The sequence below is a fragment of the Carex rostrata genome, chromosome 22, assembly GCF_964058835.1.
Source record: "Carex rostrata chromosome 22, lpCarRost1.2, whole genome shotgun sequence".
NCBI lineage: Eukaryota > Viridiplantae > Streptophyta > Magnoliopsida > Poales > Cyperaceae > Carex > Carex rostrata.
In genome coordinates this window covers 4,659,223-4,917,378 of record NC_135939.1, presented here as the reverse complement: position 1 = coordinate 4,917,378, position 258,156 = coordinate 4,659,223, and the positions used below count along the sequence as shown (strand labels likewise).

The following is a 258,156-nucleotide window of genomic DNA, read 5'->3' as shown; positions in this document are numbered from 1 at the left end:
CAGTAAAACCAGAAGCTACCGTTGGATCAGCGATTTTCAAAGTGGCTTAATAAATAGTAAAACAATTCAGAAAAATGTAAAATTTGGTCTCCAAGCACATATTAATATGGAGAACAAGATGAACGGTTTGGATCGATCGTTTGGACTTTACAAATCGGAAAATGACTTGGTTGTACGGGACCTCAGGAACAATCGATTGTATATTAGCCAAAATTATATATATATATATATATATATATATATATAGAGGTAGGCTAATATACAATCGATTGTTCCTGAGGTCCCGTACAACCAAGTCATTTTCCGATTTGTAAAGTCCAAACGATCGATCCAAACCGTTCATCTTGTTCTCCATATTAATATGTGCTTGGAGACCAAATTTTACATTTTTCTGAATTGTTTTACTATTTATTAAGCCACTTTGAAAATCGCTGATCCAACGGTAGCTTCTGGTTTTACTGTTTTGTTAAGCCACCGTTGGATCAGCGATTTTCAAAGTGGCTTAATAAATAGTAAAAAAATTCAGAAAAATGTAAAATTTGGTCTCCAAGCACATATTAATATGGAGAACAAGATGAACGGTTTGGATTGATCATTTGGACTTTACAAAGAGGAAAATGACTTGGTTGTACGGGACCTCAGAAACAATCGATTGTATATTAGCCTACCTCTATATATATATATATAATTTTATTTTAAAAATTATTTTATACAAAAATGAGTAAGGTAATGAGAAAAAATCGTTACCCGTACCCAATAACCTAACGAAAAAAAAATTCCATCCTTACTTGTGTTTTCGGAAACGATACGGATTGAGTAAACGGTAAAAGAGTGACATTGACACCCCTATATGTGATGCGTTTTTCTTTTTCTTTTTGAACCTTGTATTTATTTATTATTGGATTCTTCAATAAATAAATGTGCTCGTTATGGGAAACATCAAGGTTATTAGCTGGGAATCAACACCATTTCATTTAAACAACAATAAATTTGTCAAGTTATTTTCCATAAACACCAATAGCTTAGTCAAAATGGCATTTAATATCTTAATGTAACATATCGCAAACAAAAAAAGTGTGCTCCTCTTCTATTATTAATTAACGTAACCAATAAAATACCGTTTCTCATAATCATTATTCACAAATTGTACATTCTCCATGGTTTAATTATAAAACCTGATGCAAAATTTTAAGAGGATCGTATTGTTCCAAATTGGGGCCAACCCTCCCATAGTTAAGCAAGTTTCTAAATATTTCAATTTTTTACCCTCTTTGATTACTTTGGATGATGCATGGGTTAGAGCTTAGAACTAGGGGTGTTCATCGGTTCGGTTCGGTTGAAACCAAACCGAACTAGGCAAACCAAAGTTATAATTCGGTTTTAAAAATAGAACCGAACCAAACCAAATTAGCATTGCAACCGAACCAAACCGAACCAAAGTTTTATTTCGGTTCGTTCAGTTTGTTCGGTTCAAACCGAAATATATTAATTTCTTTATTTAAAACAATTGATTTATAATAAACCGAAGTATATTAACAAACAAACCGGGGTATTAAGAAATAAACCGAAGTATTTAAAGCAATTGATTAAGAAATAAACCGAAGCGGTCAGGGTCAAATTCATAATATATAAAAGTTCGATCGGTTCGGTTATTTCGGTTTTGAAATTTTTCAGACCGAATCGAACCGAAATTATAATACGATTTTAGAAAGAAAACTGAACCATTAAATTGAAAAAACCAAACTGTTTGAACCGAATTAATTCCGTTCGGTTCAAAACCGAATAAACTGGACCCAATGAACACCCCTACTTACAACAAAAGTATTGTTGGGGTCAAAAGAAAAAATATAGAAAAAACGTTGCATAAGCTTAGTAGGCAAAATTTGGTTTTCTGCAAATATTATATATATATTCATTGATATTGTGCCATAGAGCGAGTCCAGAAATTTTTATTAATACCTTCAATTAAAAAATTACTCAAATGCCCTCGATATTTTTTTTTCATTTCGGAACAAAACCGCCAGAAATTCTGGCGATCCTATAGGAAGTGAACCGTCACGATTTAAAAGTCCTGCCGGTTCTGGTCTGTTTTTGTTAATTCTTAAAATGAAACCACTAAACAAATTTTTTGATGAAACACAAAACCTAAATCAAGAGATTGTCTTTGTTTTTATATATAGCATATTGTAGGTCTGAATATCAAAAATGCTAAACTAAATTTCAAAATCAAAACATTTACACGAATAACATTCGAACTAACAAATAAAATATATAACAAAAAACTTTACATCTTAGACTTCATACATTTACATGAACAATTTCTAAAAAAAAAATATCACATATTATTAGTTACATGAATAACATTCTAACTAAAGAAATGAATATACAACAAAAAATCCTGGATCTCAGACTTTATACATTTTTATGAAATATACCAAAGAAAAAGTAGTGCAAAATAGATAACATGGTAAAGGAGCACAAAATCAAACATTAGAAAGAATTAATCAAAAACTTCAACTCAAGTTTTGAGACTCATGTCTTCTTCTTTTTTTTGCAATTATGACTACGCCATTAGCCCGATGAACGCTATGTTGAGGAATCACGCATCAAATCCCGTTTGGAAATCTACCGCAGAACTCGGTTTAGGCTTAAGGTGCGGAAAGAACGAAAAATAAAAATTTTACTTCTACTAAAAGTCGAGGATCTATTCCCCTGATTGATTTCTAAAACCAAATTTATTTAACATTTAAATAAATTAACATAACAACTATACCTTGTTCCAAATTCGAATTGGAATTGAAGTTGGACTTGCTTAAAAACACCAAACGTCTGATGTCTTTATTAGTATCCACGAGGAACCAACCAAAGAGCTGGTATTTCTTTTGCTATAAATATTGTACCACCTGTAAAAATTACTTTTCACAACTCGCAAGAATATACATTGATTACGTATACTTTTCTTTTCTACTCAAATCACTATTTGAAAGGATAAAATACGAGAAAGAGAAGAAGATGTTCAAATCAACTCGGACTCGGAATTGGCGGATTTTCTCTTTCACCTTGCATGCCTATTTATAGGCATTATAGGTCGGTTCAAAATGACGAAAATGCCCTTATAGGTCGGTTTTGGATAATTACCAAAATGCCCTCGAAGTTCAGGAAATTACATAATTGCCATCTAAGCAATCTATTTTACCAAAATGCCCCTGATCTTTTTTGGAAATTACTAAAATGCCATTGGATAAGATTAACTTTAGTGAAATTACCAAAATAACCCTCGAGTCATAAGCCCATAATTCAATTGGTTAATTTTGGGCTTTCGGGCTTTTTCGATTTGGGCTTTTAAATTAAATTCTAAATCTAATTCAGGCCCAAATTGAAATGGGCTTTAGGCCCATAATATTAATTCATAATTAATATTTGTAATCTATTTGATATCTATATAATTGTTTTGAACAATTATATTTCTTGCGTATGTTGTTGTGATATATTTATACAACATGTCATATGTGCTTATAAATATAATCTGTTTAAACTTGTCATCTTTATGACATTTATATTAATTATAACATTTATAATTAATCATAAACTTATTTGATTCGCTTTCAATTGGTGTGACCCGATAGGATCTGTATTATGTTGGTAAATAGAATGAAAACCCTTTTAACTTCTACCAATCATAAGCGGCATCTGACAGAATGCATTATGACCATCCAATTTATACATATGATTTTGTACAGTACAATATCATGATCCAGTAAACAATTTACTCGTGTTAATTCTTTTGTCTCATAGTATCAGATCAGTTTAAAGATAGGTGTGTGTCATCCTTGCAAACCTATTTTTTGTTAATCTTAAGCAGATTATCAAATACGATTAACTCTGTAATCATACCGCACACTGATAACCTTACTTCATCAAGAGGCCTAGTGATACTATTACTTGTATAGTAATACAAGGGACAATAGTAGTCTTGGGCAACATCTTCCCTCTGCACAAGTCATGTATCCTGAAATGTCATCGTCATAGCTACTTTTTACATATAGCATTAGATAACACTCACGAATACACATTTCTTATTTAGAAAAGACAAACACTTCATACTTTAGAACTTAACACTTAATGAAACACTAATGACACGAACATAACCATTTAACATTTCATTTTAGGATCTATCAAGTACCATGTTCTTTAACATGTATCTATGTGATTAAAATGACAACTCTTTTGTCTATGGTCTATAAAACTTAACCATCATTTAATTCACATACTAACATTTTTACGGTAAATTAGTGTTCCTGGTAATTACCATGGTTAGAGACTATTAAGAGTATTTATTATCTATATTATGAAGTTCTACAATTTCAAGTCACGAATTTGAAATTATTCATAAATTCAATAAATCTCAAGGAACAAAGTAATATTTTTATTAATCATCCAATTAATGAAGAAAAAATATATAAGAGGAGGGTTCAAATGCCTCCATTTTTGTGCCTCCATCATGCCTCCATTTTTAAAAACTTAAATAACTCAAAATTTAAGACCTAAACGTCAAAATAAAACCGTTAGATGTGATCTATGTTATTTTCTCTCTATCTCCATAAAAAAATTATCACATTTTGATTTTGCTTTTATATAAATCAATAAGTTGAAAAATCAACGTCTAGAAATTATTCGCATTAGTATACATTTTTACAAGCTCGAGATGACAACCAAACAAGTTTAAATGCCATAATGTTTTACACGTGCATAGATAAAATGATATAGTTCATATCCAACGGTTTTATTTTGAATTTTAAGATTTAAATTTTGAGTTGTTAAAATTTTTAAAAATGGAGGCATGATGGAGGCACAAAAAATGGAGGCATTTGAACCCTCCTCAATATATAATACTATTATCCTGTGATTGACTTCTATATTATTACACTAACACGCTATGGGTTCTAAATTGATATCTTCTCCTTGCATTCTTTCTGAAAAGTGGTAATATGCTGAAATCGAACACTCGAGATACGCCCGTTTGAAGCTTCTTCATCAAAGATCACCTTCTCGGTTAAGATATCATATTTCTCGCCTTATCTCTCGCTCTAGCCTCACCTGTTTACGAGAGATGTCTTAGAAAATACATGTACAACTTACACCTGCTTTAAAAATGAGAGAAATAAATTAGGGAAAAATATATAGAGATATGTACTACAACAGGAAGGTACATATTGACAGCATGGAAAATTTTATATTTCTTTTATCGCACACAGATCATACAGTAATAATGTGTACAATTGTTAGAGCATTCATATACACCCATCCTAAAGAAGGATGCTCCTTTTTTTCAATTGAACTATACTTTGTTTCTGTTTGGTTCTATCATTTTGTCAAAGTTTTCTATTGTGAGGTTGATATTAATTATTAAAAAAAATGATGAACAATTTTAATCCTCAATTACTCCTCAATTTTTTTTAAATATCAAAACCGCCATAAATTGTAGCAGTTCAGTTCTGTGTGAACCGTCAGAATTTATGACGGTTGCGACATTTTATAAAAGAAATGGAGGGCATTTGTGTAATTTTTTTAATTGAGGATATTAATAAATATTTCGGGAGCTAATCTATGTATCATGTTAAAAGTACCTATTAAAATACAAATTAGTTGTAAACATATTTTGGCCAACACACTACGCAAAAGAAAATAAAATCTCTTTAGGTTGTATTCCAGAATCGGAGCTTGTAGAGGAAGGAAAAGGGACGGGAAAGAAGAAAAACGAGTAAATTTTTTCTCCGAACAATAAATTATACACTCTATAAGTTATTCCTAATTTATATATTGATTTAATTATTTTTTTGTTGAAGGATGCATAAGCTGTAGGGGACCTGAAATTTAATATATTAATTTTTTTCTGATAATGCAAAATAAATTTTCATATGTACCAAAACGTTTGCATTTATTTAGAATTAATAAAAAAAAAATCCCCAACTCCATACATGAAAAACGGACACAACAATTAACACAAACCTACCAAACGGTCACATGAAACCCTTATTCCCTTCCCTGTAACCTGTCATGGCAATACCAATTGTTACGTGCCAACATCACGTGCCCTGCCACAGAGACATGAATGGGCCTCCTTTTGTACCAATTTGTGCCCTATTTATTGCTTCCACTTAGGAGCCGTGTGTTCCTTCTTTAATGCACTCACTGACCTCCCTCTTGGTCGACCCTGATTCTACGCTGCATGTCAAATTGGATCCGGATCGCCTAAAGTAACCCAATCTTTGGGTTTTGAATCGAGACCGTCCGATACTAATCCGTCATTCGAGATTGCTTTGCGATTTGAATTCATCTCTCGGGATGTGTGCACTCCACTTCGGATATATTATCACGGATTCAAATCGGATAGTCTCAATTTAAAACCCAATATTTGTGTTACGTCACTGCATCTGAACTCTGTCAAAGTACCGAGATCACCAGTTTTGTACACCATTGAGTTATGTTAAAAAAAAATTGAACAAATTTTATTCAAAATCAGATGTATTATGCCTAATTTATGTTAAGATGCGTGCTGATAATTTAGTATTTCATTAATTTAAACGGTTCCGTGAATATAAAATATTTATGCATTATTACGTAAAAACTTTACGCAAACGGTTCTCTTGTATAAGCTGTCTTTGTTGTATGGTTACGTGAAAATTTATGTTTTCGTATAACAAAAAAAAACTTCTTCATATTTAAAAGAAAAGAAAAAACTACGATACAAATATAATTAAAAAAAATATTTCACAGTGAATCTCATTTGAAAAAGAAAATTGAGTCGAAAACATTTGTAGAACTTTTAGATTTGTAAAATTTCTTACAGATTATTAAAATAAAATTAGACGAAATTGTCCGGAGAAAAAAAAAACTAATGAGAAAATTCTTTTCTTCTTTGATTTGGGGAAAGATTGGGGATGTAAGGTGCAATTCATATCCCCTTATAGCTCAAATTTTGAATTAAGATCTATAAAGTCCGATTGAAATCCACAGTAATTTTAAAGAGTTCCGTTCATTGAATTAGCTCAAATTATGATCGCACGGTCCTGAATAAGTAGTGTTTCGACAGTGTTTAAGATTATTTTCTAAACAAATTAACTCATGTTTAAAACCTTATTAACATTACATAGCATTAAATGATATATATATATATGAGTGAGACTATGGTACTATGCATATCACGGGTGGTTACCGTGCTACGGCTCTATATTTGAGTTTTTAAATCCTAATGGTCGATCCGAACCGTTCATCTTGTTCTTCATATTAATATGTGTTTGGAGACCAAATTTTACATTTTTTGAAAATTTTTTACTATTTTTTTAGATATTTAGAAAATCACTTGATCTGAAAATTCTGGACCATCCAAAAACAGTGATTTTCAATAAACCTAAAAAAATAGTAAAAAAATTTCAAAAAATATAAAATTTGGTCTCCAAACACATATTAATATGGAGAACAAGATGAATGGTTTGGATCGACCGTGAGGATTTGAAAACTCAAATATAGAGCCGTAGCACGGTAACAAATCGTAATATGCATAGTACCATAGCCTCACTCTATATATATTGTTATAGAAAACGCCTCTTGCATGTATAAATTAATATGACTTAAGTCCCTTAAAATACAAGTAAGTATATGTATAGGAAAATAAAACAGCCAGACTTGATCCTTTCCCGTGACATACAACATTCTTTTCTTATTTTAATATTTAATTTTTGTCGAGTGCAAAGACTGAAGGCGGTGACATAAATTGAAGGGAAGCCAAGTGAGAGCATTTATGAAGGGAACTCAGAGTGGCTCCTATCAGTCAACCCCCAATAATGGCGTAGAAAGATCAACACACCACATTGGCGTTTGAATTGGTTTCCACATTTGAATTGAATGGCTTGTATTCTTTTTCCTGTAATATCGTTTGTCATATTATCATCACGACAAAAGTTTTTTTTTAAAAAAAAAAAAACTTTGGATTAGGGGTGTCAAGGATAAGGGATAAGGGATCACAGGACTCTGTTATTTCTATCACAACCGTTTAAAGTTTTATATGTACGAATCTCAAGACAAAAAAATTTGTATCCGAATCTCGACAAAGGTCAACGGATGTGATCGGAATAACAGTCCTGTGATTCCTTTAGAATAACAGCAGATTTATTTCCGTCAACGAGTGGTACGGATCAGGTGGAGCCATTTTCATATCCATAATAATTATGGTAACAAAAAAAATATTTACTTTTATCTGTTTTTCCAAATATGATACGGATTGGATAAACGGATAAAAAAATGTCATTGACATCTCGATTTGTGCTTTTGATAAAATATTTTTCAAAACAATAAAAAAAATGAATACAACTAATTTATATTAAAAAAATTTAGTAAAATACAAAACTTTACTGTATCATACATTATCTTCGTATAAATATATATCTATATATATAATTTTATTTTTAAAAATGATCTTACAAAATAACGGATAAGATAACGAAAAAAATCTTATTCACATCCGTTTTTTTCAAATGCGATACGGGTCGAATAAACAGATAAAGGGTCTCATTGACACTCCTACTCTAGATTCAGCAATACTAGTGCAATGTAACAATTAATTAAAAATGTATGAATAAGGTAAAAGGTTTATGCAAAAAAAAATTAAATCTCTTCAGATAGGAATGGAGATGACAGCATTTTCATGTGTACCCTTCAATAGTTTAAAATTTATGTATTTTTCCTCTAAAGATTATAATATCATATCTACCCTTCTAAATTTCTAAAACTTACATGTTTACTAAATTTATCGTATTTTCTTCTAAATTTCATTTTAAATTCATGAAGTACTCATATTGTCCTTCACAATGCATTTAGACTCTTGTAAGTACATCATAAGTAAGAAAATAAATTATTTGTCTCATAACTGACAAATTAGACAAATTAGAAAACTAAATATTTTTTAAACGTACTATATAGCTTTATTTTTATTAACAAAGAGTAAATAAACACTTTATAAATACAGTGAGCTTTAATAAAACGACAAGAAATTGATTAAAATGAGTTTTAAAGTAATAAATATGATGCTATGAATTTTGAGAGATCACTAAAATTTGTCTTTTTGTCACGAATTGATGATTCAAGTTTGATTTATCCTTTTGTAGCCACTAAATTTTTCATTTGCCATGATAAAATCATTTATAATTTACCGTCTAAAATACTAACAGAATATGCTCATTTTGTCAAAAAATTAACGGAAAATTATATTTTATAAAAATAATTGAATGAAAAAATTGTAGCGACCTCAAGCAATATATGTGAGGTAATTCGAACAAACCTCAAATACTAGTTTAGAAAATATACTCAAGTTTAGAAAAAGAAAACTGAAATAGTTAACTTTAGCAATATATTTGAAGCAATTTTTTCATTCACTTAAAGTTTAGAAAATGAGGAGGATCCACTTACACCTTTTTTAAGCAACACTGTATTACATCCTACGTTTTTCAAATTCAAACAATCGATTGATATATTTAAAATGTGCTTTCAAATCATATTTTTTTATTTTTTACTATTTATTGAGATAGATACAAAAATTCAATGATTTTTGAAAAACTTAATAAATAGTAAAAAAATTTTAAAAAATGTAAAATTTGATCAGCAATCACATTTTAATATATCTATCATATTGAACGGTATAAATCGATTGATTGAACTTTGAAAAATTTGAAAATGTAAAATATAATTTAGTGTCACCAAACACGGTGTAATTGAATTCCCACTCCTAGAAAATATATGTGAAATTTACCCATCTTGGGTATTCATCTGACAATTCATATTTCATAATAACCTGTGCGAAACAAATCCGTCTATAAAAGTTGCCATGTGCCCATGTCCAAATTCAAATGGAAGTGTCCATTTTCAACGGTGACAAAAACGAACGGTCCAGAAATGTGAACTATTTCAACGAACCAAACAGAGGTCAAGCAAGGAACCGCAAAGCCATCAATCCAGTCACGTGACACACCCGTGGGGAGACACATGAATCGGCCACTCGTCACGCTGTCACTGGATGGAACCGGTGTCTCGTGGACCCTACAGAGATTGAATAATGAATGCACGCTCCCTGCGGCGGGGCGGGGGCACAGCTGTCCGAACTGGAGGCGACAGCGCTCCAGGCGCAATCATTAGTACGGTCGACTGGTCCATCTCTCCTCACCTCCGTCTTCTCTTTTCTCTCTCTAACCTGATCGTGGGCCCCGCGTAGCAATTATTTTCCGCTGATTGATGTGGTCCCCACTGTTTCTGCTTTGTCTCGTGGGAACGTCTTACCGTTCACCCCTGCGGTGACGAGACTCGTCACAGCAGATTTGTTTCTGTACGGTATATATATATATCAACATAGACGGCTACGGGCCACCTACGATCTCCTCTACTATTTCTTCTGAAATTTATTATTTTGTTTGTATGCATATATATTTATTTTTTCTAGATCTTCGAAAATGATTTGTTATCTTGAGCCACTGTAAGGGTTGGTTTTGGTGGAGCTATCAAATTTGTTGTTTTCTTTATTGAAATGAAAACGTTAATAATGATTTACTTGAGGAATATGCTAATTTGACATTTAATTCCTACAGTGAGTTATGAAATAAAAAAAATAATCCATCTGTACTAAAATAATTAGAAGTGATGTATTGTTTTCTTCGTTTTTTTTTTTTAATATAGGTTTGCCAAAATTTAATTTAGACAAGCAATGACAGTAAACGTGCAAAGTCAATCCACTGACGCTAATTAGGTGTGGGTTTTATTAATGTCTACGTTATTATCTTCATTTTATATCAAATTATTTAAACTAACAAAAATAAATAAAAGTTGACAGTTTGAATAAACAATAATAACAATGACTACAACACATTTGCTTTGAGATTTTCTCAAAATGTGGGCATTCATTAAAAATAATTTAGTTTGATAATTTATATTTTTCAAATATGACAAGTAAAATGTAATCTATATTTTATGGAAATCATATACTTAAAAAAATAATGAAATTTTATGCAAATTTACAATTATATACTTTAATATCATTTTTTTGACCGTCAATTAATATTTAAATTGTTTGAAATAGCTCGGAATAGCAGCTATTTTTGGGTTCAGAATAATTGCTAACCCAACATTTCATAGGAATAGCAGCTAACCTGAGCTATTTCTTTGTTGAGAATAGCGTATTTTTTCATTCAAATGTGCTGTGTTGAGAATAGCTCGTCAGGAATAGCAGCTATTCCTGAGTTAGCGTTATTCTTGTGTCATCCAAACGTATCTTGAGGGACGAAAAGAGTGCGCAAGTGCTCAAGCAAAACCAAGGAGAAAGACAAGGAATCCAATTTATAGCCGTTATTTTATTTACTAGATCAATCAAAAGGTGCGTGTTAACATCTCGTGATGTTATGTTGATTTGGTTGACAAATAAAATATTTCAGTTGAGTTTGCAAATTCAAATTTAACACGCACGGTTCTCTGACTTTATTTTTTCTATATTTAGAAGACCTTGGCATTGTATATTTTTTATTGTGTGCAATAATTCAACGACAAAAACATATATCAAAATGAGATCACTTGCCACGAAAATAACAAGCGTTGTTTCTGTAAAAGCCTCTAAATTCATATTGAATTGACGATTAAACAAAAACCAAGAGAAATCTGTCCTAAATACTTAAGGATATCTTTCAAAAATATTTTGTGAAATGATAATATCGGTAACTTCGAATTTTTTTTAGAAAGCATAAATAAATAAAAAATTTACCAAACCAACTTGATTGTTTTTTTTTTTTTATTAAACGAGTTGTTATTTCAGTCCCCCCTTTTTCTGGGACCGAATTGCCGTTTCGGTCAAACCGATTTCGAGAAAAAAATTTGTGAAAATACCTAGGACCGAATTGCTATTTCGGTCAAAAAAAAAATCAGGACCGAAATGACATTTCAGTTCTTATGATTTTTGTTAAAAAAAATAATCATATTGGTTTTATAATAATCTTTTTTTCTATTATGGTTTATAAAAAAAATTCGGTAACCTTGGGTACTTCCCCAATGGGCAATTGGCCAATTTGGCATGCTTTAAATAGAAACTTCAGTTGGGTATTGAATGAATGCAATTAAAATTTCACAAGAGTCAAACAACCATAAATTAAATCACAACTTTACAGTTATCTTTTTATAATATAATAATAAATAAATAAATAAATTGTAAGTGGGGCCCAGCTACTCGTGCAACAGGCGTGACTGTTCCGTCGTCAGCCCGCGTGATGATGATAACTCTCGTCATCCTGTGGGGCCCACTGTTATAAAGGCAATGTAATATTAGCCTTCAATTTCATTATCCTGTTAATCATCACCGTTGGTTTTAATTCTCTGGGATACGGTACTGTAACCGTAGATACGCGATGTGACACGACGGTGGATTCGTCGCCGCCTGCTTGGCGTAGCCCTGAGGAGATTAGAGTTCAGACTATTTTCGGGGTTCAGTTAGGCCTGTGATTGGATGGCCTCTGCCGGGGTAGGTTTGGTATTCTGTTCCGCCGTTGCAAGTTAACAGTGTCGCAGAAAGGGAAAGGATTTCTCAATAATGTAATCTCGATCTCATACTCGTAGTACGAGTTTTGAACACACAAATTTAATATCGCGATCGATTATTGATCGTGGTCTATGGATGTATGTTTCACAATCAATGGTTTTAAATGAGATTATCATTCCTTTACAATAATATTTATTGAGAAGGATCATAGTATCACAAGCTACCGCAATCTCTCATTTATTGCACTCATATATCAAAACCCCAGGATCCAAGAGAAGAATATAACCGTTGATCTTATTAGCTTTTCATGAGCGATGCTTTCGGGTAATATTTAAATTCAATCCATATAAGTAAGATGAGAAGGGCACTAGGGAAATTTGATTGGTTTTTGTTTTAAATAGAATCAATTTTAATTATTTTAATATAACAAGAAACATTGAGTTAATTTTTATAAAAAAACAGCTGCGGAGGGAAAATATGCAGAAATAATCAACGCAGATTCTTTAGAACAAAATATAAATTCTTCCTCCACCGATCCTAGAGCTGTTTTTTTTATAAAAATCAAATGAATAGTGTTTGTTATATTAAAATAATTAAAATCGATTTTATTTTAAGTAGACTGGGAAGCCTTGGAGTAGTTTCTGTTGCTAGTTTATAGTTTGTTTGTTTGGATAGTTGTTTTCTGCTTTTCTATCTCTGGATTGTATGCATGGGCAGTTTTTACTTCATTATAATTGTTCTGTTGTGTGACTTTTTACTTCTAACTTTGGTCTCCATTTTGGATACCATGTTAAGAAGTATTTTTGGTTTCATATATGAAGTCGGTGGTAATACCATTACTTATCAAAAAAAAAAAATTTGATTTTATTTAAAAAAAATCCGTTTAATTGTCCGTGTAAATATTATAATAAGACAGTCCAAATTTTTTTGTTCTTATTTAATATCTATCGTTTAATCACACAAGTGCGGCCTACGGGCCATGTAAGAAGCAAAAAAAATCACACAAGTGTTTTTTTAATCTCCATTCACCAACAAAAGCTAATACACACACACACATATATAATAAATTATTAATTACTTTTGCCCAACATCACACCAGCAAGCTTGCTACTTGCCCCAATTTCAACGGATGACGAATAATGAGAAATACTTTTTCCCAACATCACAATTCACAATAAAGTATAAAACAAGCAGCTTGCCATAATTTCAAAGGACGGCAAATTATGTGAAGAATTTTCATAACAAATGAAAAAGTAATCGATGGACAAAATGATAAGATAGTTCTCATGCACCATGATTGCATGGTATGAAGTATGAAGTATGAATATGATCTACATTACATTACATCTATCTACCCAACAATGAGATCATTAAAGAGCACCCAACATGCATGGGCCGGCTACCAATAGTTCGATGCCACCTGTCCACCTATAATTAATTGCTCCGCCATATGTACCGTACGGCCACCTCTGAGTTAAATTATTTCTTTTTTTAATATTTTTTATGTAGAATTTCGTAGACACTCCTTTTAAGATTTCGAAATTACAAAGTTTTGTAATAATTTATTATATCATATTTATCTTTCTAAATTATAAAAACTCTCGTACATATTCCATACAAAATTCTAATAGTGCACTATAGAAACGTTATAGATGTTTTCGGACCATAAAAACTATGACGTTATTTCACGCTATTCTGCGTTGTAGCAATGCTATATGAACATAGTGCATTTTTTTAGCCGTCCCGCGATAATGTGATAAACTTGCTAATAAAACTAATCTACCCTTATAAACAATTATTTTTATTTGCATTATAAATGAGGGAAAGTTTCTATGAGTGAGGCTATTGTTGAGAAAGTGGAGATGGCACAGTCGACTAGGAACAATGTTTTAAAATTGTATATTATCTAAAAGTCGAGAGTTCGATTTCCTCTCACGACTTCGCAGTTTCTACGAAGATTTTAAAAAAAAGAGTGATGCTATTGTATTAGACATAGCACGGAATGGTCCGTGGTATGAATCAGTATCTTCATTTTAAACATTCAAATTATAAATCTGAACCATTCAATATGATCTTCGTATGAAAATATACTTTCATACTAAATTACATTTTTTTAATTTTATTATTATTTATTTAGATAGGTAGAAAATCACTAAATTTGAATGGTCTAGAATTTTTAGATCAAGTGATTCTATCTATTTAAAAAATAGTAAAAGTTATAAAATTTGATCTACAATATATATTCATATCAAGATAATACATAATGATTCATATTGACTGTTTGAACTATATATATATAGTTATTCATAGTACGGACCAATCCGCACGTTATGCATAGTATCATAACTTCACTCATTTTCTATCTTGAATCAAACTGAAGTTATTTTCTTGCTGAGCAAGTATAAAGAAAAATGAGGGGGCATGGAAGAAATCATAATGACACAACAACTCTTTGTGTCGTTTCAATCATCACTGAGATTTAGAGAAAGAATGGGAATGAAATGATATTGTTAACTAATGCTTAACTTCGAGCTTTGAATATTTTAATCATGTTTAACTTGAGGTTTTTGATATATTTTATGTATCTTTAAAAAAATTCAGATAATTATGAGAGTTTTTGTAATTTAGAAGAATAAACACGGTACTGTGAATTTTGAAAGAAACTACATAATTTTGAATTTTTAGAAACATTTTAACAAAATTGTACCCTTTTTGTGCATGATATGAAGGAAAAGTCTTCCAGCTCATTTCAGGGCAGGCATTAAATTTGAAGGTCTCACCATAATCTGTGTTCATACTTTAAGTGTCTCCAAGCATGAAGTAAGGGGACTTTGAATGTATGTATTTAATGGTTTGAGGAAAGAGAGGATATTGTATTGATTATTATATTTGATTACAATTTCAGTAACTCTATTTATAGACTTAGTTATGTACATTCTTCATTAATTATCTTCAATCTAATATTTTCGAAAATTTTGCATAGAGACCTACGGTGCTACGGCTCAATATTTGAGTTTTCAAAATTCAAACAGTCGATCCGAACCGTTCATCTTATTCTCCATATTAATAAGTGTTTGGAGACCAAATTTTACATTTTTTGGAAATTTCTTACTATTTTTTTAGATAGGTAGAAAATCAAATATCTGAATGGTGCAGAATTTTTTAGATCAACTGATTTTCTACCTATCTAAAAAAATAGTAAACAATTTTCAAAAAATGTAAAATTTGGTCTTCAAACACATATTAATATGGAGAATAAGATGAACAGTTCAGATCGACTGTTTGGATTTTAAAAACTCGGATATTGAGTCGTAGCACCGTAGGTCTCTATGCAACCCATAGCACCTTAGCCCTACCCTAAACCAAATAACCAGTTCTTTTTTCCAGAAAAAGCTAGTTGGTTGATTTATTTATTTTTAAGATTGTAAAAATGCTAATATTTCTATCCGTATTCAAAAAGAAAATGTTTGAGAATGTGGAAAAAAGCACACCATAGCTCCTTCCGCTTGCGTTTTCTCATTTTTGTGTGATTGCATGTGTTCGCCCGTAATATGTGAACCCCACAGAGGTTTGTTTAATTGTTTGACAAGTTTTGAAACATTTTCTCTCCATGCACACACAAAGGCGGATTCATTCACATTGTACAGAGTCAATTGACTTCCATTTTTTTAATTTTTTTTTGTACTTATATATGGTTTTCAGTAAGATTTAGAGTAAAATGTTATGATACTGTAAAATTGATCCTCATTCACGACAAAAAAAATTAATATGATTGGCTCCATATATGTTTGATACCCATAGTTCGAAAGTCTGACTCTACTCCTGTGCACACGCATTCATAATTATGCAGTTTAGGTGAAATTAAAAAGATTTGATGGATGGTGAGATGCATTCAGCAAAAAATATCAAACATTAATTTGGTAACAAAGATATTGTTGTCATTCATTTAAAAAATCAGATAGACAAAAAAATATTCTAAATTCTTATATGCATTTTTTTAATCTAAATCATAGCAGAGTAACCATTGTGATTTGCGTAAAATTAAATTAAATTAAATTAAATTAAATGAAAGGTATATATAAAGAAGAAAATAAAGATATAACATTATAAAATCATCTTGAATTAAAAATTAAAGTTAGAGTTTACCCTACAATCTAGGCTGTGCAGTGTGCACTAGCATTAATTACTTATTAAATTCCATTTCGTCATGTTTTAGGAAAACTAATACTAATAATAATACCCTTTTTTATTTCCTGCAACCGCAGCCCAACAGTCACATCAGCTTTAATTTGATTTGCTTTGTATGGACAAAATCTTAGCATGGGATTCTTCCTTGCTGAGAGATTTGTAGAGGTAGGGTAGCATTAGCACGGTGTGGGGCAGTTGTTTTTTCGGATCGAGACTTCAGTACTGTAATTCAGTTGTCTAAGTATAGATCTCTTAATTTAGTTGTAGACTTATATAGTACTCAAATTCTAATTTATTAATTCCTTCGGAAAGATGCAATTTTTCAAGAGGTGAGGAGGGGTGAAAACAGTATGGATGATATCCGATCTGTATTTGAAAACTTAGATATGGATATTTGATATGTGAATATCCGTGTGAATAATGATACTGATATGGTTTTACATCTTAATTATCTGTATTCAAATAGTAGCTATATACTATATGTTTTAATACATATTATGAAAAATGTACGTTATTTACCATTATAATTAGATAAATGTTACGAACTTTAATATTTTTATATAATTTTAATAAATATCCGATTTGATCCGGATCCATATCCATATTCGTCTGATATCTGCTATGTATTTGTATTCATAAAATATCAAAAGAGATATGGATATGATTTTACCACTATCCGCTATGTTGTCTGAATGAAACAAGGAATAAAGCAAGAATAGTAGCTAATCTAATTTTTAATTATATTAGTAGAATAGTGAGCTAACCCATATAAGACAAACAAAAAAATAATAGATTAGTGCTATTCTTATTCCATCCAAACATCAAATACCTCAAAAGAATAGTGTTATTTTTGAGTTAGTATTATTCTTACTCCATTCAAATGCATCCTGATCTCTCATCTTGGATATTCGATTCAAGTTTAAAAATATTGCAGTCAGATTTATGCTGGTCATTTCAAGTAGCTATCTATATAGAGGGAGATGGGCTATGGTGCATTGCAATGCATGGAGGGATTTGTGCATTGGACCATAAATCTAAAATTAAAAATCCAAATGGCCGATCCAAACCGTTCATCTTGTTCTCCATATTAATATGTGCTTGGAGACCAAATTTTACATTTTTCTGAATTTGTTTACTATTTATTAAGTATTTTACAAAATTGTTGATCCAACGGTGGCTGCTGATTTTACTGTTTTGTTAAGCCACCGTTGGATCAACAATTTTGTAAGATACTTAATAAATAGTAAAAAAATTTAGAAAAATGTAAAATTTGGTCTCCAAGCACATATTAATATGGAGAACAAGATGAACGGTTTGGATCGGTCATTTGGATTTTGAATTTTAAATTTATGATCCAATGGACAAATCCCTCCATGCATTGCAATGCACAATAGCCCATCTCTATATAGAGGCAAAGAATACTATTAGTGATTATAGAGTTACAAACTTACAATCGATATAAAATTGCTGTCGTGTTACTTTGCATATATCTTGCTTTAGTGTGATTTAGCTTTCAAAAAGATAATATTAGCAGATATCATATCAATATAGAAGTACTGTGTTAGGCACTTGTGCTACTAGATGATTATATTTGTGTCAATGTTAGGGATGTTCATTGGGTTGGTTCGGTTAAAACTAAATTAATATAGCCATTTAGTTAAAAAAAAAAATATAATCAAACCAACAAATTTAAACTTGTGAACCGAAATATAACATGACTAAAATAATCAAAGTAAACTTCAGTTTATCTGATTGAATCAAAATAAGAGAAATTAAATTGTAAAAAGTTTAAACTTAATACATACACAAATATCATTTTATAATCATAGAAATGATGTTAAATAAACAAATATAAATTGTTGACATTACACTCACTATTTAATTTCAAATAAAATATATAGATGTTTTGAAGTATCAAACAGAGGTTTTTCTTTACTTAAGGCCAAAAACCAATGCATGAATTTGAACCATGTATAGTTTGGTCGGTTCGATCTTTTTGAGTTTTGAAAAATCTATATCGACCCAAATATAATAAAACGAACTAGTTAAAAAGTTCAACCGAACTGAATAATTTAAACTGAAATTTTAAATCACTGAATCTAAACTTTTTTCGGTTTGGAATAGGGGTGCAAACGGGTTGGATATTATCCAACCGTATCTGACTCCGAATCCGAAAATTTAATACGGATATCTGATATCCGAATATTCGTGCAAATACGGATACGGATACGGATATGGTTTTGAATTTTAACTATCCGTATCCGAATAGTAGATATATATTATATAATTTAATATATATTAATATATTATGTTATTCACTATTATAAAAAGCGGATATCCGTATCCGTATTCGGTTAATATCTGATCCGTATCTGTATCCGTATTCGGAAAATAAAAATGGATACAGATATGGTTTTACTACTATCCTATCCGTGTCCGATACGTTTGCACCCCTAGTTTGGAAACGTCAAGAAAATATTTAATACGTAAATTAAAACCACAACATGCCACGCATATTTGCCACACTGATGCGCCACAGGATACCTAAAATGTAAGCTAATTGCACAAGCATGCAGTACCTGACAACTTTAAATCAATGGAGAGATGGAGAGATGAGAGAGAAACAAAAAGTACGAGCAATGAAGCCAATAAGCAGGCAGCGACCAAGCAATGCTCCAATAATGAAAACTGGTTACAAGTCTAACATTGCAATGATTACATTTGCTTCTCTTCTCTCCAGTCTCATCTCTCTCCGTGTGGTCAATCATGCCACATGCGTCTTGCAATCATACTCTCTCTCTCTCTCTCTCGTGCAGTGATGGTCTGATAGATGATGGATCACATCTCCTCTGTCTCCATCCTGTTAATTTGTCAGACAACTTGTTATTCTCTCCATTTCCAACAAGAGCGGGAGAGAATGTTTCTGGAGTAGAAAAGAATATCGCTTAGAAGTAAAGATAGCATCTTGGGGTCGTCGCATGCATAATCATGGCACCAATTCCATGCATAATCATACCAGTAATGATTCAACTCAAGAGAAACGATAGAGCATAAAAAAGCACGAGAGCTATCCAACCGGGACAACGCAACAACTAAACATCCTTGCATGTTTGAATGATTGGTGTAGCCTCTAAGTACACAATCATGACTACCAAGAAATTGGCCAATGGCCAACAGTAATTACTATAGCAGCATACTTCATCATTGGTTCTTCTGCTTCGTTCTTATTTTTTATTTTTTTCCTTTTCGTTGAAACTAGTTTCATTGATAGAAAAAAATTTACAAAGCAGCTGTTACATAAGATTAGACAACCAGTATTTGTAGAAAATATACAGCTAATAAAACAAAAAACGCACATGTATATGTGCATCCTATGAACGCACAAGAGTATATTCTTCTTCTTGATTCTATTTGTTTACAGTACTAATAGATAAATTATTATAAAATAATTTGAAGAGAGGTTGAATAGGGAAAATTAATATGAAAGGGTCTGGATTAAATGATTTAGAAGAACATTATTCCGATATTTTTAATCAAAATTTAATTTAAACTTAATTCTATAAAAATATCACGGTAAAATAAAAAAGTATATATGTAGCAAGCAAGGGCTTGTAAGTTGTAACTAATGTGCATGTGTAAATTTTTCTGACACTAGGTTGTTAAGAAAAATAAAAATAAATATGGCTAGGAGGTGTCAACCTCATGCATGTAATAATTAATTTCATTGTGGTACTTTTTTTTATAAATAATTTGATTTAAACTCTCATTAAAATAAAAAAATATAACTTTATCTTTAGGTTGAATCTTTCTCATTAATATAAAAAAAATTTAGATAGTTGATGCATAACTAAATTTTAATTATCTTTTTTTCTTTCTGAAAATATAGTCTTTATTTTATTGATATATTTTAGCTGACAACAAATTTGAGAAGTATGAATGAATCCTGCATTGGCCCCTACCAATTATATAGAGGGGGACAAGAAATGACATCAGGTGAGCATGCATCTTTCATAAATCATAATCATACATGTGAAGAAAACAGAATGGATGTAGAGAGAACTTGGCCCCCTGGCCCCATAGCTCTGTGATAATGGAGTAAATTATCTCAACCTCATAATTACTTTGACCAGAGCAAAAACTCACCATAAGGCATAGGCCCTTATCATAAATTTCATTACTAGATCTACTGTTCATTTTTTTTTTTAAAATATCTGTATGGTAAGTTCCAGACTTCCAGTGCTACAATAAATATTTTGCAGTATTTAAATATTGTCTTGCAACAAACAATCAAAGAATATATCCAAAGCCTTTCTCTTTCACCAGACCATATTTATTCTTTCTCAGGTGAACACAAATCCCTGCAAATATACTGGTGACCCACAAGCGCTACATATCACATGGTTATGTCAGTTGGATAAATAAAAGCCTAGTTCTAAGAATAAAAGAATAAAAAGATTTCTGAAATTAACACTATCTAATATCTATCCATCAATAGCTCTTCAGATTCCAACAAAGGAGATCGAACATATCCATATCCATAATTCATTCTCATAATCTGATTTGCATTTGTTTCGTCTTAAATTTGAAGAGCTTTAAACTTTCATGGAATGCTGAAAAGATGACAAACTTTTATCCTTTCAACAAAGGGCACATATACGATAGCAACATTCATTGCAAAATTGACTTCTCGTTTCCATCTTCTATCCGAACCAAATCTAAAACAAATCCGCGTGCTTATTGAGTAATCATGAAAGACTTAATAATTATTATGATAAATTCCTTATCCTCTCCATTCAGTGCTAAGATGGAGATATTCTTGCGATACTAAAATCGTAAAGCATTAACAACGGGGATTTTATTTCGATTGCAAATCCGCGCTGTAAATTTCCTTTTTAATTTCAGCACTGCAGACCCATTACTAATGAGTATGACTAGTATAACATTAGTGTCATTTCAGCCTATATAACACTAACTTCAAAACCTATTGAATCGACTTCAAACGGTGAATCCAAACCATTGAAACCGATCTACTTCATTAGTTGTGCGTTTACATCAAAATTTATAATTTTTTGAATTTATTTAGTATCAAGTCAAGCGGTCAAATGTGTGAGTTTTTAAGTTAATTTTAATGCATTCATTTTTCAACATTTTTATTTGCTTGATTTGATACTAAAATAACTCGAAAATATAAAAAAAATTGTATGTAAACACATCACTCATAAAGTAAATCGGTTTGAACGGTTTGAATTAGTCATTTAAAATCTATTTAATTAATTTTGAAGTTAGTGTCACATGACACCGATGTTATACTAGCCGGACTCATTACTAATTTAGCAAGTTTGCTTATTACACAAACGTTATTTAAAACCACTCTGATAAAATTCTCAATTTCTATTCGCTCTCATCTCTCTCTCTCTCCTCATCATCAAATTTCTATTCGCTCCCATCTCTTTCAGCGATGGAGCTGTTTAAAAATTAAGATTAACTTAATTTTTATTTGGCAGTGGACAGCTGTATTTTACTGTACTTAATTTCTTCTAATTTCACTGTTCCAATAGAAAAATCACACATTGAAACATCATCAATAGACATCTTTACATCTAATAAAAATAAGAGTGAGGGCGAGGCTATGGTACTATACATAGCGCATATTGGTCTGTACTATGGTTCAATATCTTTGTTTTTAAAATTTAAATATTTAGTCTGAACCATTCAATATGATCACCATATGAGAATGTACTTGCAAACTAAATTTTATATATTTTTTAAACTTTTTACTATTTTTTTACAAAGATAAAAAATGACTACTTTTAAATAGTCTAGAATTTCTAGATCAAACAACTTTTTACCTATTTTTTTATCTAAACAATTGTAAAACATGTATAATTTGATTAACAAGTACATTTTCATATGAAAATCATGTTAAACTATTCTGATTGATTGTCTAAATTTTGAAAACAAAGTTATTGATTCATAGTACATACCAATGGAGGCTTTGCATAGTAGTGTAGCCTCACTTTAAAAATAATTAAGAATGGAAGGAGTGACCATGACAATATCTTTGCGCATTATAAGTCACGTATTAGAAATTAATCCGACCGAAGACATTTCTTGGATATTGAAAGTTGAGAAATTTGATCTCATCATTATCTCAAAAGTATACAAATCTAAGGAAGGTGCCTTCTCAGCTGCACTTTTCTCTAAGTGGAAGATGCTTTATGCACAAGTATTCGAACAGTGTCGTCTGTCATGAGAAATAAGACAAATATGCGCACAGAGGTAACACTCAGTAGGCTTCTATCATTACAATCAAGCAAAAGTGATCAAATTTGTGTCCACGGAATGCACATGTCCCATGTGTTTTTATTTGTTTACAGTTGAATGTTTTCAAAGACACTCGTTGTCTGATATCATGTAACACTAACTTGTAACTCTTTAAATCAATGCAATCACGTATGGCTTTCAACCAAACAAAAAAAAAATTCTAACAAAAGAATTTGCTTCATAGCTTTCTCCGAGTTTTTTTTAATAAATCATAACAATTTTTTTATAATCTTATGTGTCACTTCTCACAAGAGTCTCCATTTACAATAATAATTGGAGAGAACAGCAAGTTCGATTCAACTAATGAATTCATTGTTTGAGGTCAAACTAACAAAGTACATGGGTTTACTGAACCAATGTACCAGCATGCCGTGAACTGCAGGACAAAGAGGTTAATGAAGCAGCGGTGCAGTAAAAAAACAAATCTCAATGAAATCATTATTACAGCGACATGCTAATAGAGTTAATGAGGGGCAACCTAACTAGAAATTTATAACTAGCTCGGAAGTAGGAACTGGGCGTTCACGTCTGGGCCTTTATAAGCCCTGTCTTAGAAAGCTCAGTCCAATTCAATTTTAGGTCTTGGCGTCACTAAATTTATTTTCTGACACCATATGCTGTGTCTTTTATGTGAGTAGTAATTGATTGAAATAAAGACGGTAACTGTTTGTTCTATTCTCCTTGTTATATTTAATGTAAGCAAAATAATGAATTGAACATTATAGGGGTCAATCTGACAATAATCGTGCAATAGGCTTTATTGCATTTTCGTTGCCGTAGCCAGGAATCTAATTTAATTAGACAGTATAATGGTGAAGTCCTCTGTTACGAGATTTGGGTTTTTTGGTATATTATTCGCTTTAAAGGAAAGCCTCCTAAAGCTTTTGTAACGGGCCTACGCTTGAATTGGTTGATTTTGCACAGCCCAAAAATAGGCACATAGTTGTTCTACCTAGAAACAAAACAGAAGGTAAACAACAGAGCTCGTCTATGTTATATGGTATCACCGTATCAGTACAAGTAAATTACAGTAATATAGAAATCCTCCGTACAGTAAGCACATACATTTATGCACCATTCATACCAAATTATTCCAGATCAACTGATGAAAAAAAAAATTTAAGAGAGACCAAGAACTTTCCCCGTGGCCATATCGACATCTATATCAAAGAAGCAAGGCCGGGTGGGGAGGCCAGGCATGGTGCTCATTGTCCCAACAAGTGGGTAAATAAAACCCGCCCCAATACTGGCTCGAACATCCCTTATTGGTATGGTGAATCCGACAGGTGCGCCTTTAAGAGATGGTACGTGGGAGAAAGAGTATTGTGTCTTGGCCATGCATATCGGTAGACCCGAGAAACCCTGCTTTGTGTACAGCTCTATCTTCTTCTCAGCCTTCACAATAAAAAAAACAATTAAATAAAAATAAACCAAGAGACAATTCCTGTACTTTACCATTACTGTATATTTATTCTTATCATACTAGACAACTCATACTAAACTGTTATGAAAGCAATTAGTTTTCACAAACACAAGGTTATTGGTTGCTAACTGAGCATCTCATTCGCTTTTTTAAAATATAAACCTCCAGTTCGGTGTCCAATTAGCAAAGAAGATTAGATTTGATACATACCTCTTCAGAGTATTCTACACCACTAGCGCCATAAGACTTGGCTATTGCCTCAATCTTGTCTTTAATACTAATATCAAGAGGGTACAAAAATTTTAATGGCTGCGATTGACTCTCACATGCCTTTTGCACAGCAATTCCAAGGTCCACCTGAAAAATATACCAAAATTAAAACAACAAAATCCAACTAAAATCCTAAGGAATATAGAGTAAATATGATATGTTGCTCCAATAGTATCTACTGTTCAAGATGTACCAGTTTACTCTCTTTCCCAAATTCCAGATAAAGCCAAAAAGATGTCAAATCAAAATAATCAACAAAAATATTTAAGTCACCACAAACCCTTTTTTACCAGTCATATTCGTAAGTGGCCACCATTCAGTAGTCAAAACATATTACCTCAAACCAACAATAAACAAACAAATAAAATAGAAAGACAATGAACAACTTTTTCCTCAGTACAGTGGAGATATGTCGGTTCACTAAAAAAAAAATAGCACTGCAAAACATAACCAAGTAGGAGTTCTAAAATAATACTAACCGCGCCTTTTCCACCATGAGCATGATGGGTACAGACAACTGCATCAAAGGCCCCAGCCTTGAGTGCAGCATCCCTCACCGCACGCATCTCCGCATCAGAATCTGTCGCAAACTTATTAATTGCCACCACAACACTCACCCCATACCCCTTTGTAGTCTCTATATGCCTTGCAAGGTTCACACACCCAGCCTCAACAAGTGGCACGTTCTCTGCCAAATAAGCCTTATCCAAAGGCTTTCCAGCCACCACATCGGGCCCGCCCCCATGCATCTTAAGGGCCCTTATGGTTGCCACAATAACTGCACACTGCGGTACCAATCCACTGTACCGGCACTTTATGTTCATAAACTTCTCGGTACCAATATCTGCTCCAAAACCCGCTTCAGTCACCACAAACCCATTTTTACCAACTAATTTGAGGGCAATTTTGTCCGCAACAATTGATGAATTACCATGCGCAATGTTAGCAAATGGGCCAGCATGAACCAAGACAGGAGTTCCTTCTAGGGTTTGCATTAATGTCGGATTAATTGCATCCTTCATCAAAACCGTCAAGGCACCACCTAAACCAAGGTCGTCAGCGGTTATTGGTTCACCAGATTTACTATTACCAATTACCATATTACCAAGTCTCTCTCTCATATCAGCTAACGACGTGGTTAGTGCCAACACAGCCATAATCTCACTAGCAACTGAGATGTCAAATCCTGTCTCCCTAACCATTCCCTTTTCGTCTGGCCCTTGTCCGATTGTGATTTTTCGTAGGAATCGGTCATTCACATCCATGACTCGACGCCAGGTGATTGACTCTGGATCAATGTCCAACCGAGCAAATTTTTTAATCTCCTCAGGCGTGAGTTCGTCTGGGGTTGTTTTGGAGATGCCAAGCTTCTTTAGCCGCCGAAGCATTATATCAGCAAATGTTCGTTTGCCTTCTTTGTTTGCTGGGCATAATCTATTAGAAAATCATTTAGCAATTAGATGACATAATTTTTGTGTGGGTACAGTTGAGTGCTCGCATGACCTTTTTTGTTTGTTTTTCTACATTAGAATCAACACCGTGTGATATTCCAAAGTATTACCCATTTTCTCGCAATTGCCACTGACAACAGAAATCTTAAGATATGTGAAAATGAGAAAAATGGTAAAAGGTATATTTGTAAAAAGTTGACAACTTTGACCCATGGATAATATGCCATTTTCCTATAAAACAACTAGGATTCACAGGTTGGCTTGGGAGCATGTATGTCTGGAGAGCCATTTTGTAGAGTCAAGATGACAAAGTCAGAAAAATTATGTCATCAAAACCAACACCTTTTGATATTCCAAATTAGAACCAACACTTTTTTGTTTGTTTTTCTAAATAATAACCAACACTTTGCGAAATTCCAAAGTATTACCAATTTTCTCCCATTTGCCACTGCAGGAAATTTCTTAAAATGTTTCCAAACGAAAGCAAACCATTATATCACAACAATGGAAAATTATATTCTGTTGAGAATTAACAATTTTGACCTCACGTGTAAAAAGCCATATTTCTTTTAAATCAAAATTTAGCTAGGATTAAACAAATATTCAAATGTCGAGCCTGGAGTATGTATCTACTGGCGAGGAAGCCATTCAAGATGACAAAGTCAGAGACATTACGTCACATTAATATTAGCTTCCTTTCAGTACTAATAGTTTATTTGTATATAAAGCAAAAACCCCAGGTATTAATCGCAAGTAGGAGGATCTTTTGACGATTTTTTTTTTTGCATATACAGCAAAATGTAGGCTTTGTAATTTGCAATAGAACAGAAAGAGGGGGCAAGAATTGGGCCTGTAGGTACACGTGAAATTTGATTAGCAGGGGTACCTGTTGAAGAGGGCCTTGTCAGACTGAGATGACTCGTGAAAAATGCGGGTGTCGATGGCTGCCGCCAGGAGATTGTTTGCGGCAGTGATGGCATGTATATCTCCTGTCAAGTGGAGGTTGAACTCATCCATTGGTATAACCTGGCTGTATCCTCCTCCTGCTGCTCCACCTTTTATACCAAATGTAGGGCCTTGTGATGGCTGACGGATGCATGTAAAAACCTATTTTAAGACAACAAGGAAAAGGATTAGTGGTGCTGGGTTGATAGATAAGACAACAGTAGAGTTCATACTGGTACTATGAACCAGTGCTATAGTTGGCAGAACTAAACCCTAACATTGAGCAATTTTAATAGGGGGAATTTCACGTATACCCCTCAAAAACTTCAAAATTACATATTTCCCCCTCTAAAGTTTGAAATTACATATTTCCCCCTCTAAACTTCAAATACTCACAAATTTACCCATTTTATTGTCTTTTATATTAAAACTCATTCTAAATTTATAAAATACCCATTTTACCCTTTTATTAAAAGCATATAAAGCCCATCAAACTCAAAATTGAATCTGAACAATTTTTCTACCGTCCAAACTACTTTTAAAAATGTGCGTGCGCAAGATCAGCACGAATCTTGATGCAAACACGCATGTATATTGATGTGACGTGCACAGATCTTAATGCGATGCGCACCAATCAATATTGCTTTAAGATCCGTGCATGCTAGATCAACACGAAATTGAAGCACTATGCACAGATCTTAATGCGATGCACACGGATCAAACGGTAGAGGAACCCTTTAGATTTAAATTTGAGTTTGATGGGCTTTATATGCTTTTAATAAAGGGTAAAATGGGTATTTTAAGATTTTAGAATGAGTTTTAATATAAAATACAATAAAATGGATAAATTTGTGAGTTTTTGAAGTTTAGAGGGGGAAATACGTAATTTTGAAGTTTTCGAGGGGTATACGTGAAATTCCCCCATTTTAATATTTTGTCAGAAGTTCAAATTTGAGTTCTTGTGTTTTCAACAAAAGGGGCACAGACACAGTCTAGGTTCAGTTCGTCACTGACTAAAACTGAGTTCCGACCATTGTTATTTGTTAAAATGGACAGCTGATAGAACTCATCATGTAAAACACTTTGAGGAAGCAATCTATTTCAGTTTACCTAACAAAAGATTAGTTATATATTGAGGAACTCATCTTGCTAAATCACCTGACCATCTTTTTTTGTTTTTGGAAAAAGGCCAAAGGCTCGTTTCATATATTGAACTTTATCTATGGAGTTACTGTCCTCTACTGGCAGTTTCCCACAAAAATTTGCCACCAAAGATCCAAAAGCTGAAGCTATCTACAAACTTCATTCTGAGCCACATGCTCACTTAACTAAACTGTTCCAAAAGCTGCATAACGTACTAACAATTTTTTTACAACTAATAGATACTTTGTAATCAGCTAAGTATTGAATTAGCTGCCACACAAAAACCCCATCTTCTAAACTTGCTATTTTGTAGTCTTCATCTATGATCACCGAACCATCTTTTGAGCACAAGCTGACTCATTTTTCATTTATGATATTATCAGAGATTGAATAGTGAATTGAACATATCCTTCTAGTGAGAAATTTTAACAGCTATGAAAAGATTTGCATTCTGAAAATCAACCAAAACTCCGTACAGACAATCAGAACTGGAACTGCTTTTTATTGAGAGGATGTATTTTCTTTTGAATTAAAATAACAGAATGACAAAGGGATAATGTCGGATTACTTTTTCAATAAGAAAATTCCCATAACGCATACTAAGCATTGTCCATTAAGCAGAGAAACTTGACACAAACAAATCAAAGGCGAGACCTTTTTATCAAGGAAGGCACCAAGAGCTTGGCAGAGGCCAACTGTAGTCGTAGACTTCCCTTCTCCAAGGGGAGTCGGAGTAATTCCTCCCACCACCACGTAATACCCATCCTCCGATCCTTGCAATTCGTCAAGCGCCGTCAAAAGCACCTAAAAATTCAATCTTTTGTCAAAATCGCGACCCCAAATAAAGAAACCAAGCAACCAACCAACCAAAATGAGAAAGAAAGGACGAATCTATAACAAAGTATTAACCTTGGCCTTGTATTTTCCGTATAAATCGTAGTGCTTGGGGCTGAGATTGAGGCTCTCAGCTATTTCTGAGATGTGGAGAGGCTGTACCGAGTTGGCGACGTCGATATCGGCCGGTACAGGAGATACAACCTCCAGCTTTCTTGTCGTTTTTGAAGAAGAAGCCATTTTGGATCTCTTACTCACTTTTTCTCTGGTTCTGAATCTCAAGCTCTAACTGAGCAGAGGAGCAGAGGTGGTGGATTCGTTTCTATTTTAATTCCACATGGTCCATGCTTTTGTCTGGGATATAAATCTGCTGTTATTCCAAAGGGATCACAGGATCTGTTATTTCTATCCCAACCGTTCAAAGTTTTCCATACACAAATCTCAAGGAAAATAAATTTTTTACTCGAATCTCGATAAAGATAAACGGCTAGGATTGAATAACGGGGTCCTGTGATCCCTTTGAAATAACAGCAGATTTATTTCCGTCTGTGTGGATAATCGCGGAGTCGTTGGATTGCCGTGCCAAAAATATAATTTTAAAAACACCGAGATAAGGTTATGATTCAACAGCATCCAATTTTGATTATCCACAAGAAACTGGGTGGTGGGGACCATTTTATGGTGCTGACAGTCTGACACAGTAACACTCCACCAAATATTTTATGTTCGCAATTGTAGAATTGGAGTTTGAGAGAGATTATATTGAGCCGATTTTTTTATTAATAGAAAATAATTTAATAAAACATCGAGATTCGAGACCGTTTGTGATTTTTATCGATAAATAAGAAGTACGGGTTAAGTAAACCCGTCCCGTGAACAGCACAATTTGCTTCATCTGGATTAACCATTTTTAACGCTAAGTAATTGCGGTAAAAAAAAAAAAATGGGACGCTTTTCTTTAACCCGTCCAAGTAATCGCGGTAAAAAAAAAAAAAAAAAAAAAAAAAAAAAAAAAAAAAAAAACAGGCCGGGATAAGACAACCCGTCCCACACCGAAATAACCCACTCCTCCTTCCTTTCCCCTCGGTCCCTCTCGCTTTCGCTCCGTCCTCTGTGTTCCCTCCTTCACTCCTCACGCCTTCACGCAGTGCCGCTGCAGACCGACAAAAAATTAATTTCGGGTCCACATTACGCACGCCATCTCCAGGACGGGTCAAGGCAACCCGTCTGAACCGTTAATTTCGGCAAAGCTGCCTCTCTCCCATCAATTAAGGTAATTTTTTTAAATAAATTAGTGTAAAATTAAGTTAATTAGTAATAATTTCTAATTGAATTTGTTATTGAACTATTGATTATAGTTAATTTTATTAATTTGTTAATTGTATTTTAAAAGAATTAATAAATTAGGGTTTAGTGTTTAGAAGAATTAATTTATTTGTAGACTCATTTGATATGGTATGAATTAATTTTGTTTAATTTATTTATTTAAATTAGTCCATAGCATAGAATTTATAGTATTATTTTGATAATATTTTAGCCTAAAGTTCATGGTTCATTAATTTAAATTTTTGATAATGCAAATAATTTAGGTACCACACGATAGTTATTTTATTAATCTATTATAAAAATGAATTGAATTGAATTAATTAGATTTCATGTTATTAGTTTGTTAAATGTATTTTGCAAGACATGATAAAGTTTGCAAGACATAATTAGTAATTTATTTATTAATGTGAGAGGTGAGTAGTTAGTAAATTTAGATTGTTATTAATTTTTTCAAAATGTTATGTATGCAGAATGTCAAGCAATCGTGATCAGTGTGGCCCTTCACATGCTGCAGTTGTATATGGTGATTCTGGTTTTGATTCGTCATGGTCAGCAAGTAATTTTAGCAATTTATTATGGATGCCGCATGATCAGCATAAGGTCTCACGAATCCATGATGATGTAAGTTATTCCATGAATCATTTAATTTTTTTTTTATAAAATGATATAACTATTTGAATTACAATATTTTTATTTTAATCAAATTGTATAACATTGACAGGATTACAGAGATGTAGGAGTGGACCCTCGAGGTATCTGGACTGGGATTGAGTACCACGACCTTTGCAAACCATTCTTGCTTAGACTCGGTTTGTATCAGGTTTCTCAAATGGGTCACATGAAAATTGACCCATCACTCCTCGCTGGTCTCGTGGAGCGATGGAGACCAGAGACTCACAGTTTTCATCTTCCCATTGGAGAGATGACAATTACGCTGCAGGATGTTTCTTGTCTCTGGACGCTGCCGATCATGGGGTTACCGGTGACGGGTCCTTCAGACCGTGCTTGGTCTATCTTAGTGGATCAGCTTCTTGGAAATGGGACCGCAAGTGCGGTGCTTAAAAAAAAAAGAGATCGGGGTCGAATGACACGCAAGAGGTTCGTTCGCAATCTGGGTATGCTATAAATTTGAGAGAATTGCGTGATCGATTTGCTGGAATGCTAAACCCGGAACCGAATGAGCCTACAGAGGAGCAGGTACGCCAGTACACAAGGGCATATGTACTCGATTTATTCGGGTCTATATTTTTTGCTGATTCGTCGGGAGATTCGGTTCCGGCAATGTATTTACAATTTCTAGGAAATCTTGATTCCCCGGAACAGTACAATTGGGGTGGGGCTGTTCTAGCTTATCTCTACAGGAGCCTTTGTGTTGCGGTTCAGCGTAAAACAAAGCTTATGTCAGGGCCAACTGTGCTTTTACAACATTGGTGTTGGTCTCGATTATCAACCGGCTGTCCTCGTCCCTTAAATGATTGGAGTCCAAATTGGGGCCATCCAAACGGACAAGAGTGTCCAGCATTCGGAGATAAGTGGTGTTGTCTCCATGATTATCGCCAAGGTCACAATCGGAGTGGAGTTAGTTACTTCCGCAACGAACTGCAAAAGCTCGAAGATTACATGGTAAAATGGTCGCCTTACAAAGCGATGTTACTTGAGGTACCGTGTAAGCTGCCATCACGAGTTATTGACGAAATGGGTGTATGGTTAGCTCGTGTGCCACTTGTGCACTTTTGGATAATTAAGCATCATTACCCAGATCGTGTGATGCGACAATTTGGGTTTGCACAGGAAATCCCGCCGCCACTGCCGCTCCCCGAGGATGAGGTACGCCGGTTACACAAACTTGTTCACAGTGCGAATGTGAGACTAGTAAATTGGGGTAATGTGCACCAGAATTACGTAAATGAGGCATCTAATCCGGGAGACCACTTGGTTGTTCCAGCCAGGTATTGGAGTCATTACGACATATTGCCATATCGAAATTGGTTCCAGAACAATGGCATGTTCAATATTTTCTTAGGAAAACAGTGCATAGAAGGTCTTGATGATCCCCTTCCAGAATACAGAGATGAGATTGGCGAAGTAGGGTACATTCCCGGTGCCCCGAAATCGACACGTGATGTAAGTTTTACTAATTTAAAATATTTATGAGATGATATTAGTATGTTAGTGGAGTTACATTTTTTTTTTACAGTCATTACGAGGGATAAAGATAATATCAGCAGCTATAGGATTAACGAAATCGAAGACACTCAAGAAAATAGGAAAATTTTTCCTCAAAGCAAGTTGTGGCCTTCTCAGAGATAACGGTATGGATGCTAAATTGCAAAGTATGTTGAGGGCGGCCGATCTTCCAGACAATATCGATGACATCTCAGATGGTGATAATCCTGAACCAATTCCCAACTTGCCTCAAGATTTTGATCCCAACTACCATGAGAGATGGGTACAAACAAATGACGGACTAAATGAATACCTCAGAAGCTTTCAAACTGGACCTAGTCAGGTTGATATGGTAAGTATAAAAAAAAATACTTTCATTAGTTGTCGATTATGTTTATTAGGATAGTAAAATATTAATTACAGGGAGCGGAGGATCATGGCACGTCCACACAAGGCAACACAGTTGGGCAGTTCATGTCAGAGTTGTTGGACAGCTCGGTGTACACCCCAGTTGATTACACAGTACCTAGTCAGGTCCATCAGGTAATAATTTCATAACTTTTCATGTTTAATTTTAATAATCGTTGGTATGGTTTATTAAATACGAAAATAATTATTATAGGAATCAGAGGTTCCTATCACGTTCACACAAGACAACGCAGGACCTAGTCAGGTTTATCAGATCCATCAGACATATGATCAGGCATATCCTGAGGATGCGCAATACATGGGTTACACAGGACCTAGTCCGGATTATCAGGTAATAATTTCAAAATTTTAAGTTTTATTTAAATAATAGTCTATTATGTTTACTAAATACTAAAATGATTGTTGTAGGATTCGGATCATATCGGGCTGGTCCCGCTGGATGTTACTGGTGCACAAGATAACATAGGACCTAGTCCAGTCGTTACGCCACGTACACAAGCAATGGAGGCTTTTTTCCCATCGTACAATAATGTTTACGTCAGGCATAAGAGAGCGGACAAACAAAATGCTACACCTGAAAGAAGATACCCAGATCGAAATCGCCGAGCACCAGACTTGTTCACTTTTGACTAGGTATTTAAATGGACTGTAATAATAGACTGTTAGTTTGTGTTACGTGAGAATGTATTTAAATGGACTGTTGGATAAATGGACTGGTACTTAATTTAATTTTAGTTATTTGTATTACGTTTGTGTTACGTTAGTTATTTGTATGAATGATACTTAGCTTCATGAATGCTACTTGAGAATGTTTTTTTTTATTATTTGGTCACTCTTCAAATGCCAACCTAGCCTTTTTAAGAGAGAACGACGGAATGCAAATAAGGATTATTACGATGTAAACATGGACATATTACTTACAACACAGAAAAAAATTCAATGCATAATACAAACTCCAAATGAAAGAATAAATAACAAACTTCACGACAAACTTAAAATGAGCTACAAACATAATCTCCAACGACAAACCAAATAACAAAAATAAACTACTTAAAAAGAGTCTTGAAAGTACGGCTTCATCTTCGACTGTAAGCAGAAGATGTTCCTGATTTAAAATCATTAATTAGAATACACAATTTTTGAATAAGGAAAAAAAAATAATCAATATTAAAATATTAAGAAACCTGCTGTATATATGTCAGACACAGAATGTCTAGCTTGCTGTCCCTGATTCCTACTAGCTGAAGCCTCTAAACAAATAACACAACAACAAGGTCGTTAATATATTATGTACATACATTTCAAATGAGAATGACACAAAAATAATGCAACCAACCTGCCGCACGTCTGTCGGACGTCGAACATCTAGCTTGGTGTCCCACTCTCCTCCCTTGCATTTCATCCATCGTCATGACTATACGAGCGTGCTTTCTCCTACCCTTCTTGATTTTGTTACTTTCCGGAACAATAGTTATACCGTCATAGCGAGGCCATTCACATTGGTTGGCATAGCCGTGAAATTGGCCACTCCAAGTTTCGGCAAGTGTCTTTGCGGAATACAAATGATTCACGAATATGTTGTGGTTGTATCTCCGTTCTCGACACACGGCAAGTACATGAGTACACGGTATACCGGTAAGCTGTGGTTTGAGACATGCACATTGTGCTATGTTTCCATTGCTTATGATGACCTTATACCGGAAAGTTTCTTTTTTATAAGTAAAATTTCCATCTCGTTCTTTGTACACGACCCTCTCGTCATTCACCTTGACCTCGTGTTCACCGTGCACACCGAGTGGCATGGAATTCATTTCCAGACACTTTTTGATTCTTTTAGCCAATAGCTTTTCAACTCGCTCTGACCAAAGTTGTTGACTAGCTAAGCGAGCCATTGCTTTCCCTTCTCTATCCCTAAACCACGCGAGACACTTGTAATATGTGTCTTCCACCAGTACAACGACTGGCAGTCTCCGGCTAAATTTGAATACATTATTCAACGATTCAGATCCGTTAATAGTCATAATTCCCCAGCGAGCGCCGTTGTCCATACATTGATACACCTTCCATGGTTTAGGGATCTCATTATGATTGATATCTTGATATTTACCGACATTATTTAAATACGCAACTGCAACTGCATCTGGATTTTTCTTTCGCAATATTTCGAAGAACTCCTCAAACCTCCGTGGCTTCTTTTTGTTGCAAAGTATTTTAAATAGGTCACAAAGTTTTCTATTGTGTACTTTTTTCATCAAATTCTCGGCAATGTGTTGTGAGCACAATCTGTGAACGCACTCGCCACCATCCTCGTACCAACCACCGTATCTATCGGTGAATACTTTTTTGATCCCCATGTGCCGATCAGAAACAACGCACATGAACTTATTACCAATTACCTCTAGACGCAGCCACCTCATGAACCATCCCCATGTCTGGAAACTCTCTTCCCTGACTAATGCAAAAGCCAGAGGAAGCAACTGGTTCTCAGCATCGTAACCGCACGCTATCAGCAATCTCCCTTGATACCTACCAGAAAGGAAGCATGCATCAATACTAATGATTGGCCTGAGATGAGGCACTGCAGCAATGCATGGACCGTAAGCCCACGCAGCTGCCTTAAACAACCTTTCTGTTGGATCATCTGTGGGTTCGTGCGCAACTCCGAATTTTGTTCCTGGATTGTCTTTTTTAATTGCTTCCAACAATGGAGTGAGAAGGTTGTAAGATTTTTCCCAACTACCGAATAGTTGTGCGATTGCCAGCTCTCGGCCACGCCACAACTTGTTATATTTGGGAATTATTCCCTTGTATTTTTTACGGACTAGCCCTTTAACGCTTTTAATAGTTAAGGCAACATTCTCCCTAATATCTTCTCGTATAACATCGGCGACCATTTTTGCAGTTAATTGTGCATGATCGGTACGAGAAGCATTGGCATGGCATGTATGTGGTCCTGAAATTGTTCTAATTTCCCACTTAGATGAAAATAATCCAGACTTAGCATACAAACGCCACGCACACCTGGTGTCCTTGCAATTGACTATCATGCTAGTTTTATTGCTCCCTGTAATTTTTACTTCAATATTCTTTTTGATGTGATAACTATTTATTTTCAATTGTAGAGTCTCTTTTGAAGAGAACTCATTACCTACAGCAAGTGTATCATGAACATGTTTCGGCCTACTGAAAAAGTTGACATCTGCGGGTTGAAATGCTGAGGTGTCATTGAAGCTTGCCACAGGGTGACTTACACCGCGGTCACTTATGGGAAAATGTTCAGCCTGAACGCGTGGTGTTTGGTGTGATTGTGTTGAGGTATCATCCCGGACATCCCCTTCTGAATCAGCTTCATTATCCCAATCGGCATCATCCTCACATGAGTCGGCGTCATCCTCACATGAGTCGGCGTCATCCTCACATGAGTCAGCATCATCACTTTGCGGCACATCATCAAAATCAGTATTAGGATCAGCTACCTCCGGTGGATCGATCCACGGGCTACTCTGATTATTGTATTCTGTCTGAACAGACGGTGACAACTCGTTCACATTGGGATAAGGATGCAAATAAAGGTCTCGCCTCGGTGTTTGTTGTGTCGGATAGGGTTCAGAGAAACTGGGACCCGCATAGTTACCACTATATTGGGTCTGTCGAGGGTCTTGCCTCGGTGTTTGTTGTGTCTGATAGGGTTCGAAGAAACTGGGACCCGCATAGTTATCACTATATTGGGTCCGTCGAGGTTCTGGATTTGTTTCCGGTACCATACTATTAACGAATAACTGCGGTTGTATTTCACCGATGATTGGAACTAACTTAATGTATAAATCAAGAAAAGTATACTGGGTTTGGGCACGCATACTTTGGATAAAAATACCTCTCCAACTCTGATCGCACACGATTTCAATTTTCTCATAATAATGTCGGGCTGTTGTACCAACATTAACCCGTGCATGTGTTTTTAGGTTATACTCATTCTCATAATATCCAAGTTGGCGATAAATTTCACCTTTCACATCATACCAACCGTATTCATCAGTCACACTCAAAGAGAATCGAGGACTAATACTATACTCTACTCCTTTACGACCGTGTCGTATTTCACCACCAAAATAAATCCTCAGCATCAACATGATTAATTTTTTTTTAAATTAACCTACACAATAATGAATAAATTACATATTATTATTATTACAATAATCAAAACTAATTTAAATTAAATTATTTTACAAAAGTTGGTACAACATAATGAATTAAATTAACCAGGTAGGTCATGAAAATCATATTCAGAGTATGAATCGTATGTTATATGTCTCTGTTGGTAGTCATTATAAAACATTTGATACTCTATATAATGCTATGAAATTGACAGTAACTACACAAGCTAAATACTTGTAAAAAAAATTGTAAATATAAATTATTTCATTCCATTTGCATCTTTGTAAATAATTCATTTCAATTACTAAATAACATAGCAGAAAAATTAATTGAAGAGTCACCTGTTTAAAATTTCACTTTGCTATCGTCTCTGTCTCAGTCTGCTATTAAGCTCTATCTCTATTTCTGTTTTTCGACTTTGCTATCGCTTCTGTCTGTCTCTGTCTGTTATTCAGGCCATGGTTGAATATTAATAGGTAAACTTCTTCTTCGGACGGGTTTGACGTCCCCGTCCCGACTTTAGGCATCCTATTCTGTACTTTTTAGACATACTGTTCTAGACATTCAATACAATTCAATATAATGATCACGATCTTTGCAACTTTGTAGAATTTTCTCGGACGGGCTTGACATCCCCGTCCTGAGTTTTCTTTCTTTTTTTTTTTTTTTTGCGATTTCTCGGACAGGCTTGACAACCCCGTCCCGAGTTTTCTTCTTCTTTTTTTTTTTTTTTGCGATTTCTCGGACGGGCTTGACAAACCCGTCCAGCCTCTTTTTTTTTTTTTTTTTTTTTTTTTTTTTTTTTTTCTTTTTTCGCGCGGTGGGTTTTTGTCGTTATTGAATTATGTGGGACGGGTTGGACTTCCCCGTCCAGGCTTTTTTTTTTTGGTTAGTTTGGTTTTAGTTTAGTTGGGTAGGCTGGCTAATTGTTTGTTAACCGGACGGGTTCAGGTGGTCCGTCCGCAGGGACGGGTTGTATTACCCCGGTCTTCTTAGTTTTAAAAAAAAATTGCAAACGGTATTGAATCTCGATATTTTAATAATTTATTTTCTATTAATAAAAAATTCGGTTATATTGAGTATGGCTAATATAATATCAGTGTCATTTCAGTCTATATAACACCAACTTCAAAACTTATCAAATTGAGTTCAAATGGTGAATCTAAACCGTTCAAACTAATTTACTTTATGAGCGATGCATTTACATGCAAACTTTTTATATTTTCAAGTTATTTTAGTATCAAATTAAGCGGCAAAAAAATTAAAAAATGAATGTATTAAAATTAACTTAAAAAATCACACATTTGATCGCTTGACTTGATATCAAATAAACTCAAAAACTTATAAATTTTACATGTAAACGCACAACTAATGAAGTAAATCGGTTCGAACAGTTTGAATTTACCATTTAAACTCAATTTGATAGATTTTGAAGTTGGTGTTATATAGACTGAAATGACACTGATGTTATATTAGCCATACTCGATTATCTAATATTGTGATCATCATTGATCAGCAAACAAATTATATAGCTTTTCGATAATGTATTGTTTTGTTGACCTCGAGCAAGACGATATCGCCGATAAGATCATTGAACACTGGCTGGGGTTTGTTGCGAAAAGGTAGATGCAAATGGGAGCATTATGTCTTTCTTTTGAAACCTTTGATGCCCAGACATCAGATATTCAATAGTTCCTCAGAACTGAACATATCACTAATTTTTTTTAATTCTCTAGGATAGGACTATCTATATTCTATATCGTCCCAATTTTTTTTTTTTTTGTTTGTTGATCGGACGGGAACAAATTTACTGTTTCAGTCTTTTTTTTTTTTTTTCTGTTTAGTTAATTTAATTATCGGTAGAGAGTTAATTAGTGGGACGTGTTAAAATATCGGACAAACAATTTCGTTTTATCTAGATTTTAAATTTCCAGCAAAATTATCCTGTTTAGCAATATTTTATTTATTTATTTATTTATTTTTGATTAATAAAAAAATCGGAAAAAATTCTCCCCATTCTTCGAATTCACATCCTCTCCGATACCTGGGAATCTTTTGCAATTACTAGATCTGGACCGTTCCTTTTAACTTGGGACGAATCTCAAAGCCCCAAAATACAGCCCTATGGACTATGGTGACCCGAATGAATTCGTATCCTCTGAGATATCTCAAACTTTGCGTGACTTTATGGAAAATCTCAACCGTTTAAATACGTTATGCACGAATCTCGAAGCACACATAATACTGACCCCCTACATCACCCCCGAATAGGCACCGGACACGTCGGTCACGCAAAAGTTGAGATATCTCAGAGGATACTCACTCGACCCGGATCCGGTTGAGATTTTATCTCAAACCGTAAAGTGAGGTGATCCTCTGCAATACCTGAGAGGATACGGATTCCTTTTTCTGTCTTCTTCGATTTTGTTGCTGTAATTTTTTGTTTCCCCTCTCCTCTTCCGATCGTCTCTCTGTTATGTGTTGTGAAAAACGTGGCCCAGCCTCTCACCCTTGTTCCGATCGCTCCTCTTGCCGAGACCCACCCTTTTTTTTCTGCTTGGCCGGAGGTGTGGATGGAGGAACCCTCCTTTTTGCAATTGTCGCAACGAACGGTGCTGGAGGCTCCCTTCATCCCTGAAATTAGGGTTCTGGTGGTTGCGCTGAGGGTTCGTGAAATGTGCTTAAGATCTGCTCGGTTCTAATCTACGAGGTTTCCAATGTTCGAAGCACATGTACGTGTTAATACTTTTGGTCTTCAATTTTTCGTCAGTTTTTAATATTTAGATTTCTTCCGTGTTGTTGGATTTTTCTGTAGCGGAGCATGGATTTGCCACTGTAGCGCTCGCTGATATTATAAGTTAAAAAAAGAATTTAAGGTTAAAACAAGCAACAATCCTTTCACGACTGAGACTGAAATCGTATGGTTTTGGTCGGACAAAGGTTGTTTAGTGCTAATTGGGATGTAAAATTAATGGAGGGGCTAAACTGAAAGAATGCAAATGGGCAATAATCACGTGATACTTGCATGACATAGCCTGGAAGTTATTTGTTTGATATATAGTAAATGCAATTGCTAATTTATAGCACGGATTATTCTTATCTTATGGTCACTGTCTCGGTTGGACAGGTGTCACGGCTGCTGAAGAAGTACCTGGGTGATTATGTGGAGGGTCTGTCAACTGAAGCCCTTAGTATCAGCGTGTGGAATGGTGCGTTCCATAGGCTTCATCTAAGATTTTTTTTTTTTTTGCCTATATTTTAGTATTTATTTAGTGGTTATATTTCCCTGAAAGCTTTGTACATGTGATGGGTATTTCTGCAATTAGAGTTAAGTCAAGAGACATCTTACATAGTCTCAAGAGACAGCCAAATTTAATTTTGCAGTGTTTGCTAGTAGGCCGTATTAATTTGCAATTACTATTCACCCTCCAGATTAAGACCACAGAGATGGTACATCCTGCTGAATGTTGATATTTTGCCTTAAACCTTAATTAGGCTAAAACCTAAAAATTGATGTAAACCAAGTCAATTAATTTTTTATGCATCCAATTTCTATGTACTGGACATACATTATATGGTTCATTTAAAATTATAAATCAGTGTCAATTTAGTCACTTTTTGCTTGATTTAACCTTTATTTTAACTGTCAGTATATGTAAGCAACACCAAAAGTTGGATGTCAGTTTCAAGTATGTAAAACAGTAGGAAAAACAAGAGAATTTACGCGGTGAATTTTCTGATAACCTTATTTGCAATTTTGTGGATTAACATCTTCTAGACACGTTACTTACATTAGATGCTGAGGGCATTTAACATAATATGTTTTTTATAATAACAGGCGATGTCATGCTTAAGGATCTGAAGCTGAAAGCTGAAGCACTCAATTCTCTGAAGCTTCCGGTCACAGTCAAAGCTGGTTTTGTTGGTACAATAACTATAAAGGTACTCTTTTCCGTTTCTCCAATAGTTACACCCTTTTGTTTTTTGCCTGTGTACTAGTGAAACAGATGGGGGATACCAGTGCATGTTCATACATTCAATTGGTGACCATGCCTTTTCTTTTTAAGGAAATATCAGATTAAATACTCTTCATTCTTCGTTTGGTGTGAATTGTGAAACATTGCAGTTTTGCACTTTTCTTGTTGATTTTTTTCTTCTTTTTCTGCCTAACAATACATCAATTGTACATTTAAAGGTTCCATGGAAAAGCCTCGGTAAGGATCCTGTTATAGTGCTGATTGACCGCATCTTTGTTCTTGCGGAGCCTGCTCCAGATGGCCAGCACACCACGGTAATATATACATGCTTTTTTAAATGGAAGTTTCTATATACTCTTGCAGTATCTTGAATTCTCATGTGCACCTGACAGTGTGAGTATATCCCTCGGAATGCCCACCCCCACTTTATTCAATGAAATAATGTTTTTTCTTATGTCAATTAAGTGAGATAGACACAGTGGTTTGGACATCTTTGTATAATAAATCTTATAATGTTGGTGGGGTACAGCAGGGATTGTTCTGTACTCATTAGAGGGGTATTTGTTAACATGCCTTGGAGTCCTTGCCTTTTAATGATCCTCATTATACCTAAGTTTCCATCAGAAGCTTTCGTCATTACTAATATTTGTTTTTTGTTTTTAAATTTGTTTAAGCCTGAAGACAGAGAAAAGCTTTTCGAAGCCAAACTCCAACAGATTGAGGTTTGTATCTTAAACATGCTTCTTTAGATGTATAAATTATTCTTACTAAAAAAAAAAAATCAGATTTTGGATTAATGATGTTTAAAAGCCCTTCTAAAGTTCTATTATGATTGGGCATGCAGGAGAGAGAGGCAGCGACCCTTGAAGCTACGAGCGGATATTCAAAAGATGGATCAGTAAGGCGACTTGATGCATTACAGTTAATTCTTGTCGAAACACTTTTCATGTCAGTATTTACTAATGCAGTATTACTCTATGACAGGCATCCTTTGGAACTGCATGGGTGAGTTCCCTAACTGCTACAGTGCTAGGAAATCTGAAAGTTACTATCAGCAATGTGCATATTCGGTTAGAGGATTCTGTTAGGTACTTTTTTCTTTTTTCTTTCCTTGTAGTTTCTTTCTTTTTTTGCTTTGAAACAGCACTGAAGTCTTTGGTCTTTTTCATGAACATACCTGATTTATATACTTTAGCATGGTGTCACGAGATTGTACCGTTTGGTTCGTGTTTGATTTCATAATTTTTTTCTATAACAGACTAGTTTGACATCTGGGCATTTTAGACAATTTTTTGAATAAGAGAAAAGAAAAACAAAGATAAGCAGATGCCCTTGTGACTAAAATAATTGCAAGCGTTAATATGATCAGTTCACTAATACCAGGTTAAGGTTATCTGTCTGTTTCTATTTGGTATTAATATTTAAACAGTACACATAGTGGTGTATATTATTCTCCCCTTTAGAGAGAGTTAAAACTACATTCTTATTTCGACGTATGTTTAGTGACATGTATGTATGGACTGATTTGTTCTCTCAGCAATATAGGCCATCCATTTTGCTCAGGCATCACTTTATCAAGACTTGCAGCTGTCACAGTGGATGGGAAGGGAAATGAGACCTTTGATACAAGTGCTGCACTAGATAAGCTACGTAAGGTAAGCACTATTTGGCTTCATATTTAGTGTCTTCAAGGCATACAAATAGACATAGTTTGGTTAAAGAGCCCTTTTATTATCAAGTATCGCCAAGAACTATTTGTTTTTTCAATGATTGTGAAGAAGCCCCTTAATAATTGCTGGAGATTAAAAATTGTTTCATGCCTTTTATTATCAAGTATCACCAAGAACTATTGATATTATTAGTTTTTTGCAATAAAATTGTTCTCTTATTTTTTTTGATAAAATTAATTTCAAATCAGAAATTAAGATCAATTTTACAAGATGACAATATCATAAAACCCTACAAGCATGAAAACTCAACTCTTTAAAGCTGTAAGCCTGTAATTTCATTTTTTTTATGGTTGGAGAAAGCAGGTAGCCTTCTGATAGTAAATTAATCAGACATTATCAACTTTTTATTCAAATTACCTCTAATTCGGTCAAAATAAAATAGAAATTTTTTATTTTCCTGGTTGATTACTCTTTTGTCGAACCTTTTAAAGTCAAGTGCATCCTGGTAACTAAACAAAATTAAAGAATAAAGAATATTAGGTGGTATTTTTAAAATTTGGAGGTAGGGGAGTGAGAGAGAGAGAGCTGGGGGGGGGGGGGTCAAGGAATTTAAGGGTCCTTTTGATAAAATAGTGACAGATTCAAAGTTATTTATAATTGTTGTGTTCATATGACTTTAACCTGTTAGTAAGGTTGCAACCTTAATACTGGCATAGATAGTGACAGTGTATTTGCAGACCTTGAATTATCTAATTCCTTTTATAGTCAGTACAACTGCATAGATTGGCTGTATATCACGATTCGGACTCTACTCCTTGGAAAATTGATAAGAAGTGGGAGGACTTGAGTCCTGCTGAATGGAGTGAGGTTAGCTTTTCTTCGTGCTATGTGTTTTGCTAACTTGAAATTAATGTAAAATTGTCTCATGCATTTTAGTTTTTTTTGTGAATGCATGCTATACTTCTGATTTTATGGCTGTAGATTTTTCAAGATGGGATAGATGAATGCTCGTCTGGGTCAAATTCAGTTTGGGCATCTAACCGACAATACTTGGTTTCGCCTATAAATGGTGTCCTTAAGTACCAGCGGCTTGGCAAAGACGAAAGAGGTGACCCAAATAATCCTTTTGTGAAGGCATCAGTCCTCCTAGCCGATGTTTCTTCAACTGTCACTGAGGTAGTTTTTCTTTCCTTCTATCATCTCAGCAATTTGTTAGCTTAGGATGAGTTCAAACATTTAATTTAAAGATATGTTCACAAAAAAATTTTTCAGGCTCAATATTATAACGGAATAAAGTTGTTAGAGACCTTTTCAAGATTCAAAACACGCGTTGAGGTGTCTCACTTGAGGCCTGTGGTGCCAGTTTTAGATGATCCTCGTGGTTGGTGGCGGTATGCTATGTTGGCAAGCTTGCGTCAGAAGAAATCATGGTCCGAGCACATGTATATTAGTAAAATAAAATCGATTATCTCATCTATTATAGTCCTTCATTCTCTGTTGATGCCAGAAAAGTTGCACTACAACTGAGGCGGTCGTAATTGTATTTTGATTCGTGCGAGGAATTTGGTCATAATTCTATTTAATTTCTTCTCTCACCAGTAGCAAAGCATCAGAAGGATTGTACAATCTGCCAAAACTGGAATTTAAAGTACCACAGTGCAAAACAGTCCTTATCCATTATTCCCTTTCTTTCCTTTTTGGTAAATAATATATGCTCAATACTTATTTTTTGTGTTTTTTTTTTTGGTCTTTAGCTACTTCTTTTCTTGGGAGAGAATCAAGGACCATTGTCAGCTCCGTCGGCGATATGTGCAACTATATTCAAGTTCACTCCAACAGCCGGCAACTACAGATGTGTCTGAGCTTAGGCAGATTGAAAGAGTTCTTGACTCAAAGGTCATCATACTCTGGAGGTGGGTCCCAAGTTATTAATAAAGGGCCTTTATCCTCTTCTATTCAAATTGCAGAAATGTACAATTTAACTGGGCTCATTAAGAAGAGAAAAATCCTATAACAAAAATCAATAGATCTACGGCCTGCTTTCCAGTAACACTAGACTTCCAGTTATGAAAATAAGCTGGGTGTTGATTTTCTGATCTCAGTTAAAAAGCTTCCATATTTTATTGTTAATTCTTCACAGACCACTTGCTTGCTTAAGATGAACTGGATTTCCTTTTGAACTCATGCTAATCAGTCAATTGACAATTACTTAATCAGCAATCAATAAAGCTTTTGATTTGATCCCTATGTGGTATAATAATTCTGATGTACAAATTCGCAAAATGCCTGTCTCTAATTTATGCTTCTTAGGTTGCTGGCCCATGCCAAGGTTGAGTCAGTGAAGTTGTCAAGGAAGAAAGCTTCCTCCAAGAAAAGCTGGTGGCCTTTAGGATGGTAATGTATTTTTTTATTTTCTAATTGTATTATGTATTATTTAAGTAACTTATTGTAACGGACCAAAGTAGTCATTTGTCGTACCTTCTTCTTAGATCTCATCAAATTGTAAGAACAAAAGCCACTGAAAATTTCTTTCTTCATAGGTATTCTGGAGAGACTGCTTCAGGACAACAAGACACATCAGTCGAGCCAGTGCTAGGTGACGAAGAAAAGCTAACAAAGGAAGAATGGCAAGCTATCAACAAACTGATAAGCTACCATCAACAAGAAGATGACACCCTTTCTCCGATAGGCAAGCTTTCTCCAAACATGATCGTCTTCCTCCTAGATGTTTCCATCACTCAAGCTGCAGCCCGTATCATCAATATAGATGGGGTGGAGGTCCTTTGTGGTAGGTTTGAGCATCTCCATGTGGCGACAAAGTTATATTCTAAGAGCATCTGCTGTGATATGTCACTGAAGTATTGCGGATTGTCTTCACCTGAGGGCCCGCTTGCACACAGTGTTGTTAGTGAGAGAAAGAGCAATGCTTTGGTTGCCAGTTTTGTGCATGCTCCCCTGGGAGAAGACTTGGACTGGAAGCTTTCAGCTACTATAGCTCCTTGCCATGTCACGGTAACCTTTACAAGATAATTATATTAGTTTGATAGAGGCATCCAGATCAAGGGAGGAAACAGTGTATAATACTAAAATCATAATAGTTGTTGAACGGATGTCAAAGTTCAAAATCGTGCTAATATGGAGACAAGATATTTAGTATAATTGATGGTACATATTTGGAGTGAGTCAAACTTATTATGGATAAAGATGCAAATACAACAAATGCAAGTGCTTTAATAATAGCTTATAACTTCAGCATTGAAAATAGATAATAAGCTTGCATATAATATTTGACTTGCACGATAAATAACAAGTGTATAAAAATATTAGTTTTCCAACAGAAGTAAAAGAAATCAGGAATTCAGATGACTGATTGAAATCCATCTGTAACCATATCCTTTTGTAAGGGATCTATCCGTATTTGTAATTGTATCTTTTCACCATATTTAATATTAATATCCCTATCCGCATAATTATTTCTGTTCGTATCTGTGCACATACGGGTTTAAATTGACAGTATTGCTCCGGTTTCATCCCTAGTTCGGAAAGGATCAAATTAGTAACTTTTAGCAGATGTACAATTTGCATGCATCTAGGTTTCTTCGATAGTCTTACAGAAATTATTTGTTGAAGGGGGTATCTTGAGCCTTTTTGTTTTCTGTTTGTCATGTTAAGGGTTTTTTTTCCAGATTTGAACATAGAGTAAAATTAGTTTTGAACTAAGTAATGGATATGCTTTTGCACATTCTTAATCATTCCCTGCAACAGGTGCAAAGTAACTTTTACTTGGTTTTTGCTATACTGTACCTTCAGTATCTCATGAGGTGTTAAATTACGAAAAGTGTTACCAAAGATATTGTTTGTATGCTATACTTCGGAGGCTGCCTCTGTTCAGTTAGTATTTTGCCTTTTTGTTTCATAGGTCTCAATGGTTAGCTATGAAAGGTTTCTTGAGTTTGTCAAAAGGAGCAATGCTATTAGCCCTAGAATCACAATGGAAACTGCAACAGCTTTACAGGTAATGGACAATTACATTTTTTTATTTTAGTGGATATTGAGGCAATTAGATGGATTACAATCTTATAGGTTGATTCTGTTATGTTTATCAGTCAAAATTTGAGAAAGTAACAAGAAAGGCTCAAGAGCAGCTTCAGATAGTCTTGGAAGAGCAAAGCAGGTGCCCCCCCCCTCCTCTCTCGTGTTAAATTCATCTTAAAATTAAATCATTGGTTACATTAGTCACTCACACAACAAACATAAAAATATCATCAACACAGACATCAATCTACCTTGACATCCAACAACAACACATCTCCAATAACTCCATGAAATACCAACCAGTAACAACACAAATCAAGACATATCTAGAGAACTGAAGGGTGCAAGTCCTAACCTAGCAGCAACTGTCTTCCATCTTTGTCATTGCTGTGTAGTTGCTATGAACTTATTTTTACCGATGTATCATTTTTTCTGGTTCTTTTGCATAGGTTTGGACTTGATATCGATCTTGATGCCCCAAAAGTCTGGATTCCTTTGAGGTCTACTGAATCTTCATTCGGAGATAGTAACTTCATTCTTGATTTTGGTCATTTTACACTTCATACTGGAGTAAGATATCTCACCTAAAATTGATTTTATTCTATTTTTTTAAATGTGGAACCGAATTAGCAAGGAGAGTTATGTTTATAGTCATGTAGAACTTCCTTTTATGTAGAACTCTCTTTGTTGCTTTTATAAAGTTTTCAATTTACTATAGGATGGTCCAAGGGATGACAGACAGAGCATGTTCTCCCACTTTTGGGTATCCGGAAGGGACATGGCAGTTTTTTTCAGTGATAGCTTGTCACAGGGTCAACATGTCTCCAATGCAGAGAATACAAGTCAAGCAATACTACCTGTCTCTGAAGGTGATTCTGGACAAGTATATTCCATTCTTGACCCATGTGGGATGTCACTCGTATTTGACCAGGTTTTCTTTTTTTTGACTACAATTTCTTTGTAGTTATTAATTTCCTTCAATTTTGGAAACTCATTTGGATTCAAAGTATTTTTTTTATTTCATCCTGGTAAAACTCTATTACTGTTATGTGTTGCCGGCATGACTAACACTATGTGTTTACTTCCTGGGATAATTGGTTTTACTATTCTACAATTCCCATTTTAATTTTATCAAAAATGCGATAGGTAATAATTATTTTGTTTTTCCATTATGTGTTCTTGTAGATCAAAATCCCTCATCCACACTATCCTTCATCTCGGATTTCTGTTCAAGTGCCAAATCTCAGCCTCCATTTCTCACCCGAAAGATACCACAAGATCGTTGAGCTGATGGATTTATTCTACAACTCAAAAGAAAACACTGACCAAGGTGCTGATGATGCTGATCTTGTTCTTTGGCATCCTGCTGATTTGACTACTAATGCTAGGATTTTGGTTTGGAGGGTATGTATTCAGTTAATGCATTATGTATACTTGCATACAAGGTTTATTTGTGGAATTCTCAAAGCAGATACTAAAATAATACAATTATATTGTTTTCCGTTTATATGAAAACCATGCTTTTAGCTGCAACTGTGGTAAGATACTGGCATGAATAAGTTACTTGAATGCATATGCAAATTTTCACGCTTTTTTACTTTTTATGTGATTGGTGACTTATTTGGCGCTATCTACTCGGTTTAGGGAATAGGCAATTCTATGGCTGAGTGGCACCCTTGTCATCTTGCTTTATCCGGGTTGTATCTTTATGTTTTGGAGTCTGAGACTGCTCGAACCTATCAGAGGTGCTGCAGGTTTGTACACCACCTCTTCTTTTGTATATCCTTCTTGTGCGCAGTGATGCCGGAATCCTTGTTAACTTCAGAACAATACCATCATTCTGAGACTGCAGCGATCCAATGTTTATGTGGTATCTGCTTATACTGTGCCGATATAATTTAATATGAGCTTTGATTCGATTTCAGTTGTTAAGTTTTGTCCAAAAGATTCACCAAAATTTCTAGTATTGGTTGCATAACCCAATTAATTAGGATCAGTATTTACTACAGTTATATATGATTAAAGTGGGGTTGCAAATTCAACTTGTTAACATACCAGCGGAACATTTGGTTTCCGTAAATGTTGTGCTTTTATGAATGGAAGTCCCTGATTTTGAAATTTTTGTTTGTGCTGCCCTGCTGTTAAGCTACTTAAGCTGTTCCTGTAAAGTGGTGTTCAGCCATTTAATCTTTTGCCCTTGTTTTTCAATCCTTCATGTAAAGTGAAGTTTATGCACTTACCAAAACAGGAGCTGTTATTTGTAGCATGAATTATTTGTTTCTGGCAGCCATTTGGTTATCAAACCTTTTGTTTTAATATAATATCGCATGGCAGCATGGCTGGTCGGCACATATTTGAGGTACCTTCAGCAAGTGTTGGTGGGTCTCTCTATGCTATTGCAGTTAGTTCCAGAGGGCTTGATGTGCAAAAGGCAAGACAATGTTCCCTCACTCCAAATGCTACCTTATCTTGTTCCAGATAGAAGCTTGAGCTTGACTGATAGTGCTTTGGTTCAAGCAAACCACAAGCCTATTCAATTAAAACAATAAAATATGGATCAGAAAAAGTGCTGGCTGACTAAGAAAATTTTAAACTTAGTAGTGTTGGTACTTTGATACAAGATTGATGTTGAATTTTTTTTATATTTGCATCTGCGAGTTGTATGCAACTATGGTGTGGGTTTCATTTCTAGCCTACCCCAACTTGTTTGGGACTAAAGGCTTTGTTGTTGTTGTAGTATCTGTGAGTTGTATGCCTTGTGATTTTTGCTCACAAGTGTGTTTTTTTTTCATTTAATGTCAGGCTCTGGAATCAACAAATACGCTAATTATTGAATTTCTTAGTGATGAGGAAAAGGCTATTTGGATGAAGGATCTTGTGCAAGTGATCTACAGAGCTTCAGTATTTAACTCCTTCCTTTTATATCATATTTTTCAATATCACATACATATTTGTCCTTAAATTTATTTTTCTATGTAGGCCCCAGCAGATATGTATATGCCAGGAGGCTCCGCTGATTCTACCCCAACAGGAACGCATGTCCAAAAATTTGATAACGTTGGGAGTGCTGACTTTGTTCTTAATGGCTCTGTTATAGAAACAAAATTGTCTTTATATGGAAAGGTAAGATATTTTTGGCCATCTTATATTAACAAGTGTCAAAGTGACCAACCTAATTTGATTGAGCATATGATGTGCTTTCTATTTTGGTCTTGCAGTTGGACAGAAAGAGTGAAAATGCTGAAGAGGTGCTAATCTTGGAGCTTCTTGGTAATGGAGCAAAGGTACCACATTACTAATCTTTTGGACAGAGCAAGTGGTTCAGCTACACACGGAAACATTCTATTCTTCACTGGAGCCTTAGGAACCTTTTGAAGCGCACATCATTACTGTTTTACTTAAACAACATTTTAGTGTAGTTTGTTAGTAAATTGAATAAATGATAAACAAGCAACAAATATAGTCACTGCTCTCCATGCTGGGTATCATTTGCTAAGTGTATCTTCTTTCTCTACCTAAGCTGTTAATTTTAGAGCCTGAATAGATTCTGAATCTAAATTTACTCACAAGCCTTTAATTTCCAATAAAAAAGCCAAAATAAAGGAGGGAAATAGAATTGAGAATAGTAGCTTCAACCTGTATGAGACCAGTCCTGGATCCAAAATGCATGTCTTCCGGTTACAAACGTAATAGAATTTCCATTCTTGCATGTGAATGATGCTGTTGGCACTAATTTATTACCTGGTGATAACTGTCAACTTTTCATCTCTTTGTGCCTAGGTAAATCTTGCAAGGTACACAGGTGACCTCACCATAAAGACAAAGCTACACTCTCTGAAGATACAAGATATGCTCCAAGGTCGTCTGTCTCCAACCCCGCAATACTTGCTTGTGTCTCTGGCAAACGAGGAAACTGAGGAATTGCATGAAACTCACTCCCCCATGCTTGATTCTGAACCAGAGCACAGTAGCTTTTTTCTAGAAGAGGATTCTTTTAAGGATGCGTTGCCTGAGTTTACACCAACTCCGACAAGCCAGGTTTTTATTGCGCCCGGGAGCGACATGTCTGAGATATATTATGAGGCAACTGATGACAGTGGCACGGATTTTGTTGCGTTGACGTTCATCACCAGGAGCTCTGATTACCATCTTTATGATGGTATTGACACTCAGGTAAATGAACATGGATAGGCAATTGGCATTTTCTTCACAAGCTTTGTGAAAAATCTAGCTTCTACTTTCAAATTAGGACGCATTAAAAATTTTGTCATTATTTTTTTGTTTGTCTCCCGAATGATAAAATCCTGGCTCCCTTGCAACTTGTGTCCTTGCAAAGACTTGAATTTTGTTCATATTCCAAACAAAAACAACCTGCATCTGTGTCCTCCGAGAAATCTCCAATTTCCAACAGATTACGTTGGACATATATTATTTAGATGCCATTGATTTAATTATTGAATAGAAAATTGTAATTGTAGAAAGAAAGCTGATATGATCATTACAGATTTCTTGGTCACTCCTTTAAGGACTTCTCTATTCCGATTGATTCGCTGAATAGAAAAATTTATTGTAAAAACAAGAAATGATATGATCATTCCATTACTTGTTTGATCCACTCCTTCAAGGCTTTCTCTGTTCCGAGTCACGTGAGGTTTTGGGTGTGTATTTATCTTTTCTGTGCAAGTTTAAAGGTTTTTTTATAAGGTCAAGGGGCGAAATGCCCACTAACAATTTGTATTAATGAAAGAAAAGTTTACAACCTCAGTAGATATTACAAACCAGTTATAAAGTAGAAGTACATCAAGTAAAAATTCTTGTCACTCTTTGAACTATATTTTGTTGAATTTTTGCTGTCTCAGATGAGCATCAGGATGACCGCAATGGAGTTTTACTGTAACAGACCCACAGTTGTTGCCTTGATTGATTTTGGCTTGGATGTAAGCATGGTTAACTACGGGACTGATATTGAATCCAACGCTGCTACAACCACAAGCACTTCTAAAACTATAATGACTTTGTCTTCAGAAAATACTAAGAGCTCAGAAAAGGAAGAAATTACCTTAATCAAGGGTTTGCTTGGACATGGTAAGGGCAGGGTTGTTTTTGATTTGAGAATGGATGTTGACCAAGTTTCTGTTTTTCTGAACAAAGAAGATAGTTCTCAGCTTGCCATGTTTGTGCAAGAGAGGTTCCTCTTTGATCTCAAGGTAAGACAGATTTAGCATTTTGCACTTGTGGCTTTGAATAATTTGTCATGCTTTAATCTCAGCATATGAGTCCGGACTCAGGACAGCTCTTCATATTTGCAGGTTCATCCAAGTTCCATTTCCATTAATGGCACTCTGGGAAATACTAGGCTTTGTGATATGTCCCTTGGACCTGATCATCAGTGGGGCTGGCTCTGTGATACTAGGAAAGAAGGCATTGAATCACTTATTGAGGTTTTGCTTTAAGTGCAGTTACTGTTGCAGTGTTGCATAATGCAAAGTATTGGAACTTTCTAAACCTTGCTTTTTGTTCTTTTTTATACACAGTATACATTCCAGTCGTATAGTCCTGACGATGATGATTATGAGGAATATGATTACAGCTTGACTGGGCAGCTTTCAGCTGTTCGTATTGTTTTCCTTTACCGGTTTATTCAAGAGGTATGCTGTCAGTATTAGCTGCTTAGATATTATTTTTATTTGTAATCTGTGGGTCCGGTTGATGCTTTATGCAAATGAGGTAGTTGTTAAAAATTTGTTTTTGATCAGCTCAACTCTAGTGTGTGTTTTATTTCATCAGACTTAGAGTTTGTCCAAATATATGTACAATTAATGAGTAAAGTTTTGACAAAGTCAGTTTGACTCTAAGAACAAAAGCACTTTAAATCTTATTCAAGGATGCTTTGGAGGGTCGAAGTCAAAGTATGCACTAGAGTAGTTGTCAAGTAATTTATTCGTCACCAATTTCAAATGGCATTTGATGATATTTCTTTTCCAGTTTATGTCATACTTCATGGAGCTTGCTTCACCCCATACAGAGGAGGCTATAAAGTTGATCGACAAAGTGGGGGGTTTTGAATGGCTGATTCAGAAATATGAGATTGATGGTTCCACTGCTGTAAAGCTCGACCTCTCTCTTGACACTCCAATAATCATTGTTCCCACGAATTCTAATAGCAAAGAGTTAGTATTGCTGTATCTAAGTTCACTGCCTTCAATTTTATTTATATTTAACTACATGATATCAAGGATACTATATTCTGTGATACTTATCGATCAATCTGCTACTGGTAATTTATCAGTAGGGTGGTGTTAGCAACTGGTTTAATGTCGTCGTCGTTGTTTTTTGGCTCGTTGAAAATTTAGTTGGTGTTTCATGCATGAAGGCTTATCCAATAGTTAAAGACTCCCCATAATTACTGCTTTGCATTATGAGTTGCGCCAGTACCAGAATGTGCTGATTGGGAGGCCCGTGCAAGGTGTTTGGGTTGTCTTTTGACCTGTTTGAACTCAAATATCTACCTTTTCTTGTTATTTGGTTTTCTAATTGAGCTAAAGCAGTTGTCTTCCACAGCTTTACTTTCTTTCTTGACTCTTTCCTTTTTCCGGAAAAAAGTATTTTTTTACTATTTTGGAAGTTGTAAGCAATCTTGATTTAAATATTGTTTTTTTTATTCCATGTTTCCCTTGTAGTTATATGCAACTTGATTTGGGAAAACTAAAAGTGAAGAACAGCTTTAGTTGGCATGGGGACAAAGATAGTGACCCTTCTGCAGTGCATCTTGATATCCTTCTTGCAGAGGTTTGTATGAACATTTTTCAAGGATGTGCAACAATTCTCTCCTTTCTGTGCTGACATGTGTCTTTGTATAATAGATAGATGGAATTAACATGGCAATTGGAGTTGATGGAACCCTAGGGAAGCCAATGGTTCGAGAAGGTCAGCGCATGCTTATTGAGGTCCGTCGGAGCTTGAGAGATGTCTTCCGGAAGGTCCCAACAATGACAATTGAGGTTCAGGTGCGCACCTTCTACTTGTTGAGATGATTTTTGCTTGGCACTGTTTCTTTGGTACTTTGTTATGTCATGAAGTCCTTAATTTCTCTTTGTTTATATGAGGTTGCACAACCTCTTTGGTTCTTCCATTTAAGTTTTTGTACTGCATATTCATTTATCTGTGAAAATGTATTTTCCAATAATTGTTAATTTATAAAGTTTAGTGGAACATGATCTACAGAATCTACAATGCTGTACAAGGGATTTTACTAGTTTAATTGTTTATGCGGGGTTGTTATAATTGAGGTTGCCGAAACTTGAGTGTGAAAGCCTGACACAGTCAGTCCTCTCTATATTACTATTCATTTTATACTTTCTGCTGTACCGAATGGATTTTGTGATGTGATTCCTGCACAGGTTCCATTGCTTCATGGTGTAATGTCTGGCAAAGAGTACAATGTGATTTCAACCTGTGTCTCGATGAACCTTTGCGAGTTACCAAATATACCTCCAAGCTTCCGTGAAAACCCAACGGAAACAAAGGAGTCAATACGCATGCTGGCAGACAAAGTGAACCTCAAGTATAATAGCCAACTGTTACTCTCCCGCACTGTTTTTGTAATTGGGGTTGACATACAGTATGCATTACTAGAGCTGCGAACCGGGCCTGATGCTGAGACCCCGCTGGCCCAGATAGCTGTAAGTAGTACATATCATAATTCCTTCATTTCTCTTTCCTCACTAAATACATCCATTTTGTGCCGGGAACCAAGAACATATGCTATCAAGGTTTTTGAGTACATTGTTCACATTCATGGTAAATAAGCTGACTTGGTTCATGTCTACAAATTATAACAGTACAGCATAAGGATTTTCACATGTAAATGGTCCATTTACACTAGGATTCTTTCATGTTGTTCAGTAAAGTGTTCTATGGTATATGACTATTCTACCATTAGTTCGCGATAAAATTTACTATCAAAGTAATAGTATTAAATTTTCTCTCCAAATTGTATTAATACACTGGGATGCATGACTGGCAATTAATCACTTCCTTTTATTTGTTCACGCAGTTAGAAGGTCTTTGGGTGTCATACCGTACAACATCCCTCTTGGAAATGGACTTGTTCGTGTCCATCCCCAAGTTCTCCATCTTAGACATCCGCCCAGATACGAAGCCCGAGATGCAGCTCATGTTTGGCGCCGACTCCTCTGACACCTCTCACTCTAATGTTCAACCCCAGGAAGTGTCACTTGACACCAGACTAAGTTCCAATGCACCTGGCAGTGAAGCCTGTAACCTAACGATGCTGATAATGGACTACAGATGGCGCACTTCCTTCCAGTCTTTTGTAATTCGGATCCAACAACCCCGCGTGCTTGTGGTTCTCGACTTCCTTCTTGCAGTGGTTGAGTACTTTGTGCCTTCTCTTGGGATGATAACAGGACGAGAAGAGGCTACGGACCCGAAGAACGATCCATTAACCAATAGTGATGACATAATCATGCATGAGACAGTTTATCACCAGAGAGAGAATATTGTCCATCTCTCCCCTGCTAGGCAGTTGATTGTGGATGGGGTTGATGTGGAGGAATTTGTGTACGATGGTTGTGGGGGTGTTTTATCTTTGAGTGATGAGTTTGAACGGAAAGGGCAATGGTGTTCTGGCGGTACTGTCATTATGATTGGGTCAGGCAAGAGGCTGCGCTTCAAGAATGTCAAAATTGAGGTAGATGGATCCGTTGTTTCCTTCAATTGAGAATTTTTTTTGGGTAGAACAATGGTATTAAGAGTACTTGAGATTTACTTGACTCCCTATTACAGAAAAATAAGATCCGGCGAAGTTAATCTTTGTCCATGCAATGTTGTAGTAACACTTTACTCCTACTAGACTACAAAAGGATATTTTTGTGGGACAAAGTAGAACTTTAAGGTGTTAAACTATTTCTTTGCATCTGGTGCAGCTCTCTTGTACTGTAGGTATTATGGAAACAAGGGATCCTTTTCTTTGTCACGCCGGCAACTTTTATGATTGTTTGTCTTTTATTATTATTATTATTATTATTATTTATTATTATTATTATTATTATTATTATTTATTATTATTATTATTATTATTATTTTATTATTATTATAGATTGGTGCATTGTTACAATGTAACCTCCTTCAACTGTGGCTCCACTACGTGATAGTAATACTTTATTACAAAAGGACACTTCTGTGGGATAAAGTAAAGTTTTTAGGGGCAATTAAGCGATACCTTGCATCCAGTATGGATTTCTTGTATTGTAGAGATTATGGAAGATGCCTTTTCCTTGTCACATTGAATATTTTATTGATTCTGTTCTGTTGTTATTCTAGAATGGTGCGCTTTTAAGGAAATGCACTTACTTGAACAACGGCAGCAGCTTCTTGGTTGCTGAAGAGGATGGTGTTGAGATCTCTTTAATAGATAGTGGCCCATCAAATATGGAGGAAGAGAATGAGAGCCAAGAAGATAGTTTGAACAAAGACACAGATACTTCTGAGAAAGCTACTGATACCGTATCTAGCGAGATTGTTAGTTTCTCTTTTGAGGCTCAGGTAAGAAAAGAAAGCCAAGTATTTTAGTCATTCCTTGCAAAAGATCACCCTTCTTGCCAGTCCATACTGAAACCTGTAATACAGTGATCTTGACAAAGATACAAATGGACCACAAAATATATAGTACACACATAAAATGTGCACGTCTTAGTTCCATTTTTAATCTTGTGCATTTTGCACATGCAAATCTCAGTTTTATGTTACCAAATTTAGAATTTTTATACCTGTAATTTATTCTTCTTCTTTTTGGCTATAAATCCAGATTGTATCCCCTGAATTCACCTTCTATGATAGTTCAAAGCTGTTAACTGACGATTCCTTGCAATTTGAGAAGCTTCTTCGAGCAAAATTGGACTTCAGTTTTATGTATGAACCTTCCCTTCTATTAGCTTGCTTTGTTGCCGTGAATTTTTTCTCTCTCTCTTATGAATGCTTACATAGGTCGGATTTCAGCATATGCTTTGATATCTTATTGAATGCTAAAGTCTATTCTTTTCAAAGGGATGCTTAGCGAAGATGTGCAAAAGGGTACATGCAACCATTTATTTTGTATTCTTGTCCTGCTTTTGACAAGAAAAGCAAATTGAAACAGGTATGCTTCTAAAGGAAATGATGTGTTTTCACGGGCAGTAGTTAAAGATCTCACGGTTGAGTCTGGTTCGGGTCTGGTAGTTATCGAGCCGGTTGATGTATCTGGAGGCTACACCTCTGTTAAAGACAAGACAAGTGTGATAGTGGCATCTACTGACATATGCATCCACCTCTCTCTTGCTGTTGCCTCTCTTCTGCTGAAGTTGCAAAACCAAACCATATCGGCATTACAGTTTGGAAATATCAATCCCCTTGTTTCTTGCACAAATTTTGAGCGGATTTGGGTGTCTCCCAAAGGTAAGTTAGTCAAGAGCAAAGCTAATGTGTGATATGCTCACCAAGAGGGTTTGGTGAGCACAACTCCAAAATATATCGGATTGGCTTCAAACGACGAATCCAAACCGTTGAAACCGATATACTTCATGACTGATGCGTGTAGATACAAAATTTTGAAATTTTTGAATTCATTTAGTACAAAGTCTAGCAGTAAAAAAATGATGAAAAATGAATGCATTAAAAACTTATAAAACTTCATTTTTTTGACAGGTTGATTTTGTACTAAATGAATTCTAAAATTTAAAATTTTGCATGTACACGCATCACTCGTGAAGTAGATCGGTTTCAATGGTTTGGATTCGTCGTTTGAAGCCAATACGATAGATTTTTGGAGTTGTGCTCACCAAACTCTCGGTGAACACATCACACGCTAGTTTTACTCGTTAGTCGAACATTAGGTTTTTCGTTTGAAAAGAAAATAAATTTTTTATCCAAACAGCAAGTGCAATTGCAATTTTTTATTTGCTTTCATATGATGAATTCATTAGTCTCTATTATAAAAGAAGTGAGCCATATCCAATGAAACAGAAGTTAAAGAGGACAAAAGAAAGATTGAACTAACTGGCATACATTGTAAAAGTCTTATGAAAACAAAAATTAAGGACAAGTGAATGAACCTGCGGGCATGCAACTAGCTAAAATGTTACTGTCTGTTTGCCCATATCCTTCCAAGTCCTTTCTGTAAAATCTAAACTAGGGCTATCAACCTATTGTTACATGTTACAATTTAAAACCCAAAACAGAGATGTCTAAAACATAGGAGTGGAATGTATGTCTGAAACATAGGAATGGAATGTGTCTTCTTCTTCTTTTTCCCCTTAATACTATATTTTTTTATGATTTTTCTTGGATTGCTTATAGGTAGCTTGTCTGGTTACAATCTTACATTTTGGAGACCCCAGGCTCCTCCCAGTTATGCTATATTGGGAGATTGTGTGACATCAAGGTTTGTTACACTATATAAGACTGCATCAGGCCTTTCTATTAAATCGACATGTTTTGTCTATACGTTCTAATCTGTAAGAGCAGCAACATGGTTGGCTCTATCTCCAAATCCCATTTTCGATACCCAACTGAGCGATCTCAACCATTCAGTGAAAATTAAAGACCTTTAGCAGGAGATGACATTATACATTTTTGAATTTTCTTGACCCATTCATTGGATAAGGTAAGGTAGCATGATAGAATTGTTTAGAATGCAGTGTTTGTTTATCTTTATTGGTGTTTATTGGAGGCGCTTTTGGGTGAGTACTTTGTTCAAATCTAGTTCGTCGGTACTTATTTCAATTGTTATATAATATTTCTTTTCTTTTCTTAACGTGATCTATTTAGGACTATTATGTATCAGTCCAACACATGTTTTAAACCAAATAAGATATACTAGATTCTGATTTTCAAGATCAGATGGGGCTATCAAGTGGGATTGAAGTAACTGAAATTTTATCTCCTGCTCAGATTAATTGTTTGGGATAGGTGTTATTGGAAGTGAATCCAATAGATCTTTTGTCTGTGAAAGTGTGGAGGGAGTATGTTATAGGGCCCACCCTGGATCTCATGAATAATGAACCAAGGAAAATAAAGATATAATCTGTCTAAAAGCAGAGGAAACCCAGATAGGAAACAAAAAAGACGGGAGTTTAGATGTAAGCATGCTAAATTGCCTGTTTTCCTTGGCCCTTATTCTGTCCCTATTTTCTTATCCTGTTTGGTTTCTCCTCTTCCCAATTGATTGTAATTATTTTTTACTGGAAGCTTGTCCAAGACTCTTGTCAGATGGGATAAGAGTTGGATCGGTGTAAGTCCTCATAATTTCATAAATAGTAAATATATTTTGTAATATTCTTTAAAAACGCCGATGCCTTTCTCTAGATAGGGAATTTGACCTGAAAACAGACCAATACTTTCAAAATTTACTAAAATATTTTTTGTTAAAATAGAAATATTGTTCTCTTGCAAATCTTGCCAAGCATGTGTTTCAGGGAATTTTGAAAGAAAAAAAGTTCCTGTTTTCCTCTTCATTTTCATCATCCTGTCCTCAAATCTCTTCTCCAACCTTTTTGGCCTTCTCTGTTAATTTAGTGACTACAAAAAAATAATTCTAGTTTTCATATTTAAGTGGGGTGCTTTGTGATTGCTTTTTATTTTTATTTTTTATAAACTTCTCTATTTCTGTTCATTACAATATTTTGTACCCACTGTGAAATGTTTATCTGGCAATGCCCCTGCTTTTGTGTGTGTGTGTGGGGCCTTGAACATTATCATTATATTAATTATAATATTATGTTTTGTTCTACTTGGGAACTAAAATTCCAGATTAAAATGTCTAATTTAATCTATATTAACAATATGTAGACCAGTGCCTCCTACACAAGTGGTGGTGGCAGTGAGCAATACATATGGTCGTGTAAGGAAGGCTACTGGTTTTACACTCATCTGTACCCTCCCTGGCTCTGGAAGTCAAAATGACTGCTCCATCTGGGCTCCGGTTCCACCACCTGGATACTCAACTATTGGATGTGTGGTCCACATGGGTAGATTGCCACCCCCAAATCACTTTGTTTACTGCCTTCGCTCAGATCTCGTAACATCGACAAAATTTTCGGATTGCATATCTTATGTTCCTGCTCAACAAGGGTACTTCTCTCTTTTACTTTATAGTTTTTCATATCTGCAATTCACTGCTGATGCCAGCAATCCGTGCTTTATTGGCAGGTATCCATCAGGACTTAGTGTATGGCGTGTTGACAACGTGCTAAATTCATTCTACGTGCACAATTCACTTGAGGTTCCTCCTCAAGGGAAGTCTCTGGATCTCCACCAAATAATCCTCCGAAACCCAAAGCATTACACCAGCAATGTACCTGATTCAACAGCCTCTTCCAAAAACGATGAGACTACTCACCTATCTGGCGGGTCCCAAAAAGGCAGTTCAGGATGGGATGTCGTCAGATCCATATCAAAGAGCAGTAATTATTACACATCAACTCCACAATTTGAGAGGATATGGTGGGATAAAGGCTGTGATGTCAGGCACCCAGTTTCCATATGGAGACCAATCATGCGTCCTGGTTTTGCTCCTCTTGGTGATTGCATAACAGAAGGGTTTGAAACTGATATTTGTGTAGTTTTTGCTTTTTCTGCACTAGTTCTTAATGAGGTTGCACCACTATAGATGATTGAATTGTATGTGTCAAGCTAGCTTTATAATGAGGGTTCAAATACCTCTTGCCTTTCACGCCTTATTCGTGCCTCGCATCCTAATCTTCGTTTTCGAAGTCCAAACAGTCAATCCAAACCGCTCAATATGATCTCCACATTAAAATGTGCTTCGAGACTAAATTTTATATTTTTTTAGACAAGTACAAAATCATTGTTTTCCAGAACATTCTGGACCATCCAAAAACAGTGAATTTGTACCTGTATAAAAAAAATAGTAAATTTTTTTCAAAAAATATAAAATTTGGTCTCCAAACAGATATTAATGTGGAGATAATATAGTAGGGTTCAAATTAGTTTGTACGAAGATAAGGATGTGAGGCACAAATGAGGCACGAAAGACACAAGGCATTTAAACCCTACTCATGCTAGTAACAGTACAAACTAATTTGTACCACTGGAGTTATCTTTTCATCTATGATTTACATCCTTCTCTTTGCCTCAGGTTGGAACCACCTGCTCAAGGTCTAATTTTCAAATGCGATAATAGTTCGATGGTCTCAGCAAGGCCGAGTCAGTTCACCAAAGTTGCACAAATTATTAGGAGAGGTGGCGATGACGCATACTTCTGGTACCCGGTGCCGCCTCCTGGTTACACCTCAGTTGGTTGTGTGGTGACCCGGTTTGATGAAGAACCAAAGAAGGATTCGATTTGTTGCCCCCGGATTGATTTGGTTAGTCAGACAAATGTCAGTGCCGAACCAATCTCTAGGTCGTCCAGCACAAAGGTCTCAAACTGCTGGAGCATCTGGAGAGTCGAAAACCAGGTTTATAATTTTTTTATTTTAACTTTTAAGTTCACTGTGGATAATATTAAAGTTCTAAATCAACTTAAACAAATGCTTGACATTAGTTCCCATAGTGAACCTTCAGGTACCTTGAGAAATCATGGGTTTGGCTCAGTGCTGATGTTTTTATCAGACTTCAGCACAGCAGCATGGTAGCCTTGCTATGCTATGCCATACGTACTCAATGTCTCAAATATATACATGTCCATTAAGATAGCAAAAGGCAAATAAGTCTTGTGTCATCAAGATTATATCTCATGTCTGATATTTTGCCGAAGTTCATTTGGCAACTTTCTCCAAATGATCTATAGAATGAAGTACAGAGAATTGAAGATGTAGATGCACATTCCTTTACAGCAAATTTACTTGCCTTTGGACTTTGTTTTTCTTGCAGGCTTCTACCTTTCTCGCACGGCCTGATCTTAAAAAACCATCAGCAAAGCTAGCATATAGTATTTCTGACTTCGTAAAATCAAAAGCACGTGAAAATTTGATAGCTGAGTTCAAACTGGGTTTTCTTTCTGTTAGCATCCTTGACAGCTCTTGTGGAACGGTATGCAGCCTTTTCGAGTATTATTATTATTTTTTCTGTAAGAAAAAGTGAAAAGAGGCCTGATTATAGTTAATATGATTTGTTGAGGTAAATGCCTCAAATTTGTTGTGGCAGCTGGTTTTCCATCCTGATTGTATAATTCCTCCCTCCCCTATTATACTGAAATGATCAAATACTGGTATTGTAATCCCTGCCTTGCTATGCTGAGCTAATTTGTGAGTTTTGTGTAGGTGACACCACTTATTGATGCAACTGTCACTAACATTAATCTGGCATCACAAGGGAGATATGAGGCAATGAATGCTGTTGTCATCTGTTCAATTGCAGCTTCCACATTCAACCGACAACTGGAAGCTTGGGAACCTCTTATTGAACCATTTGATGGCATTTTCAAGTAAGCAGTTTCTCATTGTGTTTTCCTCCATTTCATTTGTTCAATTGCTTGGTCCTAGAACCAGCAGTCAGCATGCAAAAAGTTTGTTCTGACCTTTGTTTGGCATATTACCAGAGTTTCCATATCTATATCTAATAACACTCGCATATTTTTAGGATTCATAACTTCCATTGTTTGGTTTTTAAACAAACAAAGTTCATTTATACCAAAAGATGTATATACTATCTCCAGAATCTTCCTCAGAAAGACAGCCACATACAAAGCAACTCATTTCAATTTGCATATGTTATTCTGTTATTCCTTTATTTTGAAATATATATTTATTTAATTTGGTTATTGGGAGGCTGGAGACATATGACGTAAGTGAGCATCCCCCAAAAGTTGGAAAGAGAATTCGTGTTGCTGCGACAACTCCAGTTAATCTAAACATAAGTGCTGCCGGCCTGGAAGCCTTGATTGAAACCTCAGTTTCCTGGAATAGACAAAACGAGCTAGAGACAATATCATCAAAGAGAAGTGAGGTTGTATTTTATCTTATATCGCAAATGGGAAGCATTATGCTCGAATTCTGCCTTCATATTATCTGTTACTGTTTCTTTACCAAACCTACTTGGTGGTTTATGTTATTGAATTTTGATCTCATTTGATCACTTGACCTGTGTAGCTGAGATCGAACATTATCTAGTGTGTACACATCTTGGGGTTCTTTCAGGGAAATTATGTTGGGCTTTTGTAAGAAGATGTGCCATCCCCTTTACCCCTTATTTGGTAAATGAATTTAATTAAAATGAATCTGGGCCACGCAATCAACTGTAAACTGGCCAGTCAGTTTTGTAAGACCTGAACTGATAATCTGACAGTTCTGATTAATCATTTGGTCAAGAAATTCTTCATGCAATCAATAAATTTTTACGATGGTTCTTGTTATTAGGAAGCTCAGGAAAAGCTTAAGAAAAACACTGCATCATACTCGGCATTAAATGAAGATGACTTTCAGAAGGTCATTATTGAAAATAAGCTTGGATGTGACGTGTACTTCAAGAGGGTGGAAGACATGGAAGAGACTATTGGGTCCCTATCAAACGAGAGCCAGGTTTCTCTATTGATGCCACCTCCTAGATTTGCTGACAAGCTAAATGTGGTCACAAAGCATGCTGAGTCGAGATATTATGTGGCCATTCAGATATTTGAGTCCAAGGTTGCATCTGATTTGTTTTCTTTCGTTCATTCTTTTTGTTTTTGTTATTACTATGTTTTTATTTTGTTATTGTTTCATTTCATATTATTATTTGCACTCATTGACAAAGTCTAACTTTGACCATTCATATATATATTTTTTTTTATCTCAAATGGGTAACATATGCGATGTTTTGAAATAGATAAATAATAATAAACAAATTACAAAATAGATAGAAATAGGAGGCAAGCTTTCACTGCACAAGGGTGTCTTTAAATGCTTATGTTATTGGGCAAAGTGGCATAAACCAAGCAACAGAGACTAAATTAGGAACTTTCTAATTGTCATAGTTTTGTTTCAGGGTCTACCGATCAAAGATGATGGCAATAATCATGACTACTTCTGTGCATTGAGGTTGCTGATGGACAGCACTGCATCGGAGCAATACAAGCTGGTTCCACAGAGTGCAAGGACTAGATGTGTGAAGCCTCTGACTTCTCATGAATCTGAGTCAGCAATTGGCTATGCAAAATGGAATGAACTTTTCATTTTTGAAGTCCCTGAGAAGGTAACATGGATATTTAAGAGCTTTGGTTGTGGAACCTCAAATTAGCACAAATTAACTATTTGAAACTGATAGCTTAAGAAATATGAAAAATAGTCGGATAAGCCAGATGTGAGTTTGAAAAGGTTGGTTTATCATTTTGAGTTGAGATTAATAAGCAAGGGATGCTTTGCCTTGGTATGGAACTCATGTTGAAAGCCAGTTCTATTGCTATGTGCTTTTGTGCAACTTTTATTAATTACTGTTTTTCTTTGTTCTCAATACCTCATCAGAATTTAAGAATGAAATGTTCCTTCCCTGTTAGCTGATGGTACATATTTAGTCTTATTAACGGAGACACGTGTAAGTTACCAATAATTGTGACATTTCCAATGAGTTACTGGATCTCGGTCAGATCTTCCTTTGCTAGGTAAGGATTATGTAACATGTCTGTTTGAGAAAGGGCTGCAGTGTGACAAAAGGCCATCGGTAGCTGAGCACTACTGATACATGCATGTGCTTTTACATTTTTCAGGGATCGGCTCGTCTTGAAATTGAGGTTACTAATCTTGCTTCCAGGGCTGGGAAAGGTAAACTCTTATTGCCGGAAACCTAAATATTCCTTATAGTTGGATTTTTATTTGCATTGACTTGTTATATTTTCTACTGTTATTGGTCTTGTTAAAGGTGAAGTTTTAGGTTCACTATCTATACCTGTGGGTCGTAGCATGGGTTCTCTGAAGCGTGCCCCTTCAATCAAAGTACTCCATCATGCACATGATTTCCACCAAGCTACTGTGTACCCTCTTATGGCGAAGGTTACCTATTTAATACCGTACATTTTCCTAATTGTTTTTTTTTCTTTCCGGCATTTGTGCTTCCTAATTTTTTATATATTCCAGGGTGAGCAAGATAGAGAATGTGGTATTTTGGTTCTCTCCACTTGCTTTATTGAACGAAACAACCAAAAAGACTTCAATACTGAGAAGGGGCATAAGAACAATGATGATAAGGAGATTGGTTTCTTGATTGGCCTCACCCATAATGGTCCCTGGGTGAGCTTTGGCTCAGTCCTTTCCCTATCTGTTGTACCAAAATCACTAAATGATAACCATTTTGCCTTTGATGTTTCCTTGCGTGATGGCATGAAATATGCTACTTTGAGATCACTTGCAGTGGTATCAAATGATTCCGATGTTAAACTCGAAGTGTCTGTCTGCCCTTTTGGGTTGATTAGCAGCCTCCAGTCTCCGAGCTATGAATCTAGTGGATCAACTTCTATAGTAGAGGAGGTGTTTGAAAACCAGAGGTACCAGCCAATTTCTGGCTGGGGAAACAAGTTATCCAGTCAACATGGAAACGAGTCATGGAATTGGAGCAATCGAGACTTCTCGCACTTATCAAAGGTGATAAAATTTCTTGGCTTTTTCATAAGAGTTAGATACCTGCATTTCAATGGTGCTTGTTATGATTCTGCTTTTGCTGTAATCATTGTGAAAAGCGAAGGGTGCATTTTTATTTTCTGACACCTTGTAGTAGATTTTAATTGCTCGTTAGCACTTTAGCAGTACTCCCATGTTTTTCATTTTGTGCTAAATTTTAGCAACTAAAAATCCTCATAAAAAGAAATAGATATACCAAAAAAAGACCAATAACAGAAATGGAACGATATTTCATGCCCATAAATACGTATATTATACTAAATGACCTATGATGAATAGGATTTCTTTGAGCCTCCTCTTCCAGCAGGCTGGAGATGGGCTTCACCATGGAGAATAGAGAAACCACAGTTTGCAGACAAGGAGGGATGGACATATGGTACTGAGTTGCAAGCCATTCGATGGCCTCCTACGTCCTCCAAGTCTTCTTCCAAGTCACCACTTGACTTTGCGAGGCGCAGGCGCTGGATTCGTACCCGTGAAAAATTGTCTGACAGCCTTACCAACTGTAATGATAGTGGTGATACAAGGAAAGTTATTGGTGTAATAAATCCACAATCATCCATGTTCTTGCCATGGACAAGCATGATAAAGGGGATGAACTTCTGCTTGCAAATTCGCCCTTTCAGTGAGAAACCCCAAGGGTCATACTCCTGGGGCCAGGCACTGACTCTGAGTCCCACAAACCATCTGGCCAACCAGCAAGCTTCTGTTCTTAGGCTGGCCCAGCTTAAGGAGAGTGACATGCTTTTCTGTTGCAGTGGTGATTTTGGTGTCAGACAGACCTTCTGGCTTAGTGCTGGTGTTGATGCATCGGCCCTTCAAACTGAACTTAATGAACCAGTCCCTGACTGGAAAATTTCAGTAAATTCTGTTTTTCGGCTGGAGAACAAGCTACCATACGAGGCTGAGTATGCTATTTGGGAGAAAGCAAGTGATGGTAATTTGGTGGAACGACAGCATAGTATTGTGTCATCTGGTGGATGTGCTTATATTTATTCAGCTGATATGCGTAAATCTATCTACCTGACAATGTTTGTTCAAGGCGGCTGGACACTAGAAAAGGTATCCTCTGACAATGATTTCACTTGCCTGAATTCACCCCACAATGTATGAAATATACTTTTGTTGAGTGTTAAGATTGTTTTTAAAATGCCCCGGCCAAGCTTTTTAATTAAGTGTTATTCTACTCCACCTTAGATTAATTTAAGACTAAATACGATAAAAATTTCAGTACTACCATCTGCTTTCCCATTTTGACATCTATTGTTAAATCTTAAGTTACATTTTTCATTTGATTACTTTACTATTATTTATTTGTTCTAGGAGGTGGTGTTTGTGTGGGACCCACAAGGCGTTAATCATGTCTCATCGTTCTGGATGGTTCAGAAGCAAAGCAAGAGGTTTGAAAAGAATTTTTTATCCTTCTTAGTTTCCAGCTTCAGTTTCCTCTGCCTGTAGTAGATGCTATGAATTTTCTTCTGACTTGTTATTTTTTTAACTTGGCACACTCTGTCTTAGGAGGTTGCGTGTAAGTGTGGAGCGTGACTCTGGTCGATCTGTTACCGCTCCGAAAACTGTTCGCATATTTGTGCCATATTGGATCCAGAATGACTCTCCAATACATCTTTCATACCGAATAGTAGAAGTTGAACCACTAGAAAGCACCGACACTGACTCCCAGTTACTAACACGGGCAGCCAAATCGGCAAAGCTGGCACTTAGATACTCTTCAAAGGCACTTGACAGAAGAGGCTCTAGCTCAAGAAGGAACGTTCAGATACTGGAATCAATTGAGGATTCTAATCCTAATTGCATAATGCTATCTCCACAAGACTACTTAAACCGGTCTGTGGTTCTTCCATTTCAGTCTCGTGGTGAGACTTTCGCAACAGCACGTGTGGGCATATCTGTGTCGATCAGCAATTCAACACACTTCAGTCCAGGGATTTCACTCCTGGAGCTAGAGACCAAGGTATGTAATTTGTATTGCTGCTGAATGGTTTGTTTCGTGTCTTTTATTCTTGCTATTAAGAATCAATAGTATTTATTTTGATTGTGGGGTGCAGGAGCGCACTGACATCAAAGCTTTTGGGTCAGATGGTTCGTATTACTGGCTTACTGCACAACTTAAGATGGCTTCTGACAGGACAAAGGTTTGACCTATTTCTTTTTATATATGTTTCTTATTTTCCAGCTTATTACTTGATTGAATGTGGTGTTTATCTGTCCTAACTTAGTTTCCTAAAGCACCAATTGTAACACATGATTTCAATTCCTGCACAGGTGGTTCATTTTTTACCACGCGTACTGTTTATTAACAGAATTGGAAGAACTCTTTCTTTGTCCCAGTTCGAGACCTCAAGTGAGTTTCAGTTGTGTCCTACTGATTCTCCCCAACTTTTCAGATGGCAATCTAATGTCCGAAGTGAACTCCTGAAGGTTTGCAAACCCCTTTATCTAATGTTTGTTTCTTGAAAGGAAATTACCCTTTGAATCTCAATGTCTTTATTCCTTTTACAATTTTGGGAAAAGATATCTAGTAGTCCTAACATGGGAAATGCTTCCAAAATTCCTCATTTTGCCCCTCTTTCATCAAATCTTCTTCTCTCATCATAATTGATAAACAGGAGTAATGGAATATTTTGAGGTTTTGCAAGGTTATACGGGAATGTTTTCTCTTTTTGTTTCTGTTTCTATTAACATTGATGATTCCGGGATGCAAATTTAAATGCAGGTGCGGTTGGATGGATACAAATGGAGTGCACCATTTAGCATTGAGAGTGATGGTGTAATGTGCATTTGCCTGAATAGCCTCACTGGAAATGATCAATTGTTTATCAGAGTACAAGTGAGGATTGGGGCCAAGAGTTCACGCTATGAGGTTGTGTTTCAGCTTGCTTCCTTATCAAGTCCATACAGGTACATATTATCCTTCTATTGTTAAGGGACAGACATTAAATTCAAGCTACGAAATTGGGCTACAGTATTTACTGAACTGGGTTACTGTTGTCATCAGTCCTCACAGAAAGTGATATTTCTTTTCTCCGTTCGCTATTTCTTTTTTCATTTTCGAGCCTTTTGCATTTTGTTTATTTTAATTTATGTTTTGGGGGGTTTTTTTAGTTGGGTTTGTGTTCGTGCTGTCTGCACTTTGATAATTCTTTTTCTTTAAGCTTTCTTCTCACATATACTTCTTTGAAACCTAATGTTCAAATAAATTAGATGTCCAGAGACCCTTATTACTTCCTTTTAAATATTTCATAATTTAACAGGATTGAAAATCGTTCGATGTACTTGCCTCTACGTTTCCGTCAAGTGGACGGCTATGATGACTCCTGGCGCATTCTCCCTCCCAACTCTGCCTCTCTGTTCTTCTGGGAGGATCTCGGCAGAAGCCGCATGCTCGAGTTAATGGTTGATGGCTCTGATACGTCAACCTCTTACAAATACAGCCTAGATGAGGCTTCAGACTGCATTCCCTCTTCATCCAGCAGGGGACCCAGGAAACCCCTTCGTGTAACAGTTTTCAAGGAGGGGAAAGTGTGGGTAAACCGAGTTACTGACTGGATGCCGGAAACAGGGACCCAGCCGCAGGCGATCGAGAGGGTAACTTCGCCCATCTTTCAACCATCAGAGATTGAGTATGGGCAATCCTCAGTTGGGCCAGAAAGTGAGGTACATATAAGCTTCGAGCTAGCTGAGCTGGGGCTTTCTATTGTTGATCATATGCCTGAGGAGATTCTGTACCTGTCAGTTCAGAAGCTCTTTGTTTCCTACTCGTCTGGCATGGGTTCTGGCATCAGTAGGTAAGTTTCATTCTTTTTATTTTATCTGTTTCTTCTTTGTCTGTTGATAATTGTGCTTAAGTTTTTCATTTGTGTATTGTTTTTTACAACTATTGACTGAGACTCTGTGTCATTGTGAGAACCTTTTCGTTGTTTTGCTCATTACTTGTGTTCTGCTGTCAGGTTCAAAGCAAGGATGTATTGGCTTCAAGTTGAGAACCAACTGCCCTTTAGCCCAATGCCTGTATTATTTAGTCCCCTGAGAGTGGAGAATCAACCTGACTACCTTATTGAACTCTCCATTACCACTCAAGCCAATAATTCTTTGGATCTGTGTGTCTATCCATACATAGGTTTGGAGGTATATTAAATTCATTTTTTGGACTATCATAAACTGAATTTGTCAATGTTAGGAAGTACACATCCACGGACATGTGAACCTATCAAGAGTCTCAAGGTTGAAATCCAATTGAAATAGAACGAACATTAACATTGTGGAAGCTAACAATCTCTACAAGTTTTTATGTTAATCATCCTTTTTGTGAATTTTGAGGGCATTCGTTGAAAAGTTGGTACATACTGGATTATATTTTTCATTGCTTTTTCACAGGCTCCTGAAAATTTTTCATTCCTGGTGAATATTCATGAACCTATTATATGGCGTCTCCATGATATGATCCAACATGTTAACATCGGTCGCCTATCTAAATCTCAAACTGCAGCTGTTTCTGTGGATCCTATGATAAAAATTGGGTATGTAAGCATACACTCAGTCTATTAATTACGATCAAGGTAATTTTGTTTTGATGAGAGAAGTTCCACCTTGCTACAGGCTTCTCAATATATCAGAGATAAGATTTAGGGTGTCTATGGCCATGTCGCCAGCTCAGAGACCAAGAGGGGTTCTCGGATTTTGGGCCTCTCTCATGACAGCATTAGGAAATATGGAGCATATGCCGGTAAGATTTATGACTTGACTTTGTGTAAATTGGAAATTTTCGTCGTATTTGCTGATAATTTTTTATTATCTAAAATTTAGTTGTTCATATTATTCCAAACCTCTCTTCCTTGATGTCCTTCAGGTTCGAATCACTCAGAGATTTAGGGAGGATGTGTTAATGCGTCAGAGTGCACTTACAAGTGCAGCATTTTCGAACATCCAAAAGGATCTCCTTACCCAACCTCTGCAGCTACTTTCTGGTGTGGATATTTTGGGTAATGCAAGCAGTGCGCTTAGCAACATGAGTAAAGGCATTGCCGCTCTATCCATGGACAAGAAGTTCATTCAGAGTCGTCAGAAACAGGTTATTTTCTCCTCTTCATCAATATATTATTTAATTTTTGGGAGTATCTGAGCAAATATCAATGTGCCTGTTGGTACAAGATCTTCCTGGTGTTGAATTGAACCAATTTAATATATAAATCACTTTCCGGTACTTAATCAATTTTAGGTAAATTACAGTGTCTATTAAGGAGTCCTTTTGGTAGTTCATTGACCGAAACTAATGTCATATGCCTTTCAATGTCTGTGGCAGGATAGCAAAGGTGTGGAGGACATAACCGATGTCATTAGAGAGGGGGGCGGGGCTCTTGCCAAGGGCTTCTTTAGAGGTGTCACAGGAATCCTAACAAAACCCCTCGAAGGTGCCAAAGCAACTGGAGTAGAGGGATTTGTTAGTGGAGTAGGAAAAGGATTGATCGGGGTTGCTGCCCAACCAGTCAGTGGTGTACTTGACCTCTTTGCTAAGACCACTGAAGGTGCAAATGCGGTGAAAAATAAAATATCTTCTGCTATTATGGCAGAGGAGCAGATATCTCGGAGGCGCCTTCCCCGAGTGATTGGTGGGGACAATTTACTGCGCCCCTATGATGAACACAAGGCTACTGGCCAGGTAAACTATCTGAGCAGCTTATAGGTTGAGGAATAACTTATGTGGCGCATAATTGAGACAATTTATATTTTCTTTGTTTTCTATGGTAAAGGCTATCCTGCAATTAGCCGAGTGTGGCACATTTTTGGGCCAAGTTGACCTCTTCAAAGTCCGAGGGAAGTTTGCATTTACGGATGCATATGAAGATCATTATCTACTCCCTAAAGGAAAATTTCTCTTAGTCACTCACCATCGGGTCTTACTATTACAGGTATGCACTTGAAACTCCCCCTCTAATTGTGATTTGGATGATTTTCCATTTCCATGTTGCAAAATAATTTTGTTTCGTCTGTCTGGTTTCAGCAACCTACACTGACCCAAAGGAAGTTCAACCCAGCCAAGGATCCATGCACAGTGCTGTGGGAGGTCCCATGGGATGAACTAGTGACAATGGAGCTTACAAAGGGAAAGAAGGATCCTCCTGGTTCCTTGCCTTCACACCTTATCTTGTACTTGAGAATGAAACCAAATGACAGTAAGGAGGCTTTTCGCACTATCAAGTGTACCCCTGGTTCAGAGCAAGCCACCAATGTTTATGTCTCAATTCAGCAAGCTTTGGATACTTATGGACCTAGTTCTTCCAAGGTTATCTATTAATCCTTTTGTTGCCTCGAATTATGGTATCAGTATGTTATGGTATGGATCAGGTACCACATGTTATGTACCTATAATATCAAGTAAATGCAAGTACATAGAAAGCATAAAGATCTTATGAATTGTTAGTAAAGTCTTGTATGATATATAATTTGCTGGCTGCTTGGTAGAACACTGCAATACCTCTGCTTCCATAGAAAAAAATATGGTTATGTGTTTGAGGATGCTTATGTTCAAAATTAATTACATTATTGTAGGACTTGTTGAGAAGGAAGGTCCCCAAACCCTACAATCCGCATAGTGCTAGCACCTCTGAAGTATTCCCAAAAGATATTTTTGGTGGTTGGGGAAGTGGCCAAGATAGTGGCCAGAGCTCAGCCCCATTGGATCCGTCTCTTGTCATGGTCCATGGGCAACCTATTCCAGATTAGCACAGGTGTTTGTGTTTTTGTTGGCTTCAAGTGGATAGAAAGTTTTGTAGTGTAGTTACTTGGGCAGAGTAAAATTTTGGGTGTAATAGGTTCATACAGCTGGCAGACTCCTTATGTGAAGGTAAAAATCTTGATTTTGATACATGAACTTTAATGAATGCTTAAATTTTTTATTTGCTTAGTTCCAGGCCAAAGTTTTTAAGTTAGTAAATTCCAAGAACTTGTAATATGGTACAGTTCCTGGTGAAAATCTGTCAGTACTGGCTAGCCAAGTAAGCAAGCATCAGAAAAAAAAAATCCTTTTCATGTTTTAGAGAGATCCTTGAACCAGAATTACATCCAAAGTGTTTTGGTATATTTTAATTGTATAATGTACGAAGAATGTTGCTTTGCCTTTTAATCATTTCTGGCCTCATGTTTTTTTTATTACTTGTTCTTTTTCTTTTGTGCAGGATTTGGAGCAGCCATGTTTTACTTTCTGAGTTTTGTTATTTTGTTGTTGATAATTGGAAAGGGCATCCAAAGTGTGTAGAAACAAGTGTTCTGAACTCCCTATCTTTTGCTACTCAGATAATACTTGGATGCTTGATATGAGCACAATATATAATGTACATAACTAGGCATTTATAAGTGAGTATTGTAAAATATAGTACATAATAATTATAATTATTTGCTCGATGAAGCATATATATTCAATGTTCTGGCAGTACTGTCTGGCTTCCAAGGGCAAGGGCTGTACCAATTTGCTTGTATAAAAGGACTGTTTAATCTGACCTTGTCTGCTTGCTATCAACACTGACTCAAAGCCTGATATGTATCAATCGTAGCCCGATAAACATGACTGAAAGCCCGATATATATCAATTGTAGCCCGATAAACACTGACCAAAGCCTGATGAAACGTACATATCTAAAAGTAAAATATCAATCATAAAAAGTGAATAATGTGCAAATTTAAAATGATGGCTAGCATCGTCCTTTTTTTGTAGTCCGTTGGCAGAAATAAATTATCCATCTTACTAGTATGTTATCTTGTGCAATGACTCCAATTATAAAAAATAAGAAACCACAAGTCTACAACAAAAAAGCATTGGCAAATCAAATACATGTTATTCCAAATCCAACCACAATCTCACAATAAAGATGCAAAACCACGTGCATGTTTGCACTTATTGTCAATAAACCCTAAATATTTAGTTGTAAAAACACTATCCGGAATACTTAAATGACACGAGGCATAACATAGAATTCAAAATTCTGCAAATTAGTCCCATTACTCCAGTACCAACTACCAGAAGCCCAAACTTCAAAATTGTTTTCAATTTTGTTGCTTCTCTTGGGTTTGTGGAAAACATAGAAATAATTTATGCTTCAACAAAGCGCCACAAAAATCTGGTGCTTGGGTAAATTACAAGACAGGGAACATGGATAGTGAAAATAAAGAAATAGCAAAAAGATGGATGCCAAGGGACTTTGATAAAATCCCCATCCAATCACTAGAGCCTCCTTCAGAGATGGAAGATACAAGCTGGCTGCCGATACCTGTGGTACAACCTACGTGAGCTGAAACTACCAAAAGACAGAGAGAGCTTGAAAATTTACCTTTGTTTTATGGATATATTGGCAATTGATGTGGTTGTTACAAATGTTTGTTTGCTTATTGGGACAAATTTGCTTAATTGCTGAGGTAGGAAGTACCAGGCACTATTAGTGGTACAAAGGGACGAGTTTTTAATGTGTCTGGTCAATGTTGCCCCATGTGGATTGAGATTTTGAATTTTTCCTCTTTAAGGATAGGGACCAGCATGGTAGCAATGGTAAAGATCTAGAGTCTGGACAAAGAAGAGTGTGTGTGTGTCATGAGATTAGGCACCAAGGGTTTTAAATGTTTTGTGGGCTGTTTGATTGTTGGCTTAGTTAGATAAGATACATGTAATGTAGTTTTTTGTTTCATATCAATTATATAAAGGGTAGTTATGTTGCCTTAAAAAAAAAGTTGTTGCTTCTCATTTTGTTTTGTTAAAATATTTTTACCTAACTTGTGAACTAAAGCACGTTGCAAAAAAGCTCCTCTATTAAATTTCATATTGATATCACAAATCTGAAACTGGACTACTGCAGCGAAGAGATTTGCGCCTCACAATACTGTATTTGGTTTAGGATAATGGAATGAAAAGGTAAATTACAGTATTTTAATTTTCCTATTGTTATCCTCATTGTTTTATACACTTTATTTATTTGGAAAAAAAATTAACATGTCAATTTTGATTGGTTAAAGAAGAGTAATGGAATATAGTTAAGTAAATGAAGTTTTTGTTGTCATTCTTTTCAAGGTGTAAACCTATTTATTTAGAATTTTAAATTCAATGTGTTGATATTATAATAATAATAACAATTATTATTATTATTATTAAAATTATTATTATTACTATTCTTGTTGTTGTTGTTGTTATATTATTATTACTATATTATTTATAATAATATTGTGTTTCTTCTACCAGTGAGATGTTTTTCGAGAACATTTTAATGAAATCATAATATTAATAATAGGCATTGCATTTAGAGGCCTATTATTCAAAAATTGGATTGCAGAATTTTGTATTTCAGTCCTCGCCATTCAATCTGAAACAAACTAATTTATATAAAGTCGGTAGTCAATTTTATGCTTTAGTTTTATTTTGGATGGGCCGGAACAAAAATCAAGGTTTCGCAACCAAAGTTTGAGTAACAACATCTTTATCCCAACAACTCTAATTGATTTCTAAATAACTATTTACCCAATTGAAACTAAATCCAGAATACCGTCAGGTACCTGAGGGGATGCATGTGCTAAATAGTGTGTTTTGCTTCGTATAATAAACACTAAAATTGTTAATTAAAATAAGTAATAAATCTAAACAGAGTTTAAGTATACACATGTGCTCTCAAGTCTCAACTAGGTCCATTGTCGCGTTTGGTCTTGTCAAAATATAAAATAAAAAATCGCGTCCAGTGAATGTACTTATACAGTAAACATCTCTTGACTTACTCATGACACGAAATTTTTTCCATTGAGTAAAGTATTTGTTAGCTTGAAGAAGTTCGTTGCTTCTTCTTGAGCTATTTTTCTTTTGCTAAAATTTGTTGTGGTTTTGTGGTTTTTTTGGTTACAGAGTCTTTTGCTCTGATACTATGCTATTTTTTTGTAAGATAGAGAGAAGATAAATTAAGAAAAAAATTATATTATAATCTTATTTTTCTGATTACAAGTGTCCTTATTTATACTAAAAGACATTAAAAAAACTAACTGTTACACTATTGTCTATCCTATTTAATTACAAGGCACTATTTTCTAGTCTGTTAATGACAACACTATCTCCTCTATATAAACTAGCTGTTATATTTCTATAATACAAAATAAATTTGAATCCATTTCTATATTGAATTTATTGGAGACAAAATGGATCCTAGGTTAGTTCTGAGCTTCTCATACTCCTTTTTCTTATCAATAAACCTATTGGCTAGTCTCAATTCCTACAGTTACGTCAACAATTTTCAACTAATTATTTCATATATATTGGAGGCTTACTTTTGGTTTCTAACTTTCTATATATAATTTGTAGGCCAAAGGAAAGCAAAGAGAATTCATGAAAGAAAAAACCCAATAAACATGATCTTAAAAGAGCGTAATTAAATTTCATTTATTGTTATACACAACCCGCATCCACTTAATTGTACAATCAAAATCTCAATAAAGAATCAAACAATCAAACAATAGATTTCCTACATCTCTGGCTATATAATCAAATTAATCCATCTTTTCAGAGACCAGCTTGGGGGACGGCTCGCCGCCAGAAGGCATGCCGGAGAGAAACGCCTCCATGCGGCGAACCCTAACCGAACTGGATTGCCGAAAGCTAAGAGATCTCTTTGTAGTTGAGAACAGATTCGAAGAGTGGGAGAGGATGAGATACACCAAGGCTTGTACCAGTACAAACAGCCCCACCTTGTGTAACATATCGGTTGATGCCTCAAAATCCATGTCTTGTATTAGGTTAGCTAGGTTGATTGATTATCTAAGCAAAAGGAGTATTCAAGGTGTGATTTGTTGAGTTGAATTTGAAGAGGGAGAGGGTTTATTTATATAGAGACTGAATTTTAGCGAACAGCCACCACTTTGACCGTTGACGCTGAGTGAAGCTTCGTTTCAAGCTTTAAATAAAGAAAGAAAAGAATTTATCCAATAAACAATTTACAGAGTTCGTCTCAAATTAATCCACTGGTTTTCTAGATTTAGATAGTTCGCCGCTGGTGCCAAATATCAGCTGTTTGATTTAGCGGACGGCTGAGATCGTTCGCCCTCTTTCTCTCCAGCTGAGATGTGCGCTTGCGTTTGTTGGTAAAGATTTTAACAGACTAGTTTTTACTTCATGCAGCGTACAAACTATATAATCAAAACCACATTTTATACGGTTAGTGCACTGCATGCAGCCAAAACTACTCTGTTAAAATCCTTACCCCAGTTTGTCCCATCTGTTCCTTTTTGCCATTCATCACTGTTTCCATGTCTCCAATTCAATAAATTAAATTAAATTTAAAAATTGTACTTACCAATTATTTAAACATTTTGTTATTTTCTTTATTAATAAGTTAGTTATATTTAACATATATTCATCGAAAATGTGTGCGGACTGTGTATTTTACTATTTTGCTATGTTGCATGGATACAGATATGGGTATCGTATCGGATACGATACGGATACGGAGATATTAAATGGTGAATCTTGAATAAACTAACTTAAATTATGAAAAAAATAGTTAAACGTGAGAAACGTAACTAGTTATGTTTGGACACGGCATGTAAATAGTCATAGCGTGACTCGTGTTCCGTGACCACCCCTCAATATTTTGATGACGGCACGACACGTGTCACTGTTCACTTAATCATGGCACGGCACGTTTTTTCCACTGTACAAGTGACCGTAACTTTCATTTATTTTATAATATTTTAAATTAAAATAACGAATTTAAACTATCTGTTCTAATTTTTCTTCTGCATCTATGAGTCTATTTAAATTGTATAATTGTACATAAGAGGTGACTTTTGTAAATACTTTTATTAATCAATGAATTGTCAGGAACTAATGTCTCTGACCTTAAAAAAAAAAACATTTAAGAGTGTCGTGTACTTGCTGGTGTATGTGTATATCATATGAGATTGAAAAACCGATTGCATGTAATTAATTAATGTTCTGTGTGTGTGTTTTTATTCTCAGTTCAATGAATCTTAATTAATTGTGTCATGGAAAATGTAAAGAATCTATATATTAGCCAAGTATTCAACTTTGCTCACTGTGTTCATTGCTCATGAATTTCAATTTCTAGTTGTTATTTGTAGCTTTATTTGTTCCATGTACGTAAATTCTTAAAGGATTTATTAATAAAACAAAAAGGGATCGTTTCGTATTAGTTTGCAAATATAGCCGTCTCCTTTGTGTCCTTCTCCGCTAAATTCATCTCTCTCCAAGATCCTCTCATGAAAGCAGTAAGAAATGAATACACATGATTTCATTTTTTTCAAATAAAAAGTCAGCATATTATATATATAGTGGTTATGTCATATGTATAGCAAGTAACACAGAAAAAACAATTATGCAAATACACACAACAAATTGACCACATTAACAAAGATGAGTGTCCAATGAAAATTAATGTTCAAATAGTGCATACTTTATTGTAAAAAAGCAGCGTACAATCAAATTAGAAAATTAACGTGTCAACCCGAATCAGTTAATGCTTCAAAACAATTAAAATATTGACAACACGCCGTCTCACTACACATCTATTTTGTCAGGCCAATATAGATGTCAAGCACATTTGTCAAGCCAATCAAAATTCTATGTTTACCTCACAAACTTAAACTCTGAAGTCTGAACACACGGTTTTTTCTTAGAGGGGAGATGGCTTATTACAAGTAGCGGCAAAATTGTCAATAGTTTGGTATTCGGTATCTGATCGAGCTTGTCTAATTGAGAGTAGTTTGATCTGATCGAGATTGATATGTACTAGTGAGTACTGGTATGCAAAATATTTCGTGGGTTCAGAGGGGGAAGGGGTTGCAGTATTGAGACGAATATTTCATGATAATAAAACAAGCACTTCTGCGCCTCAAATCTCAATTTCAAAGAAAATTTGAAATAGTAGAATAATAAAAAATTGATTGAGTCTACAACGAGTATCAATTGTGGTAGTATCCAATCAAATACCAATCAAAACTGTACCTCTCTGGTTTCTTTATCATAATCCTTATCAATCATGGGTATACAAATGTTACTAGCAGGGTCAAGCCACCCAACAACCTGGCAAAGCTCGACAGAAATGGCAATGTAACTCCAATGAAAAATGAGATGAAGCAATAGAAGACACACAACCATAGATGACAACCTAAATTATGCAAAATGATTACATGATGCAACTTGTAGTCTCTACATAGTTGTTAATGAAACACTGTTTACTTGCGCTAGGTACATCCACCATTCAACCCTTGTATATATTGCTAACATAAATTGTGAGTCATAATTCCTCAAAATGGGTAATTAGCATTGCTAGTTTAAGTTATATAAAAAATGGAAAGAGATGCAAGAAAGTAAAAGACAGCAGGAAAACCACAACTCCAAACAACAAGTAGAGTTTTTCATAGCTAGAAACTAGGATTATACCAAAAAACACAGCTAACAACAAGCGCTACGTGTTCCTTGCACAGAGCCAAAAAGCACAAGTTTTCTTTGCAACAATCTAACTTAAAATGTAAAAGAACAGAATAATAGCTAAAGACACAGCATCCAATCACCAATTTATCAAACTATAACAGTTTCCAAACTTGTCATATGATTTGAAGGATGATTGACAAACTTAGAGGGTTACAATTTTTCCTATGGTCTTTACAAGGGCACCCATAGCCTTCACCACCATTTCTTCAGTCTCCTTTTTAACCCTTGTCTCCAAAACCCTTATCTCCACTAACTCAAGGAATTCACGTGGAAATGATTTTTTTTCCCGGTAATGCTTCTTGCACAACGGCATCACTCTCTGGTGGTGGACAATAAAAGTTAGTAAGGTAGCTGACAACAATATATCCTAATAAAAGTCTAATGATAGTTTATAATAAGCTAGTATGACAGTAAGATAGTTGTCACAACACTTGTGCATTTTGTGCAAACAAGCGATCAATCATTGGATTGCATCCTCAATATTTAAATTCTCAATATTAAAAGATGTATACATCTAAGTCCATTAATTGCTCAATTGCAAAAAAAAAAAAAAAAAAAAAAAAAAATTATATTAGTATCTCATTATCAGTTATCGGATTTTGAACAAATCAGCTGCTGCAATACCATACTCGCATGTATGGTGAAATATTAACTGTATGTGCATAATATTGCCTGACTCTTGACTCTTAAGTGATGATGTACTAAAGGCATCCCTCTCATTTTCAAAAGGTTGGTGCCCAATATAATAAGTAAGCTCCGAGGACAAAATCAGAAAAAGAAGAGAAACAAACAAAGGACTCGTATCAGAAAGATGCTACCTCATCAACTACACAATATTATGAACAATACTGAAATACCAGCATCTTGACTACTACCCCTCCTTTCCCCAGAGCATATAGAGAGAGAGAGATTACCTGACCAAAGTTCAAGACAAGCTTCTTTAAATTGGGTGTATGCTGGAGAAAGCAAACCACTAAATTCCAATCATATCTCTTCTCCAATAATCCTAGTTCCAAGCTCATCAAGTTATTCAAAATCAGACAGTTGGGAATATCTTTGTTGAGTAATCCCTACAAATAAGAAAAGAATCTCAAACAAGATGCAATTACCACTATTTCACACCTCTGCTGTGATGCACTCAAAATTAAGCATACCAGGACAGTGCGAGTTGCATAGAGCCTCAAACTTTTAACATTTGGAAGGCCGCCAAGAAGATTCAGTGACCTACAGAAGTTATCAAGGTCTGCTGTGACTAGAGATGATGCGTTCTTGAATGTAAATGATGTTGTATGGAGAGACATTTCTTAATAGTCAATTTCTTCAGCACATTTGAGTTAATCTCTTTAAACCTCAACCAACAATCTGTCAGGGCCAATTCTTCAAGGACAGGGCACCCCAATAAAATCATTTTCATCAAATCATCATCGATGAAGGTATAACCAATCTCCAGTTTTTGAAGAGAAGGGAGATTTATAGATTTAGGTTTGCTTTCAAATAAACTATATCCAACTCTCAATGACATCACCTTTCTTATAGATTTAGGTTTGCTTTCATATAAACTATATCCAACTATCAATGACATCTCCTTTACTGACCCGCAATTGAGAAGTGAATCAGGCAACTTGAGGATCGGGTTCGTACCGATGTAAATATAGATTAACTGAGGCATGCAAGCAACTGCATGACTAATGCATTCTTCAACAATACCATGATCGCTTCTATTTAGAGACCACCATCTCAGTTTGAATTTATCCAGGGGTGAGAAACCTCTACGGTTTAGTACACCATGAACGAACTTGAGAAATCTATTCTCTCCGTAATCATACCCAAAATTACAGTTGCCAAAGTCGAGAGTATCCATACAAGTCCAAAGATCTGTCCATCTTTTGGACAATATGCACGTGCGCACTGCCTCTTGGGTTGTCAGCAAGGAGAGTATTTGTGTTAGAAGTGCGTCTGGCATATCACTTATTCTGTCGATGGCAAGATCTCTACCATCCATTTTTCACCCTTCAATAAGGAAGCTTGTCGAACATGCTCTGTGTTGAAATGCAAGAAAAGAACAAACCAGCTGTAAGTTATCTCAAATGTAGAACAAGAAAAATGAACAATAACATACCTCAGCTGATTCAATTCTTGAAAACCATTATTGAGAACTAGGCATGTACCAAACTATAATAACTCAGTTGCACACTTCTAACAAATTTTTCAAACTTTTTCTTCAATTTTTCTTTCAAATTCGTGAAGAAATAACTCAATTGCACACTTCACGTCTAAAAATGTCATAGTGTCCTCGATCAGCATTTATTGGAAAAATTCTAAAAAAAAATTGAAATCAGCTCTATTTTCTTTCTTCTCCCAACATTTAAAAAACTATCACTTTCAATTTAGTTTTTACAAAAATCAATAAGCCAAATTAACCTAAATTTTGCAATTAGTCACCTTACAAGCCACCGTAGGCATATTAAGAGCAAAAAAGAAAGCTAACTAAAATGCATGTCATGAAGTTGTTATTAATAATTTCCGATTTGCAAAGTACATATTCAGTAATTATTGCTTGAGCCCAGTTGGTGTAAATCAATCAAAATAAAATGATTACAGAATTAGAACCTGATAAATCGAATTAGTTACTATGAATAATTAATTTAGTTACTTGTATGAACCTGATAAATTAGGAACATAATTAATAAATTAAACCAACAAAAAGTAGCCTAAAGTGTTCCAAGTTCCTTTACTAAACGGGGCTTAATAGACAACTAATTTAACAGAAAATTGAAGAAAGAAAAGGTGCCAAACTCTAACAACCTAACTATCGGAAGTGTACGAAGGCAAGGCCTTTGAAGAAGAAATTAAGACCAAGTAAATCACCTTGAGGACACGTGGCACACGTGGAAGGAGGGTTGGTGGCAGAGATGAGCGCAAATCGTCCTTCGTCGTTCGATCTAAGATGAAATTGTAAGCTGAGAGATGGATCGAAGTGGGAGAGCGAAGTGGGAGACCGAAGAGAGGCAGCATTAAAAATAAGAAACCTAAACCCATCAACTAAGAAAAAAGAAAGGAGAATTTCATGTATCTCCTAAAAAACATCAATATTACGTATTCCCTCCTCAAAAATTTATAATATTATATTTACCCTTTAAAAATGCAAAAACTCACATATTTACCCACTATTATTCTACAATATATCAAATATGAGGAAAGTTCTAATATCATATTTACCCTTTAAAAATGCAAAAACTCACATATTTACCCACTATTATTTTACAATATATCAAATATGAGGAAGGTTCCAATACCTCATGTCTTTCATACCTCGTCATACCTTATATTTTATATCTTCGTTTGCAAAGTTCAAATTGTCGATCCAAACTGTTCAATATGATATATATACTAAAATATGGTTAGAGATACAATTTTATAATTTGTAGAAACTTTTTACTATTTTTTAAGATGAGTAGAAAATCACTGTTTTTTGAACGGTTCAAAAATAATTATTTTGTACCTATCTTAAAAAATAGTAAAAAAAATTCCAAAAAATATAAAATTTCATCTCCATGCATATTTTAGTATAAATATTATATTAAACGGTTCGGATCGACAATTTGGACTTTGAAAACGAAGATATAAAATATGAGGTATAATGAGGTGTGAAAAAATAAGGTATTGGAGCCCTCATCATCAAATATATCTAAAAATAATTAAATAATAATATTTGAGATTTTAAAATTTAGTTCGCAATATTAATTAGTAAACAAATGACCACTATACCCTTGTCTTTCTCACCCCTCTCCATCCATCTGCCAAACGCTTCAGACTTCCCCGTCTGAGAGACTTCTCTTTGACCTTTCCCATTAAAGTCCTCCTCTTTGCCTTGCCCCTCCGATACAGCGAGCGATCTGTCGTAGAGGTTGGGTCGATTCTATATGGCGAGGGATTCATGGAGGAGATCAGAGATGGGAATATGATGGTGGAAAAGGTGGTTTATGACAAGTCAAATTAGTGGAAATTTGGCCTCCCTGAATAGATAATTTGGAGAGAGGAATGCTGGTTTCAGGAGCTGAATCATAATTAGTTAAGTTCAAAAAATCCTCATGGCTGATAATTTGATACGAAAAGGATGGATATTTTTCTAGTATTTGCTACTTGTGCCACAAATTTGGCCAATGCCAGATTACGATATAGATATTGCAGCAAATGCCGCAGTGTCAATTTTTCACTCACACGGATTAGACAGACGGTTTGAAAATTCGATAAGCAAAAGTACCAGTAGTTCTGAGGACTGGTGGGTGTCGTGGGTAGAGATTGATGATCTAATGAGTTACAATAAAGATGCTTTGTCTTGATACATTATAAAAAATATCACACTGCCAAAAGTAGTGAGCAGTAAACAAAGCATATAAATTTGCCAAACGGATGATAGAAGTATGATCTACAAGTTTACGGTACAGATGCCATTTGGTATATATATCTAATTAAAAGTTATATTAAATAATTACGGTATTTTTACATAAATCTTAAAATATAATTGACACTTAATTCATACTATTGTTTGTCTTCTATACTATTGTTTTGTATGCTTTAGGACTTAGGTTAGTGTGTTTTTATTTTATTATTTAAAATCTGTTTGCTGCTCTAGTCTCTAATTAAAGCAAATTTTGTTGAATGTATAATTCATTCTTTCCATCGCTAGTTATTTAGTGGAATGATTTATCCCAACCCATTGGCCTCATGCGAGGTTAGGAGAGGATGAGAGATCCCTGTGCGACGAATAATAAAAATGGAACTACTAAGATATAATTCAAAGAAAAAAAAAAACACAATAAACATGATCTTAAAAGAGCGTAATTAAATTTCATTTATTGTTATACACAACCCGCATCCAGTTAATTGTACAATCAAAATCTCTAAAGCAAAATAAGTGAAATATAACTTGATCACTTAAATCTCAATAAAGGAATCAAACAATCAAACAATAGATTTCCTACATCTCTGGCTATATAATCAAATTAATCCATCTTCTCAGAGACCGGCTTGGGGGACGGTTCGCCGCCAGAAGGCATGCCAGATAGAAATGCCTCCATGCGACGAACCCTAACCGAACTGGATTGCTGAAAGCTAAGAGATCTCTTTGTAGTTGAGAACAGATCCGAAGAGTTGGAGAGGATGAGATACACCAAGGCTTGTACCAGTACAAACAGCCCCACCTTGTGTAACATATCGGTTGATGCCTCAAAATCCATGTCTTGTATATTAGGTCAGCTAGGTTGATTGATTATCTAAGCAAAAAGAGTATTGAAGGTGTGATTTGTTGAGTTTTAATTTGAAGAGGGAGAGGGTTTATTTATATAGAGACTGAATTTTAGCGAACAGCCGCCACTTTGACCGTTGACGCAGAGAGAAGCTTCGTTTCAAGCTTTATTATATATTATTTCGAGAAATTTAAAAAAAAAAAGGAATTGGTCTGGGGTCAAGTGGGGCGGACTCAGTCCGGAGGTTGCCGCTTCTGATTTTTTAAATTTTATACTTTATAGATTCGATTTGATTTTGTCGGAATTTTGTTTTTAATTTAGATTTAAATTATGACAATTTTTTTTGAATTTTAATTGATAATTAAAGTTAGAAGACAGAGTATTGAAAATTAGAAATAAGAGCACTGAAAGTTAAAAATTAGAAGATTATTTTTTATCTAATATCTGATTAATTAATAAGTTTGAATTAAGTATTTAAATTCAATTCGTTATTTTTTCACCTTTTTTTTGGAAAAAAAATTCTAAATCCGTTTATGATGTCGACGTGTGACCAATGACAATTTAAGTCAGCTTATCATCATCATTAAAAAGAAATGAATTTATCTAATAAACAATTTACAGAGTTCGTCTCAAATAATGCACTGGTTTTCTAGATTCAGATAGTTCGCCGCTGGTGCCAAATATCAGCTGTTTGATTTAGCGGACGGCTGAGATCGTTCGCCCTCTTTCTATCCAGCTGAAATGTGCGCGGTTTGTGGGTAAAGATTTTAACAGAGCATTTTTGACTTCATGCAGCTTACAAACTATATAATCAAAACCACATTTTATACGGTTAGTGCGCTACATGTAGCTAAAACTACTCTGTTAAAATCCTTACCCCAGTTTGTCCCATATGCTCCTTTTTGCCATTCATCACTATTTGCATGTCTCCAATTCAATAAATTGAATTAAATTTAAAAATTGTACTTACCAATTATTTAAACATTTTGTTATTTTCTTTAAAAATAAGTTACTTATATTTAACATATATTCATCGAAAATGTGTGCGGACTGTGTATTTTTAATTAAACTAGTTAGTTATAATAAAAATTGCTCATGTGAACAGTTAACTATTTTTTTTTTGTTACAATTTACATGAATGGTTATATTTTTCAAGATTCGTGCAATAATTGTACGATAACATGGCTTGTATTTTTTAACCGCACAATATTTTGGCACCGCAGCGTAAGTGACCGTAACCTTCATTTGTTTTATAATATTTTAAATTAAAATAACGAATTTAAACTATCTGTTCTAATTTTTCCTCTGCATCTATATAAGTTTCATAATTTTTTCACAATAATTAATGCAAAATCTTCCTAGAAAATAGGGAAAAAAAAAAACTGGTGAGATTTTATGAGTTTGTCAAAGGAAAGATATTTGCTAAAAGGGTGACAGTGAAAGGACAGATAAAGGCCTTTGCTAAAGATAAAAGAGCAGAAAAATAAGTGAAGGCTAAAAATTTAAAGGGTACGTTGAGTCCGTATAAGTTAAAAATTTAAAATACATGAGCAATGACATATGAAAGACGAGAGAAGAGTAACTTTGGTAGCTACTATTAAGTTTTCAAAAAAAGAAAGACGAGAGAAGAGTAAAAAAAAAATGTTTCTCTTTTTTAAAGGCAATACTAGTTGTCAGAAGCAGATACAAAATTTCTATCATGGAGGGACATGATATAATAGTTTATTGAGTTGAAACTTATTAACTAATCGGTTATTAGATAAAAAAATAATAATCAACATAATAAGAAATAATAAAAATAGTATAGTCTTACGTAATAAAAATAACAGAATAATATCATTTTACTATTAAAAAACAACAAAAGTTAGTCCGGATCTGTAAATTTCTATAAAATTTATATAAAAATAATAAAAAAATTTCATTAAGAATGATTTTAAACTAGTCTGGCAGGCTTTTCGATTCTAAAAAGGAACAAAACAATTTTCAGAGAAAGACAAAGTAGTAGCAGATCTGTATTTTTCTATTTAATTTTAAAATCTAAGGAGCAGCTGTCCTCCTCTAGCTGTGTGTGGATCAGTGTAGTAATATTAGGTAATATGCGGCGCATATGCGGCCGCATATGCGTATGCGGTTCCGAACCGCATAGAAAATCAATATGCGGTTTAATATGCGGTTCCGCATATGCGGCTGCATATTAGGCCGCATATTTTTGACCGCATATGTTTTAACATGCCGCATATTGGTTTAACAGGCCGCATATTAGGCCGCATATGTATTTGTATTACTATGTATTATTATGTATTAGTTCTAACTATTTGTATTTGTATTTGTATTACTATGTATTACTATGTATTTCTATTTGTACTCATAAATTCTTATTCCTATTTGTATTACTATGTATTTCAATTTTCAAATATATATGAATTCTTATTTTAAAATCCGCATATATAAATCCGCATAGAAATCCGCATATGCGGCCGCATACCGTATATGCGGTATGCGGTGCCCTTCCGCATACCGCATAGAAACCGCATATTACTACACTGGTGTGGATCCGCTCCTGACAGTTGCATGCGTGCCAAGCCAGTAGAACAAAGAAGATAATCAGGTAGTACGCTCTAATCCCTTTACACATCAGTGACAACGCAAACTTTGACTTTTCTACAGGGCTATTATTCACAAGTTAAACATGCACTCAATATCTCTTTCATTCTTCATTTTTCATCCCATCGATGTTTCCGTTTCTAGGTCCTTGGGCTGGAACAATTAATGCATTTGTTGTGCGTAATGTGTGACATATTAATAGAAACGTGCACACATGGTTCTTTCATAGCATCTAATCATAATGTTTGTCATGATACATGCCTTTATAGTTTATATTTTTGAAGAAATATTCATTTGTATCCAAAACTTTTAAAATGAAATTTATTTTCTATAAAAATTGCCTCATTTAAAAATCTAATTGATGCAAGCTTAGATCGAATGGTTTCAGTTCACAGTTAAAGGAATAAATGAGACAAATTTCAGCTTTAGCTAATTTACATTGGACCAGCGTTTTAAATAACGGTATGTGCTCATCGGACGGACATAATACTGCTAAGCGATTATTTGGAAATAATCGAGAGTAATCGGGCATATCGGAAATAATCAATGAATCAAACAAAGTTCAAATAGTCGATCTGAACCGTCAAACGTGATTTTCATATCAAAATGTGCATGTAGACGAAATTTTATATTTTTTAGAAAATTTTTACAACATATTTTTAGATAGGTAGAAAGTCATTATTTTTGAATGGTTCACAATTTTCAAATCAAGTGATTTCTACCTATCTAATTAAAAAAATAGTAAAAAAATTGAAAAATATAAAATTTAGTCATCAGGTTTATTTTCATATAAAGATCATATTAAACGGTTCAAATCAATTGTTTAAATTTTAAAAATGAAGATATGAGTTCATAGCGCGGACCCTTGTGTGATATGTATATTACCATAGCCTCACTCTAAATATAATAATAACTTTTGGGTGTTATTATTTTTCTCATAGTTATAGAAGGGTGGCAAGCTTCTTCTATTAATGTAATTTGGGTGGCTGGAGCATGAGCTTTGTGGTGAGAGAGAAATAGACGATTCTTCTACAATAAGAGGAAAACCAGTGGTTTTATTAATTATTGATACAATACTCGATATTGTTTTTGGTTCCAAAGTAGATAGCTATAGGAGAGGACATCATAGAGCATGGTGGTGCATATTGCACTCTTCTTGTGGTGATTAAAGATAGCTAGAGAGATTTCTATTATTACTTTGAGTGAGTCTATGGTACTATGCATATTACGATTTGTTACCGTGTTATGGCTCTATATTCAAGTTTTCAAATCCTAACGGTCGATCCAAACCGTTCATCTTGTTCTCCATATTAATATCTGTTTGGAGACCAAATTTTACATTTTTGAAATTTTTTTACTATTTTTTTAGATTTATTGAAAATCACTGTTTTTGGATGGTCCAGAATTTTCAAATCAAGTGATTTTCTAAATATATAAAAAAATAGTAAAAAAATTTCAAAAAATGTAAAATTTGGTTTCCAAACAGATATTAATATGGAGAACAAGATGAACGGTTCGGATCGACCGTTAGGATTTGAAAACTCGAATATAGAGCCGTAACACGGTAACAAATCGTAATATGCATAGTACCATAGACTCACTCTATTACTTTTCTTAATTTTCAATTTCTTGTCTTTTTGTTTCTACCCATTCGGATTAACTTTTGTAAATAACTTTTTTTATATATATCAATCCAATTGTCAGCGGCATTTCACCGCCAACATTCAAATAAAAGCTCTCAACATACACAATAACTTTCTAATTGTTCATTTTTGTCTCAGCTTTTTAGGATATCAATATAAAGTGAAATATCTTGAGAACATTAAATTAGATAAAATATATGCAAGATAGTGAAAGAATTAAATGTTCTCAATATCAAGTTTATTGTCAGAATTTGAATCTAATTTATTTACAACTTTACAGTGAAATATAATTATATTTTGCAATACTATCGTGTTTTTATTGGGGGCTTCCATTGTCTACCTATTATGTTCATAAAAATTATTAAACAGGAGAACTATTTCGAAGTATAGTATCAAATGAATTATTTGGATTCGGTTCAGTAAGGTCAAAAACTCGTGATTAAGATATAATTCGGATATAATTAGAGAATAATTCAGAATTATACAATTAGTTTAGATTAGGAATTAGCCCATCAATATATGAGATTAAAATTTTGGGCTTTTGGACTTTCTTTTATATGAGATTAGGCCCATCAATAAAAACAAGTCTTTAAAATCTGGGAGCAAAAATCTTGTCGGTTTCTACTTCCTGCCGCATCCATAGTCCCACATGCAAGAAAGAAATTATTGAGAGCGCCAAGGTTTTTATAAAACAAGGTTGGGGTGCAAGTGGAATAGGTATTAGGTACTACTTGGACTAGGTCAAATGGTTATCTCTTCAAGTAGGAGACTCGTGGCCTAGGTTGTTTTGCACTGGCAAATTGCCCATAAAAGTAAAATTTGTTTAAATATCGTGCGGATAATTCGTAAAATTTGTGCTTTATTAGTAAAATTTGTGTGTTATTCGGTTAATCAAATGTTCGTTATTAGTTATTAGGTGCGGTAACCTCATAAAAATATTTTATTTGTGAATTAAACGCGAACATAGGTTTGCTTGATCTATTTTATATGTGGCGAAAACCATTAATGGCAAGGGGTACTGATGGAATTTTGTATTGATTTTCATCCTTTAAATCTAATTTATTGTAGTGGTTCAGTTTTGAAAAGGTTTTGCTACCTGATCATTAAGCACAAAATTTAGAGCATGCTTGCTTTGATTAAGCCTCGATTCTCCAATTTTTGTTTTACTGCAATCGAATTTGGAAAAATTAGGAGTATAGATTTAAAATTTAGAAAAATTAGCAGTATAGCTTTGGTATATTAATCAATGGTCCTATGACAATTTTTTCCCCGTAGGATAAAATGTTCAAAAGTTAATATAGAGGCCTAGGCCTTCTGCATTACAAAATAGTGCAACTATGCTAAACAAGGTATCACATAAAATTGTGGCAGAGGAATGATCAGACACATATCTCAGTGCCCAACTTCTCAATCAACAGCAGGAGTTACTTGATGACTATTCAAGTCCCTGTTTTTTACACTCTCCTTTGTCGAATTTTGCCGCACCTCGATGGAAACCAAGTCTTTGTCAAACTCCTTAAAACTTGCTTGTCGGCCCAACTCCTCCACCTCCTCTATAACAAGCTCTAGCCTTGCCGCCATCTCCACCAAAAGCGCCGCAAATGCTGCAAAAGGAAGTGCCTCAGAGAACTCCAGACTCAGCATAGCTATTTTGCTCAGAGATGGTCTCAACACCGGCTGATCCCTCACTTCGTTGCAATTGTTGATATTACTAGTTGCATGTTTGGCAGTAGCATGGTTGCTTTCGGAATTCAGAAAAAGTCGGGGCTGTGAGCGGATGGCAGAGTTGAGGTTATGGAGGGCTTGGTGGAGGTTGTCAGAGAGGACATCATGGGAGCACCGGCGGTGGGCCCGTAAACTGGAGGCCAGGTCTAGGAGAACTTTGGAGACTTCATTGGCAACTTCGATGCAAGGGCCTCGGAACAGCCCTTTGATGGATGGCGTGGTCTTAATTTGAGATCGTTGCAACCATGCAATGAAAATTAAAGCTGTTATGAAGGCAAAGATAGATGTATCTAATCCTGTAAATTAGAAGTTTAGATATACTTCAGCAGTCAGCAGAGCTCATAGATTAATTAGTAAAACTGTGATTATTATATCTAAATTATGGTTTAGATATACTTATGTATGCAATTAAAAATGGGTTCAGTTTATTGATTCCGGATGTTGATTTTCAAGGGCTTGTAAATATACACCGATATGGATAAATTCTGGACGAACTTATTATATAAAATCAAAATTAAAAAATGATAATTTTTTATGTGCACGCAGAGAAAATAATATGGATCACATGAAATATAAATTTTGAAAGTTTTTGTTATTAAAAAATTAAAAAGTAGAGACATAAATGCCAAAAAAAAAAATGAAAGCATATGAACCCTCAATTATTTACCTGTATTTCAGATTCCAAACATCCATAAAGAGATACAGCTGTATAGCCAAAATGCCTAAGCACAGTACCAAGCTTGACGTATTGTTGCCATGGATACTTACGATGTCTTGAGTGTTGTGGCTCCCAGCTCGCAAACAATGCCTAATTTGTTCCAAAGAAAAAATAGGATAGAAATGTTAAATTATCATTACTAGTATACTGATGAGAAAATCAAATCACTTAAAATAAGAACTTACAAGGTTCTCATCGCTTGATTTTGAATCCAACACAGCCCGATAGCCTTTGGATATCATCTCCTTATTGGTTGCTTCCACATCAACAATGTTACCATCCTTCTCTTGGTCGTCAAAATAGAGACTTATACATGCTGGATTCATTGCGTAAGATGTTATTAGACAGAATATACTGTTATGCATCTTAGTGTGCAGTTTTGGAACAACTAGGAGTGTTCATAGGTTCGGTTTGGTTCAAGAACCAAAGTTATAATTCGGTTTTAAAAATAGAAGCAAACCGAACCGATTTAGCATTGCAACTGAACCGAACCGAACCAAAGTTTTATTTCGGTTTGTTCGGTTCAAACCGAAATAAATTAGGTTTTTTATTTAAAGCAATTGATTTATAATAAACTGAAGTATATTAAGAAATAAATTGGGGTATTAAGAAATAAAACGAAATATTTAAAGCAATTGATTAAGAAATAAATCAGAGTATTAAGAAATTAAACCAGGACAGTTTGGATCAAATTTATAATAAATAAAAGTTCAGTTGGTTCGATTATAATTCGGTTTTAAAAACAAACAGAACCGTTTGGTCTGGTTCAGTTCAAAACCGACTTAAATCGGACCAATGAACACCCTAGGAACAACTACGCTGGGTTAGCGTAAGCTTTCTCTACAATATGTCTTATAAGTGATGATAGTTGCACACTAGCTATTTGATTGTTTCAGGTTCAACACTCATGTATAGTCGTATAGTATTAGTACCGTGACATAAAATCAAAATAATTAAACAAATATTCTTAGAAGTGATAGATAAATACCTTCAATTGAAGTAGCTAATCCTTCAAGTTTGCTAACAGTATAATTGTGAAGATCTTCACCTGACCAATTTGGAAAAAAAACAAGGCTCATGAAGAGGCAAATGCCGCAACCAATACCAATGGTGAAGAGACGATCACGTGCCAATGGCACAACATCGTCTTCCCGAATGCTGGAGACGCTTATCAGATTAAATGTCAGTAGAAAAACCACCACTCCATAATCATAGTTCCTTTTTATTTTTGAAAAAAATCTCAAATATGTGGCAATAAATCCTGTAAAATAGATCACAAAAGTTAGTTTGTTCAAATATTCTTTCATTCCTAGTTACTGGCTTACTGCAATGCAAGGGCACCTGATGAAGAACAAATATAACCAAATTGGGCCTCCGTGAAACCTCGATGTAAGCTATTTTCTTATCTTATATACCTATTATAAAGACTGATGATCCAACAAAAAATGCACGAAATATTTGTCCAGGCTTGTCAGCTACAACTTCAATAATAAATGCTAGAGAACCTGCGCATAATGTCCCAAATCCTCTATTCAGTCCCTTGCATAGAGTGGCTCCTACAAATAGAGCATGTGTAAATAAAAATTAGAGAAAAGAAGCAAATCATAGTAGTAATTGGGGGGTGGGGGGCAAAATCTGATGATATACCATAAATAATTAAATACCCGTTGGAGTAGAACTATAGTATTCTTAAGTTCATTAAGTCTCTTTGTGAATTTAACTCTAAAATCTATTAGATTGACTTCAAATGATAAATTCAAATCATTGAAACCGATCTACATTATGAGTGATGCGTCTACATGAAAAAATTTTTAATTTTAATGCATTAATTTTTTTTACCGCTTGATTTTATATTAAATTAATTTTAAAATTAAAATTTTTCACATGTAAACGTATCACTCATAAGGTAGATCAATTTCAACAGTTTGAATTGATCATTTAAAACCAATTCGATAGATTTTAGAATTAAAGTTCACACAGAAACTGGGGCTTGGTAAACTTAAACACCCTAGTTTAACTCATATGAGCGAGAAATAGGGACGCTGCTGTATTCTTTATTTTTAAGATTTGCAGGGCATGTTTCATTCTTTTTTACTGCAAAACTTAAATTGAAGTTCCAGAATATGACTCCTTTTTTATAAAAGAAAAATAAAAGAAAAAGCTGAAATTTACCGGCAGTGAATTCAAGCACCACAACTACTGTCATGACGGCCCACATCGCATTTTGTCCGAACCCTTCGAACAATGGCTCAAAAATATACAAAAATGAAACCAGTGTAAGTGCCAGACCGACCTTTACTGCATGCACCACTCGTCTCGGATTCTCCCTTCCAACTAGGTACCAGCTTTTCCAAATTGAAACAAAAAATGTTTTTGTTTTACAAATAAACTTTTCCATTCTTGAAAACCAAGTTTGCTTTGTTTCATAAAAGGAGAGGATTTGTTAGAAAAGCAAATCACAGAGACACGAGCACTCCCGTGAAACTCCCTTCCCACCTAATTTTTATTTAATTAAGAATTTCATTACAGAGGAGAATATTTCTCTCTTTTTTCTTTCTTAATTTCTATTTCTCTACTCCTCTATGTAATATTTCTCTCTTTTTTCTTTCTTAATTTCTATTTCTCTACTCCCTCTCTTTTATGGTTTATGTAACCACTATATTTAGAATCTAAATATTACAAAATTTCCCTTTACAATTTTGACAGCTCATACAATACACATCTTTCTATATTCTATTCAATATCGGACAAGCCTGGATGCTCAATTCCTTTATTCTTCAACCTTCCTTCTTTGACTTGGTACTGCAAATAATTCTGGTGCCAGCTTGTCCATTCAATACTCCCCTCAATTTAGCGCATAGATATCTGTCATGCCCAACCTTTCAATTGATTTGATGAACGCTTTGCTAGATACAGGTTTTATTAGTACATTTGCCAGTTGCTCACTAGATCGTACAAATGGCGTTGTTATAATTTTAGCCGCCAATTTTTCTTTGATGAAATGCCTATCCACCTCAACGTGTTTTGTTCGGTCGTGCTGCACCGAGTTATAAGAGATGTCGACAAGCTCGGCCCTGGGCCCCAAAATCCAATGGGGCCTCAAAACAAATTGTATATGTTAAAAACCATAGAAGGAAAAACCGGTTCAAACTGGCTTAATCAAGCGGTTCTTCCCCGATTCTTGATGTTTGGAGCCAGTTTGGAGATGATTCTGATCACGATTTGAAGTAATTTTTGAGGAGAAGCGAAGTGTTACGACTTACCACCCATGTCCGATTTGGGGGAGAAATTTGCAATTTTGACTGGGATAAAATGTTGATTGGAGAAGAAGGGTTAGTGGGTTGTTCGGTCAAGTGCGGGGCAGAAAAACATTAGAAAGAACGACGTTGTAGGTGAGCCCAAATTATTAATATGCAACCTACATCGCAATACTAGAGAAATCAATACATAAGAAATGGAGACAATCCACGCTATATTTGAAGAGGTTGCTAGCCAACTCAGACAAAATGAAGACAAGCTTACTGTCTCTTTAATTTTTATTAAAAAAAAATGAAGACAATTCATGCTGTGAAGTTTGTCATTTTTATTAAAATTGGTTTGAAATTAATTTTAACTTATTGAGCACTAAAAGAAAAATAATAATTTCAGCAATAATGTCTCATGTTAATTATTTATTCGGGTTAACATAATTTTACCTAATTTTTTTATCATTTTAGTGAAAAACAAATTTCTGCCAACAAAATATGAGTTTTTGATCTGATTCGGTCGATAAGAGATTTGCTTGTTGAGAATAGTCCTATTAATTATAGATTCTAATATTATTTTTTCTAAAGATAAATACAATAGGGGTTCTCCACATATTATTTTGATAAAAAATTGTACATAAAATGTCCAAAAAAATTTCCCGCCCCAGACCCCAAAATCTTCAAGACCGGTTCTGGATGTTGATGGCAGCTTTATTATTATAACAATATATCATACTACACTTGTATTTGAGAGTGTTAAATCTAAAAGGCCAATCAGTAAATTTGTTGTATCCTATTAATATATCAAATTACACTTGTATCTGAGAGTGTTAAATCTAAAAGACTTGATCTGTAAATTGATAAATAGTCAACAGTATGTTCTTCAATATTTCTGTGTAGCTTGTTTAGGTTCAGTTTTTTTTGTTGTTGTTGATTTTGGATAGAATTTACTCCAGTTATGGTTCCTTTTTTTATGTAGAAGCTGTGCCAAAGAGGATACTTGAGCTCATGAATGTGGATAAACTCACAAGGGAGAATGTTGCAAGCCACTTACAAGTAATTTTCTGTGCGCAAAATAACCCTCTCCTTCAAAAAGATTAAAAAAAAAAAAGGAAAAGATAAAAACAAAGAGAAAAGAAAATGACCATATTATTTTCTCCCTTGAAACTACTAATAATGATTTTAGTTGTACTTACCAAATGATTTATGGTAATATTTTCCACGAGCAACAGCAGCTTTTTAAGTATTGGTGTTTAAGTTACTTTGTTACTGTGAAAACATAGTTTGGTTCTCCAAAGTTATTTATTGGGAAAAATAACTCTTGTGTGATATAAATTAGTGTTTGGTGCATGTAACAATACTTTGGTGATACAAAGTATTACTAAATTTTAACTGAGGCACCCTAAAAATGAAGATAATCGTGCGGTTTGATCCGACGGATAATGTTTGTAGCTTCATCCAATCAAGGAGCAGTGCCTGATCTTCTTTGTCATAAATTAAGTTTTTCATCATATTTATCAAGTTTTTTTCCATCACGTTAGATATAAGTCGGTGCATTGAATGACTATTTGTTAGCTCATTCTGTTTTTTCAATTGATAGTGATGATGATGGAGGCATTCTTGATTAAAGATCTGGAATAAATTCTTGAAAAAGAAGGCCTCCACTAGTACTTCTGAGAAAGGTATTCTCATAAGGGGTCAATTAGACGTGGATAACATAACCGACCACAATTCAAAGACCCACTTTTCCTTTTGCTTATTAATTTACTTTAATTATTGCAGTTGCTCCTGTAAAAATGAAAGCTTAATCTTCAGCAAATTTTCCTCGTGAAATCAGCAATCAATCATTACCTAACCAACACCTTTTTTTCATTCTTTTCAGAGGAAAATTTTTGGCATGCGTGGTCTAGGAAAGGTCTTTTATGTCTGAACTAAGTCATGCCTCATGTCCAAACAGTATTCAAATATCAACACTACATATTAGACATGGGTGACCAGCAAATAAAACAAAGTAAATGGATGTGAGGCATGACTGGTACAAACATACTCCAAAATGCCCCTGAAGACAAATCAGAAAATCTGAAATAGCTAGGGACAGAACTAGGTCATGCCAGTTTGCAGTGTTATAGAACACATCATGCCAAGTATTTTGATTTTAAACTTTGTAATTTTAGGATTTTTCTACTATTTTCTAGCTATTTTTTAATCTCAGTTTTTTTAAAAAAAAATTCTGTTATTTGCTGCAAGGTACCTCAATTTTCACTTTAGGAATCACTCTACCAGTCAGATTTCTGTATCTTCAAAAATCCCACAATAAATCATGCATGTAGATCAGGTTTTCATACACATTACAATAAAAAGAACAAAAAATTTGGTATAGTAGTTTGTCCGGTATGAAAATAACAAATCATGTTGTCAGAAAGATCATGAACTGCTGGATTGTTGTTGCAAAATTGAACATAAATCATATGAATAAATTTCTTAAAAATGTGAGAAATACCTAACATCATTTAGAAGGACCTTGTAAAATGAAGTTTCTCCAAATCTACCTAACATTGACTAGAATTGCATGGTAATGGCCTCTTAATTAATAATAAATTTTACCTTCAACAGAGTCTTAATTATTATCCCTAAATTATCTTGAAGTTGTAGATCAAACACAAGAGTCTGTTTGCTAATTATTATCAATGTTTATTAATTGTAACTAATTTTACTCATTTACTAACACTCATGGTTTTCATATGCATTGGGACTTAATCAAATTATTTATGAGCCTAGTTCCACATTTGAGATAAAATAAGCAAATACTGATTTTTCAGAGATTTGATTGCGGGCTCACATATGAATAGATTATGCTGTCATTGATATAAATTTGTATTATCATTTTCCTTCTTTGAAAAAAATCATTGAACTTCATGTTGTTGTGAATTATAATAAAAAAAATTATTAAAAAAGAGATATCAAATAAACATAAATGAATCTATCACCAGTAAATAAACAATTGCATGGCTAAGCCCATGCAATTTTTTGGAACTTTCAGTCCAGAGTATTTACATGCGAATGATAGTGGACTATTTATATGGACCTTCAATAAAATATAATATAAACATGGAATTAAGTAGTTGCGTGATCATGAGGTTAAGTAGTTGCATGGACCTTTAATACAATATAATATCTACTAAGTGGTTAAGTAGTTGCATGAGAAGGTAGTTGAGTTGTTGCATGACCTTTAATTAAATATAATATCTACTAAGTTTTTAAGTAGTTGTATAGTCATGGAGTTGAGTTGTTGCATGGACCTCGAATTAATTATAATATTTGACCTTCAAAACTTATTTGCATGGCTGAACATCACACAGTTGCATGGTTGCACTTCACACAATTTCATGCGATACCTGTTACATGGGGATTCGCATGAAACAAGTTTAAAAAGTCAACAAACGACATTTATTTTGCATGAGCCGTCTCTACCAATGTTATCAGAACCGGACCGGATATCGACCCGGTAAACTTTCGGTTTAACGGTTTACTGGTCAGACCGATGAATCAACCGGTTCAATTGCTGGTTTTTTAAATAATTATATATGTATGAAATGTAAAAATTGTTATAAAATAATAATATTTTTATATAGGATTCATAAAAGTTTGCACATATATATTTTTAACATCTAACTAAAATGAATATAGTGATTTTATTAAAAATAACTAAATGTATTTTGTAATAATAATATAGGATGTCTTTAATAAAAGACATAGTGCTTCAACAAAAATAACAACAAAACAAATAAAGAATAATAACATATGTTATTTTGAAATGAAACAGATATATACAAAAAAAATATAGTTTTACTTTTTATACCATACATAATTAAGTAGTTTAATATATCTAAAACCTTAAGGTCTTTTGTGTAAATTTTATAATATAAAATAAATCCCATCTTAGTACCTACATTTGTAACTTTACATGGTGTAAGTGTGTACGGTACGGATGAGAGTCTAGTGCAATAGCTGTGTATTTTTTGTCTCTCTCTTAATTAATGCTAAAAAGGTGTATCAAAAGTTGAGCCCGTTTAAAACCCGGTTTTTCTTAAGAACAAGTTACTAATTTCTACTAAAGACCGGTCAATTAAACCGATATTTGGTGGTTCAGTTGCAGATCCGATAATCTAAACAAACCAAACCGTAAATAGGTCCGGTTCCGGTTTTTTCCGGTCCGTCCGTCCGGTCCGGTCCGGTTTTAATAACAGTGGTCTCTATCATGCAACAAACTAGTGCTAAGCATGCAAAAAACGATTATTCTAGTAGTGTGACAACGCATGCATACTTGACTTTTCTAAAGGGTATTATTCACGAGTTAAACATGCACCCAATATTTCTTTCATTCTTCATTTTTCTTCCGATCGATGTTTCCGTTTCTAGGTCCCTGGACTGGATAAGACCGTCAACAGCGCTCTAAATGCTCTCTAAAGACAACAATTAATGCATTTGTTGTGCGTAATGTGTAACATATTAATAGAAACGTGCACACATGGTGATTTCATAGCATCTAATCATACTGTTTGTCATGATACATGCCTTTATATTTTTGAAGAATATTCATTTGTATCCAAAACTTTTAAATGAATTTTATTTTCTATGAAAATTGCCTCGTGTTGAGAGGTCTAACCGATGCAAACTTAGATCCAATGGTTTCACTTCACAGTTAAGGGATACATGATGCAAATTTCAGCTTTAGTTAAGTTGATCTGAAGTTCTGAACCGTCAAACGATCTTCATATTAACATGTACATGTAAATCAAATTTTAAATTTTTTAGAAGATTTTTATAAATTTTTTTAGATAGGTAGAAAGTCATTATTTTTTAATAGTTCATAATTTTCAAATCAAGTGATTTCTACCTATCTAATTAAAAAATAGTAATTATTTTTTAAAAAATATATGAAATTTAGTCTTCAGGTTCATTTTCACATAAAGATCATGTTAAATGGTTCAAATCAACTGTTTGAATTTTAAAAATAAAGATATGAGTCAATAGTGCGAATCCTTGTATAATATGTATATTACCCAAGGTTCTAAATAACAATTATCGCGTCATCACGGAAATGCTTAGAAAAAACTATCGTGGATAGCGTAACTATAGCGAAAACTATCCTATATAGCATTTTTAGTTTAAAAAAATATGTTTTATATTTGTACTAATTATTTTAAAGTCCCATAGAACGATAACTAACAAAAAATTGATTAAGGAATTAAAATATTCATATTGAACTAGTACAAAGTCCAAATTGTTATTCAAAATATCTCTAATAATATCATAAACTATCTATTTTTTTTCCATTCAAAATAATCTAAGCATCATGGTATAAACTATATATCTTTTCTATTAAAAAAAACTCAAGCATTATGGCATAAACTATCTAGCTTTTCTATTTAAAAGCAAAAACAATCTGAACCTTGAAAAAATTGATCCTCAAAAAAATTCAGTTTGGACCTTTATATAAAAGCCTATCTAGCATAGCGTGCACTATAGCGCGTAGAGCAAATAGCGGACCGCTATTACCGCTATAGCGGTCGTAACTGAAATAATGCACTTTTATCCCATAACTTAGCGTTTAAGGTCCAAAAACGATGTAACGCCACTATTGCGTTGCTATAGCATGCTATTTAAAACACAGATATTACCATAGCGTCACTCTAAATATAATAATAACTTTTGGGTGTTATTATTTTTCTCATAGTTATAGAAGGGTGGTAAGCTTTCTTGTACCTGTGCTTTGTCCTCCTCAGCTCTCAGCATACACAATAACTTTCTAACTGTTCATTTTTGTCTCAACTTTTTAGGATATCAATATAAAGTGAAATATATTGAGAACATTAAATTAGTAGAGTAGATAAAATATCTGCAAGATAGTGAAAGAATTAAATGTTCTCAATATCAAATTTATTGTCAGATTTTTAATCTAATTTGTTTACAACTTTACAGTGATCTATAATTATATTTTGCAACTACTATCGTGTTTTCATTGGGGGCTTTCATTTGTCTACCCATTATATGTTCATAATTTTTTTTAAACAGGAGAACTATTAATTTCGAACATATATTGCTCTTGAGAGGAAGAAATAGATTTGCTTGATCTATTTTATATGTGGCGAAAACCATTAATGGCACAGGGTACTAATGAAATTTTGTGTCGATTTTCATGCTTTAAATCTAATTTATTGTTGTGGTTCAGTTTTGAAAAGGTTTTGCTACCTGATCATTAAGCACAAAATTTAGAGTATGCTTGCTTTGATTAAGTCTGGACTCTCCAATTTTTGTTTTTTTTTATTTAACTAATTTTAGTTATGTGCCTTCCGGCAATCGAAAATATTGAACCCTTTCAAAATGCAATTGCTAAGTCTTTATTGGCAATTTTATTTCTATTTTCAAAAATATTGAACTCTTTCAAAATTTGAAAACTTTCAAAAACACTTGTTAAAAATTGGTGGTTACTATTCTCTAAAAAGTAAAATTTTGTAATTACTAATCTTTTATGAATGCATTTATTTTGTAATTAATTAGTGGCTATTTTCAATTTGATAACTGTTTTGCAATTGCTAATTGATGCTCTAGAAAAATTAGGAGTTTAGATTTAAAATTTAGAAAAACTAGCAGTATAGATTTGATATATTAATCAATGGTCCTATGACAATTTTTTTCCCGTAGGATAAAATGTTCGGAAAGTTAATATAGAGGCCTAGGCCTTTTGCATTATAACATAGTGCAACCATGCTAAACAAGGTATCACATAAAATTGTAGCAGAGGAATGATCAGACACATATCTCAGTGCCCGACTTCTCATTCAACAGCAGGAGTTACTTGATGACTATACAAGTCCCTGTTTTTTACACTCTCCTTTGTCTCATTTTGCCGCACCTCGATGGAAACCAAGTCTTCGTCAAACTCCTTAAAACTTGCTTGTCTTCCCAACTCCTCCACCTCCTCTATAACAAGCTCTAGCCTTGCCGCCATCTCCACCAAAAGCGCCGCAAATGCTGCAAAAGGAAGTGCCTCAGAGAACTCTAGACTCAGCATAGCTATTTTGCTCAGACTTGGCCTCAACACCGGCTGATCCCTCACTTCGTTGCAATTGTTGATGTGTGCATGTTTGTCAGCAGAGTGGTTGCTTTTGGAATTCAGAAAAAGTCGGGGCTGTGAGTGGATAGCAGAGTTGAGGTCATGGAGGGCTTGGTGGAGGTTGTCAGAGTCATGGGAGCACCGGCGATGGACCCGTAAACTAGAGGCCAGGTCTAGGAAAACTTTGCAGACTTCAGTGGCAACTTCGATGCAAGGGCCTCGGAACAGCCCTTTGATGGATGGCGTGGTCTTAATTAATTTGAGATCGTTGCAACCATGCAATGAAAATTAAAGTTGTTATGAAGGCAAAAATGTATCTAATGCTGTAAATTAGAAGTTTAGATATACTTCAGCACAGCTCATAGATTAATTAGTAGTACTGTGATTATTATATCTAAATTATGGTTTAGATATGCAATTAAAAATGGGTTCAATTTATTGATTCTGGACATTGATTTTCAAGGACTTGTAAAAATACACTGATGTGGATAAATTCTGGACAAACTTATTGTATAAAACCAAAATTGAAAAGTGATAATATTTTATGTGCATGTAGAGAAAATAATATGAATCATATTTAACGGTTTTATTTTAACATATAAATTTTGGAATTTTTTGTTATTAGAAAATTAAAAAGTGGGGGCATAAATGTCAAAAAAAAATGAAAGCATATGAACTCTCAATTAATTTACCTGTATTTCAGATTCCAAACATCCATGAAGAGATACAGCTGTATAGCCAAAATGCCTAAGCGCAGTACCAAGCTTGACGTATTGTTGCCATGGATACTTACGATATCTTGAGTGTCGCGGCTCCCAGCTCGCAAACTTTGCCTAATTTGTTCCAAAGAAAAAATAGGATGGAAATGTTAAATTATCATTACTAATGATACTGATGAGAAAATCAAATCACTTAAAATAAGAACTTACAAGGTTCTCGTCGCTTGATTTTGAATCCAACACAAGCTGATAGCCTTTGGATATCATCTCATTGGTTGCTTTCACATCAACAATGTTACCATCCTTCTCTTGGTCGTCAAAATAGAGACTTACACATGCTGGATTCATTGCGTAAGATGTTATTAGACAGAATATACTGTTATGCATCTTAGTTTGCAGTTATGGAAGAACTATGCTGGGTTAGCGTAAGCTTTCTCTACAATATGTCTTATAAGTGATGATAGTTGCACACTAGTTAGTTGATTGTTTCAGGATCAAAATTCATGTATAGTCGTATAGTATTAGTAACATAAAATCAAAATAATTAGACAAATATTCTTAGAAATGATAGATAAATACCTTCAATTGAAGTAGCTAATCCTTCAAGTTTACTAACAGTATAATTGTGAAGATCTTCACCTGACCAATTTGGAAAAAAAACAAGGCTCATGAAGAGGCAAATGCCGCAACCAATAGCAATGGTGAAGAGACGGTCACGTGCCAACAGCACAACATCGTCTTCCCGAATGCTGGAGACGCTTATCAGATTAAATGTCAGTAGAAAAACCACCACTCCATAATCATAGTTCCTTTTTATTTTTGAAAAAAATCTCAAATATGTGGCACCAAATCCTGTAAAATAGATCACAAAAATTAGTTTGTTCAAATATTCTTTCATTTCTAGTTACTGCAATGCAAGGGCACCAATGGATATAGTACTATAGTAGGTACAAGTCACCGTTAGTTCTATGCATGTGGTTATTTGTATTCCTTAAATGAGGCTGATGAAGAACAAATATAACCAAATTGGGCCTCTGTGAAACCTCAATGTAAGCAATTTTCTTATCTTGTATACCTATTATAAAGACTGATGATCCGACAAAAAATGCAAGAAATGTTTGTCCAGGCTTCTCAGCTACAACTTCAATAATAAATGCTAGAGAACCTGCGCATAATGTCCCAAATCCTCTATTCAGCCCCTTGCATAGAGTGGCTCCTACAAATAGAGCATGTGTAAATAAAAATTAGAGAAAAGAAGCAAAGCATAGTAGTAATTTGGGTTGGGGGGGCAAAATCTGATGATATACCATAAATACCCTTAAAAAATGAGAGGTCTATAATAACCTTTCTTTCCGCAATTTGCATGTTTAACTATATTTGTGGAGTCGATTGATTTTAACGGTTCGAATTCGTCGTTTGAAGCCAATTTAATAGGTTTTAGAGTCAAATTTACAAAAGGGCTTGGTGAACTTAAGAACACCCTGGTTTTACTCATATGAGTGAGAAATAGGGACACTGTTGCATTCTTTATTTTAAGATTTGCAGGACATGTTTCATTCCTTTTTCCTGCAAAACCTAAAATGAAGTTCCTGAATATGACTCCTTTTTTTATAAAAGAAAAATAAGAGATTAAGCTGAAATTTACCGGCGGTGAATTCAAGCACCACAACTACTGTCATGACGGCCCACATCGCATTTTGACCGAACCCGTCGAACAATGGCTCAAAAATATACAAGAAGGAAACCAGTGTAAGTGCCAGACCGACCTTTATTGCATGCACCACTCGTCTCGGATCCTCCCTTCCAACTAGGTACCAGCTTTTCCAAATGGAAACAAAAAATGTACTTGTTTTCCTAACAACCTTTTCCATTCTTGAAAACCAAGTTTGCTTTGTTTCATAAAAGGAGAGGATTCCAGCCATTGACATGGCCAAATGAAGTTGTGCAAGTACCATAAGACTTCAAAATGTTCTTAGTTCAAGTGCCAAAGCTTCTATATATCGGAGAAGGAATCAATTGTACCGTGTGAAGAGTGTAGTGTGAACAGTGTAGTAGCGATTCTTTTCTGGGAAGTTGGCAACCAGGGGAGGCTCTATTCAGAGCCCAGCTTTTGTAGCCACCCCATGATTTTAAATCATTTTTTTAAGAGAATTTTATATATATGCCCATCTTTACTTCTCGATTTAGATATTTCCCTATAAAATTTCAAACTTAGCTATTTCCCCATCTCAACTCACTTATTTTATTAATTTCCCCATTTCCTAATTTAATCTCTTAAAATAAAATTCAATATTAAGTAAAATATTAAAATGACAGTTTTACCCTTATTTCGATATACTGTATCATTAACTGATCAGACACAAGGGCCACATGCGCACAACGTTCTATAACTTTTTTATCATTCTAAGATTAGAGCCCCTCTCTCTCTCTCTCTCTCTCGATAACTGATCATACTGTGTCTCTGTTATTTATATTAGTTTGTTCAGACATTATAGTGTGGAACATGCTGTTGTCCTTTGACCTTTGCTTATTTCTTCTAGCTTATTTTTTCGTAATTTCTGTTTTTCTTTTGCACAAATATTTCTTGTATGCATGCCATTCGTATATTTAAAATGTAGTCAGAAACATATGATTAGGAAGAAAAAATGATATATAAACATTAACATATTCGAAGTTCTCAACAAAAGTTCTTATGCTGCATAAGTGACGAAAGCCACAAATCACCGTGTAACAACTTATCAACACAGTGGCTGTCAATACAAAAGTAAAAAGAAAATTACAGAAAGGAAACTACAGGACTTCCTAGTGAGTAGTGATCCTTTCCTCTATCTTCATTGTACCAGTATAGACCGTACCAGCCCATTCCCCATTGCAGCAGCTGCCGGTACCTCTCTGCCCTCCTCCTCTCGATACCAACACACATTCTGGAGCACTCGCTGCACTTCTCCCATGTCACTGGCCCTGTACTGGCATGCCATTGTGCTGTACCAGTAGGCATTCTCCGTACCAGTGGTGGTACCAGTACCTCTCTACTGCATCCCCTCTACCAGAAATCATTCGAGGATCACCAACTGCTCTATTTTAATCTCCTCTACACCTCTCTGATTCACAAATTTGCAATCTGCACTGCTGTAAACCCTAGCCCTTCTGCTCTTGACCTATTGGTGTTGAAGATTCTTGCATTTCTCTCTTTCCATATTAACCAGCAAACTGCTACAAACCTAACTCCCCACTTCTTATATGACATAGCACTCCGCTGTTTTACCTTTATCCACGATTTTTTCCATATTTCCTGCACTGATGTTGCTGGTACCATTATTGTTTGTCCCAGTATAGCTACTGCATTTTCCCATACCACCTCTGCGTAGCGGCATTTGAACAGAAGATGGAAAATAGTCTCGCTATGACCGGAACTAAATGTCACACAACTTTGATCGCATGCAATTTTCGTTCTCAGTAGCACGTACCTTGTCAGAACTTTACCTTTGAGCACCATAAAAGTAAAAAAAATTCACAGAGGGAGGTATCATATACTTCCATGTCTTTTGAAATGCCCAGCGCACTTTGCCTCCACCTATCATTGCTTCATATGCATATTTTGAAGAATAAATGTCAGATTTGTCCGAGCGCCATATCATGACATCTTCTTGTGCTGTTAAAGTTGCAATATCAGCAGTGCTAAGGTGAGGAGCTAATTGGTCAAGCCTTGGTAGTGCCTGCTTCAAGGATATCAAGTTCTGAGGTGGTCTTGATCGGCCTGCAGACCTTATAAACAGAGGCTCTCCATTCCAATTGTCATGCCAGAAAGCAATGCTTTCCCCGTTGTCAGATTCCTATTATGTTAATTATATTGTTTGGTCTCAGATTTACCAAAACATGGGTCTGATTCAGTGTTTGGTACATAATTGTACAGATCATGATACAGATGTAAATCAAAATAGAAGAATTGTCAGATGTGTCTTTTCATGAAAAATAAAATTATATTTTCCATTAAAACCAATAATAGTAGGATGCATCTTAAATTGGACTAGTGACTTTCAATTTAAATTTAAATTTATAATATTTTGAATACATGGATTCAGTATACAGGCAGTTATCACATTCTGGTAAGCTTTCTGTAAAGAATACCCTTTTTTGAATTGTAAGCATTATTCCTGCTTAATAACTCAATCAGATGGTAAATGATATCAACATCAATACATTCCTCAAAGATTGCTGTGCAAAATCTACCTATTTGAGTTGCATATCAGAAAGCACTACTTCATTCATAAGTCTACCACAAATAATTGTAGTTTTATTACATAAGACAAAACCCACAACTTAACTAACAATGCAAGCATAACAAACTAAAATGTCATCGACAGAGACACAAAAGCAATGCACAGTGGGAGACATAACCATATACAGGAGCCATCAACCCATATCTGGTACTGGTACAACACCAGGAGAAGCAAGATCCATGCTGACATCCTCAAATCCCTAACGCACGCTGCAGGTTCTCCTTCATTGCCAACAACTGAGTCAAATCTGACTTGTCCAAATCCGCTGTCCCTTTAAGGCATGCTTTAAGATTTTCATTTTTCCTCTTAAGGGTTTCGAGTTTGGCTTTAAGCTCGGTCGCTTGACGACTAAGATCATCTTCCTGTTGGGAGGACAGGAGGAATTGGTCTGCCTGCTGGGTAGAAGAGGAGCTAGAACTGGAAGGGCTGATGAATGAATAGGGATTGCCAGAAGGAGAGAAAGCCAGTACTTGCACCCGGACTCCACACATAACACTCAGCTCTAATGCTTTCTTGAATAGGCCCTTGCGCCTTTTAGAAAAACAAACCTACAAGACCAAACAATATTTGGTTTAAAAGAAACAATATTAGGAACTTTATAATTTCAAAAGGCTAACATGATTCTTCATTTTCAATTAAATAGACGTAAAAGAAATCAAGAATATTGAATATGAATATGTTAAGCACCTCACGAGCATTTTTATTTTCGATCAAGTCAATGGGTATCTTTCTTTTCATTCCGGTTTTCTTTGCCTTGTTGATGTTGTTGCTACCACTTGCGCCTGTGTTCTCCATTTAATTGTGGGAATACTCACAGAAGCAATAAAAAGAAGAAAGAGTACTCAAAGCGGAAAAAAAAATGCAATTACTTGATAGAGAAAGAAATGAGAAATATGAGAGAGACGTAACCGATATCATTATATTATATATAGAAAGTTAATTAGCGGCTATTCTTAGTATGACTATAAGTCTATAATCATCTAAATTAGGAAAATTGTACCTCAAGTACTTTCTAAAAATATAATCATGGCATCTCGTTGTTCCATAAGTTATTTTTGGAAAAGGCTATTCATAATAGTTTGTTCTATGTTTGGTTGGAGTTGAATAGCTAAAATAAAGAATCCAAATCCTTTATTTTATTAGAATAGTTTATTCTTACAAAAAAAAAAATTTGACTATTCTAATAAAACAAATGACAAAAGAGCTATTATAGCTATTCTAACTATTCTAGCTACTCTAGAGGTTATGTTTGGATGGGGCAAGAATAGAGTTAATCTTGGATTAGCTCCCCTATTCTTAACTTTAGGTGATCCAAACACAAATTAGAAAATTGAATTAGCTCAAGAATAGCTCTATTCTACTAACCAATAAAAATGAGGGGTTAGCAAGAATAGAGTTAGTGGGGTTAATAATATTAATAAAAAAATAGTTTTCATTCCTCTCAATTAGAGTTAGTTTAAATATTAAATTAGTATTAAATAAAACATTTGATTAAATATTAAATGTAATATAATATTAATTTAAATAATAGATTAGTATTGAATAAAAATAATATCAAATTAGATTAATATGAAATAAAATGTTAGATTAAATATAATATAATATTAAATTAAATATTAAATGTAATATAATATTAGTTTAAATATTAGATTAATATCAAATAAATATAAGATCATATTTTATATTAAATATAATATAATAATAGTTTAAATATTAAATGTAATATAATATTAGTTTAAATGTTAAGTATTGTATGTAATATTATATTAGCATTAAATAAATATAATATCATATTAGATTGGTATTAAATAAAACTAGTTTGTCTTCTCGCGAAAAACACAATTATAACTTTTACATGTACAATGCGCACTTATATATATATTCTACAAGCAAAAAAAAAGTATTTCCTACACTCATTTCCTAGCAAGGTGAAAAACATAAACATAGAAGAACTGGATAACAGGACCAAGCACTCATATAATGGTAATCAGAATGATATATTTTCAAAATTATAAATATTCTACTTATTCTTTTAAAACATAAAACTCTAATGCTTGTTGTTCTAAAATCTTCAAATTACATGTTTCTCTTTTCAAACTTATAATATAATCTAAAAACTTCTAAAATTGCATACTTCATCAATCTTGCCCAAATTGGGTGCCAAAAAAGAAATAGTATAGCTCATATCTTCTTGTTTATTTTTCTTGTTGAGAAATATAATTAAGTATGAATTAATTATTAGGGGTAATTAATTAGCCTAAAATCCATATGATATTTTTATCATTGGCTAATTTTAAAAATAAAGGGAGCTCCTTTCTATAGTTAATATAAGTTTCAACGTTTATTACCATAATTACATAGCTACAGTTGTAATAAATAGGAATATGCCAACCGTTATTTTTTCTTTCTAATTATATAAAATGCCTCGTGTAATTAGATAGCTTTCCATATTTATGAGCTTCCTTTTTTTTTTGTCTTTTTTCCAAATTTAAAAGTCTGTAATTAATTAAGTCTCTTATATAAATAGAGGTGCCAGGAACGGTGCAAGGCATAATTACATTACATTCAACAGAGAAGAGAAATTTAGACTTTAATTCATCTCCTAATTTCTCCAAAATGGATTTCCAGAAAGAGATGACTGGCTTTTACATGCACAGTGTGGTAACTTCTTTAATTAATTCTTCATCTCCTTCCAATAATTAATGCCAAATTTTACAATACTTTCATCGTGCCTTCGAAAAAATTATTTCATCTCGTTGCTTCTTATATATCCTTTTTAATAGCATTTTTTTTCTAGTACTTCCTTTTGGTACCCCAAAATCATTTTTTTTTTAATTTCTTGCCAAAAACTTCTTCTTATCTTACATAAACAAACTTTTTAATCGGACAGACAGGAGATGCATATGTTTTATTCCGAAATTTTAAAACATGATTAAATTGTTAAATTGATCATTTCGCTTAAATAAAATTTTTAATTAAATTAACGATGATTCATATTTTATCTGATTGATTAAAACGAAACTAAAAATTTCGAAATATAAATTTGAGTTATGAAATTATGTATATTAAAATTTAGAGATTTAAAAATAAAATAAAATGTAGCACCATGAATAAAATTATAACTATTCGGTAAATTCGTAACTTAGAAAAATTTGTTACAAGTTCCTTCGCATTTTAGAAAGAAGATGAAATTGAATTAATTAGATTTGTGTGAATAAATAAATAATTGAATTTCAATTAAGAGTATAATTATACGAATAATATTATTCGTACAAATAAAAATATAGAATTTATAAAACTAGTGTATTTAAGAATTTTTTTGAGATTTAATCAAATATATATAATTATATAAATTGAGAACGAATTATCCGAATCCTAACTTGAGAAATAAACATATGAAATATTAGTACGACATTATAATGTTTTGCGAACTCTCGATTGATTTTATAAAAGAAACGGATTCTTAAAACAAACTAAATGAGTTATATTGGAATTCTGAATTTTCTGAACCCTTGGATTTAAGATCTAACACGAATCTTGAAGACATCACAACCCTTGATTTGAAGTAATTGGAAAAATTGGGAATTAACCCAATTTGAAATTGGGTTCGGGTCCGGCTAGGGGTGATTAATGAGCGAGCATGAGCGAGTTAGGGTATGCTCATGCTCACTCATTAAGTAAATGAGCGAGTTGTTAATGAGCGAGTTTAAATGAGCGGATAAATGAGCGAGTTGTAAATGAGCGAGCTTTTAATGAGCGAGTTATGAGTGGCTCACGAGTTATGACTCATAACAAAATTATATAGTGTGCCCACGCATAACAAAATTTGTTAAAAGTCATCATAACAAAATCCAACAAATTGTCATAATTCATTTAAATGAGAGAGTTGTTATGACTATTACTTGTTTTGGGATTTAGGCGGAGGTTTTGGTTCTGTCGATTTACAAAAAAAAATGAATATAAAACTATGAATATTAGTATATTACACACGATTAAATGTTACATTGTGCTCACTATATTACACAGGATCAAATATGAAACTATGCTTAGTATCTATCAATCTTAATGAGGCAAGGTTGATGTTACACAGAATTACATAGGATTAAATGTGGCAAGGATTAGATGTGGCAAATGCTTAATGAGCGAGTTATGAGCGAGTTGGGTCATGCTCATGCTCGCTCATTAAGTAAACGAGCGAGTTGTTAATGAGCGAGTTTAAATGAGCGGATAAATGAGCGAGTTTAGACGAGCTTTTAATGAGTGAGTTATGAGCGGCTCACGAGTTATGAGCGATTTACTCACCCCTAGGTCCGGCAGTATAAACCTCTCCATTTCCCTCTTTACTCTTCTTCTTCCACTGACATCGGACCCCACACCCCTCCTTTCTCCTTCTCCCTTTCACGCAAGAGAGGTCTCTCTCTTTCTCTCCATCTCTGCCACTGAGCACGGGGCCCACTCCGCCTTCCCTCTCTCTCTTTTCCTTCCTGCCAGAAGAAAGAAACGACGGGATTTGATTTCCCCGCTCTCGCCTCTACGCCGTACGAGCCCGTCTCGTCGGCTGTCAGTAAACCCACGCCCCCTCCCTTGACTTCACTGCCCTGGGCGACGAAAATCGCGGCTGACCCGCGTGGGTAGGCTAACTACTCTCTGAGGGTGACTAAACCCCTTTCTCTCATGCCTATTTGTGGTTACATAAGTCCCTCTCCTTCATTTCCTTTGGTTGTTGCTTCCTTTAGTTTCGCTCATGCGTTGAGAAAAACATCTCTCTCTTCACTTCTCCGTCCCTCTCTTTCTTGTGACTTTGATTTTTTTAATCCAACCCGTTAGAGTAGTCCTTGTGATTTCGGTGACGAAGTCGTGCGTTCTTGGCTTGGTGATGTTCGGAGACTATGAGAAGAGCCTAAACGCAAGGTCGTGGAGAGAGTCGCAACCTTCATACCGACCATGCTTCATCCCTAGCCGTGATCGAAAAGCAATTTCGGGTAAATCAATTTCTTGTGAATGCAGAATGCCCTCTTTGCAAGAATAGGCTGTTCCGGTCCCTTTACTAGTTAGCGCTCCATGGGTCCTTGTCCTTTCTTACCTAATATTCTGAATTTTAGCCAAGCCGTGTGGCTGATTCGACTTGTGCATTGTGAATTCTTGTTGGCTTTGTTACTTTGTGAATCGAAATGTTGAACCAAACTTGTTTGTCTCGTATCTATTTCTTGTTGGTGAGATCATCATGAATTTGCTTGCTTAAATCTTTGGTGGTGATTGTTATTATTTTATCTCTTTACTTGCTTAGAATAAGGGGTTTCGGTAGTAAATGACTTGGGAACGTATAGATTGTGATATCCGGTTCAAACCTCAAATATACTTGACATCCCTCTAAATCTTCTTTCTATTGTGGTGACTAGTAATGGGTACCAGTTCGGTATCAGTTTTCTGGTACGGTTTGAACTAACAGGGACCTTTTTTTTTTGTAATTTCCTTAAGATTGAGGATATGATATGCAAATTTCTGCGATGGTGTTAATATTATAAATTAAGGGGTGAATTTGTTAAAATGTACACCTTAGTAATATCTCCCAATGTGAAGGACTTATGCGTAAAACGTTAAGCATTTGAAATGAAAAATGGGTTCGGCTCCATTTAGAACGGCCTATATTTTGGGCTACTGTATTAAAACCAAAATGAATTTTTAGGATTAAGTGAATTGATTAAAATATTAAAAATAAATATAGTGTAAATTAACGGATTTATAGCCAATTTATATTCAATTAAATATATAATGTACTATTAATTAGGGAAAACAAAAAGGGTTGTCGCTCGTAATTCAATTGACTTCTATTCAAAAAAATGTGTAGTTCGTAATTAATTCGATTTGAAATTAGTTCGATTCGAAACCAATCAAATCCAATTCAATTCAAATCTTATTCAAACTTAAACTCAAACTTGAATAAGTTCGATTCAGTTTGATTCGTTGCCACCCCTACTATTAATTATTGCCTAGCTAGTTTTCTTTTAAATTCGTCAAAATTGAAGAAATCCTGTCTAAACTAATTTGGTTCGGTTCAAAACTGACTAAACCAGACCCAATTAACACCCCTAGCTATGAGGATCGACAGGGGGGGTAGTTTTGAGATTTTTATGAATAATTTGATATGAGAGAGTAGAGAGAAGAGAAACTGTAGAGGAGAAAAGAAGAGAAGGTTGAGAGATTAAAGAGTCATATAGATTCAATTCTATTTATTTATTATGTGAGGATTAAAAAAACTATTGTGAATAACGCAGCTACATCAAAAGCTATCACACATAGCGTTTTTTTTTCTTTCCAAAATTTATATTCTATATTTCTACTAATTATTAAATGATCAATATTGAAGAATTAGAATAACAACTAATCTAAGTTTATATTTTTTTCAGTCATGAAAATAAGAAAAAAAAAAATCTATAAGACAACATTATTTAATAGTTCATACTTCATAGTATTACATATTATAATAAACGAAGAGCAATTAATTTTACAAGTGAAATGAAGTCAATATACCTATTTGAACATTTTATATATTATAATAATCAAAATCATCTTTCAATGAAACAAACGACATTAATTTTACAAGTGAATACTAGACGAAGAGCAAGCAAAAGGACTAAAACAGTGTTTGATTCGTTATATGTATTTGATAAGACAGAATAAAAGTAACGCTCTTTTTCGTTAATTTTTTTTATAATTATTTTAATCATTTTGTAGTTACAAGAGGTTGTAACTGTAAAGGGTAAAACAAAACAAGTAAAACTATTTTTAACCTGAAATACTATAAAACAATTCATTCATATAAATATAAAATTATATATGATAAATTTTTATTATTTATTTCATCACATAATTTTTATACAATAATTGAAAAATCGAAAATCATATGATCTCCTAACAAAAGAGAAGAAATCACTAAACAAATATTTTGTTTTGAAGACTTCTCCATTTTGGCGCCTAAGGCTATATTTGGATGTACTGAGAATAGCGAAAATAGCTTCTGATCCATTGAAACACACTCAATTGCTATTCGGAACAGTGAGAATAACGTTGTTCCACTATTCTAACAAAAAGTCAGAATAGCAATTGGTGGTCTCTCAAATGTTCAATCCTGCATCGCTATTCTAAATGTTCAATCCAAACAACATTCTCGCTATTCCAAATAGCACCACATCAATACTATTCTCACACTCATCCAAAAATCACTATTCTCAAATAGTAGCTATTTTAGAGTGCATCCAAACATAGGCATTTCCTCAAGTATCAATAAGAGGGCGAAATCTGAAACCGTGACAGTAAGGATATGGAATTCCATAATATATTTAAGATGGTAAAACAATCTTTGAACTGACCAGGTCATAGCAATAAAATATTTAATAATAATAGCGCAAGATCTAATTATTCCTTTACAATGTACAATGTACAACGACATTAATTAAATAAAATTAAACTGATACCTTGGCCTCTGAACTAGAGAATTCAATATGAAACGGTTTTTCTCTTATAGTATGGCCACAATTGCGAAAATACACCCCCAAAAACAAACAAAAAAAATAAAAATAAGTATCTGTCTTCCTTCTGACAACGGCCTCTATCAGAGCTACATAGCTACCCTGCAACAATTTCACAAGCCATTACAGAAAGGAAACTACAGGACTTCCTAGTGAGTAGTGATCCTCTATCTTTATTGTACCAGTATAGACCGTACCAGCCCATTCCCCACTGCAGCAGTTGCCGGTACCTCTCTGCCCTCCTCCTCTCGATACCAACACACATTCTGGAGCACTCGCTGCACTTCTCCCATGTCACTGGCCCTGTACTGGCATGCCATTGTGCTGTACCAGTAGGCATTCTCCATACCAGTGGTGGTACCAGTACCTCTCTACTGCATCCCCTCTACCAGAAATCATTCGAGGATCACCAACTGCTCTATTTTAATCTCCTCTACACCTCTCTGATTCACAAATTTGCAATCTGCACTGCTGTAAACCCTAGCCCTTCTGCTCTTGACCTATTGGTGTTGAAGATTCTTGCATTTCTCTCTTTCCATATTAACCAGCAAACTGCTACAAACCTAACTCCCCACTTCTTATATGACATAGCACTCCGCTGTTTTCCCTTTATCCACGATTTTTTCCATATTTCCTGCACTGATGTTGCTGGTACCATTATTGTTTGTCCCAGTATAGCTACTGCATTTTCCCATACCACCTCTGCGTAGCGGCATTTGAATAGAAGATGGAAAATAGTCTCGCTATGACCGGAACTACATGTCACACAACTTTGATCGCATGCAATTTTCGTTCTCAGTAGCACGTACCTTGTCAGAACTTTACCTTTGAGCACCATAAAAGTAAAAAAAATTCACAGAGGGAGGTATCATATACTTCCATGTCTTTTGAAATGCCCAGCGCACTTTGCCTCCACCTATCATTGCTTCATATGCATATTTTGAAGAATAAATGTCAGATTTGTCCGAGCGCCATATCATGACATCTTCTTGTGCTGTTAAAGTTGCAATATCAGCAGTGTTAAGGTGAGGAGCTAATTGGTCAAGCCTTGGTAGTGCCTGCTTCAAGGATATCAAATTCTGAGGTGGTCTTGATCAGCCTGCAGACCTTATAAACAGAGGCTCTCCATTCCAATTGTCATGCCAGAAAGCAATGCTTTCCCCGTTGTCAAATTCCTATTATGTTAATTATATTGTTTGGTCTCAGATTTACCAAAACATGGGTCTGATTCAGTGTTTGGTACATAATTGTACAGATCATGATACAGATGTAAATCAAAATAGAAGAATTGTCAGATGTGTCTTTTCATGAAAAATAAAATTATATTTTCCATTAAAACCAATAATAGTAGGATGCATCTTAAATTGGACTAGTGACTTTCAATTTAAATTTAAATTTATAATATTTTGAATACATGGATTCAGTATACAGGCAGTTATCACATTCTGGTAAGCTTTCTGTAAAGAATACCCTTTTTTTGAATTGTAGGCATTATTCCTGCTTAATAACTCAATCAGATGGTAAATGATATCAACATCAATACATTCCTCAAAGATTGCTGTGCAAAATCTACCTATTTGAGTTACATATCAGAAAGCACTACTTCATTCATAAGTCTACCACAAATAATTGTAGTTTTATTACATAAGACAAAACCCTCAACTTAACTAACAATGCAAGCATAACAAACTAAAATGTCATCGACAGAGAAACAAAAGCAATGCACAGTGGGAGACATAACCATATACAGGAGCCATCAACCCATATCTGGTACTAGTACAACACCAAGAGAAGCAGGATCCATGCTGACATCCTCAAATCCCTAACGCACGCTGCAGGTTCTCCTTCATTGCCAACAACTGAGTCAAATCTGCCTTGTCCAAATCCGCTGTCCCTTTAAGGCATGCTTTAAGATTTTCATTTTTCCTCTTAAGGGTTTCGAGTTTGGCTTTAAGCTCGGTCGCTTGACGACTAAGATCATCTTCCTGTTGGGAGGACAGGAGGAATAGGTCTGCCTGCTGGGTAGAAGAGGAGCTAGAACTGGAAGGGCTGATGAATGAATAGGGATTGCCAGAAGGAGAGAAAGCCAGTACTTGCACCCGGACTCCACACATAACACTCAGCTCTAATGCTTTCTTGAATAGGCCCTTGCGCCTTTTAGAAAAACAAACCTACAAGACCAAACAATATTTGGTTTAAAAGAAACAATATTAGGAACTTTATAATTTCAAAAGGCTAACATGATTCTTCATTTTCAATTAAATAGACGTAAAAGAAATCAAGAATATTGAATATGAACATGTTAAGCACCTCACGAGCATTTTTATTTTCGATCAAGTCAATGGGTATCTTTCTTTTCGTTCCGGTTTTCTTTGCCTTGTTGATGTTGTTGCTACCACTTGCGCCTGTGTTCTCCATTTAATTGTGGGAATCCTCACAGAAGCAATAATAAAAAGAAGAAAGAGTACTCAAAGCGGAAAAAAAAAATGCAATTACTTGATAGAGAAAGAAATGAGAAATATGAGAGAGACGTAACCGATATCATTATATATATTATATATAGAAAGTTAATTAGCGGCTATTCTTAGTATGACTATAAGTCTATAATCATCTAAATTTGGAAAATTGTACCTGTAGTACTTTCTAAAAATATAATCATGGCATCTCGTTGTTCCATAAGTTATTTTTGGAACAATATTATTCGGAATAGCTTGTTCTATGTTTAGTTTGAGTTGAATAGCTAGAAAAGAGAATCCAAATCCTTTATCTTAATAGAATAGTTTATTCTTACAAAAAAAAAAAATTTGACTATTATAATAAGACAAATGACAAAAGAGCTATTCTAACTATTCTAGCTACTTATGTTTGGATGTGGCAAGAATAGAGTTAATCTTGAGTTAGCTCCCATATTCTTAACCTTGGGTGATCCAAACACAGATTAGAAAATTGAATTAGCTCAAGAATAGCTCTATTCTACTAACCAATAAAAATGAGGGGTTAGCAAGAATAGAGTTAGTGAGGTTAATGGTATTAATAAAAAAAATAGTTTTCATTCCTCTCAATTAGAGTCAGTTTAAATATTAAATTAGTATTAAATAAAACATTTGATTAAATATTAAATGTAATATAATATTAATTTAAATAATAGATTAGTATTGAATAAAAATAATATCAAATTAGATTAATATAAAATAAAATGTTAGATTAAATATAATATAATATTAAGTTAAATATTAAATGTAATATAATATTAGTTTAAATATTAGATTAGTATCAAATAAATATAATATCATATTTTATATTAAATATAATATAATATTAGTTTAAATATTAAATGTAATATAATATTAGTTTAAATGTTAAGTATTGTATGTAATATAATATTAATTTAAATATTATATTAGCATTAAATAAATATAACATCAGATTAGATTAGTATTAAATGTAATATAATATTAATTTAAATATTAAATTAGCATTAAATAAATATAATATCATATTAGATTAGTATTAAATAAAACTAGTTTGTCTTCTCGCAAAAAACACAATTATAACTTTTACATGTACAATGCGCACTTATATATATATTCTACAAGCAAAAAAAAAGTATTTCCTACACTCATTTCCTAGCAAGGTGAAAAACATAAACATAGAAGAACTGGATAACAGGACCAAGCACTCATATAATGGTAATCAGAATGATATATTTTCAAAATTATAAATATTCTACTTATTCTTTTAAAACATAAAACTCTAATACTTGTTGTTCTAAAATCTTCAAATTACATTTTCTCTTTTCAAACTTATAATATAATCTAAAAACTTCTAAAAATACATACTTCATCAATCTTGCCCAAATTGGGTGCCAAAAAAGAAATAGTATAGCTCATATCTTCTTGTTTATTTTCTTGTTGAGAAATATAATTAAGTATGAATTAATTATTAGGGGTAATTAATTAGCCTAAAATCCATATGATATTTTTATCATTGGCTAATTTTAAAAATAAAGGGAGCTCCTTTCTATAGTTAATACAAGTTTCAACGTTTATTACCATAATTAGATAGCTACAGTTGTAATTGATAGGAATATGCCAACCGTTATTTTTTCTTTCTAATTATATAAAATGCCTCATGTAATTAGATAGCTTTCCATATTTATGAGCTTCCTTTTTTTGTCTTTTTTCCAAATTTAAAAGTCGGTAATTAATTAAGTCTTTTATATAAATAGAGGTGCCAGGAACGGTGCAAGGCATAATTTCATTACATTCAACAGAGAAGAGAAATTTAGACTTTAATTCATCTCCTAATTTCTCCAAAATGGATTTCCAGAAAGAGATGACTGGCTTTTACATGCACAGTGTGGTAACTTCTTTAATTAATTCTTCATCTCCTTCCAATAATTAATGCCAAATTTTACAATACTTTCATCGTGCCTTAGAAAAAATTATTTCATCTCGTTGCTTCTTATATATCTGTTTCTCCTTTTTCATAGCATTTTTTTTTTCTAGTAATTCCTTTTGTACCCCAAAATCTTTTTTTTTTTTAAATTTCTTGCCAAAAACTTCTTCTTATCTTACATAAACAAACTTTTTAATCGGACACACATGAGCTGCATAAACCCTAAAAATTTGAAATTTCTATTGGAACTTATTAAATTCTTTTATTCCGTACAATACCTTAATTTTATTCTCATTTCTTTTTTTGACATGATATTTGTGCAGTGTTTGCCAGAGAAAGTCACAAAGCACTTCAATGATTTTGTTGGCAAAATTCTCGAGTTCAAATGTCCAAGCGGTACTGATGTATGGCACGTTGGGCTTATCGGGTCGGGTGACAATCTTGTACTTCAACCCGGTTGGAGTGATTTTGCTAGTTCTAATAATGTATCACAGAATGATATGTTGCTTTTCAAATTGGTGGACGGATGCACATTTGAAGTGCGGATTTTCGACCCGTTTGGTAGGGAAAAGGGCAGCAATTTTGAAGGAGAAGCGGATGAAGACAAAGTTCAAGGAAGCACTGGTACAAGTGCCAAAATTCATTCAAGAAAGAAATCACGGGGCCAAAATTGTAATTCCCTTCCTTTGAAGAAGAGGCTTAAGAAGAGCGATTGCGGTTCCCCTTGCCAAGAAAATGAAAAAACAGAGCACAAAGAGATGCACATCAAAGAGGAATATGAAATCTCTTCTGTGAAGAAAATCAATAGCTATGTAGAGAAAATAATAGAAGAAGCAAGAAATGATAACTTACTGGTACTTGAGCACCAAACTCTCCTTAGAAGAAGATTGGGACTTCTGAAAAATGACAACCAGTACTCAAGTCAAAATCCAAGTAAGCCTTTTTTGCATTTTTAAATTTTGAACAATTTTTTTTGTGGTTTTTGAGTAGTAATTAATGTTTGAAACTACAATATATACAGTTGATTGTGCCTATGTTCCACAATGTTGGAAAATCATGAGCACCGAACAAAAGGCGAGAGCTAACCGTTTGGCCCTTCAAATTCAAGCCGGCAACCCAGCTTTTCTACATCTTATAAAGCAATCCAAAAGGCCTTCCATAGTAAGTTCAAACTTGATATTTGATTAACGACCATGAATTACAATTTACATTCTCTTTAGATAACAAATTAATTCTAACATTATTCACTTTTGAAATCAGGTCATACCAAAAGAATTCTCAGCTAAGCATCTCCAGAAGAGAAACCAGACATTTATATTCTGTTTGCCAGAGAAGGAAAACACTTGGCCTGTCAAGTATTACTCGAAGAGAAAACAATCTAATACTATTGAAGGCACATCCTTTAACAAATTCATTGAAGAAAATCATCTCAAGGAAGGCGATGTTTGCGTGTTTGAACTCGTTAGAACTGCTGATCAAATTTTGTTTATTGTTCATGTTTCTCGAGCAATCTGAGATTGAGTTGTGATTATTGTAAGATGGATGATTAATTAATTTTTCAATTGGACAATTTGATATATGTTATGAATGTTAATTATTTTTTGTACCTCTTTTATATGTCAAGCTAGTTGGTTTTGGTTCAGATAAGTGATCTGTGCAGATTTTAAGAGGGGCTGAGGGAATTTCTAAAGATGTGTTCTGCATTAAAATGAGTTTAAGTACTCACATGGAGTGAGTCTATGGTACTATGCATATTACGATTTGGCACTGTGCTACGGCTCTATATTCGATTTTTCAAATTCTAACGGTCGATCGGAACCGTTCATCTTGTTCTCCATATTAATATGTGTTTGGAGACTAAATTTTACATTTTAAAAAAAAATTACTATTTTTTTAGATATTTAGAAAATCACTTGATCTGAAAATTCTGAACCATCCAAAAACAGTGATTTTCAATAAATTTCAAAAAATAGTAAAAAAATTTCAAAAAATGTAAAATTTGGTCTCCAAACACATATTAATATGGAGAACAAGATGAACGGTTCGGATCGACCGTTAGAATTTGAAAAATCGAATATAGAGCCGTAGCACGGTACCAAATCGTAATATGCATAGTACCATAGACTCACTCACTCACATGCATAAACTTTTTGAGTTTTTATAATTTTTAAGGATAAATATGTAATTATTGATTTTAGAGGGATAAATACGCAATATTGAAACTTTTGAGGACATACATGAAATTCCCCCTTAACTTAATTACAAAATTAACAACAACAAAAAATAGTTTCAAACCAGTTAGTTCTCGCTCTATACCCCTCCCAAAGTTATCAAGGAAAAAAAAAGAATCAATTTGCCCTGATCATATCAGACCTCTTAATTTTGTGTTATTAATCTCATGAGTAGGCCATCAGTAGTAGGGGTGTTCATCGGTTTGGTTCGGTTGAAACCGAACCGAACTAGGCAAACCAAAGTTATATTTCGATTTCAAAAATAGAACTGAACTGATTTAGCATTGCAACCGAACCAAACTAAAGTTTTATTTCGATTTATTCAGTTCAAACTGAAATATATTAATTTTTTATTTAAAGCAATTGATTTATAATAAACCAAAGTATATAAATAAACTGGGGTATTAAGAAATAAACCAAAGTATTTAAAATAGTTGATTAAGAAATAAACCAGAGCAGTCTGGACCAAATTCATGATATATAAAAGTTCGATCGATTCGATTATTTCGGTTTTAAAAGACAAACTGAACCAAACCATTTGGTCCAAACTAATTTGGTTCGGTTCAAAACCGACTAAACCAGACCCAATTAACACCCCTAGCTATGACGATCGACGGGGGGGTGGGGGGTAGTTTTGAGATTTTTATGAATAATTTGATATGAGAGAGTAGAGAGAAGAGAAACTGTAGAGGAGAAAAGAAGAGAAGGTTGAGAGATTAAAGAGTCATATAGATTCAATTCTATTTATTTATTATGTGAGGATTAAAAAAACTATTGTGAATAACGCAGCTACATCAAAAGCTATTACACATAGCTTTTTTTTTTTTTCTTTCCAAAATGTATATTCTATATTTCTACTAATTATTAAATGATCAATATTGAAGAATTAGAATAACAACTAATCTAAGTTTATATTTTTTTTCAGTCATGAAAATAAGAAAAGAAAAAAAAAATCTATAAGATAACATTAGTTAATAGTTCATACTTCATAGTATTAGATATTATAATAGACAAAGAGCAATTAATTTTACAAGTGAAATGAAGTCAGTATACCTATTTGAATATTTTATATATTATAATAATCAAAATCATCTTTCAATGAAACAAACGACATTAATTTTACAAGTGAATACTAGACGAAGAGCAAGCAAAAGGACTAAAACAGTGTTTGATTCGTTATATGTATTTGATAAGACAGAATAAAAGTAACGCTCTTTTTCGTTATTTTTTTTTATAATTATTTTAATCATTTTGTAGTTACAAGAGGTTGTAACTGTAAAGGATAAAACAAAACAAGTAAAACTATTTTTAACCTGAAATACTATAAAACAATTCATTCATATAAATATAAAATTATATATGATAAATTTTTATTATTTATTTCATCACATAATTTTTATACAATAATTGAAAAATCGAAAATCATATGATCTCCTAACAAAAGAGAAGAAATCACTAAACAAATATTTTGTTTTGAAGACTTCTCCATTTTTGCGCCTAAGGCTATATTTGGATGTACTGAGAATAGCGAAAATAGCTTCTGATCCATTCAAACATACTCAATTGCTATTCGGAACAACGAGAATAGCGCTGTTCCACTATTCTTACAAAAAGTCAGAATAGCAATTGGTGCTCTCTCAAATGTTAAATCCCTCCATCGCTATTTTAAATGTTCAATCCAAACAACATTGTCGTTATTCCGAATAGCACCACATCAATACTATTCTCACACTCTTCCAAAAATTACTATTCTCAAATAGTAGCTATTCTAGAGCATCCAAACATAAACATTTCCTCAAGTATCAATAAGAGGGCGAAATCTGAAACCATGACAGTAAGGATATGGAATTCCATAATATATTTAAGATGGTAAAACAATCTTTGAACTGACCAGGTCATAGCAATAAAATATTTAATAATAATAGCGCAAGATCTAATTATTCCTTTACAATGTACATTGTACAACGACATTAATTAAGTAAAATTAAACTGATACCTTGGCCTCTGAACTAGAGAATTCAATATGAAACGGTTTTTCTCTTATAGTATGGCCACAATTGCGAAAATACACCCCCAAAAACAAACAAAAATAAATAAAAATAAGTATCTGTCTTCCTTCTGACAACGGCCTCTATCAGAGCTACATAGCTACCCTGCAACAATTTTACAAGCCATTATGTAGGGGAAATATAAAGCTCAGTTACTATATTTTGAGAATTATGGTCTCAGATCTCAGTAAGATCTTGTGATGATACATACCAAGACAACAGTTTTCTTTGATGGGTTGATTTTTTTTTTTTTGGACAAAAATCAAGAAGACTACATTCAGCACTACAAAATCTGCACAAGCTCTAATCAATTCAAATTCCTAATACATCAATTATGATGAGTTCACCAACTCTAATTACAAGCAATTTAGATTGAGCAAACAAGATACAAAGATGGAGAGAACAAAAATAAGGGGCAATGCAACACTTACATCCAACCCACCCCCAGCCCTCAAGTCTGTGTGTGTGTGTGTGTGTGGTTGTTGTTGTTGTTGTTGGTGGTGGTGGTGGTGGGGGCTTAAAATGCCATGTCAACAGCTCAAAGGAACTATAGTAATATTATCCCAAAAGAACATTCAGATTAATCACGGTCATATCTATCTGCTAGGCCAGAAAGTCAGGAATATCTGTTAAGGAATCTCTATGGAATTTGGATGAATCATTTCACAAACCTAAAGAATTCTTGCAACTGATAATCAGGGCTATCAAAACCAGTAACAAATTACCTCATGGTATGCATGATGGAATTAGGAAAGAAAAGTATTACATTACTAGACAACATCTTTTAAGTTCGGGGGAATTTCATGTATAACCCTCAAAAGCTTCGAAATTACATATCCCCCCCCCTCTAAAATTCAAAATATCATTTTTACCCTTTTGAATTTCAAAAACTCACAAATTTACCCAATTTATTTACTTTTCAATTAAAACTCATGTTAAATTTATAATATACCCATTTTGCCCTTTATTAAAAAATAGAAGAAAAATACATATCACTTGTTTAAGAGAAATATTTAGTGTTCTTATTTGGCCGGTTATGAGAGCAAATGGTTCATTTTCTTGTGATGTATACACGAGCATATGCATAAATGTTACTGTGTATACGTCACAAGTAGAGGAATGAATCATTGTCCTTAAAAACTGATCGGTAAGAAGACGGAACATTTTTCTTACACAAACTACATATTTTTCCCCCCTTTATTATTTTAATAAAAGGTAAAATGGATACTTTATAAATTTAAAATGAGTTTAAATAGAAATGTAAATAAATTGGGTAAGTTTGTGAGTTTTTGAAATTTAGAATGGTAAATATGATATTATGAAATTTAGTGATGATATTACATCTGCTGCACCTTTAGACTTGTGTCGTACATTTCTGACACCCGTAAATGGTATTGTCATAGCTTATAGAACCCACAAAATATTTTCCAATTAAATATGCCCAAACTATCACGAACAAGTAATACAGACCACTTATCAAAGAAGTGATCAGTTCCACCAGGTGCTGGCTAGCATTACTTCATACAAGTTCAGAACTAGCAGTAGACCATTTACTATGCTTTGTGCCCCGCCCAACTTTTTACCAAAGGCTAGCGCTTTCATTATCTTATATGAATAAGAAAACCATATCGACATAAAACAGAACAAAAAATCTGATTCTAGGTCAGACCAATAACACAACAAATAAACCAAATTAAGCAACCAGACTAACATAACTAAAAAGCACAACAAGAAGATCAAACCTTCAAAAAGATTGAACCTTTCCAACCAAGCCCAAATTAACGAGTTCGGCTAGTATGACATCGGAGTCATTTCAACCTAAATAACACTAACGCCAAAACCTATTAGATAGACTTTAAATGATGAATCCAAACCATCAAACCGATCTACTTGATGAGTGATGCGTTTACATGCAAAATTTATAATTTTTTGAGTTTATGTAATATCAAGTCAAATGGCCAAGTTAATTTAATGCATTCATTTGTCATTACTCATTAGCTTTTTATCGCTTGACTTGATACTAAAATAATTCAAAATTTATAAATTTTGTATGTAAATGCATCACTCATGAAGTAGGTCAGTTTGAACGGTTTGGATTTATCATTTAAAGTCTATCCAATAGGTTTTGAAAATCAGTGTCACATGCTAATGTTATACTAGCTGGATTCCAAATTAACTCAGCAGAACAAAACTCATACCTAAACACTTCACCTTCCAAAGTTCGAACCATTGCAACAGAAAACTCGAATTCAAACTCCCATCAATCAAATAGGCCCTCTCGAGCCTCTGACATGACAGCATCTCCATCTTCATCAAACCTGCTGCTCCTCACAGTCCCAACAAACCCACCAGCACCACTGCCACTGACAGGCCATGCTGATGAGACGGTCTCCCCACTATTCGCCGGCCCTGCTGAGCCACCTGTCTCAGCCTGTGCCAACTGGGTTGGTGATGCCTCAGCTGCTGTGGGCTCTCTCGCCACTGTCCTTCTTGTGATTTCTCTGAGTGCAACTCTCAGCGCCCGGGCCCCACCACTATTGTCATTGTTCATTTCATCCAGGAGCGTCCTGAACCGAATGGATACATGTGTCCTTGTTCCAGGAGGTGGAGATGGGGGCAATTCAGTGGCTGGTTGTGTAGAAGGAATGGGAGCCCGGCAAACAGGACAGGAATTGTGGCGAGATAGCCATGGAACAATGCAATCAGAGTGATACAAGTGGCCACAGGGGAGAAGACGAGCCGGAAAGGAGGTAACAAACTCATCTTTACAAACAGCGCAAGTTAGGGACGATTCTGAGATGGAAACAGTGGGGATAGAAGAGATTGAGGGAGGGGAGGCAGGGGAGGGGCCCCGGGGAGCAATAGGGATGTCGTCAGAGGAGAGGCGGAGGATGAGGCGTCGGAGGTAGTTCTGAGCGGCGGTCGTAGGGGAGGAGGGCAAGAGGTCGGAGGAATCGTCGAGATCGTGGTCAGATTCGTCTGAGAAGATGTCAGCGAGATGGGGTGGGGGAGGGGGAGGGGGCGGGGTTATCTCGTTCTCTTCTTCGAGAAATCCGCCGGAGCAGTCAGGGCAGCAGAGGGGGCCAGGGGCAGGGGAAAGATCAACACTCCGTTGGCAGAGGTGGCAATAATAAGTGAGGGAAGGGGAAGGGGAGGAAGAGGAGGGGGTTGAGGGGGTGAAGGGGTTGGAGGGAGACGCGGCGGAGGACATGGGGGTGGCGGGGGGTGCCGGACAGGGGACGGAGGGTGGGATCGGATTCAGTGTTTGCTGGTGTGTGCAAATGATTGGTTCGGTGTTTGGTTGGGACTTGGGAGCTGTCAGCCGGAGACTAGGAAGGGACAGACGCGTATGTTAGCAACATATTAATTTTAATAATATAAACTAATATAAACAACATCGTCGCTTTGGCCGAGTGGTTAAGGCGTGTGCCTGCTAAGTACATGGGGTTTCCCCGCGAGAGTTCGAATCTCTCAGGCGACGTTTTTAATTATCTTTTCTTTTATTTACTTTCAACTCATTCAGGTTCAGCATAGCCACTAGAAGTGAAGGTTGCGCATGATTTTGCAACAGAGATCTACAGGTATCCTTTTATTCATACAGGGTAAATTAGGTATTCTTTTCCTTAAATAGGGTAAGATATATACAGTTTCTTTTTTTTTGTTGTAAGAAATTATATCCAATTTTTTCTATATCAATATATTTTAGTGGAAAATTTTCCACTAACTCTCAAAAAAGAAAAAGAAATTATATCCAATTATTCATGACAATATAGGCAGTCTCAGTAGGGATGTAGTACCGAAAACACAAGAAAACCTCTATTTTACATTGATAAAAAAATGAACAGGATGGCTGCACCGCCAGCGTTTTATATTTTATGAATTTTTTTTAGAGAGGGACGTCCATATTTAATTATCCTTGTTAAAATAAAAGAATGATTTTGCAACAGAGATCTACAGGTATCCTTTTATTCATACAGGATAAATTAGGTATTTTTTACCTTAAATAGGGTAAGAGATATACAGTTTCTTTTTTTTGTTGTAAGAAATTATATCCAATTATTCATGACAATTTAGGCAGTCTCAGTAGGGATGTAGTACCGAAAACACAAGAAAACCTCTATTTTACATCGATAAAAAATGAACAGGATGGCTGCACCGCCAGCGGTTTATATTTTATGAATTTTTTTTAGAGAGAGACGTCCATATTTAATTATCCTTGTTAAAATAAAAGGCAGTCACTAAATAGTTTAAATCTTTTACTAGTAACCCTAATATTGAAAGGAAGAAATTAACAAATCTGAAAAGCCAGAATTAACTTGGTAACAATTTCTTTTTTGTGGCTAATTAACAAGTTGCTCTGGTATGCACTACAGGGTCCTCTTGGCGGTTTGTGGCAGAGTCAACCCAATACAGCCGAAATTTTCATTAATAGGAAATATATTAAATAAATATCGAGATTAGAGAACGCTTTTGCGTTTAATCAAGATATAGAGAAACCGTTATGGCTTATCACGGCCAGCATTAATACTTAATTAATCATCATCCATTCTAACTGAACTGCGCCCAAAAAAAAACCCTGGCCGTTACTATCTATCACAGCCAGAGGCAGAAAGAAAGAAAAAAAAAAAGGCTGGCCGTGATAACCCATCACGACTAGAGGTGAAACATTTTTTTTTTAATTTATTTTCGGACCTGGCCGTTACTTTTCATCACGGACAGAGATTTTTTTTTTTTTCTCTGACCGTTCCAATCTATCACGGACAGGGTTTTTTTTTTGTTTTTTTTATGGTTCAATTAGAATGATTAAGCTTGTTAATTAAGTACTAACTCTGACCGTGATAAGCCATAACGGCCAGAGGCCGAGATAAATCATTCATTTGAGTTAATAATTTAAGTTCATAAAACGCAAAAGCATTCTCTAATCTCGATATTTATTTAATATATTTCCTATTAATAAAAATTTCGGCCCAATACAGTGCTGAGAGTTTTACATACTATTTAATATTGAATATTATTAACCCAAATAATCCTGATTCAAATAAACAACTAATTCCTCTCAAACTGTGTACACAAAAATATGAACTTGAATTTTACAACTCAATCGTTGGCATTATTACCGTGATTGAGATGGATTGTTAGTTAACATCAGTTTTACCAGATTCTACACAGCCTACGGACATGAGTTTACTGCCCTCGAACTTCAAAAATAGCAAGTACCGTAACAATAAAACATGTCAAAACTAAACTTTACCAATTAATCCAGCATACAAGGCCCTTCATTGATACACATTTCTGCTTACCCAAGGAGTTATCTGCACCAAACTTAACCTACGCCCCCACCTCACAATTACACTACACGGAGCTAATTGAGCACTTAAACATGCAGTTGAGCTTCATTTAAGTTCCACTCGTCCTCAATTTCTATCAAACATCCCTTGATTTCATCATCCGTTTTTCAATTAAAACCAAACAAGCCTGAAAAACAAAAATGATACGAAAGTAGGCTTTTCCAGTCAATATTGTTTGACGCTCAATCAGTACAGATGTGTTCATACAACTGACATAACCAAATAACTTAACCTGCTCTACGGTTAGTTGTAACTTCATCCTATGTTGAATCTTCATAATTGATCTCGACAAGCATAGATTTTTCATTCTTAAAGAAATATAAATGAAATGAATTACTATGAACTCGAAACTAAAAACAAGATCAAACAGAATAATAGCAAAAGGTAAAGAAAAACAAGCATTAAATTTACAAGACATCAGCAACCAAAACTCAAAAATCCCAAAAAGACTCGCACCTCTAAATTAGTCAAACCAAGCAGCATTGAAACAAGTCACCAATAAAAGTGAACACCCACAAAGTGCAGTAGGTCACTACCTGCCCGCAGTATCCAATCTCAAAATCTGCTTAATGATCAGCCATGTTATAGAATTAATGTACACCTGCAATTCAAAAGGGACAGAAAGAGAGAAATCTCAGTGGCAGCACATGGTAGAGAAATTAACTATATTTGTAGGGTAATAACGAATAATTACACCTGGACTTAATATTTTTCTTTTTAATATATTTATTTGGCCAAACTACTACTTTTTGCAATGGCTGGTCACAATATAACCAAATTCTTGACCCAACCAGACCTGTTTTGTTTTTCTTTAATGATGAGTTAAAACTTGAAACAAGACTTAGAACCTATTACTGGACACCAAGCTCAATTTTACTGAAGAACCTGAGTCCTTGCAAATAAAAATAAAAATAAAAACTGACAGCAACCTCAAATCTACTTTGGATGCAATAAAGCCGATCAATCAAAAACCTGAACCTGAATTTGACCCAAGACCAAAAGTGGGCATGAGGTTTAAATGACCCAAAATAAACAATCACGCAACTGAAACAACCAAAGACCAGAAATTCACCCAAACCTAATTTAATCAGAGCTGTTCATTTGCTACCTCTACCTTTTTGCAGCAAACAATCCAGCTTTCGGAAGTGGCAATCTAACTTAAGACTTCTCTCTTCAAATATAACTTCACAAAAATAGAAAAAGAAAAAAGTTAAAAAAAAACAACCTTGTCTAAATACAATGATGAATGCACAAATTTTACTGTCTTTGTCACATTTATATTTCTTTATTTGCCTTCTCATTTGTGACAGCTGTAATATTCGGTGAAGTCCAAACGGAAAAAAAGGAACTTCAAGTCCACATGCTGTTGCAGAGGTAGCTGTTTTATAAAAGTATCAAGAGAATTTGAGTAGTCTTTTGCAATTTGATCCAGATCTTCTCCCATTTTGCGGAAAAGCTCTCCAGCCATCTGGGTCATAGCCTTCTTGGCACCTTCAAGCAGTTGGCCTCTCTTCTTTGATTTTTGCCTAGATTCTGCCTGCCCTCTGTGTAAAAAATAGAACTTCCACTTATTAAATCTGTTGCTAAACATAAAACAATACTACAAAAGAAAGCAATACAGAAGATTAAACACAAGAATAGGGAAATATATTAAGGACAATAAACAGGGATTAATTAAATTCCACAAGAATGACACACAAGTAATCATTTTGATTCTTATGATATAGTCATTAGTCAAGCTTTAATACTAATTGAATCAAATGTTCTTTTTATGACCAACTTCCAACAGAGACGGCATATACCAAGGACAGAAATGGTTGACATGCATCAACATGACACTATCCAGGATGACATGACTAGAGTTGACATTACACGTATATCGATTTTATGTTACAGATAGCATTTACTTTTTACTGATATAGAAGTCCAGTTTGAAGAAGCCCTTAAAGTGTATTTCATACTTAAATTTATCTTTCAAACCAGAAAGTGTAGGGATGTTTTTGTCATTTTGGACTACAACGGAAAGGACCTTTGAGGGTACCATTTTCACTAAAAGAGGAACCAAAAGAATACAAAGTTAGCTTAGGTTCAAGTACGTCAAAACATAAAACATGCCCATATATTTCTGAAGCCCTAACTCAAGAACACGAAGGAAAGAAAATCAAGATCCATTGTGCAAAATAGGCCCAGGAAAAACTTGTCATAAAAATCAAGACCACATACTTTAATCAATTTGAGGTGGTAATTCAGAGCACATTTCGTCAAATCTGTGGGATGCTGAGTCGATTAAATGATAAATAGAACACTTAAAACTCAAATATAATTAAGATAAATAAATTATCCCCACTGCAGCCATGCATCAGACCACCAAGAAACAACCCAAAAACCCTATTTTACAAGTTGATGTCTGTAATACCAAACTAATAGACTACACATAAATGTTGGGAAATACCAGTGTCACCCAGTGCTTTATCATAAACTTAGAAAATTACCTCGATTGGAGCTCATAGATCCGCTCAAACCACCTATCCGCGTGACTTCTAAACCTTAAAATTACCTCAAATAACCCAAAAAGAGATGCACGCAAGGTGCTTGATCTTTCACCAAGCAGAGACTTCTCCACAATTGACTCTAGATATCTCTCATGTGCTGACAAGAGGTCATCTAAATCTCTTGATGCTTCCATTTCATCAGAGAAATGGGCCCATGAAACCTCCAGCACCTCAAACATAATGTAGTCCTGAAAATTCGTCACGAAATGGTTCATCTCATTCCATATAACCTGGCATTTCCTTAGTATAGGTTCCTTTGCAAATATGCTCTTAACAATAACATTCGGCTTCAAGGTTTTCCACACAGTTGTCAAAGCATGCTCAACCCGCTTCAGCTTCCACAAATAGTTGAAGATTTTTAGATACCGTTTCATTACAGAGGCTGTGAAGACAGTGTCCAGTGGCATACGTGCATCATACTCCAAAGAAAACACATCCCAGCCCCTATCTCCATCACTATGATCCATCATTTTTACCTTTAGCCGATCAAGAATGTCCCGGTCATCGTATTGTGCATTGGAGGCCCTTATGGATGCCTCCAGTAAGCCCGCCAACTGGAAGGCACTTATAGTATTGGCTGGCTCTGACAGCTCAGGCCCAACTGTATCCATTAGATACTGGACAAAGTCCCCTTGACCAAGGAGTAAGTACCTCTTTATGGCAAGGCAATGGTCTTTAAATCTATATCTCTCATGTATGACATCCATTAAATGGCAATCGATTCTCTTGGCAGCTTCTACAACGAGTGCCTCTATTGCATCGATCTGGCCATACCCTAGTCCCCATCGACTTGTGCTGGTCCCCACATGTGCAGCAGCGTCAGCCGCTGCAGCAGCCCATCCACTGTCATCACAACAAACCCTTAAGAAATTAATCGACTTGCCAGTTCGAAAAATCCTCCGGGCCAATGTAGGAGAAATAAATGAAGGAAGCATGGCAGGTTCAATCCGATAACCTTCTTGCCACAAAGATTCAGCCTTTACTGGTTGACCGACAACAAAAAATTCTGAGAAAATATCCTCCAATTCCCCTTCCAACACCCAACTCCTTACCATTTCGAAAAGTGGCGAACATACCCGCTTGAGGAGACGACCCATGAAATCTTGCACAAGCGGGTCACCATGCTTGGCATGTCTGTGTATAGCCCCAGCCATCGCCCCACCTTTCAGACCACGACATCCATCAACCAAAACTGCCATTAGACGCATCCTCACTGTTGGCTCTGCCAACCATACATCTAAACGCCTTAGAGAGAGGTAATTCGCTTGCAAGCCTAAGTCAGACCCAGGAGTAGGGATTGGGTTCATTGAATGCGACTCCAGCACCGCTAATAGCTTGTAGTAGTCAGTCAGTTCATCATTCAAAGCTGAGCAAAAGGCCTGACTAACGGTTCCCACCTCCTCTGATGGGATTTTACTCATGCTTTCATTAATAAAACCCTTGACTTTTTTGTACAGCCAACCAATTTCACACAATTTCCTAACCATGGTCCGTGTTGATCTGGGTAGTGTGAGAGACTCTGGCAAATCATAGCCATCTGTTCCATTAACCGACCGATACATCACATACCGGCCATCGATTCCCTGACAAGCATACAGTACATCTCTGACAAGTGAAGACTCTTCCACTTCATTGTCATCCATTACCAGCACCGAGTATTCCCTCAAGGAATTTTGTCGAACATTTTCAGGGTCCTTTGAAATGAGTAACACCCCACTTCCCAACCCCAGGTTTTTCTTCCTCGTCGAGTTCTGACTGGCAGAGTTATGATTGGGATTAGGGCTTTCAAGAGGAATAGATGGCAATCCACCTGATGTGTAGCTCCGACGGCCTGAAAGAGATTTGAGGAGGTAGAGAAGGGCCCAGCGGTTTTGAACGCCGCCAGGAAGGGACGATCTGGCAGCGAGCTTGGAATGGAGATCAGAGAATGAAAGTGCTTCTGTGGTGCGGCCGGAGACTGCGAGATCGCGCTTGATCGACTCAGCCATGGCGTGCTCGTCCTGGGAAAGTGAGGGGGAGAGACGACTGGAGAGGAGGCGCGTGGCGAAGCTGAGCGCGCGGGAGTGGTCAACCGGGGAGGGATTGGTAGGAGAGAGAAGGCGGGAAACGAGGTCCGTGAGTAGATCTAGCGTTTTGGGGTCATCCATGGCGACGGGAAGGGAAAAGGCGGGCTAGGGTTCGGTAGGAGGGAAAAGAGAGAAGTTTTGGTTTGGTACTTGGTACTTTGGTAGAGAGAAGAACACTGAGTGGGCACTGTTTTTGGAATTTACAGTTTCGTCCTTTCTTCTTTATTTTTTGAATTACAGCTTGTTTATATGTTTCGCTCGTTTTGGTTATTTGGGAGGGAAAATAAAAACATTTTTCAAAAAGCAGAGGGATGGATTATTTGTATTTGCTGTTGTTATTCGTGATGGTGTAGCGAGCTGAGTTCAGATCTCCTAAAGTAACTCAATTTTTAAGTTTAGATCTGAACCGTTCGATTCGAATCGAGCCGTCATATTAAAGAGGTCCCTTGCGCTCCACCTCGGCCGGATTGGTTCGGATTCGAATTTGACGATCCGCATCTAAACTCAAAAATTAGGTTACTTTACGGGATCGGACCCAGCTGTGATACCGAATTTATAACATGCGATCTTAAGTGAGCGGGTCTGATGCTATACGCTCCGTTTTTTCGAGAATGCCCGATCTGGGCCGTTGGTAACATCGTAAGGATGTGTCTGTGTCTGTGATTTCGAGAGCACAGCATTCTATCTGACCATGAAAGCAGGTAATGAAAACCATATTGTGACCTAGAGTCCTAGACGAATTTGCATCCTCTGAGATATCTCAAATTTTGCGTGACTTTGGGAAAAATATCAACCGTTCAAATACTTAAACACTAATCTTAAAGCTCAAATAATACTGCCCCCTGCGCTATCTCCGAATAGGCACCGGGCACGTCGGTCACGCAAAAGTTGAGATATCTCAGAGGACACCCAGGTCGCGGGTCGCGGTTAGCTTTCCAACACTGCTGATGGGCCCATGTAGAAGTAGCAAGATTGGACAGTTAAGCAAGTGGGCCCATTAGGCGCTCTATTAATCATTCTCAGTTAACAGTTAACATTCATAATACTTTTTCTAAGAAAACACGGTGGGGAATTTTTTCATTAGCGGTAATTTCAAGTATACCCCTAAAAGAAACTCAAAATAAGTATTTCCCCCCTCTAAAATTCATAATATCATATTTACCCTTCTAAGTTTCAAAAACTCACAATTTTACTCAATTTTTAGACTTTTCTATTAAAACTCGTGTTTAGATTTATAAAGTGCAAATTTACCCTTTATTAAAAAATAATAATAATATGTAATATATTTCAGAAAAATGTTTAGTCTTTTAATTGTTCGATTTTGAGAGCAAATGATTTATTTTCTTACTTACACACCAGCATATGCCTAAATGCCATGGTGTGTGCAACGCAAGTAAAGATATTAACCACTTGTCCTGAAAATCAATTATAAATAATATTTTAAAGAGAGGAATACATAATTTTGAGGTTGTTGAGGGTGTACATGAAATTTCCCCTTTTCGTTACTACTAAAAAAAAATTAACGGAGGGTTTCGATCTTATAAATATTTCGTGACGTAAATATGATATTTTTGTTCTTCTGATTTTCAATTAAAACCCAATGTCCGATCCAACAGCTAATCTTGTATTATTTTATAAAAGAACAAAATCAAGCCCGTCAATTTTTTCATGTTTGAAATTCATTTTATATTAGATCAAAATATAAAAAAAAATTAATGTATTAAAATTAATGAATCGTGGTTAACTAGATTATTTTATTTATTTCGTGCACACGTATTTATTATGATTTTTGAGAATGAACAAGATAAATAGTTTGAATTCGATTCAAAGTTGAAATATAATTATAAAAAAATGAATTTGTGACATCTTATGGTACCAAATACCTGTGACATTGGAACTCTCTTAGATAAACAATTATATGCACAACGATTAAAATATTTCAATAGTAATAAATAATAAAATGCCTCTTATGCAAACAACGAAATATTAAATCGTAAATTGCATCATATTTGTTGAGAAAACTCTCTAGTATGTCAACTTAAACTTACTAGTATCGTGTCCATGCGTTGCAACGGAGACATATTATAAGAAAAAAATATCAATGAAAATAATAATTATAAAAAAATTAAGAGACATGTTAATAGAGAATTTATATGATTATGTATTTTTAATTAACTTGAATCGTGATCTCCGATAATAATTTGATGATGTAATGATTCTTTATTTTTAAGTACTAATAATATCAAATAATAACTCGATTCGAATCTAATATCAAATATCGTAAAACAATTCAATATCGACATATAATATGATATAAAAAAACATAAATAAAAAGTGTTATTGTGTGTCTATATAGAATACACACACATTATAAGAGAAATGTATATATATATACACACACGTTCCAATTTATATTGTTCTTCTTCTTTATTTCCAATTTAGAATATACACAAACACACATATTGATATATTTGAGTCTATGGCACTATGCGTATTACAATTTGTTACCGTACTACGGCTCTATATTTGAGTTTTCAAATCCTAACGGTCGATCCGAACCGTTCATCTTGTTCTCCATATTAATATGTGTTTGGTGACCAAATTTTACATTTTTTGAAAAAATTTTACTATTTTTTTAGATTTATTGAAAATCACTGTTTTTGGTTGGTCCAGAATTTTCAGATCAAGTGATTTTCTAAATATCTAAAAAAATAGTAAATTTTTTTCAAAAAATGTAAAATTTGGTCTCCAAACACATATTAATATGGAGAACAAGATGAACAGTTCGGATCGACCGTTAGGATTTGAAAACTCAAATATAGAGCCGTAGCACGGTAACAACCCGTGATATGCATAGTACCACAGACTCACTCAAAAAAAATTCTCGGCCTACACCTTTTCATATTTTGCACTTGACGATGCTTTGTTTGAGATTTTTTTTTTTAAAGTTGCGGATACTCAATTTTTGTCTGTAATTTTACGTTGCGGACATGCTAGATATGAAATTCTCAAGATTTAGTGGTTTTTGGTTTATCATTTTTTGTGCAGGTTTATTTAAAAATTTTAGTTAAGGTGGTGTTTAATTGAGGTCTAAAATTTAGAAGACCTAAGTTAATTTTTTTCAATTCGTTAGATTCTGGTGGCTTAAAGTATGGTTTAATTTTTTTTTTTTTTTTATGTCCACTAATGCAACAAGTTTAATGGAAAAAATGTGTAGGTCTTGCAGTTTTTTTTTCTTACCCTGTTCATTAACTTTTTATAAGAATATGTTGTCAAATGTAAAGCAATAATATTGAAATTCAAATTATGCCAACTAAAAAATTAGAATTAAAATTACTAAATAAAAACATGAAATGTCACTACAAATTAAAATTACAACAACATAAAAAAATAAAAATTGAAATTGTCACTATTACAAATTCAAAATACAATAACATAAAAAAAAAACATTAATGTTAGTGTCTATTTGAAGAAAATCTTCGTGCAGAAGAAGATTCTCTTGCTAATCTTCTTAAAAAAGATGTTCTCGCTTTTGCTTGTCTTGCTGCTTCCTCTATATTGCAAGTAATTAATTTATGAGGAGGGTTCAAATGCCTCCATGTTTTTGTGCCTCCATCATGCCTCCATCTCTCTCCATCATTTTCAAAGTTCAAACAGTCGATCCGAACCGCTCAACCTAACCTCCATACTAAAATATGTTTGGAGATCAAATTTTATATGTTTAGGAATTTTTTTACTATTTTTTTAGATATGTACAAAATCAGTAAATCTGAACCATCTAAAAACAGTATTTTTGTACCTATCTAAAAAAATAGTAAAAAAATTCCTAAAAATATAAAATTTGGTCTCCAAACATATTTTAGTATGGAGGTTAGGTTGAACGATTCGGATCGACTGTTTGAACTTTGAAAATGATGAAGAGAGATGGAGGCATGATGGAGGCACAAACACATGGAGGCATTTGAACCCTCCTCTTAATTTATATATATTTTACTTGTAATGTAGAAGCAGCAGCAAGAAATTGTTAGAGCCGGCAGAAATAGTCTCAATTGTAATTATTTATGTCATATCGTAGATGTTTTTATTTAGAAATTAAATAATATAATGCTCTAGAAAGTGAATGATTAAGGTAAGTTTTCAAAAAAGAGAGAGAATTGAATATTTTTTCGATGCAAGTTATCTGCACCTATTTTTTTCAGGTGCATCTCTGTTTTTTTTCGAGGATACGAAAAATGCTTTTGGTAGGAAAAAAAAATTGCTTGAATCGAAATTATTTTGAGGTACAAATACTCTGCGTCTATCTTTTTGGTTCTTCCTTTTTTTTTTTTTTTTTTTTCCGAAATCAATCCCAGCCATCAGTATATTATGTTATTTTATTTCTAAATAAAAAAATTCCCATAATGTAGTCACGAACTGGATTTGATTCGTTTCAATTGAGTTCGATTCGAAAAAAAAAGAAAAAAAGTTCGAAACGAATCTAACCAGCTCAATTCTGAAATGAAATGAATCAAATCCAGTTCAGTTTAAAATTAGTTCGAATCAAATTGGAATTGAATTTGGTTCGGTAGAAACTCTTTTTTTTTTTAGTTCAAAACCATGTTTCAATTTCGAACCAGTTCGGTTCGAAACTGAATCTAATTGCACTGAATCAAACTCGAACTCTTCTTTTCAGTTCGACATCCTGCTTCAATTTTGAACTAGTTCGCTTCAAAATTAGTTCGAACTCAAACTGGATTAAGTTCAATTCGTTTGGAGTCTTTGATATAATAGAAGACAAAATACAACAAATAAGCCCAACAATTAATGGGCTAACGGGCCTTACCAAACAAACAACCACCTATCAACGGCCCATTATATAACTGCTATTTAATTTAGGGTTTTCCAAACAAAACGAGCTATAAATCACCTCACCGGCGCCGTTCTTCAACACTTGCCATTCAATTCCAATGTCAAAGTTATTTTCTGGTGTTTTTGGTGCTGTTTTCTACATAAACGATGCGGTTGTAAATTCGTGAAACCATAAATAATTTCTTTCGTTTGATGTTTATGCGTGTTTTTTTTTGCCGATGATTGTACTAATTGTCCGTACCATCTGAGGTTCATTCCTCTGATGAGATTTTTACAATTTTATCTGAGGCATAAACAATTCTCTCTCTCTTTATTCCTATTTTTATCGATGTTTTCCTCTTGAGCGGTGATGAAAATTTCAAATGTAAAATCAAAAGATCTGCTTTGAATAACTCGTTCTTTGGGGAACTTTCAATTTGAATTTGAGGCAATAAATTAGATCCATTTTATTGGGGAAATTTCAATTTAAGGCAACAAATTAGAGTCTCTGATGCGCTCCTGTCCGTAGCGTTTTTAGCGCTGTACGTTGCCGAGATAGATCCTGGTAGAGTACCAGCATTTGCCATTTTTTCTATGGCTGATCGTATGACACCTGGACATTTCCTATTTGATTTCATTTCGGTTGAGAAAATTTTTCTAATGGTTGCTATGAAGAAATTTATTGGGGAAGGGCAAATGAAATATTTTCTGACAATGTTGTTATATTCATTCTGTGGGAAAGTTCAATTTGAGGCAATAAATTAGAGTCTCTGATGCGCTCTTGCCCGTAGCGTTTTCAGCGCTGTACGTTGCCAAGAAAGTCACTGGAAGAGTACTAGCATTTGCCATTTTTTCTATGGTCGATCGTACGACGCCTGGACATGGCTAATTAGTGAAGATCGGATCAAACATCTAAAATTCTGATTGGGTTCTGTGAATTATTAAAACCTGTTTGGATCAGTGTTGTAAAAAACGTCGGTTTAGGTCGATTAATCATCCAATTTGTTGTTGGCAGAGATCAAACTGTTACAGATTTGATTCATTTTTTCGATTATGCTTGATTATTTCCGAATAATCTCTTGACGGTATTCTATCATGAGCCCATACCATTATTTACAACACTGGTTTGAACCCATTTGTTAGCAACATGTTTTTGACAAAACTGGTAACATGTTTTGGAGAATTTAACAAATAGACCCGTATTGAGGATATCCTATTTGCTTTATCCAAATTAGTTTTGTTATGTTTTGCCAATCTCTGTTTTATTTTATGGCGTTTTCGGCCAGTAAAGACCGGAGGCAGGTCATTTGTCATTTAAATTACAAAAAAAGTACGAAAATTTGGCAGAATGATCTTTCCATTTTCCTGTTTTTTTCGAGGAAACAGAAATTTTTATTTCATATAACAACTTAAGTTTTACTGGCAAGTGGCAACTGATGTTGAAAATAAATTAAACAACAAGAATTTCCATTCGTGTACTATTTTTTGTGATGTATAATGTATTGATAATTTCTTTTTCAATGTTGGTTGAAAACAATAAAATAAAATGTACAGACGTCAGACGTGTTGGCTATTTATAATGGTAATTACTACTTTTGGCAAATCTTCGTAAAAATAGAGAATTAAAATTTTATTAATTTTGATGTTGACTGATTATTAAAATTTGAATTATTAAGGAAACAATTGTTTAGTTTTGTTAAAACTTCATTATGGAATCAATGATCTCTAGAATGCATCTCTTTTCATGTGAACCTTGTCTAAATTCTATAAAACATTTTTTTATTTTTTTTATCATTTTGATAGTTGTTTCGTTGTTCTTTTCCTCATTTGGATTGAAATATTCCTTATCCTCTTCAATTTCTTATTTAAGTTCTTCTACCGATCAAGATGGATTGTATTTCATCATGAGTTTGTTCAGAATCAAGATACAGAATTCTCTTTATATCGCCCTCACAATTTGACAGTACAAAATGTTGTGTTGAAGAAGAACAAATTTGTGCTTGCACAAATTATATGGTATCCATGCTCAAATTTACTTGATCATAACTTTCCTCATCAAGAAATTTACAATACCAAGAATTACATTACTGAATTTCTATTAATAAAAATTCAAGTAGTTTTAGATTGCTAACGCACAAAAATATTGAGCATGCTCTTCACAGAAGAATATTTTAACCTATTCATAAAAATAGATCTACAAATAGGGAGATTTAGCTAGGAGTCAGGTAGCAACTTGCCATTGTACATCTTGTCAAGTAACTTTTGTGCATCAGGCCTACGAAGGAGTCCTTTATTATTAGGCAAACCAGTTCCTAGACACACCGGGCACACCAGCTTACCCCGACCTATTAATTGTATGTCATTAATAACAAACAAATCTTAATAAACATAAGCTATGAAAAGATACTGCTATGTGCTGTTTTGCACTTTTGCTTATCAGATTTATACCAGTACATGTAATTGCTAATTACTCTAGTTGTTTGTAGTACGAAGCAGACAATTTTATGGTTTCTAATGAAATCAGTGGGCAACCACTTTTTCAAAAAAAACAAAAAAAGCTATGAAAGGACTGAAGGCAGAAGCAGACATTACCATAGCAATTTGGACATTCAGTGAATTCATAAACATCTTTAGCTCGCTTCCTATTAAGAGCTTTCCACTTGCCCGTTCCACCACACATGTCACCTGAAATTATATTAAGAGCAAATAAATATATATTGTTCATTTTAACAATTGGACTTGTAATGTAATACACGTGATGTGAATCCACTATCTCACATATTATGGCACCGCTTCCGCGACAGTTTGCACAGACAGCCTTTTCTTTTGCTAATGGTGCTTTTACTTCTGCTAAGCTCTTAGGTGCATTGATAGAAGACAGATTTACCGAGGCAATCGTTGCACACAGACATGTAATACACTTGCGTCTTGAAGGAACTGATTGTCCGCTCTGCACAAAAAATGTAAAGATGAGGAGTGAGAAGAAGAGATATAGAACACATCTCATCTACAATAATCATACGATCGAAGAAACATAAATTGTCAGTTCAGCAGAATTTCCTCTTCATCGACAACTAAATTTTTTCCAGTTCAGCACACTATACAAGTTCTTATGTTCAGAATAATTATCAAAGCAACAATATGAAATAAGGGATGACATTTTGTGCAACTAAATCCATTTTGCTATCTGCAATTGTAACCACAAATGGATAATAAAAGGTATAAATTAGACTGCTAAAAAACGGCTCACTAGCAACCTTGAGGTCCGAAGTTTGTGATGAAGACTCAGTATTTCCTAGCTCTGGCAGGCCATTTTCGGAATCAAAAGATGCAGGACTCGTAGAAGACGATATCGAATTGGAACATGATAGCACTACAATAAAAAATGAATTAAAGGCAATTAGATATAGGTGTGACCATGAAGAAGTACCGGAAAATCCTGTGAAATTTGCTTATCTATTGATTTAATTTGTTTATTTCGTGCCATTTTTTTTTCTTTTGTTGTGTGATTGATTGCTGGTTTATGAATTCAAGTTATAATTGAGCATTCAGCAAGATTCTGGTATACAGTTTAAGAAAAAGAGCCAGTAAATTATCTAAAAAGTATTGTCTGGGAAAGAACAGAAGCTAAACAGCCAACTAACCTTTCAAATTCCTGAGACCCGTTCTCCTACGAGACGTAGGAGAAATAAAAACGGGAGGAAGGGGAGACGACTGGAACAAATGGCAGAAGCTGCCCATTTCTCTCTTCTCTCCGAGTCTCTCTCTCTTTGTTGTTGCCTGGGGAAGACATTTTGAGGTCGAGGTTTTCTATCACTTGGCAGAGAAGAGCAAGATATCTTCTTTGGAGCGAGTGTTTGATGGGCCGAACACAATCTCATTGAAGCCCAGCCCAATACAAAACAAACCACCTTAGGCCCTTTACCAAGCTTAGTAAATGATTAACCTCTATCCAGTGTTTGATGGGCTGTGGGCCTTAAGCCCCTTTATCACTTGGCAGAGAAGAGCAAGATATCTTCTCTGGAGCGAAATCACTAGATCATGTGTTTGATGGGCTGTGGGCCGATTAAAAGCCCATAAAAAACAAACTGCCTTAGGCCCTTTACCAAGGTTAGTAAATGAGTAACCACTATCCAGTGTATCCGAGTGTTTGACTGCTAGTCCGTGGGCCGATTCGGTTTACCAGCGGTAAAATAACGGAAATTATGAACGACGCTAATTTCCCGATCGATCGGAAGAGAATGGCGGACGGGAGTGTCAAGCCCGCTAGTGCCATCCACGTGGCGACAAATGGAGCCGCTGATCCACCGCTGCCTCCCTCCTCCGCCTCCGCCTCCGCCTCCGCCTCCGCCTCTGCCGCTGAACCGAAGCTGAAGCCCGCCTTCAGGCCAGCCAAGGATGACACCAAACCTACCCTTCGAGATCCTGTGCGTCGGTTTATCAAATCTGTATCGTTTTATTTCAGGATTTAGTTATTTGAATTTTGAGGTTATGATTTTTTCTTTTTGTATTTTGTTTTTGTTTGAGTTAGATATCGAGGTCAGATCCAATTGTCACGGAACAAGCTATGTTGCGTCTGCCTCCCTTTCCTAAGAGTTCTACTCAATTTTGAAGCTATGTTGCGGCTGCCTCCCTTTCCTCTTGTATGAATTGGTGAATGAGAAGTTGGTGTTAGATGGAAATGTGAATGAGTAATATATACTTTGTAATATTTGCCAGTGGCAGCACCACTAAGCAGGAAGCAGCTTTACTGTCTCCTTGATTTTGTTACTTTGAGAAGAAGAATCAGTGAGAAGAATTTTAGTCCTTTCTTTTGGAGTTCTTTTTGATGAAAATCTATCTTGATTTTTCTTAGTGCTTTGCTTTCCAAATGAGCCTGAGTTATTCTTGACCAAAGTAACTTTTAATTAAGCTCTGCAATGCAGAGATGGTTGTAGACTTGTAGTTGTACATTCTTAATTTGTGATCTTGGTACTACCAAATCTGGATTGTTCTGTACATGATCTAACTGCACAGCCCTTGGCTTGTTCTGATTCATTCATATGTTACTGGTGCATTCATGTCGCATTCTAGTACTCTGCAATCAGTATTCTAGTTTAAAATGTTTATGATATAAGGTATAACATTAACATCCGTACTGTTTTATTGCCAAACTTGGTATCTGGCATAGTTAACACATTTAATTGTTGTTGGCAAATCCGGGTAATGCTTGTCGATTTCTTGTGCGACTTGTTGCAACAGTTGTGGTTTCGATGTAACATTTTGTTAGGCCAGAAATTTAGTAAAACTAAAGGCATCATTTATACCTGCATGCAGATGTTCTGAAATTAGTTCCAAAGAGCTTGAAAAAGGAGAGGTGATCAAAACTATTTAACCTGCTATAATGGTCCAAGTTGTTCATGCCAGTTTTCTGTACTGTTTCGGTTGCCAGAGGAAGTTAGAAATTTCAGTTGGAAAATTTTGAAATTTGGGGACTATTGCAAGTCAAGCTAGAACAAAAACAGTTGTAACAATAAATACTTACAGAAATCAGCCGAAAGACTGATGCAGAGCTACATAAACTGAGCGGTGGCAAAATGCTTAACTAGAAAATTTGAAATTGAAGCAAAACAAAAATAGATAAAAAAAAAAATACCGAAAATTAAACCAACTAATACATGCAAAACTAAACCCCTCTCCTTCCAGAGTCAGACTTGGTTAAACTCTTAAGCCTCCCCAGAAGTCTAACCTTTCCCTCCCATTTTGATCCAGCCTTTCCCTTCCTCCCCTTCTGTGACGAACCCTCTGAGCTCTCGGCACCCGACTCCTCCCACCCACAATCTTCCTCTTCACCGCTGCCACCTGCTCTTCTCTGTAACTCAGCTGCCAGCTCTCTCACTGCTGTCTCAGGCTCCTCTCTATTTCTCAACAACATTTCACCTACTTCTGCAGGGGTCATCTCAGCTCCTGCTCGTATATACCTCTCAACGTTATCTAGCAATTGATGCTCTCTCAGTCCGACATATCGCTCGACCAGCTCCCTGACTGCATGGGCCCCACAATGGCGTAGTTTGACATGGACATCCATCCTCCCTGCTCGTAGTAGTGCCGGGTCTATGCCATCAGCATAATTTGTAGTGAAAACTATGATCCTTTCTTCCCCACAGCATGACCATAATCCATCAGTGAAGTTTAACAAGCCTGAGAGCGTCACACGCCCTTCTTGCCTTCTGCTATAATCTTCAAAGTCTGAATCGTCATCAAATGACTGCAATCGTAGCCTTTTATTTATATTTTTCGTAACTTTGCCAATCTGGTGACTGCGACGATCACCAGTCAACTCAAGGGAACAGTCAATATCTTCTATGACAATGAGTGACCGGTTAGTGGTTTGGATCAACAGCTCGCGCAAGTCCGAGTTACTTGCCACACGGGTGAGTTCTAGGTCGTATACATCATACCTTAAGTGGTTAGCCATGGCAGCGATGAGAGATGACTTGCCAGTGCCTGGTGGGCCATGCAAGAGGTAACCACGCTTCCATGGCCTTCCGATGCAATGGTAGAATTCTTTACCATCGGCAAATGCAGATAGGTCACCAAGTAACTGCAACTTCACCGCTGGGTCAAGTGCTAATGTGTCGAATGTAGCAGGGTGGCGAAATGGAACTGACATCCATGCACCACCACCACCACGTTGTGAGTTAGTATAAAGCCGGCGTGTGCGGGAGGACCGCTCTAGCTGGTCAGCTGATCTGGAGAGATGTGCCAGGTAAGCTGGCAGCAAGGTCGAAGCATGCCGCTTTGGCAAGCGGAGCGAGAATGAACGGCGCTCCTCAAGTGAGTCTTGCAATGTGTCTGCATGGTGGCTCCATACAAGACGGTGCCCATTGAACGTGTCATCAAGCGAGTGGTTTGGCGAAAGGGAGAGGGAAGGAGAGGTGGATGAAAGGTCTGAGTTGGACCGTGACAGTGAGACAGTAAGACGAGGTGGAGGGAGAGAATGAGAGGAGAGTACTGATTGGTGGAGATATAGGTGGACATGTCTGTATAGGTCATTTGGCTCGACTGATGCTGAACCGAGAAATTCGGGCACATCAAAGTACGAGTAGGGGGTGAGCGAGTCTTGCAAAGATTGCCAGAGAGAATGAAGGAGAGAGAGAAGTTGAGAAGGAAGAACATTTTGGAGGATGGTCAAGAGACCTAAGAGAGACCACATTTGAGACAAGAACTCCATGCTTTTAGTTAATAGTAGTATAACGGTTGGTTGATGAAGGTGAACTGATATCATGAGTAGTAGTATTTAACTTTGAAAGGAAAAGGGAGGGAAAAGAAAGGGGCAAAAGTGAAAGGTGATGAGATGAGGTAGCTTCAAAACAGTAGACAGTAGTGTGTGCTTTCTGCTTTGAATATATAAAATTAGTTGCTTTTTGTTTGTAGTACCTTTTGTTTGAGGTGTTGCATGCCTCGGATTAAAGACAAGGTGGCGGTGGAGACGGCATTGATCCCCACACGAGGTGGGAATGTCTAGATGTCAAGGCCATGGCAGCTGAGGCCATGACCTATGACTCCAAAGGTCAACATTGACATACTCTATTTTTTTCAAAATTAAGCACCTCATGATTTTTTTTTTTTTTTTGCAAAATTTCACGTCCGGTCCGTAGGCTTTCATTTCCATGAATTCATAAGTTACAATTTCGCTGCATACAAATGTCATTCAAGCTACTACAAATCTTCTATCGAATGATTAAAATCTGGACAAGAACCAACATCTGAAGCCTCAGAAATGATTAATTTATTGTTCTTGCTCAGCAACATATAGAAACTGTGATAACATCAAACAATGGTATGTTTGATTAGTTTCTCTTGAATCAGTTACCATCAATCGTTGCACAGATTTTGCCAGTATACAGGATGTTAGATTGATCGTGAGCCTTACAGATCGACACAAAAGTGAAAAAATATACATATATGTTTGGTTCATAAAATTTGGAAGGTGTACTATGTACACCTGGTTTTAGTTGAATTTACTATTTGCTGAGTTTTCTGGTCTTGCAAAAATGGCCATACATATCCAGTGCCAATCTATATGAACTCTGACCTAAAACGGACGGAACAGTTCATACCGAGTTCATATTGAAAAGCTCCTAAAAAGCATCAGTGGTCTCGATCCGGTCTGTCAATTTTACATTAGAGATACAAAATTAAAGAACTTAAAGACTGTTTTGCAAAGTGAGAAAACAGCAGATACAGAGGAGTGTACCAGTTACAGGATGACCTGTTACACGCTGTGACTGGTTTCTGGTTTCACAGAATAATTCATGAGAAGTCCCACAATAGGATAGCATGCTTACAAGGTACACAACATTTGTAACTACTTGTAAAGTAGGCTTTATAATTTTTAAATGGAACTGGTATAATTATTCAATCTGTACATCTTTTATGTATACCGCAGTTTATATATCGCTTTAGTTTAATACCGAATCATGATCCTTTTTGCTCTCTTTTTCTGTGTTTTTGCCCGGCCCCTAAAAAAACAAATGTGTACAAATAATTTGTAGAACAAAATACTGGTAAATTAATCTGAAACATACTCGATGAGGATATGTACTCTCTCCTTTTGCAAAAGTTTAGCAAAGGTCATCCATATGCCAAGCAAGTAAAGATTACATAATTAATTGCATGTCACCATGTGAGAAAAAGTAAACCTTTTTTTTTCCTTTTTTCTGGAATGAAAGAATAAATTCCCTTAGTAAATAAAAGGACCAATTTATTCCTCCAACGAAGAATAAATTCCTCCTGGCAACTAAAGTAAAAGCACAAAAAGTTCTTGTTGTATATTTATAGGTAGAATGACAGCTGAAATTAAGCTAAGCCTTTTCAAGTAATAAAAATTCACTTTTTCTAAGAGAAGGTTTTTGTTCTCCCATAATTTTGCTTTGCAAATACTAATACTAATTGCAGAAAATTTTTTAGAAACCATAAATAAAAAAATATATTTTACCAAACCAATTTAATTGCTTTGGTTTTTACAAAAACCATAATAACTGAGATGCCATTCCAGTCTGAATTTTTTTTTTGGACCAAGTTATCATTTTGGTCCGAGCCATTTTCACAAATTTTGAAAAAAAATGTTGTAAAACTTGTGAAAATACCTCAGACTGAATTGTCATTTCAGTCTTGAAAAAAAAAATTTAGACCGAAATGACATTTCAATTCTTATGATTTTTTGCAAAAAAAAAATCACGTTGGTTTCATAAAAATCTTTTTTTTTTTTTAATTATGGTTTATAAAAAAAAATTCCTAATTGCATGCTCCTACAAGACCTCGAATTTACTGATAATTACATGCTAGCTCATTGGAAAGCTGATATATGATTATTTCAAGATTGTAAATTTATAACATTAGAAATTAATGAATTCTACAAAAGAAGAACATAGCTGATAGCCCCCACTTTAATAGAAAGAGAGGTCACGTGGGGGCAGCAAGCATAGGATTCTATTCTCATAAGACAAAAAGAGAGTTTGGCTTTGGCATAATCAATTCTTTCCCTAATTATATGAACATTCCACTGAGTTCACTGTTATTAAATTAAAGTGCATATCCAAAATCTGCTGCTACGCTTGTGTCACGGCACCTTTGTATTACCCTTCTTTAACTCAAACGGCCAGGCCTTCTTTTTGTGCCTTAATTCTCTTTTCCTTTGTTTAGGGTAGTTTAATTTAAGGACCTTTTGTGCAGAATCCCTAGCAACTAACCACTGGTTTTCTTTTTGTAGAGGGCACAGATGTCGTGCTACTTTTATGATTGGTCTATTTTTGTGGTTTAGACGAGTATCTGAGGGTAACCAGTTGCTAGCAGCTAAAATATATATATATATATATATATATTTTTTTTTTTTTGTGGTTTAGGGCTGTACGTACAAGTAGAAAAAAAAATTTAATTATAATTTCAAATCGTTATTTTTTCTTAAATCTTATTTTATATGTTAATCTAAAAATGACGTCAATTGACCTTATCAATTTCTACGACTTTCTACTCATATTACTCAAATGAATTATCAATATTGGAAAAAAATAACTGAGATGCTAGCTAGGTTCCGACTTTCAAGCAGAGATATATTGGATAGGTTTTCATTTCTTAAGTCCCACAATCCCTACTTAAATTGCAATGATCCACCATATAAAGAACCACAGAATCTACCTATCGCCTTCCTTGTGAGGCAGTGCATTACAAAATGCATTGAGCAACACCCAACACAAACAACTTGATTATTAATAGTGCACGTCAAGTACACTTAGCAATTTTTAAATTTCACTCAGACTTGATAATTTTAACATTGATAAACAGAATCTTGATATAGTTCTTTGAGCCTCTAATAACAATTGAAAGCAATGTGATAAGGGCTGCTAATGAGTCGAGCCGGCTAGCGAATCAATGACTCGAGTGGCTCAATATTTCATAATGAATCGGACTCGAAACTAAAAAATGTCCTAACTAGACTCGGCTCACTTTTGAAAGGAAAAGCTCGGCTCGACTTGACTCATGTAAACACTTGGCTCGACTCGTTAGCTCGTGAGCCGGCTCATATTACATGTTAAAAAAATGATAATTTAATTATTTTAAATAAATAATTGAAGTGGAATAGAGATATTATTGTGACTTTAAATTACATGTTGAAAAACTTTAATTATTTTTTAAAGAAATGATCGTTTTTTCAAATTTATTTAGATCATTTCTTTAAAAATAATTAAAGTTTTTCCACATGTAATTTAAAGTCACAAGAATATCTCTATTCCACTTGGATCATTTCTTTAAAATAGTTAAATGATCATTTTTTCAACATGTAATATGAGCCGGCTCGCGAGCGAGCTCACGAGCCGAGTCGAGCCAAGTGTTTACATGAGCTGAGCCGAGTCGAGCTAATTAAGTACTTACATGAGCCGAGCTGAGCTTTTTTCTATTCAAAGTGAGCCGAGTTAGAGCCGAATCATTTTGCTTCTCTCATTGAGCCGAGCCGAGTTTGAGCCGAGCCGAGTTTGAGCCGAACCTTAATCATTAGCAGCCCTAAATGTGATCATAAATGTGCTTATTGGATTATGAACTAGGTAACCGTATAATGTACTTGCAAGGGCGGATCTACTGTAGCATAGCCGTCCCCTTTGGGAATTTTTTTTTGCCCCATCTGGATATTTGATTTGTAATTCATGTTAAATTTAGTGTTAAAATCAAAATAAATTTCTTGAATTATGATTGGTAATATTAATTATAAGTTATAGGATTAGAAATTATAAGTCAGGGTATTGAAAAATATAAGTCAAAACATTGTTTTTTTTATCGAGTACCCAATTAGTTAATGGATTTAAATCCGATAAACTATTTAAACTCAATTCGATATTTTTTTGCCCCCTGTTGACGAAAATCCTGGGTCTGCCCCTGTGTACTTGTACTTTAAAGGTGCAGTATTAGTGCCAACTAATAAATAGTAGTACTAAAATATGATGTTTCTATTATATCATCTGATACATCTGAAACATTGGAATCAAATTAAATTCATATCATTTTGCATGCAACAGCATGTCCTTTGTGAAATTAAACATGTTGTTTTTCTAATAAATGAATTGTGTAACAATTTTCATTCAATTCGTAAATTATTTTATGTTTGACAAACAGTAAAATTTCATCAGAATTCTTTATGTTTCGTATATATAATTTGTTTATAATAAATATATATATTATTTTATTCGCTAAACTTTAAAATTAAGTTGTTACGGTTGTCCAGGTTATCAAAGTAATACATTGTTAATGAATCTCCACCCTTTTTTATTTTCTTAAATATTTATAACTCTTTTTTATTTTTTCTCTCAATAATTGATATATAATTATATTCCAAACTATACAAACAAATGTACAAATATTCAGAGGATAAAATACAACTCTAGCCATTTGGATAAAGAAAAAAAAATGTAAGCATAGACTTACACCAACCATTAAAATTTATTGCAAATTGCTTGAATTTCCTTATGGAATGTGTAATTAAGAAGTCAGGGACAGAATATTATTCGGTCCATTAATGGTTTATAATATTTGAATTCGGAAATTATTCTTTCAATTCAATGTTATATACAAATAACGTCAATCTTATGATCAGTTTTTGTTGCCAATCTTAGATGAATTATCAAAATTGGGAAAAAGGAAAAAAAAAATGGGATGCTAGTGTCCGGAGATTACCGGATAGGATTTCCGTAAGTCCCACAATCTTTAATTTAATTAAAATTGCACCTTATATAAACAAGCACATAACATATATATCGCCTTTCTACTGAGGCAGTGCATAACAAATGCATTTAGCAAAATCAAAACCCTAAAATTGATCATAAATAGTGTACATGTGCACTCAGCAATTTTAAAATGCATATCAGTCGCTTTTTAAAATTAATTTGCAACAAAATATTAGATGTATTTGGACATAGAACTATATATTTTTTTGAATTTTTTTTTTTACTATTTATTAAGTATTTTACAAAACTGTTATTTTTAGACAATTCTGGACCACTGAAAAATAGCATTTTTGTAAAATACTTAATAAATAGTAAAAAAATTCACAAAAAATGTAAATTTTTATCTCCAAACATATTTTTAATATAAATATCATGTTGAATAGTTTGGAATTTTGGATCGACTGTTTGGACTTATAAAATTGAAAAATCGAATTGTTGTAAGATGTTGTAACTTTAAAATGTTGTAAGTGGATTCCTCCTCATATATTATATATTAATGAACAATGAATTAATTCTTCAACTATTCATGATAGTTGTGTTACACTTAATTAATTATTAAAACATGTAAATAATTTTCGTCAAATTCTAATAAAATTTAGACTTTTAAAACACGTATATATATTTGTGAAATGAATGTGTTGTAATGTATTGTTAGTAAATAATATATATATATATATATATATATATATATATATATATATAGAGAGAGAGAGAGAGAGAGAGAGAGAGAGAGTGGCTAAGCTCAAATCGTTTGTTCCTAGGCTCAGGAACAAACGATTCAGTTCTCTGATTTCCGAAGTTCAAACGGCCGATCCAAACCGTTAGATGTTTAATCTATATTAAAATGTGCTTGGAGACAAAATTTCATATTTTTTGGAATTTTTTTACTATTTATTAAGAGGGTTTGAAAGTCGCTGTTTTTTTATGGTGCAGAATTTTAATAAAAACAGCAACTTTCAAACCCTCTTAATAAATAGTAAAAAAATTCCAAAAAATATGAAATTTTGTCTCCAAGCACATTTTAATATAGATTAAACATCTAACAGTTTGGATCGGCCATTTGAACTTCGGAAATTGGAGAACCCAGTCGTTTGTTCTTGAGCCCAGGAACAAACGATTTGAGCTTAGCCATTCTCTCTCTCTATATATATATATAGAGTAAAGCTACGCTACTTCGCGAATTAAACGGATTATTTTAATTCGCGCTCATATCTCTAGTTTTGAAGTCCAAATAGCTGATCCAAACCATTAGATATTTAATCTATATTAAAATGTGCTTGGAGACCAAATTTTACATTTTTTGGAATTTTTTTACTATTTATTAAGATGGTTTGAAAATCGCTGTTTTTATTAAAATTTTGTACCATTAAAAAACAGCGATTTTCAAACCATCTTAATAAATAGTAAAAAAATTCTAAAAAATGTAAAATTTGATCTCCAAACACATTTTAATATAGATTAAACATCTAACGGTTTGGATCGGCTATTTGGACTTCGAAACTAAAGATATAGGCGCGAATTAAAACAGCCCGTTTAATTCGCGAAGTAGCGTAGCCTTACTATATATAGAGAGAGAGAGAGAGTAAGGCTTGGGTGCTATGGATAGCATAGAGGGCTACGGTGCTACGGTGCTACGGCTCAATATTCGAGTTTTCAAAATCCTAACGGTCGATCCGAACCGTTCATCTTGTTCTCCATATTAATATGTGCTTGGAAACCAAATTTTATATTTTTTTGAAATTTTTTTACTATTTTTTTAGATAGGTAGAAAATCAAATATCTGAATGGTGCAGAATTTTTTAGATCAAGTGATTTTCTACCTATCTAAACAAATAGTAAAAAAATTTCAAAAAATATAAAATTTGGTCTCCAAACACATATTAATATGGAGAATAAGATGAACGGTTCGGATCAACCGTTAGGATTTTGAAAACTCTAATATTGAGCCGTAGCACTGTAGCCCTCTATGCTATCCATAGCACCCAAGCCTTACTCTATATATATAGAGAGAGAGAGAGGGGTTGACTAAGATCAAAGTGGTAGTTCCTAAGTTTTGGTGCTACCGATTCGTTTTTCAATTTTCAAAGTTCAAAACGTCGATCTAAATAGTTCAAGTCAATCTCTATATTAAAATATGCTTGGAGACCAAATTTTACATTTTTTATGAATTTTTTTACTATTTATTAAGCCAGTTTGAAAATCACTAATCCAACGGTTTAGGATTTATAATAGCATTTTCCGTTATTTATTCGCTACCGTTTCATTATCTGACAATCATAACTTAATTCATAGCGAGTAAAGATAGGATACGGATAAAGTCAATTTGTATTGGATATGTGCATGAAATGTGTCCATTCGACTCTTATGGTACCCGTTGACACCCCTATTTATGAATCCTAATTTTTTTTTTTTTTCGAAGCAAAGTTCGAAAAGTACCCTTAGCATTTCGGAAAAGTAAAGTGTTTGATAAAAAAGAAATCGTAAAGTTGGTATATCTTCCAAATACGTACAGAACAAAATTAAGCTAGATGCATGCGTTGGACCTATTTATCCTTATATTCTTTCTTTTTTCTACGCATCGTGCTTGCAATGATTTAATGATTCTCAACACCTAGCCTTTTCCCCACATCTTATATTTACAACTAATGGTAGCTATTTAAATTATATAGTCTAATACATACACCTTCGAATAGGGGTGTTCATTGAATCCGGTTTAGTCGGTTTTGAACCGAACCGAATTAGTTTGGATCAAATGGTTCAAATGGTTCGGTTTTTTCAGTTTAATGGTTCGGTTCGGTTTGCATTTTAAAAGTGAATTATAACTTCGGTTCGGTTGGGTTTGAAAATTTTCAAAACTGAAATAACTGAACCGACCGAACTTTTATATATTAGGAATTTGGTCCGGACCACTCCGGTTTATTTCTTAATGCTCCGGTTTATTTCTTAACCAATTGCTTTAAATACTTCGACTTATTTCTTAATATCCCAATTTATTTCTTAATACCTCAGTTTATTTCTTAATTTTTATTTTATTTAAAAAAAAAAGCAAGATGTCCATTCCATTGCTGAAATATAGTTAGATACAAAAATTAAATCCTCTATTAGTTTATTTCTTAATATACTTTGATTTATTATAAATCAATTACTTTAAATAAAAAAATTAATATATTTTAGTTTGAACCGAACAAACCGAAATAAAACTTTAATTTGGTTCAGTTCGATTGTAATGCTAAATCAGTTCAGCTCGGTTCTATTTTTGAAACCGAATTATAACTTTGATTTTCCTATGACCGAACCGAACCGATGAACACTCAAACCTTCGAATGTATCAGAGCATAAAATCTTATTCAATCTGCTTATATGGGTTATATTTATTAGCCACAAAATAATGCCTTACATGAAGTAGACACACACATGGGGAAGAATCTGATTTTAGCCCAAAACTACTTTTAGGCACCACGCAAACTTCTTTTGCTTTCTTTCTTGGGCCTCTTTATTTGTGTCGCCTTTGGAGGAAACTTTGCTTCCCTTTATGCTCCTCTATGTTTTTCTAACTTATCCTTCATGTAAAGTTGATGCTACTTGAAGAAGAAAGTCTCTAAATTTTTATGTTAAACAACAAGTGATTGTGTGTGTATATGTTATGTAAAGGACCGTCTTTTGTTGACAATATATTAGTTTAATAATCTTAAAAAAATATTAAGATTATAAACCCTAAACCCTAAAACTTATTGGATTGGCTTTAATAGAAAGTAATGTAATCTAAATTATATTGAATTTTCATTAGATTTATATACATCTAACCTACTGCTAGGATGTCTATAAATTGACTTAATTACAATTGTTATTTTTAACGAACTATAAATAAATTTCTAATTATAAAAAATTTGCATTAGATTTGATATACAACCAACCTATTTCTATCATGCCTATTCTGGTTTCTATTAATAATTTTTTTAGTTTAATTTAAAATGGCATCAATTTGAAGGCGGTATTTATTGACAATCAAACTTTGTCTAACATTGTGCCAACTAACATCAAAATTCATCAAAATAAATAGTAGAATTGCAGATGTGTTCTTTGTGTCATTTAGATATATTATACATAAGTTTGAGAAATTTAAGAATTGCTTGGTCACCAATTAATATGGACAATATTAAACTGTAAATTGTGCAAATCACTTGATGGATTAATAGGTTTCAAGTACGTCAATTTCTCTCTCTCTCTCTATAGAGGTTGACTTGGATAAGTCATGGAGTAAAACGCGTTTGTACTCCACGTCATATTTTCATTTTGAAAATTCAAATAACCGATTTGAACATTCCAACATGTTCTCCATATTAAAATGTGCTTGGAAACTAAATTTTACAATTTTTTCGAATTTTTTACTATTTATTAAGCAATTTTGAAAATTGCTGTTTTGCTATAAACAGTAAAAAACAGTAAAAATTTCTGGACCATTGGATCAGCGATTTTCAAAGTGGGTTAATAAATGGTAAAAAAATTCCAAAAAATGTAAAATTTGGTCTCCAAGCACATTTCAATGTGGAGATCATGTTGAGCGGTTCGGATCGGTCGTTTGAATTTTCAAAATAAAAAATATATTGCCATGGGACACAAACTCATTTTACTTCATGGCTCATTTTAGTCCAACTCTCTCTCTCTCTCTCTCTCTCTCTATATATATATATAGGACTTGGCTACGGTGCTATGGGTAGCTAAGAGGCCTCCCATGCTACGGCTCAATATTCGACTTTTCAAAATTCTAACGGTCGATCTGAACCGTTCATCTTGTTCTCCATATTAATATGTGCTTGTAGACCAAATTTTACATTTTTTGGAAATTTTTTACTATTTTTTTAGATTTATTGAAAATCGCTATTTTTCAGACAAATCTGGACCATAAAAAACAGCGATATTCAATAAATCTAAAAACATAGTAAAAAATTTCCAAAAAATGTAAAATTTGGTCTCCAAACACATATTAATATGGAGAACAAGATGAACGGTTCGGATCGACCGTTAGAATTTTGAAAAGTCGAATATTGAGCCGTAGCACGGGAGGCCTCTTAGCTGCCCATAGCATATTAGCCAAATCCTATATATATATAGAGAGATGGGCTATGGTGCATTGCAATGCATAGGCCATGGTGTGCATTGGACCATAAATCACCGATTCAAAGTCCAAATGACCGATCCAAACCGTTCATCTTGTTCTCCATATTAATATGTGATTGGAGACCAAATTTTATATTTTTTGGAATTTTTTTACTATTTATTAAGCCACTTTGAAAATCGTTGATCCAACGGTGGCTTCTGATTTTACTGTTCCAAACAGTTACCGTTGGATCAGCGATTTTCAAAGTGGCTTAATAAATAGTAAAAAAATTCCAAAAAATATAAAATTTGGTCTCCAAGCACATATTAATATGGAGAACAAGATGAACGGTTTGGATCGGTCATTTGGACTTTGAATCGGTGATTTATGGTCCAATGCACACCATGGCCTATGCATTGCAATGCACCATAGCCCATCTCTCTCTCTCTCTCTCTCTATATATATATATAGTATGGCTAACACGCTTCCCCTAGTATATCAACAATATTCTTCCGGTCTCTAAAATTTATTGAATCGACTTCAAATGACAAATCTGTACTGTTGAAACCACTCTCCTTAACAAGAGCTTCGTTTTCATATAAAAAAAATTTAAGTTTCAAATTATTTACCATCAAGTCAAGTGGTAAAAAAAATGAGCAAAATAGTACATTAAAATGCGCACAAAATCCTTCATATTTTGACTACTTGACTTGATAGTAAATAAATTCGAAACTTAATTTTTTTTTTATATGGAAACGAAGCTCTTGTTGAGGAGATTAGTTTGAAACTATGTTGCATGGATATGGGTACGGGTATCATATCGGATACGATACGAATACAACGATACGATAATTTAAAAAAAATATAGGATACGATACGCTTATTATATATATATATAGAGTATGGCTAATTTGCTGCCAGCAGCATTTCAGCAAAGTGCTGCCAGATCTGTGAGCCGTCCGATTTAATTTTAGATTTGTGTATTGATGAGATGATGATTTGAATTGACGGAACAAGAAAAGGGCTCCGTTTCAATTTTCCTTTTTCCACCAGCACTTCTCCGTCTCTTGATTTACTTTTGAAATCCCAACCTTCTCTCTCGTTTGAAAGAAAACGAAACCCTCCCTCTCCCTGTCCGGCTCTCTCTCTCTCGCTCAATCTCGTTTGAAGAAAACGAGAAATCTCTCTCTCGTTTGCGCTCTCTCTCTCTCTCTCTCTCTATCCTTCTCTCGTTCGAACTGGCAGCGCGCCTATCTCCTTCTCAGCCTTAGCGCCATCACCGCTGTGCCTCGCCTCCCCATAGTCGTCCTCCTGTCTGGCCGCCTCTCCCTGGTTAGCGTTCATCCAGGTCAGCCCAACTCGAGGTTTCTCCCTCACTCTTTCCCTCTCTCTCTCATTAGATACCCTTGGCTGCTTAGACAGTCGCTGATTTAGGTTTTCTTAGGTTAGCTGTCTAATCAATTAGACAATTATGTAACTTAGGATGACCAAAGATGCTAAATGATTTTAATGATTATTATTAATAATTTTATGCAAGTCAGGTTATGGAAATGTGCTTGTAGACTTTGCTGATTTAAATGATTAGTATTAATCAATTAGGTTAGCTCAGACCTTTGCTGATTTAAATGATTAGTATTAATTTTATATAACACAATATCCTTGTTTACTGTTGTTTTTATACACATAACTTGTGCTAAACCTTCTGATTAATTGGAAATGCACTTGTAGGCACCTTGTACTGATCTTTATAGACCTTGTGCCACTGGTACCAGTCAAGTACCAGTTAGGGATCTCGTCTGATATGGGTGAAGACTGAGTGTTTTTTGTGTAAGTTTGAAAATTTCAATATCTAAATTCCAAAGAATTGTCAAGGTCTGCATGCCAAAGATGGGTTCTAGCATTGTCAGGTCAAAATTGGGGGCAAGTTATGAATTCAAACCTTCATTTCTTGTCAATAAATTTTCATTTTCATTTGATAACAGTCGCTTGGACACGGGCATTTTGATTTCTTTCAAAAGATGGCTTGAAAGGGAAGTACATATATCACTGGCCTCTTTACCAGGAATGCAAGAACGGACCGTTATAACTTCCTCCCTCTCAAAGACTTTTTGTGTCACAGGTCAGTACCAACCCTTTTTTTTTTTTGCACTGAGAATTCCGTTGTATGATGAATTGGTGATAAAATATACTGACATTTATTTCTCCATACCATATGAAAATAAAAAAAATATACACTGAGAACAGGTTGGAGAATAGGTTGGGCATGTGCTCTGGCTAAGATCGCATCTGCCATTAGAAACATCCATGTGAAAATTACCGATTCTGCCCCTGCTCCTTTCCAAGAAGCTGCTCTGACTGCCTTGCGGAGCCCGCCCAGTTATTTCCTCTCTTAAAACTGTGAGCAAACACTTCTAATGCTTTCTTGTTTTAAGGTTTGATAATCTTTCGCCATGGTATTAACATTTTTTTATTAGGAATATGAGGCAAGAAGGTATTATGTGGTTGAGATGCTATCAGTTCTCGGGTTTCAAATTCAGGTCAAACCGAAGGGTTCGGTTTTCGTGTTTGCTGAGCTACCTGCCTATTGTCAAATTTCTGATGCAAGTTTCTTTCTTTACTTTCTCTGGTAATTTATCAAATGTTTCACACTGTTGTGCAAAACCAGTCTATGCTGACAAGTCATATACTGGTAAAGTTCAGAATGTACCCAAATTATTAAAGTGTATGCTGAGATGTCTCTAATTTGTTGAATTATAGATTGAATTTGTGAAGAAACTTATAGAGAAAGCGGGACATATATTGGAGATATATTGGAGATCAACCTCAGGAGTCAACCTCTAATTGACAACTCAAGGGACATATATTGGAGATCAGGAATAAAGTAGGAGGCCTTGTGTGCTTAAGATTACTAAGTGCAATTTTAGCAAATCATGTAGGTTTTGTTTAGTTATTGTTAAAACAAAAAATAGGAGTGTAATTATTGTTTAAGCACTTGTAAACACGAGTTTTTGTACTTATTTTTTACAATATGAGATGTATGATTTTTATCTCTTAAACATGAATGATTATATGCTTGTATTTTGGCATATGTATTTTTATATGTTTGTTTGATGTATGATTCATCAAGTGCGGCCATGATGCTGTCAATTACTATACAAATTTTGGTAAAGTTGAATGATGCTATTTCAACTGTAAAAATGTGATTTACTGTTCCCAACTGTAAAAATGTGACACCACTTATTTGACAGAAGAAAACTTTGATAAGCAAATATCTAAAAGAATGTTGGTGAAAAAGCAGAAGATAGAAGATATGCCAGCGCCATATAATTGCAAAAAAATCACCATTTAATAACCACTCACAGGATTGCATGCTTTAATCTCATCACTACCTTACAAACAATGCTGGCATCAGCTGATACCATATATTTCAAATTTTTTCTTCTAATCCAGTAGGTAAAGCTTGTAGCAGCTTATGCTTTAATCTCAGTACCTTACAAACAAAGTTCATATTTTTTTTTGACGGTTGCCAGCAGCTGCCAAACATTTATTGAATCAAAAAGGTTCTATACATAAACAGCATACTCAGGGAAACATATCTACACCTTCCCTCTTACAAAAACTCAGATATTTACAATCTAAACTGTTGCTCACTATTTGCAATTTGTCACCCACATCCCTCCTACTTGCACAGTTTTCATTGCCAGAGTTTCAGGAGGAATTAGCGATCCCCTGAAGATAAATTCCTCTGCAACAAAGTTCATATTGACTCTGAAATTTAGTTGCATTGAAAGGCTTAGCACAAGATATGTGTAGATCCATTTGGTTCAGCATTAAATGAATTGAAGGAAAAAATAATAATAAAAAGATAAACAGAACTTTGATTACAGAGTTGTATGGTATTTGTTTTGTTTAATCAATCCATGCTACCAATTGTCTATAAAAAAAAATATTGCACGAAATCTAATTCAAAATAGACAGTATAAGAGCAGACTTTGGATGAATTGATTATTAAGAGGATTAATTAAAACAGTAATTTAGCTGGTACCACTTATTTAGTTTATGATTTGAATTTGAATTTTTAATTATAATTATTTTTTCCAATGTGAAAACATGGGGGCAAGCAGTTTTCAAAGCAGTTGAATCCTCACATTTAAATATTTAATTGGGGCATACAACAAAAAAAGTTGACAGAATCGGTGAGAGAGAAACAGTTCACAAAAACAGTAACTAAACTTGGTGCAAACTCGAAGTTTAAGCAAGGGGAGGGTGAGAGGAGGGGAAGCAAGCAGTACCTTTCTTCGACTGACAACGGTTAGGGTTTCTGCTCACATGCTCGAATTGTTGAAACGCAGTGCAGTGCGCCGCGATAGAGACAGAGGGGCTGACATGGAAGCAAGCAGTACCTTTCTTCGACTGACAACGGTTAGGGTTTCCGCTCACATGGTCGAATTGCTGAAACGCAGCGCGGCGCCGCGAGAGAGATCACAAACACAACAGATAGAGCGGCCGCAGAGGTGAAGTTTGGAGAGGGCTTGGCGGAGGAGGAGAGCGGCTCGGGCGGAGGAGGAGAGCGGGAATCCTTTTTCTTCTTTAAACGAGAGAGAAGGTTGGGATTTCAAAATGCGATAGTGGAAGGAGACGGGACCTTTATTTTTTTAATTCGCTGGAGCATTGACGGACTCCGTTAACTCTTATTTTCGCAAACTGAAGTAATCATCAGACGCATATCTAAATAGAAATCAGACGGTTCATAGATCTGGCAGCAGTTTTCTAAAATGCTGCCAGCAGCAAATTAGCCACACTCTATATATATATATATATATATATATATATATATAGAGTTAGGCTGGGGTGCTATGGATAGCATAGTGGCCTCTATGTTACGGCTCAATATTCGAGTTTTCAAAATTCAAACGGTCGATCCGAACCGTTCATCTTATTCTCCATATTAATATCTGCTTGGAGACCAAATTTTACATTTTTCTGAATTTTTTTACTATTTATTAAGTATTTTACAAAATTATTGATCCAACGGTGGCTGCACAAAACAGTAAAACCGTTGGATTAGCGATTTTCAAAGTGCCTTAATAAATAGTAAAAAAATTCAGAAAATTATAAAATTTGATCTCCAAGCAGATATTAATATGGAGAATAAGATGAACGGTTCGGATCGACCGTTTGGATTTTGAAAACTCGAATATTGAGCCGTAGCATAGAGGCCACTATGCTATCCATAGCACCCCAGCCTAACTCTATATATATATATATATATATATAGAGAGAGAGAGAGAGATGGGCTATGGTGCATTGCAATGCATGGAGGGGTTTGTGCATTAGACCATAAATCTAAAATTCAAAATTCAAATGACCGATCCAAACCGTTCATCTTGTTCTCCATATTAATATGTGCTTGGAGACCAAATTTTACATTTTTCTGAAGTTTTTTTTTACTATTTATTAAGTATTTTACAAAATTGTTGATCCAACGGTGGCTTAACAAAACAGTAAAATCAGCAGCCACTGTTGGATCAACAATTTTGTAAAATACTTAATAAATAGTAAACAAATTCAGAAAAATGTAAAATTTGGTCTCCAAGCACATATTAATATGGAGAACAAGATGAACGGTTTGGATCGGTCATTTGGATTTTGAATTTTAGATTTATGGTCCAATGCACAAACCCCTCCATGCATTGCAATGCACCATAGCCCATATCTCTCTCTCTCTCTTTATATATATATATATATATATATATATATATATATATTATTTTATATATTATATTTAAATAATCATAATTTAAATCAAATTTGTAGTGAAAAAATAAAGTCTTAATTTAAGTATATTTTAAATACTATATTTATCTTATAGAGAACACATGTGATACTTTAGTGTAGCGGTTAAGAATTTTGGCACCGATAGAGTCCCAGTTCGAATCCTGCCTTTAGTAGAAAAAAAATACATTTGCTTGGTTCATAGACGCGGTCCACAGGCGCAGTGCATGGTCTACGCACGTGGTCCACGTGTGCGGTCTACGGGCGTTGGCGCGGTGCATGGATCATGTGCGGCCGTATCCAGCCGTATCTGTGGGTGTCAACGGAGTATCAACAACCGTATCGGTTGAGTAAGGATACGCCACGTAAGCCACGTATCGGTATCCGATACGTATCCGACACGGGTACGACTCCAAATCTAGACTATCCAAGTAACCTAGGTTTGAATGGTTCGGATTTGTCATTTGAAGCTGATTCGACAGATTTTAGAGACCGAAAGCATATTGTTCATATACTAGTGGAAGCGCGTTAGCCATACTCTGTCTCTCTCTATATATATCTAACAAAAGAGGATATATTAAATTTCTATTTTTTTAATTGTAATAATCTTATTATAAACATAGCTTATCCCATATATCAAAGCTGCTTCAGCTAAAAAAAATGAGTCTGCATCGTCTGTATTAACTCAAAAGAGCATATTTTGAGTTAATACATCTCAACCATATGATTCAAAACTGTGCCAATCCAGTCCTCCATCTATAACATATGGGTCATTTAATATTAGTGTGGATCTAACTCGCACATATATTAAAGCAGATCGAACGGTCCAGATACATTAACTCAAAAGATTCTTTTTTTGAGTTAATGTAGAGGATATGAATTCCAAAAAAACTACTAGATTCCACTTGTTTTTAAGAGAATTATTTTTAAATCTTTGTGCATTTGTTTGGAATGCTCAAGTGCTAAAACAGATATAATCAGAGAAAAGAAGTAATAAACACTCATAAATCATAATAGAACAAATAGGAAACAATGCTACATTCCTTCTCGTAATCTTTGGGCCGACATAAACCTTGAGACCTATCTGGGCTTAACTGGGCCAAGTAGCTTTAGGCTTTGTAGAGGCTATGAAATTGAAGGTGAGTCATCTTTTAATTCAGACCTCTTGATTCTCGGAAATTAAATATCCAAAGATCCAATTATCAAATTTTTTAGACAGCTTACCCAAGTAATTATTAAAATTACAAAATTTATCCTGAAGATCCAATTATGTTCAAATAAATTGGAAAAATGTTTGTCCGTTGCTTCAATTGCATATCACATGCAACTTGATGCTCAAGCAGCATTTGCTTTTGATTTAATATGAGGATTATCATATGGGTAAAGCAGAATGTTATTACACAATTACACCCTCCAGATTTCATAATTTACATAGGATTGATTACAGACTATCCCAATAAAAGGAGCAACAGTGTGTAATGAATAGAAAAAGGTTAAAAATGAAAACAAAATTCACAATCTCTTCTCTTATAATGCATCTGATAACTACAAAAATGAGAGAGTATCCACGAATGTAAAAAGTGACTATCTTCATACCGACATAAATTATTAGTGACGATAGTATCCGTGAGAATATACCGACAATATTGGTCGCGGATACTGTCCTATTCTTGAGCTTTCTTCTCTAATCTTCCCTCTCTGCACACTGCCTTCTTGAAATCGATCGATCACCGGCCGAAAGGAAACCACATCTCACGGAAAGAAGATTGATAAGAAACCATGAAAATCAAAACCATGAGAAGCATAGCGACGCCCCACGGTGTGCTGCCGGCCCGGTGAATTGAATCCTGTTCCGGAACAAGAGAGGAGAAAGACAAATGTTGCGTATTCGACAAACAGTGCATGACTAGAACAAGCAGCAATGGGGTTAAGATGAGAAATAATTTGGTCCGATCAGCGAGACTCTCGGAGGCCGACTCGAAGCTCATGTAGAAGTAGAAGCCTAAAAGCAAGAAGAGGGTTAGGAGGAAGAAGCAGAGATGGAGGGGTAGATCTGTGAGGTAAGAGAAGGTGGATTGATTGTAGTTGTTTGTTTGGGAATAAGAGCTAGTTGCCATTGTTTTGTAATTTTTGTGTGGATTTGGTAAATCAGGAACTTCAAAGTGTTTTTTCTTCTTCTTCAGATTTGTGTGTCTATTCAACTTTTCACAATTTTGATGGAATGTGCAAGATTTATAGAGCTGAGTGAGAGGCGTATAAAATACATTGAAATTGACATTCTATATAATATAAACAATGTAATGGCGGTGCAAATTGAATTCACATCCTCTCAGATATCTCATATTTTGCGTGACTTTTTGGAAAATCTTAACTGTTGAAATACGTCCTGCGCGAATCTCAAAGCTTAAATAATACTGCCCCTACGTCACCACCGAATAGGCACCGGACACGTCGGTCACGCAAAATATAAGATAACTCAGAGGAAACGCACTCGTGCAAATTTGTGAGAGTGCTTGACACCTGGCAAGTATGCTTGGAACTAGCGATCTAGTCTTGATGGATTTTCTGCATATAGTCTTGTGAAACATTATTATATGTAGCAACAACTAAGCAAACTTCAAATGAAGGTTATACAGATTTTCACTACATGCATGAGTTTTTAGATTTTTATGTAATGTATAAACAATTTTTTAAGTCATAGAAATACTATAATGCAAATATTTGTACTAAAGAGAATAAAAAATGCATATTAATGGGTGATGTATCACACATATTATGTACACAGGGGATCACAGATAAAGAGACATGGAGTGCAGGTGGGATGCTTCTACATTGGCCAATTCAAGATCTCCACGTATTGCCGACTATGTTATGGGCTTATGGGAGATTGCAGAATGGTCAGAGGTTTTATGATTGATTTTGACGGTTTGTCCAACTTGTGATATATATCTTCATTTTTATTATCTACATAGTTTTTTCTGATTTATCAATGACTGAATGGCTGAAATTGAAAGATGAATTTTTAAACTGAATATCAATCTTCTAATCATATAATTTATCTGCTTTTGATTAAATACATATATCTTATGTGTAGAAGTCTAAATTTAGTAAAAAATATACTTGTCACACATACTGCTATATGATTTGTCACAACTAAAATTGAATGAATCATTAACGATTCGTTTTCTTATTTCTCTTTATAGCTATCTTTAATTCATCCAATTAAATTATTTTCTTATTTCTCCATGTTCTCTGAAATTTTTTATAAAATACTTTTCTTTTTCAAACCAATAAATAAAATATTCCCTTTCCAAAATTATTAACAAAATATCTCGTGACTTTTCCCTTTTCTTTCCCTCTCTCTCACTTTTTTACGTTTACTCCACAATTTATTTTTTATTTTTGGAAATTACAGTTATAGCAATACTTTCATGGATTCTTCTTAAAAAAAGTTCTGTAACAAAAATTCTGTAACAATGCTGTTGTAATGAATACAAAAAGATTTAGAATAAAATCTTTTAAAATTTTATTTGCTAGAATTATTTAATTGTACATCATTTTTATATATCGTTGCTAATTTCATTTTATCTTTTTTAATCTCTAAATCTTGCATTATGTTATTGGTTCTGACATATAAAATAGATAGGAACGGAATAATAATGATGACGATACATCAATTCTATCAACCATTTGACCACTTAATAATTATTATATAATAATAAAAAGTATATAATGAAAGAACATAATAAATAAAATATCATAATAATGATGATGATAAATAAATAACGTAAAATAATAATAAGCTTATTCGCTATTAATTGAACTCATTTGCTATGATATATGAATTATTTAATCTGTGTTTTGTAACTTTTTTTTAGTTCGATCAAAATCCTATTTTTCTTTATTTAATGGTTATGAAGTGAACTCTAAAATTTAAGCAATGAATAATAAGGTCTTAATTATTTTACAAGAGAAAAAAAAAACTACATTAATGAAGCTGCTAATAGTATACGAAACGATTGAGCAATTAGCATAATTTATTCAAGCAGCATCAAATCCTGTATAGACAAAATTCATATGTTAATTTAAAAAAATTTAATAGATACATCATATATTATAATGATATTTTTAAAGACACAAATGCAAACAATTTTAGCAAATAAACTTTAAATCCTTTTGTACATATTGGTACATAATTATTTTTTAAAGGAAACCATGAAAACATTGCTATAGCTGTGATTTCCAAATATTAAAAATAATTGTAAAGTAAATGTAAAAGAGTGGAATGGAAGGGAAGAGAGGAGAAAAGTGGAGTCCCCAAGGATATTTTGTTAGTAATTTTGGGAAGAGATTATTTTGTTTGTTGATTTGAAAAGGAAGGGTATTTTATAAAATTTCTCATTTCCTCTGTTTCATTTTTTTTTCTCTATAGTTTTGACAATGAAAATATAAACAATCATATATTTCAAATTTTGTTAGGGCTACTGTATTTTTGTGAATAAATGAATAACAGATCTTGTATTGATGAAAATAATCGTATCTTTCCAATCTGGAAAAAAAAATGAAGAATATCTAGAACTTTCGTGTACAGAAATGATCCGTAGAGAAACTTTCATTGTTAAAATAATTCCCATCAATAAAATATATGTAGCAAAAATCCTTATTTGAATTATTTAATCATATATTTCTCAATTTTATTTTTCTTTACATATCATTTCTCCTCTAAATCGTTTAATGATATATCTTGCTTGTGGAGAAAATTAAATATTAAATCACAATGATACTTCAAGAAGTTTTTCATAATATATTAGATCCTTTGTTTCATTTTATTTTTTCTTTTATTGTTATATATTATTTGAATTTACGTTTTTTTTTATTTGTGACTTTATTTTTATTTAAATATATTTATTCTTAATTTTGTATGAATGTCAAACAAAAAGATTTCTTTATATTCTATTCAATCTTATAATATATTCCCGTTACGTTGCAACGCACGGACACGGTACTACTCTCTCTCTCTCTCTCTCTATATATATATATATAGAGATAGGCTAATATGCTTTCGGTAGCATATGGGCCGAAATACACACGGTTCAAATTTGAAATTTCAAAATTCAAAAAGTCGATCTGAACCATTCATCTTGTTCTCCATATTAATATGTGCTTGGAGACCAAATTTTACATTTTTCTAAATTTTTTTACTATTTATTAAGTCACTTTGAAAATTGTTGATCCAACAGTGGCTTAACAAAACACTAAAACTGTTGGATCAACGATTTTCAAAGTGGCTTAATAAATAGTAAAAAAATTCAGAAAAATATAAAATTTGGTCTCCAAGCACATATTAATATGGAGAACAAGATGAACGATTCAGATTGACTTTTTGAATTTTGAAATTTCAAATTTTGACCGTGTGTATTTCGGCCCATATGCTACCGAAAGCACATTAGCCTATCTCTCTCTCTCTTTGTATATATATATATAGAGTAAATAAACTCGAAACTTTCAAAATTTTGCATGTATATGCATCACTCATGAAGTACATGGATTTCAACGGTTTGGATTCAGCGTTTGACATCGATCTGATATACTTCTGGAGTTGTGCTCACCAAACTCTCTTGGTGAGCACATCACACCCTAGCTTGGGTCCGGCTAATTTGCTGCCGGCAGCATTTTAGCCGGAGGTGCTGCCACCCTTTTTTTATTTTGTGATTTCCAAACAACAAATTCAAACCGTTAGATGTTTAATCTATATTATAATCTACTTGGAGACCAAATTTTACATTTTTTGGAATTTTTTTACTATTTATTAAGCTAGTTTGAAAACCGCTGATTTCAATGCTGCAGAAATTTACTGAAATCAGCGGTTTTCAAACCAGCTTAATAAATAGTAAAAAAAAAAAATCCAAAAAATGTAAAATTTGGTCTCAAAGTAGATTATAATATAGATTAAACATCTAACGGTTTGGATTTGTTATTTGGACATCACAAAATAAAAAAGGGGTGGCAGCATCTCCGGCTAAAATGCTGCTGGCAGCAAATTAGCCGGACCCTATATATATATATATATATATAGGATTTGACTAATATGCTATGGGTTGCATAGAGACCTCCCGTGCTACGGCTCAATATTCAAGTTTTCAAAATTCTAACGGTCGATCCGAACCGTTCATCTTGTTCTCCATATTAATATGTGTTTGGAGACTAAATTTTACTTTTTTTAGAAATTTTTTACTATTTTTAGATTTATTGAATATCGCTGTTTTTTATGGTCTAGATTTGTCTGAAAAACAAGATTTTCAATAAATCTAAAAAATAGTGAAAAATTTCCAAAAAAAATGTAAAATTTGGTCTCCAAACACATATTAATATGGAGAACAAGATGAATAGTTTGGATCGACCGTTAGGATTTTAAAAACTCGAATATTGAGCCATAGCACGGGTGGCCTCTATGCAACCCATAATACCGTAGCCAGGTCCTATATATATATATATAGAGTAAGGCTACGGTGAGTTGCGAAGTAAAATACGTTTTTACTTCACGCAATATCTTCATTTTAAAAGTTCAAATAGCCGATCCAAACCGTTAGATGTTTAATCTATATTAAAATATGCTTGGAAACTAAATTTTACATTTTTTAGAATTTTTTTACTATTTATTAAGCCACTGTGAAAATCTGAAAATCCGGGTGAACAGTAAAAACAGTAAAAATTTCTGGACCGCTGGATCAGCGATTTTCAAAGTGGCTTAATAAAGAGTAAAAAAATTTCAAAAAATGTAAAATTTGGTCTCCAACCACATTTCAATATGGAGATCATGTTGAGCGATTCGGATCGAGATTTCGAACTTTAAAATCACAAAATATGAGCGTGAAGTAAAATAGTCGCTTTACTTCGCAACTCACCGTAACCCAACTCTATATATATATATATAGAGAGAGAGAGAAGGGATCCGGTTGCACCCTTTTTTTGTGATATCGGATTACACCCTATGTTTATAAAGTTCAAACAGTCGATCCAAACCGTTCAACTTATTGGATATGTTAAAATGTGCTTGCAGATCAAATTTTACGTGTTTCTGAATTTTTTTTACCATTTATTAAGATGGGTACAAAAATTCAATGGTCCGAATATAACAATTTTGTTAAATACTTAATAAATAGTACAAAAATTCCAAAAAATATAAAATTTGATCTGCAAGCACATTTTAACATATTCAACAAGTTGAACGATTTGGATCGAATGTTTAAACTTTTTAAACTTTGAAAATGGAGAGTGTAATTCGGTGTCACCAAAAAATGATGTAATCGGATCCCTTCTCATATATATATATATTATTAATTTAAAGATATTTAAAATATCTTAAAAAACACTTGGCTATAAATAAACTAAAATAGTGATATGTATATTATTAGAATACAATTTTCATCATTCTTGCTTGATGGAAATGATAGAAATTTAGTGATGGTTCTCTTTGTGCATAGTTGTCATACTGGCAGACTTTATTGTAGAAAGTACTGAATCAAATTAAATCAGGAGCTGAATTAATCAAATCAGTACAGTCACTACTTAAAAATCTCAATAAAACACTAAATCAACTTGACCGAAACAATCAACTTGGTGATATTTTTTACATTTTGCTACTTAGAAGTCTCAATGAAGATACTGAATCAAATTGAACTAGAAACTGAATCAATTTGACCAAAACAGTCAACTTGGTGATGCTTTTATATTTTGTTGGATGACATTTGAAGAAACATTTCAATTGTTTATTATTTTTAAGGTTAAGTTTTCAATTGTTTAGTTCCGAATTTATAAAGGATACAAATATTCAGAACAGTAGTCTAAAATCAGTATGTTTTAACATTTATATAAATTTATATATTAAATTAAATATATACGTACGAATCATACTGAAATTAACATTGAAGTATGAACTCTGTATCAGTGCCGTAATTTTTAAATATACCTTTTTCTCAAAAATGATAAACCAAAAGATAATGGTTCTGTGAAATTTTGAAAAATAGCATGACCGCATTCTCTAGATGCGGCCACCTTTTTTCGGATCGCATCTAGGCGATGCGGTCACCTTTTTTTTTTTTTTTTTCTTCAGGTTGAACTGCAGCACGAGAAGGCAAAAAAAAAAAAAAAGTGGCCGCATTTTCTAGATGCGGCCATGCTATTTTTCAAAATTTCACATAATCGTGGTCTTTTGGTTTATCATTTTTGGAAAAATGGTACATTTAAAAATTACGGGTATCAGTGTTTGTAAATAACGATATGCGATCATCAGACAAATAAGGTACCGTCAAATAATTAATTAGTATGTGGCCAACTAGTTGCAATTATGCATATAATTAATCGTTTTTATTAAAATTATATGTATATATATTTATAATTTATTAGAAATGATTTATGTAACTCATTAAACTTACGAAATAAACTTAACTAAATTAAATTTTATTGTTATAACATGAGGCTATTCTTATTTCTTTATAACAACACACACTTTATATATGTAAGTACACATTTATTTAATGTAAAAATAAATTTGAAAATTAAGCTTTTTTTTTCAAATACTAATAATATATTATTTGAAAAAAAATGAAGCATTTCAATATAAAATTACTAAATTTAATTTACGATAACAACTTAATTTCAACATATGAACATAGCGTATTAATTTAAAAAATTACATCAGTAAGTAAGAAAAAATATATGTTATATAAATAATAGAAGAAGTAATCTATTTCAAAATAAGTAATATAAAAAAATATATATATATAATTTTTTTTGAATGTATATCTAAGTAAAAATAAAACTGTAATATATAATTCATGTCACAAATGATTACAATATGACTACACATGACGTGCAAATATGTATTTATGACATAAAGTACACGACCTTATTGTCTTTTACTAAATCACATCAAGACATTAATAATTAATTACATCGCATCATAGTCATATTAATTTTTTCCCTATTTTAGTTCAGCTCTCAACCTATAAAGGGCCTATTTGGGCCGAAACGCAGAACAAGAAAGATGAGGGCCTACAGTTTGTGAATTCAAGTCCCATCAAATAACCTGAGGGGTGCAATAAATAAACGGACGATCCGGATTAATTTCAGCTGATTTAAACTTAATCCCGTGCTTATAAAAACTGCAGGGCTTCGAGTATTTATCAGTGGTAAAGTTCTTGAACCGCGACAATCCGTACACATGTAACTTTTTTAAGTTCGAGAAGGTACCACGTTAACAAAACAGTCAAGTTTTAAATATATTTCAATTAGAAGTATACACAAAATACTAAAAAAAAAAATATTTTTTTTGTTCTTTTGATGAATTGGAACAGAATAGTAGATAGGAATCTAAAAAATTCACGGTGTGATTGGATACGTCACAGCGCAACACGGTTCTTTTATAGTACAGTACGTGTGCCGGTCATGTACTGTGACTCGCGTGTCCCGTGCCATAACCATTCGTGTCATGTGATCGTCGTTTGAAAATTTACCATGGCACGACACAACACGCAATCAAGTGAGTCACGTGTAGTTAGGGATTAATAAATCTTGAATAAACTAATTTAAATTATAAATAAAATAGTTAAACATGGTCAAACGTGACAAGTCACGTTAGGACACATCACATGTGGTCATGACTTAACTAACGTGCTGCGATCATCCTTACAAATTTGATCACGGCACGTTTATATCTGCCTTGGTCACGACACAACACGTGATCCAAGTCACATGGTGGCTAGTCATTGACACAAAACATATTTAGATCTCTAGTAGCGGACTTTGTTTTTTCTTCTAACAAATCAACGATTCTTCTAAACAGACTAGCGAATCAATTTTTTTAATTTTTTTAATTTTTTTTTAATTTGTTCTTTTACTTGAATCAATTTGAGTTGACTTTCTTTCTCACACAATTTTCTTCTAATGGGCCATGAATTAAATCCAGTGATGGATAGGTTTTATTTCCATCTTGAAATTGGTACAAATATAAAATATTACTGGATCTTCCAATGCTATTTTGATAAAAATAAACACTGCCTATTCATGACCCTCTTAGATTTGCCTCTAATGGGGAATCCGAATTCACAATTTATACCGATTTTGAGGTAAGAACAGAAGATATCATGGGAGTAACAAAGTGTCGATTTTTTTTATTAATGCTCTCAATTAAATAAAAAATAACAAATATGTCCTCCAATTTTCAAAATTTCAAAAAATACTCCCAACCGCCCCACAATAGGGGTTGAAACAACCACCCCACTGTAGGACAGTTGGCCATGAATTTTTTTTTTTTTAAAATACTTTTATTTTGTACATTTCAATTGGTGTTATTTTATTATTTTATTATTGTGTTATAATTTTGTTGTAATGTTTAACGATGTATTATTTTATTTATTTTGTATTAATAGACGAACAATTAGGGTTTGTTTTTATTTATTTATTTTGTATTAATAGATGAACAATTGTGCTGGTGCACACCATTTTGTATTTGCTGTTTACAACCATGTATAAATATGCTTCAACATTCATACACAGTTTTCAGTAACAAACCGTGTACAATTTGACCTATTTTTTGTTAAATATAATATACGAATGCTGAAGGGCATTTCGGAAGTTCTGGAGCGCATTTTTGGATGAGAGCATATGGGATGCTCCAACAATTTTACACGGTTTTACTATATAGTTCGTGTGTGATGAAGAAAATACAAATTTTTACATGTCATCGATCTGTGCCTTCCTGTTATAATGTATCTCTCTATTTTTTTTTTAAAATTTATTTCTAAAGCATCTCTCCCGATAAGCTGTACATGTATTTCCTCTGAATATGGGTGGGGCTAGGGTGAGGGATAAGGTAAGAGATGCGATATCTTCACTAAAAATACGATTTATGATGAAGAAACTTCAAACAAGCATATTTCAGAGCTCGAGTATCTGATTTCAACAAGTGACCACTTTTTGAAAAGTTTGCGAGAAGATGAGTGCATTGTTGACGTTTATGCCTTTTTCCGAAATTCAAAATTGCAAAAAAAAAAAACAAAAAAAAAGTAGAGCCTCTGAACTTGAGTTGAAGTTTCCGATTAACTTTTTGATTTCTAATTTTTGATTTTTTGTCCTTTACCATACTTCTCTTAGGCATTGTTGATGTAAATGTATGAAGTCTCAGGTCTAGAGTTTTTTTTTGTTATATTTTCATTTTTTTTAGTTAGAATGTTATTCATGTAACTAATAATATGTGATGTAATTGTAATTGTTGTTTATATATTGGTAAAATGTAGTTTTGTAGGATTTTTTTGTACCAGAATTACTGTGAGACCAATATAGACCAAAATCAAATAATAAAAGTATCCAAAAGAGAAAAAGAAAAGAAAATAAATTATAGAAGCAGTAAGACCTAATTACTGTTAATGCCTATATGTAAAAAAATCATTCTATACATACTAAATATCTCTTTAAAAAGTTACTGTAGACAACCACCACACTATGTGGAGGTTGACTTCCATAGACAACATGGTGTCATCTATTAATACAAAATTTTAAAATTAAAACAAGCCCTAATCGTATATTAAAAAAAATTAAAAATAACACATTGTTAAACGTTACAACAAAATTATAACACAATAATAAAACAAAATATAACACCAATTAAAATGTACAAAATAATAATATTTCTCAAAAACAAAAAATTAATGGCCAACCACTCCACTGTGGGCGGTTGAGGCATTTTTAAAATTTTGAAAATCAGAGTGCATATTTGTTATTTTATATTTAATTAAGGGCATTATCAAAAAATGAGAACAAACTATAGAGAATAAAGGCGCACACTGCGCATTTGCCGTGATTTCTTCGATTCCACGTGCCGAATTAGACATATTAATTGCCTTTCGGATGTTGCCATTTAGGTTGGTAATTGATGCATATAAATTAAATAAAATTAAATTTCTGGTACGGGTATCCATGCAACTATAACTTGATTCTACAAAAGATAATTATTTCACTCAAAATTTTACAAGAATTTATTTATAAGTGGTACCACTTTTTGTAATCTATTTTTAATCGTAAAAGTCCATTATTTAATAATTGAGTACCTTTGTTGTTCAGTTTAATGAAATTTGAAAGCTTGATTCATTTTTTTTTCAAAAATAATATAATAAAGAAAAAAAATAGTAAAGTAGCTCATCTGAGGTATAGGGTGGCAACGAGTTGGGTTCAGCTTGAACTTGTTACAAGCTGGTTTGTTCGAATCACGAGCGAGCTGAAATCTTACCTTGAAATTGTCATGAGCTGGATTGAGTTAGCTCGCGAGCTGACGAGCTGGCTCGCTAGGTCAGACTGGGACTTGTTTTAAGAAGAAAATAAATTCTACAATTTTTTTGGACCGAGTTGAACTGAGCTAGACAGTATAAAATGCACACCATTTTATACAAATTTACAAATTGATGCCTAGCCGAGCTAACTCATGAGCTGACGAACAAGCTAGACTCCAGCTTGAAATCATTAATATTGGACCGAACTAGTAGCGAGTGGACTTGTTAACAGTTCGGTCTAATAACAAACGAACTGTTAGCGAACGAATCAGATGCGAGTCACAATCGAGCCACAAATTACAAGCTTTTTTTTGCCCGAGATCTAATATTCTTATTAAATCTGGGAGAAAGTGAGATTCTAGACAGAATTATTCTAGAAGATTCTAGCACTATTTTTGTTTGTTTTAGCTGAATTACATGCAAGTCAGAGCATGGCTCTATTATCTGGCACAGCATGCCATTTTAAATAATTGTACCTCAGTCCTCAGACTTTGTTAAATAAAGTCGATAGTCTCTTAAATAAATAAATAAATAAATAAAACACTTCCTAACAAGTAACATACGTACTTAATTTACTAATACTACTACTCTTTTCAAAACTATTTACAAGAACACCCTGCTGAAAACGAAGAAGGAATTTGTTTTGTTTTTATTATACTTTTGAGTGATGAGGTTAAAAAATGTTTCGCTTTTGCTCTTTTTTTTCTCTTTCTTTATTTCTTTCTTTCTCACGTGTACTTTTAACTTGTGGAGAATTCTTACACATGAGTAGAACTAGGGTGTTCTTGAGTTTATCAAGTTTTTAGAAGTTATCAAATTGGTTTCAAATAGTATATTTTAATATGAATACTAGTTGAGTTGTTCGGATTGATTGTGTAAACTTTGAAAACGAATATAGAGATGTGGAATATAGTTGAAGTATACAATAGTACATTTTAAACCTACTCAATTATCATGCTGAGAATGTAGATAAATTTACAATATCCATAACATTTTAATTACCGTCAATTAGATAGAAAATCACACGTAAATACAAATTTTTTATTAAAAAAATAGAGATCAATTGACTCTATACATTGTACTTAACTTTGCATATGTAAATCTTTGAACATAATTTTCATGTGAAAATATATTTATAGACCAAATTTTATAATATTTCTTTTTCTTTTTTATATAGGTAGAATATTACTTGATTTAAAAATTCTGGACAATCCAGAAACTGTGATTTTCTATATGTCTACAAAAATAATATTCAAATACATTTTTAACAGTTCATCACCAACTAGTACTGTGAAGTTTGACCGGTACTAACTTGACCGTTTGAACTTTGACATTAGAGATATTAATTTTTTAACATAGTTGAATACGTAATATACATATATTGATATATATGAGTAGAACTAGGGTGCTCTTAAGCTCACCAAAGTTTTGGTGAGCTTAACTCTAAAACTCATCAAATCAATTTCAAATGACGAATCCGAACCGTTGAAACCCGCCTACCTTACGTGTGATGCATCTACATGTGAAATCTTTAAACATTTGAATTAATTTAGTATAAAGTCAAGCGGTTAAAAAATGTTCAAAAAATGAATGCACTAAAATTAATTTATTAACCTTCTAATTTTGACCGCTTGACTTTATACTAAATTAATTCGAATATTTAAAAATTTCACATGTAGATGTATCACACGTAAGATAGGCGGGTTGCAACGGTTCGGATTCGTCATTTGAAATCGATTTGATGAGTTTTAGAGTTAAGTTCACCAAACTTTGGTGAGCTTAAGAGCACCCTAGTTCTACTCTGATATATATATATAGAGAGAGATAGGCTAATGTGCATTCGAATGTATATGGTCCGAAGTGCTTACGGTCCAAATTTGATTTTTCAAAATCCAAACGGTCGATCTGAACCGTTCATCTTGTTCTCCATATTAATATGTGCTTGGAGACCAAATTTTACATTTTTCTGAATTTTTTTACTATTTATTAAGCCACTTTGAAAATCGTTGATCCAACGGTTTTACTGTTTTGTGCAGCCACCGTTGGATCAGCAATTTTCAAAGTGGCTTAATAAATAGTAAAAAAATTCAGAAAAATGTAAAATTTGGTCTCCAAGCACATATTAATATGGAGAACAAGATGAACGGTTCAGATCGACCGTTTGGATTTTGAAAAATCAAATTTGGACCGTAAGCACTTCGGACCATATACATTCGAATGCACATTAGCCTATCTCTCTCTCTATATATATATATATTACCATATCAAAAGAAAAATAAAATGTATTCAATAGTCAACTCTGCTATAAAATGTCAAAAAAAAATTAACACAACAAGAATGAGATACTTTTCGCGAGGATAAAAAAATGACTTTTTGCGATGGATTACTCTCATTGTTTAACTTTTTTTTTTGCGACGGACGACCATCATAAAAGCATTTTTTCCCTCGCAAAAAGTGTCTACTTTGTTGTAGTGTAAGAACATCGATCAAACTTTGTAACCAGGCAAACAAAATGAAAGTCTAGACACAATTTTTTTTTTGAGTAAACAATGAAAGTCAAGCTATCTAACTATTTAATATTTATAAAAAAAATATTTTTTAAAATTTCGAATCTAATTTAGACACAATTGAACACTGCTATTGGATATTTAAAAAAGGAAAATCAATTTACAGCTCTTGTATTTTTTTGATAGATTATGATATTTTTATGGACCCTGATAACAATCCCCGCAGGTCTATCCCCGCAAAAAACTCCGCACAAACTGCCAAAAATATCATGGGGGGGACCGCCCAGTCATTAATGCTCCGCAGAAACTGTTAGTATTTAACTTGAAGCATCAAAGTATTTATCTTGAATTCGCAAAGTATTAATCCCTATGCAATGATCTCTATTTAGGAAAGAATAAATCAACACATGAGTTGTCCCCGCACAAAATTTCCTTTTTTTTTTGAATCGTCCCCGCACAACTGGGGACCATTAAATAAGCAATCCCCTCATAAATACTTGCCATTTATCCCCGCACAAATTTTCCTTTTTTTTCTGGATTGTCCCCGCAAAACTGGGGACCATTAAATAAACAATCCCCTCACCCAATGATAAATACTTCTCAGACATAAGGATAAATACTTTATGATACATTGATAAATACTATATGTTACATGGATAAATACTTATCAGACATAATTGCAACTTTTAGTACAATATCAATGATAAATAATTCTCAGACATAAGGATAAATAATTCATGATATATGGATAAATACTATATGTTACATGGATAAATACTTCTCAGACATAATTGCAACTTACAGTAAAACATCTGTGACAATGATAAATACTTCCCATATATAATCGTAAATACTTGTCAGAACAACGATAAATACTTTCTTGAACTTTGTTCTTGAACTTGTCAATAAGTAATGTTTAATCAAATCAAAGTATTATCATGTCAGGGACAATGATAAATACTTCTCAGACATAAGGATAAATATTTGTCAGAACAATGATAAATATTTTCTTGAACATCAATAAACAGATTAATATTTATTAGCGGGAATTGTTATTAAAGGATAGTATAATTAATGCGTGGATTGTTATTAGAGGACAGTATAATTAATGTGGGGATTGTTAATTAATGCGGGGATTGTTATTAAAGGGCAGTAATTAATGCGGGGATAAATGAAAATTCTTAGAGGAATTAGTGCGGGGATAAAAGACAATTAAGGGAGTTAATTTGGAGAGAGAGAGTGCGGGGTTAAATGGGGGGACAGGGTTGAGGGGATTGTTATAATTATTCTATTTTTATATATTTTATTTGAAAAGCTTCGCAGAAACCACGTAGTTGTGAACGTGGCTCGAACTCTTGACCAGGTAACCACAGTTCTATAACTTTTTCTCCTAACTAACTGTGTTAACATCGATCGCATCTATAATAAATAGTTTATAACTAACAATTAAACTTAAAAAATTCCATCGTTTCTATATAATGGTCATTGGAATACTTATATACCAAAAAATATATATAAGAATTGGAATTCATTTGATTCACTTTCAGGAGAAAATTATCAACCCGAGGAACTAATTGCAACCAACCGTTGATTTTGTAATGAGTGATCGACCTTCTACTAATTATAAATGACCTCAAAATGTAGCTAACATACATGGTCAATGATTGTTACATTAAACAAACTCAATGTCTCACTTTCATCATTTGGTACTATCAAATTAATTATTGTGGCAAAAATAATTAATAGTTGTTAATTGTTATGATGTTATATATATATATATATATGCCATTACAAAGTTGTATTTAAGTCAATTCATCCTGAACTTAAAATAAGATCGAAGTTAGAACATATCAAAATATTGTAGGATATCAAATTTTTATTATTTTTAGAAGTATTTTACTGATTTTTTTATTTTTTATATTTGAAAGATAACCTTTCTATTCACTCGTGGGATCCGGGCGGTCCAGGGGGACCACATCGGCTCCTCTTTTCTCGAGAATCCATACACCCCTTATCAGTGTATAAACAGCTAACTCTCAAGCACATGCAACTGCCAGCAGCAAATACAAACTATCAATGTCCACTGGTCATCCCACAAAAGAAACCAACAAGTACCAAAGAGGTAGATCCTATAACCTATATCTGTTTTTTAGCCCAGGGAACTCGCAAAGAAGCTATATGGCCAATAATTAACTTGGTCTTGAGGTGAGGGTCTTAAAATAAAATAAAAATCGGCATATCAAACATGGATATTTAAAAAAAAAAAGAGTTCGGTAACGACGGTAATATAGGAAAAATATTCTATAAATAATAAATTTTTGTATCCTACAAAATTTCAATATAGATGACGTTAAGCCACTCGGCTTCACAGTTCAAACTTTGAAAACCAAGATTAATTTGAAGCTGAAATAATGACACCTCTCTACTTTATAAAACACTGTGTGACATAACTCTCAATATTGAATACTACTTAAAATGAGTAATGAGAAGTTGTGAGGATTGAACGTTCTCTTGATTATGAGATAATAACTTTGACTCTACTTGGTATATATAAATAATAGAAGATTTTTTTATTATCTAGAGCACATGTTCAATTCGAATTACATTTATCTGAGACTGATCTGCAAAACGACTTAATTTGTCTAACATGCACCATGTAAGAAGACCCGGACTAACTTGCTTTGGGAATTAAATAGGGTCTTTTACTTTTCACTCATATTTTCATTTTTATAGCTCAAATAGTCAATTTGAATCTTCTAACATGATTTTCATATTAAAATGTGCTTGGAGACCAAATTTACATTTTTTTTTAATAATTTTTGAAAATCATTGTTTTCCTTAATTTTTTACTATGATTTTCAAAAAATTCTAAAAATAGTAAAAAAAAATTCAAAAAAATGTAAAATTTGGTCTCCAAGCACATTTTAATATGAAGATCATGTTGGAAGGTTCAAATTAACTATTTAAGCTATGAAAATGAAGATAAAAGAGAGAAGTAAACACCATCTTTAATTTCCAAAGCAAGTTACAGCCCCTCTCTCTCTCTCTATATATATATTCTATTATGGTGCACGGAGAGGTTTCCACTGAAATAATATTAACACAATGTAATTATATTGTGACTTACATAAATTTTAATGTAAATACTCAAGAAATTTCTTTCTTTTGTTTCTTTCTGTGATAGAATTAATTCTTAAAGCGGTCCTATGTGTTGACAGAATGCATGGTCCCGTCTAGTGAAAAAGTGAAGTACATATGCTAACGCACTCAACAAGGATATTGATTTCGGCAAAACAAAAAGTATGCTACAATCATTAATTTATCGGACTGAATTGATCAATCCCCAAAATAATCAAGACCATCTTTTAGATTCTGAATTTTAATGAACCTGAATTAATTCTAAGCTTATATGCTACTTCAACATTTGGTTTTTCTAACCATAAAGAAATTTAAAACATATACATACATATATATATATACCATCTCTGCTAATTAATGATCAATTAAGAAAGAAGAATTTTCATTAAGGCGGAGAATAAAGAATAAAACCTCAAGATTGTGAGCCGATTTTGATATAGATAATTAATTGCCAAAAATGTAAGCAAAATATATAAGGAAATGAAAGATGTTATGAATGTGGCAATAGTTGCATGAATTAATATTGGAAATAATCAATTTCATGCAAAATTTGCTCCGGAAGACATTAATTATGTTCTTAAATTTTCACGTCAAATATATATACTTACTGGAAATTAGGAAAATGGACATCCAAAGAAAACCATCATGAGAGTCTCATATATAGAAGGAATCAAGCTATATATAGATGATATATAGTTAATAATTTTAAAATAATCAAAATAAAATACTATCTTTTTGACCTTTTCAATAGAAAATTATGATGTGTTCAAATTGAAGAAATTGGAAGTTATAAGGAAAATTTGAAGGAATGGAAGAAACAATGCGTCAATACGTACCTCAATTAATAAAAAAATTATTAACCTTGAGAATATCCTGACATCACAAACGAGGAGAGAAAAATTAAGAGGAAAATTAATAGGAATAAATCAACATACTTTCGTTCAATTTAATTTGCATCCATGAAATCTATAGGTGTAGGTCCAAACTAACCCCATCCATCACCCCTCTCTCTGGCACCAAATTACTTGATGAAGCAGTAGGAGAAAACGAGGAACCAACAACAGCCTTTGGATCACCTCCTCCCATCAAAGGCAAAGCCATTGGACGGTCATGATGCGTAGAGCCAAACCCACCGAAAGCTCCATGTCCCGGAAATCTCCAAGTGCTACTCACCGGGTTGCCATTAATAATCGGTTCAGATACGGACCCTAATCCACCATAGAATCTTGTACCTGGATTGAGATAGGATGTACTTGGTACCCATGAAGGATAATGTGGCGGCACTGTTGTTGACTCAAAGCGGCTTGCAGATTGCATCGACCCAAGTCGATAATAGTTGAAGGGACTGTACATCTGTCCTTCTGTTGACATGGAGGTTTGAAATTGGGCCCGCTTCGCTTGTTGCCTCTCCCGCTTGTGTGCGTTTTGGTGACCTCCAAGGGCTTGTGAGGTTGGGAAGTTACGACAGCAGTAGTGGCATTCGAACTTTCGACCAGCAGTGGTTTCAATACAGCTTGCAGATGACACGCTGGTGTTGTTATCAGATTTGGTTTCTTTGTTAAGAGAATTGTTCTCTTCTTGATCTCGTGGTTCGTTGCTGGAGGTTTCTTTGGGGAAGTCGAACCCAAAGAGACGAAGAGATGTGCTTCCGGTACTGTTGTTTGTTGGTTGTTTGTCCCGTGCTGAGGTGCTTCGGATGAATGGAAGTTGTGAGAACGAGTCTATGCCGGCACCTGTTACAGCTCCGGTGCCGGTATCCATGAAATTATGAGTTGTCTCTTGTTCACTCATGTTTGTGTGGTTTTCTTAGCTCTATAGAGAGAGGAGAGAGGAGAGAGGAGAGAGAAGAGGGGGGGGGGGGGGGGGGGGGTTGAGAAATCTATGAGACGTTGTGAATGTTCTTCATCTGGTGAGATTGAGATAGTAATGTGACATTGAACAGGGTATACTGCATGTGGGGTTATATTTAGGTTGGATTTTAACAAGAATGGGACCAGCTTCTTCTTTTGTTTTGCATCTGGGTTTTATTTAATTTTCCTTTCTTTGTTTTTTTTGAGAAAACTTTTCCTTTCTTTGTTTGGTAGTTAGGGTGTAGATGAGAGGAGCTATATTGTAGAAAAGAAAGTAGGGTTCCTGAACCAAATGTTCTCTGCCATTTTATCTTATTGTAGAATGTGAATTGCATAATAATGGGCCATCTATTATATATATATATGATTCTGTTTTTTTTTTTTTTAAATTTTAACATAATATTATGCTTATATATTTTTAGAAAATACTACGAATTATACACACATATATATATATGGGGAACGAAGTACTGGTTCAATATGTTAAGTTGGTGGTGGACATATCCCTAGAATAATTAAGATAGAAAAAAAAAAACTTTAAAGAAAGAAAGAAAAATACGTGAAGAAATTAAGGAGAAAAATTGATAGTCAAGTGGAAGAAACGAAGAATATTGAAAGATCTTCTTGCTCTTTACAGCAGGATCCTTTACGGATATATTTTTTGAATCTACCATTTTTCATAGCAAATATATCCTTTATCTTCTTCTTTATTTCACAAGATATGTACGGTAAACATCGAAAAGGGTGCCTAACAAGAATATTAATTGAAATTTGTTGAGATTCCAAATCTTATATCTCCATTCTTAAGCATGTAGATATCCTGATTCGTCAACGGCTTTGATTAAAAGATTAAATTTTGTATTGAATATCAGCCTTCGATCAAATATTCTAGTTTATGCATTTTTTTATGTATAGAAGTCTAAATTTATTTAGACACGTAGTCGGCACATGTACTGTCCACATGCAAATTATGTTTGATCATGATTTATTTATATTCTTTAAATATCATTTAGAAAATTCTTTAATTGATTGATAATTGATTTCTTATGTCTTTATTTATTTTTTTCTATTTTTTATATTACTTAAGGAATGTTATTTGTCATTTAGTATGTCATTTTGTTTGAAAAATTCTTATAAAAATATATCAAAAGATAAAAAAAATGTCACTTAATATGTTATTTAAGAAATATTATTTACGTTGTGTTATTTGTTATTTTTTTTTATAAAAATATGTTATTTTGTATGAGATTATTTTTGTTTCTTATAATATGTTCCGTTACAACACACAAGCACAATACTATATTTTACTTTTATGTATATGTATGTATGTATATGTGTGTGTGTGTGTATATAGTGCACCCTTTTTTTGTACCCATCTTAATAAATAGTAAAAAAATTCAAAAAAATAATATAAACTTTGATTTGCAAGCACATTTTAATATATTCATCATGTTGAACAGTTTGGATTGACTGTTTGGACTTTAAAAATGTAGAGTATAATCCGGTGTCACCAAAAAAAGGTGTAATTGAATCCCTCCTCTCTCTATATATATATTGAGATCTGATTATTTGCTTTAATGATCAATTCATCAATGAAGATCTTATTTTTGCTGTTTATAATTATAGCCGGATTTCGTTCTATATAGGAATAAACTTCTCACATTGTCCATGGAAAAAAAAAAATACCCTTTAATTAATTATCTTCCTTTTATTTGAGAAAGTATGTATGGTATATATATAAGCCTAACATAAATTTTCATTAAAACTTTTATACACATAAGATCCTAAATCTTATTTACTTTTATCTACTCTTATCTAATAAAATCTGATGATATAAAATCTGATCAAGTATTACACCTTCAATTATGGATGATAATAAAGTGTTTCTATAATTTCCGAGGTTCTAGATAATTCGTTATAATGCCGCTATAATTTTTTAGACACTATAAACAATATGGAATTGAAAGAAGTTAATAAAAAAGTGATGATATTATATTATATAGTTTTACCTTTCATTTTAATGTCAACTTCTCTATAAGCTCTTACGTGCTCTTCTTCCTGCACATCATCCGCACAAACATGTGAATAAGATTGAGCTTCTTCTTTTTTTTTTTTTTCTTCTTCTTCTTCTATTTTCAAGCCTTGTTTGGTTATTACTCTAGTTAATTATTTTGTTTTAAGTTTTAACACAACAATAGTGGCTTGTTACTCTAGTAAATTATTATGTTTTATATATGTATGTGTGTGGATTTTAGGATTAAAAAAAATGTACACTTCAAGAGTACTGAAAAGGTCTAAATATATAATTATCCTATATTTTATTTGTACTAAATTTGTATTATTTTCTTCAACAACCGTCATAATTGATGTGGACTAAAAAGGTATTTCAGTCAGCCATATTAAGAGCTTGTGAAGTTGTGATTATTATATGAGGATAGATTCAATTACATCATTTTATAGTGACACATTTTGACAATATTTATAAGTTATTTTTATTATTTTAAAATTTAAACAGTCGATCTGAATCGTTCACATGATCTTTTCATATTAAAATGTGCTTAGATCAAATTTTATATTTTTTTTTGGAAATTGCTTACTATTTTTTATAAGTTTTGAAAATCATTGTTTTTCAATGATTCGGAATTGTCTGAAAACAACAATTTCATACACATCTTAATAAATATTTAAAAAAATTAAAAAAAAAAATTAAAATTTGGTCTTCAAGCACATTATAATATAGAGATCATGTTGAACAATTTAGATCAACTGTTTGAACTTTGAAGTTGCAAAAATAACTTATAAAGTGAAATATGTAGTGTAATTGGATCCCTCCTGATCTTACTATATATAGTATATTTAATATAATTTATTCTTTAGTTTATAAACAAATAATTAATTTAAAATAGGATAAATTTTTCCGTAGGTCACTGAACTTTGCTCTTTGTCAAGAATTGGTCACTCTAGTTTAATTTGTCCATAAGTAGTCATTAAATTTTATATTTGTTTCAATTAATTAGTCACTCAGTTACAATTTTCATCCAAAATACTAACGTAATATGACTTGATTGTCCAACTCATCATATTTAATAATTTGTGTAACATTTTTTTGGAACATGAACTATTTGTCATCCAATCTCTCTTGTTTTCTCCTTTCTTGTAACATCAACTTCTTCCTTTCTTCCAGCATCAAGGTCCAGGTAGTCAAACTATTAACATCGAGTGTATTTATTGGGTTAGAAACGGAGTCAAAATTCAAGGAGATATCAAGTTATAAATCAATACAACAAAGTTTTAGTTAATCTTTACAATTAATTTCTTTAGCAAAATTATTTGATAAGCGACCACAAACTTCGGAAATTTAGCTCGGCTACAAACTAGGCGATCGACGAAGCTTCATTTGATAATTTAACAAGCAACCATTTACCTAGCTACGAACTAAACAAGAACATAAAAGAAACATGAGGAATATCAAACGGAGAAGAAATCGACGTGGCCTTCAAATACATCGATCAGCAAAAGAGAAGCCATCAAGTAGAAATAATTGATGTCTCCAAAATGTTCCCAAAATAAATTGGATTCTGATAATTGTCCTCTCACCTCTATTCTCCATTTATCCCTGCACTTAACTTTTATAACTGTTTTGGGAACCACAAAAACTTCAGCACTGATTTTTTTTTCTAAAGTATTAATCTCCATGTACGGAAATATTTATTCCTATAAATTGAATAATTTTTACATAAATAATTATCTTTCCAACTAAATCTCAAACTACATGAGAGGTCATACACGTTTTTAGAGGGTTTTTTTTTCATTCAATATCATCCACATTTCTGACGATCTATGAGTAATTTTGCGAATCTAAAATCACGAGCGTCTTCTACGTAATTTTCTCTTTCAAATGAGATCCATGATGACATACTTTCAGGCTCGTCGTCACACAAGTATTTATACTTTGTCGTGCAAGTATTTATACATGTACTTGCAATTACTTTTTACATATGACACTGGCTGACATCTGAAAGTATTAATATCAAGTATTACAAGTATTTATACCTATGCACTGGAGTATTTATACCTATGCAGTCAACTATTTTTGTTAAAGAAATCTTAACGCAGGGGCGATTGGGGAAGGTTGATGCAGGGATGCGGGGTCTCCACTACTTCATTTGATGAAGGTTGACGCGGGGACCATTGAGGGTTGGAAAAAGGATTGTCATATCAAGTTACGCATGTAAGTATTAATATCTTATTTTGCAAGTATTAATTTCTTATATTTTCGTTTTTATACTTATAAAGGTTAACGTATGACGAGTGTGGCAACTGAAAAAAAAGAACCATATATTTAGTAGGGACCATAGTACAATTTTTCTTTAATGGAGGTGCAGGGATAAATGGGGAGATAAATGTGTGGTGATGATTATAATTATTCAAATAAATTACAAAATTTGATAATTTATCACATAGGATGAGTTGGATTGCCACGTCATATTTCGTTAATATTTTAGATAGAAATATGACCTGATTGAAACAAATAAAAAAATTAGCTACTCAAAGACAAATAAAACTTGAAGAACTAATTTGTAACAAACAGCAAAATTTAGTGACCCACAGCATAATTTACCCTTTAAAATAAAAATCGTCATATGAAACAAACCTTTTTGACTTAGCTGATCTATCCATTGTAACCTTTTTAGAACCTCACTATAACAACGGACCACAAATTGCTACTTATAAGAAAGGACATGATATTTTCACGGTACATATATTTGTTTTAGATTTTTATTTTAAATTTAACGGTTCGTATTTTTTTAATTGAAGAATAGTAGTATGTTGCCTCGCTTTTGAGCCAGGATAGAGATCAGCTAGCTGCACAATAACAAGATCCCACGGTCCAAACTTCTTCAAGATTCGTACAACGGTGCTATGATTCGCACCATCCCTCCTAGTAAATCTAATGAATCCATATCCTCCTAGGTACCTGACTGAACGTACCTGACCGAAACAGATGGCCCAGATTTACTCCCAGCTGATGATTAATTATTTATGCTTTGAGATTCGTGCAAATTTAAAAATCTGGACTTGAAGTAAATCTGAGCCATCTGTTTTGATCAAGTCCAGTTAGGTACCTCGGATTCAAATCTAATAGTCGTGGTCACGCGACACGTACGTGTGCTGTTTTTTTTTTTTTGTTTCGCCGGTAACAGGAAATGTATACAATAATAGGGTACAGTATCTGCGAGAGATACTGTCGGTATACTATCGCGGATACTGCTGTCGCTAATAAAAAAAATACCTTTATGTCGGTATACTCTCACAGATACTGTCTCATTCTTGTATAATCGATCTTGTATATATGGCTGAATTAATTCTGTGTGCGTAGCTGCTACATATATAACAATATATGATAGTATGACATAACATCCCACCATCTCTTTCTGTGTGTCATGCATCCACCTCTTTCTTTTCGCTTTTATTTGTTCTGCTTTTCTTTCTTTGGATCTCTAGCTAGCTTTCATGCATCGATCAGTTGCCATCAGTCAAGTGGATAGATAGGAATGTGACCATCTATGTGTCTCTCTCGACGTTTCTCCTGTCCTTCTCTCTCTATAGTCTATACATTCGTCATTGTATCTCCCGACCAGGGGATTGGTTGGTTGGCCGTAGTTGATTCTTTATATATGGACGTTGCTCTTTGGAATAGTGACTATGGCAGCATGGACTTGATCCAATGGTACACTCCCATAGTACTTTTATTCTTCTATGTATAAACTGTTTGGGATTGATGATGGATGGTATAGCTTTTAGCTAGAGTGGGAAAAATGGCCCAGCAGAGCCGGTTCCGTCATGGAACGACACGAAGTGGCACAGCATGCGTGTCATATATGTGCTGTGATTCGCGTGCCGTGATCATCTTTTAAAACTTTAGCATGGCACGCCACGCCACGTAAAAGATCTAGTCACGGCACGACACGGCACGGCACGTAGTGACGTGTAATTAGAATCATTATATATTGATTAAATAATGAATCTTGAATAAACTAACTTAAATTATGATTAAATGGTCATGCAATGTACATTTGGTCACGGCACGTCTAGGCACGACGGGACTCACGTGGCGTGACCATTCGTGTGCTGTGACTACCCTTGATATTTTTAGTCACGACACAGTATGACACGTGAAAAATTAATTTAATCATGATACAATATAACACAAGATTAAAGTAACAGCTTGCTTGCTAGTCACAACCTATTTTTTCCACTCTACTTTTAGCTATACACACGTACAGGTAGACCACCGTTATCTCTCATTGTTTTAAAGAAAGATATATGAATATCTAAATCTTTTGAATTTCAATGTTCATAAAATATTTTTATTTGAGTTTTCGAATTAGAGCGACTCGATGGCTGCTATATATAACTTTGATTGGAGCCACGTACTTTATTCAATTAATTTAAAACACTGATACAAACTAATATTATTTGACCACATAGATCGTACTAGTAAGGATCACTATGGATGCAACATTACATTTTCCTTTTCTAATGATGATGACCCCTCTTGCATGCATCTTTTTTTTTGTCGACAATAATATTTGTGGAATATGATAATAATTATTTTATTTGAAGAAAGCAGAAATATAAATATCTAATTCGCCTTTTTATATTATTCTTATATATATGGAATTATTCCAGTCAGATAAACAAAGATTTGCTTAATTAAACCTCTAGGGTCCTACAAATATACTTTGTAAATTTATAATTATTGTGGAAAAATATATTCTATAAGTAGCCAAACAAACTCTTAGATTTCTTACCAAATTCCCATGGAAAAATAGAATAGGTACAATGTGTGTGTATATATATATATATAGAGAGAGAGAGAGAAAGAGAGACTAATATACATTGGGTAGCATATGGGCCGATATGCATACGGTCTAAATTTGAAATTTCAAAATCCAAAAAGTCGATCTGAATCGTTCATTTTGTCCTCCATATTAATATGTGCTTGGAGACCAAATTTTACATTTTTCTGAATTTTTTTACTATTTATTAAGCCACTTTGAAAATTGCTGATCCAACAGTGGCTATTGATTTTACTGTTTTGTTATGCCACTGTTAGATTAGCAATTTTCAAATTGGCTTAATAAATAGTAAAACAATTCAGAAAAAAAATTTGGTCTCCAAGCACATATTAATATGGAGAACAAGATGAACGGTTCAGATCGACTTTTTGGATTTTGAAATTTCAAATTTGGATCGTATGCATATCGGTCCATATGCTACCGAATGCATATTAGTCTCTCTCTCTCTCTATATATATAGAGGAGGGATCGGATGACACCGTTTTTTGGTGACATCGGATAACATCGTGCATTTTCAAAGTTTTCAAAGTCCAAACAGTCGATCCAAACCGTTCAACTTGATGGATATGTTAAAATGTGCTTGCAGATCAAATTTTATATTTTTTGAATTTTTTTTTACTATTTATTAAGTATTTAACAAAATCGCTATATTTAGACCGTTGAATTTTTGTACCCATCTTAATAAATAGTAAAAAAATTCAGAAAAATATAAAATTTGATCTACAAGCACATTTTAACATATTCATCAAGTTGAACGGTTTAGATCGACTGTTTGGACTTTGAAAATGCACGGTGTCATCCAATGTCACCAAAAAACGGTGTCATCTATATATATATATATATATAGAGATGGGCTATGGTGCATTGCAATGCATGAACCCTCTTATGCATTGCACTATTAATCATGGATTTAAAGTCCAAACAACCAATCTGAACCGTTCATCTTGTTCTTCATATTAATATGTGCTTGGGGACCAAATTTTTCATTTTTTGGAATTTTTTTACTATTTATTAAGCAATTTTGAAAGTCGCTGATCTGATGGTCCAGAAAATTTTACTGTTTTTTACTGTTCACAGCAAAACAGCAATTTTCAAAAATGCTTAATAAATAGTAAAAAAATTCCAAAAAAATGTAAAATTTGGTCTCCAAACACATTTCAATATGGATTAAACATCTAACGGTTCGGATTGGTCGTTTGGACTTTAAATCCGTGATTATAGTGCAATGCATAAGGGGGTCCATGCATTGCAATGCACCATAGCCCATCTCTCTCTCTCTCTCTCTCTCTCTCTCTGTATATATATATATATATATATATATATATAGAGTACGGCTAACGCGCTTCCTCTAGCATATGGGCCGAAATGCTTCCGGTGGAAATTTGAAATTTTAAAATCCAAAAAGTTGATCTGAACCGTTCATCTTCTTCTCCATATTAATATCTGCTTGGAGACCAAATTTTACATTTTTCTGAAATTTTTTACTATTTATTAAGTCACTTTGAAAATCGCTGATCCAATGGTTTTACTGTTTTGTTAAGCCACCGTTGGATCAGCGATTTTCAAAGTGGCTTAATAAATAGTAAAAAATTTCAGAAAAATGTAAAATTTGGTCTCCAAGCAGATATTAATATGAAGAAGGAGATGAACGGTTCAGATCGACTTTTTAGATTTTGAAATTTCAAATTTACACTGGAAGTATTTCGGCCCATATGCTAGAGGAAGCGCGTTAGCCGTACTCATATATATATATATCCTGTTGAGTACAAATGGAGAAATTCTTGATACATGTGCAACCGTAACATCTATCCAGCTATCCTAATCTGGATAAACGATTGAACAGGAAATATCAAACGAAAAATAAATGCGGAACAAGATAGCAACAAATAACCAGTACCTCAGAAAGATGAAAATTTATTTCTCCGTTGCAACTTGTCCAACTAATGTTGACGTTCAATTATTATGAAAATGGTTTCATTTAACAAAATGTTTTTTATTCGATTAGGGTTAAAAAACACTCTTCCTTTTGTGCTCCTAACGTACACCCTTCCCTCATATTTTCATTTTCAAAGTTCAAATAGTCGGTTCGAACCTTCCAACGTGTTCTTCATATTAAAATGTGTTTGGAGACCAAATTTTATATTTTTTGAAAAAATTTTTACTATTTTTTAGAATTTTTGAAAATATCACTTTATTGAATTTTAATGAAAAATTCTGAAAAAATAGTAAAAAAAATTTCCAAAAATCTGTAAGGAATTTTTTTATACTTACTTTTTAGGGTGAAACACACTCGACTAACACAATAAATAAGCAGTCAAAACAATGCACCTATCAAAGATGAAAATGTTTATATAAAGATGAAAAGACAAACATTTTGGACAAAAATGTAAGTCTACTTTTAATTCATTTGACATCATTGTGCCTCGTAATTATAAAAAAGAATTTTTTTTTAATGGTTGGCAGCGAACTGCCGCCAACAAATATATACTAAAAAAAGTTATTTACAAATCCATAAAAAAAAATGATGAAGCTCCAGTTGGATCTTTTTAGAACCCAGGACCTGAAACCTACAAGGCAGTTCACACTACAACAGAACAAATTTACTACAACCGGGGCTGACACCGGTCGCAAAAAGTAATTTTCTCCAAAAAATAAAATTAACCAAAGAATCGGCGACCAAAACTTCAGCGACTTTTTGCGACCATAACAGCAACCAGTGCCCACGCCGGTCGCTGAAAGTTTTGGTAAAAAAAAAGGCGCGCCTTCGTCTGCCCGCCAGATCAAAGAACCCTAGCCGCGTGCGCCAAAGCCGCTTTGTCTCTCGCGTAAACCCTAGCCTCTCTGTCTTTCCATCTCTCCCATCTCTCCCATTCCCTGTCCCCTTCCCTTCCTCTCTGCGAAACAAGAGCAGCCGCCAGACCATTGCCTCTGCCTGCGCGAAGAAGAAGGATCGCGCCTCCGCCTGTGTCAGACCGCCTGTGCCGCCTCTACTGTAGCAAGGTATAGTAGCGTCTTTTCTTTTACTGTATCTGATTTTGAGCGTAATTTGTGGTTTTGATTGAATGTCGTTGGTTCTGGATTTGAGCGTAAAATGGCATGTTTTAAGCTTGTCCAGCATGGGTTGAAATTTTAGAGCCTAATATAAGCTCTATCTAATTTTCTGATTGCTGCCTTTTTTTGGTGCCTTGTTGATATGTTGTATGATGCTAACTACCCCAAACTGTGAGATTTATTATGGTGCTAATTACCCCCTATGAGTTGCTGTGATGATTATGCGTGTTCTGATGCTTACCAGTAAATGTTGTGATAAGGGCCTTTTTCATTATTTGGTATAAGATTAAGGGAGATTGTGTGAAAATTGCTTGACTTGTGGTAAATAAAATAAGAGAGAGGGCCTCTATGCAAATCTGAAATTTTTTAGTGTAAAATTCGGCCTTATTCCTTTTTCTATAATTTTGTTATATATGTGTCTCAACCTCACTTAACTTGTCTGGTCCAACAAATACTGGTTAGTTTGGGAATCTGTAGATAAATGAGGGACAAATATTTCGTCGTCTTTGTTTTTGTATGCTTCAATTTCCTTAAGAAAGGAATCTCATTTTTGGATATGTACCAGTAAACATGTCCAGTTCATTCGCAAACATGTACCAGTAAATATGTTGCAGCAAATTGTGATTCCTAATGAAGCATATATCACAGTTCTTACATGGTAAAAATCACCAAGCGAATCAAGTAAAGGGAAATATGACACTTGTTTTATTTGATGTTAACTTTACTGTAACAATCTCTTCACATAATAGTTATGACCTTTTTAGCTATGATCTTATTTTCTGATTTTTGATTAATTTGGAAAAGAAACCAAAGTAATTTTCAAAAAAACCCAATTAATATCAGATTAACATCATTCTCAAATTTACCCCTAAAAAGAAATCAAATTAGAATATTCTCAAAATTACCCGTATCGAGAGAATCGAGTAAAGGGTTCTGATTAAAATTACTCATATTAAAATGTGCTTGGAGACCAAAAATGAACTGGACATGTTTACTGGTACATATCCAAAAATGAATCTCAAAATTACCCGTATTAAAATGTGCTTGAAGACCAAATTTTACATTTTTTGAAATTTTTTTACTATTCATTAAGATAGTTTGAAAATCGCTATTTTTATTAAAATTCTGGACCACTGAAAAACAACGACTTTCAAACCTTCTTAATAAATAGTAAAACAAATTTAAAAAATATAAAATTTGGTCTCCAAGCACATTTTAATATAGATTGAATATCTAACGTTTGGATCGACTGTTTGGACTTTGCAAATCAGAGAACAACCGTTTTTTCCAGAGTCCAGGAACAAACGTTCTGAATTTGACTAGTTTTTGTACCCATCTTAATAAATAGTAAAAAAATTCCAAAAAAATATAAAATTTGGTCTCCAAACACATTTTATAGTAGAGATCACATCTAATGATTTGGATCAACGATTTGGACTTTGAAAATGTAGAAAATGCTTGTTGTAATTCAAAAATTATTGTAAATTCCTCATATATATATGTGTGTGTATGTATGTATGTATGTATGTATGTATGTATGTATGTATGTATGTCAACTAAATAAATTAATAGTTAGATCAATTACCAAGTCCAACATTTGTTTGCTTTACTGTGAAAACAAATAAGAAGAAAAAAAAAAGAATGTTGCATATTATGAACCAATCCACACCACACACCACACTATATATAGTCCCATATATATATACTCACTCAAAAGTAGATATTATCTACTAAAATATTTAATTATTGAATTAGTAGTAATGTTATATATTCTTTTAAAAAGAAGGGATAGACACAAAAGACGTTCATGGTTAGTTACCAAATGAGGCCTTTTGATAAGGGACGAAGGAAACATGAAAGATCGAGGCCTAAATGTAGGTCATGACAGTCACAGATGACCCAGTATATAAGAGCACTTAATGAAAAGAGGTAAGAGATATTCAGGCTGATGCATCATGCAATAGTAATAACTGATAATAAAAACAAGTAGGGTCAGTAGCAAAACTAAAGTTACAAAGGCATCCGATGCAGACATGTACGCTGTAAGTGTTTAATTAAGTGGGTGAGCATAGTTATCACTTATCAGCATTAGTGTACGTACCAATCCAACCTGACCCACTGCGTAGATTTGCTTCCATCAATACAGATCCCTGATTCAGATGGAAATCGACGGCTCTTCATTAGCTTTGGACTCATAGGTATCAGTTAACATCACACACAATTCCTCTTTCAGTGCTTTTTTTTTTTTTTTGTGTGTGCCGTGAACGTCTGTGCAGCGTCTTATAACAAGCAATCGCGTTGTTTGCGGGTCCCATGTGTATTGTGACATTAGTAAGTATTATTTGAATAAAGGTATTGACTTTGTTGTTTCAAATTCATAAAATGCACAGATAATAAAATCAAAATGAAACAAATGATCAAAACATAATAATTAGTTGTATGAAAACAAAACTGTAATTTCAACATTTTTAATTCTCTTTCAGTGCTTTTTTTGTTTTTTTTTGTGCTGTGAACGTCTGTGTAGCGTCTTATAACAAGCAATCGCGTTGTTTGCCCGTCCTGTGTGTATTGTAACATTAGTAAGTATTCTTTGAATAAAGGTATTGACTTAGTTATTTCGAATTCATAAAGATTTTTTTTATATTTGTTGGATACGATACACTCTTTTTATTTTCATACGTATGATTTTAATAATTTTTATGGATAAAAAAATTCCTTCTCTTTCAGTGTTTTTTTGGTTCTTTTGTGCCATGAACGTCTTATAACAAGCGATCGAATTGTTTGTGAATACTGTGTGTAGTATGACATTAGTAAGTATTATTTGAATAAAGGCATTGACTTTGCTGTTTCGAATTCATAAAATGCACAGACAATAAAATTAAAATAAAAACATAATAAGTTGTACGAAAACAAAATTGCAATTTCAACATTTTTAAGGCTTCTCTACTGATTTTTTTTGCTTCTGGAAAGTATTTTAGGTTTTCAAAAAAGGCTTTCAAAAGTGGAATTAGAAAATTTTAATAGAGATGGTTGTAATTAAAATGCACAAAATATGGTGAGTGAGATTACTCAAGACATCTCAACCATAAAATAGAGCTTTATCCACTAGACTATAATTAAAAATTTGTTATTTAATGATCGATGGAGGCTGAACTATATAAAAAAGCTAAAATAAAATAAAATCTAATTAAAATTTTATATACATAATTAAAATTTTAAAATCATAAAAATAATTTAGCCAGTTTTAACTAAGTTTTAATTATATCCGTCTCTTCAGTCTTTGTTCTTATAAGAAACCACATTAATTAATTAAATAATGGACTAATACATATATAATGGGAATGCAGTGGTAATGGTATACGCCTCATGTAATCCTTCCACACGTTTCCAACTAAATCTCAACCTTTACCTTTCCTTGATTTTTTTTTGAGGAGAACCTTTCCTTGATCAAAATGTCAGCAGTGTATAGTTATTGCGGAACAATGCTGTAACAGTCATAACTTTCCAGAAAAAGACATGGCATGTAAATTGCTGAAAAGAACCAAGGGTTGGATCTGCCTCAGCTACTTCCTTTCTTTATCTTGGTCTTTCTCTTTCTCTTATCCCTATGTATAATTATGCAAGTATTCTATTTATTGCTCCAAAAGATCATACAATGGAAAAATTGCCAATAGTAATTTTTTTTTTTCTATTTTTGGACAACTCTAGGATTTGGTTAGTTGGGGTTTCTTGAATTCTTGTGGATGTGCAATTGATCAAGCATTAATTTGTTATCTTTATAACAGAAAAATTGCCATTACTAGTAATAAGTGTTTTGGATCCCTCCAACTTTCAATTTTGTTATATAATAAAATAAAATAATTTAATTTCTGTGGTGACTAATTTATCGTGATGATTTTTGTAATCTTAATCATGCATATTAAAATTTAAGGTGCCGACTAATTGTCCTGAAACATCAATTCTCATAATTTCGTCAAACTAACTGTCACAACTTATCAAAACTGTCGACTTTCACTCCAAAGTTAGTAAATCTTACATTACAAGTCTGTAAACTGTAAATCTAAAGTTTGTAATTATGCATCGAAGTCTGTAAATCTTCACAAAGTCTGTGAGCTGGACACTAAAGTCTCGTGTTGTTTTTTATTGTTACGTTGTTTATTTTTAGACACATTGTAGGAGTGGTTTTTTTTCTTTAGTAAAACAACGTACATAACTATCTTAGTTAATATTTTCAACTGAACAAGCATCATTGATTTTTTTTTTTTAATAAAAAATAGCTACACCGATCGTTGGGGACAAAAATGCATTTGCTCTACTGATCTTGCGGATCAGTGGAGCCATTTTATGATCCCTCCATTCAATTTAATCACGAAAAATAATAGCAAATGACTCCAATTCTGTGGATCGGTGGAGCTGATTTTTATATAAAAAAAAAACAATTCAATGGTGCAGCTTGTTGATCAGTTGAAAATATTAAATTCAGTTCAATTTAAAAAGAAAAATCCATATAATCAATACAACATTATATAAGAAAGGAGCAAACATTTCAGAAATAATTTTAAAATATATGTATAATAGTTTTAACTAAAAGTTAATCCAAATAAACTACAATAAACATAATCGCTACAATAAACATAATCACGATTTATTTTGAGCTACAATTTCTCTGTAGGTAGCTCGCTACACCAGATACGATATAGTCTCGGCTGCAGAAAATTGTCGAACTTAAATTCTGAAAAAGTCAGTTAAGATGCGCACAGGAGATACTGTTGTCGGTTCTTAAGGAGAATAGTATTCGATGTTAATTATGAGTTATCTGTATTCGGGACCCACGCATGTCTAATTTTGATTTCTAGGTATAGAGCAGTTCATGTGTTGTTGAATTGCTGTATGCTTCAGTCCTTTTGTCTTTGAATTCGGATCCAGTGAAGTAACTCAATTTTTGAGTTTTAAATTGAGACCGTCTGATTCGAATCTGCGATAATCTGTCTGAAGTACAGCGTATACACATTCCGAGAGATGAATTCGAATCGCAAAGCAATCTCGAACAACAGATTCAAATCGGACGGTTCCGATTCAAAATCCAAAAATTGAATTACTTTAGGGGATATCAAAGACCCTTTTGTCTTTTGGTCTGGTTAATTAAACATTTCCGTACTGTTTGTGGTTGGTTTGTAGGGGTCTGTTAGCCCAGGATGTTGATGTTCTGCACAAATTTTTAATAATGTATATTGTTGAATTGCATGAAATATTTTGACAATCACTGAGATGAATTTTGTTCAACTTTCATATTATAACAACTACCGACATATTCAAACAGTTGATTTCGAATAGGAACACATGAAAGTTAGCGATTCATGTATCAAAACTATGATCTAAGAAATATTGTTTAGAAATAGTATTATAGCTAGGTATTACATCATGAGGAGGGTTCAAATGATGTAGACATGATGGAGAGAGATGGAAATAGTATAATAGGACTATAATTTGAGGTCAATGACATACAGTTTATAACTTTTGACCCTTAGATCTATAGATTAGACATAATATAGTTAATATTAGTATCAGTATTGTTACTATTATTATTGATACCATTATTAGTATTAGTATTAGTATTACTATTATTTTATTACTATCTATCTCAAGATAGACTGAGGAAGGAGCAATGGGGTCAACTAACCTCCATTTTTATCAAAAAAAAATTATATTTATGTATGATTTTTCATATAATCATGAGTAAAATAACATGAAACTGCAAAATTGATCTCCATAAATTCCATAAAAAAATTTATATGATTAACTCTCATATGTGTTTGACACCCATAATTCGAAAGTCTGGCTCCGCCCGTGATTTATCTTGACTTTGTGATTATGATTGGATTAATTTCTAACTAATTCCAACTTGTTTGAAACTAAAGACTATTGGTTGTTATTGTTGTTTTCATGTAACTGCTGATAGCAGAGCACCAAAAACTAAACAAAATCATTAATTAAGTAACACATGTGTTGAACATTGCATGCTTTCAAGTTACAAAAGCTAACATTGGCAGGTGCATAATTTTAGGACTATTCACATGAATGCCACTGTTCCATCTTTATTTCTGTTCCGTGCAATTTGGTGATCTGGTCCCCTTTCATTCCTCTGTTCCTCATTTTAACTTGTCCCAATCGCATTAAACGCTTATATGGCTCTGACGTACATCTGGTTTAAGCCATGCAATGCTTTGTCATCTCTGTCTCACATTTACTCGTTTCAGTATGCTGGCTGTCATTAGAGTGGGAAAAATGGCACGACCGAGCCGGTTCTGTCACGAAACGGCACGGCACATGTGCAGGTTACGTGCATGCCATGATTTGCGTGTTCTGTGCCGTGACTATCCACGTGCTGTGATTATATATTTTTTGAAAATTTGACACGGTATAGCACATCACGCGAAAGATCTAGTCATGATACAGCACGACACATGGTCACGCAAGTCACGTACGTGTATACCGTTAGATCTTGACTAAATGGTGAATCTTAAATAAACTAACATAAATTATGATTAAATGGTCACGCGAGTCACGTTTGGCCACGACGTACGTGTTTAGATACGGCGTAACTCATGTGGGGTGACTATTTGCGTGTCGTGATCATCCCTTGACATTTTGATCACAGTACGGCATGGCACACGAAAAATTAATTTAATCACGGCACGGTATGATACGAGACCAAAGTCACGACGTATTAGTCACAATATAGGATGACACGGCACGTTTTTTCAACTCTAGCTATGATAAATATATATACTAATTAGATATTTGACAGCCCTTCTTTCTACCATATTCAAATAAACGATGCTAAACTTTTACAGTAAAAAGCTCTAGGGTTTTTTGTTCACGAAATTGAAAGACAAACAATTTCATTGTATAAATGATAAGATTTTTGTGCCTATGCTATTCGAAACTGAATCCGCCACCAAACAACCTCAGCGAATCAATTCGGTCCTTGCCCAAGGGCTTCCACTCAAAAAAAAAAAAAAATCAATTCGGTCCATGTATTGAAGATCAAACAAGCAAAAAAAAAGAAAAAAAAGATAGAATCAAACCTTTTTCATTATGACACTTTAATTTCCTCTGCAGTATTTATATGGTACGGAGTCTACGGACCCACTCAAAGTGAGCGTGGATATATAATAATTGAAAGTTTCCTTTATTGTTTAGTTAGTTAAAAAGTTAAGTCAATAGAAAGATAGGTAGCCAATTAATTGTAAGAAAGGGAAATATAATTAAATAATTTGACTAGTCATTCTATATATGAACAATTATCTTTCTTATATATATAGTATAATTTCAACAAGAGGAAGGTTCAAATGCACCCAAATTTTTGTGCACTCAAACGCACTCTATCTTTCAAATGTTTTTTCTCCATTTTCAAAGTCCGAATAGTCAATCCTAACCGTTAGATGCGATCTATATATTAAGATGTGCTTGGAGACCAAATTTTACATTTTTTGGAATTTTTTTACTATTTATTAAGCCACTTTGAAAATCGCTGATTTTACATTTTCTGGACCATTGGATCAGCGATTTTCAAAGTGGCTTAATAAATAGTAAAAAAATTCTAAAAAATGTAAAATTTGGTCTCCAAGAACATCTTAATATATAGATCGCATCTAACAGTTCAGATTGACTATTCAGACTTTGAAAACGGATAAAAAGGATAGGGTGCATTTGGGTGCACAAAATTTTAGGTGCATTTGAACCCTCCTCTTTCAACAATGACACATATAATAATACAAATGTATTGTGCACAGAAAAAAAAGTTGTTTTTCATGGTATTAATTAACATGCGAGTCACTTTCAAAACTAAGCATTGGAATCAATCAAGCTCAGATATATGAGAACTATGCTGGTCAAATTGTAGCTTTCAAAGGGCCATATATCTGATGGCACTGCTTTAACTACATCTATAATTTCATTTGTACTCATCAAGAGCCAATGGGAATTAAAGTGACCACAATTTGTTCATTATTGATTATAAAAAAATAATTAATTATAAAGTTTGAGTTTGACCACTATTCTATTTCATGTAATTGGCTTCAAATGACATCTCCATGAAATTATTAAATTTATTATTTTTTTCTGTTACGTACTCAATTAAAAATTATATTATGCATTTTTTTAATATATAATTTCTGTTAAATTGAAACATAGTAATAAATTGCTTCTGATTTTTTTTTTCATTTCTTACTCAAATTATGCTAGTCAAATATGCATAGTGAGTTTGAAACATGTTAGAGTTTAGGAACATCTTGCAATGTTATATTCCAGGAAAGAAAAACCTATATATCCAAAATTAGACAATGAAAATAAGATTGGGCTACTGTCACAACATTTATAGGTGTTAAATGTAAACAACATGGAGGACGAGGTAATAACCAGAGGGTAATTTATTGGACTGGTACAACATTTATTAGTTACTGGATGTGATCCAGTAACTATATAGGTACATGTAGTCTGGTACAACCATACAATTGGTACATATAATATATAAATAGTGTCTAGTGTCTAGTGTCAGTTAGTGGTTATTTTATTATGTAGTCTATGTTATTTTATTATTATTGTGCACCAATTTCATTTAAAGAATTAATGAAAGACATCTAATTTTTTGATAAAAAAATTCATATTGCTATTTATAAAATATATTAGTCTCAAAGGTTGCCTCAGAGTAATTAAAAAGCCCTCTTTTCTTATTTGGATGCACTCTATTCTGGAAATTTTTGTCCACTTATTTTACTAAAAGAGAGAAGTAAAAGAAAACGCCTAAGATTTCCATCATCACGTCTGAGAAAAACCATTGATGATCAGTATTTAAGCTTCCGCCTAATGATGTCGTCACCTCAGAACTGTAAGATTTAAATTCATTTGCTATTTTATTTTGGATTTATGAATTCCGAATTGTTTGTGTTCTAATTGCAAAACACGTTATGATTTTATTATTTCTATCAGTTTGAAGTAAGCAGCTTCAGTAAGTAGAATTATTTTAGCTATATTCTAATTTCTATATTGAGATCCAAAATAAGAAAACAAAAAGAGCAAACTTTCTATATCAAGGAACTTTTATCCAAAAGAAAATAAAAATAAAATTGGGGTTTTGATACAACCAGATTTTTAAATTTACCCAGCGTATTCTATGTTGAGACTTGAGATCCTGAATAAGAAAACAAAAAGAGCAAACTTTCTATATCAAGGAACTTTTATCCAAAAGAAAATAAAAATAAAATTGGGGTTTGATACAAGTATACAACCAGATTCTTAAATTTACCCATCTTAGCTCCAGACAATAAATAAATATAGGGATATAAATATTGGCATTTTGCTACATTAAGAAAATTTCATAAAGTAGCCCAATTTTTGGGTTTTAAATGGGGACCATCTGATTCGAATCAAAGATAATCTATCCGAAGTGGAGCGCACATATCCAGAGACATGAATTCGAATCGCGAAGCAATCTCAATCGACGGATTCGAATTGAACCGTCTCGATCCAAAACTCAAAGATTGGAGTACTTTAGGGGATCCGGACCCCTGAGATCTAGGAGGAAGAAAGAAACAGACATATGTACTACGTGGGACCACATTGAAGTAAGGTTAAGCTGTATATCTATGTATCATTTCTAAAAACTGAAACCAGTGCATGCAGTCACCTCAATGTCCAGTTAATTAAAGGGACCAGTTTGAGAGTGAGTGAAGTGACCCCACCCCAACTCCTCTCTCTTAGCCCTGATTTTCTGTTACCACTGCAAAGTATCACAACTAATAACTAGTATAGTCACAGGATTCGCGAATTATATCCGAATTATATCCGAATAATTCATTTTTTGGATGATGCCGAACTGAACGCCAAATTATTCGGTTGACCGAATTAGACCCGAATAATTCGCTACTTTTACAAATTATTAATATTTTTTTCCAGAATATATTTTTTTGGTTTGTTTTTTTGTTCTCTTGGAGGACTGAGATTTCTGATCTGGATAATTCCAAGTCATTTTTGAATTATACCCGAATTATTTCTGAATCACGAAATTTAAACCTCACCGAACCGAACCCGATTAGATCATTTGTTACTATGATAATTAGTAAACCTTCAATTAGCGGCGCTGACGAAATCTTCTGATCAGTTTATCCCATACATATCTTGTTCTACCTCCATTATCTGGGAAATAAATCTGCTGCGACTCCAAAGAATTGCAGGGAGCCTGTTTTCCTAAATGCAACCGTTAATTTCTTAGAATGCACGAATCTATGTAGCAATTGGTTTTTATGCACAAATCTCAAAACAAGTGAACAGTTGGATTTGAAAAAGCAGGCTCCTGCGATTCTTTTGAATCGCAGCAGATTTATTTCCCCATTATCTGCATGTGTCCATATCAATATATTTATGAGATATAAATTAATTAGTACTGGTTAGTTTGACAAACATTTCCAGCATCACTGTCATAAGGAATTGTTGTATGCATGGCCATGGCTTCAATTATTGACTACTTGAAAAATCATCCTATATATAATATTCTTTCATTTTATTAAATAAGGAATTTATGATAGACAATTTGCCAGCTACTTGTCAAAATTTACTTGACAAACCCAGTCACAAGTAGAGGATTGCTAAAACCCGAACGGCCCGTACCTGTTACCCGAGGTACCCGTACCCGTGCCCGGGTATAGGCGGGTAAACGGATACACGGGTACGGATTTGAGAAGGACCGGACACTATAATTTGGAAAAAAAACCTGCCCAATCCGTACCCGTCTTACCCGTACTCGAAACCCACCTACCCGCACCCGTTGTACCCGTACCCGCACACATTTACCCGAACAACTTTACCCGTTTACCCTTTACCCTTTACCCGTTTTTTTTTTAATTCAAAATTCAAAATTATTTTGCCGCCAGAAAAAAAAAGGAAAAAAAAACAGAAAAAAAAAACTAAAAAAAACGGAAAGAAAAAACAGAAAAAAAAAATTAAAAAAAGTTAAAAAAAAAGAAAAAAAACAGAAAAAACAGTATTAAAAACCGAAAAAAACTAAAAAAAAAATACCCATACCCTACCCGAGGTACCCGTTACCCGTACCCGTTACCCGAGACGGGCACGGGTTTGAAACGGATAGGGTACATTTTTTTAACAAATTACCTGACCTACCCGTACCCGTTCTACCCGACTATCCGTCCTACCCGTACCCGCCCTACCCGTTACCCGTCCCAGGTTTACCCGAGGTACCTGTACCCTACCCGAGAGCAATCCACTAGTCACAAGTCCCCTGGTTTTTACAGTGACATGCATACAACAACTCAACAAACAGTAAATTTTTCATTTAAGCCAATCAATGAAAGCAGTTATTGGTGCCTCTTGTCAGTTAGGTCAGTTGTTTGCATGCTGTAAAAAGTAAAACACCTTTCTTTGCAATTTGCATGGGTTACCTTCTGAATTAGAAGAAATTAGAGATGAGAAATAGCAATACCTCTGTTTGGCCTGGGCCAACTTACTGATTTTGGATTTCCATCAAAAATGTACGTATACCAGAAATAATACTATTGAATTGAGAGATGATTAATTATTATGCAAAAATGCTGTTCCAGTAAGCTATATATTCTAAGAGGAGGGATTCAATTACACTCTATTTTGGTGACACCGGATTACACCCTATATTTTCAAAGTCCAATCAGTCGATCCAAACCGTTCAACATGATAGATATGTTAAAATGTACTTACAGATCAAATTTTACATTTTTTTTTTTGAATTTTTTTACTATTTATTAAGATTAGTACAAAAATTCAATGGTCTAAAAACAACGATTTTGTAAAATATTTAATAAATAGTAAACAAATTCAAATAAATATAAAATTTGATCTACAAGCACATTTTAATATATCCATCATGTTGAATGGTTTAGATCGACTGTTTAAAATTTGAAAAATTTAAAAATAAAGAGTGTAATTCAGTATCACCAAAAAAAGAATGTAATTGAATCCCTCCTCATATTCTAATTCATTTGCAGAACCAAATATATCCAAATGAGAAAGGAAAAATGTTATTACAAGTGTAAAGTGACAGGTCCTTAATATGTGTTCCCTAATTAGGTCCCTCATTAAAGGCTGCCAGAATTGACTATCAGAGGAATTTAATTGGTTACATTGGGCCCCAATTTATAATGCATTTGCTTTTGTTAGTTTGTATTGCTTTCTCATTGTGCAAAATTAAAAAAAAATTTAGTTCTTTCTCCGTTTGAGAAATAATTAGGGTGTGTGACACAGTGACAGATATCAAACTTGACCTTTCCATTTATCTGGTAATGCAAGAAAATTGCAGATTGGTAGCTCTAGCTTATATGAAAAGAGGTGCACAAAAAGCTCACGACTCAAAATTTATTCAGAATCAATTCGGATTCAACTCGTTAACAATTCGAGTTGAAACAGATTCGAGTTAATTCTGACTCAGAGTTTACTGACTCAGTTGAATTCAAATTGTCTCCAGTTCGGTTTTAAATTATCTCGGTTGGACTCATTATGTATTTTTTTTTTTGTTAAACTTTATATGTTTGGTATTGTGGTAATTTTTAATTATGTATTTGTTATTGTTTCACTGTGTACTTTTTTATTGTGTATTATTTTGATAAATTTTGTATTGTTTCTTTTGTTAGAATTAAATTAAATTGTCTCACTATGTACTATTTTATGAGTCACAAGTTGACTCGAATTGCTCGCGAATTGAATCCGAGTTGGATTTCTAACTTGAAACTGAATTAGCAACTCGGACTCAATCCAGCTCATAAATTTGCGAGTTGAATCTGAGTTACCCTCAACTCAGACTCAACTAGCAGTCCTAATATGAATATGCTGTGTGTGTGCGTGTGTGTGTGTGTGTATCTGACATTGCTTATAATTGCAACTGAGCATTTGTTGGTAAACAGCATTAGAAGATTTCAATCACCAATTAAGCTCATTTAATTTTAAATTTGCTGATAAAAGGAAGCGTGGGTGCGGTGTAATTTGTATGTGTTTAATGGGCTCTTTGTTAGATCATTAAGAGTTTTAAAGTAAGTTTCTTTCGAGCTATTAGATGAACTTAGTGGAAATCAGAATTTAATTTTGGGCCTAGAAATATTTGAAAATGGTTGTGGGCCTCGTAAAATTAAGCCCAAATGTTTTGAACATTACGGGCTTAGGCAACTGTTTTACATCTTACTTGGGTATATTAAAATTGTCAACAGATTGTTAACAAGAAGCCCTTATTAAAAATGTTATATCCAAAATACATCTTCGTTTTTTATTTTCTAGAAGTTGTGGTGCGAAGGACACTTGCTAAATTTATTTATTTCAGAAGAATTATCAACTTTGTGTTGTAAATGAAAAAAAAAAAAGAATAAACAGAATAATTTTCATTTCTTTACAGTCTATTCTCTTTTTATTAGAGAAATAGTTAACTTACACCCTTATAATGTTCATAGCTTGTTCATATAGAAACAACTAATATTCTGGCATAGCAAAATCATCAGCTGGAAACACACAAACAAGTTTAATCTACTTAAATACTGAAAAACAACATATAACTAGGGGCGGATCCAGCATGGGGGGGGGGGGGGGGGGGGGGGGGGGGGGGGGGGGGGGGGATATACTCAGTTCTTCTTTGTCCCTTCCTGAAAATTAGTTTGCCCCTCTTTAGATCGAGTTTTTGTCTAAATCGAACTGATTCTCTCTTAGATGGGAGATTCTGCTTTTTTTTTCGTGATTTTGTGATTTAAGTCTTTGATTAGCAGCCTAGATAGTGTGAAAAAACTTCTGACAGGTGAGACAATAAATCTAAGTGAATGGGCTGTAATTTATTGGACTTGTGTTATTATTTAATACTTATTTTCCTTTTGAATTGTTAGTTGAAGGACAAAAGGCTCCAATTGGGCCGTAGGCAAGAAAAAAGTTGTTTGAGGCAGATTAATAGCACATCTTCTTTATTTTCAAATTTTCTAATAGCAAACAATAAAAATGATTAAATTACGAAAAATAATCCAACATTATTATTTGACATTATCATTTTTTTCAAGTACAAAATAGTTTTATGAAAAAAATCCGAGTTTTAGATCCGATTCAGCCAATCCCGACCGATTCGCCCGATTCTAATAAATTTAGTACCCGGTTATTAATTAATGGGTTTAAATCCGATAAGTTATTTGAACCTAATTCCCCCCCCCCCCCCCCCCACACACACACACACACACACACAAAGAAATTCTGCTTCCGCCCCTGCATATAAGCCACACACAATGAGGATTGGGGGAATGGTTCCTAATAGCAAAATTTGTCACTTGACATCTACTCTTCTGTCTTGTACCACCAGATATCAGAATGCCATCTGCTCATAGGGATTGCATCCAAGTTCACTGGCAGCTACAAAGCTGTAGATTCCTGCACTTGTTTTTTCACTGCACCTGTCCAATAAAGCACACGGAATATAATAAAAAAGATAACTGATTTATATTTACATGTTTCTAAACAGTTCATTTCTATATTTTCAATGAATCCATCAAACAACACTAAAAACTAGAAACATAGCAAAGTATATTATATTATCAAAATTTACAATCACTTCTTGACATGTATATCATGGTCAACCGCTAGAGTTAAAGTGTTTTCCAAAGAACCATAATTCTATGATATTAATAAAATCTTGGGAAAATTAGTTATTTGCCACTTCAAAACTCTAAAATTTGAAAAATGCCACCCCAAAATTAGAAATCATCATAATGTCACTCTAAATTTAGTTAATTTTTAATTTTGCAACTGCAAATAAATAATGACTAAAATACTCTTTCATGAACTCTTCCTCTCCATCTGACTCTCTTCATGAACTCTCTCTTTACCTTACCAGCTAGGTTTAGTATCAGTATAATTTTGACATAGCAGTTAAAAGTTGAACCACAGTACTTAGTTGTTGTTAATCGATCAACATACTGTGATTGTGTTGCAAATAGGAGCACCTGATAGGAGCACAAAACTAATGGAATTACTAAATTAGATTGCACGGTGGTTGCAACTTTATAATTTTGCTCTACCTACTTTTTATTCAAATGAAATGCAACAGATTGCTCAGTCTAAAAAAAATTGAACAAAAATTGCAACCTAAGAGACGAACTAAGATCGATTAAAACAGCCCAAGTTATCGATTCAGAAGTGAATTTAGAGAAATGTACAATTCTATGCTGTTAAAATCGCATCACAGATTCTACCAAGTACGCATGCCAGGAGAAGAATCATAGAGAAGTTGAATCAAGAGGGAGACCTGGATGGAGACAAAAATAGCAGATGTCGATAAAATGAAGCGTCAGGTCGCCGAAGCTAAAGTGCGAGAGGAGCCGTCGGTGGCACCAAACGGGAAGGAGAGCGCGAGAGAGACGAAAAGGGAGACTAATCAGTGGCATAGAAAGGAAGGAGTCGGATGGAGAGGAAAGAGAGTTAGATGAAGAGAAAGAGGAGGGTATTTTAGTCATTAATTATTTGGAGTGATAAAATTAAAAATTAACTAAGTTTAGAATGACATTATAATGATTTTTAATTTCGGAGTGATATTTTTTCAAATTTTAAGGTTTTGGAGTGACAAATAATCAATTTTCTCTAAAATCTTTGGTGAAACTACGGGTCATTTGACACTATTCTTCATCTTATTCTCTTTTTTCATTAACAAGAGATATTATTGCCGCTAAAATATAACCAGTGCTCGTCTTTTATTAATCTCTCTCTCTCTCTCTTTTATAATGGTGACCAAACAAGCTTCCACTAACATCAATCGACGAATAGATTTTGCCAATCACTATCTACGATTAGGTTAGAAGAGGTTAGAAGCACGGAACGAGCTTTAGGTTTCACATTTAATATATAAAGAAATAGCTTTTTGCTGAAGAAAACTAATATTAATTATAATTACTAATTAACAGTTAATTGCATATAATGACAAGTTGTTGCTAGCCACATGTAATTGTAAAGTTTTGTAAAGAAAACAGAACAATCTTTTTCCTTTTTTCGACAGGAAATGAATAGGAGATTCTTTTCTAACAAAAGACAACCCACAAATTAGTTAATAAATGATATAGCAATGGATGTCATTATTTGAATGTGGACGCACTATATATAGCGCGTATGCATGGCCCATGGGGTGAGTTCGCGGGAGCGTCCTGCATCCTCCTCGAGACTATTTCGTTGAGATAGAGTTATTAGATACGATATGAATATGGTGATACGGTAATTTTTTAAAATTTAGGACACGATTGATACACCTATTAAATATATAAAATAATAAAGAAGAAAAATGATTAAAAAAAATCAGATTAAAAAGGTGAAATGGAGAAGTTCCCAATGGAGAAGAGCGAAGAGAAGAAATAAAGCATTTGAGTATTTGACGCTGTAAAAAAGAAAGGTAGTACCAAAATCTAGTAATGAAATAGTAGAAGTGAAAGTATAATGAATAAAGCCCAGTTACGGACAAGCAAAAAAGCATTCCGGAGCACCTCATTCATTTAGGTTTTTTTGGACAGTAATTTCGAAAGTACTGTTCACGTGAGAAAAAAAAAATTTATTAAGACTGAATTTTCTTTTCTCACGTGAACATTAAAATTCAGTTTAAAATTTTCAATTCTTATTCTCTATTGGGCTGCCGAACAGGCCCTAGTCTCACATTTGTATCTGATATTAATCTGATGCGTATATATTTCAATTCCGGAGCGAAGCGTCGAAGTTGAAAATGAAAACGTAAATAGATATGCTAAGCTGGCATATCGGACATGTATCAGTACTGTATCGGCACCGATACGGTATCTGATACGGGTATGGAGCCTGATTCGGAGTATCCAACTAAACATAGTTTCTAAGATAGATTAATCAGATATGGATATCTTCACCCGATACGTGTCTGAGATTCGGAGTATCCGACTAAACATAGTGTTTCTAAGATAGATTAATCCGATATGGATATCTTAGTATAGTACTAGATTGCGGATTAATTGTTTCAGATTAATTGTTTTCGCATTATTTTTCTCGAATTAATTATAGAATAAGAAAAAAGTTGCCTCATGTCTGATTTATTGATTTGTTCTTGTTCTTATCTTTTATCATTGAAAATGTATACATATAGATATTGATAATTTAGAATTGCGAACCAGATCTAGTGACAAAAGAATAGTTTTCATATGAAAGGTTGAAGATTCGAAATTTGAAAGTGATAATTCTTTATGAATATTAAATAATTAGATGAAATCTCCAAACTTTACATGCAAAAAAAAGTTTCTATAATTTTTATTGTCGGTATTGTCATCTTTTCTTAAATGAGTAATATATTAATATAATTAAAATCTTACTGCATACAATTATTTTCGTGTATTCTCATAATATATTTTAACTCTAAATTATAACAAAAAGGCACCATTGCACGATAATCAATTATCAAAATAGATCGAAGACTAAGGGCGGACCCACATGGTTACGAGAGGGGGGCTGTCCACCCCCCTTCCCTCGGATTATAAATTTTAGTAGAGATCGGGATGTTCCGATCAACTTTATTTTTCCTGAAAATTTTTTTGTCTCGGATTGAATTTCAGATTAAAATTAAAATAAATTTCTTGAATTAGAATTGATAATTAGAATTATAGATTAGAGAATCAGAAATTATAAATTAGAGTATTAGAAAATAGAGGAGGGTTATAATGCACTCCCTTTTGTGCTCCTAACGTGCACCCTCCCCTCATATCTTTATTTTCAAAGTTCAAATAGTAGATTCGAACCTTCCAATGTGTTCTTCATATTAAAATGTGCTTGGAGGCCAAATTTTTTACTATTTTTTCAGAATTTTTGAAAATCATCACTTTGCTGAATTTTTTTTATTATTGTTTAGTTTAATAAAAAAAATTCTGAAAAAATAGTAAAAAAATTTCAAAAAATGTAAAATTTGGTCTCCAAGCACATTTTAATATGAAGAATACATTGAAAGGTTCGAATCGACTATTTGAACTTTGAAAATTAAGATATGAGGGGAGAGTGCACGTTAGGAGCACAAAAAGATAGTGCATTTTAACCCTCCTCTAGAAAATACAAGTTAAAAGTATTACTTTTTCTGACATATCTAGTTATTTAGTGAGCTTAAACTCAATTAGTTATTTAAATCTAATTATATTTAAAAAACAGAACAAATTTATTTGATGCCAATCCAGTCATGTCCGCTTGGACTAACATAAAGCAGTTAGGATAATGTATCGTTCATATTTTACTGTGCAAGAAAGAAAATTTCTCCTCGTGAGACCGCACTACACTACACATTTTATTATAGTGCTTTGCAGAGTACAAAACCATAATCGTAACAATTACACACTTCAAACCTTTAGTTCTTTTTATTTTGCAAAACAGGGACTTTGTAAAGAAAATTGTTGTATTTTTTAATTCAGTATTTCAACCATAATAATAATTTTTTTAAAGTAACATTGTTATTTTGTTACATTGACTTATTTTTCAGTATATTTTGAGAGGAGAAAAAAAACAATATGAGGATTTGAGTATTTGGGTCAGATTATCGGAATTTTAACCCATTAACAATCTTACCTGAACCTGATGCTTTATTAATTTAAAAAAATAATAAGATGAAATTATTAATAGTGAATTATTTACAAACATGAAGAAATTTCTGCCCATAAGAGGCAAGTGTTCATGAGGAATTGAGTATTTGGGTCAGATTATCGGAATTTTAATCCATTAACAATCTTACCTGATGCTTTATTAATTTAAAAAATTAATAAGATAAAATTATTAATAGTGAATTATTTACAAACATGAAGAAATTTCTGCCTATAATAAGAGACAAGTGTTATTTAACTGGGGCATTTGCAGAATTGCACAGTTCAATTACTTACCGGGTTATATGAATACATAACTAATTTTTTGAAAAACAGGTGTACTGGGGTGGAACTAGTTGAGTTCAGCTTGAACTCGTTACGAGCTGACTCGTCCGAGTTGACTTTAGAGGTCTGAACTAAATTCTCAGCTTGAAATCATTATAAGCTAGACCAAGCTAACTTGTGATCTGACGGGTTGACTCGCTAGGTTTGGCTAGATCTTGTTTAAAGAAGAAAATAAGTTATACAAACTTTTTGGACTGAGCTGAACTATACTGAGCTGGACAGTATAAAATGCACACAAATTCATAAAAATTCACAAATTGATGCCTAGCCAAGGTAGCGAACAAGCTGGTGAACAAGTTAGACCCCAGGTTGAACTCGTTAATTCTAGACCGAACTAGTGACGAACTGGCTTGTTAACAGCTCAGTCCAGTAACAAACGAGTCAGATACGAGTCATGATCAAGCCACAAACTACAAGCTTTTTTTCCACCCCTAGATGTACAACATATAATATTCAGAAACCTAACTGATCCAAACTCAAAGGTTTAGTGGTGTACAATAAATATAAAATAATTACGAGGTACACTTGCGAAAATCCCATTATATGAACCTATTTAAACAACATTTTTGTTCAAACCATTTCCAATTGCCACCATTCGCCTACGCGCGCTCCAATGGGAACTTTCATCGGCCACTTTGTACCAGGCCTGGCCTTCACACTTCTCGGCTTATGGCACACAATTTGTACCATTAAATGTTACAAGCTCAAAGGACCATCTCATTTCACCTCCGCCACATGGTTTCCAATCAACACCAGAAATCATTTCATCAAACACTTGGAGCTCTACCTCCTCTTCACCTTCTCCATTGGGGTAATGTTCCTCCAATTAATAAACCACCCCTTTGAGCTCCTTAATTACGAACACGCCACCATGTATCTCCATGTTGCACTCTATTCTATTCTAGCTATTATCATAGACCTCTCTCCTTCAAGCAACTCCCTCTCTGGATTGGTAACCACACTCGCTGCCTCGGTTTTTGCACAAGAGCTGTTTTTGTTGCATTTCCACTCAGCTGATCATGTCGGACTTGAAGGGCACTACCACTGGCTACTACAACTCATCGTGGCAGCTTCACTGATTGCTACTTTTCTCTCAGGCATTTCATCGAACAGCTTCCCGGCAGCAATGGTGCGGTCGGGTTGTGTGATCCTCCAAGGATGGTGGTTCATGGTGATGGGTTTTGCTTTGTGGGTGCCGACGCTGGTGCCAAAGGGTTGCCACGTGGAGAATGGTGAGGTTGCGTGCGGGAGCGAGGAAATTACGAAAAGAGCTATGGCCATGGCGAATTTAGAGTTCAGTTGGGCCGTGGCTGGGGTGTGGATTATGGCAGCGTTTTTGAGCTTGAAGTTGAATTGGAGACTGGACTATAGACAGCTGCAAGGGCCCACTGTCAGCGAGAGTGATGGCCTGAAACAGGGGAATCGTTTGGATAGCGGTCTTGGCCTGGTGTAATATTTACTAGGCCTACTCAGCGTTGTTTATATGATATGTTTGCCTTTTTCTTTTCTTTTTTTTATAATACTTAAGTTTCTCGTTTGTATTTTGGAAAATACAAACCATGAATGAATCCTTTTGAAACCATGGTAATATGACCCAAATAAAATTAAAAAAAAAAAAAATCACACCGCTAAACACCTTCAGAACAACTGAACAAGGTGTGTTTGTTTATCAAATTAGAACCGGTAAAGTGTATGTTAACTTCAGCTGTTAAAAACATGTTTAAACACAAAGATGCAAAAGATAATCGGTAAAAAAAAAACTATTGAGGGTCCGTCGTATTTATTTCTTCCTTGAAGCCATTATCTTGAATGATTACCTTCAGTGCTGGCACAAAATCCTCCTATATATGTGAAAGTTTTACATGAGTGCAGTAACTTAAAAAGTCTTCTGCACCGAAAAATCATTCATACATACGAAAATAAGCAAGTAAATAAATAAATACAATCCTCAGTACAGAGCTAGAAAATACAAACCCTGTCCGCCTCACGTTTATAGAGATCGACAAATAATGAAATCAGCTCTTTTGCGTCTTGTCTGACCTTGCTCAGGTAAATGGCCGTCTGTGACATGTATTAGAGGAGGAGTTGAACTTCAGACCTTGCTCAGGTAAATCCCCTTTAAATTGCTGCAACATTTATCAACTTTTGTTTGTTTAATACATGTCTGAAGTTCAACTCCTCCTCTAATACATAAAATAAATAAATAGCTGGATTGGATTGGATTGGATTTCTCCAATTAATTACCCAAAGGAAACTGCTGCCCCAATTCCCTGAATAGTAAGTAATTGAGGAGAGAAGGCAATGGAGCGCGTGTACTTACCAATAAAAACTGGTATTCCCCGACTTAGTGACTTGTCCTTCTTCTCAGCACGATAATTTGACATGGATTCATCGTCTGAACAGGCCTCCTCCGTCTTCGTTTTCTTCCACGCCTCCTCCTCCCCACCCTCATCTTCATGTTCATGTTCTCTCTTAGCTCTTAGCTCGATGCTCGATGCTCGATGCTCGTCACCCTCATGTTCATCGGTCGGCGTTTTGCTGTGATTGGGTCGCAAGTGGTCAAGATGGGTGGTGAAAGAGAACAACATGTCAGTTAGCATCTGTTAAATTGCACTATTTGGTCTGCACCAATCTGTTCAGGGAGAAATATAGCAGAATTTCGGCTCATATTTTATTCAGTCCAATATGATTTAATTCATATTTAATTTCAGTAATTAACTATTAATTATGGCCCAAAATATTCAGACCTAGGACAGTTGTAACAATTTTTTTTTATATTAATTAGTGAATATTTTCTTAATTACACTAAAAATAGTCCTCAAAGCAAAACAAACTTTCCCTTTCTTTTTTTAAGGAAACTCTACTTTCTTACTTGATCGGATGATCAAAATCAATGAGTAAATTTTCTTTCATAAAATATAAAATATGGTGTAATCAAGAATTGCTCTTGAATTAATTACTCGAACACCTACATAACCAATTACGTACTTTCAACTTGGGTCAAATATATTACCTTTGAGGGTTCTAAAATGCATGGGAAAAAACTCTAGGTAATATAGCTTGCAACCAGTATTAATGATTTATAGTTTCTATTGTTTGTGGAGACACGTTTTCTCTGTATAAGTACCTTTTTAGACGAGAAATTTTAATCAAATGGAATGAGCAGCAGTTGCTGCCTTTTTCTCATGGATACTGCAGCAAATCACTACTTCAAGCCCAAAACTTCATTTGTTTGTCAAAACTTTAGTATGGGCTTGATAATTTGAAGATCTTTACTGTCTAAACCTAAGCCCAATATCAAGGTCTTCGATGGGCTTTAGAAAAAGGATAATTGGCATGGTTGATAACTTAATATGTGAAGGAATAGTATGATTAATTACATAATACAATGATTTTTTTTATAGTATAGACTATTTAATTCGTATAGAAGGAATGTGTGACAACTCATTTAGCCACTTAGCAAATAGCTTGACAAATCCTAGAAATTAATTATCTTTTAACCATCTCCAATAAATCACCATATATACATTATCTATACAATTGCATTTTTGTTAATCATTTTCACGGCAGTACATCCGAATCTTCTATCTAATACCTATAACACTCAGTGGTAATGAATATGTCGACAAATTATCGGACCAGTATGTTATACAGATAACAGATTGATATTTTCATTGTATTGCGCACTATCAACTATAAAAATGATAACAATTACGACACATAATATTACATATTAATCATAACATTGTAAATCCGAATTGTAAGAATATATAGCTTAGGAAAAACAAAGTGACATTTAACATTTTGTTATATTTTTAATCATTCTGACATAAAATGGAAGATAAAAGAACTTTCATAAGATATAATAGCTACCTAATATTATTACTTAGGTGTTTAATTATCAGTAAGTACGACGGAGCTTATAGTAAAGAAATGTGCCACTATGTTGGCAAAAACCGTTAAAATATGACTGTATATTTTGTTGGGGGGACTTCATGTATACCCCTCCAAAACTTCAAAATTATGTATTTACCTAGCTAAACTTCGAAATTACGTATTCCCCCCTCTAAACTTCTAAAATTCACAAATTTACCCATTTTATTGTCTTTTATATTAAACTCATTTTAAATTTATGAAATACCCATTATACTATTTATTAAAAACATAAAAAATTAGCTTGTTTAAGAAAAATATCGGTCTTACATGATCGGTTTTCCAGGGCAAAATGAGTATTTTATGAAGGACAAAAAGTATAATGGGTATCTTGTAAGATTGACAATTTTCTTAAACAAGCTACAAATTTTTTATGCTTTTAATAAACGGTAAATTTGTGAGTTTTAATTAAAATGAGTTTTAATTAAAATGAGAATTTTATAAATTTAAAATGAGTTTTAATTATAAAAAAACAATAAAATAGGTAAATTTGTGAGTTTTGGAAGTTTAGGGGAGAGATGCGTAATTTCAAAATTTAAAGGGGGGGAATACGTAATTTTGAAGTTTTTGAGGGATATAAATGAAATTTCCCCTATTATGTATGATAGGATTTTAATTTGAAATCAAATTTTGACACAAATAAGGCCATGTTTAGTGGAAACTTAAAATTAAGAAGGTTTAAGTTGATTATTTAAAGTTAGATTGGTTTAAACTATTTTTTTATGAAGGCTACATAAACATGAAAGACTAAGTTAAACATGAAAGCTAATTATTAAAAACTTTCTTCACTGACAGTAGGCCCCACATACCTATGTTATTGAGGCTTCAATTAAACTGGCGTTATGTTAAGCTGATCTAATTATATCACATGAATTTGACGAATTAATTAGTGAAAACTAAACTCTTTATTTCTCCGTTTAGTTCTGAACTAAATATTGGACAAGGGATTTAAGTACAAAAATGTGTGTGGATCAGTTTGTTTGTACTTTCAAAAAATTATATGAGGATAATTAAAAACCACCATTTAAAGGGCATCTTGACATATCTAACCAAACCGTGGTTTCTTAATGGGTAGCACACTGGTTTCTACTTTCTAGCCTTATCCAAAAACATGTCTTAATGGGTAGCACACTGGTTTCTAGAATTAAGACAATTGTTTTTGGTTGGTTATGAGAAATGAGACCAAATAGAGATTATTTTTTAAATAAGATGCAAATTCCATTATCCACATACCTAACAGTTTTGTCTTGTCTAGCCCTCTTTTCGAAATTTAAATTAATGAAGTTCAAGTTCTCCTCGTCTCCACAACAACGAGTAAAACAGAATTCTCATCCTCTGAGATATCTCATATTTTGCATGACTTTTTGGAAAATCCCAACCGTTGCAATAAGTTCTGCGCGAATCTCAAAGCTCAAATAATACTGGTCCCCTATGTCACCCCGAATAGGCGCCGGACACGTCGGTCACGCAAAATATGAGATATCACAGAGCATACGCGCTCCCTAAAACCTTTTATTTGAATTTATTCCGCCAAAAAGAAAAGAATATGTTCCCACCAAACTTTTTTGTTTTTAGTGAATATAAAATCTCATCAAACTAATCCATGCCTTTTTTTTGGTGAGAAAATAATAATGAAAAGCATCTCTATCTTAAATTGATGCAAAGTTTCAGGCACCTCTAGGGATGTCAATGGTACCCTTTTAGCTGTTTATCTGACCCGTATCGTATCTGATAAGACGGATATGAGTAAGATTTTTTTTCATTAATTTATTGAATATGGATATGGGTAAGAATTTTTTTTGTTAAATAAATGAGTACGGATATGAGTAATAACCATTTTGTACTCATTACCCTATAGGATAATTATAAAATCTAAAATTATATATATCCAATTCAATACAGCTATTATAATTCCATTTCATTGTCCCTAAAGTTGCTCGTTTTGTATCTTTGATAATTCCTAATTGATATATTTTCCTATCGTTCTTGTTGTCTTTCCTAGCGTTATTTTTTTTTCAAACTCTCGAATTTGAATGATTCTCAAAGGGTACGAATTGTTGTTTTAAGATATTATAAATTAAATGGATTATTTTATTTTATTTGCCGATAGCTCTAAATTAATTTTTATTACAAAGAAGTTGATATATATTATTTTATTTTATGATTATTTTTCATCGAAGACCCGAGAAGTTTAATCGCCGATAGTCCTAATTTATTTTTTATTACAAATAAGTTCAATTAGATATATATTATTTTATTGTATGGTTATTTTTTACCAAAGGTTCTAGAAGTTTATTCGTCGATATCTCTAAAAGTTTAATTTAGAGCTATCGACAATTAAACTTCTAGGATTTTCGGCGAAAAATAATACCAAAATAAAATAAAATAATATATATGCTATTGGACTTCTTTGTAATAAAATAAATTTAGGGATATTGGCAAATAAACTTCTAGGGTCTTCGGTGAAAAATAATCACAAAATAAAATAAAATAATATATATGTTATTGGACTTCTTTGTAATAAAAATTAATTTAGGGTTATCAACAAATAAATTTCTAGGATCTTCGGTGAAAAATAACCATACAATAAAATTATATAGTATGGTTATTTGGGATGCGGACGTGGTAGATTTGAGATTGTTAAGAAATGATGATTTTTTTTGTTTATTTTTTTTTAGAAAATGGTATTTTTAAACATTTGTAGATATTTACACTAGATATCAACATGAATAGGGTTTTATATTTAATGAGATGATTCAATTTATTTTTATATATTGAATAATAATATGTTGTCATGTATGCTGTAACATTAATTCTAGTAATTCAATATTTGTCAATTTTCAAACATGCATTAACAGAATAAAAAATTCTATTTCAGATAATTGAACAGGATCTGGAAAAAATTCATTGGATGGCCCAATTAGGTGTGCCAATTAAATTCTTTCTGGTTGCCTTTCTAGAATCAGAGGTGCTTGTCCAACAAGGCAATCCATTTGGTCAAATCTGGAGGTGTTTTTTTTTTTTTTTTTTTTTTTGAAATCTGGAGGTGTTACTGTCAGAATTTAAGGTTGCGTCTCAACCGGTGATAGTGTCGTTATGTACATTGATCATGTGATCAGAAATTGATTATCCGGTTAATTCGATTTCTCCAGCCCTTAGGATAGATTAATTAATTTCCTCTCCATTGCCTGAAAAGGGAATCTCTGACAATTAGTGGATCCGGACAGTTCCTTTTAACTTGGCACGAATCTCAAAGTCCAATAATATTGTCCTCCGCGCCCAGTGGGCTTAACTCGAATCACAAACCAATTGAGATTTAATCTCAAACCGTAAAGTGAAGGAGAAGCTCTGCAGTTAGTGGGAGGATATGAATCCAAGATAGATGGAATATGTAATTCTTTATCTGCTTACATCGGAGAAATATTTTTATTTATATAATTATTTCAGAAGTAAATTAATCATAAATTTTGATTTTTTTTTTTCTTCTAAAATTTTGATTTTTCCCCGTCGGCAGTTTCAAACTGCAAACACTCAATTTTGGAGGTCCATGGTCTCGAAAATCCTGCCAACATAACACGTGGTCCGTCATTTCAAACTGAGGATACCCAAATTTGATCCACAGTTTGAAACTGCAGAGTGCGGACAGAGAAAAAAAATCAAATTTTGAGAAAAACAAAAAGAATGGTTATTTAGTTTTTTTTTTAAGTTTGTAAAAATAAAAATTTCGGTCATAGATCAGAAAAATATTCTTATATATTTGATTGAGGAGTAAATTAATTCATGATAGATGGACTAATTTAATTCATGATATATGAGGGGTAAATTCTATTGACAGAAAAAAGTATATTTTTTTATATATATATAACTGGTCCATAAGGGAATATTTGTTTGTAATTTTTTTCTTATTTTTTACGAACTACGAAGGAATTCCATTCTTTATACTTAATTTTAAGTTTGTACCATTTAAGTTATGGCATAGACATCTAAAAGAAAAGAAAAATTGAAGTTTATCATATTCTCTTTATCACATTCTCTTTAACTAAAAGAAAAAAAAATTAGTTTGTTCTTTATCATATTCTCTTCCATCTAATTATTTTCCTCATTACCAGGGGCGGATTTATGTATAGATCAGGGGGTGCTAAGCCACCCTGTGATTTTAAAATTCTTAATTATGTATATTAAACTTTAGTTAACCTTTTGAGTTTTTTGAACTTTTATATAGTCTAGCACCCCTCATGAAATAACAAATATTTGTTAGTAGTCTAGTGGTTTGAGTTCTGGTTGTTATGTGTGAGGTCATGGGTTTAAATCCCACTAGCCACATTTTTTTTTAATTTTTTTCATATATTACATTTTATATATTAGCCCCCCCTATTTACATTTTCTAGTTCCGTCCCTGCTCATTACAATATGAAATGTCATCGTGGATTTCCTCTTCTTATTTTTTTCTTATCAATGCCAATTGCTAACACCATGTGATTAATTGGGTTCGATGTACACTTTTTAAAACTTCAGGACTCAAATGAAAAGCGAATGATATTTAAATTTTTTTATTTTTTAAGGAACTTTAATGCGCACTTCGGCTCACTTTCTCGTCCGAGACTCTGAGTATGTCGTCAAAAATTGTGGACTGTCAGCAATAGGTAATTTGAATTATATACAAAAAGAACAATTTTTTTTTCTGATAATACAATGCACATAAATAAATTTATATAAAAAGGGGGGACGTTGGTGGAATTTAATAAATTTACATGCATATTCAATAAATTATTAAATACATTTTTGAAATTTAAATGTGAATTTAAATCAGATTATTGAATTATAAATATCAGTTGACGATCTATGGGTATGGTTTGGTGTTGAATAATTAATAATTAGAATTATTTTCCTTTCGTATTTGATAAGCATAACTTAGATAACTATTTCAATATAACACGGTTAATTACAAAAAATTAATAAGACCAAAATAAGGCAACTATTGCAATCAATAGTGGGTCAAATTCAGTGTAATTTGAGAATATTTTGATCCACAATAAAATGTTGACAAATTTAAACCAATAATTTTTTTTAAATCACTTAATTAATGAAGGTTATAATTGATTTAAAAATATATGAAATTTGATACAAAATTTACATGAACAATAATAATATATACACAACTTTAACACACACTTTATCATTTATCAAATCGTCAAATAATTTTATCTTAAAAATACTGTCTATTAAGTACATAAGCATATGAAACTTTGCCTTAAAAAAATATGAAAATATGTGGGACTCTCATTTACCAACCAGTTTTGTTAATTTATCGATCGTCAATTCGTCATGCTTATACGACACCTTGCTAAGCTATTGAAAGAAAATAATTTATACTTATCTTCTAGCCAGTATTAGTTATGGCGTCAGCGATATCATAAGCAACGTATCCATTTTTAATGAGAGCTGCTAAGTATCTTCTCATGCGTGTTACGAATTCATCCAGTGAAGTAATTCAAATTTTGGGTTTTAGATCGGGACCGTCCGATTTAAATTCGTGATAATTCATTATAAAATAGAGTGCACACATTTCAAGTGGTGGATTTGAATCCCGAAGTGATCCCAAATGACGAATTTGATACGGACGATCCCAATCTAAAATTCAAAATTGAGTTACTTTAGGGTATCCGGACCCTGCGTGTTACAAGGTGCTGGGACAAGGTAACCAAGAATTAATGGATCCAATAAACAAGAAAAAGAAGATATATAATAAAGGATGAAATTAATATTCTAGAGGCGAAATCAGAAAATTGAAATTGAGAAAAAGAGAGCCAAACAAATGTCATGTAATTTATTTTATAAAAAAGGCTAATGCTAACTCTCTTTTTTTTGGTAAAAAATACAATTTAAAGTATAGAAATTATGAGTAAAACTAGAGTGTTTTTAAGCTCATTAAGTCTGTTAGTGAGTTTTACTTTAAAACCTATCGGAATGACTTAAAACTACAAATTTAAAATGTTGAAATTCTTCATGAGTGATGCATTTATATTAAGTATAAAGTCAAGCGGTCCAAAAAGAAAGTTTATATGTTAATTTTAATGCATCATCTTTGAAGAAGATCGGCTTCAATGATTTGGGCTCATTGTTTTAAGTCAATCCAATAGATTCTGAAGATAAAAAAATTAATTAGCTTAAAAATATTTTGTTTCTACTCTAGAAATTATATATGATTTCCAAAAATAAACTACTCATTAAATTATAAGTAATTGTCTAACAATTTGGATGTGTTATGCAAAATCTTAAATATTATATACCTTGGATAGTAATGCCAATGAAGTTAAATGTAGGCACCATGTGTTTTACATGTTAAGCAAAATTTTGTTTTTTATTTGGTACCTAGACGATCTTGTCGGGTGATGCAAAACATTTCCTTTTTTATTTTGTGAAAAGTTAAAACTTAGCAAAAAGGCATGTTTGTTGTACACGGCACGCTCGTCCTATGAAAAGGACGGAAATTTAAAAAAACTGAAATTTAATTTGCGGGATGACGAAAATACCCCTTACCTTAATTCCTGGCCAACCTCAGAGTTGATCCTACTCCTTTTTCTTTTTCTTTTTTTAATTCAGGTAGCGACTAGCACGCAGTGTAATAAAATGCAATTTATATGTATTCAGTTCCAATCCGTATAGAAAATCAATATGCAGTTTCAAATTGGATCCGAATATTTTATTAGAAAAACTCAATTTTAATTGGATCCGAATAATTTCATTTAACATAAACGAATCATATATTTGGTAATAACAAAAAAAAACTCAATTTTAATTGGATCCGAATAATTTCATTTAACATATATGAATCATATATTTAGTAATAACTGAAATAAAATCCTTATTTTCATTCGGACAAGGTCCAATCAAGTGTGTTTTAAGGAATCAAATCTCTTGCCCCCTGGGATACAGGAAATTTCTGCTCCCAGAGTCACTGCGGGGTAGATTCTCATCTAAAGAGGTGCTTTTATAGACTGTGGAGAGGTGCTTCTTTTAATTAGAAGATGTGGGACTAAAGAAGGAACTCTGTGTAGATTCTCATCTAGACGGTTTCTTTCTTTCACCTGCGCAGATTTGCAATTTAAGTAGGCTGACTGGGCCGCTGAGTTTGTATCATATATTCATATTCAACCATTATTTAATCAATATAATATTTGAGTTGAAGAACAATGCCACATTTAACATCAATTGGGCGCTATTTTTACATCTTTTGATATGGATCTTACATATTAGAATATTATTAAAAATATTATAATAGTACTGACAAATTGAATTACTTATCAAAAATATTTTAATAATAATGCTAACAAAGTGATTTATTTATCCATTATTTTAATTATCCATTTATTTATCGATTATTTTATATATGCCCATTTAAAATTTATAATAGTATAATTTACTCATTATTTAATCACTAAATTGCAAATGAATACTTATAATAATATAATTTATTTAATAACTTCTGCATTAAAATCTGTATATGCGTCTGTATACTGCATATGCGGTATGCAGTGGCCTTCCGCATAATACATAGAAACCACATTTTAAACATTGCTAGGAGGTGAGAGTTGGTCCTAATCAAAGTAAAAGTTGGAGATTTATTTCTTTTTTTTTTGAATGATTAACAGATTTATTTCACGCCTTCAGAATAGGCGAATTTTAACTAGAGCCCTGAGAGGGTATAATGGGGAATGAATTTTCTCTAGAACACCAGTCGGTCCCACAAATATATGATCGAACAGTCATAGTCAAACCATTTGGCTTAAACATTTAATCATCAGATTTTCTGTGGCTGAGAGCATGCGCGTAAAGATTTACGAGTTAAGTTTATGTCTGACAAGTTAATTAACGACTTGTAGGCTGCGCTTTACTCTCTTTTTTTTTTTTTTTTCATTAAAAAAAAAGATTAACGACCTTTTTGCACTGTAGGCTGTTTGTAGTTAATAGTGCTATGCACATTTATGCGTTTTTCTTTACTGTAGAGATAGAATTGGGCTATGGTGTGTATTTTCACTTGTACATTGAACTATAAAATATTAGATTTAAAATTCAAATAGTTGATCTAAAGGACTTAACACTTCTTCATCTCAAAATGTGCTTTAAGACTAAATTTTATATTTTTTGGAAAAAATTTATTATTTTTTTATAATTTTTGAAAATCATTCTTTTTTAAAAATTTATGGACCATAGAAAAACATTAATTTTTAAAAATTCTAAAAAAAAAGCAAACAATTTTCAAATGTAAAATTTGATCTCCAAATACATTTTAATATGGATATTAAATTGAACGGTTTAGATCAGTTGTTTTGAAGTCAAAATCAACAATTTATATTGTTCGTGATCGTATACATTTTTGCTTCTATTCTACTCGAAAAACGGTGAATTCTATTAGCAACATTTTAGGACTAAATTAAAATCTCTCGCTTCTTAATCTTTTTCGGTTACTTGTGTCAAAAAAAAATAAGGATGAGAAAATAAACATCCCTCTTTTCTATGATTTAAATTTAGATTCAGGGTTGCTATAAATTTAGTTTCTCAATTTACCATTGTTATTTAAAATATTTAGACAAATGAGCCTTGCTGAAGAAGCCATTCCAAACAGTTCCCAGCAGAGAAGAATTGAGGTCAGTCATGAGGTCCCTTGTTCAGAATTCTAACTTGAAAATTCAAATTCAAATGAAGTTTCAAACTTTTTCTCTTCAGAACTCTCTAGAGACGATCCCTTTCCCGCAAATATATAACCGAAACTGAACCCCAAACCCTCACATCGATCTCACATCTCACATCAAACCTACTTATCCTAATTAAGCCCTTTAACCTCTCTCTCTCTCTTCCTCCTCTCTTTTTCCCTTCACAAAGTAGCTACATGGGCACCTTGGTAGGTCATGTTGCTCCCGGTTTCGGCTTCCTCCTAATCGGTGTATGGCACTTTTTCAACCACATTAGGCTTTTCTCTGTCCAACCGAAATCGTACGTCGCACCACCATGGTTCCCGTCTCCATTCATGAGACACCTAGAGCTTATTTTGATAATTCTCGGTAGTCTCGGATCGATCTCTATGGAATTAGTTATTGGTCCTGAGAAGCACCAACCGTTCGATGATGATGGCACCATTCCTTCCAACCACCTTCACAACTTTGAGCACGCGTCCATCTCCTTAACTTTCCTAATTTATGCGGCATTTACCATTTATTTTGATCGTATCAAGATGAAGGAACGGGATGCGATGTCGCAATTCTTGGGTGCCATAGCCTTTGCACAACAACTGTTGATATTTCACCTCCATTCAGCCGACCACATGGGCGTAGAGGGGCAATACCATTGGTTGCTACAAACGGTGATTGCGGTATCATTAGCCACGACACTTCTCAGCATACCTTATCCGAGAAGCATCATGGTTAGTTTCGTAAGGTCAGTGAGTATCGCCTTTCAAGGGATTTGGTTCATAGTTATGGGGATAATGCTATGGACACCGAGCTTGATATCGAAGGGATGCTTTTTAAATATAGAGGAAGATCATCAAGTGGTACGGTGCCATACCACTGAAGCGCATGATCGGGCAAAATCGCTGGTGAATATACAGTTCAGTTGGTACTTGACCGGTACAGTGGTATTGGCCATTTTAGGTTATGTGTATTTGACAAAGTTATACGTCGAGGAGCCGGATTACCTTCCTTTGGTCAGAAAAACAGAGGAGGAAGAAGATGATTTGGAGACGAGGAAATTAGGATATTAGGGGGGCTGAAAAATTTGAATATATTTATTTTTATTCTCTAAATTTGGTACAATCAATGGAGATTAAGAAGTTGGGTGGGTTAACCATTAACATCAATGGCTGACTTGACTTCAAATTAGAGAGTTCTCTTCAAAACAAAATAGACAGCTCCATTTCTTAGAACTGGAGGGCATTATTTTATTGTTTCATGATTTCTGTAATATGGATTGGGACTGTATTTGTTTCTTTGGTTTTTTGTTATGGGTTTCATTCGGTGATGTCATGTCTAGTTAGGTAAAAAAAGTTGTAATACATAATAGTGGATTAATTCCTTTTAGGAACTTAGCCGTTTCCGCTGGTAAGACTAGAGGAACATACATGCATGCATGAGCATTTTTTTTTTATCATCTTTTGTACAGTGGCTCTCCGTGTTTGTTATTATAAAAATATTTTGTTAGCTTCTTTTTTAAAAAAAAAATTTGTTCCATCATATCTTTCATGCCACTTCTTGTGAAAATTTTCCTTCTGTGGTGAGATTTTTGTGAATGATGTTAATCAGGGGTGAACTCAGAATTTTCGTCAGAGGGGGCAAAAAAATATCGAATCGAGTTTAAATAGTTTATCAGATTTAAACTCATTAACTAATTAGATACTCAATAAAAAAATATTTTTACTTATATTTTTCAATGCTCTGACTTATAATTTATGATACTTTAACTTATAATTCTAATTACCAATTATAATTCAAGAAATTTATTTTGATTTTAACACTAAATTTAACCTGAATTATAAATCAAACATCCAGAGGGGGCCAAAAAAATTTCCAGAGAGAAGCAAAGTCGATCGATACTAATAGATCACCACTAAAATTCGAAATCCAGAGAGAAATAGCTGCCCCCATTCTACTCTGGATTCGCCCTTGATTTTAATTTCCTTTCTGAAGTAAGGCTATTAACTTTGAATCCATTATATAGAGGCGAAATTGACATTAGGACATGATTAATTTAATTATGCCTACAAGAAGTCTACAATTTGTGTACTGTTTTAATTTAAACTCTTTGACACTTTAAATTTCTCTAACAACAATTTTTCCTTATTCCGGATTGTGTTTTTTTATTTATTTATTTGTTAATATATTATAATTAACTTTTGGATGAAACCCAATAACAACGAAGGGATATGTACAGAGGTGGAGGGAGGAAAAAAGAATGAAGTCAATTGACTTTCATTTTCTGCAGAAAAAAATTATATGATTGATCTATTTGACATCCATATATATTCTGAAAGTTTGGTTCCGTTCCTCAATATGTATAACTATTAAAGTAATTAATAGTTGTAAGTGCAAAAAAACATTAATTACTTATAGATTAAGAAGTAAGATACGCATGTAGCAGTAAGTAATATTTACAGATTATCATTTCATACCGGATAAACATATTACAAAAAATATTGCGTAGCAATTGCGTTTTTTTTTTTTTTTTGAGAATTACTTTTAACTTTTTTAATTGAGAAGATGTTGTCATAATTAAATATGATTTTCTCTCGCAAGAAAACAGAGAAGCTCGATCGAGTTCTTCTAAACAACATATAATATAATATATAGTAGCCTAATAATTACTTCTCAAATAAATCTCCGAGCACACTTTTCAAGTATGTATATCGAACTTTCATTTCCAACACTTATATTTAAGTTTTAAAGTTTTGTTTATAAAATTTTATAATGCTATTCAAAAGCATTTAAATCTTAGTCTACCAACATTAAAATTTTAAATATGTGTAGTTTTTACTCTAAATATTGTCTTCAAGTCAAAAAAAGAAATATTTCTTTTACCCACTCTATTTTTTATTTTTCTCTGATTATTTTCGTCTATTTTTCTGATAATCCGTGATGAATTTTACGAATCTAAAAATACAAACGTTTTTTACTCGATTTTCTCTTTCAAATGAGATCCATGAATAAATACTTTTGAGTTTTTTTCAAGTCGTTAGTTTTATTTATTTTTTGAAAGTAAAGCCCATGACTCCATTAGCACTTTAAATTTTCAAGCTTCTAAATCTTAGTCAACGACCTTTTAAACCTGAAATGGAAACTATTTAAATGTTTGGCACAACTACTTTTAACGGTTGTATATAGATTTTTAAATGCGTTATACTATATGATCGAAATCAGAGGTTTAAATACTTGAACATAATATTTTAAATGGTGATATCAAAGGTTTAAATGGTTGTAGACTGAGATTTAAAAGATTGAAAATTTAAAGTGCTCATAAACTTTACTTTTAAGAAGAAGAAAAATGACTTCAAAATAACTCAAAGTAATTTTTAATGAATCTCATTTGAAAGAGAAAATCGAGTAGAAAACATTTGTATTTTTAGATTCATAAAATTCATTATGGATCGTCAGAAAAATAGACGAGAATGACCAGAGACAAATAAAAAATAGAGTGGGTAAAAGAAATCTTTCATTTTTTGTCTTGAAGACAAAAGTAGTTAGAAGTTAAAACTACACAAATTTAGAATTATAATGTTTACAGATAGAGGTTTAAATACTTTTGAGTAGCATTGTAAAATATTATAGACAAAACTTTAAAAGTTGAATATGAGCGCTGAAAATGAAAGTTAGACAAAATTGAAATTTCTTTTATGTTAAACTAGTTGGGAGCGCGCTCGAGTTTGATAGCTCAGGGCCAAAACATTTTTAGAATTTTTTTTAAATTTTTAATTGAGAAGTTGTTGTCATAAAATTATTGCCACTTTTCTTAATCATCAGATATTAAATATTAATTGAGAAGTTGTTAACGTAATATTGTGACAACTCGAGAGGGAGAAACTTAATAGTGACAGGGCACTGATATATAATATAAGCAATCTCATATAAAAATATATAGCTTAATGCGTTGCTTAAATGTTCTTTGATAGTTCTAAATAATTTTTGTAGCTTTCCTTCCAACAGATCATTAGTTGTTTACTGTTCATAGTTGTTTCTTTGATCAAGAAACCTTTTTATTATTTATTTATTTCGGATTTGATAAATGTCCTTTTCTCCATTCTTTCTTCTCCAAGCAAATTTAATGAATCATTAATTGAACTCCAAAAGTTATGCCGAAATTTTTTTAAATACCATAATAAAAAAAAATTAAACCAAAAGACTCTAGATTTGAGAGATTTTTCATATTTACCCGGCCGCACAGCCAATCTGCGGCTCATTTATGGGGGCCCGCAAATTGGCTTAGAACTAGTCCCCAAAACGTAAATATATTCAATATTACAGTGCATTTTTTGTGCTTTTGGAGACCTCTAAGCCAATCTGCGATCTCTCATAAATGGGCCGCAGATCGACTGTGCGGCCCAAATAAATATGGAAATCTCCCAGATCTAGTGTCTTTTGATTTATCTTTATTTTTTTGTGCTACAAATAAAAATTTCGGAAAGTTATGTGTTGCAATAGAGCATCTTTCTAGAGTTTTAATATTTAGGTGTTTTTGTTTTGAAGATTAATATTTCTTTTTGAATAATTATAACAAATCCCCCACTCCCATCCCCCCATTTTCCCCGCACTCTCTCTCTTCCTTAACTGCCATATATCCCCCCACTAATTTCCCTAAAAGTTTCATTTTATCCCCCCACTAATTTTCCTAAAAGTTTCTTTTTATCCCCCCACTAATTATAAGAACCCCCCCCCCCCCCCCCCCACCCCCCACTCCCATCCCCGCATTAATTATCCATTCCTCTAATAACAATTCCCGCGTTAATTATTGCTTTAAAAATAATCTGCGCATTAATTATACTGTTATCTAATAACAATCACTGTTAATAAATGCTTATCTGTTAATTGATATTCAAAAAAGTATTTATCATTATTTCTGAGAAGTATTTACGCTTGTAACATATAGTATTTATCCATGTAACATAGAGTATTTATCATTATATCTGAAAGTATTTATCATTGATGTTTTACTGTAAGTTGCAATTATGTCTGAGAAGTATTTATCTATGCAATACAAAGTATTTATCCATGTAACATAAAGTATTTATCGTTTATGTTTTACTGAAAGTTGCAAGTATGCCTGAGAAATATTTATCCATGTAACATAAAGTATTTATCCATATAATGTCAAGTATTTACCCATGTAACATAAAGTATTTATCATTATGTCTCAGAGTATTTATCATTGGGTGAGAGGATTGTTTATTTAATGGTCTCCAGTTGTGCGGGGACGATTCAAAAAAAAAGAAATTTTGTGCGGGAACAATTAATGGATTGATTTATTCTTTCATAAATAGAGATCATTGCATAGGGTTTAATACCTGATAAATTCAAGTTAAATACTTTGATGCTTCAAGTTAAATACTAACAGTTTTTTAAACGTTCATTAATGATTGAGCGGTCCCCCCATATTTAATGGTCCCCAGTTGTGCGGGGACGATTCAAAAAAAAAGGAAATTTTGTGCGGGGACAATTAATAGATTGATTTATTATTTCATAAATAGAGATCATTGCATAGGGTTTAATACCTGACAAATTCAAGGTAAATACTTTAATGCTTCAAGTTAAATACCCGCAGTTTTTTAAACGCTCATTAATGATTGGGCGGTCCCCCCATGTTTTTTTTGGCAGTATCTGCGGGGATAAATGCGGGGATAAACCTGCGGGGATTGTTATCACTGTCCTTTCTTTTTTGTGTTAAAGAAAGGTAATTAATAAAAAAAATATATGGTGAGAATCATTCATTAGCATATCTAGTCAAGATTTGGTCCTAATTTGAAGCATATATAAATTTAATTTCTTCCACGTGTTTATTTATTTCCTTTCAATTTCTTCTCAACTCAGGGAGCAAATTCTCAAGTACATGCTTAATTTTTAAATTTATGTCAAGTTCTAAATAACTTCTAGAGACTGGATCTATGTATGTCAGGAGGTGCTAAGCCACTTCAATGATTTAAATTTTTTAATTATGTACATTAAGATTTAATTTAGTTTTTATTTTTGTTAAGTTTTTATATAATCTAGCCTTCCTCATAAAAAAAACAAATGTGTGATTGTAGTCTAGTGGTAAGAGTTTTATTTAGTGTTTGTAAGGTCATCAATTCCGAGTAACCATAATTTTGTTATCTTTTTCACATATTATGTATTTTATAGATTAGCTCCCTATTCAAATTTTCTAGCTCCGCCGCTAAATAACTTCAGTCCTTTTCAAATGATAAACGGTCTGGTTAATTAGCCTGGCTTTTATCATGTGGCATGAAAATTTTAAAATAAGATCTATAAATGTCTTACATTCAGCAAATTTTGAAAAGATTTTTTTTAAATAATAAAATTATTTAGAATAAAAATAACACAATCAGTCCCACAAGAATTCCCGCAAAAGGAATATAAAACAAGTTATACTTGATGCCGTGTTTCGTCATCTCTAATATTATAAATTATTTAAGAGTGAGTCTATGGTACTATGCATATTACGATTTGTTACCGTGCTACGGCTCTATATTTGAGTTTTCAAATCCTAACGGTCGATCCGAACCGTTCATCTTGTTCTCCATATTAATATGTGTTTGGAGACCAAATTTTACATTTTTTTAAATTTTTTTACTATTTTTTTAGATTTATTGAAAATCACTGTTTTTGGATGGTCCAGAATTTTCAGATCAAGTGATTTTCTAAATATCTAAAAAAATAGTAAATTTTTTTCAAAAAATATAAAATTTGGTCTCCAAACACATATTAATATGGAGAACAAGATGAACGGTTCCGATCGACCATTAAGATTTGACAACTCGAAGCTGTAGCACAGTAACAACCCGTGATATGCATAGTACCATAGACTCACTCATTATTTAATGTAAAATTATCATGCTTTCTTCAATTAAGCGTAAGGAAAAATTGTTGGTTAACTCTCAATTTATATACGCAAATGAAATTTAAAAGAGAATAATAATTATACAATTTGTTTCTTCTAGAGGAGATTTGACAGCTTGATGCCTTGATCGTTTTCACAAGTACCTCTAAGAAAGGCAGCTTTGAATGGTAAGAAACTTCATATTGTGGCTGCGCAGACATAACTGATAACACATTGCTCTCATGCTTATCTAATTATCTTTTTACGGATAATATAGAATATATAATTTATTCCATCATGCGATAAACACGGAACGTGCCATATTAAAACAATTCATAAGGTTTCTTGGCTATATGTGTTAGCAATATACGCGACTTGACTTGCAATTATTGAAATTTGAAATCTAACTTATTTTGCGTAACCTAATTGCGCCGTAATTTTTATTTGTACCATAATCACACAAAAAATAAATTAAAACACTCTGATTTAGTGAAAATTCAAAAATTAATAATGCAGTAAGATTTTTTTGTAAGATATGACATATCAATTGCTCATGCAGCCAATGACTTTCAAATAGTTATACACAATTGGATGAATTCCAAATAGTTAATAAAAATTTTGTAAAATAAAAAAAATGGGGTAGCTAAATGGTTTGGAGGCCCCTAATGAAATCCATAGTAATGCAACTCCATATCTTGTTCGGAATGGGAATTGAAAATAAAGAGAGGTTTATGGTCAACAACTTTAGTGGTTGTTTTTATCTAAAGAACCACCACTAAGTTGTTAGTGGTTGTTTTCTGTAAAGAACCATCATTAAACACTGCGGGGTTATAAAATATTATAAAGTGACATTTTTCATTGAGCCCCCTCAGTGAGTCTTTTGTGCAGCTCTCTGTTGTTTTTCCTTCAAGTCTTCTTTAGATTTTGCTCTTTTTTTTTGAAATTGTAAGAGAGTATTATTATACTTGATAATCTCTTGTATTTGTAAAGACTCTTTGATATAGTCAAGTTGTGCCGTGTGCTTTCGTAGTTTTCTTCTAAAAGGGTTTTCACGTAAAATCATGTGTCTTCTCTTATTTATTGTGCTTGCTTATTGCTTATCGTTGGTATCTTGTGTGATTATCTACTTTCTCCATTTTTTTGTGATTTGGTGTATGCACACAAGGTGGTCGAAGAAATTACTCTTATAAGCATTTGTGTGGTACAACCTTATTATTTACCCCTCATTCCCAATAGATTGAAGCCGTAGAATCATTAGGTGGCCTTCAGTCTTTAGGGCTGCTAAATAATTTGACGACCTGAATAATTTTCGAATTCCCTGCAAACCGGAGTGTTTTGATTTATTTTTATTTTTTATTATGGTATAAATAAAAATTTCGGCAACTTGCCTGATATATATGTGACTTCTAGAATGATTGATAAATTTTGACAGTTTGAATGTTAAGACTTTCTAGATAATTAATATTGCATCAGTTGTACATAATCAGTATAGAATTCAATAGAAAGCTATCTATACTGAGCAATACAACCTTGAATTTCATTTTACATGTCAGTGTCTTAACCATTTACAGTTCCAATAAATGCAAGCAATTAATTACACCTTATTTGTGAGAATTTCGTGTATACTCTTCAAAAAAAAAACAATTTAAATTACGTATTTCTCACTTTAAAATTAATAATATTGTATTTATTCTTCTAAAACTCAGAAATCACAAATTTAAATTACACATTTTATCGTACATTATAAAAATAAAAAATCATGTAGTATGTTGAAGAGAAATGTTATATATGTCTTTTAATTGGTTGATTGTAATGGTGAATTGTTTATTTTTTTTTTAATTGCGATGCGCACTCAAGCGTATGTCTAAAAGTAACTGTATATGCATCATAAGTAAGAAAATAAATCATTTCCTCTCACAACCGACCATTTAAAAAATATATTCAGCTTCTTTTTTTGAAAGTTAGTGGTTTTAAAATATATTTATCTTCAACATGATACATATTTTTTATTTATATAATAAAGGTAAAATAAGTACTTTGTAAATCTAAACTTATTTTAATAGAAAATGAAATTAATAGAGTAAATATATGAGTTTCTGAATTAAAGGATAAATATGATACTATGAACTTTAGAAAAAAAATGTCAATTTAAAATATTTAAGAGGTCTTCTTCAAACAAAAAAATTAAGAGGTATATACATGAAATTTCTTTGTTTATTTTCAGTGACTAAGATTTAAGAGGTATCTAGCTAGATTAGCAGTTATTCCGTGCTAACCTTTTCAACCGCTATTCTTCTCTTGATATTCCTCTTCATGATCCGTTGATTCCGTTCCCATTAAAAAGTCAATTGGTTTTTTTTTCTCGTGCCAACACGTGAAAGTAATGATGCTATCAAATGCATGAACCATAATAAAATAGTCAAGCAATGCCTGATTTCTCTAGAAAAAACTTGAATACAACAATTATTCATAAATTAATTTTGTTCGTCAATCGTCAAAAAGAACTTTCCCGGACCTTTCTATTATAAACATAAGAACAGTATCTGTTGACATTTTTCAGGATAAATTTTAAATATAAAATAATTAATACTGATTAGAAATTTATTTGATAATTATAACAATCAAACAATCAATGCTGACTACAATTATAAACATGTTTTCAACAATGAATAATTCATGTGGTCAAACTTTTAGTATGCATCAAAATTAATGAACGGTCTATTTAAATTGTTAAAAAAAAATCAATTTTAATATTTTATTAATCTCATCTTGTTTGTATCTATATATCCAAAGTCAAAACGGATTGGCTGATTATCTTGAAAAGAAGAGAAGAATATGCATGGAGGAATCGACATAGGGTTTACATACCCTATCTAGAACGTTTGACAGACCTACTGTAGAATACTGCAACAGAGAACTGTTTGGGCTGAAATTTTTAAATCTACCATTTGTTCAAAAAAAAATAATAAACTAAGAAAATCTCGTTTCTGAAAAATTTCATTTCCATCATGACTGTACTATATGAATGCGGCTTCAAATACTGGGGACCGCACTATGCCGATGTAGCCCCTCTTTTTTTCTTTTTTTTTATCTGATTTTAACTTTGAAATTCAAAGTTTTGTTACCAAATTTTTTTGACATATCTCAGAGAATGCGATTTCCAATGACTAACATAAATTCTTTTAGACAAAAAAAATGATGCACCGCAAAACACTGATGCGGACACCAATTTGGAGCTGCATCAGCATAGTGCGGACCTCACATTTGGATCCGCACCGACGTTCTACGGCCGTGGTAGATGTCGAATTTCTCATAAACCGGGGTTTTTTGGTTTATTTTTTTTCAGAAAAAAGTAGAAATAAAAATTTCGGCTGTTTGGGCTTTCTATTTTTCATTGAAGCTGTGTAATCTTATGTATCAATCTACGGGCTTTTAAATGTATTTATATTTCGGGCTCCTTTCTGAACTTCCAGATCATTAAACCCCTACTTTATATATTCTTCATATTGGGCTTTGGGCTGATCATATTGTTTTTCATTTTCATATTTGCCAGATTTTAGCGAACTAATTGGTATTGTATGCATAATGCATTTACTAAAATTTGAGTTAATACAGAATGTATTCCGAAAGTTCCATTCGTATTCGCCTAAATATTAAAGGGGCTCCGACCGCTCCGTGCATTCCACCTCAAGTCGGATTGGCCAGCAATCTAATTGAACGGTCGAGATGCATTATTCTGAGTTAATGCAGAGGAAGGATTGGGGATCGGTATCCTCCCAGGTATCTCACTCAACACAATTAAAACTGACGGTCCATATTTACTCTCAGCCGATGCCGGTTTGGGATGGCGCAGGGATGTGAATAATTAATTGTGCTTTGAGATTCGTGCCAATTTTAAATGAATAATTTTGAACCGTTCGATTCAATTGTACTCAGTGAAGTAACCTGAGGGGATGTGAATTCATAGGATTGGGGTGTCAGGCCTTTATTAAGGTGGAAAGGCCCATTCATTATTTTGGAACTGTCACTCTGTCAGGAATCTCCAGTTGTGGTACACAACATCAAACATTTGCAACAAATATGTAGATTTCTGACAAGAATGTCATCATGAAATTTTTGTATAGTTCCTTTCGGCTTCATATTTGCTGACATAATTTAATTTAATGCTAATTGTCCCACTATTTATGTATCATAATGGGATGGAATATAGCCTACATTTTTGCTTCAAATTAAGGAGTGGGTTTTAAGGGAACTGAATTTTCATATTAATGAGTAGTTATGTATTTGCTAAATTAGAAAATAAAATTATTAATTATTTACCATAAAAGACAAAATTAGGGATGTCAACGGGTATGATATGGGTCGGGTGGAGGCATTTTCATGCTCGTACCTGTTATGATAACAAAAATAATCTTTACCCTTATCCGTATTTTCAAATACGGTACAGGTCAAGTAAACGGATAAAAAAATGCCATTGACATTTCGATTTGTGCTTTCGATAAAATATGTTTTTAAACAAAAAATAAAAGAAAAAAAAATAATGAATACAACTAATTTGTATTATGAAAATTTAATAAAATACAAAACTTTATTATATCATGTATCATCTTCATACAAATATCTATATATATATATAATTTTATTTTTAAAAATTATTTATATAATAACGGATGGATATGATAACGGAAAACTCATATTTGCGGATACGATACGGGTCAGGTAAACGGGTAAAAGGGTGCCATTGACACCCCTAGACAAAATGAGGGCACATTCGTCCAGGGAGGGGGGGGCAGATCAAATTCGATTTGATGTCCAGTCTAAACCACCTGTCTGTGTTGAGATTTACACATACATTTAGATTGGTATTAATTTCAACCGTTCCGTGAATCTAAACTGTTCCTACAAATGTTAATGTTCAATCAGCACACATTGAATCAAATTTGGTTGATGCCCATGTTAGTGTTTGTCTATCTTTTAAGTTGCTCACTGCAATATGGGTTCAAGCATGCCTGCCTAATAATTATAAAACATTCAAAACTATTAGTGCATCTATATATAGGTCCATTAATTAAGCCCAAAATTTATAATTTGGAATTTGATTATTGGAGAAACAATTTAACTCATATTACACTTGTTAGGTTCCATTAATCAAATGACCAAAAAGAAAAAGGGGAGTCTCCCATGCAAAATCTAAGTACAGAAGTCCAAAGTCCATAGTTTTCATGTAAGCAAAAACAGACCAGAACAGTACATAATAACCAACTTTCACAGGATCAAAGCAATAAAACTTAAGCTTCAGAACCAGAGACCAGAAGCACAATCAAAGAAAATTTCAACGTTAGAAGAAGAAAGCCAAGGATGAATTGCCGGAGATTACTAGGGTAATGCCGTTGAAAGTTGAAACCCAGTGATGCATATGTTCTCTGCTAAGTTCGTTATTATAGTCGAAATGAAACACCTGGTTGGGTAATTATAACTCGAATGGAACCCAGTGTTGTTGAAGCTGCTTTGTGTTTACGAATCGACCACCTGATCCCCGCACTCGCCTCATTGCATGGAGATGCCGTGACTCATGAAGGTAGGGCTGCCAGAAAAGGAGACAAGTTCTTTGAAAAATGCAGATATTTTGCAAATATTGTTCCTTGGAAAACACGGATATTTACCGATTCCGATTTGAAACTTATCCCATTTTCAAAAACACAACATTTTTTTGCCACTGCCACTGACACCTGGCATTACACTTAGGGGCCATGCTGTGAACATTTAAGGGATGCACCTTTTACATCACAGGATATTTGGAAATTAATTATTCAAAATATCTCAGACAAGTTGTTTACTCACAAGTATTTTATAACTATTGACTGTTATTTTTTAATCAATGCAAGATTTAAATTTGCAAAATAGTAAAAGCTAAAAGGAAATAACCCACTGGCACACTTTAGCTACGGGTTGAGTACCAAATCAACAACAAAAAGGGATTAATTAATATAGTCTCTCTCTCAAAAGTAAACTCAAAAAAAGAAAGGAAACTAAGTTAGAAGTTAAAACAACAAAATAGAAGTACCTTGCGGCCCTGGGTGAGCGTTTTTTTGGCCTCAAGTTTAGAACGTAGCTGTCGCCTTCGGAGAATTCCATGATACTGCTTTGGATTTACATATATCAGCTCTTCATCATAAGGCTGTCGAGGCAGCGGGACCCGAGGACTTGCAAGTCCAGAAACATTGGAGTTTAACTGTTGAAGTGGTAACTTTTTGTCAAACATATCTTTCATTAAAATTAAAACAATAAATTTCTCTTCTCTCTTCATATCATACAGCAATGTACCTTTTTTGTGTTTCAGTATCAGCAGGTGTGGTAATGAAATATATATATTGTCATTTTTGTCATTACTTGAGGGTCTTTTAACTAAGGAACTTAGCAAGCACTTTGCATCTAAACAGGACAGAAGCATGGAGATTGCTCTCATTTTTGTTTCTTATGTGCTGGGGCAAGTTATTTAATTTTCTGTTTAAGAGAAATATGAGGGATGGAAAGCCTACGGGTCCACCAAAACAAAATATGAGGGTTTTAGTAAGTCTGGTCTTTAATTCCAAGAGAAACGAACCCATTAGTAATTGTAAAAATGTATATATATATAATACGAGTTAGGCTGGGGTGCTATGGATAGCATAGTGGCCTCTATGCTACGGCTCAATATTCGAGTTTTCAAAATCCAAACGGTCGATCCGAACCGTTCATCTTATTCTCCATATTAATATCTGCTTGGAGACCAAATTTTACATTTTTCTGAATTTTTTTACTATTTATTAAGTATTTTACAAAATTGTTGATCCAACGGTGGCTGCACAAAACAGTAAAACCGTTGGATTAGCGATTTTCAAAGTGGCTTAATAAATAGTAAAAAAATTCAGAAAATTATAAAATTTGGTCTCCAAGCAGATATTAATATGGAGAATAAGATGAACGGTTCGGATCGACCGTTTGGATTTTGAAAACTCGAATATTGAGCCGTAGCATAGAGGCCACTATGCTATCCATAGCACCCCAGCCTAACTCTATATAATACATACCACAGCATGTGATCCATATGAATGGAACATCCTGCCAGAGTATAATTCAGCAGAAGTATATGGTACACAAGCCTGAGAAATTTCATATAAGAGTGATCAAATGATTTACAAGGCAAGAAATAATGAAATGATGCATGAAATTAGTTTTATATGATCTATAACAGTAAACAACTCAGGAGTAGATTTTCAGCTTTGATAAATGGTCATTTAAAGAAAAAAAACAGTCAATTTAGAGTCATTGATGCATTGACTAATATACCCTAAAATTAACCGAATTTCTATGCAAGATGTCAAAGCAGGGAAATATATAATGAAGTTGGATATAATACACAAAACGGTAGCTTGATAATGACCCAAAAAATCACAGTAAAAAGATGTTATGTTTATGTAAAATTGGAGTAACCATATGAAAGTAAAAGGATGTATTGTACAACAATTTTTAACTTTTTGCACTTTTGACGATGTCTATATAAGCGATGAATAATTTTCTCAAATTGTGGTTCATTTTGTAGGGTGAAAACTTACAAATGGTTGGCAAAAGTCAATGCACGGATGGGGAAAAAGAACTCCAGTGTTAGCCACAGAACGTGTCGGCTTTGACTGGGAATCAATCTTAGCAACATAGTTGCTATTTCTATCACCTGATATAAAACACCAGCATAAAGGTAGTCAAGTAATTGTATATCTATACGAACTTGCAGCAGTACTGTTACTATGTCATATGCCATATAAACCTGAAAATAATCAAAGCACCATGCTTTAAGTATCTCGTTGTTTATATCTGTCTGTATCCAAAACCTCTCCCTTTCTTTAATTATCTTCATTCTCTTCCTATCTTCAATTTATGTGTGTGTCTATACAGAAGTTTGTGTGTTTGTGTGAAAACACCTAATATTTAATTGCTAGTGAAATCTCAATGGTAAGAACAGGCAATGAATCATTGTAGGACCATGCAATCTTGACAAGCTCGGCACAGATCAGATTGACATTACACCAACTAAAGTATAAAATATGTTAAAATTCCAGAATAAAAATGTACAACAATTTTTTTTTAGAAAAAGAACCATAAGATTAGTACCTGATTGTACTGAGGTGCACCTTCTATGTAAATTAGAATCGCTCAATTCCAAGTCATGTCGAGAATGACTAGATACGGAATCAACACCAGTTACCCTGTTACAGTTTCCCATTTCACTATTGAGGGTCTTTTCTTGAGCCCGCCCGGAAGTCAAAGGCAAGCCACCATTCCACCAAGACAAGCAACTCGTACCAGGATAGGAGTCCAAATTCAGCATGGTATTTTGTATTTGCATACTTGATACTTGGCTTGTTTAAATTTGTGCAAGGCTGAGAATGGAAGAGGGGTTTTATCAGGAAATTGTACTAGTATAAATAAAAAAAAATTCTGTTGTATCCTTTTTTTGTTCTTTGAGAGAAGGTATACCAGTGACTATTCACAAGAATTAAAGATAATATGTTGCATTGATCAGAATACAGGACTTGAAAAAATGTTCAAATGAACAATAGTTGCACAATGAAACCTATGAAATCAGGATACCTACTAATTTAATCAAACTGAACACATTAATGATATAAATCAAAATGGAATACCTGGAATTTGCTACTTAATTACTCGGAAAACATGTTCCTGAAAAAAAACAGGAAATTGGAAGATAACACTACTCTCCTTTTTTAAAAAGAAAAATAATAAGACAAAACAGCACTAAGCCGTAATCAGATCAGAACAAGCCAATAAACAAAGAAAGCTGAAGAAAGATACTCACGAGTCACGACACCAAGAAACAACACATAATAAAGGCTTAGAAAAAAAGAAGAGGAAGGAAAAAGAGCAAATTGGCAGTCGACAAAAAAACAAAAAATGAAGTTTAATGTTAGTTGTTCTGATTAGATCTCTCTTATTTTGAAAATGGCTTGTGCCATGATTTTCACTTTCTATTATTGCTAGTGGGCAATCGCCTACTATTGTTGCAAGAAAATAGTTGGCATTCAAAAACTAAAAGAAAGATATATTAGAATCAAGCTAACTCACTTATGTTAATTGGTAGTCTGATACTGGTACAATTCTTGAGATAATAGAGAAGCTAGCTAGGGAGGGAAAAAAAATACACAAGTATCCTTTGTTTTCATCGACAAAGTTGATTCTTTCAAACTATACTGGTACAACACTAAGGGAAAAAATAAAAACAAATTGGCTCATTGTCATTTATATTAATATATACTGCAAAAATAATCCTGAAAAAAGGGAAAAAGAAAAGAAAAGAAGCTGTCTCAATTTGCACTAATTGATGCTTGTGCTATACTAGTAAAAACCTACTGGATGGCAAAAGTTATCAGTACAATCAGAAAGAAAGATACCAATTAAAAGAGAAAGAGCCTTTTAGGGAAGCATGTCTTCTTGCTCTAAATCCTTTATCCTCTTTTCTCTCTCTTGTTGTATCAAATATAAAGAGAAAATGGCGAATCAATTAAAGAATAAATAATGTTTAATCCCACCTAATAGACCACGCCAGCTTCCCCCTCGTAGAAGATTATAGTGGTGCTTTTTAGAGATATTTTTATCTAATAATTAAATAATTCTCTTTCAGACCCTGAAAATACTCAAATTCAAAATGTTATTTCATCTCCTGCATGCAAAATGAGGAATATCATCCATAATAGTAGTCAAATAGAAAATAGGTCGTGTAAATCCCTGAAATACATGAAAATTATCTCAGCATTTTTTTCACGAGAAGGGTTCAAATGCACCATGATTTTGTGCTCCAATATGCTTCACATTCTTTATCTCTGTTTTATAAGTCCAAACAATCAATCCAAACTGCTCAACATAATCTTCATAATAAAATATTTTTGGAGACCAAATTTTATATTTTTACTATTTTTTACATAGGTACAATATCACTTTATCGGATGGTTCAGAATATCCTTAAAACAGTTATTTTGTATCTATCTAAAAAAAATATAAAATGGTCTCCAAACATATTTTATTATAAAAAATTTGTTGAGCAGTTCGAATTGACTGTTCAAACTTTAAAAACAAAGATTAAAAAAATGTAGCGTATATTGAAACATAAAAATTATAGTGCATTTAAACCCTCCTCTTTTTTCACATATACTTGGAGAATATATGCTAGGCACATGCTTTTACTCTAAAGAGCTGTCAAGTCAATTCCCAACAAATTAGAAGGAGAAAATTTGCTCATATTACATATATATTGCAAATGTCAAATGGTTTTAACTTGCGAGATACAGGAGTGGCCTTCAAAAATGATTAATTTAAACCTTCAAAGACGGATACTTGTTAAAAAAAAATTATACTCAGAGGCATATTCCAAAGATAGATAATTGTTCCCGATTTTTTTATTTATATCCAAAAAAATAATTAAATTTCAAAAAATAACCGAAGTTGAACGACATTTCGAAATCTACCCAAACCGGAAATTTTTTTTCCGATAATTCAGTCCAAAACCGGAAAAAAAATTTCCGGTTTCAACATTCCAACAGCGGCTTCAAAAAAAAAAAAAAAAAAAAGAGAAACCGTAAAAAAATTTTCCGGTTTCAACATTTTTTTCTTATTTTTCAAATTTTTTTTATTTAAATAGAAATATTTATAAATTATTTATTTTTTTGTATTGAAATATTAGAAATGTTTAATATATTTCTTTGAAAATATATGGAATACTATATAATTTGATTTATTAGAAAGACTGCTACAAATAACCCGGATCAACATTTTTCATGCCGGATTTTTTGCGGCTGTAAGAAAAATTAATATATTTATTTATGTGTTATTGGAAAAAAAATAAAAATGCTTAGATTCTGAGTTATTGATCCCGGTTCAAAAGTCACTTCTAAGTAATTCAAAAAATATTGTGAGACATCTAGTACATTTAATTTATTAAAAAATTTATCTATTTTTGAAAAAAAACAAAAACTTGAATTTATTTAATGATTGTTTTTCAAAAAGGATTCTCAAAATAGATACAACTTTTAATAAATTAAATGTACTAGATGGATCACAATATTTTCTGGATTACCTAGAAGTGACTTTTGAACCGGGATCAATAACTCAGAATCTAAGCATTTTTATTTTTTTTCCACATAAATAAATATATTAATTTTTCTTACAGCCGCAAAAAATCCGGCATGAAAAATGTTGATCCGGGTTATTTGTAGCAGTCTTTCTAATAAATCAAATTATATAGTATTCCATATATTTTCAAAGAAATATATTAAACATTTATAATATTTCAATACAAAAAAATAAATAATTTATAAATATTTCTATTTAAATAAAAAAAAATCTAAAAAAAAAGAAAAAAATGTTGAAACCGGAAATTTTTTTTACAGTTTCTTTTTTTTTTTTTTTTGAAGCCGCTGTTCGAATGTTGAAACCGGAAAAAATTTTCCGGTTTCTTTTTTTTTTTTTTTTTTGAAGCCGCTGTTGGAATGTTGAAACCGGAAATTTTTTTTCCGGTTTTGGACTGAATTACCGGAAAAAAAATTTCCGGTCTGGGTAGATTTCGAAATGTCGTTCAACTTCGGTTATTTTTTGAAATTTAATTATTTTTTTGGATATAAATAAAAAAATCGGTACTTGTTCCATCCTAGCCAAAAAATATAGTGTTTTTTTTTTTGCAGAGATTCATAATGAATAAAAATTTATGCATGTAATGACTAATGAAATAATTGTGAAATTTTGTCTCACCACACACTTAGCATTATGAAACTCTGTGTAATAAGTAAAATTGTATATTTTTGTACAAGTGTACAATATGATTATGTATCTATTTTTCTTCATCCCCTACTCCCTCTCCCCTCAATTATCCACTTAACTATTGAACGGTGGAATCCATTACTTTACGGCTTCAAATTAACTCAAAAACTATGTTTATTCAAGATGGCATAGCATTATTTGTGCTTTGAGATTTGTGTAAAGTTAAAAGAACGATCTGGTTTCACTGATTGTAAAAGATTCTCTTTTACAGTACTTAAGAGGATACGGATTCGAATTTTTTCTTTTTAAATATCGCTAAATCTTTCAAATTTAGGAAATCAAAATGATTACAACTTTTTTTTTAAACCATCTTCACCGAAAATGGTACTCGGTATGAAAATTTGAAAACCTTATACGATTTTCGGTATCACATGCCACACAATGTTACACAGAGCACAACCCATTTCAATTTTAAAGTTGTATTTTGAGAAACCGAATTTGATAGCCAGTTTTCATTTTTCCAATTTTTTATTCTTTGCATTACCAGACCTGATGGTCAATTTTCTCTTCTTTTTTTTTACAATTTGTTAAACTAAGCTGTGATTTTTTTGCCTTTTTTTTTTTTTTTAATATCTAATCCATTGTATGAAGAAAAGAAGAAAGTGAGAGAGATGGAACCTAAAATAATTAAAGTGGAAAATCGAAATTGGAGTCCGGTTTTATTTTCTCACCAAACCGGAATTGGGATCCGGTTTTTATTTATTTGATTTTTTTTGTGGCAATGATGAGAGGAGGTAGGCTCATATGTGTTCAAATTTGATATCGAGCATCTTCAAATTTTCATACCGAGCATCAATTCTGGTGAAGATCATTTTTCATAAATTTTCAAAATTTAGTGATACTTTAAAAAAAAAAAAAAAAATCTACAGATCCCCTCCCCAATCCCGAATTCGTATCCTCTGAGATATCTCAAACTTTGCGTGACTTTATGGAAAATCCCAACCGTTTAAATACGTTCTACACGAATCTCAAAGCAAACATAATACTGACCCCCTCTATTACCCTCGAATAGGCACCGGACACGTCGGTCACCCAAAAGTTGAGATATCTCAGAGAATACGCACTCCCCCAATCCCCCAACAAAAAACAAAGTTTCTTTCTAAACCTCTTTATCAGATATTTCCCCTTTACTCTCCGGACCAAGCATAATATTGTAAAATTTTACAGGGTCAATATTGTAAAATTCTCATCACATTAAATAAGTTGGAATAATTGGGTTAGGAGATTCTCCATAGATTCTCCAAATAGCTACGTCACGGATGGGGTCCACATTGGATGTAAGGGATCTACTCTTGACCTGGATTTTTTGCGGAACCCCAGTAAGCTGATTCTTGTGTATATTCCTGTGGCATCATGGTGCCGAGCCACTGAGTAGGGGTGCACAAAAAAACTCATGCCTCGGTTGTCTCACGAGTTAAATTCAAGTTGCTTTTAATTCGATTCAAAATTAATTCAGTTGATTCACTAACTTGGTAAACTGTATAATGCTTTGTTAGATTTTATACTATTTAGTAATTTAATAAACTTTGTACTATTTAATTATGTATTTGCTACTGTGCAAAGTTTTAAATTATGTATTATTTTGATAAACTATATACTATTTATTTTGTTAGACTTTATTTTGATAATTTTTAATTTGATAAACTATGTATGTAATTTTTAATTTGATAAACTATGTACTACAGGGGCGGATCCAGGATTCTCGTCAGGGGGGGGGGGGGCAAAAAATTATCGAATCGGGTTTAAATCCATTAACTAATTGGGTACTTGATAAAAAATAATACTTTGACTTATATTTTCTAATAATCTGACTTGTAATTTCTGATCGTCTAACTTATAATTCTAATTACCAATCATAATTTAAGAAAATTATTCTGATTTTACCCCTATATTTAACCCGAATTAGAAATTAAACATCCAGAGAGGGACAAAAAAAATTTCAGGGAGGGGCAGAGTCAATCGAAATCGACAAATCACCACAAAAACTCAAAATCCAGGCCTGCCCCCCTCTGGTTCCACATGGGTCCGCCCCTGATGTACTATCTCACGAGTTGACTCTAGCTGACTCGAGTTGTCGCAAGTTGAAATCAAGTCGAGTTTTTTGACTCGAAACTTGATTAGCAACTCAGACTCAACTCGGCTCATGAGTAGTCCTATCACCGAGTAGTCACAGCCATAGTGACAACTTAATGATTCGAGAAAGGATCGACAAGATTAAAAATTTATGATTCGATAATAATTTAAAATTATATATTAAGAGAAAAAACAAACTTTCCTACAAGAGAGCAAAAATAAAAGTTCACAAATAGTCCACGAATAATTTGTAAAGCTCGCCAATAATTAGAGAAACCAAATAATACACGCATTAATTTGCCAACCACTCAAATCCAAATTATTCATAAATTATATGTGAATCTTGTCACTATGATCTCAGCTAAGAGACAATTTGTCGATGACATTTATTGTAAGAGGAGGGATCAAGTTACAACAAGCATTTTTTACATTTTCAAAGTCCAAATCGTCGATCCAAACCGTTAGATGTGATCTCTACAATAAAATGTGCTTGGAGACCAAATTTTACATTTTTTAGAATTTTTTTACTATTTATTAAGATGGGTACAAAATTCAATGATATGAATTTGACTAGTTTTTGTACCCATCTTAATAAATAGTAAAAAAATTCCAAAAAATGTAAAATTTGGTCTCCAAGCACATTTTATTGTAGAGATCACATCTAACGGTTTGGATCGACGATTTGGATTTTGAAATTGTAGAAAATGCTTATTGTAACTTGTTGTAACTTAAAAATTGTTGTAACTTGATCCCTCCTCTTATTGTAATTGCCAATTTTAGTGACGATGAGTAGGACTCGTCCATTTCAATTAGGGCTGGGAAAACACATTACTATTTGGTGGTTAAGTCAACAAAATTCGAAAAATGTTCGTAAATGGCTCGTTTTAATCACAGTCGTTTACGAATTCGAACATTTACATACTTAATAAGAGATATAAGAAATATTTGTTCGACAAAATTTGGTACTTTATTTTTCACAGTACTGTTCAATTTAATCATGGTTAGTCATTATTTGTTTAAACCTGAGTTCTAAGCTTTTATTTTCATTTGAATCAGTTTGACCAATTTGTCTATAATTTAATGAATTCGTCTATTTTTTTTTTCTCCTCTCTTTCTAATTAAATCTCTGAATTTTCTTCGGTGGAACTTCTTTTTCTCTTGGAAGCAATTACTTGCAAATAATTCATCTCTAGATATAATTTTCTTTTTCTCCTCAACTATTCAAGAACTCATACAACTAAAATTGCCTTGTAGTGATGAGTGCAACATTAAACGAGATATATATATGTTCAAAACTGTAAATGTAACAAAAATCAGCTTTTCTTTTAGTAGCAAAGATAATATTTTCCATGTAAAAAGTTATATGTTTGAAAACCGGATGAAATTTTTTTTAATATTAAAACAGTTAACATTCAACTTTACTTGTACAAAAAAAAAATATAATAATATCAGGTGATTGTGTTGTAGGCCTTTACTAGTAGGTAAGCTTCTCGTTCAAGTGTGATTTATTTCATTTTTTATTCAGTAAAGTGAAAACTATGTCATAAATTGTTGTAAGATGCAACAAATTAGACCGAAATTTTTATTAATAACATTTAAAAAAAAATCAAAACACCCTTGAAATTAGAGAATTTGAAAAATACCAGGGTCTCCAATTCAATTTGTATTTTTATTCTTGAGGATCGTATAGTGAATTGGAGGTCTCCCAAGAACCTAAATTATCCCAAAATGGAGCCACATATTGAATAAGCGGTCCTAGTATTTTTGGAATTTTCCATAAAACATAATTTTTTAGTTTTTTTTTTTTTAGAATATGGTAAAAATAAAAGTTTCGGCAAACTAGAATCATCAAACATTTGAACTGTTGTATATTGGGCATTATGAAAAGATTCATAGAGTGGAAATAGGAAAAAACTATTTACAAATATTAATATCTATTTGGCGGATTGTGGTTTAATGACGGATGTAGACACGTAGTTTTATACTTTACAGCTTCTTTGAGTTTTATTAATTTCTTTTATATTGGAATATATCTTTATCAGTGCTGTAAAAAACGTCTATTTTAATCGACAAATTAGTCCTTGACGGTGACTAAACTGTCATGGATTTTTTCGACTAATCAACTGATTATTTCCAATTATACCCGATTATTTCTGATTAATCGTTTGGCAATATCATGTCTGTCCGACGACCGCATACCGTTATTTACAAAAGTGATCTTTATATGTTGATTGACACAAATTCGTATCCTTTGCATTAACTCAAAAGGGAATCTTTTGAGTTAATGAATCCTTGCCATCCAATCTGTTTTAAGATTCGTGCAGACTAAAGAGCCCCTTCATAACATAACCGGATTGGCTCTATTTAAAATCAGACGGTTGAGATTTGTTAACTCAAAAGATTCTTTTTTGAGTTAATGCAGAGGATATGCATTCGGGATGCCACTCCGCTGCTCTCCAAATAGGAGAGCAGGATCCTGTTATTCAAAATCTAACCGTTAAATTTTTTCATGCCCGAATCTCAATATAGATGAACAGTCGAATTTGAAATAATAGTCCTACTCTCCTATTTAGAGTGCAGCGGAGTTAGCTCCTACGCATTCGATTGACAATCGCCAACTGATCTTAAAAGAAAAAATGTAGAATTTAACTTTGATTATGAGGCCCTCGGACTAAATTTTTTTTTGCATAGATAACTTTTTGTTCAACTATCATTTATTTCAATACTTTTATTTATTAGTGTGAAAATATCGAAGTATGTGAACGATATCAAATTCTTTTGTAGATATTTGTGGGGGGGTCATGATTTATATATAAATTATTTCGTAGATATTTGTTGCTGGCTTGGTGCAGTAAGTCTAGTGACAGGTGGTTTGTGGATATTTAAGTGTGTGGGTGGGAGGTGGCGTAGGAATGAAATCTGCTTCTTTTTGGAGCTTCCTATTCTCTAATTTGAAATGTTCAAAATCGATCAAACGGATTCAATTACATCTAATTTGTTTTAATAGATTATATTGATATAAAAGAAAAATATAATTGAAGCCGTTTAATCGATTTTGAACGATTCGGATGACTACAAGAAAGTAGACACTTTTTGCGAGGGAAAAAACGCATTTATAACGGTCGTCCGTCGCAAAAAGAAAAAACTGAACAATAAGAGTAGTCCGTCGCAAAAAGTCATTTTTTTATCCTCGCGAAAAGTGTCTCATTCTTGTTGGAGAGAGGGTCCTCCTTTTCTCAAGAAAAGGAGCAGATTTGCTTCCAGTGGCGGAGGCTACAGTGACAAATGAATAGTTTGGATTCAGTTAAGCGGGATAAAAAATTTGTGATTCGGAAATAATTCGGATATAATTCGGAAATGATTCGGTACTACAAGGAAGTAAAAAAAAAAAAAAAACCAAATTTTTTTTTCGCATTTTATTCGTGAATAAAACGTATTATACGTTTTTTAGCATTTTATTTGGTATTCGATACGAAAACGTCAAAAAAATGAATCGCAATTAGATTACTATGGCGGGTCAAAAGAGAACCAAAATAAATAAGAAGACAATAAGCAACACATTTCGGTGTACAGGATCAGCTGCAGAAAACCAAAGAAAGTTTGGATTAATGGAACTGAATTACTGAACAAATACTCCTCAATTACCGGTATAACTTTCATATAGAAATTAAGTTATTTAGAGTTTAGACTGATACAACGACACGTGGCTAATATATATTGATGTCACATTATTAGACCTATTATATTGACTTGTTTCCATACAGAAAATGATATTTTGAACCAACAAATAGCACATTTTACATTGAATATCCCTAGAATGTGGTACTGCTATATTTTGGTTCCTACTTTGCAGGAATCAGGTGAAATCAGGCAAAAGGCAGACTTCAGGAAGCTCTGACGCGAGTCGCATTCACCTGGTGCGAGTCGCATCCAAGCCCAAAGCGACCTGTGATGCGACCCTCACTGCTCTCTCTTGAAGACCATCTGATGCGAGTCGCATCCAGTTGATGCGAGTTGCATCAACTGTTGCCGCCCAATTCAAATTCGACCTGATAAGCTCCAAGTCAGATCTAATGCCTATATAAAGAGGTCCTAAGCCAGAAATTGGAGAGCTTTTTTCCCCCTCTACATTCCAGAACACAAAAAGAGCGAAGATCAAGAGAGAAGAAGGAGATTGGAGCTTGATTGAAGAAGAAGAGAAGGGAAGATTTCAAGATCCTCTCCAATCTACTTTGGATCTTCGAGCTCCATCATGATTTGCTTATTCTCTCTCTCTTTCATGTTTACTTTTGTTATGCTTGAGTAGATCTCTAGTTCTTAGGGTTAAGATGTAATCTCCAAACCTTTTCTTTGAGTTGAATGATGTTTTGATCTAATGTTGAACTTGTGTGATTGTTGTTTGAGTATTCATCGTTTGCTTGATTGTGATTTCTTGATTGATTCTTGATTGTCTACTGTTAGATGTCTATAGCATCTCTTCTAGTAATTAGGCCTTGATGTATCTTGCAATTGTAATTGAGCACTTGAAGTAGATCTAAGATCAATAGTAACCGAGAGGTGAAATTTCTATTATCGAGAGGTTATAGATACTTCTAGTTAACCAGACAATCAATTTATGATAGATACCAGTAGGCGAGAGCCACAGGTTGAAGCCTCGCACAAGAAATCAACTTAGATACGAACTCATGTCAGCTCTGCTCGAGGGCCATGCGAGTCGCATCACACAGGTCGCATCAGAGATGATGCGAGTTGTATGATAGGTCCAGAGAAGGAAAAGTTTGAGATGAAGTATGAAACCCTAAGAACACCTTTTATAATTGATTCAAAACCAAATCTTTTAATCGCTTTCATTTACCTTTAATTGAATTGTCTTTTGAAATTAGGAAACATAAACAAATCAAACCCAATTCTTCAAACTTCTAGTACCTAACTTGGATTTGTGAAAGTCTAGAATTGAGTTTAACCGTCCCTGAGGATCGATACCTTATTTTACTACACGGATAGGATTGTACACTTGCAATCCTAGACGTGAGTGGATTCAAGGTTTAAAACAAGTACAATTAGTTGTATTTGGAACTTTGTAAGCACACTCTGAGAAGCGAACAAGTTTTGGCGCCGTTGCCGGGGACGGCTATCAATTCCTTTCTAGATCTTTTACTTTTCTTAGTTAATCTAGATTTTAAATTGTATCTTTTCTTTTGCTTTACCTCCTTATCACTAAAAACTGGCTTTCATCCCTCCTCCTGCAGGTAAATACAAACTGACTTATCAACTGAGGAGCAGAGGACCACTCTTCGACGACACACCTCCAGAAGACACAGTTCCTGCTCAGACATCAACTGAAGCGACTCGCATCGAGCTTGAAGCGACTCGCATCACACCTGAAGCGACTTGTATCAAGACTGAAGCGACTCGCATCATAGAAACAATGTCAGAACATCCGAGCAGGGAGGACAGGGACGCTGACAGAGAAAGAGAAAGATAAGACTTGACCGACCAATCTGACGACGACATGGATATTTTCATGCCAAGGACCTTGAGAGAGTTTAACGTGCCAAGGGCAGGAGATGTCCGAGGTGCAATCAGACTACCAAGGATTCCCGGACAACAACCAAACTTCAATCCAGGAGTCGTCAACATGGTTCAACAAAATGTCTTCAATGGCATGGATCACGAGGATCCACATGCTCACCTCCAAACCTTCCTCGAGTGTATCACAACCATTAAGACCAATGGGGCCACAGCTGATTACACCAAACTTGCTTTATTTCCTTTTACTCTTAGGGACAAGGCAAAGAAATGGTTAGGATCATTACCGAGGGATTCCATTACCAGTTGGAGGGAATTATCTAAGTTGTTTCTCACTAGGTTTTTCCCCCACAAAAGAACTGCCAAGGTAAGGAATGAACTAACCAGTTTTAGGCAAAGGTCAAATGAACCCCTCAATGAGGCATGGGAAAGATTTAGAGAGTTGCAATACTCGTGCCCCCACCATGGCATTCCTGACTGGTTGTTGATTCAAACCTTCTATGATGGTTTAACCGAAAGTACTCGTACCAATGTTGATGCAGTTGCAGGTGGAGCATTGATGTCGAGAGAACCTCTGGAGGCCATGAACCTGATTGATAACATGGCGCAGAATCAACAATGGTCCGGCCGTGACAACACCCGACCAGGAGGAGGAGGAGGAAAGTATGAAGTGGATCAAATTACTGCTCTAACCGCCAAGTTGGACGCCATGCAACGAGCAATGGATAAGTTGAGTGTGAAGGCAGTGGAGCAACAACCGCAAGCATGTGTCATGTGCGGTGACGAGAGGCATGCTTACGAGCAGTGTCCATTGGTGCAAGATGAAGAGGAGGATGCGCAAGTCAACTCCATCAACAATGAACATTCCTTCTTTCCGAAACCTCCCTTCAACCGATCTTACTCCAAGGATCCAATAGAACAACAGAATTGGAATAGGAGTCAACACAACCCTGCACCTTTCAACAATGCTCCCAGACCCCCTTTCACCAACTTTACCAACAACAACAACTCCTTTGTGAATCCTTCATCTGGCAACAACTGGAACAATTCCTCTGGGGGAAACAACAACAGGAACTTCTACCAAAACACCTCCTTCCCAAACCAGAACAACCGAGCTCCTCAAGCTGGCCCTTCCAGACCCTATGTGCCTCCCTATGCTACGAACTTCACACACGAGCAAGGGAAGATGAACCAAATGATGTGGGAGCAAATGCAATCGATGGCAACTCAAATGGCCACCCAAAGCAAATTGTTAGAACAACTGAGTCATATCGTCACATCTAGCCAACCTCAACCTGGCAAGCTGCCCGCGCAGCCAGAACCAAATCCAAGAGGGAAAGCTAAGGCTATCACACTGAGGAGTGGGGCCCAGTACGATGAACCAGCTTTCCCAGCTGATCAGATTCCACCTGATGCAACTGGCACCACCCCTGATGCGACTGGCATCACCCCTGATGCGACCTGCACCACCACAGTGCGACTCGCATCGACTCCAGAAGAACCTCTGGATGCGACTCGCATTGGTACAGTGCGACCCGCATCAAAGGAATCTGACAAGTCTGACAGAGAGAAAGGGAAAGGAGTTGAAAAACCTTACAGACCACCTGTGCCTTTTCCCCGACGATTAGCTGAGAACAAGTTAAACGCACAGTTCGCAAAATTCACTGAGGTGATCAAAGGCTTGCAAATCACAATCCCGTTCACCGATGCCCTAACTCAAATGCCCTCCTATGCCAAATTCCTGAAGGATATCCTATCCAACAAGCGAAGCTTGGGGGGGAATGAGACAGTGAAGTTGACGGAACAATGCAGTGCCATTCTGAAGAGTGACCTACCTCCCAAACTAGACGACCCAGGTAAGTTTTCCATTCCTTGTATCATAGGAAAGGCAACAATCAGGAAAGCTCTATGTGACTTGGGAGCAAGCGTGAGTCTCATGTCACGCACGATCTATGAACGAATGGGGGTAGGCGAGCTCAGACCAACGCGAATGTCATTACAACTAGCAAACTCCTCGGTACGACTACCACTTGGCATTGTGGAAGACGTACCAGTTCAAGTCGGTAAGTATTTCGTACCTGTCGATTTTGTTGTCATGGAGATGGAAGAGGATAAGGAAGTCCCCATCATCTTGGGACGACCTTTCCTCAGAACGGCAGGTGCAATCATCGACGTCTCTCAAGGAACGCTGACCATGAACTTCGGAGGAGAGAAAGTGTGTTTTCAAATCGACCGCGCCATGAAGTATCCTTCAACCGAATCTTGTTTCCGAGTAGATGTGATCGAAGAATGTTTAACGGATTTGGTAGAAGACTATCTTCTTGAGCGGACCAATGAGAGTATGAACGAGCACTTCGAATTTCTGTCTGAAATGCAAGTTGAAATAAAGAATTCGGAAGTATGTGGAGCAGATGTGAAAACAGCTGACTTTGGAGAAACTGGATGCGACCCGCATCAACCCCATGCGAGTCGCATCCCAAGGTCTGAAGAATTTGGAGCTAGTGGAGGCGACTCAAGTACACCTGATGCGACTCGCAAGGAGTGTGATGCGACTCGCAAGGAGCATGATGCGACTTGCATCATAGACCAAGCAGAGAAACCCACTCTTGAGCTTAAGCCTCTACCAGCCAACCTCAGATACGAATACCTTGGACCAGATCGATCTCTCCCAGTTATAGTAAATGCAGCATTGAATCCCGAACAAACCGCCAAGCTTTTGGAGAAATTGAAGCTTCATCGAGGCGCGATTGGGTATTCAATCAACGACTTGAAAGGGATCAGCCCATCTATCTGCTCACACAGAATCTTCTTGGAAGATGATCACAAGCCATCTGTTGAACACCAAAGACGGCTCAACCCGAACCTGAAGGAGGTAGTCAAGAAAGAGATTTTCAAGCTTCTGGACGCCGGTATCATATACCCTATCTCTGACAGTAAGTGGGTGAGCCCAGTCCATGTCGTGCCAAAGAAAGGAGGGGCAACTGTGGTAAAAAACGAGAAGAATGAGCTAGTCCAGACCCGTGTGGTGACGGGGCATCGCATGTGCATCGACTACAGGAAGCTGAATGCGGCCACACGCAAAGACCACTTCCCTTTACCATTCGTTGATCAACTCCTCGAACGACTGGCAGAACATTCCTATTTTTGCTATCTGGATGGCTACTCTGGTTTCTTCCAGATACCAATTCACCCACAAGACCAAGAAATGACCACTTTTACCTGTCCTTACGGTACGTACGCGTACCGAAGGATGCCATTTGGTTTGTGCAATGCACCGGCAACCTTTCAAAGGGCCATGATGGCCATCTTTTCAGACTTCATTGAGAAAGAGGTTGAAATCTTCATGGATGACTTCTCGGTGTATGGAACATGTTTCGACTCTTGTCTGACCAACTTGTGCAAAATCCTGAAGAGATGTGAGGAGGTCCATCTCATTCTGAATTGGGAAAAATGTCACTTCATGGTTCAGTCAGGAGTCGTCCTGGGACATGTCGTGACCTCAAAAGGGATAGAAGTGGACAAGGCCAAGATTGAGGTGATCGAGAAACTGAAGATTCCAACAAGCGTCAAAGGAGTGCAAAGCTTTCTAGGACATGCTGGATTTTACCGTCGGTTCATCAAGGATTTCTCCAAGATCGCTAAGCCATTGACCAATCTGCTCGTCAAAGAGTCTGACTTCGTCTTCACTGACGAATGCGTCAACGCCTTTCATAACTTGAAGGAAGCTCTCATTTCAGCACCTATCCTGCAACCACCTGACTGGTCACTTCCCTTTGAGATCATGTGTGATGCGAGCGACTATGCAGTAGGAGCAGTTCTTGGGCAGAGGAAAGGAACGATACCGTGTGCCATCTACTACGCTAGCAAGGTGCTGGACCCTGCCCAGATGAACTACACGACTACCGAGAAAGAACTTCTTGCTGTTGTGTTTGCCCTCGACAAGTTCAGACCATATCTCGTTGGCTCGAAAATCATCGTCTACACTGACCATGCTGCTCTCAGGTACTTGTTAAAGAAGCAGGACGCAAAACCTCGATTGATACGATGGATTCTTCTCCTGCAAGAATTTGATCTCGAGATCAGAGACAAAAAAGGAGTCGAGAACACCGTCGCCGATCATCTCTCTAGACTTCGTTTAGATGACGAGAAATCTGCCGACTTGCCAATTGATGATTCCTTCCCTGACGAGCAGCTCTTCTCGACTTCAACTTTGGATAGCCTTGATGCGACTCGCATGGAGTGCCTTGCGACTCGCATTCATCATGATGCGACTCGCATTACACCCATTGCAACCCACATAGGCAGGTATTCAGACCCTTGGTATGCAAACATTGCCAACTACCTGGCCTCTGGGTTTCTTCCAACCACCATGACTTATCAGCAACGGAAGAAGCTGAAATCTGACTCACGATTCTACTTCTGGGACGAACCCTTTCTTTTCAAGTTAGGAGTCGATAACATCTTCCGACGCTGTGTACCACACGAGGAGACACGCTCTATTCTTGATCAATGCCATTCGTCCGCATACGGAGGACATGCCTCGTTCTCCAAGACAGCCGCCAAGGTTTTGCAATGTGGTTTCTTCTGGCCAACTCTCTTTAAAGATGCGAAAGCCTTGGTGATGGCATGTGATAAGTGTCAGCGCACTGGGAACATCACCAATCGTAACGAGATGCCTCTCAACTCCATTCTCGAAGTCGAGATCTTCGACGTGTGGGGCATAGATTTCATGGGACCATTTCCAGCTTCCTTTGGGAATGAGTACATCCTAGTTGCAGTTGACTACGTGTCAAAATGGGTCGAGGCAGTGGCTTGTCGAAGAGCAGACTTAGACGCGGTGAAGCGACTATTCAATGACGTCATTTTTCCTCGCTTTGGAGTGCCAAGAGCTGTCATCAGTGATGGAGGAAAGCACTTCATAAACCGTCAATTCAACAATCTCCTGCGAAGACATGGAGTGACGCACAAGGTCTCTACCTCTTACCATCCTCAGTCGAATGGACAAGCCGAGATCTCCAACAGAGAAATCAAGTATATCTTGGAGAAGACCGTGGCACGAACAAGGAAGGATTGGTCCTTGAAATTGAGTGACGCACTCTGGGCCTATCGTACAACATTCAAAACACCGATTGGGATGAGCCCTTTCAAGCTGGTGTATGGAAAGTCGTGTCATCTGCCAGTTGAGATTGGGCACAAGGCGTTTTGGGTCACTCGAGCTATAAACATGGACTTGTTGGCAGCTGGAGAGAAGCGCATCCTCGACTTGCACGAATTGGAGGAAATGCGTCAGCAATCGTATGAGAGTGCAAGGATCTACAAAGACAAGACCAAACGAATTCATGACAAGCATATCATGTCTCGCGACTTCAAGGAAGGCGATCTAGTTCTCTTGTTCAACTCCAGGTTGCGACTCTTTCCTGGGAAATTAAAGTCTAGATGGTCTGGTCCATTTGTTGTGCACAAGGTACATCATTTTGGTGCAATTGAAATTGGAAACGACGCGTGTGGGAGTTTCAAAGTGAATGGTCAGCGTCTCAAGCATTATGTAGCTGATCATACCTGTCAGGAACGGTTTGTTCAGGGTCTCTCCGACCCAGTCTCACCAAAAGATTAGTACAAGGAAGGTCGAGCTTGAGACCTGAAACAAGCGCTTCTTGGGAGGCAACCCAAGCCTTTTTAGTTTACTTTTACTTTTAGTTAGATTTGTTAGTTATTTTTACTGTTTTGGACTGCCAATTTCCACTTGATGCGACTTGCACCAACGTGATGCGACTTGCATCATCATGATGCGACTCGCATCGCTGCGAACCGACGCAGCACTGAATAGGTGCATCGAAATGGTGCGGCTTCCTTTTTAAAGCCGTATCTTCTTCTTCTTCCTCTCTCTTTCTCTGCCCAGCATACCCCACATTCCACTTTTCCTCGTTCTTCTTCGTTGCGACTCGAATCAACTCCGTGTGAGCCTCAACCGAACCCTCAACCCAAAACCCTAGCCTCTCCCTTCTCTACCCGCCGGCCTTCACCTCCTCTCCATCGATCACACCCATCTCCATCTCTCCCTGCCGAAACCTCCTTATCACTTCCCTTTTCTCCATTGCCCTCTTCACCACGATCACAACCCTCTCATTCTCTCTTCTTCCGCCTCTGCTAGATCGCCTCTGCCGCCAGATACCAGCCAGTGCGACTCGCATCGCTACCCAGTGCGACTCGCATCAACAGTCAGGCGACTCGCATCACAGCCATCATGAGTGAACCAGAATCACCCATGAACCGCGAGCTCCGATCCAAGCGCAACCAAGAGTGCCTACAACGCGAGCTTCGCCGACAGAGGGATCTCCGTATCCAACAGGGGATACCGGACCCTACTCCCTCTCCTTCAGAGTCTGAGGACCACGACTGGTCTCAGCTAGGCGCCAGTTCAGCTCGCACCAGTGGTAACTCCTCTCACTCTTCTTCTTCTCATTCTTCTCAGTCTTCCTATCACCCTTCTCTCGCACAAGCAGGGGCTGGGTTGGGCACTATAGAGTACAACTCTGATGACTCTGACCCCATCTCGGGTAGGGAAACCCCCCGAGCAGCAGACTACCCAGCCCCTCACTTCACTCTCTCCAGCCATGGTATGCTGGAACGCTTTCTCTACCTCCGGCAGCGCACTTATGAGAACACGCGCCGAGTCGATTTCGACACTTTGGATGCCTTTGGGGTTCGCGAGGAATTCCTTCGTCTCACTGGAAGGATTGGGTTCACTCCCGCCTTCTGGGCAATCGAGCGTAACTGCTACACCGAGCTTACCCTCGAGTTCCTCTCCTCTCTCAAGCTGCGTCAGGATGTGCATGGCAACTACTACATCAAGTTCCAGATGCTCAACCAGACGCACCGGCTCACTCTGGTCCGACTCCGTGAGTGGTTCGGATTTGACAGCGACCCCGATACCGATTTCCTTGACCATCGCGTGGGGTTCGACAAGGCTCATTTATGGCGTCTGATCACTGGGATAATGAGTGCCACCAGTGCCCAGTACCGCAGCATTGCCATCTCTCACCCGGTACTGCGGTGCATCCAGCGCACCATCGGCTGCTCTATCTTCGCACGCGGGGAGACTGCAGTCCGAGTCAATGAGGAGGACCTTTGCCTTATGGACCACATGCTCCGTCCTGAGGATGAGTTGGTGCGACCGGACCTGATGTTGTTCATGGTCCATCACTGGGTGGATCTCCAGCGCAACACGAAGGTGGGTGGCGCTGTCCGCATTGGCGCCTATGTCACCCTGATCGCTGATCGGCTGGGCATCTCCACCGCAGGCCTCACTCTCTCCACTGGCCATCTCACCCTGGATGCCAGGGCATACGAGCGGGCCACTTTTCTCAAGATTGAGCGCGGTCCTGCTGGCCACCGTTCTCGGTATTTCTGGACCTTGAAGGGTCATGGCTCGCATCTGATGCCTCTCCGTCTTGCACCCTTATCCTTTGAGGATGAGAGCACATGGTTTTTCACTGAGCCACTACCAGACGTGCCAGCACCACCTTCTCCGCCTATCCAGACCACTTCTCCAGCCCAGGAGGATGTCGCCATGCCAGATGTCCCTCGCTCTCCTGCCCACCCTTACACTTCTCCTATGCACTTTCCTGATTCCACATTTCAGGCAGGCACATCCACCTTCCAGGCAGGCCCATCTCCCTATCATGCTGGCCCCTCCACTTCATATGCTGGTCCTTCCTATCCACCACCAGTTCCCTCACCCACTATCCAGGATATCTACAGCCTCGTCTATGACATGAGGTCTGAGCAGGGTGCCATTCTCTACGACTTACAGCGCCGGGTGGGAGACATTGAGGATGTTCTGCGCGATTGGAGGTTCGACCCCTCCGATGACTGAGCAGGTTTGTTTTTCTTCTCCCCTTCCCTTTGCTTTATCCTAGAGTCTTGAAGCATTGAGGACAATGCTCAGACTAAGCTTGGGGGGGTGACTTTAGGATTTTTAGGATTTATTCGTTCTTACTTAGGCCATGTTTACTTGTTTATTGCATTTTTAGGTAGGAATTTGTGTGATTGTGTAAATTGGAAACTTTTTGAATAATTGTTGGTGTTGATCAGGATGACCCTAGGAGATTCGAACTATCCCATAATTGACCAACAAACTGATGAGGACGAATGTTTTGACCATTTGTAATAATGAAAACTTGAAATGTATTGAGAAACTCATTTAGAAATTGACTTGTGCCTTCTCAAATAGGGAAATGGGGGTTATTGATAAAGAAAGTTTGGGATATCATTTGGTATGAATGAATATCAAAGGATGTGTGTATTCATGATATGTGCAAAAGAATAAAAATATAATAATAGATGGAGAAACCAAGAGAGAAGAAACGAAAAGAGAAGAAACGAAAAGAGAAGAAACGAAAAGACGGAGAACATAAGAGTACTGGCAATAAGTCCTTTTAGGGCGCCTTTGAGCTCGTCTCCCACTTAGAAAAGAAAGAAAATTTTGCACATATCAACACGCGAAGTCTGCAACTTTCTGACCTAAGCTTGTTCCAAGCTTGGGGGGGGTTGAAAAGGGAAAATCTCCACAAATGAGGACAATAGTTAAATAGATAAATGATAACTTGATTGATTCAAGTGCTCAGCTTTGCAAGTATTCAAATATTTCAGAATTTGAAGTTTGGTTGGTCGATTTGTGTGGAGAATCAAGGTTAAATAGGAAAGTCCAAGTTATACCAACATGATTTTTAAAGTTCCCAATTGAAACAACTCATATAAATTCTTACATTTAGGAAACTCGCATTTAGAATTTAGATTGGTACCAATGTTTAGATTTTTGCTTGAGGACAAGCAAAGGTTAAGCTTGGGGGAATTTGATGTCACATTATTAGACCTATTATATTGACTTGTTTCCATACAGAAAATGATATTTTGAACCAACAAATAGCACCTTTTACATTGAATGTGGTACTGCTATATTTTGGTTCCTACTTTGCAGGAATCAGGTGAAATCAGGCAAAAGGCAGACTTCAGGAAGCTCTGATGCGAGTCGCATTCACCTGGTGCGAGTCGCATCCAAGCCCAAAGCGACCTGCGATGCGACCCTCACTGCTCTCTCTTGAAGACCATCTGATGCGAGTCGCATCAACTGTTGCCGCCCAATTCAAATTCGACCTGATAAGCTCCAAGTCAGATCTAATGCCTATATAAAGAGGTCCTAAGCCAGAAATTGGAGAGCTTTTTTCCCCCTCTACATTCCAGAACACAAAAAGAGCGAAGATCAAGAGAGAAGAGGAGATTGGAGCTTGATTGAAGAAGAAGAGAAGGGAAGATTTCAAGATCCTCTCCAATCTACTTTGGATCTTCGAGCTCCATCATGATTTGCTTATTCTCTCTCTCTTTCATGTTTACTTTTGTTATGCTTGAGTAGATCTCTAGTTTTTAGGGTTAAGATGTAATCTCCAAACCTTTTCTTTGAGTTGAATGATGTTTTGATCTAATGTTGAACTTGTGTGATTGTTGTTTGAGTATTCATCGTTTGCTTGATTGTGATTTCTTGATTGATTCTTGATTGTCTACTGTTAGATGTCTATAGCATCTCTTCTAGTAATTAGGCCTTGATGTATCTTGCAATTGTAATTGAGCACTTGAAGTAGATCTAAGATCAATAGTAACCGAGAGGTAAAATTTCTATTATCGAGAGGTTATAGATACTTCTAGTTAACCAGACAATCAATTTAGGATAGATACCAGTAGGCGAGAGCCACAGGTTGAAGCCTCGCACAAGAAATCAACTTAGATACGAACTCATGTCAGCTCTGCTCGAGGGCCATGCGAGTCGCATCACACAGGTCGCATCAGAGATGATGCGAGTTGTATGATAGGTCCAGAGAAGGAAAAGTTTGAGATGAAGTATGAAACCCTAAGAACACCTTTTATAATTGATTCAAAACCAAATCTTTTAATCGCTTTCATTTACCTTTAATTGAATTGTCTTTTGAAATTATGAAACATAAACAAATCAAACCCAATTCTTCAAACTTCTAGTACCTAACTTGGATTTGTGAA

General features: G+C 34.2%; 17 protein-coding genes, 5 long non-coding RNA genes, 3 other non-coding genes and 1 pseudogene across 38 annotated transcripts; 10 read left to right on the top strand and 16 right to left on the bottom strand.

Moving 5' to 3' along the window:
* Positions 1-24,045: 24,045 nt before the first annotated feature.
* On the bottom strand, positions 24,046-29,513 carry THFS (10-formyltetrahydrofolate synthetase). Its single transcript, XM_078324223.1, has 6 exons — positions 29,219-29,513; positions 28,964-29,113; positions 27,108-27,328; positions 25,250-26,204; positions 24,711-24,857; positions 24,046-24,472 (listed from the first exon to the last, which is right to left on the bottom strand). The coding sequence occupies exons 1-6, from the start codon at positions 29,381-29,383 to the stop codon at positions 24,197-24,199; spliced, it is 1,914 nt and encodes a 637-aa protein (XP_078180349.1). The 5' UTR covers positions 29,384-29,513; the 3' UTR covers positions 24,046-24,196.
* A 2,114-nt stretch (positions 29,514-31,627) lies between these two features.
* On the top strand, positions 31,628-32,336 carry LOC144573756 (serine/threonine-protein phosphatase 7 long form homolog). The gene is made up of 2 exons (XM_078323505.1): positions 31,628-32,175; positions 32,261-32,336. Exons 1-2 carry the CDS (start codon positions 31,628-31,630, stop codon positions 32,334-32,336), a joined length of 624 nt encoding a protein of 207 aa, XP_078179631.1.
* A 1,804-nt stretch (positions 32,337-34,140) lies between these two features.
* Positions 34,141-36,692, bottom strand: LOC144573755 (uncharacterized). Its single transcript, XM_078323504.1, has 5 exons — positions 36,681-36,692; positions 36,213-36,585; positions 34,401-36,128; positions 34,249-34,314; positions 34,141-34,169 (listed from the first exon to the last, which is right to left on the bottom strand). The coding sequence occupies exons 1-5, from the start codon at positions 36,690-36,692 to the stop codon at positions 34,141-34,143; spliced, it is 2,208 nt and encodes a 735-aa protein (XP_078179630.1).
* A 2,967-nt stretch (positions 36,693-39,659) lies between these two features.
* Positions 39,660-72,946, top strand: LOC144573852 (uncharacterized). Of its 2 annotated transcripts, none has more exons than XM_078323618.1 (64): positions 39,660-39,951; positions 40,347-40,428; positions 41,058-41,161; positions 41,415-41,510; positions 41,871-41,918; positions 42,041-42,094; positions 42,181-42,284; positions 42,734-42,851; positions 43,632-43,733; positions 43,848-44,042; positions 44,139-44,296; positions 44,621-44,779; positions 45,177-45,260; positions 45,407-45,878; positions 46,786-46,881; positions 46,973-47,040; positions 47,351-47,471; positions 47,620-47,832; positions 48,087-48,305; positions 48,546-48,655; positions 49,236-49,332; positions 49,704-49,802; positions 49,881-50,024; positions 50,120-50,185; positions 50,682-51,074; positions 51,761-52,108; positions 52,211-52,342; positions 52,436-52,549; positions 52,887-53,071; positions 53,582-53,690; positions 53,765-53,908; positions 54,302-54,583; positions 54,958-55,614; positions 56,247-56,468; positions 56,731-56,834; positions 57,061-57,356; positions 58,257-58,341; positions 59,748-60,029; positions 60,108-60,497; positions 61,057-61,378; positions 61,794-61,952; positions 62,183-62,346; positions 62,690-62,867; positions 63,287-63,544; positions 63,885-64,091; positions 64,603-64,657; positions 64,755-64,885; positions 64,970-65,473; positions 65,789-66,571; positions 66,833-66,909; positions 67,028-67,481; positions 67,576-67,662; positions 67,793-67,948; positions 68,244-68,428; positions 68,782-69,315; positions 69,478-69,655; positions 69,905-70,047; positions 70,127-70,253; positions 70,377-70,598; positions 70,830-71,186; positions 71,278-71,436; positions 71,529-71,810; positions 72,077-72,371; positions 72,703-72,946. In XM_078323618.1, the coding sequence occupies exons 1-63, from the start codon at positions 39,937-39,939 to the stop codon at positions 72,248-72,250; spliced, it is 12,663 nt and encodes a 4,220-aa protein (XP_078179744.1). In that variant the 5' UTR covers positions 39,660-39,936; the 3' UTR covers positions 72,251-72,371; positions 72,703-72,946. The 2 variants fall into 2 exon arrangements, with proteins under 2 accessions (XP_078179744.1, XP_078179743.1); XM_078323617.1 differs by having other exon boundaries at positions 63,278-63,544.
* A 5,954-nt stretch (positions 72,947-78,900) lies between these two features.
* On the bottom strand, positions 78,901-80,251 carry LOC144574417 (uncharacterized). The gene is made up of 2 exons (XR_013518206.1): positions 79,913-80,251; positions 78,901-79,317 (listed from the first exon to the last, which is right to left on the bottom strand). It is a non-coding gene; the product is annotated as an uncharacterized LOC144574417 (long non-coding RNA).
* LOC144574416 (uncharacterized) lies at positions 79,310-79,778 on the top strand. The gene is made up of 2 exons (XR_013518205.1): positions 79,310-79,516; positions 79,588-79,778. It is a non-coding gene; the product is annotated as an uncharacterized LOC144574416 (long non-coding RNA).
* Positions 80,252-89,737: 9,486 nt separating the features above from the next.
* LOC144573754 (aluminum-activated malate transporter 12-like) lies at positions 89,738-93,335 on the bottom strand. The gene is made up of 6 exons (XM_078323503.1): positions 93,110-93,335; positions 92,353-92,493; positions 91,926-92,198; positions 91,123-91,253; positions 90,887-91,027; positions 89,738-90,441 (listed from the first exon to the last, which is right to left on the bottom strand). The coding sequence occupies exons 1-6, from the start codon at positions 93,333-93,335 to the stop codon at positions 89,902-89,904; spliced, it is 1,452 nt and encodes a 483-aa protein (XP_078179629.1). The 3' UTR covers positions 89,738-89,901.
* A 7,524-nt stretch (positions 93,336-100,859) lies between these two features.
* LOC144573753 (aluminum-activated malate transporter 12-like) lies at positions 100,860-104,996 on the bottom strand. Its single transcript, XM_078323502.1, has 7 exons — positions 104,938-104,996; positions 103,664-103,836; positions 103,094-103,234; positions 102,598-102,870; positions 102,229-102,356; positions 101,992-102,132; positions 100,860-101,548 (listed from the first exon to the last, which is right to left on the bottom strand). The coding sequence occupies exons 1-7, from the start codon at positions 104,994-104,996 to the stop codon at positions 101,021-101,023; spliced, it is 1,443 nt and encodes a 480-aa protein (XP_078179628.1). The 3' UTR covers positions 100,860-101,020.
* A 128-nt stretch (positions 104,997-105,124) lies between these two features.
* On the bottom strand, positions 105,125-106,479 carry LOC144573752 (uncharacterized). Its single transcript, XM_078323500.1, has 3 exons — positions 106,450-106,479; positions 105,587-105,851; positions 105,125-105,501 (listed from the first exon to the last, which is right to left on the bottom strand). Exons 1-3 carry the CDS (start codon positions 106,477-106,479, stop codon positions 105,125-105,127), a joined length of 672 nt encoding a protein of 223 aa, XP_078179626.1.
* LOC144573751 (agamous-like MADS-box protein AGL13) lies at positions 106,455-107,093 on the bottom strand. Its single transcript, XM_078323499.1, has 2 exons — positions 106,986-107,093; positions 106,455-106,846 (listed from the first exon to the last, which is right to left on the bottom strand). The coding sequence occupies exons 1-2, from the start codon at positions 107,091-107,093 to the stop codon at positions 106,490-106,492; spliced, it is 465 nt and encodes a 154-aa protein (XP_078179625.1). The 3' UTR covers positions 106,455-106,489.
* Positions 107,094-113,635: 6,542 nt separating this feature from the next.
* Positions 113,636-125,795, bottom strand: LOC144574141 (uncharacterized). Of its 4 annotated transcripts, none has more exons than XM_078324007.1 (2): positions 124,703-125,795; positions 113,636-113,929 (listed from the first exon to the last, which is right to left on the bottom strand). In XM_078324007.1, exon 1 carries the CDS (start codon positions 125,713-125,715, stop codon positions 124,765-124,767), a length of 951 nt encoding a protein of 316 aa, XP_078180133.1. In that variant the 5' UTR covers positions 125,716-125,795; the 3' UTR covers positions 113,636-113,929; positions 124,703-124,764. The 4 variants fall into 4 exon arrangements, with proteins under 4 accessions (XP_078180133.1, XP_078180135.1, XP_078180134.1 ...); XM_078324009.1 differs by having other exon boundaries at positions 113,636-113,924; XM_078324008.1 differs by lacking the exon at positions 113,636-113,929 and adding an exon at positions 122,337-122,604.
* On the bottom strand, positions 115,642-116,245 carry LOC144573750 (agamous-like MADS-box protein AGL13). The gene is made up of 2 exons (XM_078323498.1): positions 116,138-116,245; positions 115,642-115,998 (listed from the first exon to the last, which is right to left on the bottom strand). Exons 1-2 carry the CDS (start codon positions 116,243-116,245, stop codon positions 115,642-115,644), a joined length of 465 nt encoding a protein of 154 aa, XP_078179624.1.
* Positions 119,045-119,763, top strand: LOC144574361 (uncharacterized). Its single transcript, XR_013518194.1, has 3 exons — positions 119,045-119,158; positions 119,247-119,386; positions 119,486-119,763. It is a non-coding gene; the product is annotated as an uncharacterized LOC144574361 (long non-coding RNA).
* Positions 125,796-125,903: 108 nt separating the features above from the next.
* TRNAS-GCU (transfer RNA serine (anticodon GCU)) lies at positions 125,904-125,985 on the top strand. The gene has a single exon. It is a non-coding gene; the product is annotated as a tRNA-Ser (tRNA).
* A 1,552-nt stretch (positions 125,986-127,537) lies between these two features.
* Positions 127,538-132,684, bottom strand: SPC98 (spindle pole body component 98). 3 transcript variants are annotated; one of them, XM_078323921.1, is made up of 4 exons: positions 130,345-132,684; positions 129,078-129,396; positions 128,309-128,453; positions 127,538-127,979 (listed from the first exon to the last, which is right to left on the bottom strand). In XM_078323921.1, exons 1-2 carry the CDS (start codon positions 132,549-132,551, stop codon positions 129,150-129,152), a joined length of 2,454 nt encoding a protein of 817 aa, XP_078180047.1. In that variant the 5' UTR covers positions 132,552-132,684; the 3' UTR covers positions 127,538-127,979; positions 128,309-128,453; positions 129,078-129,149. The 3 variants fall into 3 exon arrangements, with proteins under 3 accessions (XP_078180047.1, XP_078180048.1, XP_078180046.1); XM_078323922.1 differs by having other exon boundaries at positions 128,389-128,453; XM_078323920.1 differs by lacking the exon at positions 127,538-127,979 and having other exon boundaries at positions 128,141-128,453.
* A 4,847-nt stretch (positions 132,685-137,531) lies between these two features.
* Positions 137,532-137,610, top strand: LOC144574452 (small nucleolar RNA snoR117). Its single transcript, XR_013518220.1, has one exon. It is a non-coding gene; the product is annotated as a small nucleolar RNA snoR117 (small nucleolar RNA).
* Positions 137,611-139,290: 1,680 nt separating this feature from the next.
* EDA3 (DnaJ/Hsp40 cysteine-rich domain superfamily protein) lies at positions 139,291-141,129 on the bottom strand. The gene is made up of 5 exons (XM_078324324.1): positions 140,942-141,129; positions 140,555-140,670; positions 140,076-140,247; positions 139,890-139,982; positions 139,291-139,642 (listed from the first exon to the last, which is right to left on the bottom strand). Exons 1-5 carry the CDS (start codon positions 141,036-141,038, stop codon positions 139,512-139,514), a joined length of 609 nt encoding a protein of 202 aa, XP_078180450.1. The 5' UTR covers positions 141,039-141,129; the 3' UTR covers positions 139,291-139,511.
* Positions 141,130-141,425: 296 nt separating this feature from the next.
* Positions 141,426-142,106, top strand: LOC144574186 (uncharacterized). Its single transcript, XM_078324075.1, has 2 exons — positions 141,426-141,724; positions 141,829-142,106. The coding sequence occupies exons 1-2, from the start codon at positions 141,503-141,505 to the stop codon at positions 141,907-141,909; spliced, it is 303 nt and encodes a 100-aa protein (XP_078180201.1). The 5' UTR covers positions 141,426-141,502; the 3' UTR covers positions 141,910-142,106.
* A 266-nt stretch (positions 142,107-142,372) lies between these two features.
* LOC144574151 (AAA-ATPase At4g25835 pseudogene) lies at positions 142,373-144,647 on the bottom strand (annotated as a pseudogene). The gene has a single exon (XR_013518135.1). The product of XR_013518135.1 is annotated as an AAA-ATPase At4g25835 pseudogene (transcript).
* An 11,112-nt stretch (positions 144,648-155,759) lies between these two features.
* LOC144574220 (uncharacterized) lies at positions 155,760-157,750 on the top strand. Of its 2 annotated transcripts, none has more exons than XR_013518146.1 (5): positions 155,760-156,000; positions 156,635-156,771; positions 156,897-157,049; positions 157,127-157,252; positions 157,410-157,750. It is a non-coding gene; the product is annotated as an uncharacterized LOC144574220 (long non-coding RNA). The 2 variants fall into 2 exon arrangements; XR_013518147.1 differs by having other exon boundaries at positions 155,760-156,016.
* Positions 157,751-157,976: 226 nt separating this feature from the next.
* LOC144573772 (uncharacterized) lies at positions 157,977-159,257 on the bottom strand. Its single transcript, XR_013518078.1, has 2 exons — positions 158,945-159,257; positions 157,977-158,420 (listed from the first exon to the last, which is right to left on the bottom strand). It is a non-coding gene; the product is annotated as an uncharacterized LOC144573772 (long non-coding RNA).
* Positions 159,258-179,217: 19,960 nt separating this feature from the next.
* LOC144574052 (zinc finger protein GIS-like) lies at positions 179,218-180,381 on the bottom strand. Its single transcript, XM_078323879.1, has one exon. The coding sequence runs from the start codon at positions 180,187-180,189 to the stop codon at positions 179,365-179,367; it is 825 nt and encodes a 274-aa protein (XP_078180005.1). The 5' UTR covers positions 180,190-180,381; the 3' UTR covers positions 179,218-179,364.
* Positions 180,382-209,566: 29,185 nt separating this feature from the next.
* On the top strand, positions 209,567-210,718 carry LOC144574116 (uncharacterized). Its single transcript, XM_078323978.1, has one exon. The coding sequence runs from the start codon at positions 209,744-209,746 to the stop codon at positions 210,581-210,583; it is 840 nt and encodes a 279-aa protein (XP_078180104.1). The 5' UTR covers positions 209,567-209,743; the 3' UTR covers positions 210,584-210,718.
* An 11,198-nt stretch (positions 210,719-221,916) lies between these two features.
* Positions 221,917-222,917, top strand: LOC144574075 (uncharacterized). Its single transcript, XM_078323924.1, has one exon. It carries the CDS (start codon positions 221,954-221,956, stop codon positions 222,821-222,823), a length of 870 nt encoding a protein of 289 aa, XP_078180050.1. The 5' UTR covers positions 221,917-221,953; the 3' UTR covers positions 222,824-222,917.
* A 10,527-nt stretch (positions 222,918-233,444) lies between these two features.
* LOC144574412 (nuclear transcription factor Y subunit A-4-like) lies at positions 233,445-238,247 on the bottom strand. 6 transcript variants are annotated; one of them, XR_013518204.1, is made up of 7 exons: positions 238,068-238,169; positions 236,788-237,056; positions 236,235-236,350; positions 235,710-235,781; positions 234,704-234,871; positions 233,903-234,223; positions 233,445-233,652 (listed from the first exon to the last, which is right to left on the bottom strand). XR_013518204.1 is itself a non-coding variant. In XM_078324377.1 (6 exons), exons 2-6 carry the CDS (start codon positions 237,020-237,022, stop codon positions 234,110-234,112), a joined length of 705 nt encoding a protein of 234 aa, XP_078180503.1. In that variant the 5' UTR covers positions 237,023-237,056; positions 238,105-238,247; the 3' UTR covers positions 233,714-234,109. The 6 variants fall into 6 exon arrangements, 5 of the variants coding, with proteins under 5 accessions (XP_078180503.1, XP_078180504.1, XP_078180501.1 ...); XM_078324377.1 differs by lacking the exon at positions 233,445-233,652 and having other exon boundaries at positions 233,714-234,223; positions 238,105-238,247; XM_078324378.1 differs by lacking the exons at positions 233,445-233,652; positions 238,068-238,169 and adding an exon at positions 238,224-238,247 and having other exon boundaries at positions 233,714-234,223.
* A 10,223-nt stretch (positions 238,248-248,470) lies between these two features.
* LOC144574457 (small nucleolar RNA R71) lies at positions 248,471-248,577 on the bottom strand. Its single transcript, XR_013518224.1, has one exon. It is a non-coding gene; the product is annotated as a small nucleolar RNA R71 (small nucleolar RNA).
* Positions 248,578-258,156: the final 9,579 nt, after the last annotated feature.

What these genes read in the sequence shown, in the direction of transcription:
- THFS (XM_078324223.1), bottom strand. Translation starts at nt 29,383, where the DNA reads ATGGCTTCTTCTTCAAAAACGACAAGAAAGCTGGAGGTTGTATCTCCT. An exon ending in ACGGAAAATACAAGGCCAAG is followed by an intron (nt 29,114 to 29,218) that starts GTTAATACTTTG and finishes TTGAATTTTTAG; the next exon opens with GTGCTTTTGACGGCGCTTGA. An exon ending in CTCATGGTGGAAAAGGCGCG is followed by an intron (nt 24,858 to 25,249) that starts GTTAGTATTATT and finishes TATATTTTTCAG; the next exon opens with GTGGACCTTGGAATTGCTGT.
- LOC144573756 (XM_078323505.1), top strand. Translation starts at nt 31,628, where the DNA reads ATGCTAAACCCGGAACCGAATGAGCCTACAGAGGAGCAGGTACGCCAG. An exon ending in ATTGACGAAATGGGTGTATG is followed by an intron (nt 32,176 to 32,260) that starts GTTAGCTCGTGT and finishes GGGTTTGCACAG; the next exon opens with GAAATCCCGCCGCCACTGCC.
- LOC144573755 (XM_078323504.1), bottom strand. An exon ending in TCATGATACACTTGCTGTAG is followed by an intron (nt 36,129 to 36,212) that starts GTAATGAGTTCT and finishes TAAAAATTACAG; the next exon opens with GGAGCAATAAAACTAGCATG. An exon ending in GTCCGACAGACGTGCGGCAG is followed by an intron (nt 34,315 to 34,400) that starts GTTGGTTGCATT and finishes TTATTTGTTTAG; the next exon opens with AGGCTTCAGCTAGTAGGAAT.
- LOC144573852 (XM_078323617.1), top strand. An exon ending in TGTCACTCGTATTTGACCAG is followed by an intron (nt 47,833 to 48,086) that starts GTTTTCTTTTTT and finishes GTGTTCTTGTAG; the next exon opens with ATCAAAATCCCTCATCCACA. An exon ending in ACGAATTCTAATAGCAAAGA is followed by an intron (nt 53,072 to 53,581) that starts GTTAGTATTGCT and finishes TTTCCCTTGTAG; the next exon opens with TTATATGCAACTTGATTTGG.
- LOC144573754 (XM_078323503.1), bottom strand. Translation starts at nt 93,335, where the DNA reads ATGGAAAAGTTTATTTGTAAAACAAAAACATTTTTTGTTTCAATTTGG. An exon ending in GGTGCTTGAATTCACTGCCG is followed by an intron (nt 92,494 to 93,109) that starts GTAAATTTCAGC and finishes CTCTATTTGTAG; the next exon opens with GAGCCACTCTATGCAAGGGA. An exon ending in GTTTGGAATCTGAAATACAG is followed by an intron (nt 90,442 to 90,886) that starts GTAAATAATTGA and finishes TCTCAAATTAAG; the next exon opens with ACCACGCCATCCATCAAAGG.
- LOC144573753 (XM_078323502.1), bottom strand. Translation starts at nt 104,996, where the DNA reads ATGGCATGCCAGTACAGGGCCAGTGACATGGGAGAAGTGCAGCGAGTG. An exon ending in CAGCGAGTGCTCCAGAATGT is followed by an intron (nt 103,837 to 104,937) that starts GTGTTGGTATCG and finishes CATTTGGAAAAG; the next exon opens with CTGGTACCTAGTTGGAAGGG. An exon ending in GGTGCTTGAATTCACCGCCG is followed by an intron (nt 103,235 to 103,663) that starts GTAAATTTCAGC and finishes CTCTATTTGTAG; the next exon opens with GAGCCACTCTATGCAAGGGG.
- LOC144573752 (XM_078323500.1), bottom strand. Translation starts at nt 106,479, where the DNA reads ATGGATCTTGCTTCTCCTGGTGTTGTACCA. An exon ending in CTTCTCCTGGTGTTGTACCA is followed by an intron (nt 105,852 to 106,449) that starts GTACCAGATATG and finishes TTAACATAATAG; the next exon opens with GAATCTGACAACGGGGAAAG. An exon ending in TGAAGCAATGATAGGTGGAG is followed by an intron (nt 105,502 to 105,586) that starts GCAAAGTGCGCT and finishes TGGTGCTCAAAG; the next exon opens with GTAAAGTTCTGACAAGGTAC.
- LOC144573751 (XM_078323499.1), bottom strand. Translation starts at nt 107,093, where the DNA reads ATGGAGAACACAGGCGCAAGTGGTAGCAACAACATCAACAAGGCAAAG. An exon ending in AAAATAAAAATGCTCGTGAG is followed by an intron (nt 106,847 to 106,985) that starts GTGCTTAACATA and finishes TTGGTCTTGTAG; the next exon opens with GTTTGTTTTTCTAAAAGGCG.
- LOC144573750 (XM_078323498.1), bottom strand. Translation starts at nt 116,245, where the DNA reads ATGGAGAACACAGGCGCAAGTGGTAGCAACAACATCAACAAGGCAAAG. An exon ending in AAAATAAAAATGCTCGTGAG is followed by an intron (nt 115,999 to 116,137) that starts GTGCTTAACATG and finishes TTGGTCTTGTAG; the next exon opens with GTTTGTTTTTCTAAAAGGCG.
- LOC144574141 (XM_078324007.1), bottom strand. Translation starts at nt 125,715, where the DNA reads ATGTCCTCCGCCGCGTCTCCCTCCAACCCCTTCACCCCCTCAACCCCC.
- SPC98 (XM_078323921.1), bottom strand. Translation starts at nt 132,551, where the DNA reads ATGGATGACCCCAAAACGCTAGATCTACTCACGGACCTCGTTTCCCGC. An exon ending in ATCTATGAGCTCCAATCGAG is followed by an intron (nt 129,397 to 130,344) that starts GTAATTTTCTAA and finishes TTTTTTACACAG; the next exon opens with AGGGCAGGCAGAATCTAGGC.
- EDA3 (XM_078324324.1), bottom strand. Translation starts at nt 141,038, where the DNA reads ATGGGCAGCTTCTGCCATTTGTTCCAGTCGTCTCCCCTTCCTCCCGTT. An exon ending in GGGTCTCAGGAATTTGAAAG is followed by an intron (nt 140,671 to 140,941) that starts GTTAGTTGGCTG and finishes TTTTTATTGTAG; the next exon opens with TGCTATCATGTTCCAATTCG. An exon ending in TGAATGTCCAAATTGCTATG is followed by an intron (nt 139,643 to 139,889) that starts GTAATGTCTGCT and finishes TACAATTAATAG; the next exon opens with GTCGGGGTAAGCTGGTGTGC.
- LOC144574186 (XM_078324075.1), top strand. Translation starts at nt 141,503, where the DNA reads ATGAACGACGCTAATTTCCCGATCGATCGGAAGAGAATGGCGGACGGG. An exon ending in AACCTACCCTTCGAGATCCT is followed by an intron (nt 141,725 to 141,828) that starts GTGCGTCGGTTT and finishes TGTTTGAGTTAG; the next exon opens with ATATCGAGGTCAGATCCAAT.
- LOC144574052 (XM_078323879.1), bottom strand. Translation starts at nt 180,189, where the DNA reads ATGAGTGAACAAGAGACAACTCATAATTTCATGGATACCGGCACCGGA.
- LOC144574116 (XM_078323978.1), top strand. Translation starts at nt 209,744, where the DNA reads ATGGGAACTTTCATCGGCCACTTTGTACCAGGCCTGGCCTTCACACTT.
- LOC144574075 (XM_078323924.1), top strand. Translation starts at nt 221,954, where the DNA reads ATGGGCACCTTGGTAGGTCATGTTGCTCCCGGTTTCGGCTTCCTCCTA.
- LOC144574412 (XM_078324377.1), bottom strand. Translation starts at nt 237,022, where the DNA reads ATGCAAATACAAAATACCATGCTGAATTTGGACTCCTATCCTGGTACG. An exon ending in GTGCACCTCAGTACAATCAG is followed by an intron (nt 236,351 to 236,787) that starts GTACTAATCTTA and finishes GTTTTATATCAG; the next exon opens with GTGATAGAAATAGCAACTAT. An exon ending in TTGACTTTTGCCAACCATTT is followed by an intron (nt 235,782 to 236,234) that starts GTAAGTTTTCAC and finishes GAAATTTCTCAG; the next exon opens with GCTTGTGTACCATATACTTC.